Source organism: Macaca nemestrina, chromosome 9 (genome assembly GCF_043159975.1).
Source record: "Macaca nemestrina isolate mMacNem1 chromosome 9, mMacNem.hap1, whole genome shotgun sequence".
Classification (NCBI taxonomy): Eukaryota; Metazoa; Chordata; class Mammalia; order Primates; family Cercopithecidae; genus Macaca; species Macaca nemestrina.
The window spans coordinates 94,344,778-94,633,135 of NC_092133.1; the positions used below are offsets into that span (position 1 = coordinate 94,344,778).

The 288,358-nt window shown below is 38.7% G+C and overlaps 3 protein-coding genes, 3 long non-coding RNA genes and 1 pseudogene across 39 annotated transcripts; 2 read left to right on the plus strand and 5 right to left on the minus strand.

Annotated features, from left to right (window-relative positions):
• Positions 1-34,288: 34,288 nt before the first annotated feature.
• On the minus strand, positions 34,289-47,170 carry LOC112423321 (endogenous retrovirus group K member 113 Env polyprotein-like). The gene is made up of 2 exons (XM_024787056.2): positions 47,034-47,170; positions 34,289-36,743 (listed from the first exon to the last, which is right to left on the minus strand). Exon 2 carries the CDS (start codon positions 36,690-36,692, stop codon positions 35,724-35,726), a length of 969 nt encoding a protein of 322 aa, XP_024642824.1. The 5' UTR covers positions 36,693-36,743; positions 47,034-47,170; the 3' UTR covers positions 34,289-35,723.
• On the minus strand, positions 41,338-48,881 carry LOC112423329 (uncharacterized; annotated as a pseudogene).
• Positions 48,882-48,929: 48 nt separating this feature from the next.
• Positions 48,930-64,026, plus strand: LOC139356344 (uncharacterized). Its single transcript, XR_011608091.1, has 4 exons — positions 48,930-49,080; positions 52,064-52,251; positions 54,029-54,219; positions 56,905-64,026. It is a non-coding gene; the product is annotated as an uncharacterized lncRNA (long non-coding RNA).
• On the minus strand, positions 62,738-75,736 carry LOC139356345 (uncharacterized). Of its 2 annotated transcripts, none has more exons than XR_011608093.1 (4): positions 75,630-75,736; positions 75,027-75,055; positions 64,025-64,119; positions 62,738-62,840 (listed from the first exon to the last, which is right to left on the minus strand). It is a non-coding gene; the product is annotated as an uncharacterized lncRNA (long non-coding RNA). The 2 variants fall into 2 exon arrangements; XR_011608092.1 differs by lacking the exon at positions 62,738-62,840 and adding an exon at positions 63,272-63,401.
• Positions 75,737-75,886: 150 nt separating this feature from the next.
• LOC105499837 (cyclin-Y-like protein 2) lies at positions 75,887-126,737 on the plus strand. 5 transcript variants are annotated; one of them, XR_011608061.1, is made up of 12 exons: positions 75,889-76,437; positions 79,466-79,540; positions 81,501-81,535; positions 88,243-88,343; positions 91,414-91,449; positions 93,302-93,353; positions 95,129-95,248; positions 99,971-100,137; positions 115,068-115,230; positions 116,753-117,043; positions 118,458-118,530; positions 120,212-120,718. XR_011608061.1 is itself a non-coding variant. In XM_071070133.1 (10 exons), exons 1-10 carry the CDS (start codon positions 76,215-76,217, stop codon positions 116,861-116,863), a joined length of 990 nt encoding a protein of 329 aa, XP_070926234.1. In that variant the 5' UTR covers positions 75,887-76,214; the 3' UTR covers positions 116,864-118,784. The 5 variants fall into 5 exon arrangements, 2 of the variants coding, with proteins under 2 accessions (XP_070926234.1, XP_011770948.2); XR_011608062.1 differs by lacking the exons at positions 118,458-118,530; positions 120,212-120,718 and adding an exon at positions 120,725-126,737; XR_011608060.1 differs by lacking the exon at positions 120,212-120,718 and having other exon boundaries at positions 118,458-118,784.
• On the minus strand, positions 101,165-102,816 carry LOC139356346 (uncharacterized). Its single transcript, XR_011608094.1, has 3 exons — positions 102,707-102,816; positions 101,362-101,461; positions 101,165-101,276 (listed from the first exon to the last, which is right to left on the minus strand). It is a non-coding gene; the product is annotated as an uncharacterized lncRNA (long non-coding RNA).
• LOC105499843 (MAGUK p55 subfamily member 7-like) lies at positions 121,922-234,548 on the minus strand. Of its 29 annotated transcripts, none has more exons than XR_011608075.1 (18): positions 227,641-234,548; positions 226,989-227,086; positions 225,521-225,585; positions 224,151-224,253; positions 210,559-210,639; positions 200,977-201,118; positions 190,694-190,825; positions 185,334-185,416; positions 179,080-179,170; positions 174,899-175,029; positions 173,590-173,652; positions 171,783-171,895; positions 171,410-171,565; positions 167,675-167,795; positions 166,393-166,460; positions 165,079-165,332; positions 153,754-153,921; positions 141,735-143,829 (listed from the first exon to the last, which is right to left on the minus strand). XR_011608075.1 is itself a non-coding variant. In XM_071070134.1 (8 exons), exons 3-7 carry the CDS (start codon positions 225,529-225,531, stop codon positions 185,378-185,380), a joined length of 366 nt encoding a protein of 121 aa, XP_070926235.1. In that variant the 5' UTR covers positions 225,532-225,585; positions 226,989-227,086; positions 227,641-234,548; the 3' UTR covers positions 177,251-177,321; positions 185,334-185,377. The 29 variants fall into 29 exon arrangements, 1 of the variants encoding a protein (XP_070926235.1); XR_011608066.1 differs by lacking the exon at positions 167,675-167,795 and adding an exon at positions 189,728-189,861; XR_011608070.1 differs by lacking the exons at positions 141,735-143,829; positions 167,675-167,795 and adding an exon at positions 121,922-122,052.
• Positions 234,549-288,358: the final 53,810 nt, after the last annotated feature.

Sequence of the window (288,358 nt, forward strand, 5' to 3'; positions counted from 1 at the left end):
GTATGGGGGAGAGATTTGTTACAACAATGGGGAACACAAGTTCTAATTCCAGAACAATTGTATAACCCTCAAAGTCAACATAGAATGCATGAAATGGGGTATGTCCCTGGTATGGGACTAGAAAAAAAATTGCAAGATTTGAAAGAATGACTTCAAGTGGAAAGACAAAGTTCCCACCAAAGATTAGGATATCATTTTTGATGGTGGCCATTGTTAAGCCTCCAGAACCTATACCTTTAAAATGGTTAACACATAAGCCAATTTGGATAGAACAATGGCCACTAAGTAAGGAGAAATTGGAGGCTTTAGAGAAATTAGTTGCTGAACAATTAGAAAATGGGCACATAGCTCCAACATTTTCACCTTGGAATTCTCCAGTTTTTGTAATTAAGAAAAAATGAGGTAAATGGAGAATGTGAACTGACTTAAGAGCCATCAGTTCAATTCTTTACTATCCCTTTAGCTGAGAAAGACTGTAAATGGTTTGCATTTACAATTCCTGTAGTAAACAACCTGCAGCCTGCTAAGCATTTGCATTGTTTCATAGATGGGTCTAGTAATGGTAAATCTTCTTACTCTGACTCGAAAAGTAAAGTTTTTCAGATACCCTATAAAAGCAAAGCTGCTTGTTGTAATTGAGGTATTGACTGCTTTTGATATGCCTATTAATGTGATTTCTGATTCTTCATACGTGGTTCATTCCACACAGTTAATTGAAAATGCTCAGTTATGATTTCATACAGATAAACAACTGACAACAAAAACAAAAAAGGGAGAGAAATGGGGATTACAGGACAGTCCAGACACAATTGAATTAACTTTTAAAGTTAAATTGAATTAATGTTTAAAGTTAACATTATTAACTTTAAAGTTTTGGAGCCTTCCCAAAGGCCAGATGTTATCAGCAGCTGAAGAGCATCTACAAAAACCAGCTGCAAAGACAAAAGCAGAACAACTGATTTGGCGGAGAGATCCGATAACAAAAAGTTGGGAAATAGGTAAAACAACTTGGGGTAAAGATTATGCTTGTGTTTCTCCAGGCCAAAGTCAGCTGATTTGGATACCATCAAGACATCTGAAACCTTATCATGAGGCAGATGCTGAGGAAGAGATTCCAGGAGGATCCCAAGGACCCCCTGGTTTCAGCCATGTTGAGGCTGATGCTGAGGTAGACCCCAACTGTCATGAGCAACACCCGTTGAACACAGCCACCCACCTGGGGACAGATTAAGAAACTGTCCTGGATGGTGGAATAAAACCTGAGGAAAGCAGGACAACCAGTCACAATGAGTAATTTAATGGTAGCTGTGATAACGATGATCACCACTGCCATGAGTATTCCTTCAATAAGGGCTGACACAGGAAACAATTTTGCTTAATGGGCATATTTATCAATCTTGGCTGGTAATAATGCCTGGATATAATCACTCTAAGACACAGTTACACGTGCTTTCTGATCTCAGTATTTACCATAATAAATCTGCTCCTATAATTGAGGCATACCACCCTCAAATTACTATTTGTAAACAAAATTGAACCTGGCCAGAAAAAAATGAAGTACTTGTTTAGGAAGATTGCATTGCAGAACAGGCAGAGGTGCTGCACAATGATTCCTATGGAATCATTATTAATTGGTCCTTTATGGGGATGTTTAGCTTAAATTGCACCTCTCAGTCTGCATGCCATGGCCACACTATGTTCAGCTGATCTGAACAAAATGGTCAAATGGTAAATATAATAAGAAGTACAGCAAGAGTTCTTATTATCTCTAACCATGGTGGTATAGGGCCCCTCAACCTCAAATGACATGGCCCACTGTAGGTGCTAAACAAAAGGATTTGTGGAAACTATTAATAGCTTTTAATAAGATCAAAATTTGGGAAAGAATAAAAAATCATCTAAAAGGACACTCTACAAACTTGTTTATGGATATTCCAAAATTAAAAGAACAAATATTTAAAGCATCCCAGGCACACCTGACCTTAATGCCAAGAACTGGAGTGCTTAAAGGAGCTGCAGATAGATTAGCCGCTAGTAGCCCATTAAAATGGATAAAAACACTTGGAAGCTCTGTGATTTCAATGAGGATTGTGCTTTTAATCTGTGTTGTTTGTCTTTGTATAGTCTGCAGATGTGGATCCTGACTTCTGTGAGAAGTAGCTCAATGTGACAAAGCTGCCTTTGCTTTTATCGATTTGCAGATCACAGAAGGGGAACATGTTGGGAACAGGCCCCCCCAAAATCTGGCCATAAACTCGCCCAAAAACTGGTCATAAAGAAAATCTCTGCAGCACTGTGATGTGTTCATGATGGCCATAATGCCCACGCTGGAAGGTTGTGGGTTTACCAGAATGAGGGCATGGAACATCTGGCCCACCCAGGGCGGAAAACTGCTTAAAGGCATTCTTAAACCACAAACAATAGCATGAGCGATCTGTGTCTTAAGGACATGCTCCTGCTGTGCTGCAGTTAACTAGTCCAACCTATTCCTTTAATTCAGCCCATCCCTTCATTTCCCATAAGGGATACTTTTAGTTAATTTAATATCTATAGAAATAATGCTAATGACTGGCTTGCTGTTAATTAATACGTGGGTAAATCTCTATTTGTGGCTCTCAGCCCTGAAGGCTGTGAGATCCCTGATTTCCCACTTTACACCTGTATATTTCTGTGTGTGTGTCTTTAATTCCTCTAGTGCTGCTGGGTTAGGGTCTCCCCCACCGAGCTGGTCTCAGCAGATGGGGAGTTGCAAGGAACCAGTTTTTTAATAGAACACCTGAGTTAGAGGCTCTCCCACTTTCCTTCCACATCTTTCTCTGGTTTTCCAGCTCATTTCAGGACCCCTTTCCTCAACTTCTCTAACACACCAAGCTTCCATCTACTCTCAGCAGAATGCCATTGACACAGAGGTAAATACAGTGTAATTCATGACTTCAACTGAATTTGAGCTGAAGTAAATATTTGCAGAAATGTAACAAACTCAGTATAAAGCATGCCATAAAAGAGGTGTGGCCATAGTGCCAAGGAAGCAGAATGAAAGAACTGCATTTTCAGGTAGAACAAGAACAAGAAAGTTACCTGAAAGAAGTGACAATTTAAGCTGATTTTGATACTTGGGTATAATTCTAGTGGCCAGAGAAACACATGGGCAGTTGAAACTGAGAGAGGGTGCTTAGTTGATGTAATGGTTACAGGATGTTTGGGGCTAACATGAGTCATGCAGTTTTACTGATGAGTGGGGAAGAAATGTAAGATCTATGTGGAGAATCTAGAAATTTGTGGTTGACAACAAACTATTGAAGGACAGGGAAAGATATCTTCACTAAAGTGTGGGAAGTAATTGTGTTTTAGAAACTAATCAGAAGATTTTAATATGCATTGAGCAATAAAAGTCTATGAGTGAGGAGGTCTGGTAGGAAATGTAAGGTGAGAAGGGGATTAATATAATAGGAGGGAGGATGCATAGAGGATCTAACAGGCTTAACTAATTCATTAATTCATGTTGGGCCATAGGGTTATAGTGTTAAGCAAAAATAACCATATTACAATCAAATGCAGTGGGAGAAATTAAGTAATTGCACACATCTGAGCATAATCATGGCAGAGATGTATACTCAATAGAAACAATCTCAATCTAGGAAGATTTGAGTACTCAGTCCTAGTACTTACTAGGAGTGATTGAGAATATTATACTTTCTGTCACAAATGATTCCTTTTTTAAAAGTTTGGGTTTTATCTTTTAGATAATGACACACCATTGAAAATTTTGGATCAGGAACTAAAATTTGAAAAGTCATTTTTTCCATATTTCTTCCAATCATGTGGTCTTTCTAAAGATGTGCATTACATGATGTACACCATGACATTCTGGAAGCTTAGAGACAGCAAATCACATAAGTGACTCTTCCATCCTGAGTTCATGTCCAGTGGCCATGAAGTGTTCTCCTTTCATTCAATGAAATTCTGTTTTGAGATGCTGTCTAGCTCTATCGCACAGGCTGGAGTGCAATGGCACAATCTTTGCTCACTGAAACCTCCCCCTCCCAGGTTCAAGCAATTCTCCTGCCTTGGCCTCCCTAGTAGCTGGGATTACAGACACCTGCCGCCATGCCCAGCTAATTTTTGTATTTTTAGTAGAGACGAGGTTTCACTCTGTTGACCAGGCTGGTCTCCAACTCTTTTTTTTTTTTTTTTTTTCGAGACGGAGTCTCACTCTGTGGCCCAGGCTGGAGTGCAGTGGCCAGATCTCAGCTCACTGCAAGCTCCGCCATTCTCCTGCCTCAGCCTCCCGAGTAGCTGGGACTACAGGTGCCCGCCACCTCGCCCAGCTAGTTTTTTGTATTTTTTAGTAGAGACAGGTTTTCACCATGTTAGCCAGGATGGTCTTGATCTCTTGACCGCGTTATCCACCCGTCTCAGCCTCCCAAAGTGCTGAGATTACAGGCTTGAGCCACTGAGCCCGGCCATGGTCTCGAACTCTTGACTTCATGATCTGCATCCCTCAGATTCCCAAAATACTGGGGTTACAAGCATGAGCCACTGCGTCTGGCCAACAAAATTCTTTAAATAATGCTTCTGTGAGAACTCAGTAACTCATCCATAACAGTGTAGAAACTCAACTGACATTGTAGATTTCTAGATAGTGGATTTTTTCCTTCCCTACATTGCATTGCTCAATTTTCTAGAGTTATAATTAGGCATATTTGGTTATATTTTTTGGCTGGTAAAAAGTCAAAATAAGAGGAGGCGTAGTGATCTTAAGAACTGTAACTGTGGCCGGGCATGGTGGCTCATGCCTGTAATCCCAGTACTTTGGGAGGCTGAGGTGGGTGGATCACGAGGTCAGCAGTTTGAGACCAGCCTTACCAACATGGAACCCCATCTCTACTAAAAATACAAAAAAATTAGCATGTCTGTAATCCCAGTTACTCCGGATGCTGAGGCAGGAGTATCACTTGAACCTGGGAGGTGGATGTTGCAGTGAGCCATAATCGCGCCACCGCACTCCAGCCTGGGTGACAGAGCGAGACTTCATCTCAAAGAAAAAAAAAAAAAGAACTATAACTTTTATTTTTTATTTTTAACTTTTATTTTAGGTTCAGGATTATATATGCACATTTATTATATAGATAGATTTTGTGTTGCAGGGCTTGGTGTACAGACGGCCACCCTCCACCTTAAGTAGGCTGTGGTGTCTGCTGTTCCCTTCTTTGTGTTCATGTGTACTCAATGTTTAGCTTTCACTTATAAGTGAGAACATAAGGCATTTGGTTTTCTGTTTCTGTGTTAAAAAACTTTAGCTTGGCTACTCCGCCTACAGAGTAGCCATTCTTTTTCCTTTACTTTCTCAGTAAACTTGCTTTCACTTAAAAAAAAAAAATTAACTTTAAAACATGTTTCCTTGTATCTCCTAAAACTGCCATTAGAGATTTCACGTATTAGGTTTATCATTTTCCACAATATTTAGGTACAATTTAAGTACTTGCCTTCAAATATATTGCCAAAACCCCCTATCCCAACTAACATATGCTTGTGGTTTTGGGTTTGTTTGTTTCTAAAAATCAGTGTTCTTACTTGTTCCATTCTGATTTCAAAATTGTGAGGATGATTTCCTTTCGTAAAATACACATAAACAATATCATTTAATCTATTTGTAAGTGTACAATCCAATGGCATCAAATACATTCACAATGTTATGTAACCATCAATGCTATCTATACCTAAAATTTTTTCACTTTCCCAACAAAAGCTTGATCTACTCAACCTTCTCTCTTCCCTGTCAATGATATCTTCTATTCTACTTTCTGTCTTTATGGATTTGCCTATTCCAGGTACGGCATGTAAGGAGAATCATGAGATATGTGTCCTTCTGTGTCTAGATTATTTCTCTAAGCATAACATATTCATGGTCCATCCATGTTTAGCATATATTTTAAAAATAACTTTTATGGCTGAATAATGTTCCTTTGCATGTTCATACCATGATTTGTTTACCCATTCATCTGTTCACAGGCAGATGAGTGATTTGTACCTTTTGGCTATTGCAAATGTTGTGTCTGTGTACATTAATGTACATATGTCTGTTCAGATCTCTATTTTCAGATATTTGGATGTATACCTTACAGCAGAATTGCTGGGTTACATGACACTTTTATGGTTTTATGGTACCACACTATTTTCTCTCCTTCCTTCCTTCCTTCCTTCCTTCCTTCCTTCCTTCCTTCCTTCCTTCCTTCCTTCCTTCCTTTCTTCCTTTCTTTCCTTTCTTCTTTCCTTCTTTTTCTTTCTTTCTTTCTTCCTTTCTTTCTTTCCTTCTCTTTCTTTCTTTCCTGCTTTCTTTCTTTCTCTCTCTCTCTCTTTCTTTCTCTCTCTCTCTCTCCTTCCTTCCCTCCCTCCCTCCCTGCCTTCTTGCTCGCTCGCTTTCCTTCTTTCCATCTTTCCTTTCTTTCCTTCTTTCCTTCCTTTTTTTCTTTTTTCTTTTCCTTTCTTTTCTTTTCTTTTCTCTTTTCTTTTCTTTTCTTTTCTTTTCTTTTCTTTTCTTTTCTTTTCTTTTCTTTTCTTTTCTTTTCTTTTCTTTCACAGAGTCTTGCTCTGTCACCCAGGCTGGAGTGCAGTGGCACGATCTCAGCGCACTGCAACCTCCACCTCCAGGGTTCAAGTGATTCTCCTGCGTTAGCCCCCCAGGTAGCTGGGATTGCAGGGGTGCACCACCATTCCCAGCTAAGTTTTGTATATATGTTTTTAAGTACAAACTGGGTTTCACCATGTTAGCTAGGCTGATCTCGAATTCCTGTCCTCAAGTGATACACCTGTCTTGCCCTCCCAAAGTGCTGGGATTACAGGTGTGAGGCATTGTGCCCAACCCAACCACACTATTTCCAACAGCAGCTGCACTATTTTACATTCCCACAAGCAATGCACAAGTGTTCTGATTTCACCACTTTCTTATCACCTCATGTTATTTTCCATTTTTTATTAGCATACACATCTTACTAAGTAGAAAGGGGTATCTAATTGTGATTGATATTTGCACTTCTCTAATGACTATTGATGTTAAGCAACTTTTCAAGTGCTTGTTTGTCATTTGTGTATATTCTTTGAGTAATGTCAAAGAATTTTCAAGACTTTTGCTGCTTTTAATTAGGTAATCTTTTTTATTGTGATGTTATTCATGTTCTTTATATATTTTAGATATTACTATCCTGTCAGACATATGATTGGCTATTATTTTATCATATTCAGTATGTTGTCTCTTTGCTTTCTTGATAGTATTCTTTGATGCAAAATTTCTTAGTTTTGATCAAGTCCAATTGACCAATTTTTTCATTCTGTTGTCTGTGTTTTTGGTATCATGTTCCCAAATCCAATATCATGAGGATTTTCTCCAATGCTTTCTTCTGGGAGCTTTATAGTTTTAGGTCTTGCCTTTAAATAATAAATTTGTTTTGCATTAATTTTTGCATATGTTGTAAAGTAAGGGTCCAACTTTGTTGTTTTGCAAGCAGATCTCCAGTTTTCCCAGCACTGTTTTTTGAAGACTATCATTTTTCTGTTGAATGGCCTCAGCATCTTTGTCAAAAACAATTTACCATATATTGGAAGGTTTACTTCTGGGATCTCCACTACATTGATCTATTAGTACCACAACATTTTAATTACTGTAGCCTTGTGGTAGGTTTCAAAGTCAGGAGGTAGGAGTACCCCAAATTTATTCATCTTTCTGAAGATTGTTTTGGCTATTTGGTGCCCTCTGTGAGTTTATGTTAATTTGAAAATTAGCTTTTCCTTTTCTGTTAAAAGTGTTACTGAAATGTTAAGAGGAATTACATTGAATTCATTGAATTTTGTAGCTCTCTTTAGGTAGTATTGGCATCTTAACAGTGTTGTCTTCCTAGACACAAACAGGAATGTCTGTTCATTTATTCACTTCTTCTTTAATTTCTTTAAGCAGCAGTTTATCATTTTTAGCATGTTAAGTATTTAACCTCCTTAAATAAATTTATTGCAAAGTATTTTAATTCTTTTTAGGTGCTATTGTAAATGGAGTCACTTCCTAATTTTCTTTTTGGATTTTTCATCAATGGTATAGGAAACAAAATTGCTCATCTTGTACCCATAATCTTGCTGAATTTGTTTATTAGCTCTGGTGGTTTTCTTTGGATTCACTGGGATATTCTACACATAGGTTCATGTCATCTGCAAATAGAGATTTTTTACCTCTTTCTTTCTATTTTGGATGTTTTTATGTTTCCTATCTAATAGCTCTGGTTAGAACCTCATGTTAAATAGCAGTAGTAAAAAGGAGTATCCTTGCCTTGTTCTTAGCAGGAAATCTTCTTAGTTTTTCACCACTGATTATGGTGTTATCCATGAGTCTTTCATAAATACCCTTTGTCATGTAGAGGAATTATTCCTTATTCCTAGTTTTCTGAGAGTCTATCATGAAATAGTGTTGGAATTTTTCAAATGCCTTTTCTGCATCAACTGAAATGATTATGTATAGGTTTTTCTCCCTTTCTTCTATTGATAATATGTATTGCATTAGTTGATATATTTATATTGAACCACCTTTGCATTCCTGGGATAAATGCTATTCACTCATAATGAATAATTCTTTTTATAGACTTTTAAATTCAATTTACTAATAGTTTGTTTAAAATTTTTGCATCTATAATTTAAGAATTTTGAGTTTCAGTACAATATTTAATAAATCACTTGAGATAATCAACACTTTATTATAGAATAGGCTTTGTGGTAGATGATCTCGCCCTGCTGTAGATTAATGTAAATATTCTGACCATGTTTACATGGGCCAGATGAGCCATGATGTTGTGTAGATCAGGTATATCAAATTCATTTTCAACTTATATTTTCAGCTCTCTTTGTGGAAATGTAACCCCATGGTAACTCAAGGAGCATCTGTAGTTGGTTTACTGTGTTGTTGAAGTCTTTGTTTTTTTTTTAACTTTTCTACTATATGATTGATTTATTTGTGATTGTAAGTAGGGCATTGAAGTCATCAACTATTATTATAGTATTGCTTATTTCTCCCTTCCATTGTTTCAGTTTTACATCATATATTTTGAGGGTTTGTCATGAGGTGCATAAATGCTTATAACTTTTATTGCTTTATTGACTCTGTCAGTGATATAGTCTCCTTCATCTCTTTTAAACTTTAATATTTAAAGTTTATTTTGTTTTAATGTTATTATAGCCACTCAGATTTATTTTGCTTACTATTTTCATATAATATATTTTATTATCCTTTTACTTTCAAGTTATTTTTGTCTTTAGATATACCAGAAATCTCCTGTAGATTTTGTATTGATATTGTTGTATCGTGTTTTTTAAAAATTAATTTTGCCTATTGTTCTTTGATTGGCCTGTTAATCTGTTCAGATTTAAAGTAATTACTGGTAAGACAGGGCTTAATTTTGCCACTTTGTTGCTTGTTTTTGATATGCGTTATAAGTTTTTGTTCCTTAATTCCTTATTACTGCCTTTTTAAATAATTTTTCATTGTGAAACTTTTGACTCTTATCTCATTTACTTATGTGTATATTCTTTAGATATCTACTTGGTAATTACTATAGGGATTATATCTAGCATCCTAAAGTTATAACAATATAATTTGAATTGATACCACTTTAATAGCAAACAAAAACTGTTTATCAGCTGGGTGCAGTGGCTCATGCCTATAATCCCACCACTTTGGGAGGCCGAGGTGGGCAGTCCCGAGATCAAGAGATTGAAACCATCTTGGCCAACATGCTGAAACCCCGTCTCTACTAAAAATACAAAAATTAGCTGGGCGTGTTGGTGTGAACCTGTAGTCCCAGCTACTCAGGAGGCTGAGGCAGGAGAATCACCTGAACCTGGGAGACACAGGTTGCAGTGAGTCAAGATCATGTCACTGTACTTCAGCCTGGTGACAGAGTGAGAGTTTCATCCTAGTTTCTGTTATTAATGCTACAGACTGCATCTTTATTCGTTGTGTGCTTCATAATATAGATTACTAATTATTTTTACAGATTTGTCTTTTAAATTATTCACTTTGACCTTACTTTTTTTTTAAACATGGTGTATTAGTCTGTTCTCAAATTACTATTAAGGAAGTATCTGACACTGGGTAACTTATAAAGAAAAGAGGTTTAATTGACTCACAGTTCCACATGGCTGGGGAGCTCTCAGAAAACTTAAAATCATGACAGAATGCACCTCTTCACAGGTGACAGGAGAGAGAATGAGAGCCAGCAGGAGAAATGTCAGAGGATTATAAAACCATCAGATCTCGTGATAAATAATTCTCACAAGAACAGCATGGGGAAAACCGCCCCGGTGATTCAATTACCTCTCACCAGTCCCTCTCACAACACATGGGGATCATGGGGTTTACAATTCAAGATGAGATTTGGGTGGGGACACAGCCAAACCATATCAGAGGCTTCAGGTTACTGTCTAACTTTCTTTCATTTTAACCTGAAAGAATATCTTTAGCATATATTGTAAGGCAGGCCTAGAGAAAATGAACCCCTTTACCTTTTAAAAAAAATTTTAAGAGTGTCTTCATTTATCTCTCATTCATGAGGTAAAATAGATTTTCTGAATAGAAAATCACCAAGTAAAAAGTTTTCAAAGCATTTTTTTTTTTTTTTTAAGATGGAGTTTCTCTCTTGTTGCCCAGCCTGGAGTGCAATGGTGCCATCTTTGCTCACTGCAACCTCTGCCTCCTGGATTCAAGAGATTCGCCTGCCTCAACCTCCAGAGTAGCTGACTTTATAGGCACCTGCCACCACATCGGGCTAATTTTTTTGTATTTTTAGTAGAGACAGGGTTTCATGGTTTCACTATATTGGCCACGCTGGTCTCTAACTCCTAACCTCAGGCAATCCACCCGCCTCAGCCTCCCAAAGTGCTGGGATTACAGGTGTGAGCCACCACACCCAGCCTCAAAGCATTTTAAATATATTCAACCACTAACTTCTGACCTCTAAGGTTTCCCATGAGGAAATGGCTGATAATGTTACTGATGGTTTGTTGTATGTGATAAGCCACTTCATTTTTGTTGCTTTCAGTATTCTTTGTCTTTAATATTTTGATTATAATGTATCACAGTATGAGTATTGTTGAGTATATCCTATTTGGGGTTTGCTGAGTGTCCTGATTTGTACATTCATCTTTTTGTGTAAAATTTGGGAGTTTTTTAGGCATTATTTATTCAAATATTCTTTTTGCCCCAGTCTGTCCCTCTTCTCCTAATGGGATTTCCATGCTACATATGTTTGTTTGCTTGATGGTATCTCACATATCCCCTAGGCTCTGATCAGTTTTTATTACTTTTTTCCTTTCTTTTCCTCAGAGTAAATAATTTCAATGGTTCTTTATTCAAGTTTATTTTTTCTTCTTCTTCTTCTTCTTTTTTTTTTTTTTTTTGGCTTAAGTATGCTCTTAAACCCCTCTAGAGTATTTTCAGTTATTATACTTTTCATCTCTAGAATTTCTTCAAGCCCTTTTATAATTTTATATCCTTTTTGGGATACACATTTTTTTCAGACATCATTTTTCTGTTTTGTCCATGTCTTCCTTAGCTCTTTGAACATCTTTAGGACAGTTGTTTAAAAGTCTTTGTCTAGTAGCAAGTCTGACATCCAGGCTTCCTTGGGTTTTTATTTATTTGGCTCCTTTGAATGGATTATACTTCCCCTTTTTAATGCCTTTTTTGTTGTTTTTTTTGTTGACTAGACTCTGAACCTTATAAGGCAGAAACTGGAAAGCAGATTTTACCTCTTCCTCCAGGACTTCTTGGGCTTTAAAAAATGTTTTGTGTTGTTCCTGTGTTGGAGATCAGCCTGAGGTAAATCTTAAGGTCTTATTCAGGTCATTCCTGGGCCTTTGTCTTTCCCTGGACAGGTATGTTGGCTTTCTAAATTCCCTCACATATGTAATTACTTTTTAGTCTCCAAAAACAGGTGTATCCCATTTGAATCCCTTGGTGGCTTCTTCAGTTTATGGAGGTTGGATAACTGGTGACCAGTCTACATGCCCACACCAGTTATCAGAGAAGCATTCTGTAATTAGAACACAGAGCCCTGGTATTTGGAAGGCTAGGTCTTTATTGCCCACCCTGGCTCCAGCAAGACCTTTCACCCTTGAATGTGGGTTATGGACCCCAATGCCATATGGTAGTTGCAACTCTGCTGGTGGCTTAAATAAAACAAAGATTACCATATTGTACCAGGCAAGCTGTCCCCTGGAAGTTGCAAGTGTTCAAATAAACTACAGAGGTTCAAAATGTTCAATTCAGCCAATTTATTCCAATATAATTGTGCAGATAGAGAAATGGATTTTTGGTACTTTGTACTTTGCCATTTGTCTTTACTTCATTCCCCTAAGGATCAGTTTTAATAGTAAAGCATAATTACTCTTTGAAGCATGTTAGTTTTCCTGTATTGAAAGTACTAATTTATTCCTCTTTTATTAAACTTAAAATGCATATGACTCATTATATTGGCATCCTGAAATAGATAACTCTTTGTAATGCAGATATTTTGATTAATCGGAAAATTACATTACACTAATATCCTAGTCAATTAAATGTCCATGCAGCACTGTGGTCCCACTTTGCAGAGTGACTATAATTGCCTTGCTTTGCCGTTAGTGATTGCTCTAGAGTGTGAAATAATTGTAAGTGTATGAAGGCTCTTGTAGAGAGAAACTTCACCTATGCTTCTGGCATTCACTCTTAGAGCAATGAGTGCCTTCTGGGGAGAGTTAGCTCAACTGACTTCAAGTTTTTGCAGAGGGTCACCACAGTAAAGAAATCTATACCTACTAAGTATACTAGATACTAAGATACTAGTATCTAGTATTACTAGATACTAAGTTTAGATTTCAGTGTGAAAAACTATAAATTTACCTTTTATTGCTGTGTTTAGTGATATAAATTCATCTAAAACATGAGTTAACAAAGTGGAATTTGGAAAGGAAATGTCATTGACCACTTGAGCTATGTACTTCATGGAATATGTTTTTGTAATAAAGCCCCTAGAAAATGAGGAAACTTATGAAAGAAGCTTTACATATGTATATGCATACATATCTGTTTAAAACTTACATTGGGCTAAGGTTAGAATACTTACTGGGGTCTAAAATGACAAACGGGGATGTGAGAATGTAAGTAAAGTAAAGCAAAGTAAACAAGGACTGTCAGTTCTTAATTTATTAGCAGCACATGCTTACCAGGAACCAGCTATCTAAAAGCCAATCTCCTGAGAACAAACAGCATTGACTCTGAAATTCAAATTTCCCAGAATGGAAAATGATGAGCCCTAGAATTTTAGAGTCTTGTCATTGAATTTGCAAAGTTCAGTTACACCACAGCCCAGCTACTTACCAACTGCCTTATTACTCTTCTCTTTGGGCCTACTTAACCCAACTAAAGAATCGGGGAATCAGACTAAATATCCCTAAAGGTCCTCCTAAAGACACATCCTCTGGTTTCAGACATTTTGAGTATCTAACTTAACATTCTGTCCCTGCAGGTGTTCTTTTTTATAGTATCCTTTTAGAGCTGTAGCCTATCTGCACAGGAGGGACTACAGGCAGGTTTGGAGTGCATGAGTTCATTATAAATATCATGTTTTATAAATTGATGCCAGTGTTCTTGACCTGTCTTGTGAATAACTAGGACCTTACTTCCTGTGCCACTCTCTCCTCTTTGCATCTTACACTTTCAGCTAATCTTAGAGGTATCCATTGAGTTCTGAGGACTTTCAGAACCATCATTCTCTTGTTTCCTTTCCTCTAGAGTTGTTTCTGTTCATTATTGTCCTTATTATGATTATGTGGTTTTTAAATTCTGATTATGAGGAAACTAAAAGAGTCTGATTATTGATCACTATGTTGAACCTCTAACTGTATTTCTTCAATGATTAGACATATTTTTCTTTTCTTTGAGATGGAATCTCACTCTGTAACCAGGCTGGAGTGCAGTGGCATGATCTCAGCTCACTGCAGCCCCCGCCTCCCGGGTTCAAGCGATTCTCCTGCCTTAGCCTCCTGAGTAGCTGGGACTACAGACACATGACACCATGCCCAGCTAATTTTTGTGTTTTTAGTAGAGACGTTTCACCATGATGGCTAGGATGGTCTTGATTTCTTGACCTCATGATCCACCTGCCTCAGCCTCTCAAAATGTTGGGATTATAGCTGTGTGCCACTGCACCTGGTTGACATATTTTTCATAATTAGTATTTCTAGTCAGCATGAGTTTTAAAATGTGCATACTTAGTTTGCTATTTTTCTTCCTTCAAGTCTCTGAAAATATTGATGGTGTCTCAAAATTAGTGATTTATTGATTGAAAACTTTTCATTGATCTATTCATATTTATTTATAATGTACCAAATCTAGTGCAATAAGTAGTCCCAGGAAATTTTTTCCCATTTTGGAGTTATACTTGAATTTCATTTATAGACCCAAGTTCATTTTTCTCTCCTCTGGCACATATATTCATAATCATCTTACCTTTCTTTTAGTTGTTACAGAAGAGGTAACTGCAGTGTGATGTTTATTCTTCACTCTTTCACCTGCCAATGGTTGCCAGAGCTGTGTGATCCCATAAGTTTGCTGTACCCTTGATAAAAGGACTTACATTTTACAATCATTGCTATGGCTGTACTGGATCATAGATCCATAACTCTACAAGTTTGTCAAACATGACCAAATGCTACACCACAAACACTGATCTTTATTCTTTGCTTATTAAAAGAAGCAACCAACCAGGTTAATGGATTACAAGAGGAAAAAGAAATTGACCAAAGTAACTTTGGAAAATGGTATTTTGACTGGATAAGGCTTACACAAACTGAGTTGTATGTAAACACTGTATCTAGTTGGTAATTTTGTTTATCACAGGGACAAAAGTTAATTCTGATTTTACTTTTCATTTATACTAGGCTAGAGAAAATAAGTAAGTTGTAGAGAATGTGAACTAGATTCCTTATTGTTACAGAAGGAAGTTATAAGTTAGAAAGAGTAAAAAACTAGAAAAAATCCTGTGGTGCCAGATTAGAGTTAAAAATATCAATATATACACAGATAGATATGCAGATAAGATAGACTCACAGAGAGATACTACTTAGATAGATAGATAAATAGATAGATAGATAGATTGATAAATATACAGATACATATAGGTAGAGATAGAGATCGATAGATGATGTATATACATGGGTTAGGACACACTATTCCTAGTTCTGTCTGCTAAGAGATACATGCATCTCATAAACAATGAGCATAAATCCTGGTTTCTAAATAACATTCTCCAATATAATGATTCATATCTCTGGAGCAATGGTTGTTTCTAGGACTGGAGCAGTGAAAACATAAGATGATCATGGAACATCCTGATGTGCCAGCAGGCCAGAAAGTGCTCAAAACACAAGGATGGGACACAAGTCATAATCCAAAGTAAAATACAAATAGACATGAGTCCATACTATGCAAATAAATTGTTAATTAAATGAATGAGAAGGAAGAGACTAATCTTTCCCATGGAAGAATTTCAAACAATTTATGTAGAAAACGTGAGGGCAAGGGAAAATCACCATTAGAACACTACAGTGATAGTTGCTGTTGGCAAGATCCAATGAGGAACCATATTAATGGGTGAAACTTGAGGAGGAAACAAATCTTTATAAGGCCTGTAAGTATCTTTAACTGAATATTTACTAATTACCATGGTTGTTTTAACATACATTCACAAATTTATTGTTATTTCTGTTTTAAGGAGGTGGAGTTTAATTTTCCTCTCCTTAAGTGTGGATTGGATTTAGTGACTCAATTTTAACATATAGAGGGTGGAAGGGAAAAATAATCTCGCAGACGAGGAACCTGGCAGACACAAGCTAAACCAAGTGATTGCAGTTCATGTCATCAGTGATTCCTTATCCCCATAGGATGTGATTAAAAGACCACCTCACCTCTGCAACATTTTCCCCTCAAATCCATAATCCTAGTCTAGTCAGATAAACATAAACCAAAGGAACTCCACATATATCCAACTGGTTTTCAGCAAAAGTGTCAAGGTCATGAAAAACAGGAAAGACTCAGACACTGTCACAGGGGTCAAAGACACTAAGAAATCATGATGACCAAACACAGCACAGTACACTATATTGAATCCCAGAACAAATAATAATAAAGTGATAAAATCCAAATGAAATGTCTAGTTACAGTATTATACCAAGGTTAATTTATTTTAGTATTATTAAATATAGTTACATGAGATGTTAACCTCAGGGGAAGTTAAAGGCATATTGAAACCATCCATACTATCTCTGGAAATCTTCTTGAAATCTAAAACTACTTAAAAATTAAAAAAAAAAAAATTTAAACCAGGGAAGAGGCTGAAGTGGGATAGGTGTGGTGGCTCACGCCTGTAATCCCAGCACTTTGGGAGGCGGAGATGGGCAGAATCACTTGAGCCCAGGAGTTTGAGACCAGCCTAGCCAACATAATGAAACCCTGTCTCTACTAAAAATACAAAAATTAGTTGAGTATAGTTGTGGGCACTTGTAATCCCCACTACTCAGGAGGCTTAGGCCAGAGAATTCCTTGAACCCAGGAGGCGGAGGTTGCAGTGAGCTGAGATTGCACCACTGCACTTCAACCTGGGTGACAGAAAAATAGGAGGAGCAGGTAAGCAGGGCTCTCTTATCTTAATAGGGAGGTCTGAGAAGTTCTGGCACCATTGTCATATGTTCCTAGCAGAACAGAATGCCAGGGCTGGGCCATGTCTGGGGAACAGCCTCAGGATAGAGTAGACAGCAGATAAAAGAACTGAGGCCAGACCCTAGAAAGAACAGAAATATATAATTATACAGAGAGAAATATCCATATAAGCAAGCTTATACTGCTCTGATGATAAATGTAAGATGATTGACAGAACACTAATTCATAGCTACTCTTATGTCAGAAAATATAAACACTATTAAAACAAAATGTTTACATAGATCCAAGCTTATATTGTGAAATTAGAACTTCTCATTGTTCTTGAGGTGGAGGTGTGCACAACAATGGCAGACCCTGCAAGATTGCTCAGGTACAGGATCATTTGGGAACCCTGAGCATGGCCCCCTGAGCCAATATATAACATGATTGGTCAGGCTAGTTCTGCCTTCAAGAACACAGATTCCACTTTAGCTGAGAGAAGGTAATGTTGGGAACAGGGCCCCCAAAATCTGGCCATAAACTGGCCCCCAAACTGGCCATAAACAAAATCTCTGCAGCACTGTGACATGTTCGTGAAGGCCATGATGCCCATGCTGGAATATTTTGGGTTTACTGGAATGAGGGTGAGGAACACCTGGCCCACCTAGGGCAGAAAACTGCTTAAAGGTGTTCTTAAACCACAAACAATAGTATGAGTGATCTGTGCCTTAAGGAAATGCTCTTGCTGCAGAGAAATAGCCAAACCCATCCCTTTATTTTGGCCCATCTCTTTGTTTCCCATAAGGAATACTTTCAGTTAATCAAATATCTATAGAAATAAAGCTTATCACTGGCTTGCTGTTAATAAATACGTGGGTAAATCTCTGTTCAAGGCTGTCAGCTCTGAAGGCTGTGAGATTCCTGATTTCCCACTCCACACCTCTATATTTCTGTGTGTGTGTCTTTAATTCCTCTAGCTCTGCTGGGTTACAGTTTCCCCGACTGAGCTGGTCTTGGCAAATGGCATCCATTGTGGGGGCTTGAATCCAGGTTGAAGTGTCGCTGGAGCGACCATTGGAGAATGTGGAATTAACTGGAAGACACCTAAGTACTCTTAAAGCAACCCCTGTAGTGAGCAAGAAGGGGAGCTTGAAAGCATCAGGGTAACAATGGGACAAGTGTGGACTCTGGTTCATTCCACCTTGGAACTTTTTCACACTGATGATGAGGAGGAAGGAGAATATAATGAAGTAACAGAAGTGGTTACGGAGCAGCTTTTTTTACCAGCTAAAGCTAAAGGGGCAAAGAAGAGAGAGGTTCATCCCTACCCTTCTGCACCCCCTCATTATTATTTTGAAGAAAAAGAGTGGCCTGACCCTCCAGATCTTTCTTTTCCAGAGGACATTGGGTGAAAAGTAGTTGTGCCAGTGACTGAGCAGTGCCTCAAGTGACTCCTCTTAGTTCTATTCAGGCAGGAATTCAGCAAGCTAGATGAGAGGGCGATTTAGAGGCTTGGCAGTTCCCTGTTAGAATACACCTCACCCCCCAGATCAACAGGGAAATATTATAGCTACATTTGAGCCTTTTCCTTTTAAATTTGGGAAAGCACATTTAGTTCATTATATCAAGCCTGTGATGGTATCGGAGGTAATCTGCATAAATCTACTCTGCTAGCACAGGCAATGGCAGGACTCAGAGTGGATAAAGGAAATATTCCATTTCCTGGAGCTTGTTTTAACTGTGGGAGGCAGGGTCATACTAAAAAAGAATATAGAAAAAAATCAGTGAGTCATTACACCAGATGGGCAGAAGAAGAAAACAAAACAAAACAAAACAAACAAACAAAAAACAAAAAAAACTCTGCTGAGACTGAAATATGTCCAAAATGTAAAAAAGGAAAACATTGGGCTAATCAGTGTCATTCTAAGTTTGATAAAGATGGGAACCTGATCTTGGGAAACGGCATGAGGGGCCCGTCCCGGGCCCCATTCCAAACCTTGGCATTTCCAGCTTAGGCCATTCCCTAACTCCTATACAATGTCTGTCCCCCACCACAGCTGGTAGTGCCACAGTAGCTTTATGCTGCACAAACACTGTAAGCCTTCTGCCTGGAGAGCCCCTGCAAAAGGTCCCAACAGGAGTCTGTGGACCCTTGCCAGTGGGGATGATAGGATTACTTCTAGGCAGGTCTAGTTTAAATTTAAAAGGGGTACAAATACATAGAGAAGTCATTGAATCAGATTACAATGGAGAAATTCAAACTGTTATATCTACTTCTGTTCTCTGGAAAGCAGAGCCGGGAGAGTGTATAGCACAGCTCCTGATTGTGCTATATGTGGGAATGGGGAAAAGTGAAATTAAATGAACAGGAGGATTTGGAAGCACAAATAAACAAGGCAAAGCAGCTTATTGAGTGAATCAAACTACTGATAAATGCCCTACCTGTGAAATAACTATTCAGGGAAAGAAATTTAAAGGTTTGGTAGATACAGCAGTGGATATTTCAATCATTTCTCTACAGCACTGGCCATCCACGTGGTAAATTCAATTCACTCAATTTAACATAGTTGGAGTTGGTAAAGCAGCTGAAGTGTATCAAAGTTATATTTTGCACTGGGAAGGGCCCAATGGACAACCTGGGACTATTAAAACAATTATAACTTCTGTACCTGTAAATGTACGGGGAGGAGAGTTATTACAACAATGGGAACACAAGTTCTAATTCTAGAACAATTAAATGGCCCTTAAAATCAACATATGATGCATAAAATGGGTTATGTCCCTAGTATGGGACTAGAAAAAATTTTCCCAAGTTTTGAAAGAATCACTTCAAGCAGAAAGACAAAGTTCCTGCCAAAGATTAGGGTATCATTTTTGATGGCGGTCATTGTTAGGCCTCCAAACCTTTTACCTTTAAAATGTTTAACAGATAAGCCAATTTGAGTAGAACAATGTCTGCTAAGTAAAGAGAAACTGGGGACTAGATAAATTAGTTACTGAACAATTAGAAAATGGGCACATAGCTCCAACATTTTCCCCTTGGAATTCTCCAGTTTTCATAATTAAGAAAAAACCAGGTAAAAGGAGAATGTTAACTGACTTAACAGCCATCAGTTCAGTTATACAACCTATGGTAGCATCACAGCCAGGATTGCCTTCTCCTGCTGTAATTCAAAAAAAACTGGCCTTTAATACTCATAGATTTAAAAGACTGTTTCTTTACCATTCCCTTAGCAGAGCAAGACTGTGAATGGTTTACATTTACAATTCCTGTGGTAAACAACCTGCAGCCTGCTAAGCATTTTCATTTTTTCACAGATGGGTCTAGTAATGGTAAAGCTTCTTATTCTGGATCAAAAGGTAAAGTTTTCCAGATGCCCTATACTTCAGCTCAAAATGAAAAGCAGAGCTTGTAGCTGTAATTGAGATATTGACTGCTTTTGATATGCCTATTAATGTGATTTCTGATTCTTCATATGTGGTTCATTTCATACAGTTAATTGAAAATGCTTAGTTGTGATTTCATACAGATGAACAACTGATGACGTTATTTACCCAATGGCAAATAGCAGTTAGGAGTAGAATGCACCCCTTTTACATCACTCACATTAGGGCTCATACAACTCTTCCAGGACCTTTGACTGAAGGGAATCAAGTGACTGATTGCCTAGTTGCTAATGCAATATCTAATGCTAGACACTTTCACAATTTAACCCTTGTTAATGCCTCTGGTCTCAAAAGCAGAAACAGCATTACCTGGAAAGAAGCTAAAGGTATTATCCAGCAATGCCCAACTTGCCAAATGGTATATTCCTCATCTTTTACAGGAGGAGTTAATCCTCAAGGATTGGAACCTAATTCTCTTTGGCAAATGGAGGTCACACATGTTCCCTTGTTTGGGAGACAAGCTTATGTACATGTATGTGTGGACACCTTTTCTCAATTTGTCTGGGCTACATGCCAATCAGGAGAGTCTTCTGCCTGTTTTAAATATCACCTTTTGCAGTATTTTGCGGTGATGGGCATTCCAACTTCTATTAAAAGAGATAATGCCCCAGACTGTACTAGCCAAGTTCAAGCTACATTTTTCTCTATGTGGAATATTAAACACATTACTGGTATCCAATACAATTCCCAAGGACAAGCCATACTGGAAAGAATGCATCTAACCCTAAAAGAGCAGTTGCAAAAGCAGAAAGGGGGAAATAGAGAATATGGAACAACACAGATGCAGCTGAATCTAGCATTATTAACTTTAAATTTTTTGAGCCTGCCCAATGGCCAGATGTTATCAGCATCTACAGGAACCAGCTGCAAAGACAGAAGCAGAACAACAGATTTGGTGGAGACATCCGATAATAAAAAATCAGGAAATAAGTAAAATAATAATTTGGAGTAGAGGTTATGCTTTTGTTTCTCCAGGCCAAAATCTACAGCCAATTTAGATTCCATCAAGCCACCTGAAACCTTATCATGAGCCAGATGCTGAGGAAGAGATTCTGGGAGGATCCCAAGGACTCCTCTAGTTGCGCCCATGTCAATGCTGATGAGGAACACCCATCAAACACAGTCATCCACTGGGGCCAGATCAAGAAGCTGTCGTATGGCAGAAGTAAACTTGAGGAAAGTGGGACAACCAGTCACAATGAGTAATTTAATGGTAGCTGTGATAGTGGTTATAACCACTGCCATGAGTATCCCTTCAATAAGAGCTGACACAGGGAACAATTATACTTATTGGGCACATTTATCAATCTTGGCTGGCAATAATGCCTAGATATAATCACTCTATGATGCAGTTACACATGCTTTCTGATCTCTGTATTTACCATAATAAATCTGCTCCTATAGTTGAGGCATACCACACTCAAAAACCTATTTGTAAACAAAATTGAACCTTATCAGAAAAAATGAACATACTTGTTGAGGAAGATTGCATTGCAAACCAGGTAGAGGTGCTGCACAATGATTCCTATGGGATTATTATTAATTGGTCACCTAAGGGGATGTTTAGCTTGAATTGCACCTCTCAGTCTGCATGCCACAGCCACACTATGTTCAGATGATCTGAACAAAATGGTCAAATGGCAAAAATGATAAGAAGTACAGCAAAAGTTCCTCTTATCTGGAACCATGGTGGTATAGTGGCACCTCAACCGCAAGTAATATGGCTCATTGTAAGAGCTAAACATAAGCATTTGTGGAAACTATTAATAGCTAATAGCTCTTAATAAGATCAAAATTTGGAACAGAATTTAAAAAGCATCTAAAAAGACACTTTACAAACTTGTCTTTGAATATTGCAAAATTAAAGGACAAATATTTAAAGCATCCCAGGCACACCTGACCTTAATGCCAAGAACTGGAGTGTTTAAAGGAGCTGCAGATAGATTAGCCACTAGTAGCCCATTAAAATGGATAAAAACACTTGGAAGCTCTGTGATTTCAATGACGATTGTGCTTTTAATCTGTGTTGTTTGTCTTTGTATAGTCTGCAGATGTGGATCCTGACTCCTGTGAGAAGTAGCTCAATGTGACAAAGCTGCTTTTACTTTTATCGATTTGCAGATCAAAGAAGGGGGACATGTTGGGAACAGTTCCCCCCCACCAAATCTGGCCATAAACTGTCCCTAAACCTGGCCATAAACAAAATCTCTGAAGCACTGTGACATGTTCGTGATGGCCATGACACCCATGCTGGTAGGTTTTGGGTTTACCGGAATGAGGGCAAGGAACACCTAGCTCACCCAGGGCAGAAAACCACTTAAAGGCATTCTTAAGCCACAAACAATAGCATGAGCGATCTGTGCCTTAAGGACATGCTCCTGCTGCAGATAACTAGCCAAACTGATCCCTTTATTTTGGCCCATCCCTTTGTTTCCCATATGGAATACTTTTAGTTTACCTATAATCTATAAAAATAATGCTTATCACTGGCTTGTTGTTAATAAAGATGTGGGTAAATCTCTGTTCAAGGCTCTCAACTCTAAAGGCTGTGAGACCCCTGATTTCCCACTCTACACCTGTATATTTCTGTGTATGTGTCTTTAATTCCTCTAGTACTGCTGAGTTAGGGTCTCCCCAACTGAAGCTGTTCTCAGCAAGGTAATATTTTTGTAAATTGCATTTTGGTTTATCTATACTGTTTTAGAAGGTAGGGGTTTCTCTAGATCCTCTGTTACTTCAGGTGTGACATTTTATGCATGTCACTTGTTGCAGCCTACCGTTGTCCACATTCTGCCATGTGATGTGGAGAATCCTCATCTCCATGTAGACGCATTTCTCCTCACTCTGCAACATAATTTACATGCATGAAGAACTATATCAGACCATGGAGTAATTTTTGCTTCAGTCATCACAGTTTAGAAAAACTCAAGAAGGCTAACCTATTGTATTTATCCATTATTTTATTATTTCTATTTTTCTTCATTCCTGATGTTTCCTTCTTTTATCATTTTGTTTCTGAATTAAGAACTCCTTTAGTGACATCTTTAAAAAGGTTGCTGTGTCATTCCTTGAGTCCCAGGTACCCCTGGCAGCCCTCAGTGTGGATCTGGGATACATAGTGTGGGCACCAGCTGTAGGAGGTCTTGAAATTGTGGCAGGGGTTCTGCATCTGACCTAAGAGATAAGGTACCAGCACTTCTGAAACCAGACAGAATTGGAAGGAAGCCATATTTCAAGGTGATTATCTGTATTTATGAGGATTAATCTTTTGGATAATCTGGAAGACCTGGGGGACTCACTGGAAAGATAAGGTAATAATTTTAATAAATATTTAAGGGCTAAACAAAGTTGAGGCTGGTAGGACCAGGGAGAAGCAGCTGCATGTTACATATTGAGATCATCTAAAGACAGGAAATTGATGTTTTATATGAGGTTGATTTTGAAGAGTAAGGAGGCATATCTGGTCCCCAGAACCAACCCATCCTAATTACCTGTTCTCTCCTGATTATGAAGTCTATGAAAAGAAACACACAGGTCATTTTCAGAAAACAAAGACATGGTGTTAGTAGCAAAATCTTACTGTGGGTTGAATGAGCATTTATGAGCTGTCAGGAAGGAGCAATTCATTGCTCTGTTGTCCAGTCAAGAATAGGAGACACTAAGAGCTTGGCCAGGGCTTCGACTTAAGCTCCTTGTGAATAGCCTTGTCCTATGCTCCTGGATGTGCAGTTCACCATCTGCAGAGTGTGGCCAGTTTGCCTGATGTGAGGAATCACATGCACTGTGAGCTGTCCCTTACAGCAAGAAGTCCACAAATAGGACCTTTCCCTGGCCACAGTAAGTGAGGTCAGCTGGGTTCTGGAGCTGCCTAGGCCTGGCTGCACACTCCAGGGATGGGAGTTTTAGTGCCCTGGAGGGAGCCTCTACCTGTGACTGCTTTAGGGCTGCCATGAGAACCATGGTCTATATGGCGTCTGTGAACTGAGATGGGGGAAAGAGGAGACATCACTGGGCTGGAGAGGTCAACAGGGATATGGAAGTGTCTTTTATTTCAATTAAGTTTTCTAGTCATCAAACCTCTTTGAGGTACAGAATCAGCTCTGAAATTGTCAAAGTGTTTTGATCATAGTATTCAAGGATTTATTTTTGAACTGAGATTTACATTACTATATATTTGCAGTAATGTTTTTGTTAAAAGTTGTAATGCATTTAGCCAGAACTCAGTGTCTGTGAGAAAGAAAAGATACTAGAACTTCTTACTACCTTCTATGATGTAAAATATAAAATTATATAATGTAACCGTTGACTTTCCTCTTTTAAAAAATCATATAATCAAAAAAATGTATAGTCTGTATATTTTTGTTTTAATCAGTATATACTCATCCATGGGTACATTAATTTCTCTCACATAATACAATTATAAAATATGTATTTTGGAATAATGTGATGCACAGATTCATGATGCAATATAGTATAAATTAATTCTTTTTTATTATAGTTGTCTAATGCTGTGTCAGCTTCTCAACAAGAGGTCAAGCCCCAAAGGACCTAATGAATACAAATGGCTTGAGTGTTCAGCACAGCCCACATGGGTGGCACCCTGGACAACTGAATGTCTGCTGACCTACTTTCTGAAATATTTCTGCACATCAATTTACCTATGTCTGCTTGGATGAAGTTGAAAAAACTCAATAGTCTCATAATAGAATTTTAAATTCTTTAATGTTCCCAGCAGTTGAACCCAATGCCATGGATGTGGTTTAAACCACCCCCCATGGTTTAAACCAAGTCTTGTATGCAGCACCACCCAACTGCATGCAAGACTTAAGAATCAGAGGTAAGAAGGTGGTTGGAAGTCATCCAGATTCTACAACATATGTAGTGCTGAGTCAGTTCAGCTCTAAAACAATGCATTTGGTAAAACGATGGATTTATATAGGAATTTTCCAAATGGGAGGTGTGGAAAATAGCATATGGAGATTTGACAGCAGATATGTGGAAAGTTAAAAAGAAAGGCAGAAATGCAAATCGTTTCTCACTCCACACCTAGGGCAGTTTTGAGCAGCTTGGATGCTAAACATACAGGAGACAAATTCAGGAGCCTTATTGACTTTCCCACACTGCCCATTTTCCAAAACAAAAAGAACAACAATAAAAGCATATCCAGGGGAAAAAAGAATCAGAATGCCACAAATTTTACAGAAGCTATGGAAATAGTTCTGGCTCACACTGCCTGTGACTATTATAATAAAATCAGTCACTAATATAATTTGAAATTTAGGAAGGAAACAAACTGTCTTGTTAGGGTATCTATCTCACTGTACCTACTAAGAGAGGCTATGAGTGCTCCAAGAGTAATTTGAATTCCACATGTGTCATTTCCCTTGAAACATTTTCTTGCCAGGCATTTTATACTTTAAAATTTGTGTGGGAAATTTCTAACAATGGACCTGTTATTATTTTTTCACATTATCTCTACATTTTTCATTATTATTTTTATACATTTCAATGTATAAAATGTATTTCAAAAATGAAATACATTTCATCTTTGCATTCTCACTAGGGATCTTTTCTATCACATGAATGGAGTATAAATAAACTTCTGGAGTACTAGATCAGGCTTTCAAATTTGTCAGTCAGGCACCATTTTCACCCTTTGGTTCATGGGTCACTGCACAATGTAAAACAATGGATGTGCCTATGCAGTTCATATTGGCTGGGGGCTCAGTCACTGTGGCAGATTTACTGTGGTAAAAACTAATACCCAAAATGTTCCTTAAGAAATAAGAAAGGATCAGCTGAGTGAGAATATATCTATAAAACTATTTTACTCAAGAGGAGACTAAAGATTGTGAGCGGGGTGATCAATGGCTCATGACTGTAATCCCAGCATTTTGGAGGCTGAGGCAGGCAGATCACCTGAAGTCAGGAGATCAAGACCAGCCTGGCCAACTATGGTGAAAGCCTCTCTCTACTAAAAGTACAAAAATTAGCTGGGCGTGGTGGTGGGCACCTGTAATCCCAGATACTCGAGAGGCTGAGGCAGGAGAATCTCTAGAACCTGGGAAGCAGAATTTGAAGTGAGCCAAGATCATACCATTGCACTCCAGCCTGGGTGATTGAGCGAGATCTGTCTGAAAAGAAAGAAAGAAAGAAAGAAAAAGAAAGAAAGAAAGAAAGAAAGAAAGAAAGAAAGAAAGAAAGAAAGAAAGAAAGAAAGAAGGAAGGAAGGAAGGAAGGAAGGAAGGAAGGAAGGAAGGAAGGAAGGAAGGAAGGAGAAAGAAAGGAAGGAAAGAAGGAAGGAAGGAAGGAGAAAGAAAGAGAGAGAGAAAGAAAGAAAGAAAGAAAGAGAGAGAGAGGAAGAAAGAAAGAAAAAAAAGAAAGAAAGAAAGAAAAAGAAAGAAAGAAAGAAAGAAAGAAAGAAAGAAAGAAAGAAAGAAAGAAAGAAAGAATATAGATTGTGAGATACTTTTCTTTCATTGAAATCACTGTCATAATTTGAACAACCCAAGCAGGGAGAAGCCAGAGCCAGGCACATTTCCCTAAGACCTCACAACAGGTGTTTTATTTATTTATTTATTTATTTATTTATTTATTTATTTGAGACAGAATTTTGCTCTTGTTGCTCAGGCTGGAGTGTGATGGCACAATCTCTATTCACAACCTCAGCTTCCCAAAGTGCTAGGATTACAGGCAAGACCACCATATCCAACCCACAACAGGTGTTTTAGTGGTTCATGAGGATATTGATAAACAGCTAGATTAGACTTAGGGATAAATTAATTAAGCCTTTGCCAAGACCAGCTCAGTCAGGGAGACCATAACCCAGCGGTGCTAAAGGAATTAAAGACACACACACAGAAATACAGAAGTGTGAAGGGGGAAATCAAGGACCTCACAGCCTTCAGAGCTGACAACCCCAAACAGAGATTTGCCCACGTATTTATTAACAGCAAAGCAGTCATTAGCATTGTTTCTATAGATAATAAATTGACTAAAAGTATCCTTTATGGGAAACGAAGGGATGGGCCGAATTAAAGGAATAGGTTGGGCTAGTTAACTGCAGCAGGAGCATGTCCTTAAGGCACAGATCGCTCATGCTATTGTTTGTGGATTAAGAATGCCTTTAAGCCGTTTTCCGACCTGGGTGGGCCAGGTGTTCCTTGCCCTCATTCCCGTAAACCCACAACTTTTCAGCTTGGGCTTTAGGGCCATTATGAACATGTTACAGTGCTGCAGAGATTTTGTTTATGGCCAGTTTTGGGGCCAGTATATGGCCGGATTTTGGGGGGCCTGCTCCCAACATGTCCCCCTTCTCTGATTTGCAAATCAATGAAAACAAGGGCAGCTTTGTCATGGTGAACTACATCTCACAGGAGTCAGGATCCACATCTTCAGACTATACAAAGACAAACAACACAGATTAAAAGCACAATCGTCATTGAAATCACAGAGCTTCCAAGTGCTTTTATCCATTTTAATAGGTTACTAGCTGCTAATTTGTCTGAAGCTCCTTTAAGCACTCCATTTCCTGGCATTAAGGTCAGGTGTGCCTGGGATGCTTTAAATATTTGTTCTTTAATTTTGCAGTATCCAAAGACAAGTTTGTGTCTTTCTAGATGCTTTTTTTTTATTCTTTCCCAAATTTTGATCTTGTTAAGAGCTATTAGTAGTTTCCAGAAATCCTTATGTTTAGTTCCTAGAGCGGACCATACCATTTGAGTTTGAGGTGCGACTATACTGCCATGGTTCCAGATAATAGGAACTTTTGCTATACTTCTTATCATTTCTACCATCCGACCATTTTGTTCAGATCATCTGAACATAGTGTGGCTGTGGCATGCAGACTGAGAGGTGCAACTCAAGCTAAACATCCCCTTGGGGACCAATTGATAATGATCCCATAGGAATTGTTGTGCAGCACTTCTGCTTGGTCTGCAATGCAATCTTCCCAAACAAGTACATTCATTATTTCTAGCCAGGTTCTATTTTGTTTACAAATAGGTTTTTGATTGTGGTATGCCTCAATTATAGGAGATTTATTATGGTAAATACTGAGATCAGAAAGCATGTGTAACTGTGTCAGCATGATTGCATCCAGGAATTATTGCCAGCCAAGATTTATAAATATGCCCAATAAGTATAACTGTTCTCTGTGTCAGCCCTTATTGAAGGAATACTCACAGTAGTGGTGATAACCGTTATCATAGCTACCACTAAATTATTCATTGTGACTTGTTGTCCCTCTTTCCTCAGATTTTCTTCTGCCATTTGTGACAGCTTCTTGATCTGTCCCCAGGTAGGTGGCTGTGTTCAAAGGGTGTTGCTCATGACAGTTGGGGTCCACCTCAGCATCAGCCTCAACATGGCTGCAACCAGGGGGGTCCTTGGGATCCTCCTGGAATCTCTTCCTTGGCATCTGGCTCATGATAAGGTTTCAGGTGGCTTGATGATATCCAAATTGGCTGCTGATTTTGGCCTGGAGAAACACCAGCATAACCTCTACCCCAAGTTATTTTACCTATTTCCCAAATTTTTGTTATCAGATCTCTCCACTAAATCATTTGTTCTCTTTCTATCTTTGCAGCTGGTTTTTGTAGATGCTGTTCAGCTGCTGATAACATCTGGCAATTGGGCAGGCTCAAAAAATTTAAAGTTAATAATTCTAGGTTCAGTTGCATCTATGGGTTCCATATTGTCTGTCTCCCCTTTTCTGCTTTTGCAGCTGCTGTTTTAGGGAGAGATTAATTCTTTCCACTATGGGTTGTCCTTGAGAATTGTATGGGATACTGGTAATGTGTTTAATATTCCACATAGAGAAAAATGTAGCTAGAGCTTGGCTAGAATAGCCTGGGGCATTACCTGTTTCAGTAGAAGCTGGAGGGCCCATCACCACAAAAGATGATATTTAACACAGACAGAAACTCTCCTGATTGGCATGTAGCCCAGAAGAAGGGAGAAAAGATGTACACACATACATGTACATAAGCTAGTCTCCCAAAAGAGGTAACATGTGTGACATCTATTTGCCAAAGAGAGCTATATTCCAGTCCTCGAGGATTAACTCCTCCTGTAAAAGATGAGGAATGTACCGTTTGGCAAGTTGGGCATCACTGGATAATACCTTTAGCTTCTTTCCAGGTAATGCTGTTTCTGCTTTTGAGACCAGAGGCATTAACACGGGTTAAATTGTGAAAGTGTCTACCATTAGATATTGCAGTAGCAACTAGGCAATCAGCCATTTGATTCCCTTTGGTCAAATGTCCTGAAAGGTGCGTATGAACCCTTACGTGTGTGATGTATACAGGGTGCATTCTAACTGCTGTTTGCAATTGGGTAAATAAAGTAATCAGTTGTTCATCTGTATGAAATCATAACTGAGCATTTTCAATTAACTGTGTGGAATGAACCAAGTATGAAGAATCAGAAATCACATTAATAGGCATATCAAAAGCAGTCAATACCTCAATTATAGCTATGAGCTCTGCTTTTGGGTTTGAGCTGAAGTATAGGGTGTCTGAAAAGCTTTACCTTTTGATCCAAAATAAGAAGCTTTTCCATTACTAGACTCATCTGTAAAAACATTTTCAGCACCTTTAATTTGTTTAAATTCAGTTATTTTGGGGAGAATCCAATTAGTTAATTTCAAAAACTGAAACAGTTTCATTTTAGGCAAATTATTATCAAGAATACCACAAAGCCAGCTAAATGGGCTTGCCAACCAAGACTATTTATAAAAGTTTGCTGTATTTAGCCTTCATGAGAGGAACAATAATTTTTCCAGGATCATATCCATGTAATTTAACAATCCGAGTTCTCCCAATCCCTATCATAGTAGCGATTTGATCCAAATAAGGAGTTAGAGTCCGTGAATTAATATGTGGAAGAAAAAGCCTCTCTACTAAGTACTGTTCTTTGACAATAACACCAGTAGGTGAATGCTGAATTGAAAATATTAGCAAAACTAGAGTCTTCTCTGGATCTATTCAATTTATTTGAGCTTTATGGATTTGCTTCTCAATCAGTTGTAACTCTGCCTCAGACTCCTTTTTTAATTGCGAGGGCTAGTGAGACTAGGATTTCCTCTAAGGATACAAAATGGATTACTCATGGCATAGGTAGGAACACCTAGAGCAGGTCGTGTCCAATTAATGTCCCCTAGTAATTTTTGAAAGTCACTCAATGTTTTCAATTAATGCCTACATGTGGTTACTTTCTGTGGCACAATGGTAGTGTCACTTACTAAGGTCCCCAAGTAGGAGTAAGGAGTAGTAGTCTGAATTTTTTCAGGAGCTATAATTTAACCAGCACGAGAAATTGAATTTTGCAAGTGATCATAACATTGGAGTAATATTTCTTGAGAGGGGCAGCACAAAGTATATCATCCGTATAGTGAATAATGTAACACTGTGAAAATTTTTTATTAGTAGGTTCACTTGCTTGCCTCGTACACATCTGGCAAATTGTGGGACTGTTTAACATGCCCTGTGGCAACACTTTCCAATGATAATGCTTAGCAGGCTACAGGTTGTTTACTGCAGGAATTGTAAATGCAAACCCTTCACAGTCTTGCTCAGCTAAAGGGATAGTAAAGAAACAGTCTTTTAAATCTATGACTATTAAAGGCCAAGTTTTTGGAATTATAGCAGGATAAGGCAATCCTGGCTATAATGCTCCCATAGATTGTATAACTGAATTGATGGCTCTTAAGCCAGTTAACATTCTCCATTTACCTGATTTTTTCTTAATTATGAAAACTGGAGAATTCCAAGGGGAAAATGTTGGAGCTATGTGCCATTTTCTAATTGTTCAGTAACTAATTTCTCTAAAGCCTCCAGTTGCTCTTTACTTAGTGGCCATTGTTTTATCCAAATTGGTTTATCTGTTAACCATTTTAAAGTTATAGGTTCTGGAGGCTTAACAATGGCCACCATCAAAAATGATATCCTAATCTTTGGTGGGAACTTTTTAAACCTTGCAAATTTTTTACTAATCCCAAACCAGGGACATACCACATTTCATGCATCATATGTTGACTTTGCTGGCTATATAATTATTCTGGAATTAGAGCTTGTGATCCTCATTGTAATAAATATCTTCCCCATAAATTTATAGATAAGGAAGTTATAATTGGTTGAATAGTCCCAGGTTGTCCATCGGGTCCTTCAGGCCCTTCACAATGCAAAATATAACTACTTTGGTATACTTCAGGGGCTTTATCAACTCCATCTATGTTAAATTGAGTGGGTTGAATTGGCCATGCAGAAGGCCAGTGCTGTGGAGAAATGATTGAATGTCTGCTCCTGTATCTACCAATCCTTTAAAATTCATTCCCTGAATAGTTATTTCACAGGTAGGGCATTTATCAGTAATTTGATTTACCCAATAAGCTGCTTTGCCTTGTTTATCTGTGCTTCCAAATCCTCCTGTTCATTTCATTTCACTTTTTCCCATTCCCACATATGGCACAATCAGGAGCTGTGCTATGTGCTCTACTGACTCTGCTTTCCAGGGAACAGAAGTAGATATAACAATTTGAATTTCCCCATTTTAATCTGAATCAATGACTCCTGTATGTATTTGTACCCCTTTTAAACCTACAGTAGGTTTTCCTAAAAGTAATCCTATTGTCCCCCCTGGCAATGGTCCACAGACTCCTGTTGGGACCTTTTGCAGGAGTTACCCAGGCAGAAGGCTCACAGCTTTTTTTTCCAGCATAAATCTACTGCAGCACTACCAGCTGTGGTGGGGGACAGACATTGTACAGAGGTGAGGGAACGGCCTGAGTTGGAAATGCCCCAGTTTAGAACAGGGCCCTGGATGGCCCCTCATGGTGTTTCCTGAAAATGGTTTCCCATTTTAATCAAACTTAGACTCATATTGATTAGCCCAATGTTTTCGTTTTTTACATTTTGGATATATTTCAGACTCAGCAGTTTTCCTTTTTTCCCCTATCTGGTGGCCTGGATTGCTGATTTTTTCTACATTCTTTTTTAGTATGACCATGCTTTCCACAGTTAAAACAAGCTCCAGGAAACGGAATATTTCCTTTATCCACTGTTAGTCCTGCCCTTACCTGTGCTAATAAAGTAACTTTATGCAGACTACCTCCAATACCATTACAGGCCTTGATATAATCAACTAAATGTGTTTTCCCTCTGATAGGTCACAGAGCAGCCTGGCAATCAGGATTAGCATTGCCAAAAGCTAATAACTGCAACACTATAATCCTGAACAGCCAAATCTGCAATCATCTTTTTAAGAGACTCCTGTAAATGAGCTATAAAATCAACATATGGCTCTCTTGGTCCCTGTTTTATAGCACTAAAGGAAGGGTATTGTTCTCCACCTGTAGTGATTTTTTCCCAAGTTCGAACACACACTCCGCTAAGCTGTTCTATGGTATCATCCTGCATGACCACTTGTGCATCTAAACCAGCCCAGTCGCCAACCCCCAAAAGTTGGTCTGCAGTTATATTAACTTGGGATTGAGCCTGGACATTGTGAGCAGCCTTAATGTAAACTTCGTCTGCCCACCAAGTTTTAAATTGTAAGAATTGAGCAGGAGTTAGACAAGCTCGAGTAAGAGTGTCCCAGTCAGTAGGGATCATCTGACTGGAAACAGCAACATTTTTTAACAGACCCATTATAAAAGGAGAACCTGGTCCATACTGATTTATAGCTTGTTTAAATTCTTTGAGTAATTTAAAAGGAAAAGGCTCAAATGTAGCTATGTTTCCCTGTTGATCTGGGGGGTGTATTCTAACAGGGAACTGCCAAGCCTCTAAATCACCCTGTCGTCTAGCTTGCTGAATTCCTGCCTGAATAGAACTAAGAGTGGTCGCTCAAGGCACTGCTTGAACAGTCACTGGTTCAACTACTTTTTGCCCAGTGTCCTTCAGAAAAGAAAGATTTGGAGGGCCATTTTCTTCAAAATAATAATGAGGGAGTGCAGAAGGGTAGGGATGAACCTCTCCTTCCTTTGCCGCTTTGGCTATAGCTCTGTAACCTCTTCTGTTACTTCATTATACTCTCGTTCCTCCTAATCTTCAGTGTGAAAAAGTTCCAAGGTGAAACTAATCAGACCCCAAACTTGCCCCATGGTTACCCTGATCCTTCCAAGCCCCCCTTCTTACTCACCACAGGGATTTCTTTAAGAGTACTCAGGTGTCCTCTAGCTAGTTTTCCATTCCAAACATCACTCCAGTGACCCTCCGACCTACATCTGAGACCCCATGATGGATGCCACTTGCTGAGACCACCTCAGTCAGGGAGACTATAACCCAGTGGCACTGGAGGAATTAAAGACACACACACAGAAATACAGAAATGTGAAGTGGGAAATCAGGGGTCTCACAGCCTTCAGAGCTGAGAGCCCAGAACAGAGATTTACCCACGTATTTATTAACAGCAAACCAGTCATTAGCATTGTTTCTACAGGTATTAAATTAACTAAAAGTATCCTTTATGGGAAATGAAGGGACGGACTGAATTAAAGGAATAGTTTGGGCTAGTTAACTGCAGCAGGAGCATGTCCTTAAGGAACAGATTGCTCATGCTATTGTTTGTGGCTTAAGAATGCCTTTAAGCAGTTTTCTGATCTGGGTAGGCCAGGTGTTCCTTGCCCTCATTCCTGTAAACCCACAACCTTCCAGCTTGGGCATTAGGGTCATTATGAACATGTTACAGTGCTGCAGAGATTTTGTTTATGGCCAATTTTGGGGCCAGTTTATTGCCAGATTTTGGGGGGCCTGCTCCCAAGAGCCCTCATATTTTATTGGTGAAAAGACAGACCCCAAGAGACAATAAAATAGATGCGTGGTTTCTACTGTAGGGTTGATCCTGTAACAATCTGGGTCTGAACTGTGCAGGTCCATTTACAGAGGATTTTAAAAAATAAATGCAGTAGGTCCGTATAGGCAGTTTCCACATTTGAAACCAAACGCAGCAGGAAAATACAGTATTGGCCAAGTTCCAGGCCTACATGCACGGAGGGTCGACTTTTCCTACCCACAGGCTCCCCAAGGCTGATTTCAGGACCTGAGCATGCATGGATTTGTGCCAAGACCAGCTCGGTTGTGGAGAGCCCAACCCAGCGGCGCTAGAGGAATGAATACAAACACAGAGAAATAAAGTGCAAAGTGGGAATCAGAGGGCTAACACCTTTCAGAGCTGAGAGCCACAAACAGAGTTTGACCCACATGTTTATTGACAACAAGCCAGTGATAAGGATTGCTTCTATAGGTTATGGATTAGCTAAAAGTATTCCTTACCAAAAACAAAGCATTCTTAGTGAGGAGCAGAGAGAGTCTCTGGCTGATTATCTGCAGCAAAAACATGTTGTTAAGGCACAGGCCTCTCATGTTATTGTTTGTGGTTTGAGCAGTTTTCCTCCCCAGGCAGGCCAGGTGTTCCTTACCCTGCTCCAGTAAACCAACAACTTCTAGCAGTTTGTGTCATAGCCATCACTAGCACGTCACATTGCTGCAAAAATCCTGTTTATGGCCAATTTCTTTAAGGCCTGTTTATGACAGGCTTAAGGCGTGTTCCCAGCATGTCCCTCTTTCTGTTTTTGCAAAGTGATAAAAGCAAAGGCAGCTTTGTCATAGTGGTCTACTTCTCACAGGTTTTGGGATCAGCATCTGCAGACTACACGAAGACAAACAACACAGATTAAAGGCACAATCATCATTGAAATCACAGAGCCTCCAATTGTCTTGACCCATTTTAATGGGTTAATATCTGCTAATACATCTGCAGCTCCTTCAAGCACTTCAGTTCCTGGCATTAACGTCAGATGTGCCTGAGAGGCTTGAAATACATGTTCCTTCAGTTTTGCAATATCCAAAGATAAATTTCCAGGATGACCCTTTAAATGTCTCTTAACTATTTCCCACTCATGCTCAATTTCATTATACAGGTGAAGAGTAATACAAAACTCAGAAGTATTCCAATCACATTGTAACTGCATTCTATATTTTAAACTAACTACACAATCTCTCAACCATATGATAGTTTGTCAGCGATCATTAGTCTGATTAGCTAATTTCTGGTCTATATTAGTTTGGGAATTCCACAGCAAAGCAGATTTTTTCTGCCAATTATTTACATAGTCTGCTGTTTGTACAGTGTTGGCAAAGCAACTCCAGCTACCACGGCAGTAGCTGTGACAGCAATCAATCCTGTAATGATTAAAATTAAAGTAGCAATGAAACACTGAGAGTGCCTCAAAATCTTTGAAGAATTTCAGTAATCATATGCACAGGAGGAGAGGCTTTTCAAGGATGGAAATCTTTACAGGTATCCATACTCCTTCTTGGGCTCTTACTGCTAAGAGAGAATGATCAGCATTATACAAGGAAGAATTCAGACAAGAAAACAATCTACATTTTTGACAAGTCACATGATGATTAGGGAGATCAAGTTTTAAATCACTCACTACAAGCAGAAAGGGAGGACAGACACAACTCTGTATCCAGACTGAATCATTGTGAGCCAATTCTAACATGCAATTAGGATTATATTGGGTTGGCTTAGTATATTTCCCTTCCCAAATCTTTATCTTTTACAGTGCCATTAATATTTTCCACAACTCTTTATGTTTAGCTCCTACAGCAGGCCACATCATTTGGGGTTGAGGTGCCACTATACCACATGTCCAAATAATAGGAACTTTTGCTGTACTTCTTATAGTGTCTACCATCTGATCATTTTCTTTAGATGCAGGGTGACCATTACCTACAGATTGAGAGGTGAGCCTCATAAATGCTCCTTTATGTGACCAATCAATAATGGCTCCATATGAATCATTACACAACAACTCTGCCTGCCCTGCAATACAATCTTCCCAAGCAAACACCTTCATTTTTTCTGACCATATACAATCCACTATACAGACAGGTTTTTGAGGGCAGCAAACTTCAGTTACAGGAGCATAATCATTGCAATAAATACTAAGAACAGAAAGCATATGTAATTTTGCCATGAAGATGTTACATTCAGGCACTATTGCCAGCCAAGATTGATGACTGGGAGGTAAACACCCATTGGCTTTTCCCAAGCAAATAGTTAAATGCTCAAATCCCGAGGAAATATTCATAATCATTCCCTCCTCTTTGGGGTGAGATGGGCCTCTATCATCTGTAGAACCAGGTATCCAAAAGCTATCATTAGTGTATACCTCCACTGGGAGGTCTAACCATGTTACTGGCCATAGAAGTGGTGGAAAAGGAATATATGCCCAATAAGTATAACTGTTTTTTGTTTCGGCAGGTACTGGAGGAATACTCACAGTAATGGTGAGCACAGCCATCATAGCTACCATTAGATTACTCATTGTAACTGGTTGTTCCACTGTCTTCAGACTTTCTTCCACCATCTGTGTTGACTTCTTGATCTGGCCCCACATGGGTTGCTGTGCCTGATGAGTGTTGCTTGCTGGGACTGGTGTCTTCCTTATTGTCAGTCTTGATGTGGCTGCAACCAGGGGGTCCTTGGGTTCCTCCCAAAATCTCTTCCTCGGCATCTGGCTCATGATAACGTTTCAGGTGTCTTGATGGTATCCAAATCAGCTGCTAGTTTTGGTCTGGAGAAATACAAGCATAACGTCTATCCCATGTTATTATTTTACCTATTTCCCAACTTTTTTTATTGGATCTCTCCACTAAACCAGTTGTTCTGCTTCTGTCTTTGAAGCTGGTTTCTGTAGATGCTATTCAGCTGCTGATAGCTCTGGCCTTTAGGCAGGCTCAAAAAATTTAAAGTCAATAATGCTAGATTCAATTGCATATGTAGAGTCCCGTAGTCATTGTCTCCCCCTTTCTGTTTTTTCAATTGTCATTTTAGCGAGATAGTCATTCATTCCACAATGGCTTTTTCCTTGTGAATTATATGGGATGCCAGTGATACGTTTAATATTCCATTGAAAGAAAAATGTAGCCATAGTTTGACTAGTATATCCTGGGGGCATTGTCCATTTTAATGGAAGCTGGAATGCCCATGACTGTGAAGCATTGCAGAAGATGCTGTTTAACGCAGGCAGAAGATTCCCATTTGACAGGTAGCCCAAACAAAGTGAGAAAATGTTGTCTACACATACGTGCACATAGGCCAATTTACCAAAAGAAGGAACAGGAGTGACATCTACTTGTCAAAGACAGTTTGGTTCCGATCCATGGGGGTTAACACCCCCAGTAAGGGATGGAGAATGAATCATTTGATAGGTAGGGCATTGTTGAATAATGTCTTTAGCCTCTTTCCAAGTATATTATATCTTCGTGTAATACCAGAGGCATTTACATGAGTCAAAGTGTGAAAGTGTTCAGCATTAGATAATTCCGTGGCAACTAAGTGGTCAGCCACTTGATTCTCTGTAGTTGAAGGTCCTGGAAGGGGTGTATGAGCTCTAATATGGGTAATGTAAAAAGTGTGCATTCTATTCCTAACTGCACTTTGTAACTAGGTAAATAAAGTCATCAGTTGTTAATCTGTATGAAATCATAACTGAGCATTTTCAATTAATTGTGTGGAATGAACCACATATGCAGAATCAGAAATTACATTGACAGACATCTCAAGAGTAGTCAGCACCTCAATTACAGCTACAAGCTCCGCTTTTTGAGCTGAAGTACTGGGCATCTGGAAAACTTTACTTTTTGATCCAGAATAAGAAGCTTTACCATTACTAGACCTATTTGCAATAACATTTTCAGTACTTTCAATTGGTTTAAATGTAGTTATTCTAGGGAGAATCCAACTAGTTAATTTCAAAAATTGAAATAACTTTGTTTTTGGAAAGTGATTATCAAGAACACCCATGAAATCAGCTAAATGGAGTTGCCAAGTAAGAGTATTTATAAAAGCCTGTTGTATTTGTGCCTTTGTAAGGGGGACGATAATTTTTCCAGGGTCATATCCATGCAATTAAAAAATTCAAGTTCTCCCATTTTCTATCAGAGTAGCAATTTGATCCAAATAAGGAATTAGAGTCCGTGAATTAGTATGTGGAAGAAAAAGCCATTCTACCAAGTCACACTCTTGGACAACACCACCAGTAGATGAATGCTGAGTTGGAAAAATCAGTAAGTCTGAAGTCTTTTCTGGATCTATTTATTTGAGCCTTATGCACTTGCTTCTCAATCAGCTGTATTTCTGCCTCAGTCTCCTTTGTTACTTGCTGAGGGCTAGTGAGACTAGGATCTCCTTTAAAGATAGAAAATAGATTACTCATGGCATAGGTAGGAACACCTAGAGCAGGTCATGTCCAATTAATGTCCCCTAGTAATTTTTGAAAGTCACTCAATGTTTTCAATTGATGCCTACATGTGGTTACTTTCTGTGGCACAATGGTAGTGTCATTTACTAAGGTCCCTAAGTAGGAGTAAGGAGGAGTAGTCTGAATTTTGTCAGGAGCTATAATTAAACTGGCATGAGAAATCGAGTTTTGCAAGTGATCATAACATTGGAGTAATATTTCCTGAGTGGGGGCAGCACAAAGAATATTGTCCATATAATGAATAATGTAACACTGTGACATATTTTTTATGAGTAGGTTCGACAGCTTGTTCTACATAAGTCTGACAAATTGTTGGACTGTTTAACATGCCTTGTGGCAACACTTCCCAGTGAAAATGCTTAGCAGGCTGCAGGTTGTTTACCACAGGAATTGTAAATGGAAACCATTCACAGTCTTGCTCAGCTAAGGGGATAGTAACAAAACAGTCTTTTCAATCTATGACTATTAAAGGTCAATTTTTTGGAATCATAGCAGGAGAAGGCAATCCTGGCTGCAATGCACCAGTAGGTTGTATAACTGAATTAATGGCTGTAAGATCTGTCAACATTCTCCATTTATGTGACTTTTTCTTAATAACAAAGACTGGAGAATTCCAGGGGGAAAATGCTGGAGCTATGTGTCCTTTTCCTAATTGTTCAGTAACTAAGTCCTCTAAAGCCTCCGGTTTCTCTTCACTCAGCAGCCACTGTTCTATCCAAATTGGCTTATCTGTTAACCATTTTAAAGTTATAGGTTCTGAAGGCTTAACAATGGCCACCATCAAAAATGATATCTTAACCCTGGTGAGAATTCTGTCCTTTCACTTGAAGTGGTTTCTTTAACCCTTGTAAATTTTTTCTTAATCCCATGCCAGACACATACACCATCTCTTGCATCATATGCTGACTCTGAGAGCTATATAATTGTTCTGGAATTAACACTTGTGTGCTCCATTGCTATAATAAATCTCTTCCTTATAAATTTACAGGTACAAAAGTTACAATTGGTTGAATAGTCCCAGATTGTTCATTGAGTCCTTCACAATGCAAAATATAACTACTTTGATATACTTCAGAGGCTTTACCAACTCCAACTGTGTTAAATTGAGTGAGTTGAATTGGCCATGTAGATGTCCAGTGCTGTAGAGAAATGATTGAAATGTCTGCTCCTGTATCTACCAATCCTTTAAAATTTTCCCCTGAATAGTTATTTCACAGGTAGGATGTTTATCATTAATGTGATCCACCCAATAACCTTCTTTGCTTTATTTATTTGTGCTTCCAAATCCTCCTGTTCATTTCATTTCACTTTTTCCCATTCCCACATATGGCACAATCAGGAGCTGTGCTATGTGCTCTACTGACTCTGCTTTCCAGGGAACAGAAGTAGATATAACAATTTGAATTTCCCCATTTTAATCTGAATCAATGACTCCTGTATGTATTTGTACCCCTTTTAAACCTACAGTAGGTTTTCCTAAAAGTAATCCTATTGTCCCCCCTGGCAATGGTCCACAGACTCCTGTTGGGCACTTTTTGTGGGGGTTCCCCAGGCAGAAGTTTCACAGCTTTTGTGCAGCATAAAGCTACTGCAGCACTACTGGCAGTGGTGGGGGACAGGCATTGTACAGGGGTGAGGGAGTGGCCTCAGCCAGAAATTCCCCGGTTTGGAATGGGGCCTGGGACAGGCCCCTCATGGCATTTCCCAAAATTGGGTTCCCATCTTTATCAAACTTAGAGTGACACTGATTAGCCCAGTGTTTTCCTTTTTTGCATTTTGGACATATTTCAGGCTCAGCAGTTTTCTATTTTCCCCCAACTGGTGGTCTGACTCACCGATGTTTTCTACATTCTTTCTTAGTATGACCATGTTTCCCACAACCAGCTCCAGGAAACAGAGTATTTCTTTTACCCACTCTCAGTCCTGCCATTGCCTGGGCCAGTAGAGTAGCTTTATACAGATTACCTCTGACACCATCACAAGCTTTAATATAGTCAACCAAATGTGCTCTTCCTCTAATAGGTCACAGAGCGGCTTGGCACTCAGGATTGGCTTTGTCGAAAGCTAATAACTGCAACACTATATCCTTAGCAGCCGAATCTACAATTACCTTTTTAAGAGACTCCTGTAACCTGGCTATAAAACCTGCATAAGGTTCTTTGGGCCCCTGCTTGTCAGCACTAAAGGAAGGGTGTTGTTTTCCTCCTGAAGTGATTTTTTCCCCAAGCTCTAAAGCACACTCCTCTAAGCTGCTCTATGGCATCATCCTGCATAACCACTGTACATTTATCTAAACCAGCACAGCCGCAAACCCCCAAAAGTTGGTCTGCAGTTATATTAATTTGACGTTGGGCCTGGACATTGTGAAGAGCCTGAATGGAAGCTTCATCTGCCCACCAAGTTTTAAATCATAAGAACTGAGCAGGAATCAGACTAGCTCGAGTAAGAGCATCCCACTCAGTAGGAATCATCCGACTAGAGACAGCAACATTCCTTAACAGTCTCATTACAAAAGGAGAACCTGGTCCATATTGATTAATAGCTTGCTTAAATTATTTAAGTATTTTAAAAGGAAAAGGTTCAAATGTAGCTACAATATTCTCCTGTTAATCAGGTGAGTATATTCTAACAGGGAACTGCCAAGCATCCATATCACCCTCTCATCTAGCTTGGTGGATTCCTGCCCGAATAGAACTGAGAGCAGTCACTCCAGGTGCTGCTCGAACAGTCACTGGGGCAACTACTTTTCACTCAGCGTCCTCCAGAAAAGAAAGATCTGGAGGATCAGGCCACTCTTTTTCTTCAAAATGATGAGGGGGTGCAGAGGGGTAGGGACAAACCTCTCCCTCCTTTGTCACTTTAGCTGGCAAGCAAACCTGCTCTGTCACCTCTTCTTTTACTCCTTCTTCCTCTGATTCCTCCTCCTCGTCATGTGTGGAAAGGCTCTAAGGTGGAATGAACCAGAGCCCACACTGACCAGACAGTTATAGGAATATCCTCGGCACCATCCTTATATGCCTTTTTCAGTGTGCTGCCTACCTTTTCCTAGACCTCTATATTCATACTTCCTTGGTCCGGAAACCAGGGGCAATATTTCTCCACCACACTAGAAATCTGCATAAGTCAGCTAGTGCTAACCTTCATTCCCCCTTTTCTGAGGAGCTGCCGAAGCAGACTCAAATAAGTCACCTGCCTGCTCGACCCTTGTCCCATTGTTACCCTGATGTTTCCGAGCTCCCCTTCTTACTTACCATGGGGATTGCTTAAGAGTACTCTGGGTCCTCCAGCATAGTTTCACGTTCTCCACCCATCGCTCCAGTGACCCTTCAACCCAAGTTTGACCCCCATGTTGGGTGCCACTTGTGGAGACCCCAACCCAGCGGCATGAGAGGAATGAAAAACAAAAACAAAAAAAGACAGAGAAATAAAGTGCAAAGTGGGAATCAGGGGGCTAACAGCCTTCAGAGCTGACAGCCACGAATAGAGTTTGACCCACTTATTTATTGACAGCAAGCCGGTGATAAGCATTGTTTTTATAGTTTATAGATTAGCTAAAAGCATTCCTTACAGGAAACAAAGCATTCTTAGCGAGGAGCAGAGTAACAGTCTCTGGCTGATTATCTGCAGCAAAAATATGTTGTTACAGCACAGGCCACTCATGCTATTGTTTGTGGTTTGAGCAGTTTTCTGCTCTGGGTGGGCCAGGTGTTCCTTGCCCTGCTCCAGTAAACCAACAACTTCTAGCAGTTTGTGTCATAGCCATCACTAGCACGTCACATTGCTGCAGAAATCCTGTTTATGGCCAGTTTCTTTAAGTCCTGTTTATGACAGGCTTAAGGCCTATTCCCAGCAGATATGGGTGTCCAAAGTGGGTCCTGGAACCAATCCTCTGGATGCCAAGGGACAACTGTGTTTGAACCAAGGTTTGAGTCTGGAGAGATTAATGACAAGAGTTGCTAAGCATGGGAAGGATTTCTATGGTGGGACTGCATTGGACCACCTCTGAATGTGTGTATTATGACTCACTGGAGCCTGTTGTGTTAGCCCATAGGGAGGATAATTATTGATTGAAAGCTGCATAAGTCAGCTAGTGCTAACCTTCATTCCCCCTTTTCTGAGGAGCTGCTGAAGCAGACTCAAATAAGTCACCTGCCTGCTTGACCCTTGTCCCATTGTTACCCTGATGTTTCCAAGCTCCCCTTCTTACTTACCATTGCTCATCCTCTATAGTTCAGTCAATTGAATATGCAGTTTAGTAAATTAAACAAATATAAATTATTATTTGATTGGGGTTAGTGGGATAATAATAAGATTTACTCAGAGTATCCTAAAAACTCCCCGTTTTATTTAGTTTTGTGAAATTACATCCTCTTTCCAATTCTGCAACATTTCCTTGCATGTTAAAACATTCTTCCCTGAACCCAAAATGAGTCTTTTACAACCCATCTCTGATACAAGAAAAAAAGATATTTCAACGAAAAACAGAGCTTGATTTTGTACCTAAGCTAAAAACAAACAAAACAAACCCAGAAGTGTACCTGCTCTGCTCATTCCCTTGTGCCCAAGAGAAAAAAAAAAAAAAAAAAAAAAAAGACACTGTCTCGGAAACTGATGCCTTAGGAAATCTTTTATTCATCATTTGGAAATTTATCACCAGCACACTGAGGGCAATAGCCCTTTCTCTCAGCTGTTTGTAGATAATTAACATCTTTGTCAAAAGACTTTCCTTAAAAAAATGTGGAAAATTGATTCTGATGAGTTAAGGAAATACAAGTCATGAGGAATGGAGAAAAAAAATAACACATAGATAATCAGTCTTGTCACATTTTATGTCTCGATATTGAGGGTATCAAGGAGATGCATGCCTGGTGATGAATAAAGAGAAACAGCTGATCTTGGAGGCATAGAATTGGGACTTGGAACAGCATCCCCCAGCTCAGATTCTCTTCTGTTATTGACAAACTGGAGAGATAGGCATATTGGTGTCCTTGATTTACCTATGCTAAACCTCTTGCATACAGATGAGCAAACTGAGAGCTAGAAAAACGAACTGGCCCAAATTTACAGAATTAAGTGATTTTGTCACATGAGTTGGTGAAGAGCCTCAAAGATTACTGAAGTCTATAAGATTGTGGGAGAGTCATCAACTAAGTTATGCAAGCTGTCCAATCCCCTCCCAGATTTCATATGGAAAATTTCAGTGGGAACAGAGGCAGATGAAGGCAGTTGGGTACACACACGAGGGCTGGTGTGGCCATTGAGATGCCTGAGCATTTACCAGGGGAATTTTTATTTTTAGAAGGAAATATCTACAGCATCTTACCAAATACTTTGCCTGGGATCTCAGAGGCTCTGAGAACACTAAGGTCTGCCTGTGTTCCTATGTTATGAAAAACCAAGAGATGTAGCCCTTGTGCTTGTGTTTTACTGATAGGGAGGCTCACGGCTCTATCCAGACAACCTCCACACCCCACCTTTGATCCCAGAGGCTGATGGAGAATGTCTTAGCCAGCTGCAGCCCTAGGTATGGTTCTAACAAATGGAGGCTCCCCTGAAAAATCTATAGGGCTTCGTTAGGGCCATCAATAGGGTTGCTTGTCTTGCCACATTTCTGGGAATTTGGGATTTTTTTTTTTAATGGTTTGCTTTAATATTCTTCTTCTTCTTTTTTGTTTTATGGAGTCTTGCTCTTTCACCCAGGCTGGAGTGCAGTGGCACAATCCTGGCTCACTGCAGCCTCTGCCTCCTGGGTTCAAGCAATTCTCTTGCCTCAGCCTCCTCAGTAGCTGGGATTACAGACACTCACCACCACAACTGGCTAATTTTTGTACCTTTAGTAGAGACAGGGTTTCACCATGTTGGCCAGGCTGATCTCAAACTCCCGACCTTAAGTGATCCACCCTCCTTGGCCTCCCAAAGTGCTGGAATTACAGGTGTGAGCCACTGCACCAAGCCATATTTGCTTCAATATTCTAACACAAAATGATACTTTAACTTATCATCCAATATTCCCACTTCTCAATAGGATGCAACTGCTGTGTTTTTGAAAATAATTATTTCAAAATGTAGTCCTCCCACACAGTCCTATTTCTATTGGGATTTAAAAGGATTACACAAAATAGCCATCACATTTCACTTAATGTGCCCTATGTAATGCAGCATCCAGCCTGCTACAGCCACTTGGGCAGCTCTTGCCCACTCTCTCCTCCAGGGTCTCTCACATGCATCAAGACTGTGATCAAATGGGACATTCTCACTCCAACCCCTCCTAACTCCCAATTCAGACTGTAGCCCACCCCTCAGCAGTCCCTATCCCCTTTCCTTCGTTTTGTTCCATAACTTTTGACACCTTCCAACATTCTATGGTTGTGCTTCTTTTGTTTTTTTGGATGAAGTCCCACTCTGTCACCCAGGTTGGAGTGCAGTGGCATGATCTCGGCTCACTGCAAGCTCTGCCTCCTGGGTTCACGCCATTCTCCTGCCTCAGCCTCCTGAGGAGCTGGGACTACAGGCACCTGCCACCATGCCCTAATTTTTTTTTTTGCATTTTTTAGTAGAGATGGGGTCTCACCGTGTTAGCCAGGATGGTCTCGATCTCCTGACCTTGTGATCCACCAACGTTGGCCTCCCAAAGTGCTGGGATTACAAGCCTGAGCTGCTGCGCATGGCTGGTTGTGCTTATTTCTTTAGTGAACTATTTGCTTTTCTACACAACATTGCAAGTTCCACAGGGATAGAATTTTTTTTTATGGCTTTATTCTTTTCAGTATGTCCAGTGCCTCTAAAAGTACCTGGCAAGTGTTGTGAAGTATTTCCTGAATAGAGGCTGAATGTTGTGATAAGTTTCACTATGACTCCTCATCTTGTGTCTGCACTTGCAACTTTCTTCTTGTCTGCCTGGGGAGGTGTGCTCAGCACTCTCAGCCCCCACCACTCAAGATCCCTGTCTGCATGAGTGTAATTGCCATCGAGTGTCATCAGCACCATCCTGAGGATTTCTCCCCACTGGACATATCCAGCTCTCCTCCCTTCATCCCCTCTTCCAAGATAACCAGTGTGTTGTTCCACCTCTTTCTCCCTACAAAGCCAGATGGCTTACAAAGCAGGGGCTGTTCCATGTACATGTGACTTTCTCACCCGGGTCTGTGTGTGCCGCATCTGCATGTGGGTGTGAATATGTGTGCGCATGTGTGCATTCACGTGTATATGTGTGCCTGTATGTGTGTCTGTGCATATGTGCCTGTGTACCAAGAACCCTGAGGTCAGTGGCTGAGTATGAGGAACCTAAAGCTCTTACAAGTACTTTGAATACAGAAAGACGCATTTGTGCCACATAGGTGCATTAGTCCTTTGCAGTTGCTTAACAGTCCATTTTATTTTAATGCTGATGTTTGTGATTGTGTGGTGGATTCACAGAATGACAGAGTTGGTGTCTCCCCAGCATCACTGCCCTACATGCATGACATTATCCAGTGTGCACACATGTGGGTTGCTAGAGTATTTAGAATAAACTGGGAGTTCACAGAAACCTGGCTGCTCCTAGAAGTGCTCAGCACAGCCCAACATGACATAAAGTGTTACAATTAATAAATAAAGAAAAGCTGCTGCACACAAGATCATCATCAACCAGATTAATATATACAACTATGAACACAAAGAAATGAAACAGCAAAAATCAAACTAGAGAACAAGAACCTATGACAAAAATGAGCCAATAAAGGGCTAACTTACAGATTTTTAACCATAAATCCTTCAATTTAATACAAGGAAAAAAAAAAACCCTAAAGAAAAATTAACAAAAGAAGAATAGGACATGAAGAAAAGTAAGGCACAGAGGCCAATAAACATGTTCTAAACTCTACCTCACATGAAACAGGTTACAGCGAGAGGATCTCTGCAGGGCAGGAGTCCAGAAACACTGAAAATGAATCACCCCAACTTATTTCTTCTTTTTTTCGAGAAGAAGTTTCGATCTCATTGCCCAGGCTGGAGTGCAATGGCGTGATCTCGGCTCACTGCAATCTCCGCCTCCCGGGTTCAAGCGATTCTCATGCCACAGTCTCCCGAGTACCTGGGATTACAGGTGCCTGCCACTACGTATTTTTAGTATAGCTGGGGGTTTCACTATGTTGTCCAGGCTGGTTTAGTATAGCTGGGGGTTTCACTATGTTGTCCATATTAACTCATGACCTTCAGGTGATCCAACCACCTTGGCCTTTCCCAAAGTGTTGGGATTACAGGCATGAGCCAACGCACCGGGCTCCTCAACTTCGTTCTCAAGAATCAAGAAAGAAAAATCAAGTGCAAAGAATAGAGCATGAAGATAAAAATAACAAACATCAATGAAATGGGAAAAAAAACAACAGAAATAAACTAAGGCTAAAAGTTGTTTTTATAAATAATATAGTTAATAAACCACTAGCACAACTGATTAAGGAAAAAAGATTAAAGAACACAATGACCAGTATCAGAATCAAAACAACAGCCTACATAACAATATTATAACAAGATAATCAGAGAATTTTGTGAAATTCTTCCCGGGAGGCCGAGACTCCTGCCTGTCCTTTCTCCGCCACAGGCATCCCAGACTACCAGACTCACCCTCGGCTGGTTTGCCCTCTCCTCCTTTCAGAGCTGGACGCCACCGGTTCCGGGCTTCTTCGGCTCTGGGAGGAGGCACAGCAGAAGGCGAGGTCGCTGTATGAGGCAGCTCCAAAGTCACCTCGCGCTGTTGCTGCCTCACTGCTCCGGTCTTCAGCATTCAGGGAGAGTGCAGGCAAAACTGATCAAGGAAAAAAGATTAAAGAACACAAGTGACCAGTATCAGAATCAAAAGAACAACTCTACATAACAGTATTATAACAAGATAATCAGAGAATTTTGTGAAATACATATGATCGAAAGTCTGACAACAGAGATCGCAATAGATGCTGAAAACCCAACTTACTAAAACTGGCACAAAAAGAGCATAAAATAAGCACACTCCTATATATAGTAAACAAAAGTAATTAACTATTTTAAAAAATCCAACAAGTCAACAAACAATAATGCTCCACAAGGAAAACACCAGGATCAGACTTTGAAAATGTTCCAAATATTTAAGGAAGAAAAAAATATCGACACTGCTCACTCTCTTAAAGAGAAAGAAAGGGATAGTTTTTCAATTTGTTTCGTGAAGCTAGTATTACATTAATACACAATCTGATCAGACAATAAAAAACCCAGAAATAATAGGTGCTCTGTTTCACAAATACAGACACAAATATTCTAAGAAAAACATTGTTACATGAATGAAACCAAGCAAGAAATTAAAAATGAAATTAAACAACAAAGACCAGAGTAGGAAACAACAACCTACAACAGAAATGAACCAATAAAGGACTAATCTCTATAGTGTCTTTAAAAATGCTTCACATCAATATAGGAAAAACACAAATGATCCAAGACAAAAAGAACACTATGAAGAAAAAAAAAGGGGGGTGCATGGGCGAATAAATATTTGCTAAGCCGTACTTTGAAGAGGGTTATTTCCAGTTCCAGATGAGATACCCACAGACAGCCTGGAGAGTGGGACCCCAAGGGGCAGGACCCCCAGGAGGAGACAGAGGCCCGGCAGTGGAGGACCCGGGGCCGGGGCCTAAGGTGACCCCATCCTCTTCCCTGGCTGCCCCTCAAGGCTCCTGCCGCTCCCGGGCTCCAGCGCCCTCTCACCGGGTCCTGATCTGGGCTCCCTTTCTCACCGGGGGTCGGGCAGGAGGCCCCGGACCCCAGTCCCGGAGGAAACGGAGGCTCCAGGGCTTCCACGGAGGAGACAAGGGGAGGGCTCCTCTCCAACCCGGGCTCTCCAGCGCCCCCTCCCCACAGCGGGCTCTGAGAGGGCGAGGAGGAGGTAGGGGGCTGGGTTCAAGCCGCACTGCGTCCCGGATTCAAGAAGAAAATGGACTCTCGAGAAGCCTGCGCATCACAGGGGTCCGGGCTGGGTCTGGGATGGGGCTCGGGGAGGGTCAGACGGCTCTGCTGGGCTCCCAGCCCGTGGCCTCCTGGCGCAGCGGAAGGCGAGGTCGCTTTGTGAGGCCGCTCCAAAGTCGCCTCGCACTATTGCTGCCTCACTGCCTCCAGTATCCAGCATCCAAGGAGAGTGCAGGCAGGCGGCACCCAGTCCTCTTCCTTCTCCTCCTATCCACGGCAGAGCAGCCTCCAGCATCCAGGGAAATTGCGGGCTCAAAGTGGTGCCTGGCCCTCTTCCTTCTCCTCCTGCCCAGGGCGGAGCAGTACAGACCACGCTTTCTGAAGTAGGGTGAAATGACTAAAGCCCACTGAGAAACTATTTATAACGACTCTTATTTAGCTAGATCTCCTGTAACGCATGTTTGGATTGGATGAGAGCCTCTGTGCACAGCAACTCTGATTGGATAATATGACCCAATCAGGGCTGGCTGAAAAGTTCATTCTCGTCCTATCAGAACCAGGGTATAGATGCTGGGGGAGGGACAGGAGCCAGCGCCCCTACCGGAATCGGAAGCTGTGGGTGCGCGCCGGGGGGACGGCTTTGTAGCCACGTAGCCTTCGGCTTTGCCTCCTGCCATGTCCCACAGGCCTGGAGAATGTGGCCCCAGACTGAAATGAGGAGAAGGTGGCCCCGCCGAGGGTGAGTCTGGGGAGGCTGGAGTGGGGGCTGTGAGGGAGGCGCCTGGGCAGGAGTCTCGGCCTCAGCTGGGAGCAGCATATTCAGTGTATAATGTGAGTAACAGGTCTTAACTGTTTGTGTTATTAGTGACAAAGACTTCCTTCCGTTCAACCGCAGGCCGCTAGGAGTTATGTTTTGGGGGAGTCGAGAGTTAAACGCGGATTTTTGACTGTGAGGAGTTGACATCCATATCTCCACGTTGTTCAAGGGTCAGATGTATTTTAGAGCACTGGTGTGAATCACTTTGGGTCCCACTTGTTGAAAATAGGCGTTGACATTTGGAGGCGCCTCCTTGTAGTGAACAGGTACTACTGATCTCTCTCTTCCACGTACTGGCCTTTCCCCAGCTTCTGTAGAACCCTGTTTCCTGGAGTTTACTTACATTCTTTAGTCAATTCTTCTCAAATTCTTCTGAAAGTGGGTTTGGAGGAAGGGAAGAGAAACCTGCAGTCTTGACTGTGTTCACGTTTTGGTTCTGATTCCCTTGTGTGGTCCACATTCAGATTGGGGTCCTTAATGAAATCCGTGGCTTCAACTCTCCCTGCATGCCAGCATCACCCAATCGTGTATAGTTAATCTCGAACTCCCTTTGCACCACGAACTCCCATCTCTAGGCGTTTAACAGGAATTGGACACTGAGCATGTGATATTTTTCCCTAAACCTGAATGCATCTTCGTTTTTCCTTGTTTCCCTGTGTGCTTGTCCCCTGCCCAACCACTGGCACCACAAACCTGCATGCCTAAAATTCATCCACCTCCTTTGTAATGGCACCCAACCAGCACATATAGTCCTTTTAAATGTCTCAGTTCTGCATTTGGAAAATTACACATTTTGACTGTCTTTTCACTTCACTGCCTTTCCATTACTCTAGGCCCTGGTGATTTCTTCATTGTTGGACTAATGAGCTATGAGTGTTTACTCTCCTAGTCCTTTTTCATGCTCCTTAAAACCTCAGGCAGAATAAGTGGAAATTAAACTCGTGAGCATTCAAGGACACCCCACGGCTTTCAGGATAAAGTTTGTATGGCTTAGCTTAATGCCCAATGACTTTCACACTCCTCTGTTGATAATTTCAATCTCTTGAAATTTTCTCAAACAAAAATAACTAACATTTATTAACAACTTGGTGTTTCCAGTAAATACTTTCAGCAATTAAAGTCATAATTAAAGTAACATATGCAAAAACCCTATCAGTACTGCTTTTATACTTAAAGTTTTGTTTAAACATAACCCTGTTTACTTGTTTATATGTTGTCTATGGCTGCTCTCATGCTGCAATGGTCGAGTAGAGTATGAAACAGATGATGTGGACCACAGATCCAAACATGTTTACTATTTTGCCATTTTCAGGAAAAGTTTGCTGGATGACTCCTAATCTAGGGGAATGTCTGTGTTACTAGTACAGGAGATCTATGCCAGCCAATGTCAGATAAACAAGTTGATTATATGGACAATTTGTCATATACATTGTCATACACATACAAGCACATTTCCAGTTTTTGTAACTATTAACGATTTATTTTCTCATTTAGTTTGCTCCCTGTAACTTTGAGTGGCTCAACCATTCATCCTGTTTTGATTTCTTGATACCACTTACCCTCCTTCCAGATTATTTAATCAGGTGATTTTATATTATACCTCAGTAGGGTCGTGAGACTCTTGTTTGTTTACATGTCTCTACGACCCTCTTTGTTGTATCATAAATGGACTGATGATATGTAAAATGTACATATTCATGGAAATAGCATTTGTTCCGAGTGACAAAACTATTTATAAAATGAGGATTGTAATTATGTGTGATATTTGAATTCTGTACATGTATATTTCTGTCCTTGGATTGGATGCAGAAAAGGGGTTGATTTTGGCTTCAGCCATGGTTCTTTCCTCAGAATCCTAAGGTTAGTTGCTCTAGGCATGGGGCTGTAGGATGAACATCCCAAGGTGACAGTCATTGTTGATCCTTACACCTTATTCTTGTTGGGATTTTTAGTAAGTGTATTCGTATTTTAAGAGCTGTATTAGTTATAAGAAGAAATAGAATCAATTTTTATTTTAAAATGTTTCAATTTGAAATAATTGTATACTTCAGAAAAATTGAAATAATATTAACAGTATTTCTGCATACCCTTCATCTATCCTTAATGTTAATGTTTAACATAATCATAGAACAGTTATTAAAGGTGAAAAACTCATACTGAGTCAGTACAGTCAAGTAATCTTCAGAGCGCATCTGAATTCTCCCTCCGGTACCCATTTTCTGTCCTCAGTGCACGTAGTTCTCATTTTTCCTCAGGCTCCTCCAGTTTGCATAATTTCCTCATTATTTCTTTTGCATTCATGACCTTGATACTTTTTAAAAATCATACTTATTTTGTAAATATTTTGTAGACTTCACTTCCATTTGGGTTTGTGGAATGTTTTGTTATGAAGTAACCTTCCATCTAATCATGAGGAAACATCAGACAAATCCAAATGGAGGTCCAGTCTATGAAATAAATATGATTCATGTGGCAGGAATGCCACAGAAGTAATTTTACATACTTCTCAGTGCGTTTTATCAAATGGTACGTGATGTTGCCATTACTGGTGATGTTAATCTTGGTACAGTGGTGGCTGCCAAGTATTTTTCCCTTTTTAGCTGAAATGTATCCTATGGGGAGACATTTAGAAATATCCAAATATCCTGTTTGATATCATATTCTCCCCCCCTTAATCCTAGGACCCATGAGTAGATTTTTACCTACAGCAGTTATTACAGTGGAGATTGCCTGATGATTTCTTTCCATCATTCCTTCTGTATTTATTTGGAATGCTCTAGTAGGAAACAGCAGTTGCTTCTACACCACTTGTTTATTCAATTATTTATATTATTATGGACTCATGGCAGTTTTGTGCATTCTTTGGATTATGATCCAATGCTAATATTATTTATTTTGTTTTCAGGTTGTGTCAACTGTTGGGGTGATCAGACCCAACACCAGGCCCGTGGGGGCTATGAAGTCTGGCGGAGTCAAAGGAATGAGAAAAGACAAGAGAGAAAGTGGGACCATGGGGCCAACACTAGTGTGGAGGCTGCAAAGGCTTCGAGTTCTGGGAGCCTATTTATTGGTGATCAAACAAAGAAACAGGTGGTGAGGATGTGGAGATTGAAAAGAAGCAGTGTATCAAGTGAATGACCTACAGTTGTGATGGTTTAGCATTTTCTTTGAAACATATGGCTGCTTGAGATAAAGGGAGTGCTAGAAGCAAGGAGTCAGCAATTCTAGACACATTCCAAAGGCCACTAGGGGTTTTAGATCCTGGACCCTGGACATGTTCCAACCCCTGCCTCAGCTTCTCTTCCAACCCTCAGCTTTTCTCCCAACAATCAACATTGGCCATTGAGAACCCCTTCAGGTTGGCACCTGTTGCCTTTTGATGTGCTGTCAACATTTTTGAGTTATTCCTTATTTATAGCATCACAAAGCATTCCAGGCTTATCATGCATCTTCCCTGACCTCAGCCCTGAAATTAACCCTATTTCTAGGAAGCCCTGGTTCATTAACTGGAGAATGGTACTGGAAACCATGATCTGAGCACTAGGTGTGCTCATTAGCATTGGAATGTCATTTACTCTAGGATCTCTCCATTAACAGAGCTAGGAGCTCTGTGTTGGTATACTCACACATGCATTAACATTTGTCTATACCTATCTGACTGTGTACCTACCTACCTACTTATAAAAACTGTGAGTTCTTATTGTTGCCTTTGGTTCCATTCTAACACCACCAAGTTTATTCTAGCTTTTCCTTCTTTGTAACTTCTAACAGTGAGAAAATCGGCTTTTATTTTCCAAGATATGTTCACTTGTTTGTTCCTGGTGTGTGCGTGTGTGTGTGTGCATGTGTGTGTATGCGTGTATATAGTAGACTGAGAATTGTGAAATCGTATGCTTGTTGAGAAATAAATTTACTAATTAGAAGATAGTATTTGTGGGACATTTTTTTTGTCTTTAGCTTTCAACAATGAAAATAGAGTTTTCCAGAATTACTTAGGCTACTTATGTTCTTCCCCACCTTTTTCTGCGTGCTCATGTTATTAGATTTCCTTTTATTAGATTCCCATTTCATTAGATTATCTTTTATCCTTTTTAGATGTCTTATGCACAAATGAGCAGATAACATGTATAATTTTTAATATCCCCTTCTCATTATATGAAGTTCAGCCTATACCACGTGTGTGTGTGTGTGTGTGTATATATATGTTTATATACACATTCTCACTCTGTATTTTGCAATTTTCTTTCTGCTTAACAATATAGCCTATATTTTAGAACATATTTAAACTTACTTTCATCTTAGCATGCTGTGATAGCAAACATTTTCATTATTTTTCAGCCATGGGATTTTGTCTATATTCACTTCAGAAATGTAAAAGTAAAGCATCAACATTAACAGAAACACTGTCTTTTTGAGGGTTTTCTCTTTTTTCTTTTCTTTTCTTTTGAGACAGAGTCTCATGCTGTTGCCCAGACTGGAGTGCATTGGTGCGATCTCCACTCACTGCAACCTCCACCTCCCAGGTTCAAGCAATTCTCCTGCCTCACCTTCCCCGAGTAGCTGGGACTACAGGCGTGTGCCACCACACCCGGCTAATTTTTGTATTTTTAGTAGAGACGGGATTTCACCATGTTGGCCAGGCTGGTCTCGAACTTCTGACCTCAGGTGATCTGCCCACCTCGCCCTCCCAGAGTGCTGGGATTACAGGCATGAGCCACCACACCCAGCCGAGGTTTTGCTTCTTAAAACTTAACATTTTGGGGTCACTCAGATATTTTCCCACTGTAAGACTTATGTCAAAGTAGTATAAATTTTTGGTAGTAATTTAAATGTCTTTATTTATAAATGCACATTTATGTTTCATTTCTAGCTGGTTGCAGTGTTTGATGAGCAAGATCTACATCATGGAGGTGATGACACCAGTGCCAGCTCCATGCATAGCCAGAGCCTAGAGAGATTTACTAGCGCTAGTGAGCTTGGCACCAACAATATCTCACTCAGCCTTTCAGTCTGATCAAGCAGCAAGTGAAATTGAGGTCACATATTCAGTACTTCATGCAAGTAAGTAAAAGCTCTTTCTTCTCTGCATACTTCATTTTTTTTTTTTTTGAGACGGAGTCTTGCTGTATTGCCCAGGCTGGAATGTAGTGGTGTGATCTCGGCTCACTGCCACCTCTGCCTCCCAGGTTCAAGCAATTGTCCCTGCCACAGCCTCCTGAGTTGCTGGGATTACAGGCAGCTGCTGCCATGCCTAGCTATTTTTTGGGTATTTTTTAGTAGAGATGGGGTTTCTTCATGTTGGGCAGGCTGGTCTTGAACTCCTGACCTCAGATGATCTGCCCACCTCGGCCTTCCAAAGTGTTGGGATTATAGGTGTGAGCCACCGCACCTGGCCACTTCATCTTCATTTGAAGGATGCAAAGTTTTGTCATCCATTCTTGCTTCTGCAAATGCAAAGAATTCATTTCTTGAACAGATAATAGAATTTGTTACCTGTTTTTATCCAGAATTCAGTTTAGAACCTTGGCAAATGTCTTGCAAGAGAAGTAGTCACATTAAAGTCACATTTTAATGAATTAAACTTACTTTAGTCAACTTTTCATGGCAGAGCAGGGTCCATCAAGGCAGGGGGATAGAAAAATATTTAAACACTGGTATGGCCCAAGTCCTAACCGATTTTAGTATATGTGCTGCTGAAGTAAGCACCCAAGTCCCAACCAATCTGAATGAACCATTCTACCATACCCAGCCAGTATTAATATTATTCATAATAATATCTTAATAAATGATGAAAATTCAGTAAATAAAAAATGAATATAAAATACCTAAACATAAGTGTGTCGTAAAACACTAGTTGAGGGTTCTAAACATACCAAGAGTAACTGTTTCAAGTCGCTTTAAAGCATTGCAATTTGTACAACCAAAAGGAAATATATCCTAAGGAAAACATGAATTGCCAAACAAGGACCCTAAAACTGTTTTTTATTGGTATTGTTCATCTTCAATTTGTAGATCGGTATTATAGGATGAAGGAGATGAGGAGCAATAATACTTTAATTCTGTCATTCCTGGTGTCATTGAGGACCTAGGATTCTTAGTATAGAAAAAAGGGGATACAGATAAAAGTTACAAAGTAATAAACAACTACTTTATAGTTCTCAATTTGGATAGGACAAGTCATCATGGATTCATGTTTTTTTTTTTTTCTTTACAACCTACACTTTATTGATTTTATAGCAGGAAATTAGAATGGATAAGATTAAAAACTTAAAGACATTGAACTGTCCCAGAATGATAACTTTAGAACTTGAATGAATTCAGAAATCTGAAAATTTAATGAATTTAAGTTATATTGTGGAAATTTCAAATTGCTTTAGAACTGGATTTAGTCCATGTCTTTCAATATCTCAGTGTGGTGGTTTCACAGACCTACGACAATACACAGAAATATTTGATACTTACAGGTTGCTATTTATAGATTTTCTTCTTGTTATTTGGTTTGAAAGTACATATGTATTGGTTATTGGCCATCAGTAATAATTTCTTGAGCTCATGATTGATGCAAAGCATTGTGCTAGGAGTTATGGTGGATACACAGAGGTTTAGAACTATGATCCTGTCTTTAAGGAGTTTGCTATCCAGTTAGGTAGGACTGATGGGAGTTCCCCCCTTCACCATTTGCACATTTTGTGCTGAGAATTTACTGATCACCTGAAGTATATCACAAAAACTGCTATACATTTTCTGTGTGCTAACTCATGTAATCATCAAAATAAATAGTCTGTAAAGGAAACTGAAACTCAGAGGCATAGTTTAACTTGATTCATGTCATGATATGTTTTAACTCTCAAAAAAAAAAAAAGAGAGAGAGAACCCAGAAGGAAGGAGAACTCCTGTATGTATCACAGAAAAAGGCACGAATCAAAGACCAACTTAGTAAGGCAACATTTCTCATATCCAGGCTATATTCTGGAAATAACAATTTTTTATAAAAAAGAGATCAGAGTTTCTTGGAGAAATGCCTGAATTTAGGTCTGGATGGAAAATGTATGAGATGATTCTCAATCTCCCTGACATATCATAAAATAAGGATGCTATGAAACATAACTAGGGTATATTAGAGGGCCTAGGAGATGGCATGATGCTCCTACTGTCCAAAAACAGGACAATTGGAACATCAATTAGTATAGTAACAGCAATAAATGCATGGATTTGTAATTATAATAAATAAGTTTACAAGCAAGAGAAAGGCTGCCAGTTATCCAATTTATTATTTGGAAAGCTGATAAGGGAATAATTCATCTATTCTGCATTTCCTGTGTGGGTGGTGTCACTGGATAACTAACAGATCAAGGGGAAGTCACTTTTTATGTAAGTATTTCAGCGAATAAATGAAAATATAATGATAGCATTAGAATATTACTATTTTGCAACTCCTGGTGAAATAATAGATCTAGGGATTGATCATTGTATGAAAGGACAATAAAAATTGGGGACCCAATTTACTATGACAAAAGAAAAAAATTAAGCTGAAAGCTGAGTCATGCAAGAAGCTGCCTTTCCTTGGCTTTGTAAGCAGTTGCAGATAGGAGTTTAAGCATTTCCACAGGTAGCTACCCTGTTCATCTTATCTAATCAAGTGCTGATTTATTGAGCATAGGATCAGTACATAATTGACTATTTCCCTACCTGCTCCTTTTCTCTTGCAACATGAGGATCACCACACACTTTCTGTTTCCTCTCTAGGTCACTTTTCTTTTTTAAATATTGAAGCCTTCAAAATCATCTTTGGAGAAAATCACAGACCACAGACTGTTTCTGTGATTCTGTGTTTATTTCTTCTGGGCATGTTCTTAACCTTGGCAAAATAAACTTCTATCTTGATTGAGACCTGGCTCAGATACTCTGGTTTTACAATTGCTATGGTCTTAATGTATGCCTCAAAATGTATGTGTTGAAACTCTAATCCCTAAGACAGCAGTGTTGGGAGCTGCAGCCTAATGGAGGTGTTTAGGTAAAAAAGCCATGTATTTTTTGGAAAAACTGATAAAGGAGAGAATAAATTATTTATCTATTCTGCATTTCCCATATGTGGGTGGTATCTACTACACTGTAGTAGATGAGGGGGATGTTACTTTTTATATACATACAAAATAGCTAGGTCTTATGTAAGTATAAAAAGAGCTTGAAGGATTGGGTTTACTTTTTGTCACTCTTCTGTCACGTGAGCACATCACATCCATCCTCTCTCCCTTTCACCTGCCTCCCTGTGAGTATGTAGTAGGAATGTCCGCTCCAGAGGCCTCTTGATTTTGGACTTCCCAGCTTGCAGAACTGAGAGAATAAATTTCTGTTCTCTATATGTTACCTAGGTTCAGGAATTCTGTTATAGTAATAGAACACTCCCAACTGGAGTTCTTCAGCACACCCCAGTCCATCCCTTCACTACCCCCCTGACCTGTGCAGTCTTACATGCCTTTATATCAGAAGCCCACAGCTAACCCAGAGGGCTTCAGCTCTGCCCTGCCTGACTTCCTAGGAAGTCCCCCTCTCCAACCACCCTGAACGGAACACTGTCTGAAGGTTCTCTCTAACCATTTTAAAAAGAAGAGAAATTTGTCTGACAGAGAGGTTCTGGAGAGGAGGCCAGCTTCCACATCAGAGGGTGATGGCAGTTTGGGCTGGACTGGGATAAAACAGTGCTGTCCCGGGGCTAGCTATGTGATAAGGGGCTCCAGAAAGTACAGTGATGGTCCCCTGGGAGGCTTTCTCCTCTCCTGTCTGCAGGTTCCTGGTGAAAGGACCTATTGGCCACTAGGGTATCTGAATATGTGTTTACATGTGTGTATGTGTGTGTCTTTTGTGTGTATGTCAGAGTGATGTGTGTGTTCTTGGCTTGATTTCTTTCAGCATGAAGCCCACTGTTTTGCTGAATGTATCTCACTGTTTCCTGAAATTCAATGCATTCAGCTGACTCAAGGGTCCTGGGGCCTCACTGTGTCATATTTGCACAAGCCTAGTGTCTGTGCAGACTGTATGCTGGAGTTCAGTTGTAAGACCCTTTTGATCCCTTATCCTAACCCTGTAATAGAAAAGCCATTTCATTCAATGGAATAGAAACTCAGATCTAATGGAGAGATGGTCTAATCTGCCATACACTGGAGCACTATCCAGTGATTTTGTTTTTGTGGCATTGGTGGAAATTTCCAGGTTCTCTAGATGGTGGGCAGAGACCTCACTTTTTAAGAAACTCCCCCACTCCGCCCCTGCCAATGAGGACACTGCTTGAGGACATTCCTGTTAATGTTAAGTAGAAGAGATCCTTTCTTTTCTTTTCTTTTTTTTTTTTTTTTTTTTAGATGGAATTTTGCTCTTGTTGCCTAGGCTAGAGAGCAATGGCCCAGTCTCCGCTCACTACAACCTCTGCGTCCCAGGTTCAAGTGATTCTCCTGCCTCAGCCTCCCAAGTAGCTGAGATTACAGGGGCACACCACCACGTCCTGCTAGTTTTTTAAATTTTTAGTTGAGATGAGGTTTCACCATGTCAGTCAGGCTGGTCTCAAACTCCTGACCTCAGGCAATTCACCTGCCTCAGCCTCCCAAAGTGCTGGGATTATAGGCATGAGCCACCACGCCTGGCCAAGAGATCATTTCTTGATGTTGAATTTCAGGTCAGGAAGCCAGCTCCTGCATATCAGGGTGGCGGTGCTTGGGCTGAGACAGGTCTAGACAGCACTGTCAGAAAAGGGGCTCAAGGAAGTAGCTGTGAAAGGGCCCTGGGATGTTTTCTTCTCCCCTCTCTGCAAATGTCCTGGAGGGACATCCTGTTAGTCACTTTGCGGGGTGTGTGTGTGTGTGTGTGTGTGCGTGTTCATCACTTGGTTTTGTTTACGTTTTTGTTTTTCTTCATGAAGTCTGCAGACTTGCCAAAGGTACCTTGATGTTTTCTGAAAGCAGAGCCAATGACCACACTCCAGGGACTGAATCCTCAAATCTGTGGTATTTGCTAAGGACAGGTGTATACCTGCAGACAGTGTGATGGGTTTCAGGGCCAAGGAACACTAGTTTCTGTGCCCTGTTTCTATGTTAAAAAGACATTTCATTCAACTGGATAACGGTAATTCTGGAGAAGAAAAGGTCTACTCTGCCATAGGATGGGACAGCAGCCTGCAGTTCAGAACACTGGTGTGTGTCTGGAAATTTCCAGGGCCTCCAATTGCTGGTAGAGGCCCAGAAGGTAGGGGGTATTTGTCTGCAGATCAAAGGTGAGGGTTCTGCTCACCCCATTATCTTGGCCATGTGTGGACCCTTGAGTTTGCAAGGCTGGATGTCCTGACTGACTGTGCCGTAGGAGGGTATAAGAGACTGAAGGTGACACAACTATAGGCTGTGGGGATGATGTTCATAGGAAGCCCCCCTGCTGCCTGTGGCAAGAGGAAAGAGTGAAATGCTTGGGGCTGGGAAGAGGCAACAAAAGTCTACAGAATCTGTTGTCCTCAGTTCATCTCCCATCCTAGTCCAATCATGGCCTAACATCCTTAGCTACAGATTGCAGAGGAGACTCTGCGCATTTGTGTTCATATGGCCTTGGATGTTGGCAAATTCAGATTAGTGCCCAGGCATCTGTGCCTATAACTCCAGTTTCAATGGGCTCAGGACCAGGCTCAAGGGCCTCCAAGCTTCCTCCAGTTTCCTGGTGTATGCATGTGCAATATACTCCCCTGCCCTGGGTCTTTTCTGCCTCTTCTTGCCAGTTGGGTTAGAGCTAGTTACTAACGAGTGTTTTCTGAGACTTAATAGAATGCGCTCAGACCAGTTGGAGACTTTAAAAGGGCTACATGATAGTAATAGATTTTTAAAGATTCATTATTATTTTAGAGTAGATCTGAGTGTACAGCAATATGGAGTGCAGAGTCCAGCATTGCCATATACCCTCAATTCCTGTACACTTTCGGGTCACTCCACAAACAACCTCTTACACCAGAGTAGAATATTTATTATAGTCAGTGAACTTACACTGACACATCATCACCCAGAGCGATACTCTTGGTGGCACACATTCTAAGGGTTTGGAAAATGTATAACGAGAATGAAATATATGATGAATGTATTATAGCTGTTATGATATCGTGCAGTATATTTTCACTACTGTAATAATCTTGTGCTCCATTTATTTATCCTTTCTTTTCCTAACCACTGGAAACCACAAATGTTTTCACTCTGCATAGTTTTGCATTTTTCTGAATGTTATATACTTGCAATCATAGAGTAGATAACTTTCCAGGTTGGCTTCTTTCAGTTAGTAATATGCATTTAGTATGTAATACGCAGTTAGTTATAGCTCATTTCTTTTCAGAGGTGATTAATATTTCATTTTCTAAATATACCACATTTGTATTTATCATTAAGCTACTTAAGGACATCTTGGTTCCTCCTAAGTTTTGGCAGCTATTTTAATATGTTAAGATGCTATAAACATCTGTGTGCAGGTTTTCGTGTGGACATAAGCTTTCTGGTCATTGGATAAAGACTTAGAGAGTGCAACTGCTGGATCACATAGTAAGAGTACGTATAGTTTTGTAAAAAATTGCCCACATTAGGAGAGCCTTTACGATGGTAAAGGAGAATGTGTTCACATACTGAGAATCAATCCCACGAAGGAGGTAGAGCTTGAAAATCCAGAAACAATGACGCAACCATAAGAGCTGTTAAAAGATACAGTTAGGCACTTTGAAACATTACGAAGTGTATTTGAGGATTCAGAAATTTATAAAGCAGCCCGAGACTGCAAGCACCCCAGAGCTCCCACAGAGAGGCTTAGGGAAGGTGGGGGAAGACCCTTATATGGTGAATGTGGAAGAAAAGAAAATACTTGATTGGGTAAAATGGAGCAATGGCCTCATTTGGAACATTACAGTGGAAAGTCTCTAGTTAGTTGCTAGTTGTTGGTTTCTGATGGGTTAAACTTAAGTTTCCTTTCATTATTTATACTGAGTCAAGTTTTGGTTTGTTGAAGGAAGAACTGAGTGTACTGGAGCCACCTCAGCCTCATAGCCATCTGTTTATTTGATCATTTTTAACAGAGAAGATCCTTTTAAAAATAACTGTTGCCCCAGCTGGAGTGCAGTGGTGTGATCACAGTTCACTACAGCCTCAACCTTCTAGGCTCAGGTGATCCTCCCACCTCAGTGCTCCCCACCCTGAGTGGCTGGGACTACAGGCATGTGCCACCACATGACCATGCTCAGCTACTTATTTGTTTGTATTTGTTTTAGAGATGGGTTTCTCTAAGTTGCTTAGGCTTGTTTTTAAAATCATGGGCTGAAATAGTCTGCCTGCATTGGTCTCCCCAAGTGCTGGAATTACAGGCCATCTAAATTTTTTATCTCAGATTTGTGAGCAAAGGAGGGGTACTTTTTCTGACATGATGAGGCAGAGAAAGGTGGGATGAGCGCATCCTGTGCATATTATTTTCTTAGGTGATGGGAAGATGATCGGCTCTTGCCTAACGGGATATATTTTCTCCTTGAATGATTTGGCAAGATATCAGGTGAAAGAAGTTGAATAAAAGTTAGAAGAACATAGAAAAGATTGGTTATACATGTTGAGTTTCTGAAGAAATGATGTCATTGGAGAAACAAAACTTTTATTGATTTTTAGAAATATTCAGGGCCAATTTGTTGTGTAAGTTATTTGAATTTATGATGTACCTCTGACCACTTTTTGATATTTTTCTGATTCAGCTGAGTGGTGTCATTGAGCCAACGCAAAGTGGTGCTCATCCAGGGATGAGATTTTGCCAGAGAAAGGACGAGCATCGAGTCAGGGGGCTTAGTTATGAGAAAGAGATTATCTAAAATTGCTTAGGTGGGAGAGAGATTGGATTTTTGTGTATTTGGTATTTGGGAGAAGAGGGGTATGTGCATGAGATGTATCGTTTATTCTCTTAAGAGAGAAAAATTAGGGGATTAATGGACTGTAGTTCTGGACAAGGTGGAAAACTCTTAAAGTGGAAGTATTGATGCAAGTGCTGTGACAGACTGGAATGGTGCAGTCAGTCCCTTCATCCGTAAATCAGTAGAATATTAGCAGTTCAGACTCAAACCTTGTAAAAAATAGGTGGAGAAAAGGAAGTCCCTCACAGTAACTGGCGCCATAATCAAGACAGAATGTTTCTAGAATAAATGGAGTTATCTGCTTTCAGCCCCAGGTGGTAGCTATTGTCTGCCCTGATGATATGTGATAATAATTTGTGATCCCAATGTCTTAAAATAAAGTCACTCATCTCCAGTAGAATTATGTCCACAGTGAAGATGTCCCCTCATACCCAAAGAGATAAACATGCATGAATGAACTGAGGTAATAACAACTACTGCTGCCTGGGATCATAAGAGACCTGAAATGAACTAACAGGAAGTGAAAGGTGGCTGAGAAAATGAGAATGGACCCATCTGCAGAGGATCATAAGACCAGCAAATACAAGGTCTTGCCCAAGATGCCTTCAAAAGCTTTGTCCATGAGAACTCTAAGGACTTCTGCATACCTGGTGGCTGCTGCTGTGATCTCTGCCCAAAAGGAGCCTCTGACCAGTATCTAAAGGGCTTCTGGACCCACTGGACTCTTCTGGAGGTACATTTGTCTGCGGAGTCATCGTTGTGGTTTATTTACTCCCTTTATTACTGCCTGTGTGTAGAATGATAATTGCCTAATTGATTGTATGAATAACTCTTGGTACATGGTAAATCTGAGCATATGTAATTGTCTGCCATGTCATTGTGAAACCTCACAGCATCAGTCCGTGTCAGCACAACCAGGCAGCTTGCACCTAATGCAAATCTCAATGGGCATAGTCTACAGGCACCTAATGACTCAGGTTCTTTAACAGTCACTAATGAGTGTATCTCCAAGGAATAGTCCAACAACACATGGCTGGCCTGACTCAAGGTAACTATATGTCCAGTCCAGGGTCATACTGAGTGGACATCTGCCAACCACAGGTCATTCCCCCTGCCTGCCATTGAGCATTCAAAAGTGACTGGTGTAAGCAGACATTAGTGAGCTTGTTCAACTCAGTATTTGCTGCTTCTGATGGGATCACACTCAGGATCTAGGTCATTGTGCCTTATTGGAGTCCTACACATTTTACTTGCAAATTATATTTGAAAATTAAATGACCATGTTGCCAGTCATTCACAAAACGTTTTTAAAAATTGCATGCTAGAACCCGTATTAACATCCTGTGACCTGTAGAAAACAATAGAGAAATGTATTAGACAAAAAGTTCTGGCAAAGACCAGTGTAATACTGGCCTGACTACTTAACCTCAGGCATTGGTCACATTAACTCACAGAGCTAAGAAAAATAAAAAGTACTAGTCTTGTTAGTCTTGTTACTCAAGACATTAGAAACTATCGATTTAGATAGATAAAATATTTTAGCGAACAAAATATTACAATGTCATCCGAAAGAATATGTCCCTCTTCCAGAGAACCTAGGAGGTTATCATGACCTCTGGAAATCCTGACCAGCAATAACAGTGAAAGTTTCATAGCTGCCTGAGTGCAGAAATATAATCTCTACTGAAAATAAGTTTTATACTAGGCAAGAATTTCAAGATATCCATAGAATTTTTGCTCACGAAGTCAAATCACATGTACAAATTCCATATGGTCTAGGAGTTTATGGTGGTAAATTCATTATGCTTATGGGAAGTGAAGTAGGACAAATGACTGGAATAGCAAATAACTCCAGGATTCATGATGAATTAATTGCTAGAGCACAAAATATCCAAGACCTTCATGACTTATGATGGGGATAGGTAACAGAAGTTGGATGAGACAATACCCACACGTGATTCCCAGGTTTACCTAAAAGTGGAAGACTGTAGACGATGCCATTAAGATATCTCATGAATATGGAAGATTATTATTCACTTCTGATGTGACAGGACTTTATAGGGCACCTGAAAAAATTTTCATGACAAACCACTTTTACAAAATGTCAGGTTATGATATCTAAGATGAAACCAGAGTCACAGCATTCACATAATATACTGTACAACCTTGATCTCTTGACTGTTGCAAAATGTTTCTTACCTCTAAACCAAAGTTTCATTTTATAATTTAATTTTTCTCATTTTTTCTGCCCTCTCAGCTTAAGAAAAGATCATTACAACCTTTTTTGTATGTTTTCATATATGCTTGCAAAGGGTTGTAAAATTTTATTGTGACTATCCTTGCTTTAAGCCGAAACTTCCCTAATCTTTCTTTTTTTTTTTTTTTTAAAAATTTTAATATATTTTATTTAACTAAATATATATAAAATATTTCAGCAATCAATGAAATTATTAATGAGATATTTTACAGTTTATTTTTTAACTCTTTGAAATTTGGTATGTATTTTGCATTTATAACACATTTCAGTGAAGACTAGCTACATTTTTTTTTTTTTCTTTTTTTTTTAATTTATTTATTATTATTATACTTTAAGTTGTAGGGTACATGTGCATAACGTGCAGGTTTGTTACATATGTATACTTGTGCCTTGTTGGTGTGCTGCACACATCAACTCGTCATTTACATCAGGTATAACTCCCAATGCAATCCCTCCCCCCTCCCCCCTCCCCATGATAGGCCCCAGTGTGTGATGTTCCCCTTCCTGAGTCCAAGTGATCTCATTGTTCAGTTCCCACCTATGAGTGAGAACATGCGGTGTTTGGTTTTCTGTTCTTGTGATAGTTTGCTAAGAATGATGGTTTCCAGCTGCATCCATGTCCCTACAAAGGACACAAACTCATCCTTTTTGATGGCTGCATAGTATTCCATGGTGTATATGTGCCACATTTTCTTAATCCAATCTGTCACTGATGGACATTTGGGTTGATTCCAAGTCTTTGCTATTGTGAATAGTGCCGCAATAAACATACGTGTGGATGTGTCTTTATAGCAGCATAATTTATAATCCTTTGGGTATATACCCAGTAATGGGATGGCTGGGTCATATGGTACATCTAGTTCTAGATCCTTGAGGAATCGCCATACTGTTTTCCATAATGGTTGAACTAGTTTACAATCCCACCAACAGTGTAAAAGTGTTCCTATTTCTCCACATCCTCTCCAGCACCTGTTGTTTCCTGACTTTTTAATGATCGCCATTCTAACTGGTGTGAGATGGTATCTCATTGTGGTTTTGATTTGCATTTCTCTGATGGCCAGTGATGATGAGCATTTTTTCAAGTGTCTGTTGGCTGTATGAATGTCTTCTTTTGAGAAATGTCTGTTCATATCCTTTGCCCACTTTTTGATGGGGTTGTTTGTTTTTTTCTTGTAAATTTGTTTGAGTTCTTTGTAGGTTCTGGATATTAGCCCTTTGTCAGATGAGTAGATTGCAAAAATGTTCTCCCATTCTGTAGGTTGCCTGTTCACTCTGATGGTAGTTTCTTTTGCTGTGCAGAAGCTCTTTAGTTTAATGAGATCCCATTTGTCAATTTTGGCTTTTGCTGCCGTTGCTTTTGGTGTTTTAGACATGAAGTCTTTGCCCATGCCTATGTCCTGAATGGTACTACCTAGGTTTTCCTCTAGGATTTTTATGGTATTAGGTCTAACATTTAAGTCTCTAATCCATCTTGAATTAATTTTCGTATAAGGAGTAAGGAAAGGATCCAGTTTCAGCTTTCTACTTACGGCTAGCCAATTTTCCCAGCACCATTTATTAAATAGGGAATCCTTTCCCCATTTCTTGTTTCTCTCAGGTTTGTCAAAGATCAGATGGCTGTAGATGTGTGGTATTATTTCTGAGGACTCTGTTCTGTTCCATTGGTCTATATCTCTGTTTTGGTACCAGTACCATGCTGTTTTGGTTACTGTAGCTTTGTAGTATAGTTTGAAGTCAGGTAGCGTGATGCCTCCAGCTTTGTTCTTTTGACTTAGGATTGTCTTGGAGATGCGGGCTCTTTTTTGGTTCCATATGAACTTTAAAGCAGTTTTTTCCAATTCTCTGAAGAAACTCGTTGGTAGCTTGATGGGGATGGCATTGAATCTATAAATAACCTTGGGCAGTATGGCCATTTTCACGATATTGATTCTTCCTATCCATGAGCATGGTATGTTCTTCCATTTGTTTGTGTCCTCTTTGATTTCACTGAGCAGTGGTTTGTAGTTCTCCTTGAAGAGGTCCTTTACATCCCTTGTAAGTTGGATTCCTAGGTATTTGATTCTCTTTGAAGCAATTGTGAATGGAAGTTCATTCCTGATTTGGCTCTCTGTTTGTCTGTTACTGGTGTATAAGAATGCTTGTGATTTTTGCACATTAATTTTGTATCCTGAGACTTTGCTGAAATTGCTTATCAGCTTAAGGAGATTTTGGGCTGAGACAATGGGGTTTTCTAAATATACAATCATGTCATCCGCAAACAGGGACAATTTGACTTCTTCTTTTCCTAACTGAATACCCTTGATTTCTTTCTCTTGCCTAATTGCCCTAGCCAGAACTTCCAACACTATGTTGAATAGGAGTGGTGAGAGAGGGCATCCCTGTCTTGTGCCAGTTTTCAAAGGGAATTTTTCCAGTTTTTGCCCATTCAGTATGATATTGGCTGTGGGTTTGTCATAGATAGCTCTTATTATTTTGAGGTACGTTCCATCAATACCGAATTTATTGAGCGTTTTTAGCATGAAGGGCTGTTGAATTTTGTCAAAAGCCTTTTCTGCATCTATTGAGATAATCATGTGGTTCTTGTCTTTGGTTCTGTTTATATGCTGGATTATGTTTATTGATTTGCGAATGTTGAACCAGCCTTGCATCCCAGGGATGAAGCCCACTTGATCATGGTGGATAAGCTTTTTGATGTGTTGCTGAACCCGGTTTGCCAGTATTTTATTGAGGATTTTTGCATCGATGTTCATCAGGGATATTGGTCTAAAATTCTCTTTTTTTGTTGTGTCTCTGCCAGGCTTTGGTATCAGAATGATGTTGGCCTCATAAAATGAGTTAGGGAGGATTCCCTCTTTTTCTATTGATTGGAATAGTTTCAGAAGGAATGGTACCAACTCCTCCTTGTACCTCTGGTAGAATTCAGCTGTGAATCCATCTGGTCCTGGACTTTTTTTGGTTGGTAGGCTATTAATTATTGCCTCAATTTCAGAGCCTACTATTGGTCTATTCAGGGATTCAACTTCTTCCTGGTTTAGTCTTGGAAGAGTGTAAGTGTCCAGGAAATTATCCATTTCTTCTAGATTTTCCAGTTTGTTTGCGTAGAGGTGTTTATAGTATTCTCTGATGGTAGTTTGTATTTCTGTGGGGTCGGTGGTGATATCCCCTTTATCATTGTTAATTGCGTCGATTTGATTCTTCTCTCTTTTCTTCTTTATTAGTCTGGCTAGTGGTCTGTCAATTTTGTTGATCTTTTCAAAAAACCAACTCCTAGATTCATTGATTTTTTGGAGAGTTTTTTGTGTCTCTATCTCCTTCAGTTCTGCTCTGATCTTAGTTATTTCTTGCCTTCTGCTAGCTTTCGAATGTGTTTGCTCTTGCTTCTCTAACTCTTTTAATTGTGATGTTAGAGTGTCAATTTTAGATCTTTCCTGCTTTCTCTTGTGGGCATTTAGTGCTATAAATTTCCCTCTACACACTGCTTTAAATGTGTCCCAGAGATTCTGGTATGTTGTATCTTTGTTCTCATTGGTTTCAAAGAACATCTTTATTTCTGCCTTCATTTCGTTATGTACCCAGTAGTCATTCAGGAGCAGGTTGTTCAGTTTCCATGTAGTTGAGCAGTTTTGATTGAGTTTCTTAGTCCTGAGTTCTAGTTTGATTGCACTGTGGTCTGAGAGACAGTTTGTTATAATTTCTGTTCTTGTACATTTGCTGAGGAGTGCTTTACTTCCAATTACGTGGTCAATTTTGGAGTAAGTACGATGTGGTGCTGAGAAGAATGTATATTCTGTTGATTTGGGGTGGAGAGTTCTGTAGATGTCTATTAGGTCTGCTTGCTGCAGAGATGAGTTCAATTCCTGGATATCCTTGTTAACTTTCTGTCTCGTTGATCTGTCTAATATTGACAGTGGAGTGTTGAAGTCTCCCATTATTATTGTATGGGAGTCTAAGTCTCTTTGTAAGTCTCTAAGGACTTGCTTTATGAATCTGGGTGCTCCTGTATTGGGTGCATATATATTTAGGATAGTTAGCTCTTCCTGTTGAATTGATCCCTTTACCATTATGTAATGGCCTTCTTTGTCTCTTTTGATCTTTGATGGTTTAAAGTCTGTTTTATCAGAGACTAGTATTGCAACCCCCGCTTTTTTTTGTTCTCCATTTGCTTGGTAAATCTTCCTCCATCCCTTTATTTTGAGCCTATGTATGTCTCTGCGTGTGAGATGGGTCTCCTGAATACAGCAGACTGATGGGTCTTGACTCTTTATCCAGTTTGCCAGTCTGTGTCTTTTAATTGGAGCATTTAGTCCATTTACATTTAAGGTTAAGATTGTTATGTGTGAACTTGATCCTGCCATTATGATATTAACTGGTTATTTTGCTCGTTAGTTGATGCAGTTTCTTCCTAGCCTCGATGGTCTTTACATTTTGGCATGTTTTTGCAATGGCTGGTACCGGTTGTTCCTTTCCATGTTTAGTGCTTCCTTCAGGATCTCTTGTAAGGCAGGCCTAGTGGTGACAAAATCTCTAAGCATTTGCTTATCTGTAAAGGATTTTATTTCTCCTTCATTTATGAAACTTAGTTTGGCTGGATATGAAATTCTGGGTTTAAAATTCTTTTCTTTAAGAATGTTGAATATTGGCCCCCACTCTCTTCTGGCTTGTAGAGTTTCTGCCGAGAGATCTGCTGTTAGTCTGATGGGCTTCCCTTTGTGGGTAACCCGACCTTTCTCTCTGGCTGCCCTTAAGATTTTTTCCTTCATTTCAACTTTGGTGAATCTGGCAATTATGTGTCTTGGAGTTGCTCTTCTCGAGGAGTATCTTTGTGGCGTTCTCTGTATTTCCTGGATTTGAATGTTGGCCTGCCCTACTAGGTTGGGGAAGTTCTCCTGGATGATATCCTGAAGAGTGTTTTCCAACTTGGTTCCATTTTCCCCCTCACTTTCAGGCACCCCAATCAGACGTAGATTTGGTCTTTTTACATAATCCCATACTTCTTGCAGGCTTTGTTCATTTCTTTTTCTTCTTTTTTCTTTTGGTTTCTCTTCTCGCTTCATTTCATTCATTTGATCCTCAATCGCTGATACTCTTTCTTCCAGTTGATCGAGTCGGTTACTGAAGCTTGTGCATTTGTCACGTATTTCTCGTGTCATGGTTTTCATCTCTTTCATTTCATTTAGGACCTTCTCTGCATTAATTACTCTAGCCATCAATTCTTCCACTTTTTTTTCAAGATTTTTAGTTCCTTTGCGCTGGGTACGTAATTCCTCCTTTAGCTCTGAGAAATTTGATGGACTGAAGCCTTCTTCTCTCATCTCGTCAAAGTCATTCTCCGTCCAGCTTTGATCCGTTGCTGGCGATGAGCTGCGCTCCTTTGCCGGGGGAGATGCGCTCTTATTTTTTGAATTTCCAGCTTTTCTGCCCTGCTTTTTCCCCATCTTTGTGGTTTTATCTGCCTCTGGTCTTTGATGATGGTGATGTACTGATGGGGTTTTGGTGTAGGTGTCCTTCCTGTTTGATAGTTTTCCTTCTAACAGTCAGGACCCTCAGCTGTAGGTCTGTTGGAGATTGCTTGAGGTCCACTCCAGACCCTGTTTGCCTGGGTATCAGCAGCAGAGGCTGCAGAAGATAGAATATTTCTGAACAGCGAGTGTACCTGTCTGATTCTTGCTTTGGAAGCTTCCTCTCAGGGGTGTACTCCACCCTGTGAGGTGTGGGGTATCAGACTGCCCCTAGTGGGGGATGTCTCCCAGTTAGGCTGCTCAGGGGTCAGGGACCCACTTGAGCAGGGAGTCTGTCCCTTCTCAGATCTCAACCTCCGTGTTGGGAGATCCACTGCTCTCTTCAAAGCTGTCAGACAGAGTCGTTTGCGTCTGCAGAGTTTTCTGCTGCTTTTGTTGTTGTATAGTTGTGCCGTGTCCCCAGAGGTGGAGTCTACAGAGATAGGCAGGTTTCCTTGAGCTGCTGTGAGCTCCACCCAGTTCGAGCTTCCCAGCGGCTATGTTTACCTACTTAAGCCTCGGCAATGGCGGGCGCCCCTCCCCCAGCCTCGCTGCTGCCTTGCCGGTAGATCACAGACTGCTGTGCTAGCAATGAGGGAGGCTCCGTGGGTGTGGGACCCTCCCGGCCAGGCGTGGGATATGATCTCCTGGTGTGCCTGTTTGCTTAAAGCGCAGTATTGGGGTGGGAGTTACCCGATTTTCCAGGTGTTGTGTGTCTCAGTTCCCCTGGCTAGGAAAAGGGATTCCCTTCCCCCTTGCGCTTCCCAGGTGAGGCAATGCCTCGCCCTGCTTCAGCTCTCGCTGGTCGGGCTGCAGCAGCTGACCAGCACTGATCCTCCGGCACTCCCCAGTGAGATGAACCCAGTACCTCAGTTGAAAATGCAGAAATCACCGGTCTTCTGTGTCGCTCGCGCTGGGAGTTGGAGACTGGAGCTGTTCCTATTCGGCCATCTTGCTCCGCCCCCCCTAATCTTTCTTTAGAGATTGTGGAATAGCATGTTAGTTTCCTTTCCATATCCAATTGTTTCTTCTGTATTCGTTACCCTAGCCATATGATTATGTCTTTTGAACCTCCCCTGCAGCTAGGTATGGTCGTGTGACTAAGTTTTAAGTCAATAATTTGTAAGCACTGTGCTATGAGTACCTTCTAAAAAGCCTTCCTCCTTCTTTTGTCCCTCTACCGTATTGTCTGGAATGAAGATCCAATAGCTGGAGATCAGTAGTCATCCTAGGTAAAGCAGGCAGGGGTGATGGGCAACACAGTCTGTTAACTCCCTTACTAGAAGATAACTTTCACAAGAATAAGAACCTTGTTTATGTTGGTCCAAGCAATATCCCCAAAACTTACAGTGTGTGGCATGTTTGCTAAGGGCTCAGGTACTAAATGGGTATTGAATGAATGGATGAATTAATTAGTTGACTTTGGAGCCATAAATAAACAAGGTCTCTGCTCATTTCACAGAATCAAACTCCTGATTAACTCAAATCACAGTACTCTAACTTATTTCTCTTTGCTTTCTCAGACTTGCCAGTGTCATGGTAGGATAGGATTTTTCTTAATGGACTTCAATATTGCCTTCAATCAAAATGTTTTAAAATCTATTTTCGTAACAATGTTTCCCAATATTTTCCTGTTTAGAGAGTTTAAAATTCTTCCATTTTTAAAGTCATGGATATCTGTGGGCTGAGTGCGATGGCTTACGCCTGTAATCCCAGCATTTTGGGAGTCTGAGGCGGGCAGATCATGAGGTCAGGGGTTTGAGACCAGCCTGACCAACATGGTGAAACCCCATCTCTACTAAAAATACAAAAATTAGCCGGGCATGGTGATGTGCGCCTGTAATTCCAGCTACTTAGGAGGCTGAGGGCAAGAGAATCGCTTCAACCTGGGAGGCAGACGTTGCAGTGAGCCAAGATTGTGCCACTGCACTCTGCCTAGGGGACAGAGTGAGACTGTCTCAAAAAAATAAAAGGTAAAAGTAAAGTCATGGATACCTGTTTTTGAGTGTGTCTGTTGTTAAGTGCAGGCACTATATTGTAGCTTTAAATAGACATCATCTCAAGTCTGTAAGAATTATCCAAAATGGTATCTAATGATATTTCAGACACTATTAATGCAGATTGTAGCCACTAGATCCTGAGGGTTTTACTAGATATTGGTTACTGAAACTGAACTTTCTTGAACTCTTTTTTTTTTTCCACCATGATTTCTGCATTTCAGTGTATCACCTATTTTTGTCCTCGAACTTAAATATTTTCAACAAAATTAAATTACATATGAATCATCCCTTCTTTCCTGATTTTTGAAATTACCGATTGCTTCCTATGATGATGATTCTTCTGGTCCTTTTTGTAGTTAACTTATGTTAGAGTTTATGAATATTCACACATTTTGGAATTGCGTATAATTTTCTTCTTAATTATTTTTTCCTCTTCGCTGAAAGTTGTTGTTATTTCTTGTAACTCTTTGTGGGAAAAATTAAACCCATGTTTCACTCTTTTGATACACTTACTGGTAATTGAACTCCTTGATTTATGCTCGAATTGCTTTTCCAGTTACCCACTTTTATGGAAGACATTATTTGGGTTTTGTTTAGTGTAACAAGCTGTTCTGTTGTTGTTGTTAGGTGTATCAAGAAGTGTAGACTTTTCTATACATAGTGTCGTTTTTCCCACAGTAGGTTTTTGAAAAGTCTGTTCAAATAAAGGTCATCAAAAGATCTCTTCCTAAACCTTTGCTCTACCAGAAATATCTCTTGAGTGACATGGTCCTTTCTCCCTTCTTGCTTTTGTGTAAGTCCAAAGCTAATCTGCCCCTGATCTGGATTGCTTGCATTTGTGTCTTTTGGGGGCCCTTCTGCATTCGTTCTTCCTTTTCTTCTAAACTCAAAACTGTATTTTCTCTGTTGGCTCTTTCCATTTAACACAGAAGTATACTCACCCTTTTTGTTGAATCTTGGTATAAAAGGCTTTCTTTACCATATTTACCCTTTAACTACTACCTACATCTCTCTTCTCAGCCAAATACTTGGGAAGAGAAGCCCTCAGTTTGTGTCATTGTTTTCTCACCTGCACTTCAATACTTTACCCACTGCCTGACATCCAGCTCACTCACATGCACACAAGCCCAATCACTAAATTATCATAGCTGATTTGTAGCTTTCCTGCCCTCCTGGCAATATATTTGACTCTGTGCATTGAGATAATGCATATTGAGTACTTATTGACCACACACTGTGTTAGGTGCTGCTGTTATAGAAATGAAAAGCAGACATCATCTCTTTTCTAATGACTTATGGAGGCAGTCATTCCTGATTTATATGCAGGTCTCTTGACTCCCAGTGCTCACTTTTGCAAGCTTCACTTAATGCCGTGGAAATCACCCTATTCTCCAGGGTTTTTTCTTCCCAATTCTTCTTACTATACACCACTTCTCAAGGCAGTCACTTCCATGTCCATGGCTTCAGTTGCATTCTCTATTCTCTGAGGACAATAGAATTTTAAATGTTTTGTTTCATGTGTTAGCTTTATTTTATACAAGATGCCTCATTTGCCATAACCATAGATTCAGAATTCCTCCATGAAAGTAATAAATGAAAAATGGTGATATTATTAGCATGCAAATTTTAGGAAATTTCCCCAGTTACTCTTAATGGTTTGATTTAGTATGTGTGGTTTTTTTTGAAAACATATGTTGGGATGTCACAAATTGACTTAGCCTACAGAGATTTACATTCAACTTTTGACCATAGAATTCCATTTTATGTGACACTGAGAGTAAAAAATACCTTTTCCTCCTTACCTATTTCTTTTCCTGCATTCTCTGCCAGGAGGAAGGCACCACTATGTACCCAGTCTTTTCCAGCAGAGTCTGAGCAGCTGTGTTTTCCCTCTACTTCCCCTCTTCTTTCACATCTCATGACCAAGCACTTCCTATTCCATCTCCCAAATGATCAGAAAACATTTTCTTCCACTTCTGTTACTGCCACTGCCTTTATCATTACTCTTCTTTTAGATAAAATCTCTTAATTGGTCTTGTTACTTCCTGCAGTCCTTCCTTATAATACAGACCACTATACACACACCTGACAGAGACTCTACAACTTTGTGTGGTTCAATGACTTGAATTTTCAGAATAAACTTGAAACCATCCCAGCATCAAATTTGGGGTCAAATAGAGGTGAATCTGTATCCCAGATTTATACCCTGTCCAGCAGTGTGGTCTCAGAAAACTGAACTCCTTAAGCCTTTTTGTATCTGCTTACATTCATTAAGAGTTAGGACTGTTTTGGCCGGGTGCGGTGGCTCACGCCTGTAATCCCAGCACTTTGGGAGGCTGAGGCGGGCAGATCACGAGGTCAGGAGATCAAGATCATTCTGGCTAACATGGTGAAACCTCGTGTCTACTAAAAATAGAAAAAGTAGCCAGGCATGGTGGCAGGTGCCTGTAGTCCCAGCTACTTGGGAGGCTGAGGCAGGAGAATGGCGTGAACCTGGGAGGCGGAGCTTGCAGTGAGCCGAGATCGTGCCACTGCACTCCAGCCTTGGTGACGAAGCAAGACTCCGTCTAAAAAAAAAAGAGTTAGGACTGTTTCACACATACAGTGACTGGCATGTAGAAGGGACTTAATCAATGTTGAATGAAGGGGAGGTATTTTAAAATCCATATAAAAAAATGTTTTTCTTTTAAAAATGTACTAATCTACAGTGTCACTTTCCCTCCAAGCTTGACTTCCACCTTTACTTTCTGATATGGTTTGGGCATGTCCCCACCCAAATCTCATCTTGAATTGTAATCCCATAATCCCCACGTGTTGAGGGAGGGACCTGGTGGGAGATAACTGGATCATGGGGACAGTTTCCCCCATGCTGTTCTCATGATAGTGAGTGAGTTCTCATGAGATCTGATGGTTTTATACGTGTTTGACAGTTGCTCCTTCACAAGCTCACACCCTCTGGCCTGCCGCCATGTAAGAAGTGCCTGCTTCCTTTTCCACTGTGATTGTAAGTTTCCTGAGGCCTCCCCAGCCATGTAGAACATGAGTCCATTAAGCTTCTTTATAAATTACTCAACCTAAGGTACTTCTTCATAGCAATGTGAAAATGAACCAATACAGTTTCTGATAATCATGCTTGAGTAACTGGGGAATTCATACTACCTGGGATTAAACTGTGGCCCCAGCCTGAGCAGTCGTGTGACCTTGGGGAGATAACTTACCTTTTCCATTTCAGTGTCTTCTGTAAAACCTGTAAAATGAGATTGTTTAGGGTTAAATGAGCATAGCACAGTTAGAACACTGTCAGGCACATACTGATTGCCAGATGTTGAGTATTCATCTTTATTGAATTAGGACTGTGGTACCCCACTTTATGGCTCTCTATTTTGTATGACAAAATCATCCTTAATGCTTTGTTAGTAAAAGAGAGAAAATCTGAAAGTCCTTGCCATGGAATGGGAGAAAAGGGAGTTGGTAAGTTTCAGCATTTCAGAACTTGGAGGAACAAGTTAAGTTTCTATTTTATGGAGAAAGAGATGGAGGCAGGATGGGTCCTAAGGTGTCATTCAAGACACACAGCCATAACTCTTTATTGAGAGTAGAGCTAGGGCCCAGGGACTGCTGTGGTCAAGTTGCAGACAAAAACGATCACTCATTGGAAGACAGGAGAGGAGTATTTAGTTACAAAAGCAGTCAACAATTCAGGTGTATCTACATTCAGTGAGCAAATAAAAGTTGCTCAACTTGGTTGCTAATGGGACCCACTCTACTAACTGAGGGTTTGTATAGAACTCAGAGGAAGATGGCTTCAAATAAGGAACCACCTTGTGCTTTTCTTAGGACTGAAAAGATCAGGAGGCTGGTGATGAATGAAAACCTTAGTCCCACTGGCACTGCACAAGGGGCCAGGAGAGTAGCAGCAGCATAAGCCACAGGGTGGGGCAGCCCAGGCAGGGGCATTCTGAGCTGTGGGGGAAGTGGGGCAGCCAGAGTGGGGCATTGTGAGCTGTCAGGGCGGGCATTGTGAAGTGTGGGGTGGGGCATTGTGAGCCACAAGCTTGGGCTCCCACCTGGGCCAGTGGGCTTCAGTCTGTAGGTGACTGCAGAAGGAGGAGGAGCTCCATCTATACTTTCTTCAGGCATTTGTTGTGTCTCTCAGTGCTTGTTGGGTTCACAACCTATTAAATAAGCCAGCTGGTCTTCACCCTCCCAGACAAGTCAACTCATGGGAGGTGGCAGGGTGCGGGCATTGGCCCAAGCCCTGGCTGGGGTCTGGCTGTGGCGTGGGCAGGCAAGCAGCAGACAAGACCATCTCTGCAAGTGCAGCATAGCCTCGGCCTAGGGCAGCGGGAGTGTGTGGCCAAAGCTGTGAGCAGAGGCACAGGTGGTGACAGGAGTAGAGGCACCTCATGGGGAACATAATGACCTGTTGTGTGTGTCCCAGGGCCAGCCCTGAGTTGGACCAGCACCAGGGGTCAGTGTGCCCCTGTGGGTCTGAGATCTATAAGGCAGCAGCTGGAGACATGATAGCAGGAGTGCCTGTGGCTGCTGCTGTAGAGCCTGGTGAGGTGACTTTTGAAGCTGGTGAGGGCCTCCATGTGCACCACATCTGTGAACGGGAGATGCCAGAAGGTGAGGAGGTAACGGGTGCCGTCTGTCCTCGGCACACTTCTGGTTGCTGCTGTTACCAGGGTCCTCTGGGAGGCATCCCAAACCTCAGGCTCCTTTCTGCCTGTAGCCAGCTATCCTAGGGCTGGCCAGGAACAAAATCTGGCTTTGCCTTGCGTTCCCACCCCTTGGTCTTTCCCACAGAATCCAGTTTCTTTTCTCCTTCCCTCCCAAACTCCCAGTTCTTTCTCCCTCATCTCATTCTCCCAGGCTGGCATGGGACCATTTATTTATGGCTGTTCTTGTCTGTAGCTTTATTTAGTACCTGTGGGACTTTGTTGAAGCTTCTTTGGAATATTCTCTTCCTTTTCTCAATAAAAACTCAAATATCCCAACTTTCCAGTACCCATCCCATTATCTTTGTACCTATCCAGATGGTACCTAAGTGAAGGAACCAGGTAAGTGCCTAATTATTTCCTTTGTTAAAGTAGCTAAATCTCAGGACAATTTATATTGAAATATTTGGGGATTTCTTATTTAAAATCAGAATGCAGGTTGCCATAGGAGAGACTTACATGGGTTGCTTTAAGTCACCTTGATAGAAGCTGCTTGCTTTCTTCTAACTAATTTGAATATAGAAGGAAAGAAAATGGAGGGTGCTTAAAATAATTGGGAAAGGTGTGAAATGTCATGGCCAGGGCTACAGAAAAATGGGTGTGAGGGAGTTCCCCCAAAGGAGTTTACCTATGAGGCTCTGATTACTTTAAAATTCTTACTTTAACACAAAATGTGTCTCCAGATTTATTCTGGCGACTTAACAGACATTATTTACCTCCTTGTTCTAAAAGAGAGGTGGTTTCCAGCTGCATCCATGTCCCTACAAAGGACACAAACTCATCCTTTTTTATGGCTGCATAGTATTCCATGGTGTATATATGCCACATTTTCTTAATCCAGTCTGTCACTGATGGACATTTGGGTTGATTCCAAGTCTTTGCTATTGTGAATAGTGCCGCAATAAACATACGTGTGCATGTGTCTTTATAGCAGCATGATTTATAATCCTTTGGGTATATACCCAGTAATGGGGTGGCTGGGTCATATGGTACATCTAGTTCTAGATCCTTGAGGAATCACCATACTGTTTTCCATAATGGTTGAACTAGTTTACAATCCCAGGAACTGAACAATGAGATCACTTGGACTCGGGAAGGGGAACATCACACACCGGGGCCTATCATGGGGAGGGGGGAGGGGGGAGGGATTGCATTGGGAGTTATACCTGATGTAAATGATGAGTTGATGGGTACTGACGAGTTGATGGGTGCAGCACACCAACATGGCACAAGTATACATATGTAACAAACCTGCACGTTATGCACATGTACCCTAGAACTTAAAGTATAATATAATAAATAAAATAAAACATACAACAACAACAACAACAAAAAGGTGGAGTTGGTTTGTGGTCAAAACTTTCAAAAGACATAAAACGTAAATGTAGACTTTGAATATGTAATATAAAGATTGAAGGTTAAAATGTCAGACCTTGCCTGTGTAAGAGTGTTTGTTGCGATGGCTCCCTCTTTGTCTTTCCCCCTCTTGACAATAGCATCTTGTTCAAAGATAAGAAAGTTGGAGTTTTTCAGTCTCTATACTGCTGGGAGAGGCAGAGGGATGGGAGGGGGTAGAAAAGAGAAAACAGTTGGTTTGTCTCTAAAGTTTTGCAAAGAGATGAATCTAAGTAAAAAGAATTCTGGGTAACAATATGGTTCTTGAATAAAAAGTAAATTTTTCCAAATAGAAAACATTGTATCATAAAGATATTAAATCCATTGGCTCTTTGGTTTCATTTAAATGCCAGAGATTTATTACTGTCTTATAGCTCTTCTATTTAAACTTTGATTCGGCTCCGTATAGCCAAGACAATCCTAAGCAAAAAGCACAATGAGAACACATGGACACAGGGAAAGGAACATCACACACTGGGGCCCGTCGGGGGGTGGGGGACAAAGGGAGGGAAATCATTAGGACAATACCTCATCCATGTGAGGCTTAAAACCTCTATGGGTTGATGGGTGCAGCAAACCACCATGGAACATGTATACTTATGTAACAAACCTGCATGTTCTGCACATGTATCCCAGAACTTAAAGTGGAAAAAAAAAAAAAAAAAAACAACTTTGGTTGGGCTCTTATTTTTTTCAGAGGTAGAATAATTAAGACTCATGGTGAGTGTGACTTTGTATAACTTGGAGTACTATACTCATTTTTCAAGATATTTAAGAATTTAGAATAAACAAATATGTGAATTAATTAATTACACCTTTATACACAAAGTATGTTTACTTGTGTAAACATACTCCACTTGGTGGTATAAGGAAAGGCTCTGAGTCATTTTACACACCAGTTAATAGATGAGAAGTGTTGGATGAGAGCCCAGAAAAGGCTCTTTATTGTCATTCTTTAGGATTACAGCACAATTTATGTATGTCTCATTTGGCCCTTTGCAATACAAATAAGGCCTATATACGTTCTCTCTATGTTTTGCTAATGAAGAAATGAAGACTTAGAGATCTCACGTGACTATGGAAGACAGCTACTCAACAGAACTAAGGTTCTATGTCCTCAGAATGACATGGAAGAGACAGATATGCTGAATTTACTTTTTTAAAATGAAAAAAAACTCCAGAATACATCTTATATTTTGCCTACAAAATAGACCTGTCTTTTAAAACATACTACCATCTTGTTTTATTGTATGCAGTTGATTTTACACAATTTAAAGGCAAATTTACATTTTTTTAAATAAAGGAAGGTCTCACTATGTCACTCATGCTGGCCTCAAATTCCTGACCTGGGCTCAAGGGATTTTCTCATCTCAGCCTTCTGAGTAGCTGGGACTACAGGCATGTGCCATCTTGCCTGGCTTCATCTTATGTCTATACATTCGTTAGTAGAGGTAGTGAAATAGCTTAAATGTGGCAGTCAAATAAATGAGTTGATAAATTTTTATAATGATCACATCTTCTTTTCTTCTCTCCCTCTATAGATATACCTTTGGAGTCCAACTCTTCTGACCATCCAAAGGCAAGCACAATATTCCTGAGAAAATCTCAAACAGATGGTGAGACAACATTGTTTTTTCTGCCAAGAAAAAGAGTCAAAACTCTTGTCGTTTGATCAGATGTATTATAGAAAGTATTTAGAAACTCACATTGGTTTAATTTTTTCAACTTTCCACATATTCACTTGTCTTATTTTAATATGTGATATGCTTTTTTTAGTTGTTACTGTGTTAGTGAAATCATATAAACTTTTTGTTTATACATTTTGCCATCTTTTTATCAACACAATTTGTCATGTGGAGGAGTCATAGATTTATCTTTATTTATAATTTTTTACACCTTTTCCCTTGCTCCAAAGAGTACATTTTAAAGATGGAACTCAGGCTTCAGCTTGGTTTCCATTTAAACAAATAAAAAAACCATAGTTGTTCATCACCAGAGATTAAATCTGTGATTTTGGCCTCCTCTTGCACAGTCCCCTGATCACATGCGTTTATCACATCCAAGTTTATGCTTCTTGAAACTTTTAAGTTATTAAGCTTTTCATCTGATGTAATGTAAATTTAAACATGCCCGACTTCTGCTTATTTCCTTAATTCCTTAACAAATCCTCGTTTGTTTGCCAAAAAGCCATACACAGCCAAGTTTTCCAGTTGATTTAAGCAGCAAGAATACAAGTGAGGATCTATAATAATATGAGAAGTAATGTAGCACAGTAAAATATGGGAGTTTGTAACCTTTCTTTTTGTAATTTGAGTAAACTTTGCCTGTCTTGAGTCCGTTATTTCTGGTTAGAATATGTCTTCATTTTTGCATTATTATAAGAGAGGTACATAAGGCTGGGTAATTTATAACAAATGAGGTTTAATTGGCTCAGATCTTCAGGCTGTACAAGCTTGGCTTCAACATCTGCTTCTGGTGAGAGCCTCAGCAAGCTTACAATCATGATAGAAGGCGAAGGGGAAGCAGGTGGTTCCACATGGTGAGAAAGGGAGGGAGAGGCAGGTAGAGGGAAGGTACCATACTCTTAAACTACCAGAATGAGAATTTGCTTATTACCATGGGGATGGCACCAAGCCATTCGTAAGGAATCCACTGCCATTACCCAAACACCTCCCACTAGGCCCTGTCTCCAACATTAAGGGTCACATTTTAACATGAGATTTGGAGGGGGAAAAATATCCAAACCATATCAGAGTTGTTTTTCCCAGTTCCTTCCAGAGCTGTAGGCTTCTCCCACATGGAGAGCATGGAAGAGGTAAAACAAAAGGTATTCCATGTCTCTCACTCTTCAGTGGTAGGAATGTTTGCCTGCAAGGCCCTTCCACCATCAAAGGTGGAGGCAATGTAGGAAACAAAGCATGGCCCAAGTCCTCTTGGAGCTTTTATTATGCTGGCCTTTTTCTTTTTTTTTTCTTTTTTAGAAAAAATGATTTTTTTGGTGTAGACACCATGTCCAATCAGGTTTGTATAGTCATTTTAAAATTTAAATTTAAGACAGGTTACTTTCCAGTTGTTTTGTTTTTAGTGACATATTAGTAGATGACCATTAAGTGTGGTTCAAGATGCTTACAGGGATTCTGCTGCATCTGGAGATAGGTGCCTGGCCAGAAAGTAGTTCTTAGAGATGTTAACTCTTAGATTCTGGTAAATAAAGTAAGCTTTGTGTAAATGCAGAATGAGAAAATACTTATGGCTCATATATGCAACAGTTAAACTTTTTTATTAACTAACTTCTTAATCTGGCCTCATTTTTTTTTTGTTCTTTTCTTTTGTATATAAGGGTTCTTTCGTTTGTATGTAATGGAAACAAAAAGTGAACTAGGTCAAAAAGTAAAACTAAGTTATTATATTTTACTTTATGAGATTTCTCATACCAGATAATTTAAATATAAATTTTTGAAAGTAATTTTTTAAAATGGAATTTTTCCTCATTTAGGAGTAATTAGTAAGACATTAACTACTACTCTTATTTTACGGTATTTGTGTCAGAAGTGACCTTTTTTTTTTCATTCTTAGTACAAGAAAAAAGAAAAAGCAACTATACAAAGCATGTACGTAAACAGTCAAAAAGTTAAGAAATTGATAGTTTGATATAAAAATGTCTCTCTTGAATTATAATGGGGACCCCAGTGGTGATAGCATGGACCTCTTTTTGTATTTTCCTAAGTATCAAAAATATCCAGAGAATTCTTCAGCTTAGTGTGTCCACCTTTTAAGAATTTCTGACGTTTAAGTTAAATTTCAATAGTCTAGTTGTGGTATAAAGATCTGCCTTAAATATTTAATCATATTTTTAATCAAATAACAAAATAGAATAGCTAATAAATAACATAACAAAATAACAAATACAGAATAACAAATAACAAAAATAGAATAGCTATCAGCACTGTCTATTGACTTTGCTGTAGCAGGTGAAAGCATACCTTCCTCACTACACCGTGACCTTATTTTTCTCCCTCTGTTTCTTCCAACTGTAGCACACTTTTAAATTAAATCAGTAATATTTACATGATTATGACTATACAAATATTATTCACTGCTAAGTCATATGGTGTTTTCACTATGCCTCTGCATTATATGTCCTTCATTCTTTCTCTGAAACAGTTCTGAAATCTGAGCATTTCTGCACTTTTTCTGGATCATCTATTTTTCCCTAGTCTATGTTACTTTACCCAGCCAAATGCAATAAGTAGCCCCTGGTTGGTCTGTTTGCTTTCACATCCATTTTTTTTTTTTTTAGCATGAAGCTAATTTTCTGACTATATTAGTTTGCCTGTTTTCTGACAGCTGTTTTTCCCCCAAGTGTTGTAGCATTTATCCCATGCCTTTTGAAGATACTTTCCATCTGCTAAAACACATCTGTTCCTTTTTTTTATTTTATTTTTTATTTTTTTTTTTGCCGAGGATGGGGTCAACTTTCTTTGGCATTTTGTCATCCTAGTTCAATATACAGTGGCTTTCCCTAGATATGCTCAATGTCTGCTTTTCTGTGCTAGCTCTTTAAAGTCTTTTGGGATCTCACATAGCTGCCATCTTATGTGGGATCGCCTGAGTCCTAGATTCTGTTTCCTGCTGTCCTGTTATCCTTTCTAGTTGTACTTGAGCACATTTTCCTGGGCAGAGATGTTTAGGGATCTGGCCAATCTTAAAACCCCTCCTTTTTGATATAGAGTAAACTTCTAGGTTAAATCTAAACTTTATGGTTCTGAAGATATTTTGCAATTGTGCTGTCATTACAGTGTTGTTCTTGACTCTATTGCCATTGTGAGATACATTATTTATAACCAGATTTTATGTATCTGTGGAAGCTTTTTAGAAGCGTCTCTCTCACTGAGATCTGAAATTTCATAACAGCTTGGTAGGAATCTTTTCATTTTATTGAGGCTACTAAGAAGAGAGTCTCAAGAGGACTCTCTTCTTGAGAATTTTTGTATTTTCTCTGTTCCTTTTTTTCTGACAGTCTTGTTATTCAGATGCTAGGTTGCTTAGAACAGTATACCTGCATTGGTTTTTAACTTTTCCACTTTGATTTTTTTTTCAGCTTCTGTGACTTTTTACTGTAATATTTCTATTGAATTTTTTATCTTTTTCTCACAGTGGTTTTAGATTTTTTTTTTTTTTAAAGTTTTGTTCCTGATTTTGACTGGTCCATGAATTCCTTTTTTCTGTTGTTTTGATCTCTCTTGTTGGAGGCTTCCTTCCAATGTGTAGTGTTCCCTGGTTTTATTTGAAAGCAGGACTTCTGTTAACTGGTGGCACTCAGTGTGAGGTTTTGGAAGCCAAACTAACTTTTCATTTGTGGGACTTCAGTGTATTATCTGGGGATCTTTACTTGATCCAGTTCAGTTTCTTCTGAGAAAGGATCTCCCAATTTTCTGCCTGGGAAGTAAAAGAATGTCTACTTGCTTTCCAAAAGCAGAGTTAGGGAAGCAAGTTGGAGTTCTATTTTTGGTGTACCGTTTTCTTTATATCTCAGGTTTAAGCCATGGTATTTCTGAACCTAGAAATTCTCAGGTTTGGTATATCCAAAGAACACACATCTAAGTTTCTTATCAGATGGGAAGACAGGTGGACTTGGGGCTCTAACCACAGATTTTCTGACCTTGCTGGCTTTTGTTTTACATTTTACCCTACATTCCAAAGTTCCATTTGCCTCTAAGTTCACAGCCTGCCTTTAGTTCTGCAAGACAAACTGGCTTGCTTCTCTTCCAGTCACTTTCTGTAGGGACCAAAGTTGTGCTTCTGTGTTATGTACCACTCCTTTATGTACTTTTTATGTCCCCGCATTTATTAAAAATCATCTCTGTCAACCTTCTGTCCTGATCCTGTTTGTAACTAGTATGTTACGTATGACTAACGAGACTTCCAGAGGCAGAGGAAATAAATTTGTGGTCAATCTATCATATTTAATCCAAATTTAGGACCTATATTTACATGTGAATCAAAGTTTAATTTCAATATAATTAATGGTATTAACCCAGACAATTCTTTAGTGATGTATCTATAATTAGCATATTATACTTTTCTCCTAAGGTGTTGTTTAATATTTTTATTCAAACTTACGCTGCCATATTATCCCATTACCTCACAACATAGATGGAGCTGTTTTCATGAATGTCCAAGGTGTTAGAAATATTTAAGTGAATTAAAATTTGTTTATTTTTAGCCTGGTCAACATAGCAAGAGCTCATCTCTACAAAAAGGTTAAATAACAAATTAGCCAGGCATGGTGGCATGTGCCTTTAGTTTTACCTACTCAGGAGGCTGAGGCAGAGGATCACTTGAGATCAGGAGTTTGAGGCTGTAGTTAACTATAATTTCACCACTGCACTCCAGCCTGGGCAACAAAGGGAGACCTTGTCTCAGAAAAAGAAAGAAGTTATTATTTAAAAACATATCTAAACTTTGTCCTGCCAAAAAGGAGAGAGGAAAACCTAAACTTGAGTTTTCATTTTATTTTATATTTGCTGGGAAAAATGCCATAGTTTATTTATTTATATACTTTTATTTCCATAGGTTTTGGGGGAAACAGGTGGTATTTAGTTACATGAGTAAATTCTTTAGTGGTGATTTGTGAGATTTCGGTGTACCAGTCACTTGAGCAGTATCCACTGAACCCAATTTGTAGTCTTTTATCCCTCACCCCCCCGCACCCTTTTCCCTGTGTCCCCAAAGTCCATTGTATCATTCTATGCCTTTGCATCCTCATAGCTTAGCTCCTACATATGAATGAGAACATATGATCTTTAATTTTCCATTCCTGAGTTACTTCACTTAGAATAATAGTCTCTGATTCCATCCAGGTTGCTGGGAATGCCATTGATTTATTCCTTATTATGGCTGAGTGGTATTTCTTAATCCACTTGTTGATTGATGGGCATTTGGGCTGGTTCCGTATTTTTATAATTGCAAATTGTGCTGCTGCAAACATACATGTGCAAGTATCTGTTTTGTATAATGACTTGTTTTCCTCTGGGTAGATACCCAGTAGTGGGATTGCTGGATTGAATGGTAGTTCTACTTTTAGTGTTTTAAGGAATCTCCACACTGCTTTCCATAGTGGTTGTACTAGTTTCCATTTTTACCAGCATTGTAGGGAAGTGTTTTCTTTTCTCTGCATACATACCAACATCTATTGTTTTTTGATTTTTTTATTATGGCCATTCTTGCAGGAGTAAGGTGGTATGGCATTGTGGTTTTGATTTTCATTTTCCTGATCATTAGTGATGTTGAGCATTTTTTCATATGTTTTTTGGCCAGTGGTATATCTTCTTTTGAGAATTGTGTATTTATCGCTTTAGCCCACTTTTTGATGGGATTGTTTGTTTTCTCTGTTGCCCATCTGTTTGAGTTCCTTGTAGATTCTATATATTAGTCCTTTGTCAGATGTATAGATTGTGAAGATTTTCTCTTTCATTCTGCAGGTTGTCTGTTTACACTGCTGATTGTTCCTTTTCCTGTGCAGAAGCTCTTTAGTTAAGTCTCACCGGTTTATCTTTGTTTTTGTTGCATTTGCTTTTGGGTTCTTGGTTATGAAGTCTTTGCCTAAGCCAATGTCTAGAAGGTTTTTCTCATATTATCTTCTACAATTTTTATGGTTTCACATTGTAGATTTATGTCCTTGATCCATCTTGAGTTGATTTTTGTATAAGGTGAGAGTTGAGGATCCGGTTTTATTCTCCTGCACATGGCTTTGCCAATTATGCTGACACCATTTGTTGAATAGGGTTTACGTTCTTCACTTCGTTTTAGTTGGCTTTGTTGAAGTTAAGCTGGCTGTAGGTATTTCAGTTTATTTCTGGGTTTTCTATTCTGTTGCATTGGTGTGTGTGTGTATTTTTATACCAGTACCATGCTGTTTTGATGACAATGGCCTTATCTTATAGTTCGAAGTTAGATAATGTGATAGCTCTAGTTTTGTTGTTTTTGCTTAGTTTTGTTTTGGCTATGTGGGGTCTTGTTTGGTACCATATTTTAGAATTTTTTTTTTAGTTCTGTGAAAAATGATGATGGTATTTTGATACGAATTGCATTGAATTTGTAGATTGCTTTTGGCAGATGATCATTTTCACAATATTGATTCTACCCATTCATGAGCATGGATGTCTTTCCATTTTTTTGTGTCATCCATAATTTCATTCAGCAATGTTTTGCAGTTCCCAATGGCATATCAAAAAGATAATCCGCCATGATCAAGCGGGTTTCATACCAGGGATGCAGGGATGGTTTAACATATGCAAGTCAATAAATGTGATACACCACAGAAACAGAATACAAAACAAAAATCACGTGATCATTTCAATAGATGCAGAAAAAGCATTTGACAAAATCCAGCATCCTTTTATGATTAAAACCCTCAGCAAAATTAGCATACAAGGGACATACCTCAATGTAATAAAAGCCATCCATTACAGATCCACAACCAACATAATATTGAATAGCAAAATGTTGAAAGCATTCCCCCTGAGAACTGGAACAAGACAAGGATGCCCACTATCACCGCTCCTATTCAATATAGTACTGAAAGACCTAGCCAGAGCAATCACACAAGAGAAAGAAATAACGGCCATCCAGATCAGTAAATAGGAAGTCAGACTGTCACTGTTTGCCAATGATATGATCATATACCTAGAAAACCCTAAAGACTCCTCCAAAAAACTCCTATAACTGAAAAATGAATTCAGAAAAGTTTCAGAATATAAAGTGAATGTACACAAATCAGTGGCTCTGTTATACCCCAACAGTGATGAAGCTGAGCATTAAACCAAGAATTCCACCCCTTTATAATAGCTGCCAAAAAAGACAAACAGACAACAAACAACAACAACAACAACAACAAAAACAGCACCAGCTTAGGAATATACCTAAGCAAGGAGGTGAAAGACCTCTACAAGGAAAACAGCTTTAGTATTTTTAATGGGTTAAAATGAGAGGCAGCAGGTACAGTGGAAGAAGTCAGTGGTTGGGCATTGGCATCCAACAGGTACTGGACCTTTGATGGTCAGACTTTGGTTTTGACTTACTAAAATATGAGGTATGATTATTTTCTAGTTTTTGTCATTAAACCTTAAAACTACTAAGTAAACCCTTCCATTTCTTGTTAAAGATTGTAAAATTTCATACGCTGTGATTTATGCTGATTGGTTAGATTTGTTTCTATTTTGTGACTACCTTAAATAATACCTATAAACAGTAAAGTGTTAGTAGTGTTTGTGCTGTAATTAAATGTAGTAAGACTTACCTTCCAAATTATAACTGAACTAATTTGTCAAACACTTGAACTTTTTGATTTATTCAACACTTTATGCTGAGCAGCTGGAGGTAGGAACAGTTAGGGCTCTCCTTTATTCTTATGGAGAGGTGTACTTTCTCATGAGGGCAATACTCTGCTAGAATTAGTATCTTGTAACCAGTTAGTGTACAAGAAAACATGTTTTGGTGAGGCTACTGGCAAAGAGATCCAAGAGGGTATATGGAGTCAAGCTTGCTGGAACAAGGAAAGAGAAAAGCATTATTCCAGGCAGAGAACAGGGGTACAGCAGGAAAATGCCTAGGTGCAGGTCAAATGATTTATAGAATAAAATTAATCAAGTTTTGAAATGAATGGAAAGTATTATCTGAGGGTCTCATTTGAGTCATGTCATGGCAGTCTTATTTAAACATGAAGTGAAAGTTAAATTTTTTTTTATCCTCCACATAAGAAAACAGGACTAAAGGAACCTATGTCTTCCTCACTTGTTGGTGGCCTAGCAGCTCTGGTACACAGAGCCTCTGAATCTGAAACACTTGTTTTGTCACAATATTGCCTGAAATAATACATTTAGGATTAGTAACTTAGTAAACGCATTAGTCTTGTATTCATTGCAGTAAAATGGTCCTATACCAATATTATTTAATACATTACATTTTACTGTAGTAAATAAATAACAGAAATAAAAATTCTCAGCTGTTTTATGTCACTATAAAAAATGAAATCTTATTTTAAACTTTTCTCATTATTTATAAAGGCAATTCATAAAATCCTTGTTAGGTTTGATGATAGGTACCATATTAAGGGTAGCATTTTGTAACCCATATCTCAAACATCATCTGTGGCAGTAAAGAGCCTCCAGTGGGTATTCTATAGAGTGCATATGATACCACACTCAGGCAGTTCATGGAGTGTAAGAAATATCCTAGTGCTTTAAAAAATTTGACATTTTAACCAATGAAAAAGTATACTTTGATAAGTTTAACTTACACTTCCCTTCCCTTTCAGGTATCTACTGAGCGTTTTACTCAACAATACAGTTCATGTTCGACAATATTCCTTGATGACAGCACAGCCAGCCAACCTCATCTTACAATGACACTAAAATCGTGAGTACAACATTAATGCCAAGGGACAGACTCCTTTATTCAAAAATTATTTCAGCCATTTTGTTGTCCTCTTCAGCAGTCATTTTAAGAAATTGGAGTCAATTGTATATTGATATCCAGATTCTAAATATTAAGTATCAATTTCTCTTTTAATCTTAGACATCATGGTGGAAGGAAAAATCAGCACATAAGCAATCTCAGAAAAAGTGTAGCTATTTATTTGATGCCTTTATGCCTTAAGACAATGTTGAACATAATGAGAAGGATAGGTTACCGTTATTGATTTTTCAGTGCATTGCCGGCCTAAATCAATGTGTACTACTTTGGACATTAGTCTTGACAGAAGGAACAGCTTTTTCTCTTCTGGCACCACAGTGTATCTGCATTTCATTTTCTCCCATTGTGCATGAGAACTTCATGGGCCACGAAGATGTGCTTTGAGAGCACCCTGAGATGAAGTTTTTTTAAAAAGGAACAACAACCAACACCACCACCAGCTCCACTGGGTTTGGAGTGTACATCATTATCACCTCCTTGGATTATGAGTGTTGATTTTTAGAACACAGTTTGGAAAGTACTAATTTAGCATATTAATGTCTTTGTCTTTAATTTTACTTTTCATTCTATAAACATAACTAGCTTACAAACTATTTTATTTCAAATGCTCTAGCATTTTTAGCTAATTCAATTGTCAGTAACTTTTACTTTAATTAAAAATGGCAGCTGACTCCTGACTTGGAGTCATCTCCCAGCAGGGGTCGACAGACACCTCATACAGGAGAGCTGGCATTTGGCAGGTGCCCCTCTGGAACGAAGCTTCCAGAAGAAGGAACAGGCAGCAATCTTTGCTGTTCTGCAGCCTCCACTGGTGATACTCAGGCAAACAGTCTGGAGTGGACCTCCAGCAAACTCCAGCAGACCTGCAGAAGAGGCCCCTGAATGTTAGAAGGAAAACTAGCAAACAGAAAGCAGTAGCATCAACATCAACAAAAAGGACAACAATGCAAAAACCCCATCAACATCAAAAGGTCATCAACAACAGCGATCAAAGGTAGATAAATCTATGAAGATGAGACAAAAAACCACACAACAATGCTGAAAATGTCCAAAACCAGAATGCCTCTTCTACTCCAAAGGATCACAACTCCTCACCAGCAAGGGAACAAAACTGGGTGGAGAATGAGTTTGACAAATTGACAGAAGTAGACCTCAGAAGGTGGGTGATAACTAGCTCCTCCAAGCTAAAGGAGCATGTTCCAACCCAATGCAAGGATGCTAAGCAGCTTGATAAAAGGATACAGAAACTGCTAACTAGAATAAAGAGTTTAGAGAAGAACATGAATGACCTGATGGAGCTGAAAAACACAGCATGAGAACTTCATGAAACATGTGTATGTATCAATAGCCGAATTGATCAAGCAGAAGAAAGGATATCAGAGATGGAAGATCACCTTAATGAAATAAAGTGTGAAGACAAAAAGATTCTGATTTTCACTCCAACTCAATCATTCCAAACTTTGCTGCACTTTGAAATCACCAGATAAATTTTTAACAACCCTGATGCCCAAAGTCCTACCCAATGCTAATTAATTAAATTGAAAAGTCTTATGTTAAAAATGACGCAGTAAATCTCCTCAGTTGATTTTAATGTGCAGCAAAGTTTGAGAGCCACAGCTTAATTTGAGTTTAGGACGAGAAACTCCTCCTATTTGGTGGGACCTTGGGCAAGTCAGTTTTAAGGTTTGTTTCCCTGATCTGTAAAATGAGTGCTGGATTAAATGTCATGTAAGGTCATTGGTCCTTTCCAGCATGTAACTTCAAATTCTGTGATTTTAAAATTATTTTAGAGATGAAAACTACTTAAAGCACTATAGACGTATCCATCTTAAATGCTAACATTACAGGCTTTTTTAAAAAGTGCTAATATTATATAGACCTATTATTAAAATTGAAATTTGCCTTCCCTCAGTTATTTTGAGCCTCATTCTAGATGCTGAGGGTAAATGGAAGCACATAACATATGTAAGAGAACCTCTTGTTTTGTGATATGCAGCATCTGTGAGTAACTTAGGAATACAGTTACATATATCTGAAGAGGTGTATCTGTTCATAAATATTTCAGTTAAAATAATTGAAGGTACCTGCCATTCATATTACACTGTGTCCTGTTACACTGCCTTGTCAGCATGGCTCATTTTAGGATCACTGCACCTGTCATTGATTTCCTGTGTGCTTATGTTTACTAATATATTTTTTAATAATTATGCAAAAGTGATTTCAAATAATTTTATTTGTTATAAAGCACTTTCATTATGTATTTTTAGGGAAATAATTAAAAATGGGTGGTAGGAGATAGTGAACTAAACTAAAATGCAGGGCCTAACATCTTAAAAAAGAAAACACTGCTACTAAATGGCTTAAACATATGGACGCGTAGATGTAAACTGCATGAGGCTGTGTGCGGTGGCTCATGCCTGTAATCCTAGCACTTTGGGAGTTCCGAGGCAGGTGAATCACTTGAGGCCAGGAGTTTGAGACCAACCTGGCCATCAATGGCAAGACCCTGTCCCTACTAAAAATAGAAAAATTAGCTGGGCGTAGTGGCACAAACCTGTAGTTCCAACTACTTGGGAGGCTGAGGCATGAGAATCGCTTTTACCTGGGAGGTGGAAGTTTTAGTAAGCCAAGATTGCGCCACTACACTCCAGTCTGGGTAACAGAGTGAGACTCTGGGTCAAAAAATAAATAAATGCATAAAGTAAATTGCATAGAATGAAAGGTTTTGTGGGTAGAAGAGCATATAACAGGGAAATATGTTATTACTTGTATATTATAATCATCAACAGAAACATGTCTTCTAAAAGCATACTGCCTTGCATTTTGATTCTCATATTTTTGCTAAAAGCCTAGAAATAAAAACAAGAAAGTGCCCTTATGGTACTGTTCTGAAATACAAGATTTGAATTTCAGAGCTGCTAGGAGAGTTTCCTCTGTCCCCCTTTTAAAAAATGTCTTCAAGCCTAACAAATGATAACATTTATTGTTGTGAATATTTTTTTTCCTTCCACAGTGTGACCTTGGCGATATATTATCATATCAAGCAAAGGTGAGCATTTTTAAAACCTGTCTGGTTATTCTGGCTAATTACTTTGCATGATATCAAGCTCAGTGTTAGGTCACAGCTCTAGACGTCATAAGCTGTATTGTGCCTACTAAAATATCTAAGCAAATTATTTGTGTTTTCTTTGGTCCTTGAGACTTTTTAAATTCTTAAATGATAGAGTATCCCAATGAGTATGATTTTATATTGATTATATTGATACTTACTGTGATAGAAATATAAAATTGATATTTTTTTCAAAATCTATTTTTAGTTTAGATTTCACAGCCTTAACACTATTGATATTGTGAGCTAGATAATGCTTTGTCATGAGGACTGTCCTGTGCATTGCAGAAAGTTTAGCAGCATTGATGGCCTCTACCAACTAGATGTCAGTAGTAACCCATGACTCAGATTGTGACAATAGAAAATACTCCTTGAGAACAATATTGTTAACATAAATTTTTAAAGGAAAAGATAACTTTTTTATGGTAAAATGTGTGTCGTGTATTTGTATTATTGAAAATCTGTAGTGTTGAGCTTAATAGGAGACAGCTGGATTCTCTAGCGCTTTCTTTGCAATTTGCTTTAAAGAAGCAATAAGATGACCTAGGCTTACGCAAATATGTAGTTGGTAAAAGGTGCATTTTTAAAGCTTTAAAACAGTTGTGGGTATTCTTTAATACTAAATCAAAACTTCACAAGTGCTAGTTTCTTAAATTGGTTACAGTGGCATTTTACATATTCACAAATGTATTCTCAGTACTCACCCATGATTCTTGCACAATAAATGGTTATTTCCCCACATACTTGCATTTATAATATGCGTTAGTTATTTGGAAAGTATTGGTTTATGTTTTATTGTATCAAAAATCACTTTTTAAATTTAACCACCAATCTTATTTTACAACGTCTTTAAGTATTGAGAAGCTGTCAAGCTTACAGTAGAAGGAACAAGTTTTTCAAAGTCCTCAGGAAAGCTTAAATTTTATCATTGGAAACAAATACTTATTTTCCTTGTGACATGAGTGACACATTTCCTTGTGAATGAGTGATAGCTTCACTTCATTTATTTTTGAGAATGATAGTTGTAGCTGTTTTTTAGACTGAGTTTCACTCTGTCACTTGGCTGGAGTCCATTGGCGTGATCTCAGCTCATGCAATCCTCTCACTTCAGGCTTCTGAGTAGCTGGGACCATAGACGTGTGTCAGCATGCCTGGATAATTTTTTTTGTACTTTTGGTAGAGACAGGGTTTTGTCATGTTGCCCAGGCTGGTCTCGAACTCCTAAAGGAGCTCAAGTGATCTGCCAGTTTGGCCTCCCAAAGTGCTGGGATTCTACAGGCGTGAGCTACTGCACTGGCTGGCTGTATTTTTAAATGAAATTGATGTTCCTCTTTATTTCCCTGTAGTATATTCTCATGATGTATTTGTTATTTTCAGTAATTTAAATAAAGGAAGCTAGCAAATCTGAATCACATTTACATTCATTAAAGTTCTAAAGAGATTATTGCCCACCACTACTGCTTTGTAAAACGTTCTTGTGTTTCAGTGTGTGGTTAGAGGAGTGAAAATGTGTTTGGTTTATTGTCATTGCCTGTTAGGGAGGGTCAATACTTACAGGCAGTTCTGACTGGTTATGGTATAAAAGACTTCACAGTACAGGACAGGCTGCGCTGAGGAAGAGGAGGTCAGGAAACCCTCTGCAAGTCAGTATCAAGGAGAATTTGTAAAAACCGTTTGCTTGGGTGAAGTAAACACCAAAGCACATAGGCACATAGGAGGCATTATTTTACTAAACAGATATTATACTAAGATATTAACAGTTTTTGAAGTAATATACATTCTTATTTTATAGAGATGCAGATAGATCTTTGGGCATATTTGATGAACGGTTACACCCACTTACAGTAAGTGTCACTTTTTTTTTTTTTTTTTTTTTTTTTTTTTTTTTTTTTGAGATGGAGTTTTGCTCTTGTTGCCCAGGCTGGAGTGCAATGGTGCCATTTTGCCTCACTGGAACCTCCGGCTCCCAGGTTCAAGCAATCCTCCTGCCTCAGCCTCCCACGTAGCTGGGATTACAGGTGCTGCCACCATGCCCAGCTAATTTTGTATTTTTAGTAGAGATGGGGTTCACCGTGTTAGCCAGGCTGGTTTTGAATACCTGACCTCGGCCTCCCAAAGTGGTGGGATTTCAGGCATGAGCCACTGCACCCGGCCCAGTAAGTGTCACTTTTATTGAGTTTATATTTTCCTTTATTTTTCTTTTTTTGAGACAAAGTCTCGCTCTGTCGTCCAGGCTGGAGTGCAGTGGTGTGATCTCAGTTCACTGCAAGCTCTGCCTCCTGGGTTCACACTGTTTTCCTGCCTCAGCCTCCTGAGTAGCTGGGACTATAGGCGCCCACCACCATGCCCAGCTAATTTTTTGTGTTTTTAGTAGAGATGGGGTTTCACCATGTTAGCCAGGATGGTCTCCATCTCCTGACCTCGGGATCCTCCCGCCTCAGCCTCCCAAAATACTGGGATTACAGGCGTGAGCCACCACGCCCGGCCTGAATTTGTGTTTTCATCACAGATTTGTATCTGTTTCATGCCCTCAGTCAAAGGCATCTTTTTTAAAGTCTTGCTCCCCATTTCATGTGGCATCTAGTCATCTTATTTTGAAAGTATTGTAAAAAGAACATGCTGGAATAAGAACTGATCTGCAGGTATGTTTAATTAGTGAGCTATTGTGAGTAAATATACTATCCAAATAACAGAAAACCTATCTTTTTAGAAGATAATTGTCAATAGTATCAAGCAATATAAGTATATGTAAATACTTTTAACATAGAAGCATGATTTTTATGAAGAGGGTTAAAAATAATTTAAGTTCGCTGGGTGCAGTGACTCACACCTTTGTAATTGCAGCACTTTGGGAGGCCGAGGTGGGAGGATCACCGGGGGTCAGGAGTTTGAGACCAGCCTGACCAATATGATGAAACCCTGTCTCTACTAAAAATACAAAAATTGGCCAGGCATGGTGGCATGTGCCTGTAATCCTGGCTACTCGGGAGGCTGAGATAGAAGAATCGCTTGAACCCAGGAGGTGGAGGTTGCAGTGAGCCAAGATCACACCATTGCATTCCAGCCTGGGCAACAAGAGCAAAAATCCATCTCAAAAAAATAAAGCAAACAAACAAACAAACAAACAAAAATAATAAGAAGAAGTTAAGTTTATATCAACTTACATGGTGTAAAAATTTAAAAATGTACTTCCTCAGGTACATAATAGCCATATGTGGCTAGTGACTATTGTATTTTTCAGCACATGCTTAGAGCCTCATGGTTACAGAAAACTATATTTTTTTCAAAGTTTATTGCAGGGAAGAATGACATACGGTCAGTAAGACGTTAAAGCCTACTAGTAGCTTACATTTGGATGGAGTTATGTGGGGGAAAGGATAAAAAAGAACATAAACTTTTCTGAGCTTAAACTCATATTATTTTTAAGTGAATGTTGATGAGTATTAAATCGTTATGGTATTTCAGGATCCCACTGTTCATTTTGTAAACACTAAAAGATATCTCACCAATCAAAATTATTGTAAATGACACATGGGCACAAATGTGAACACTCTGTCTTAAGAGCACCTCAGGTTTTTTTCTTCAATGGATACTTACATTGCATCTTTTCTTCTTTCAGCGAGAAGAGGTTTTGGAGGAATATTTTAAGTATGATCCTGAACACAAATTTATTTTCAGATTTGTTCGTACTCTGTTTAAAGCCATAAGGCTAACAGCTGAATTTGCAATCGTCAGTTTGGTAAGATATTTTCTATTTATAAAGCAGCTTTAGAAATTCTTTTTGTAAACAGGGTGGTATGGTCCTGTTTTTTAATAACAGTAAGTTTCTGAAATTATCTCAGAATTTTAAGAGAAACTTATGAAAGCAAATATATACATTTCAGTTGAATCATCATTATGGCTTAAAATGTCACAATTGCTTTTCTCATCACAGAACAATTGCTATTAAAGGCAGCAGAAGGGATTTCTGATTTCTCCCCCAACACTTCAGTAAACACAGTGCACACACATCCAGGGCATGTGGAGGGCTTGGAATGGGGAGCAGTAACAAAACCATCTGGCCGATGGGCAGGAAGGGATGCTGGTGTAGCTCTAAGCTGAGTCCCAGGCTGTATCCCCAGGCAATTCTGATACATGTTGTCAGTGACAGCTGCTGCCCTCAATTCTTTGTTCCTTGGATGATGTGTGTTAATCTGTCCCTACTGATGACCTGTGCATGCTCAGGAAGTTGCCCAGGAATGTGGTTCCAGTCGGTCTACCAAACCATAGCTGTGTCATTACATTTACATTATCCCTACAGAATTCCTTTTTGTAAAACTATCATTTTAAATAATAAATTCTGTTCAATTTATTAAAAATAGTCTTACTCCTTCCCACAACAAACCTGTATAGGAAAGTCAACTGCATGGCAAGGAATGAAAAAATACTTAGGTTAATACTTCTTTAGCAAGCAGTTAGACTCTAGGGGAGAAGGCGCCTGCTGTGCACTTGAATCAAAGCCCTGAAAGGGCACTGGACCAGATACAGGCCTTCTCGAGGAGCTGCAGGTTGTTTGGAACTCTTAGTACATGCTAGAGGGAAGCAGGATGGTGCCTCCAGCTCTACAGAGATAGGTGATGCAGGAGGGAAAGCTGGATTGGAAAAGGGAGAGTTTTGTACATGGGCTAAGCTTGATGTGCCTTTGAGAGAGCACAGTAGCAGAGTCTAGTCATCATTTGGGTATACAGGACTAGAGCATGAATCTGACGTGGAGCTACAGAATGAAGAGCAACAGCAGCTGTTTAAATATTGAGAAAATGTGTAGAATGAAATTGGACAAGCTGAGCATGGTGGTTTCATGCCTTTAGTCCTAGCTACTTGGGAGGCTGAGGTGGGGGAATTACTTGAGCCCAGCAGTTAAGTCCAGCCTGGGCCAGATGATGAGACCCTGTATCTCATTTTATTTATTTATTTATTTATTTATTTATTTATTTTTATTTATTTATTTTTTTTTGAGACGGAGTCTTGCTTTGTCCCCCAGGCTGGAGTGCAGTGGCGTGATCTCGGCTCACTGCAAGGCTTGCCTCCTGGGTTCACGCCATTCTCCTGCCTCAACCTCCCAAGTAACTGGGACTACAGGCGCCCACCACCGTGCCCGGCTAATTTTTTGTATTTTTAGTGGAGACTGGGTTTCACCGTGGTCTCAATCTCCTGACCTTGTGATCCACCCACCTCGGCCTCCCAAAGTGCCTGGATTACAGGCGTGAGTCACCGCGCCCAGCCTATTTATTTATTTATTTATTTATTGAGATGGAGTCTTGCTGTGTCGCCTAGGCTGGAGTGCAGTGGTGCGATCTCGGCTCACTGCAAGCTCCGCCTCCCAGGTTCACGCCATTGTCCTGCCTCAGTCTCCAAAGTAGGTAGGACTACACGCACCCGCCACAACGCCCGCCTAATTTTTTGTGTTTTTAGTAGACACGGGGTTTCACTGTTTTAGCCAGGATGGTCTCGATCTCCTAACTTCGTGATCTACCTGCCTAAGCCTTCCAAAGTGCTGGGATTACAGGTGTGAGCCACCGTGCCCGGCCGAGACCTGGTATCTTAAGAAAACAAAAAGTGAGGCCAGGTACAGTATCTCATGCCTGTAATGCCAGCACTTTGGGAGGCCAAGTTGAGAGGATTACTCAAGTGTAGGAGTTCAAGAGCAGACTGGGCAATAAAGTGAGGCCCATTTCTACAAAAAAAAATTTAAGAAATTAGCTGGACGTGATGGCACGTGCCTGTGGCACCAGACACATGGCAGGCTGAGACAGGAAGATCACTTGAGCCCAGGAGGTGGAGGCTGCACTCTAGCCTGGGCAACTGAGTGACACCCTGTCTCAAAAACAGATAAAGTGAACAGAAAATAGGTCGGTAAAGACTATTATCATTTGAGGGACAAGCACCCAGAGGAGTGGCTACCAGAGTGGGAAGAGGAAAAGCAGAAGAGGATAAAAGGAGAGAGAGTTCAAGATAGGAGAAGCTGTGGTCACAGTGCTGAATGCTGCCGAGCAGTGACTTGATTCGTGAACTCTCACTGGATGCTGACTCTGTGCCACTCTTCTTAGTGCTTGGGTAGAGGAAAGGACAGGTGGAACACAGTTCTTGCTTTTATGAGCTTATGTTCTAGGAAGATGGAACTTAAGTATTTTCTCAGGTAGTATGAAACAACAGGAAGAGGAAGCAGGATAAAGGGTTACAGAGTGATTGGGGGCTATTTTAGATAGAATGATAAGGAAGAGCCTCTCTAGAGAGCTGACATTTGAACAGTGACCTGACTGAAGGAACGACGAGTAAGAGTGCTGACATTGCAGGCAGCAGGATGACTGCCAAGACAGACAGAAATGTGTTTGAGGAACAAATGGCAAGGTGACCAGCATGGTCAGAGTGAAGAATGAGGGAAACAGTGGAGATGAGGCCCCACAGCCAGTACCATAGCTCACAGGGCCTTTTGGCTTATAGGCCGTAGGAAGAAGTTAAGGTTTTAGTCCAGTTTGATGGGAAGCTCATGGTAGATCTTGAGCAGGGGAGTGCCGTACTCTAAATGAAGAGGTTCTACTGGCTGCTTTGGGGACAGTAAGCCATAGTTGGGAGGCAGAGTGGAAGCAGCGAGGAGGGTTAAGAAGCAACTAGGGTAATACAGGTGAGCAGTGACAGACTGTGGGTCACCATCAAACCATGCAGACTACCAGTGAAGGTAGACATAAGAGGCATTGCACACAGATTGGAGTAGGGGAACTGAAATACAGGTATTTGGCCCCAACACCTAGGCAAATGGCAATGGATGCAGAGCTTTATTTTGTCAGCGTGAAGGCACAAGAGACAAATGCCTGTTGGCAAGAGGAGCCTTGGGAGAGTCATGTTAGCAGGGACAGGCAGTGTAGCTGAAGCAGAGATGGAAGATGAGGAGCTGGTATGAGGGGATGGTGCTGTGAGCACCAGTGAGAGGACACAGTTGGAGAGGAGTAGGGAGTGGGATGGGGACAAAGGAAACACAATTTGGAGGGAATCTCTGGTAGAGAGGAAGAAATTCTCCAGAAAGAGTTGATTGTGGGAATAGTGTGCTGCAAAAGTGAGATGGGATCAACTGCACTGAGGGAAGAGTTGGCGTCAGTGGGAATAAAGAATTCTCAAACTTACCCAGAAGGGCACGTGGCATGGATGAGTGTCAGCAGGTCAGCAGCTTAGCAGGAAAGGGGACAGGAAGTAGAGGGCTTGCTATGTTGTTTCAGAGGTCTCTGATTCCTACGCAGTTGGACCCTGGGAGGGAGGTTCATTCTTGAAATATTTCAAAGCGCAGAGTTTGGGAGAAAGGGAGCAGAATCTGTAAAATGTCATGTTCAATAGCCATTTGTTTTTGAAACATACTTGAGTTTGGCAGTGTTCGGATCAGTATCAGATCTGGCAGTGTTCTGCATCTGATACCCTTCAGACAAGGAATAAACTTGCTTATTTATATAAAGTTTTGTCTTTCTGTTTTGATGTAAAGAGTTCAAGTAGCTCACAGACATACAGCTCTGCAGAGCACCCTCTGAGGTAATAACACGTCACAGCTCACCTTTAATCTTTAGTCAAGTGTTCACTTTGCCCAATTCTTTGTAGGACAGATGTTTGATAGATGTAAAGCAATTCATGGAATTGTCTCGCCAACTGCCTGGCAGGTTTAGAGGAATCCCAGGGATACAGAGACTGGCAGCTGTTTCCACCTTAAAACCAACAGAATTGTCTAAGCTGCAGATGATGTAAGACAGAATAAATTTTTATGAAGTGAACATGAAGATGTGAAAAATAGGGGCTGTGAGAAAGACCATCCTTTATACACATGTATTTCTTATCAAGTGAGCAACTGAATATGGGGAATGTTATATAACCCCACAGACCTGTGCCTGCCATGTTGCTCTGCACAGCAGCTACTGGGAGGCTGTCTTGACCAGCAGTTTTTTAAGCTAGTGCCACAGAAGGGTGAGTTTTTGTGAAAAGGAGGTTAACATTTGCTCACTATCACATCGGTTTTACATATTCAAGCTTGATGTACTTGTAAAATTCCCATCTACCTACCAGCTCCGTATGAGACATTACATGTGGTAGGCACTTAAGGATTTATTGAATGACTTTAATCCACACTGGGCCTGTATGTGTACTGTCTTTTATGAGTGTGAAGGTGACAACACTTCCTGTCTTCATGATGCCCTTGGCTGAGATGTACGGTCATTCTTGTGACCAAAATTGGGCTGTGAATTTCCATGGGCAGAGTAGGTAGCAGAAGTATCTGACCTACGATTGTGATATGGCCCCTTGTTCGGCCTGATCAAGCAAATCTCTGTAGAATGTAAGCATAAGCACTTACTTTCTGGTCAAAACCAGAAGAAATCTGTCATTCATAAGAGTTCTTATCACAGCACTTAAACTGAGCTAAATCAAAGGCCAGTGCTCTGTTTTGCAGATTTACATAGAAAGACTTATAAGTTATGCTGATATTGACATTTGTCCAACTAACTGGAAGAGGATTGTCTTGGGAGCCATTCTTCTTGCCTCCAAGGTTTGGAGTGATATGGCTGTGTGGAATGAGGACTACTGCAAGCTCTTTGAGAACATTACAGTTGAAGAAATGTGAGTTTGTACGGTTTTTGTGAACTTTCTAATCATTTTTCAGTACTTTATGTGCTCCCATAAACTTAAACACTTTAAGAAATATTTTTAAAGGTTATATTGTGCAGATAAAGAAAATGGGTGTAAACACCACATACTTTTTCCATCCAGCTTTAGAACAACGGTTCATATTTTTCATTGTTTGCTGGTAGGTCTTGGTAAATTGATGTCTTAATAATCTCATAAGTTGAAAAGTATTTTTCTGGTGAATATTTTTGGCATTATCTTACCAGTGTACTACCAGAATATAATAATACACTAAATATCTTTATGACTTTTTCAAAGCTGTGTGCAAGTTTCAGTCTCTTTGTAATGAGCACAGGTCTAGGACCTCTGGACCGTGAAAAATGTGTAGTTTCACCCTGAGTTACACATTGTGAATTTGCTTTTGCTAGTGTTGCCCCTGCTTTTATCTGAAGTTCTGTTTTATAGAAACCTTGAGATACAGAATAGCCGCAGATCCCTGTGCCCCTGTCCCATCCCCAATAGGAGTGTTGCATGTGTTTAGAAATTGGGCTGATGAGTTCGAAGTTCCAGTGTTCCCCCTCAGGCAGTCTGAGAAACATTGCTGGAGCATTATCCAGTGCTCACCACACTCAAGAGGTTCCCAGGGCACCTCATACAACCACAGCAGCACTTTGGGGGCCCCGTGTTACCTGTGAGAGTGCAAGAAATCTTGCTGAGTCATGGGGCTGCTCACAGATGGCACCAACATGATACTGAAACAGGAGCTTCCTGGGGTCTTTCTTCCAGTCTGGCCTCATGACTGCTGTAAAGGGAAGGGCCTTGGAGCTGGTATGCAGAGAGAGCCAGGGAGGCATTTCCAGCAGAGGCTCTCACAGTGTCCACTAGACAGCGAGAATGGCTTTGTGGGTGACACTTAGGGAAATCTGAAGGAACACCTCTTGATGACATTGAGCAGCATATGAAGATCAAGATCATGACAGACAGTGGTAAGAGGTTTGGGGTTGTTGTTTTTATTTTTTATTTTTATTTCTTTACATTGGCCTGTTACTGCAGTTAAGACTGTCTTTCAGAATGTACGCAGTCCCAGAGGTGGAGCCTGATGACTGAATAGCAGTCTCTGCCAATTGTGCTCCCTGCAGGAATAGCAAATTTATCAACTATCTAAACAAAAGAAAGCACCTGCATAGGAACTAAAAATCAGGTAAGCAATTACAGTACCTGGTTTTAACTTCATATCACTGAAAGAAGCACTGAATAGTGTAGAAAAAACAGTCTTGAATTGCTGATGCCACCCCTTCCCCATGTCCCAGCAGTGGACCTGTGGTGAGGAGAGCATAGCAACTGTGGGACTTTGCATTAAATTCAATGCTGCCTTGTTGTAGCAGAAAGCAAAACAAGACTGCTCTCATCCAGTGCCCACCCACACAGGAAACATTTAGACTAGCCCTAGCCAGAGAGGAATTGTTCATCCCAGTGGGTGGAACTTGAGTTGTGAAAGGTTACTGGCTACTGTGGGATAAAATACTCTGGAGTCCTTAATAAACCTGTAAGTCTGTCTAGGCCACAAGGACTGCTGTGCTGTGCTTGGAGACAGTGTATTTAGGGGAATGTGACCTACAGAGACGGCAGCTGGGGCAGCTAGGGAGTGCTTGCCCACCCTTCCTCCAGTCCTAGACAGTGCAGCTCACAGCTCTGACAGAGACCTCTTTCTTCCACTTGAGGGGAGGAAAGAGGACTTTGTCTTGCAACTTGGATACTAGCTCAGCCACAGCAGGAGAGGTCAGTGTCATGAGACCCCCATTTCAGGTCCCAGCTTTGGGATAACATCTCTAGACAAACCTTGGGCCAGAAGGGAACTTGCTGCCTTAAAGGGACTCAGTAATGGCTGGATTCATCACTTTCTGATGAAAGAGCCCTTGGGCCCTGAAGAATCACCAGTGGTGAACAGGTAGTACATGCCGTGGGCCTCGAGTGAGACTCAGAGATGTGCTGGCTGCAGGTGTGACCTAGCACATTCCCAGCTGTGGTGGCTATGAGGAGAGACTCCCTCTGTTTGAGAAAAGCTGAGGGAAGAGTTAAGAGGATTTTTCTTGAGCTTAGATACCAGCTCAGCTATAGTGGAGAAGAGCACCAAGTGGACTGTTGGAGTCCCCGATTCAGGCCTTCGTTCTTGAATGGCATCTCTGGACCTACCCTGGGCCAGAGGGGAGTCCGCTGCCCTGAAGAGTGAGTTCCAGGCCAGGTAGCATTCACCACAAGCTGACTGAGAGCACTTGGGCATTGAGTGAGCATCAGTGATGACCTGACAGTAATCCCCATGGGACTGTGATGATGGTGTATGTGGAGACACCTGGGCTGTCTGGGCAAAGGGGAGGGAAGAGTGGGAATGGATTTGCCTGCTAGATTCAGTGCCAGCTCAGCCATGGTAGAGCAGAACACCAGGTAGATGTCTAAGGTTTATGACTCCAGCCCTGGCTCCCAGACAGCACCTCTTAACCCATCCAGGGACCTGGGGAACTTACTGCACTTAAAGGAAGGACAGAAGCCTGGCTGGCTTTACTACCTGCTAATTGTAGAGCCCCAGGGACTTGAGTGGCAGCAGGTACTTGTTACAGTGGGCCTTGGCCCACCACAGTGCTGGACCAGCTTCAGATCTAGTGCTGTCCTTGTGGTGGTGGCCACAGGGGTGCTTGTATTGCTCCTCTCTGAGCCCCAGGCAGCCTAGCAGAGAGAGAGAGACTTCATTTGTGGGAAAGTGAGGGAAGAAGTGAGTCCCTGTCTGCTAATCCAGAGAATTCCTTCAGGTCTGGTCTCTGACCACCAATGTGGTACCTCTACAAGTCTGCAAAACACAATGACATTCTTCACAGAAATAAAAATAAAAAATGAATTCTAAAATTTATATGTAACTACAAAAGACTCAGAGTATCCAAAGCTATCCTGAGCAAAAAACAAACGAAATCTGATTTCAAATTATACTCTATAGCTATGGTAATCAGAACAGCATGGCACTGGCATAAAAACAGACACATAAACCAATGGAACAGAATAGAAAACCCAGAAACCAATTTATACATCTGCAGTGAACTCATTGTCAGCAAAGGTGCCAAACACATACAATGGGGAAATGACAGTCTCATCAATAAGTGATTCTGGGAAAACTGGATATTCATATGCAGAGGAATGAAACTAGACCTCTCTTTCTCACCTTATACAAAAGTCAAATCAAAATGGATTAAATATTTAAATCTCAGCTGGGTGCAGTGGCTCACGCCTGTAATCCCAGCACTTTGGTAGGCCAAGATAGAAGAATTGCTTGAGCCCAGTAGTTCAATACCAGCCTGGGCGAACAAGTGAGATTCTGTCTCTATTTTTTAAAACATTAAAAATTAAAAAAATTATTTAAATCTAAGACCTGAAATATGAAACAAATAAAACATTGGGAAAACTCTCTGGGATACTGGACTCAGCAAATATTTCTCGAATATTTCATAAGCATAGGCAGCCAAAGCAAAAATGGGCAAATTAGGTCACATCAAGTTAAAAAGCTTCTGCACAGCAAAGGAAAGAATCAACTAAGTGAAGAGACAACTCACAGAATGGGGGAAGATATTTAAAAACTATCTGACAAGGGATTAATTACCAGAATATTTAAGAAGCTCAAAGAACTCCATAGAAAAAAAATCTAATAATCTGTTTTTTAAAATGGGCAAAATATCTGAATAGGCATTTCTCAGAAGAGGACACATTAGGCAGGCATGATGACACGTGCCTGTGGTTTCAGCTGTTTGGGAGGCTTACGTGATCCTTGGAGATTGAGGCTGCAGTGAGCTGTGATTGTGCCACTGCACTCCAACCTGAGTGACAAAGTGAGACCCTGTTTCGAAACTAAGGCATATGAATAGCAGATAGGTATATGAAAAGATACTCAACATCAATATCATTAATCTTCAGAGCAATGCAAATCAAAATTACAATGAGAGATCATCTCATCCCACTTAAAATGGCTTTTATTATAAAGATAGCCAATAACAAATGCTGGTGAGGATACAGAGAAAAGGTAACCCTCATACAAGGTTAGTGGGAATGTAATTTAAGTACAACCACTATGGAGAAAAGTTTGGAGGTCCTCAAAACTAAAAATAGAGCTACCATATGATCCAGCAATCCTACTGCTGGGCATATATGCAAAAGAAAGGAAGTCAGAATATCAGAGAGATACCTGCACTCTCATGTATATTGCAGGACTATTCACAACACCCAAGATTTGGAAGCATTCCGAATGTCCATCAACAGATGAGTGGCTAAAGAAAATGTGGTACATATACACAATGGAGTACTATTCAACCATAAAAGAGAATGATATCCTGTTACTTGCAAGAACATGGATGGAAATGTTGAGTGAAATAAGCCAGGCACAGAAAAACAAGCTTCACATGTTCTCACTTATTTGTGGGAGCTAAAAATTAAGACAGTTTGTTTGTTTGTTTGTTTGTTTGTTTTTTGAGATGGAATCTTGCTCTTTCACCCAGGCTGGAGTGCAGTGGCACTATGTCTGCTCACTGCAACTTCCACCTCCTGAGGTCAAGCGATTCTCCTATCTCCGCTTCCTGAGTAGCTGAGATTACAGATGCGTGCCACCATGCCCGGCTAATTTTTGTATTTTTTGGTAGTGATGGGGTTTCACCATGCTAGCCAGGCTGGTCTCGAACTCTTGACCTCGTGATCCACCTGCCTCAGCCTCCCAAAGTGCTAAGATTACATGCATGAGCCACTGAGTCCGGCCTCAAACAATTTAACTCGTGAAGATATAGAGTAGGAGAATCGTTAGCAGAGGCTGCTAAAAGTAGTATGGGGGATGAGGAGTAAGGGGTAATGGTTAATAGGTACACACATATAGTGAGAAAGAATAAACAAAATCTAGTGTTTGATAGCACAACAGGGTGACAACACTCAAGAATTATTTAATTGTACATTTTACAGTAACTAAAAGAGTGTAATTGAATTATTTGTAAAATAAAAGTATGCTTGAGGCATGATGGATATTTCATTTACCCTGATGTGATTATTACACATTGTAGTCATCAAAATATTTTATATACCACATAAATATATACACCTATAATATACTCCAAAAACATATTTAAAGATTTTCATTCAGAATTACTACACTGTATATTTACAAGTGAATTGAGGATTCTTGTTTCTAAGAAGAGACTCACTAGTGATGGTCAGTTGGTTTTGAAATGGCTACTAAATTACTGCTTTGCTAATAGTAGAAACTGAGTTGTCATGGTGATATCGCTAGTAGCCATTTTAGCAAAGGATGTTAAAAGAAAATGAATTTGAAACAAATAGAAGTACTTTGAAAGCTGCAGAAGCTAAAGTGCTCTTAATCACTGCTGTCATCAGTCTATAAACTGGTTTCTTGAAGGGAGCAAAATTTGTAATTATGAACACTTAGCTCCGTTATAATGGCGGCTAAATTGTTCTCAAAACCAGCAGCTAATCTGGTGGGGCTCTAGTTCTAGTTACAAGGTCAGAGAATATGCAGAGAAATGTGCGGGTTTCCACAGATGTGAGCTCCAGAAGCAGTGGTGGCAGAAGCCGGCTCCAGTTCTACACAATGCTGTTTGTAAATGCAGAAGCACCCGGATGTATGCTCTGAACAGGAGCCCTGTTCACGATTTTTAGAAATTGTAAAACATTGCAACAAAGTGTGTAATGTACATTTATCTTGTCCCTCTGCTGTTGATTGTAATGATCTCTTTTAGACTGTAAATTGAACCATTTAAGAATTAGTGTTTATCAGATTTTTCTTAAAACTTTTCAACATCTGTTTGTCTTGTTAGTATATATTTTCCTTCAGAAGCATCACTAATTATCAGGGAAATGCAAATGAAAACCACAGTGTGATACCACCTTACTCCTGCAAGAATGGCTATAATTTAAAAATTGAAAAATCATACGTGTTGGTATGGATTAGGTGAGAAGGGAACACTTACACTGCTGATAGGAATGTAAACTAGTACAACCACTATGGAAAACAGTACTGCCATTCAATCCAGCAATCTCACACTGGGTATCTACCCAAAACAAAAGAAGTCGTATGAAAAAGACACATGCACATGCATGTTGATAGCAGCACAATTTGCAATTGCAAAAATATGGAATGTCCATCAATGAATGCGTAGATAAAGCTTGGAATATATACACCATGGAATACTACTGATCCATAACACAGAATGAAATAATGGCCTTTGCAGTAACTTGGATGAAGCTCTATGCCGTTATTCTAAGTGAAGTAACTCAGGAATGGAAAACCAAGTATCATACATTCTCACTTATAGGTGGGAGCTAAGCTATGAGGATTTTGTATATATTTATACACACACACACACACACACACACATGTACATACATACAAGTTAAACTGAGCAACTCCTATTCAGAAAATTTGCTGTGCCTGTAAAGGGTATGCTATTCAGCCATTTAAAAAACAACAAAAAACTAAGAAGATACATATCCTTTAGGCATAATGGTTTTCTTCAATAACTAAGTCTCTATTAATAACATGTTAATTATATAAAATACTGTATTTTATACATTTAAAATATGTTTATGGAAAAACATAAGAGATTATAAAGTGCATATATTCCTATAGTAAATTAAGTCCTGATTAGCTGATTATTAAAGCATTATCTGATTTGCATTCCTATAGTCTTATGGTTATATGAATAGGAAATTAATGTTGAAAGTTTCAGTTAGGTTTTCAGTTAAACAAATGAGAAAACCACATATCTGCTTATATCTTGACTGCTTTCCATACTGGAGAACATCAAGCATTTGCTGACTTAGCCAATGGATAAAACTTTAAAACCAAGAAACCAAATATGTTGCTGAGGTATTGTTTTTATACAGTTAAATCTTTACAGGGATTACTATGAAAGTGGTAAGATTACTCTAGTTTTATATTTATTTAAACATTTAACAAAGTGCTGGATACACTGGCTTGTGTGTGTAATACCAGCACTTTGGGAGGCCAAGGTGGGAGTATCACTTAATCACAGGAGTTTAACACCAGCCTGGGCAACAAGTGAGACCCTGACTCTACAAAAAGAATTTTAAAAAATAGCCCAGCTAAGTGGCATGAACCTGTAGTCCCAGCTACTTGAAAGGCTAGGATCATGCCACTGGACTTTAGCCTAAGCAACAGAGCAAGACCCTGTCTCAAGACAAACAAACAAACAAAAATCTTTGGCCAGGACAGCTGATGAATAATCATGTGGCAGAGGGCTGCTCCCAGCCTGTTCCCCTCTCACCACATTCAACTCATCCCCACATTCTGTTCTGGCCAGGGGTGACAGATGCGGAGCACCTTGGGGTTTCGTTTCCAGCTTACGAGAAACACTGTGAAAGGCCAGCATCCTACCAAAAGACATGACATAAAATGGGTTTAGTCTAGCCAAGGTGTTTCTCTTTGATTTTTCTTTTTTTTTTTTAATTTATTTATTATTATTATACTTTAAGTTGTAGGGTACATGTGCATAACGTGCAGGTTTGTTACATATGTATACTTGTGCCATGTTGTTGTGCTGCACCCATCAACTCGTCATTTACATCAGGTATAACTCCCAATGCAATCCCTCCCCCCTTCCCCCTCCCCATGATAGGCCCCGGTGTGTGATGTTCCCCTTCCTGAGTCCAAGTGATCTCATTGTTCAGTTCCCACCTATGAGTGAGAACATGCGGCGTTTGGTTTTCTGTTCTTGTGATAGTTTGCTAAGAATGATGGTTTCCAGCTGCATCCATGTCCCTACAAAGGACACAAACTCATCCTTTTTTATGGCTGCATAGTATTCCATGGTGTATATGTGCCACATTTTCTTAATCCAATCTGTCACTGATGGACATTTGGGTTGATTCCAAGTCTTTGCTATTGTGAATAGTGCCGCAATAAACATACGTGTGCATGTGTCTTTATAGCAGCATAATTTATAATCCTTTGGGTATATACCCAGTAATGGGATGGCTGGGTCATATGGTACATCTAGTTCTAGATCCTTGAGGAATCGCCATACTGTTTTCCATAATGGTTGAACTAGTTTACAATCCCACCAACAGTGTAAAAGTGTTCCCATTTCTCCACATCCTCTCCAGCACCTGTTGTTTCCTGACTTTTTAATGATCGCCATTCTAACTGGTGTGAGATGGTATCTCATTGTGGTTTTGATTTGCATTTCTCTGATGGCCAGTGATGATGAGCATTTTTTCATGTGTCTGTTGGCTGTATGAATGTCTTCTTTTGAGAAATGTCTGTTCATATCCTTTGCCCACTTTTTGATGGGGTTGTTTGTTTTTTTCTTGTAAATTTGTTTGAGTTCTTTGTAGGTTCTGGATATTAGCCCCTTGTCAGATGAGTAGATTGCAAAAATTTTCTCCCATTCTGTAGGTTGCCTGTTCACTCTGATGGTAGTTTCTTTTGCTGTGCAGAAGCTCTTTAGTTTAATGAGATCCCATTTGTCAATTTTGGCTTTTGCTGCCATTGCTTTTGGTGTTTTAGACATGAAGTCTTTGCCCATGCCTATGTCCTGAATGGTACTACCTAGGTTTTCCTCGGTACTACCTAGGATTTTTATGGTATTAGGTCTAACATTTAAGTCTCTAATCCATCTTGAATTAATTTTCATATAAGGAGTAAGGAAAGGATCCAGTTTCAGCTTTCTACTTATGGCTATCCAATTTTCCCAGCACCATTTATTAAATAGGGAATCCTTTCCCCATTTCTTGTTTTTGTCAGGTTTGTCAAAGATCAGATGGCTGTAGATGTGTGGTATTATTTCTGAGGACTCTGTTCTGTTCCATTGGTCTATATCTCTGTTTTGGTACCACTACCATGCTGTTTTGGTTACTGTAGCCTTGTAGTATAGTTTGAAGTCAGGTAGCGTGATGCCTCCAGCTTTGTTCTTTTGACTTAGGATTGTCTTGGAGATGCGGGCTCTTTTTTGGTTCCATATGAACTTTAAAGCAGTTTTTTCCAATTCTGTGAAGAAACTCATTGGTAGCTTGATGGGGATGGCATTGAATCTATAAATTACCTTGGGCAGTATGGACATTTTCACGAAATTGATTCTTCCTATCCATGAGCATGGTATGTTCTTCCATTTGTTTGTGTCCTCTTTTATTTCACTGAGCAGTGGTTTGTAGTTCTCCTTGAAGAGGTCCTTTACATCCTTTGTAAGTTGGATTCCTAGGTATTTTATTCTCTTTGAAGCAATTGTGAATGGAAGTTCATTCCTGATTTGGCTCTCTGTTTGTCTGTTACTGGTGTATAAGAATGCTTGTGATTTTTGCACATTAATTTTGTATCCTGAGACTTTGCTGAAGTTGCTTATCAGCTTAAGGAGATTTTGGGCTGAGACAATGGGGTTTTCTAAATATACAATCATGTCATCTGCAAACAGGGACAATTTGACTTCTTCTTTTCCTAACTGAATACCCTTGATTTCTTTCTCTTGCCTAATTGCCCTAGCCAGAACTTCCAACACTATGTTGAATAGGAGTGGTGAGAGAGGGCATCCCTGTCTTGTGCCAGTTTTCAAAGGGAATTTTTGCAGATTTTGCCCATTCAGTATGATATTGGCTGTGGGTTTGTCATAAATAGCTCTTATTATTTTGAGGTATGTTCCATCAATACCGAATTTATTGAGCGTTTTTAGCATGAAGGGCTGTTGAATTTTGTCAAAGGCCTTTTCTGCATCTATTGAGATAATCATGTGGTTCTTGTCTTTGGTTCTGTTTATATGCTGGATTACGCTTATTGATTTGTGAATGTTGAACCAGCCTTGCATCCCAGGGATGAAGCCCACTTGATCATGGTGGATAAGCTTTTTGATGTGTTGCTGAATCCGGTTTGCCAGTATTTTATTGAGGATTTTTGCATCGCTGTTCATCAGGGATATTGGTCTAAAATTCTCTTTTTTTGTTTTGTCTCTGCCAGGCTTTGGTATCAGGATGATGTTGGCCTCATAAAATGAGTTAGGGAGGATTCCCTCTTTTTCTATTGATTGGAATAGTTTCAGAAGGAATGGTACCAACTCCTCCTTGTACCTCTGGTAGAATTCAGCTGTGAATCCATCTGGTCCTGGACTTTTTTGGGTTGGTAGGCTATTAATTATTGCCTCAATTTCAGAGCCTGCTATTAGTCTATTCAGGGATTCAACTTCTTCCTGGTTTAGTCTTGGAAGAGTGTAAGTGTCCAGGAAATTATCCATTTCTTCTAGATTTTCCAGTTTATTTCCGTAGAGGTGTTTATAGTATTCTCTGATGGTAGTTTGTATTTCTGTGGGGTCGGTGGTGATATTCCCTTTATCATTTTTAATTGCGTCAATTTGATTCTTCTCTCTTTTCTTCTTTATTAGTCTTGCTAGTGGTCTGTCAATTTTGTTGATCTTTTCAAAAAACCAACTCCTGGATTCATTGATTTTTTGGAGGGTTTTTTGTGTCTCTATCTCCTTCAGTTCTGCTCTGATCTTAGTTATTTCTTGCCTTCTGCTAGCTTTAGAATGGGTTTGCTGTTGCTTCTCTAGTTCTTTTAATTGTGATGTTAGAGTGTCAATTTTAGATCTTTCCTGCTTTCTCTTGTGGGCATTTAGTGCTCTAAATTTCCCCCTACACACTGCTTTAAATGTGTCCCAGAGATTCTGGTATGTTGTATCTTTGTTCTCATTGGTTTCAAAGAACATCTTTATTTCTGCCTTCATTTTGTTATGTACCCAGTAGTCATTCAGGAGCAGGTTGTTCAGTTTCCATGTAGTTGAGCGGTTTTGATTGAGTTTCTTAGTCCTGAGTTCTAGTTTGATTGCACTGTGGTCTGAGAGACAGTTTGTTATAATTTCTGTTCTTTTACATTTGCTGAGGAGTGCTTTACTTCCAATTATGTGTCAATTTTGGTGTAAGTACGATGTGGTGCTGAGAAGAATGTATATTCTGTTGATTTGGGGTGGAGAGTTCTATAGATGTCTATTAGGTCTGCTTGCTGCAGAGATGAGTTCAATTCCTGGATATCCTTGTTAACTTTCTGTCTCGTTGATCTGTCTAATGTTGACAGTGGAGTGTTGAAGTCTCCCATTATTATTGTATGGGAGTCTAAGTCTCTTTGTAAGTTTCTAAGGACTTGCTTTATGAATCTGGGTGCTCCTGTATTGGGTGCATATATATTTAGGATAGTTAACTCTTCCTGTTGAATTGATCCCTTTACCATTATGTAATGGCCTTCTTTGTCTCTTTTGATCTTTGATGGTTGAAAGTCTGTTTTATCAGAGACTAGTATTGCAACCCCTGCTTTTTTTTGTTCTCCATTTGCTTGGTAAATCTTCCTCCATCCCTTTATTTTGAGCCATGTATGTCTCTGCGTGTGAGATGGGTCTCCTGAATACAGCAGACTGATGGGTCTTGACTCTTTATCCAGTTTGCCAATCTGTGTCTTTTAATTGGAGCATTTAGTCCATTTACATTTAAGGTTAAGATTGTTATGTGTGAACTTGATCCTGCCATTATGATATTAACTGGTTATTTTGCTCATTAGTTGATGCAGTTTCTTGCTAGCCTCGATGGTCTTTACATTTTGTCTTGTTTTTGCAATGGCTGGTACCGGTTGTTCCTTTCCATGTTTAGTACTTCCTTCAGGGTCTCTTGTAAGGCAGGCCTAGTGGTGACAAAATCTCTAAGCATTTGCTTATCTGTAAAGGATTTTATTTCTCCTTCACTTATGAAACTTAGTTTGGCTGGATATGAAATTCTGGGTTTAAAATTCTTTTCTTTAAGAATGTTGAATATTGGCCCCCACTCTCTTCTGGCTTGTAGAGTTTCTGCCGAGAGATCTGCTGTTAGTCTGATGGGCTTCCCTTTGTGGGTAACCCGACCTTTCTCTCTGGCTGCCCTTAAGATTTTTTCCTTCATTTCAAGTTTGGTGAATCTGGCAATTTTGTGTCTTGGAGTTGCTCTTCTCGAGGAGTATCTTTGTGGCATTCTCTGTATTTCCTGGATTTGAATGTTGGCCTGCCCTACTAGGTTGGGGAAGTTCTCCTGGATGATACCCTGAAGAGTGTTTTCCAACTTGGTTCCATTTTCCCCCTCACTTTCAGGCACCCCAATCAGACGTAGATTTGGGCTTTTTACATAATCCCATACTTCTTGCAGGCTTTGTTCATTTCTTTTTCTTCTTTTTTCTTTTGGTTTCTCTTCTCCCTTCATTTCATTCATTTGATCCTCAATCGCTGATACTCTTTCTTCCAGTTGATCGAGTCGGTTACTGAAGCTTGTGCATTTGTCACGTTTTCTCGTGTCATGGTTTTCATCTCTTTCATTTCGTTTATGACCTTCTCTGCATTAATTACTCTAGCCATCAATTCTTCCACTTTTTTTTCAAGATTTTTAGTTTCTTTGCGCTGGGTACGTAATTCCTCCTTTATCTCTGAGAAATTTGATGGACTGAAGCCTTCTTCTCTCATCTCGTCAAAGTCATTCTCCGTCCAGCTTTGATCCGTTGCTGGCGATGAGCTGCGCTCCTTTGCCGGGGGAGATGTGCTCTTATTTTTGGAATTTCCAGCTTTTCTGCCCTGCTTTTTCCCCATCTTTGTGGTTTCATCTGCCTCTGGTCTTTGATGATGGTGATGTACTGATGGGGTTTTGGTGTAGGTGTCCTTCCTGTTTGATAGTTTTCCTTCTAACAGTCAGGACCCTCAGCTGTAGGTCTGTTGGAGATTGCTTGAGGTCCACTCCAGACCCTGTTTGCCTGGGTATCAGCAGCAGAGGCTGCAGAAGATAGAATATTTCTGAACAGCGAGTGTACCTGTCTGATTCTTGCTTTGGAAGCTTCCTCTCAGGGGTGTACTCCACCCTGTGAGGTGTGGGGTGTCAGACTGCCCCTAGTGGGGGATGTCTCCCAGTTAGGCTACTCAGGGGTCAGGGACCCACTTGAGCAGGCAGTCTGTCCCTTCTCAGATCTCAACCTCCGTGTTGGGAGATCCACTGCTCTCTTCAAAGCTGTCAGACAGAGTCGTTTGCGTCTGCAGAGGTTTCTGCTGCTTTTGTTATTGTTTACTGTGCCCTGTCCCCAGAGGTGGTCTACAGAGACAGGCAGGTTTCCTTGAGCTGCTGTGAGCTCCACCCAGTTGGAGCTTCCCAGCAGCTTTGTTTACCTACTTAAGCCTCAGCAATGGTGGGCGCCCCTCCCCCAGCCTGGCTGCTGCCTCGCGGGTAGATCACAGACTGCTGTGCTAGCAATGAGGGAGGCTCCGTGGGTGTGGGACCCTCCCGGCCAGGTGTGGGATATGATCTCCTGGTGTGCCTGTTTGCTTAAAGCGCAGTATTGGGGTGGGAGTTACCCGATTTTCCAGGTGTTGTGTCTCTCAGTTCCCCTGGCTAGGAAAAGGGATTCCCTTCCCCCTTGCGCTTCCCAGGTGAGGCGATGCCTCGCCCTGCTTCAGCTGTCGCTGGTCGGGCTGCAGCAGCTGACCAGCACCGATCATCCGGCACTCCCCAGTGAGATGAACCCAGTACCTCAGTTGAAAATGCAGAAATCACCGGTCTTCTGTGTGGCTCGCGCTGGGAGTTGGAGACTGGAGCTGTTCCTATTCGGCCATCTTGCTCCGCCCCTCTGTTTGATTTTTCTATAGTCTGAAGTGTAAAGAGTATTCCTGCCCCATTAGAGTGACAGCTAATAAATGGCATCCATCATTTCTGTCATCTGATCACTATTGCGGTGCCTTGGGAGTCAGCATGGAGTCTGAGTTGTGCAATGGAACCCTCAAAAATGGGCCCTGTCAGCTGCACAAGTGCAGAGAAGGCTGTCCCCTTTCTCCTCATCCCAAACTTGGGGTGCTGGATGCAGAATGGACTGCAAGCAGCTGTGCCCTGTTTGGACATTAGTGTAGGAATCCACCTGCATAGCCTGTATTTGTTTCAAAAAAAGAATTTGGAGCTGTTCTAGTAGCTCAGTGTGATATTTTTAAATAAACAGAAAAATTTTATTAACTGACTTAACAAAAAAACACTGCCTATTAAATTCATTTAATATTGTTTAAGGAGTATCTACAAAATTCTGATCTCAGTGTTTTCTTGCAAAATAAGTGGAAGTAAGGACAGAGACCCTTTCAAATGAAGAATCACTGAGAAACAATGTTTATAAGTAGTATAGCATTTACTTATGCACATTTTTTAAGATTATGCCATAATCAATTTGCATCAGGCTCTCCAATTTAGGAACACTGAGAGGATTTCCCTGTAGGGGAAGTTTTCACATAAATGTTGAAAAAATTGTTAAAACTGAAAACTTTTCTGTATTTGGTAATCTACTAGGGTTCCAATCCAGTGTGCTGTCTTAAATTTCTAAGGTCTATCTACAGTGTGTGTTATCATAGGTCTTGGAGCAAATATCACGTAAATGAAGGCATTTCCACATTCTATACATTCATAGGTTTTATTTCAGAAATGAGTTCTTATCTTCATGTGAAACTGGAACAATTGAAGACCTTACCATGGATGTTTGTATTTGTAAGGGTTTTCTCCATTGAATCCTTTCATGTTTCCAAAGAAATGAAAAAGCTGAATTTATCATGTTTCTTAAGATTATGTCATTTTTCTCCATATTAAATTCAAATATGTCTTTGAAAGCACAAGGGAAAATCAAGTTATTAACCCAGTTTTTACATTCATGTTGTTTTTGTTTTTCTAAGTTTTCAAAGAAAACTGGGAAAGTTGCATGCTTTCTTGTAGATCTCAGGGTTCCGTACAGTGTGAGTTCTTTCATGTGATCTAATAAATTAGCGTCCATGGTGGCTTTACCACATTTCTTACATGAGAATAATATTTTTGAACTAACATTGTCCTGTGTTGGTTTTGTTGTGTTTCTCCTTCCCCAGGAATGAGTTGGAAAGGCAATTCTTGAAGCTAATTAATTATAATATTGGCGTTACTGGCAGCGTTTATAGCAGATTCTACTTTGATCTTCGCAGCTTGGCACATGACAATGGCCTGTATTCGCCAGTTTATCTTCTTGACAGAGAAAGAGCGTGGAAGCTGGAGGTAAGGCTACGAAGTTACTAAGTGGGTTTTCATTCAAACACCAATGCCAGCATCTGTGACTAGGTCATATTAAGTAGTGATTAGAAAAATGGAAAGCATCAAAATTAACTAACATACTGAAGAGCTCATTACCTTTTTGGCATTCTATTTCCTGTATCTTTTACAGTTTTTATAAGGATCCACATTATTTGAAAATTATAGATATATCTTCTCTTTTGTGACCATAATTCAGAATATTTTAATCAAATTTAATTTATTTGTAATCTTTCCCATTTGAACCTTTATCCTTTCAAATCATATGTAAATGATTTCTTGTTATTGTATTCTGAGCAATGTCTACATATATAATGCACTTACTACTCTTGACTTTTTTTATTATTCAGTTTGCAAATTTATGTCATTTGCTACTGTATATACCACAGTGCAGTCAGTCCCATGGGTTTGTTAGACAAAGCATCAGTGCCTAAGCCAAGAGACCTGCACTTAGACTGTATAAGGTGTATGTTTCTCAAGTACTGGATGCAGGAAGTACATGGGATTTTATTGGAAATAATAACTTTTATGGGGCAAAGTAATATTTATGGTTTGTGACTTTTGGTAAGTACACAGCAAAGTTATAGCTGACAAGGATGAACATTTAAAATAGGCATGTTCTGTGGTACCTTGGAAGTATTTTAAAATCATACGTTTTCTATTATAATTAATGTGCAAGTGAAGTAGTGCCTTTTGATGCTTTAGTCATTAGACTTCTTTGATGTTTTGATACAATCCAGCACCTGCTTGCATCGTTAAAATTTGCTTTGAGTATATAACAACTACGATAGATTGTGTAGAGTTTGAATAGACTAATAAACTAACTTTTTGCAAAAGTGTACATTCATTATCTTTAAGGAACAAGTACACAGGTAACAGATGATACTGCTCTTAGAAGGCTGTCACAATACTGTGACATCTTTGGGAGCCCAATTTTTAAGTAACTTAATAAAACAAATTCCCATTTGCTCCAGCAATCTCATTCTAGCCCTGAGATTACCTTAGTGAGGTGACAGAACTTGGCAGTGTAAACCTCAGCCAAAGTAACTATAACTGGGACGGGCGCGGTGGCTCATGCCTGTAATTCCAGCACTTTGGGAGGCCGAGGTGGGTGGATCATGAGATCAGAAGTTCAAGACCAACCTGGCCAAGATGATGAACCCCTGTTGCTATTAAAAATATGAAAATTAGCTGGGCGTGGTGGCAGGTGCCTGTAATCCCAGCTACTCGGGGGACTGAGGCAGAGAATTGCTTGAACCCGGGAGGCGGAGGTTGCAGTGGGCCGAGATTGTGCCATTGTACTCCAGCCTGGGCGACAGAGCAAGACTCCTCAAAAAAAAAAAAAAAAAAAAAAAAAGAAAAAGAAAAAAAAAGTAGCTGTAACTGAACTATCTAAAGGAGTTGCATGTGTGGCTTATCATCAGTGGTGACTGTTAAAAAGTTGGAACCCTTTTTAAAATTGTACCTCTTTTCTGTTTGACATTCTTAGGCTTTTTCAAGGATGGAACAATACAAAGTTTTCTATAGTGCTGCCAAGAATGGGTCTTTGAGTGCTGATGATTTAATTCATCTTCAGCGTGCTAAGGCCATCCTCTTCTGAAGGAAGAAATAAGGGGTAATGTGACATCTGAACCCCTCATCAAAAAAGACAGGAAAATATCATCTCTCCTGCTGAAGAACTAGAAAAGTTGGTATTTTCAAAAGAAGAAACACCTCAATTCAAGTAAACTCAAGGAAAACTAAGATTGCACTTCATAGTAAAGAATGGGACCTTGTCAGGGTAACAACACACTCTTACACTCTTCTGTCCCGTTTAATGTATACAGAGTTATCAAAACCACTCCAAAGTGAAGACTCCTTCTGCCCACGCACAGATATTTGCTTAGTGTGTGGGCTGATAGCTGTGAACTATGTAAGGCTTTTAAAACAATAGTTTAACTTTTTAGATTTTAAAGGTAACTTTTCTGTTTCTTTATGTTTTTTCTTTTCCCCAATATTGCTGCATATGCATTTGGAATCAGTGCAGTATCACTGTTAAAACATGGGAGTCTAACAACTCCTAAAGCCACTAGGAGCAGACCCAGAATTGTCAGGTATGGAAGGGCTCTTCCTTCCTACTTTTACCAGTAACTACTAGTTACTGGCAATCATGAAGCAAAAGCTGCCAGATAAGGTTTGCCATTCACATCCTTTGTAAGCCCTTCTTATTAGCAGTTTAGCATGTTTGGGGTCATAAAAAGAGAAAATATTGGTTATTGATTATCTACTTTTATGAAGGTCTGTGGTGTATTTCTTGTGAACTATAATGGTTCTCATTTGCTGATAAATTTTCTTATTGTTAAGTAAACGTATTCAAAGATGATTTCATAGTGCCAAGCAACATGGTGATCCAGTGGTTATGTAAAAATAATAAAATATGAGGTGTCCTGAAAGTTTCGGGGCAGTTTTTAGCTTTAATATAGTGTGCCTGGGCCCTCCAGAGGACTGCAGCATATATGTACATGCTGTAAATCTTTACAAAATATCATTTGGAAGTGTAATTGTATTTATTCTTTTTATTTTTAATAGATGGTGCCTCACTATATTGCCCAAGCTACAGTGCAATCAGAGACACAATCATAGCGCACCACAGCCTGAAAACCCTGGCCTCAAGCAATCTTCCCATGTCAGTCTACCAAGTAGCTGGGACCATAGGTGTGTACCACCGCCTCTGGCTTTATTTTGCAGAATTTGAATATTAAGCTTTTAACTTTTTGTTTCAGTCAATATCTGCTATCTTCAAGAAGGAGTGAAACAAAAAATTAAAAGCTTAATATTCAGGAGCTAGGCATGTTTGTAGTACCAGTTACTCACGAGACTTAAATGGGAGGATCACTTGAGGCCTAGCCTTGGAGGCTGCAGTGCGCTGTGATTGTGCCTGTAAATAGCCATTGCACTCCAGTCTTGGCAACAAAATGAGACCCTGTCACTTAAAAAAATGGCAAAACTAAATAAACGTTAAAAAAAAATACAACAGGCTTTTCAATGATGTTTTGTAAATGTTTGTAGCATTGTTACTTTTACAAGTATCAAAGCTTAAAATTACACTAAGACTTTTGGAATTCTTGTGTTTTTATAAAGTTCCCTTTTCTCTTGTAAAGTAGCTCTTTGGATGGCTTTTATCTGCATTGATAACCTCAAATTATTTTCCCTAGATGTGATGAAGAGGAGGATCTGTGTTAATTCACATATAACAAATTAGAAGGAATTGGACCGTAATAGTAGTAGGTGATGTAATACATTTTATTATCCCACATGTTAACCTGGGTGCAGGTATCATATTTCATGTCCTGCTATTTAAAAAGAACCTCCATAAGCCTTAGGAACACTAGCTCCAGAAAAATATCATTTATGGAATGCAGAACTTAGAGACTGAAGTATTGATTGCAGTTTTATTTTCAAAAGATAAATGCTACAATTGATGTGGTTTTCATTTCTCATGTTTATATTAAAAGAAAACCGAGTAAACTGTTTAATTAAAATGTGGCAAATGTGTTTATAACACTTCTATTCACATAGTGTTGCATCTCTGCCTAACTTAAATAGTTTAAATCAGTCTTGATATGTCTTAAAGCATTTTTGTAAGTTGCCTTGACCATACACAAGTTGGTTTAATCCATGCCTGTATTTAAAATGTAATATCTCTTTTCTCTCTCTTTTTTTTTTTTTTTTTTTTTCTTTTGAGATGGAGTCTAGCTTTCTTGCCCAGGCTGGAGTGCAGTGGCGTGATCTCGGCTCACTGCAGTCTCCGCCTGCCGGGTTCAATCTATTCTCCTGCCTCAGCCTCCCGAGTGGCTGGGACTACAGGCGCATACCACCACACCCCACTGATTTTTTGTATTTTAGTAGAGACCAGGTTTCACCATGTGGCCCAGGCTGGTCTCGAAGTCCTGACCTCAGGGAATCCGCCCACCTCGGCCACCCAAAGTGCTAGGATTACAGGCATGAGCCACCATGCCTGGCCCTCAATTTTAAGAAAATTTATTACACTTAAAATAACTCTCTGGCCACAGTACTTAATGGCATAGTGCATTAGATGGCATCTTTGAATAGCTGGTTATTGTATCTGAGAGGAAAAACCCATTAGAATACGAGATTAGATAAATATACCAAAGAGAAAGGATTTACAGGAATAGTGTAGAATTAGAACGAGGGTGTTTGAAGTTTTCAGTTACACAGAAAAAATATGGAAGTACAGAAAGTAGAATTAAAGTTGCTGTACAGACGGTGACCTAAACCACATAATTTGACGTTAGCACACTGTTTTCAAGCTTACATTTTAGTTAAAAATAAATCACTGTTTTTTCTGAATTAAAATTCTAGCCACTCAGCTTCAGTGATTCTCACTAAATCCTGATAATATTGGTATATTTTTATCCATTTTAATTATTTAGTACCTAAGTTAAAATCTTCAACTCATCATCTTATCTTGATAAATTGCAAACTAGAATCAATGATCTGCATTAAACTTAGAAGAAAAAGTGTATGATGAATCCTTGTTTATAAGATGGTTTGCACCTTATAATATGCCATTAACTAAGTAGAAGTCCTGACATATATGAGTGGTCAGAGATTTAAAAACCAGTTTGGCAGAGGGACACTGGACATAAATTCGTGACTTCAAAAGTAAGTCAGGGCTGGACGCAGTGGCTCAGGCCTGTAATCCCAGCAGTTTGGGAGGCTGAGGCGGGCAGATCACTTGAACCCAGCAGTTCAAGACCAGCCTGGCCAACATGGCAAAACCCCTTCTCTACTAGAAATACAAAAATTAGCCAAGCATGGTGGCAACCGTTTATGGTGCTAGCTCCTCGGGAGACTGAGGCATGAGAATTGCTTGAGCCTAGGAGGCAGAGGTTGCAATGACTATCCCAGCCTCACCCTTAACTTTTTCTGCTACTTTCCAATGTAGCAGTGTTTGATGTTTGTCACCCACCTCCCTCTCAGCTGAAAGAGCTTGTGAAAACTGCAGCTTCTCTAAATGCAGTATGGCATCCTGGATTTGATCCTGGGACAAAGAACATGAGTGGAAAACCTGATGAAGTCTGGAGTTAGTAGTAATGTGCCAACATTGAATTTTTAGTTTTAACAAATGTACCATGTCAATACGAGATGTTCACATTAGTGGGGAACTGGTAAGGGCGTACAGAAAACTGAGTTATTTTTGTGAATGTTTTAAGTGTCTTTTTATAAAACAGCCTTTTGGGCCCCAGATCTAATGAATCTCAATTCCTGGCACTGAGGCCTGGGAATCTAAAATTGTAACACATATCCTAAATGATTCTTAGATTCCAATTGAAATCCTTGTCTTGCCAATTTCCTTTTATTTCTTGTCTGAACAGTTGCCTCTCCCTTGTTTCACTTATCTTAATCCTTGAACTCTTCCAAATCCTAGGATTTAAGTACCGTTATCTGTTTTTCCCAGATGAGAAAACTGCATAGTAAGAGGTGGAGTGTCCAGGATCATAGAGTTCATAAAAGGTGAAGCTGGGACTTATATTCCCAATCAGCCTGTCTCCCAAGTCTGTGCTTACAGCCCCTCTGCATCAACCCTATTTCTATTCATGATAAGCTCAAGAGCTCTGTAACTAAATCAACAAAAAACACCATTCTTACCAATATTATCCTGGGTCCACCTATTTCACCTATTTCTCCACTTTTTTAAGTCCAGCAGCTCTTCTTGCTTCAGCATGTGGGCTTTGCCCTTTCCCTTTTTTTTTTTTTTTTTTTTGAGACGGACTCTTGCTCTGTTGCCCAGGCTGGAGTACAGTGGCGTGATCTCGGCTCACTGCAAGCTCGGCCTCCTAGGTTCATGCCGTTCTCCCGCCTCAGCCTCCCGAGTAGCTGGGACTACAGGTGCCCGCCACTATGCCTGGCTAAATTTTTTTTGTATTTTTAGTAGATATGGGGTTTCACCGTATTAGCCAGGATGGTCTCGATCTCCTGACCTCATGATCTGCCCGCCTCGGCCTCCCAAAGTGCTGGGATTACAGGCGTGAGTCACCGTGCCTGGCCCCCTTCTTTTCCACTGGAGGAATATGAGCAATGGGAAAGCATGGGGAAGATGTGCTGATGAGAGCCCTGCACACAGAAGGTGGAAGGTGCAGTTGCCCTTCTCTCAGAACTCAGCTCAACAACTGTATTTTCTAGTCTGCCTCTCCCAGCTGCTTTAACTTAGATACTAATGTAATGAAGTTCACAGCACCTGCCTTGACATGAAATTACATGCTCTCATATATTGCTAATTCACTTCTCACTAGATTTATGTGGTCTCCCTGAAACACTTTAAGCTCCTAATTATGGAGTCATGTCTCCCACATACTGTATCTCAGAGTATGACGGAGAATGCTGACATACCAGGCCTTAAAGTGAGGTGGTGTTGGTAGATTGGTGGACAATCTTTATTTTGCCAAAGCAGTAGTCGGCAGAAGGTGGTATGAAAATAGCATCTCAGGCTCAGTAAGCATCTGGTTAGATTACCAGGGAGAAGCCAACCCTCAGTTTGTACCTAGGCTTCCTGATGTGGGTTTATAGCTCAACAGCAAGTTGTGGACCCAGCAGCTGAATAGAAAAGTTTTGGGAGTTTCTGTCTTCCAACCAGATGCACAAAAAAGCATCGTGTCTATTCAGATTGTTTCAGCATAAATGGAGCATTTTTAAAATGGAAGGCAATCTCGGGCAATTACTGTTTTTCCACATATCTTCATTTCTTCAAGTGGATCATGAAACAATAACAGGATTGCTAGGAGAAACCTAGGAAGTATATTCAATTAAAACATGTTTTAATTAGTTCTACTTATGTTATTGGAATTTGCTTGAGTTTAAGATTAATAAAATTTTTGCTGCTTATATTTTAAGTACATTTGAAAAATCTGATTCTAAAATTAAAATCCACATCTCTCGTCACATATCCTTAGGAAGCAGTGTATCTGCATGCAAACATGAAGAGAAAGAGACTTCTATGGCATCTCTTTATTTTCTTTGCTATTGCTTTAATATATTTTAAAATTAATGTACATTAATTGGGAACAAAGAAACAGAAGCACATTTCTTTTTATCATAAATAACTAATTTCGATATTTAACAGAAATCTTAAATCGTTTTACCTTTCTACAAATACAAGCAAAACTTTTTTTGCAAATAATAAAGTTAACATAAATATATGGGACTAACATAACAAAATACAGCTGCCATTCTACTAACTCTCAGAAAAAAATAAAAACAAGATCTACCAAGATGCTGTGGGTAGATACAGAACTAGAAATACCATTTGACCTAGCCATTCCATTACTGGGTATATACCCAAAGGATTATAAATCATGTTGCTATAAAGACACATGCACACATATGTTTATCACAGCACTATTCACAATAGCAAAGACTGGAACCAACCCAAATGCCCATCAATGATAGACTGGATTAAGAAAATGTGGCACATATACACCATGGAATACTATGCAGCCATAAAAAAAGGATGAGTTTATGTCTTTGTAGGGACATGGATGAAGCTGGAAACCATCATTCTGAGCAAACTATTGCAAGGACAGAAAACCAAACACCGCATGTTCTCACTCATGGGTGGGAATTGAACAATGAGAACACTTGGACACAGGGTGGGGAACACCACACACTGGGACCTGTCATGGGGTAGGGGGAGCGGGGAGGGATAGCATTAGGAGATATACCGAATGTAAATGGCGAGTTAATGGGTGAAGCACACCAACATGGCACGTGCATACGTATGTAACAAACCTGCACATTGTGCACACACCCCCTAGAACTTAAAAGTATAATAAATTATTACTGGTAGGTGATTATAAATCTGCTTTACCCTTTATCTAAAAAGCTAAATCCTTGTGGCATTAAGATTTTCTTTCTCCAACCCCAGTTTCCATTACTTGGAGACACATTGCTGGTCAGCCAATTGAATGGTGATATTTCGGGGAAAGACAGAAATAATTCCTACCATCTGGATTTTTTCAGAATTGGGAAAGGAGAAAAACTATCCCCAAAGACAATGAAAATCCATTTTAGCAAGATGGTGCAATGACCTGCAAAGAAAAATGCACTCCAGGCACACCCGGGGGCACAGTGCAGAGGCTCTCCAGAGGGTGGTCATTGAGTACTTCGGTGAACAGAATACGGGTGGAAGCATCCACGTGATAGGATATCCTGACTTGACACTAGAGTCAGGCCTATTAACATTATTAACATTCCAGCCAGTACTGCACACCCTGAGTGTGTCATCTTGAAAAGATTTGTTTTCTTATTTCAACTTGCATGTTTATTAAGTATACAATGCATTTTATTGACAGAGCTTGAAAGATAGGAAAATAACTCTCAAAAAAACATAAAAATGTGACTATCAGAAAAAATCTAATGATATTTTTAATTTGTTAAAAATTCTTATTTTATTTGTTCTACTCCTAAGAATGTGTAATAAGTATCTGAGGTCTGTACTTTCCGGGGGTAGTTTCAAGCAGAATCTCAGGGCTTAGTTTTAGGGATATTACTGGGTAAGAAGGAAAAACTCTTTTCCTTTATATCTGCAGATAAATTAATACAGTTGCACAAGAAATTGTGGTAGGTCAATTGGTGATTTACAGAAAATAAAAATAAAAAATTAAAAAAATCAGTTTCTCTTTTCTGTATGGTGGAGTATTTTTGAGAGTGGATAAATCTATTCTGTAGGTGGGTGCGGTGGTTCACGCCTGTAATCCCGGCACTTTGGGAGGCCGAGGCAGGTGGATCACCTGAGCTTGGGAGTTCGAAACCAGCCTGACTAACATGGAGAAACCCTGTTTGTACTAAAAATACAATATTAACCAGGCCCACACCTGTAATCCCAGCTACTCGGGAGGCTGAGGCAGGAGAATAGCTTGAATCCGGGAGGCGGAGGGTGTGGTGAGCCAAGATCATGCCATTGCACTCCAGGCTAGGCAACAAGAGCAAAACTCCGTCTCAAAAAAACAAACAAAAACTAAACGAATAACCTTGTCTGGAAATCAGAGACCTGAGCCCGTTGGCTGCAGGCTAAGGCCAATCGACCTGTCAAATGAGATCATGAATAGCACAGTTATTTCTTCTTGGGGAGCTTCCCCTGCAGCTGTCCCAGCCTGCTCAGAGCAGCCATTGAAGGAGCCTTTATACTGAGTGAAGCTCCAGAGCCCTGGAAAGCTGGGAATGCACAGGCAGACATGGTGAGAGCTGAAATGCGAGGCGGGTTGTGATGTCCTCTGTGAGGGTGTAATTGTTATTCTCCTGAGGCTGTTTCTTGATACTGTCAAATTCAGATGTAGGTAAGAAGTGACTTTATTCTAAAGGAGTATTGCAATAGGGAAAGCGCCAAGCATCAGATCTACAGGCATCTCAAAAGAGGCAGAAAAGGGCTGTGTTTCATATGGAGAAGCAAACAAGATTAGAAGGAAGGTGGGAGAAAGGAGAATGGAGAATGGCAAAATCAGATTCAAGGGTAGAGAATGTTTCACCCTAAAGTCAGCCTTTTCTTAGGAGGGACATAAAGGCGGGGTGTATATCAGCCTTTTCTCTGGAGGGGCATAAAGGCAGAGAAGTCCATAAACGAACTGATAGAGATGAAAACCATGACACGAGAACTACGTGACAAATGCACAAGCTTCAGTAACTGACTCGATCAACTGGAAGAAACAGTATCAGCCATTGAATATCAAATGAACGAAATGAAGTGAGAAGTTTAGAGAAAAAACAGTAAAAAGAAATGAAAAAAGAAATGAACAAAGAGTAAAAGAAATGAACTCAGACTGAAGATGGACCAGAGTCCGGGAGCCTGAGAAAAGGAGAGAAACTTAAGCAAAGTTTGTTTAACAAGTATTTTGTTCTGAACACCAAAGACAAAATTATTTGTTTATGAGGGAAAAATGAGAATTTAAAGAGTCTGTGAATTCGTGATATCTAAAAGAGGAAGCATCATCTAAGTCATAATGAAAAGGGTATTTATTTGCAGTAAGCTGCTCCTACAAGAACACAAAGGATGGAGGATTCTTAATCATGGCTGTTTATCAAGATTTACTACCTACCCAATTTTTTCCCTGCCTTATTTGTCCTATACATTTTTTTTTTTCCATTTGGTTTTCCTGAGTTGTATCCTATATAATAACCTGGTAAACATAAGTAAAGTTTCTCTGCTAAGTTCTGTGAGTAGTTGTATCAAATTATTAAACTTGAGCAAGGGGGTTATGGAAGCCCATGATTTATGGACAGTGGCTCAGAAGTATAGGTGGAATCGCTGGAACCCAGGAGGCAAAGGTTGCAGTGAGCCAAGATCGCGCCATTGCACTCCAGGGTGACAGAGTGAGACTCTGTCTCAAAAATAAATAAATAAATAAATAAATAGTTTAAATAAAATCTTGTTTTAACCAATTTTTTTTGTATTCATGTAATTTTGTTAATATCAAAGACCCACTTCTAGAAAGACTATTATAATTTTCTTCTTAATCCTACCCAACTAAAGTATACAACCTCATTTTCTACAAAAAACACAAAGTGTCTATTAAATAACTTTTCTACAACCTACGTAGATGATGCACGACATGCTTAAACTTTCTGTTTTGCCTAAATATTTCTCTTTCTTGAACAACCTAGTCATTTTAGGGCAAAAAATTTACCACACAAAATACCTTCTTACGTAAAATTGCTTTCCTTTTCACTGTCTTTATCAAAAATACCGCTTTATATCTTTAACTTTCTTATGTCTCTTATTTCCTGGTTTCTTTTACCTTGTTTTATACATAACTTTTAAGGAAGCTTTGAATTAAACAAAGATATTTACCTTTTAATAAGAACATGTAAAAAATGTTTTCCTGTATTTTTAAGTTGGAAATTATCCAGCTACTTAATATCTATTGATAACCTTAGATCTTTAACCATATGGCAAGTCTCTTTACAAGCATTTATTCCATTACATTTACCAGACTAATTTATTTAATGTTTTACCTAGTGTTTTTTGTTTGTTTGTTTGTTTGTTTGGTTTTTTGTGTTTTTTTTTTTTTTTTTTGAGATGATTTCACTCTTCATGCCCAGGCCAGAGTGCACTGGTGTGGTCTTGGCTCACTGCAACCTCCGCCTCCCCAGTTCAAGCGATTCTCCTCCTCCAGCCTCCTGAGTAGCTGGCATTACAGGTACCCACCACCATGCCCAGCTAATTTCGGTATTTTTACTAGAGACGGGGTTTCACCATGTTGGCCAGGCTGGTCTCGAACTCCTGACCTCCGGTGATATGCCTGCCACAGCCTCCCATAGTGCTGAGATTACAGACGTTAGCCACCGTGCCCTGCCTTTACCTAGATTATGTATGAAAACTTTGATAGTCATTATTTAAAGTGAATTCCCTATTAATCATTTTTATAGCTGTGAATTTCAGATGTTTATTTAAGTGGGATTCTTAAGGTTAAATATAAGGGTATTTTTACCAATAACTCAGAAGTTAACTATTTTCATTAAACTAAGATATTTCATGTCCTATTTATCAATAATTACACAAGCAAAGATCATTCTTACTTGGGCTGGGTTTTATGGTTTTATAACCCTTATGGCAAATCTTCCAGTATTCTGCAGGAATAATCATGAAATCACTTAATAAACAAATGCAAACAGAAATGCTAATAATTCTTACAACATTTCTAATATTATTTTGCCAATAATTTGAAAGTCAGCTTATTTATAAAAGATTTTACTTAAGTCACATGAACTTGAAAAAGCATTTGACTAGTCTTTTTTATTGATAAAATGGTTGATTTATGCACTTTTATTTTTAAGACCATGAATTATAACTCTGTATTTATAGTAGAGAAACATTGTGTACACAACACATAAATATGTAAACTTATTAGGCATGCTGACAGAAGTATGTCTTATAGATTCATAAGACCTCTTGTTTTTCCTATCCTAGACTTTTAAATATTTTGTCTTTTTTTTTTTTAAATAGGTTTTTGGGGAACAGGTGGTGTTTGGTTACATGGATAAGTTCTTTACTAGTGATTTCTGAGATTTTGGTGTACCCATCATCTGAGCACTGTACACTGACCAATGTCTTGTATTTTATCTTTCACCCACTTCCTACCCTTTCCCCCAAGTCCCCAAAGTCCATTGTATCATTCTTATGCCTTTGCATCCTCATAGCTTACCCCCCACTTATCAGTGAGAACATACGATGTTTGATTTTCTGTTCCTCAGTTACTTCACTTAGAATTATGATCTTTAGTTTCATCTATGTTGCTATGAATGCCATTATTTTCTTCCTATTTATGGGTGAGTAGTATCCATGGCATAAATGTGGTGTAGGGAACTACTGAAAGTAGGTGGGATAGAGACATGGGTGAGAGTGGATAATTCTTATTCTCTAGGTCCTCCCTGCTTCATGGGTGCAAGCTGCTTTGGCACCAATGGGCGGCACCTGCCAAGATTGCCAGGACTCAGGGATGCAAGGACAGAAGAAGGAAAGAGGACATTCTTCCTTCTCTCCCTCACATACTCTGGGTATATCTGCTAGGAAGAGAAGGGAACCAGGCGTGCCTGCTCCCTTCTTTCTAAATGGGTAGCCATTCATCTTCAGTCTGTGCCCCTTTCAAATGCATCCTGAAACCCTGGGACTCCTTTGAAAAAAACATCTTTTTCTTTCTCCTCCTCTGTCCTCTCTTCACAGATAGGTAATTGTGTCTCCATACTGTGGGACACTTTCCTCAGATGCATTCTCCAAACTGGAAAAAGTTAATTTCCCAAACCTTAAACTGGTTGGCTTAGCTTTGGGCTCAGGGGAAGGGAACCCAGAAGGCCAATATGCTGGCAAAAAGTTCTTGTTGTTGTTGTTGTTGTTTTACCAGTTGGGCTTTTGACTTCCCTCTCCCTGTGCAAACTGGTAAAAGGCCTTGGGACTTTTGAGCTGTCCTTATCCCTCCTCTTGTTTCATTTTGATACATGTTTTCTAATAACCTGCTGTGTCTCTTCTCACCTTCAGCCATCAAACTTTGAATGGTCATGTAGCTGGAGCCTGGGACATTGGCCCTTTCTGCCAGGGACCATTAGATAGGCCTCTGAGGGGACTCTGAGCGCTGTTTTCCCCAAACTGCCCCTGATAGCAGGAAGCAGTATCCTTATTCTAACGGTAGTTAGATGTACTTCCTTAGAGGGAGGAATGAGGCAGCTAAGTAAAAAGGGGTCGTCAGAGAACATCCCACCAGCCTGCACAATGGGAGAAGTGTGCACTAGGGTGGAGACTTGGAAGTTTGCGGCGGGGGGTGCCTGGCCCCTTCTCTTCCTGAGTGGGACCTGGAATTCAATCTGTGAAGTGGGATGCCTATGCTAGCAAGACTCTTGTACTGCTGAGGGGTCCTGGTTCCCCTTTATCCTTTTTGCTTAATAAATTCCATTTTTCTCACCCTTCAAAGTGTCTATGAACCTAATATTTCATCATGATCATGTGACAAGGACCCTGTCCTTAGCTGAACTAAGGAAATGTCCTACAATATCTTTAAAAAGAAAACAATGTTTCCCTTAATTGAATTTTTCCAGTCTGGAAATGTTTTATGTTGGTCATTTATGCCTCATCATGCATTACCTGATGAAGAATCACCACAACAAAAAAGACAAGTTTGTGTTTTTTTTGTTTTTTTGTTTTTTTTTGTTTTTTTTTTGAGATGGAATCTTTCTGTGTTGCCCAGGCTGGAGTGTAGTGGTGAGATCTCAGCTCACCTATAGCCTCCACCTCCCAGTTTCAAGCTATTCTCCTGCCTCAACCTCCCAAGTAGCTGGGATTACAGGTGTGTGCCACCATGCCCAGCTAATTTTAGTATTTTAATAGAGACAGGGTTTCACCATGTTGGCCAGGCTGGTCTCAAACTCCTGACCTCAGGTGATCTGCCTGCCTCAGCCTGCCAAGGTGCTGGTATTACAGCCATGAACCACCATGCACAGCCAAAAAAGATAGTTCTTTAAATTTTATTTCAAGATGATTCATTGAGATAATTTTAATGTTTTTATTTCTAACACTTGATACTAGTGCTGGCTTTTTATTGAAGAAATATTGATTGAGCATTTGATAGCAGTTATTATTTGGAACATATGTAGAAAATGGTTCCTGCTTTCTTGTTATTTATAGTCTAAAGGAAACCTGTGTAACCCCCTTTACAAAAACAAAGATTGTATTTGTTTATATCTACCTTATAAAAATAATTTCAAGCAGATTTGACATTCTTGAATAATTTCTATATTTATTTTTGGTTTGATTCTCCATGATTGTGAGAGAATAAAGATCAAAAAACCCGTTTTGTATTCTGGTCTGAAAAAAGTTGTGTTGACAAATTTTTTAACTTAGAAGTTTCAAGTTTTATGTCTTCATTGTATTTTTAAAGATACTATTTTTTTGAACTTACAATTTTTACTGAAATTGGCCCTTTGGAAATCACTACTAGCTAGGGATAAAATTTTTGTAATTTACTCATTCATTATTAGTCTTACTACAGAGTCAATTATTCAATACTTTGTGTTGGCATATTTTGTGAAACATATTTAGATTTTAAATAATGTTGGTGCATTTCTAAGGGAATGATTTTGAAACGTGAGATATAATTAATAAATTGCAATGGTGGGGGCACACCCAAGATGGCCGAATAGGAACAGCTCCAGCCTCCAGCTCCCAGCATGAGCGACGCAGAGGACGGGTGATTTCTGCATTTTCAACTGAGGTACCAGGTTCATCTCACTGGGGCATGTTGGATAGTTGCTGCTGGTCAGTGGGTGCAGCCCAACCAGCAAGAGCTGAAGCAGGGCAAGGCATCACCTCACCTGGGAAGTGCAAGGGGGAAGGGAATCCCTTTTCCTAGCCAAGGGAAACTGAGACACACAACACCTGGAAAACCGGGTAACTCCCTAATACTGCGCTTTACCAAGGGTCTTAGCAAATGGCACACCAGGAGATGATATCCCACACCTGACCCGGAGGGTCCCACGCCCATGGATCCTCCCTCATTGCTAGCACAGCAGTCTCAGATCTAACTGCAAGGCAGCAGCGAGGCTGGGGGAGGGGTGCCTTCCATTGCTGAGGCTTAAGTAGGTAAACAAAGCTGCTGGGAAGCTCAAACTGGGTGAAGCCCACTGCAGCTCAAGGAGGCCTGCCTGCCCCTGTAGACTCCACCTCTGGGGACAGGGCATAGCTAAACAAAAAGCAGCAGAAACCTCTGCAGAAACCTGTCTGACAGCTTTGAAGAGTGCAGTGGTTCTCCCAGCACGGAGGTTGAGATCTGAGAACGGACAGACTGCCTGCTCAAGTGGGTTCCTGATCCCTGAGTAGCCTAACTGGGAGTCATTCCCCACTAGGTGCAGACTGACACCTCACACCTCACATGGCAGGGTACACCTCTGACATGAAGCTTCCAGAGCAAGAATAAACAGCAACCCTGAGTAGCCTAAGTGGGAGTCATTCCCCACTAGGTGCAGACTGACACCTCACACCTCACATGGCAGGGTACACCTCTGACATGAAGCTTCCAGAGCAAGAATAAACAGCAACCCTGAGTAGCCTAACTGGGAGTCATTCCCCACTAGGTGCAGACACCTCACACCTCACATGGCAGGGTACACCTCTGACATGAAGCTTCCAGAGCAAGAATAAACATCAACACTCGCTGTTCAGCAATATTCTATATTCTGCAGCCTCCGGTGCTGATATCCAGGCAAGCAGGGTCTGGAGTGGACCTCAAGCAAACTCCAACAGACCTACAGCTGAGGGTCCTGACTGTTAGAAGGAAAACTAACAGAAAGGACACCCACACCAAAACCCCGTCAGTACGTCACCATCATCAAAGGCCAAACAGATAAAACCACAAATATGGGGAAAAAGCAGTGCAGAAAAGTTGGAAATTCAAAAAATCAGAGCACATCTCCCCCTCCAAAGGAATGCAGCTCATCGCCAGCAACGGAACAAAGCAGGATGAAGAATGACTTTGACGAGAGAAGAAGGCTTCAGTCGATCAAACTTCTCAGAACTAAAGGAGGAACTACATAACCAGTGCAAAGAAACTAAAAAGCTTGAAAAAGATTTCATGAATGACTAGCTAGAATAACCAATGTAGAGAAGTCCTTAAAAGAACTGATAGAGATGAAAACCATAACACGAGAACTATGTGACAAATGCACAAGCTTCCTTAACTGACTCGATCAACTGGAAGAAAGAGTATCAATGATTGAAGATCAAATGAATGAAATGAAGCAAGAAGAGAAGTGTTGAGAAAAAAGAGTAAAAAGAAATGAACAAAGCCTCCAAGAAATATGGGATTATGTGAAAAGACCAAATCTACCTCTGATTGGTGTGCCTGAAAGTGACGGGCAAAATGGAACCAACTTGGAAAACACTCTTCAGGATATCATCCAGGAGAACTTCCCCAACCTACTAAGGCAGGCCAACATTCAAATTCAGGAAATACAGAAAACACCAAAAAGATACTCCTCGAGAAGAGCAACTCCAAGACACATAATTGTCAGATTCACCAAAGTTGAAATGAAGGAAAACAAGTTAAGGGCAGCCAGAGAGAAAGGTCGGGTTACCCACAAAGGGAAGCCTATCAGACTAACAGCAGATCTCTCGGCAGAAACTCTCCAAGCCAGAAGAGAGTGGGGGCCAATATTCAACATTCTGAAAGAAAAGAATTTTCAACCCAGAATTTCATATCCAGCCAAACTAAGTTTCATAAGTGAAGGAGAAATAAAATTCTTTACAGACAATAAAATGCTTAGAGATTTTTGTCCCCACCAGGACTGCTCTACAAGAGATCCTGAAGGAAGCACTAAACATGGAAAGGAACAACAGGTATCAGCCATTACAAAAACATGTCAAAATGTAAAGTCCATTGATGCTAGGAAGAAATTGCATCAACTAGTGAGCAAAATAACCAGTTAATATCATAATGACAGGATCAAGTTCACACATAACAATATTAACCTTAAATGTAAATGGACTAAATGGTTCAATTAAAAGACACAGACTGACAAATTGGATAAAGAATCAAGACCTATCAGTTTGCTGTATTCAGGAGACCCATCTCATGCAGAGACACACATAGGCTCAAAATAAAAGGATGGAGGAAGATCTACCAAGCAAATGGAAAACAAAAAAAAAAGTAGGGGTTGCAATCCTAGTCTCTGATAAAACAGACTTTAAACCATCAAAGATCAAAAGAGACAAAGAAGGCCATTACATAATGGTAAAGGGATCAATTCATCAGGAAGAGATAACTATCCTAAATATATATGCACCCAATACAGGAGCACCCAGATTCATAAAGCAAGCCCTTAGAGACTTACAAAGAGACTTAGACTCCCATACAATAATAATGGGAGACTTTAACACCCCACTGTCAACATTAGACAGATCAACGAGACAGAAAGTTAACAAGGATATGCAGGAATTGAACTCAACTCAACTCTGCACCAAGCGGACCTAATAGACATCTACAGAACTCTCCACCCCAAATCAACAGAATATACATTTTTCTCAGCACCACATCACACTTATTCCAAAATTGGCCACATAGTTGGAAGTAAAGCACTCCTCAGCAAATGTAAAAGAACAGAAATTATAATAAACTGTCTCTCAGACCACAGTGCAATCAAACTAGAACTCAGGACTAAGAAACGCACTCAAAACCACTCAACTACATGGAAACTGAACAACCTGCTCCTGAATGACTACTGGGTACATAACAAAATGAAGGCAGAAATAAAGATGTTCTTTGAAACCAATGAGAACAAAGATACAACATACCAGAATCTCTGGGACACATTTAAAGCAGTGTGTAGAGGGAAATTTATACCACTAAATGCCCACAAGAGAAAGCAGGAAAGATCTAAAGTTGACACCCTAACATCACAATTAAAATAACTAGAGAAGCAACAGCAAACTCATTCTAAAGCTAGCAGAAAGCAAGAAATAACTAAGGTCAGAGCAGAATTGAAGGAGATGGAGACACAAAAAACCCTCCAAAAAATCAATGAATCCAGGAGATGGTTTTTTGAAAAGATCAACAAAATTGATATACTGCTAGCAAGACTAATAAAGAAAAGAGAGAAGAATCAAATAGACACAATAAAAAATGATAAAGGGGATATCACGTCCGACCCCATAGAAATACAAACTACCATCAGAGAAAAATATAAACACCTCTACGCAAATAAACTAGAAAATCTAGAAGAAATGGATAATTTCCTGGACACTTACACTCTCCCAAGACTAAACCAGGAAGAAGTTGAATCCCTGAATAGACCAATAGCAGGCTCTGAAATTGAGGCAATAATCAATAGCCTACAAACCAAAAAAAGTCCAGGACCAGACAGATTCACAGCCGAATTCTACCAGAGGTGCAAGGAGGAGTTGGTACCATTCCTTCTGAAACTATTCCAATCAATAGAAAAAGAGGGGATCCTCCCAAACTCATTTTACGAGGCCAACATCATCTTGACAGCAAAGCCTGACAGAGATACCACAGAAAAAGAGAATTTTAGACCAATATCCCTGATGAACATCGATGCAAAAATCCTCAATAAAATACTGGTAAACCGAATCCAGCAGCACATCAAAAAGCTTATCCACTATGATCAAGTGGGCTTCATCCATGGGATGCAAGGCTGGTTCAACATACACAAATCAATAAACGTAATCCAGCATATAAACAGAACCTAAGACAAGAACCACATGATTATCTCAATAGATGCAGAAAAGGCCTTTGACAAAATTCAACAGCCCTTCATGCTAAAAACTCTCAATAAATTTGGTATTGATGGAATGTATCTCAAAATAATAAGAGCTATTTGTGACAAACCCACAGCCAATATCATAATGAATGGGCAAAAACTGGAAGCATTCCCCTTGAAAACTGGCACAAGACAGGGATGCCGTCTCTCACCACTCCTATTCAACATAGTGTTGGAAGTTCTGGTTAGGGCAATCAGGCAAGAGAAAGAAATCAAGGATATTCAGTTAGGAAAAGAAGAAGTCAAATTGTCCCTGTTTGCAGATGACATGATTGTATATTTAGAAAACCCCATCATCTCAGCCCAAAATTTCCTTAAGCTGATTAGCAATGTCAGCAAAGTCTCAGGATACAAAATCAATGTGCAAAAATCACAAGCATTCTTATACACCAGTAACAAACAGAGAGCCAAATCATGAATGAACTTCCATTCACAATTGCTTCAAAGAGAATAAAATACCTAGGAATTCAACTTACAAGGGACGTAAAGGACTTCTTCAAGGAGAACTACAAACCACTGCTCAGTGAAATAAAAGAGGACACAAACAAATGGAAGAACATACCGTACTCATGGATAGGAAGAATCAATTTCATGAAAATGGCCATACTGCCCAAGGTAATTTATAGATTCAATGCCATCCCCATCAAGCTACCAATGAGTTTCTTCACAGAATTGGAAAAAACTGCTTTAAAGTTCATATGGAACCAAAAAAGAGCCTGCATCTCCAAGACAATCCTAAGTCAAAAGAACAAAGCTGGAGGCATCACGCTACCTGACTTCAAACTATACTACAAGGCTACAGTAACCAAAACAGCATGGTACTGGTACCAAAACAGAGATATAGACCAATGGAACAGAACAGAGTCCTCAGAAATAATACCACAAATCTAAAGCTATCTGATCTTTGACAAACCTGACAAAAACAAGAAATGGGTAAAGGATTCCCTATTTAATAAATGGTGCTGGGAAAATCGCCTAGCCATAAGTAGAAAGCTGAAACTGGATCCTCTCCTTACTCCTTATACATAAATTAATTCAAGATGGATTAGAGACTTAAATGTTAGACCTAATACCATAAAAACCCTAGAGCAAAACCTAGGTAATACCATTCAGGTCATAGGCATGGGGCAAGGACTTCATGTCTAAAACACCAAAAGTAATGGCAACAAAAACCAAAATTGACAAATGGGATCTAATCAAACTAAAGAGCTTCTGCACAGCAAAAGGAACTATTATCAGAGTGGACACGCAACCTACAAATGGGAGAAAAGTTTTGCAATCTACTCACTGACAAAGGGCTAATATTCAGAACCTATAAAGACCTCAATCAAATTTACAAGAAAAATAAAACAACCCCATCAAAAATGGGCAAAGGCTATGAACAGACACTTCTCAAAAGAAGACATTCATACAGCCAACAGACACATGAAAAAATGCTCATCATCGCTCGCCATCAGAGAAATGCAAATCAAAACCTCAATGAGATACCATCTCACACCAGTTAGAATGGCAATCATTAAAAAATCAGGAAACAGGTGCTGGAGAGGATGTGGAGAAATAGGAACAGTTTTACATTGTTGGTGGGACTGTAAACTAGTTCAACCATTGTGAAAACAGTGTGGCAATTCCTCAAGGATCTAGAACTAGAAATACCATTTGACCCAGCCATCCCATTACTAGCGATATGCCCAAAGGGTTATAAGTCATGCTGCTATAAAGACACATGCACACGTATGTTTATTGCGGCACTATTCACAATAGCAAAGACTTGGAATCAACCCAAATGTCCATCAATGACAGACTGGATTAAGAAAATGTGGTACATATACACCATGGAATACTATGCAGCCATAAAAAAGGACGAGTTCATGTCCTTTGTAGGGACATGGATGCAGCTGGAAACCATCATTCTCAGCAAACTGTCACAAGAACAGAAAACCAAATACCGCATGTTCTCACTCATTGGTGGGAATTGAACAATGAGATCACTTGGACACCGGAAGGGGAACATCACACACCAGGTCCTATTGTGTGGAGGGGGTAGGGGGGAAGGATAGCATTAGGAGATGTACCTAATGTAAATGACGAGTTAATGGGTGCAGCACACCAACATGGCACATGTATACATATGTAACAAACCTGCACATTGTGCACATGTACCCTAGAACTTAATGTATAATAAAAAAAATAAAAGAAAATATATATATATGTATATATAATCTGGCCAGGCACAGTGGCTCACACCTGTAATCCCAGCACTTTGGGAGGCCAAGGTGGCCAGATCACGAGGTCAGGAGATCGAGATCATCCTAGCTGACATGGTGAAACACTGTTTCTACTAGAAAATACAAAAAATTAGCTGGGCGTGGTGGTGGGCACCTGTATTCTCAGCTACTGGGGAGGCTGAGGCAGGAGAACTGCATGAACCCAGGAGGCAGAGCTTGCAGTGAGACGAGATGGTGCCACTGTACTCCAGCCTAGGTCACAGACCAAGATTCTGTCACACACACAAAATATATATATATATATACACACACACACACACACATATATACACATGTGTGTATACATATGTATAATCAATATACTGTTTGATGGAAAATACAGCTAATGGATCATAAATAAAGTGTAATCTGCAAATTCACATACGAATTCTGCCATTATCAATATCAATATGATTAAGCAGTTCTTTATGACCATACCCAGGGGTGCACCACAACTCACTCAAACACATTAGCAACTCTGCATTTTCAGGCATCATGTTGGTAGTTTGAAATTGACTATGATGGAAATATTCGCACCGTGAAGACTTTCAATGACTAAAAATCAAAACTTTTTTCTTTTTTCTTTCTTTTTTTTGCAAAACAGATTGTCAAACGTTCACCATTTTCAATTTTAAGTTCTCACTCCTTGAGACTGATAGAATGAAAATTTTGATTACATGCACATTGTAAGGAGGTGAGAAGAAAGTTAAATATTTGAATTTACTATGCTAAAAGGAATTTAGTATATATTTTGAAAACTTCTACAATGTTACAAATGTGTTCTAAATATTTCACATTCATGATCACAAGCACCCTTTGAGGAAGGCATTATTAATTAATTATTTTACAGAGAATCAAACACAAGTTCATAAAGGTTAAATAACCAAGGATTATTCTTTTCTTAATTGAAAAAAATATATATTCTTATAGTGCCTGATATAATTTTTTAATATATGTGTACATTTTGAAATGACTAAATCAAGTTAATTAACATATCCATTACCTCACATGCCTACATTTTTGTGGTGAAAACATTTAAAATATATTTTTGACTACTAAGATTAATTGCCTCCCTATGTCAAAAATATACTTGAGGGATACTTTTTCCTACCTCATTCTTGGGAGCAAGGATAATTGAACAGAAGTTGATAACCAGTTCTCTATATTTTAACAATAAAAATAATTTAATTTAAAAATAGAGTTTTGGGTTGTATTAGATTAAGCATAAGGAACAATACTCTCAATAGTAAAAGGTTTTGCGAAATTTAGTTCACTCAATTTTTTTAGCACATAAGGCCTGACTTTATATATAAACCTCAAGAAAAATTTGATTATTTTTTGATCTCCTTTTAAATCTAGTAATTTTGTGATATGGCTGGGTATTTTTAGAAATAAATACATTTGGTATGAGGAATTGAAGGAATACACTTGTCATGCATGATAAAATTTTATTAAGTTTCATTTTACTTACAGGCAAGTCATTATAAGATGTGGAAAACTAAACATTTCTACTCAATTTTTTTTTTCCAATTTACTTTTATTTCCTTAGGGTGAAGTTTAGCTCAATAAATTATCTTGAGCATAATGGCATATGCTTCCACATTGCTGACAGTTTTGTGAATCTCCTTCTCACTATCTTCAAAAAGTTGACAATTTACACGCACCACACACACACACACACACACAACACACAACTCTGACAATCTTTTTTTTTTTTTTTTTGAGACGGAATCTGACTCTCACCCAGGCTGGAGTGCAGTGGCACGATCTCGCCTCACTGCAAGCTCCGCCTCCCAGATTCACGCCATTCTCCTGCCTCAGCCTCCCCAGCAGCTGGGACTACAGGTGCCCACCACCATGCTCGGCTAATTTTGCTTTTGTAGTTTTAGTAGAGATGGGGTTTCACCGTGTTAGCCAGGATGGTCTGGATCTCCTGACCTCGTGTTCCACCTGCCTCTGCCTCCCAAAGTGCTGGGGTTACCGGAGTGAGCCACCGCACCCGGCCAACTCTAACAATCTTAGTTGAAAGTTTGCACAGTCCAAGTGATATATTAGGTCAAACAAATAATTTTTTAAAGCTGTGGCTTATTATACTTTAAAGGAGGTTTCAGAAACCTTAAGAGACTAAATGTGAGAGTTTTAAAAATTAAATGAATAAAAATTTCATATAGAGGGAAAACAGGTAGATAATATGCAAAATAAGCCAGATGCAAAATAACATCCTGCTTAAATGTTTTCAAAACTATTGCTTATTATAATTATCTATAAGAAGATAATTCTAGATGTGAAAAGAATTGAATAAAATTTTGTGTATGTGATATGTTTTTGCACACATGCAGGTGTATTCCCTAAAATAAACTGCAAATGAACTGTGAAGTTTTAGTGCCAAGAAGTAATTTGGCTTTCAAACAAGATTCAAATACTAATTATTTGTTAAGTGAATAAAACATCTTCCATATGCCAGTTCAGGGCTAGGCATTGGAGAACTACAATGTTTCTACCCATATTGAACTTAGAGTACATTAGACTAAAAATGTTCTTTAATATCCATGTCTTCATTTCTTTTTGAACAAAAATTTACTAGTAAATTAAGAATATATATTTGATTCATAGACCTAGGCTTGAAGATGTGCAAATAAATTCAAGCATTCCCATTGAAGGTGTTTGGAAAATAATGTGCAGTTTTCCACACAGATGATTACCTAGCAAAATATACACATGTAGATAGATAGATGATAGACAGATAGATAGATAGATAGATAGATAGATAGATAGATAGATAGATCAATTGATCTTGGAAAAAGGACAGGGCCAATTTTCAAAATGGAATATTATTAAAAAGTAGATATTTTTCTTTTATATTAAGAGCCCAAACCCAAGCTTTCCAAAGGAATTACAGTATGTTCTGTGCGTCAACACTCAGTTGCCTTATTATAAAATACTTTATTGTCTTAACAATTTGTTTTATTAAATTTTATCTTCAGAATAGTCTTTATTCTAAGACATAATTCTTAAATGTTATATAGTTTATGCTCCTTTTGTTTAAAAATTTTAAGCCTTAAATACATTTTCTATAACTTTAAGCTAAATAGTACTAAGAAGACAGCAGCAGCATTCAGCTTAGAGTGTTAGGTGAGATTTGGAGAGTTAGGCAATTTGGAATACGTGATGCAATTTTATTATATGGAAGTGACTCATTATTTCATCACTGAGTATGATTTCTGGAATTGTTATTTGGAAGTAAATGTGTGAGGTAAATACTCTTTGGAAAACATAAATCATTGCTCACCATAGCTTGATCATCCTGAATAATAAATAAATGTAAGACAGTGATTTAAAGGTAATTGAAATGCTACACTTTTTCTTCATTAGTAATGAAGATATATTAAAATATGGTCTAAAATATAAAAAATGAGTTATGCAATTAATTAAGAAGTACCCAGGAGGAAACACACTATCAAGCATAAACCAATTCCTGTCCAAAAAATTAATTTAATATTAAGGAAACCAACATCTAGTGAACATGTGCTATGTGCTGGAACAGTGGGCTTAGAGAGAACATAGTAGTTCCTGACCTTAAGTTGCTTATGAAAGTGAACCAAATACAGCAAAAATGTCCCCTAGAATCCATTCTCTCCTTCATTTCAATAAAGAAATGCCCACAAATTTTTAACTGGACAGATGGCTGCCTTTGACGAGATTACTTTTTCTTGCCTTTCTGTAACTAAATACTAGACAGGAGTATGAAGGCAGGTGAAGTGTGCAACTTAAAACACGGAGCTACCTGCCCTGTCTTTTCTCTTCCTTCTCCTCCCATAGCATAGAATGTCAACAAGGTAATGACCCAGCTTCAATCATGTATAAAAGGACAACAGTTGGGTGACACCGGAGCAAACAAGATGAAATAAACCTGGGTGCCTGAATGGCTACAAGGGGTAGAGCTGCTCCACCAGCCTCCTCCATTCACTTCTAGGATATTGCACAATAAAGAAACCTAAATCTTATTTGAGTCATCACATTTTAAGAGCTCTTTGTTATCACAATTTAGCCAATCCCTGATACAATAAATAAACACACAGTTATTATTGTACCCTAGATATTCCCTGACAGTTTTGCTTGTCAATTAGTCCTCAATTTCTGTAAAAGGCAACTCCATTATTCAAATTCTTTAGGCCAAAAACTTAGAGTCATCTTTCACTCCTCACTGTGTCTCACATACCATTTCCAGTTCAATCCATTAGCAAATACTATTGGCTGAGCTTTCAAAATAGTTCCTAAATTTGACCATTTCTTACCACCTCCAATTTTTTGGATAATGACCTTAGTCCAAGTCATTATCTACTTCTTGGACTATTTAATAGCTTTCTAGCTAACATGGGTGCTTGTTACCGGAGAGTTTATTCTCCATAGCTGGAAGAGAGTCCTTTATTTGCCACAACTTAGAGTATGCTGCTCTTCTGCTCAAATCCTCCTGTGGATTCCCATCTTGATTTAAAAAAATAATAATAGAAGTTCTTAGAATGGGCTACCATACCATCAGAGCTCAGTTATATAATTGGTTTTGTTACTCAACTCCCCTACCCCGATCCCTGCAATGACTCACCCCACCTATGCCACAGTGGCTTCCATACTGCTTGTTGAACATGCCAACCATAATCCTGACTCAGAGCTTTGCATATTTATTCCCTCTGCATAAAATGCTCTTTTCCCCAGATATTAGTGCTGCCTATTGCCACCTCATTGATATCTCTGCTCAAAGTTCAACTTACAGAGGCCTTCCCTGAGCACCTTACATAACACAGCAATCTCTTCCCCATCCCACATGTCACTCTATCCCCTTGCCATGCTTTCGTTTTCATACCAATTATTATCTCCAGGTTTTGTGTGTGTGTGTGTGTGTGTGTGTGTGTGTCTGCATGTGTGTGTGCATGTATACCCACAAATTTTTAAAAATAAATTGGGAGCTATCAATTTAATGTTATAAACTTTAGCTATTTGGTCTCAATTGTCTTGCAGAGAAATGACCACAAGCCTAAAAGCCATAAATCCTGGGAGTTTATTCCTTATATAAACACACTATAAATATTTGTTTATTTTTTAAATTTTGTATTTTCCCCATTAGGATATAAGCACCATGTTAATAAAACTTTGTATTATGTCTGGAATGATTTTTATGCAAAATAAGCATTTCATGAATGATTAAATTGGAGAAATAAAATGAACAAAACCCAATCTGACCAATGTGCTTACAGAGAGGAACACAGAGGATGTTAGGAATTTCACAGACAAGAGTCCAGCCCAGTCAGACGGTGTCAGAGCAGGCTTCTTAGAAGACCCAACTTCTACATCAACTCTGAAGAGCAGTAGTGCTTCAGTAGTGCTTCCTCTGCCAGGCAGAGGAAAACGTACAAGTCAAACGGACAAGAGAGCATTCGAGGAGGTTGGACGAGAGCTATGAAGTGGTGAGTGCAGAATCCAGTAGGGAAGCAGGGCAGATCAATGGGTAACAGCCACTCCCACGTGCCAGACACAGGACTTAATGCTTGACATATATTAAGTGACGAATGAGGAAGAAATGACTAAAAAATTTAGAGAATTTCCTAAAAATTACTTAGCTGGTTATATGGCAGAATCAGAATTCAAGTTCATGTCTGCCAAGTTCCAAAATCTAGCTCTCTTCATTTCACTGTAGTCTTCCATCCTAAGGCATCTGAAGTTTTACCATGGGAAGACATTGAAAAACATTGAGTAGGGGGTTGGACATGAACACATTTCTCCTTTTAAAAGATCTTGCTCATGGTCAGGTAGAGAATGTAGAAAGTCAAGTAAACCTAGAGACAGGAAGACCTATAAGAATTGTTGGGAAAATTCAGGCAAGAAGTTATGAAATCCTCAATTAAAGCAGTAGCACACAGGGACACATGATTTTGATAGGTTAATAGACTGAATAGGATTTGTGCAACAGATTTTTGAAATAACCCCTGGATTTCTAGTGTAGGAAAATGTTAGGGAGAAAAATAGGTGTCATCCACAAAGTTGGGGAATGAAGTAGGTAATGTATACAGAGAGTATTATCTCAAACAGTTCAATCTGGTCACAGAGCCACCTAATGCATGGATCTGAAATAAACTCCCAAGACTCACGATTTTTAGGCTTGTAGTCATTTCTCTGCAAGACAATTGGACTACATGGCTAAAGTTTATAACGTAAAACACAGAGAGACAAGAGGCACAAAGCTAGTTCAGGAATCTAGTTATGTCTGGAAAAGTCTATACTTTGTAAGAACAGGAAACAGCAGGTACTGTTACAGAAAATACTGAACTATATAATTTGCATAAAAAACAAACCCTAAAATTAATTACTCATAACAATATAATGTCATATGTGTTGGAGTAAGCCTTTTGTCTTCCAATGTTACTTACCTCATAAGAGCTGTCTTTTTAAGAGAAGAAAGAAGAAAGGTGTTTTTCCAAGAAAAAGAAGTAAAAACAGCATTTAAAAAAATTTAACTTATCCCAAGAAAATGCTAATGGTGGTGAAATATCAAAAACAAGTAAAGGTAATAGCAAATGATAAAGCTGTTTGCAAAATGCATCACAAGAGAAATATGTAGACATTTCAAACATTTACTTAGCAAAAGAACCGTAAAAGAGACATCCAATCAGCAGCTCACAATTTAGGTTTACAAATACACTGAGGATATTAAAGTGGGACCACGTATACAATAATGTATTCCCTTTTAATCTGAAAGCATTGTGGTATGAGAGAAGTCATTGTACTGAGACTTCAAAAGATAAAATGTGGTATCTTCTAAGATTATTTTAAGTGAGAAATAAGCACAGCATGAAACCATTTCCTCTCTCCAAAATGCTGATTGGATTTAAATAATATCTGTTTTCCTTTATTCCTTTAGAACTACAAGTCTAACTACAAAAAAAAAAAATCAGTATTCTGTGACACCAACTCAAAATAAGCATTTAATATTTTAATTAAATTTTTTTTTTTTTTTTTTTTTTTTTGAGACGGAGTCTCGCTCTGTCACCCAGGCTGGAGTGCAGTGGCCGGATCTCAGCTCACTGCAAGCTCCGCCTCCCGGGTTCACGCCATTCTCCTGCCTCAGCCTCCCGAGTAGCTGGGACTACAGGCGCCGGCCACCTCGCCCGGCTAAGTTTTTGTATTTTTAGTAGAGACGGGGTTTCACTGTGTTAGCCAGGATGGTCTCGATCTCCTAACCTCGTGATCCGCCCATCTCGGCCTCCCAAAGTGCTGGGATTACAGGCTTGAGCCACCGCGCCCAGCCATTTTAATTAAATATTAAATACACTTTTAAAACAAAAAAGTTAATACAAAGCATGCCATTGTTTGACACTTTGGGGAAATCTAATTGATGTCTAGCTTAATAGAAGGCAGCTGTATTCTCTGTTTCTGCATTCAGTCTGCTGCTATACCACACACCGTATGGCCTCTAAAATAACTTCACTGCATACTCCTGAGAGAATGAGACAGAAAGACAGAAAAGTTAGTGTTATTATGAAAATAATTCTGACTTCAAGGATCCCCTAAATGTGTCCCTGACCACACTTTTAGAACTGCTGCTTTAAGAATATTAGTCTGCATAAAATAGGAAGGAATTTTCAGTTTACTAAAAAGATTTCTCGTAAAAAATTTAAAAATAGTTATGAATACCTATATCCATGAAATCTGTTAAATATCCAAATTTACCATTTAATCTGATGCATGTAAAACAACTACTTTAATTAGAAGAGAACAACTTTCATCAATCTTCTCCCTATGCCTGGTTTAGTCAGCAGAACACTACCTTCACACTCTCACCTCTCAATTGAGCTTTCAGGAATGCATGTCTGAATGTATATCTACTGTTAGGACAGAAATCTTGACTTGCACTCTTAAAGATGAAATATCTCACTTTTTCCCATCTGAGAAAAATGGTACCACCATTTACTTAATTATTTACGTAAACAACATACAAGTCATTCCTAATTTCCCTTTCTCTCACACCCACATCTAATCCACGAACTGCCAAATTATACCACACTTTATTCATCTCCTACTCTGTCATCTTGGCCCAAGTCATCATTATATTTTGCTTGGATTACTTCTATGGCTTCCCAAGTGGTATTCCTTTTTCTCCCACCACTCTACAATCCATTTTTTCTTCCAAGATTATTAGTGGAATCCATTTTTCTACTCATAAAACATAAATCAGATTATGTCTCATCTCAACCTAAACTCGTCTAATGCTCACTAAATCTCTTAGAAAAGCAATCTACTTACAGGGTCCTATGTATGACCTTGCCTCTGCCAACCATTCCAATCTGACCTCATGTTTTTCATCTCTTTTAACATGTCAAGCTTTTCCTCACCTTACTGCCTTTCTATTGCTGTTTAACTTCATCTGGAATCCTCTATCCACACTTTTGTTTGGTTCCTTCTTATCATTCAGGTTTGAACTCAAATGCTACCTTCCCAGGGAATTCTACCCTGATCCACACAGTCATTGCCTCCGTGATTCCCTTTTATCACCCTGTTTTATTTCATTTTTTTCATAGTACTTATTACCATCTGAAAAGTATTATGCTTATTTCCATATATGGTTTTATTTTTTCCCTTGCCACTATCACCAGAATGTGAGCTCTAGAAGAAGCACTATATACATGTTATTCACTATAATATCCTCAGTGTCCACTGAGACATAGTCATCACTGAGTAGGTACTTCTTGAATGCAAGAACTAGTAAATAATCAAATGAATTCTGATAAAGGAGAATAAAGACTATATATTGTAAAAGGAAGTTCATTGTATACTTTTTTTGCTATTATCTCTCTTTGAGGAATATACGAAGTTTCAAATGTTCATGGAACACACTTGTCAAAGTCACACCCTGCTTTATCTCTAGCACTCTTTCCGCTTGTAGAAACACACCATCTAAAAGAAGAGGAATGCCTGCTTTGTACAGATGTAACTCATTACTCAGCACAAAGAAAAATTTCCAAAATATTTTTCCTATTTCATGTGGCTTTGGATACTAGAATTGAAATAATAAATGATTTAAATTAATAGAATTAAATGAAAAGAAATTTCAAGAGTTTCCATACAAGTCATCTTAATTTTCATTGAAAAGGATAATATGCAAAATAATGCTGAAAAATCATTGTGGCTTCTTTAAAGAATCATTTTTAATTCACTTGGGAGCTTTATCATCAATACCTATAGTTACTGCTATTAATCTTGTTTTTCTTGTAAATTTGAATTTAATCATTGATAACATCCTTTACATGCTATACCACTAACCCCACCATTTCCTGAAATATGATATAAACTCAGGGAAAAGGCAATGTCATGTAAATTCATATACACATATAGGTACAAAGTATAAACATTTGCATATGCATATTTCCAAAAGGTTGAATCAATAAAAATCTTTGCACTGGTAATACTGGAGCAAGTTATTACAAAAAAATTTTTTTTAAGTGGCTTTAAATTGAGGGCATGTACCGTCATTGAGTGAACCATCAAGGATCACACAAATCTATATTAGGAATGTTGCTGAAGGTATTAAATATTCTAAAACAAGATGAAATGCAATGTAATAGAAATGTAATAAAAAATAATACTCTAAATATAATCCACATGATCCATATATAAAGTGTAACATTGAATTATGTTCTTCTAGCCATAAAAATGAAAAAAAAAACTTCTTTGATGAGTATGAGCGAATGACTTTCAGCAAAAGTTATTACAATAGGCTATTAATTAAACTCTATAGGAAACAAATGCTCACACCTTTCTTTTTTCCAGAGGGGAATAAAGGATCTTTTAAAGAAGCCTGATCAATTTTTAAAGGAAAATTTTATACTCACTGACTTCATTTATGATTTTGTGGAAAACTTTGGATTTCCTAAGTAAATATACCATTACATATTTGTGAAATTGAAAACTATCTTCATAAGAGTTTGACCACCTTCACCAGATGCTTTTTCTAATAAGGCTTTACTATTAATAAATGATCAAAGTAACTTAATTAGCTTTTATATGGAAAAGTATACAGAGTAAATTAACTGTTCTTGTTCAGCTACAAAGACAGTGAACAGCAAATAGAAAGTAAATACTCTGTTTGCGTTTTGTTTTTGCTTTTGTTTGATACCCAGTTTCACTCTTGTTCCCCAGGCTGGAGTGCAACAGTGTGATCTTGACTCACCACAACCTCCACCTCCCAAGTTCAAGAGATTCTCCTGCCTCAGCCTCCTGAGTAGCTGAGATTACTATTTGGTTGTAAAAGCATTTGCAGGTCAGACACGGTGGCTCACGCCTGTAATCCCAGCACTTTGGGAGGCCGAGGTGAGCGGATCACAATGTCAAGAGATCGAGACCATCCTGGCCTACGTAATGAAATCCCCGTCTTTACTAAAAATACAAAAATTAGCTGGGCATGGTGGCACGTGCCTGTAGTCCCAGCTACTAGTGAGGCTGAGGTAGGAGAATTACTTGAACCCGGGAGGCAGATCTTGAGCCAAGATCGTGCCACTGCGCTCCAGCCTCATGACAGAGTGAGACTCCGTTTTGTAAACAAATAAATATAATAAAAGCATTTGCTTTTTATTTATTTATACTAGATTGTTCTAATACTAATTCTAGTATTTATTTTTTATTTATAAATAAATAAATTAATTAAATTACATAAAAGCATTTGCCCCATCAAACAGGGTCCGCTTGGTAGATCATTTCTGTAATCTCTAAACTTTGAGAGGCTGAGGTGGAAGAATCACCTCAGGCCAGAAGTTTGAGAAGAGCCTGTATAACATAGTGAGAGCCTATTTCTACAAAAAATCCAAAAAATTAGCTGGGTATGGTGTCATGAACCTGTAGTTTTAACTGCTCTAGAGGCGAAGGCAGGAGGATTGCTTGAATCCAGGAGTTCAAGGTTGCAGTGAGCTATGATTCAGCCACTGAATTTCAGCCTGGGAGACAGAGTGAGACCCTCTCTCAAAACATAATAAAATAACATTTAAAATAAGATAAAAGCATATATATTCTTATGAATAACTTATGGGGTGTTTTGTGATACAGAGAAAAAAATTCCCTTCAGTCAAGTTGGATCAATTAGGCAAAAAAAGATACTATACAAATCATTAATGTAACTATATACTCGATAAGAATTTCTTGATATTTTAAATACACATAAAGTGTGAATTCTCAGATTGATTTTAATACCATTTTAAGTCATCAACCATAATTCTAAATCTCTGTGTACTACTTTTGGAGCCTTAGCACAAAAATATTTTCATTTTATCAGAAAGGAGTTTATAGAAGGGCCTAAATACAAAGATCAGATTCAGACTGTAGCTTTCTAAAATTTCAGTAGTTAAATTCAGATGAACTAGATGCAATTACAGCCTGTGTTTCTCAAATGTGCAGACATGGGAGAATTCCAATAAGAACTTCAGAGACCAATTCTCATGTTCTCTGTGGTGGGGGTGGGGTAGGCTGTTTCCATGGTAGCCACACCAGTAAGCTCCCTGTGCTAGGAAGTAGCTCTTATCCGTCCAGCCCTTGAAGAGTATGTCAAAAAATTTACTAAACATTCAAGGCTTTCTCATTAGAGGGATGGATATTAAAAGCATTAGTCTATCCAGTCCCACAGAGAAATCATTGAAAATCATATTAAAGTCCCTGAAGAAACATATTTATGTGTTTTTAAAATGAACACACAACAATTGTAGAATTGTGTGAAATGTTCGGCATTCAAACTCTTTTCACAGTTATGTCATGATGGTTGAAGTAAATTTTACCTCATTACCAAGAAATCAATGTGCTATTACACCATTGCCAAAAAAGTACTAATCCACGTTTTCTTCTCAATTTTTACTTTTTCAGGTATGCTATTTTTGTTTCTAATTTTTACCAAAAAAAAAAAAATATATACATTTTTAAAGTTTCCAACCTGGCATTCTCTCAAAATGAAGAAAGAACAGATTGATATCTTAGCAAAATGAATAAGCATAGAAATAAAATAAATAACTGAAGTAAGAATAAGAGGGGAAAAGGGTGTGCCTTTTTAACGTGACCCATGATTTGCCTTATTAATGTCAGATTGATTTTTTGAAAAAAAAAATTGATGGCCAGCCGAGACCAGCTCGGTCATGGAGACCCTAACCCAGTGGCGCTGGAGGAATTAAAGGCACACACACAGAAATACAGAGTGTGGAGTGGGAAAATCAGAGGGTAGACAGCCTTCAGAGCTGAGAGAGCCCCGAACAGAGATTTACCCACATATTTATTGACAGCAAGCCAGTGATAAGCATTGTTTCTATAGATTATAGATTTACTAAAAGTATTCCTTATGGGAAACCAAGGGGTGGGCTGAAACAAAGGATGGGCTACGGTTAGTTATCTGCAGCATGAACATGTCCTTAAGGGACAGATCGCTCATGCTATTGTTTAAGACTTAGGAAAGCCTTTAAGCGGTCTTCTGCCCTGGGTGGGCCAGGTGTTCCTTGCCCTCATTCCGGTAAACCGACAACCTTCCAGTGTGAGCGTTGTGGCCATCAAGAACATGTCACAGTGCTGCAGAGATTTTGTTTATGGCCAGTTTTGGGGCCAGTTTATGGCCAGATTTGGGGGGCCCGTCCGTTCCCCCAAAATGGCATTTCAAGTTTAACTTAAAATAACCAATAGTTAAAGAACACTAAACATACACTTGCCATTTAAAAAAATAAAATGAAATTTATCTGCTTCCATCATGAAGGATTCCAAAATATGAAGAAAACCAATGTCTCTAAGCAAATCAACCATTACCATAGGTATAAATTAGATATTTCCAATACTAGACTATTAGGTAAAATTCACCCAAAATAAAACATCACCAACTCTAAATCACTAAATCAGAGTTTGTTTTATTCTGGATGAAGGTAAACTGAGGTTTATCTTTATAATAAAAATGGAGAACAGCTAGGCACAGCGGTTCACGCCTGTACTCCCAGCACTTTGGGAGGCTGAGGCAGGCAGATCATGAGGTCAGGAGATCGAGACCAACCTGTCTAACACGGTGAAATCCTGTCTCTACTAAAAATACAAAAATTTAGCTGGGCATGGTGGCACACACCTGTAGTCCCAGCTACTTGGGAGGCTGAGGCAGGAGAATGGCGTGAACCCGGGAGGTGGAGCTTGCAGTGAGCCGAGATAGTGCCACTGCACTCCAGCCTGGGAGAGAGAGCAAGACTCCATCTCAAAAAAAAAAAAAAAAAAAAAAAAAGAGAACAAGAATATATAAGGGTATTAACCCATGCTACCTCATAATTAAGGCCAATGTCTATTGATTAAGAAAGTAAACTGTATCCAAATGTTCCGTAAGACTCACTTAAGTATTTTAACTCAATTAAAATATGAAAAGAGCCTTAAGCAATATAATCTCCTTATCCTACTGCCTTAAGAAGTTAATACCAAACAATGTTGATCAAAACTTGAAATCAAAACTTCTACTAGGTAGCACTTTTAAGTATCTGAAATCAACACAACTCATTTTGCTTGAAAATACATGATAATGTGTGTATACTACACCCAGATGACTTTTCCCCAGTCATCCTAATTAATGAAGTCTTACCATATGAGTGTTCTCTTTTAATTATACAATGAAACATTTCCTCAATTACAACTTTTTAAAATTTAAATAATCATTTTTAAAATTTTAAATTATTTTGACATAAGGCTATTAGCACAAGATCTGCTAAAATTACATTGAGCTGGCTAGAATTACCATGTAGGGAAAGATTGGCATCAGGTTATAAAATTGTAGTCATTTTATTGAGTTTAACTGAAGGCAATCAACAACATTGCAAACGCTATGACCCCGAAGGTAATCAACATCATTGCAAAAGTTGTGACTCTGAATATTGATATACTATTTAGAACCCAATTTTTAAAAGGATTATTAAGATGACGTGCTGTTTACACAATCTAGCAATAAAAGGAAGATAAAATTTATTAAAATTATCATGAAGCAATGGGGAAAATATTAGTATATTTACCTGGGGAACGAAGAGCATCTATTGTGAGTATTTCCTCTTTGTTAACATTTATGTATGTGTGTGCTTGTATCAAATATCTTTGTTTGCTTCCCTCTCTTATCTCCTTATCATGTAGCATAAGATGTATTGACTTTACATCATAGTATTTAAGTATTGTTAAGTTCACATCATAGTATTTAAGCTATGGGATAGCAATGAGATGAGTAAACATCACCCAAGAACTTTGTGTCTCCTTTTGGGGAAAGGGTTAATAAATTTGCAGCTATACACAGGGTTGTTCAATCATGTTAGGTGGAAGTATGACCTTGTTCTTGTCTTCATTTGAAGATTAAATATGGTTTAAGGAGATATGTATGGGTGCCAAGTTGACAAGGGGTCGATTGATTCTGATGTTTAATTTTACATGTCAACTTGGATAGGTCACAATACCAGAAAGTTGCTCAAACATTATTCTACTGCAGACATTTTGGTGATGGTGTTTTTTTTAGATGAGATAAACATTTAAATGAATAGACATTGAGTAAAGCTGATTACCCTCCAATAATGTGGGCGGGCGTCATCCAATCAGTTGAATAGAATAAGTCGAACCTTTCCCCTAGGAAGAGGAAATTCTGCCAGCAGACGGCCTTCAGATTTAAATTGCAGCATCTCTGACTGATGGGTCTTACCCTGTAGCTTTTGGACTTGCCAGCCTCCACAATCACATAAACCAATTCCTTCAAATAAATCCCCTTCTCACTGTATATAGACACACACATCCTATTTGTCCTGTTTTCTGGAGAGACCTGACTAATACATAGCCCCATAGTTAACAGTTTGAGCTCTGAACCCAAATAACCTGGGTATAAATCCTGACTCTATTGTAAACTAGTTGGGAGACCGGGGCAAATTACTTAACCACATTGAGCCTCAGTCTCCTCATCTACTAAATGGAATAATAAATATCAGCCTTTACATCACAGGATTGTTTGAGGTTTAAATAAACTTTATATGTAAAATATTTAGAAAAATCATGTTCTATGTGTTGGGCATTTTCTAAACATTAACAAATATTAATTAACTATCATTCCCAACCTTCTTCCAATATAGCTAGAAACTTTCAGTTAGGCTTAGTAAGAAAGGACAACAAGAATAAATTTTAGAAATAATTTACATAGTTGTTTGGGAATCTATTTTTGTAAGACATATTCAAGATGAAGGAACATTGAACCCACAGGTGTTCAAAATTGTGGTTTTTTGAATGAAATAGCAATAATTAGCATTTGAAAACAGATGAAGTAAAAGTATACTTTCCTTTATACAATAACTGTTTTACTAAAAAGTGCTGACCAATATCTGAAAAATAATATCATATGAAGCTACTGATGTAATCTCCGAAATGCTTTAAACATGATTTCTAGGCCAACCGCAGTGGCTCATGCCTGTAATCCCAGCACTTTCGGAGGCCAAGGCGGGCAGATCACAAGGTCAGGAGGCCAAGACTATCTTGGCTAACATGGTGAAAACTTGTCTCTACTAAAAACATAAAAAATTAGCCAGGCATGGTGGGGGGCATCTGTAGTCCCAGCTACTTGGGGGGCTGAGGCAGGAGAATGGCATGAACCCAGGATACAGAGCTTCCAGTGAGCCGAGATCGTGCCACTGCACTCCAGCCTGTGTGACAGAGCAAGACTCCGTCTCAAAAAAATAAACAAAAATAAAAACAAAACAAAACATGGTTTCTAACTGTTAGTAGTTCTTAAGATATTGCCTCTATTTTTATATTCTATACTTGACCTCTATATATATTTTTTACATTTCTCATCCTTTCTTCTCACTATTCACATACAGCCTTGCCCTATAATTTCACCTTTCTTTGCAATTCTCTGCCAAGTGTACATTATTTTATTTTTGTTTACTGTGTTTTGTCACCAGAAGAAAGTCTAGATGAATATTTATATTTTTTGGCTGGAAAGAACTTTATATTGTTGGCACAGAAGGTGAAAACTATTAGGGTAATAAGTGATAGAAATTACTACTTAAAAACTGAATGCCTAACATATATGCCTAACATATATCCAAGAAGTTGACAAAGAATAAATAAAAAGTGAACGCTGAATGAAGAAAGAATATTTCTTATACACTGTCAACTTTTTAATAGAATAATAATACTTATTATTATGTTGTGGTGTTCTATACTTTATATTAAACATTCATACAAATTATCTTATTTGATACCAATCCTGTAAAGAAGGTAGAATGCAGGATTTTTTAAATGTTGGCTCTAAGGACATTTTGGGCCAGAAAAAACTTTATTCTGGGCAACTACCCTTTTGAGCAGTGTGCGGGGCCTTTATCCACTAGAAGTCAGCAGTCTCCCCAACATCACCCAGTTTGTGACAACCAAAAATGTCTCCAGATATCACCAAACGTCCCCTGGGAGACAGAATCATCACCAGTTGAAAACCATTGGCAGAAAGAAAGAGTATCTTCTTTTTTAACAAATTGTTTAGGTGAAAGAAAGAAATGAAGTGACTTGCCCAAATACACGCCTTCTCTGAACAACCTACAAGTTTGATAATTATAGGACACTATCACACAAATCTTTTGGATGAAACCTTAATCACCACCTAAGAAACTGATTTTCATGCTCACCATCTTACATTAAAGGTATTTCTGAATTCACTTTCTTCCCAACTAATTCAGTCATTATCTCAAGCTACTTTCTTACTACAAAAGAAAAACATGTCATTATAAATTTCCAGTCAGAAATAAATATTATGAAAATTTACCTGGGCATAAAACATATTTACACAGTGCATGCTTAAGTTTGTTTCAAAGCACTTTCTATATTAGTATTTACAAGATGTATGAAACAAGCTATCATTCCTATTTAGGCAGGTGATATGCCATCCAACCTTTATTATCTGCCTCTGTCATGCACATGAAAAACATTTTCTTTTTACTGAAGCTTCATAGCAGGAAAACTAGTCACATATTAAAAGTTAAGGGTGGAGTTGAAGGCATTTAAATTATCAGACCAAAAATACTTCCAGCGATCTCCAGCTTCTGCTGAAGCTTTGTAGGTTTGCTCAGTGACCTGACTACATGCAGTCTTATTCAGTGTAATAAACGGCATTTCTTTTTTCACATTTTTAACTTTATCCATGTCTGAAAAAATTCTGGATTATCATATTAATATTCTAAACACAAACACTTCACTTAGTTAACCACTGTATCTAAGTAGTGTTTCAATTCTTTTCAAACTAATTTCTCAATAAAAGAAGGAAAAATGGAATTTTCCATGTAATGCACTGCCATCTGTGTGCAGGCTGATAAGATGAAAAGAGACTATTTGAATGTCAGACGATTGGAGTTACAAACCGTACCTTCCATGACATACACCAGTGACCCCACATTTCCTTCTTTGATGATGCAACTGTCTTTGTCATACTCCCACTGGGTACATACAATGCACAATCTCCTGGATCTGTGACAGCTCTAAGTTCTTCATAAAGTCATTAGCAAGGATAGCTTCCTTTATAAGATCTTTGGACCTATGGCAAGAAAGGGAAGATTTACTGGCACATCTGACAAGCTCTTTCATAGTTTGTGCGGTTTAGCAAAGCCATACAGTGCTCTGGCACACCACAGATGTATTTTCTTGTTAGGAATCCATTAATTTTCTGGAAGACCTGAGAATAAAGTAGTTCCATGACAGAAAAAAAAAAAAAGGCACTACGAATTTTTTTTTTAAGTATCCTATCATTTAATGAATAAGTGACCTACCAACCAACCAACCAACAAAATCATACAAGTTCATTTTGCTTTAGACTTTTTCTTAATCACATAGATTGCTAGAAAACCAATGGATACACACTTCAAAGTTTGTAATTTAGTTTAAGAATAAATATGAACAAAAATTTTAAACTCCAAAACAAATACTGTTACTACGGTTTATATTTGTAAGAGAACATCAGGGATGTACTGTATAATACACAATTAAAGAAAAAAATGCCTATGTACTTTATATGTACCTCTTCTGTTAGACTTTATGCACCCCATAGGCAGGGATCATTTTAAATTTGTTCTTTACTGTATGCCCAGTATCTACTAAGATGCCAGTCATCTGTAAAATAGTTTTTAAAGAATACCAACCTAACAGCTTTATGTGTGAAGACTGGTGAATATAATATTACTTTCGGTAAATGGTGGGAGATAATATTGCTCAAGTAATATTTTTGGATTGAAAAAGATAAGAATTGGGCCGGGTGTGGTGACTCACACCTGTAATCCCAGTACTTTGGGAGGCCGAGGTGGGCGGATCACGAGGTTAAGAGATTGAGACCATCCTGGCTAACATGGTGAAACCCTACTAAAAATACAAAAAATACAAAAAACTCTCTACTAAAAATACAAAAAACTGGCCAGGCGTGGTGGCGGGCTCCTGTAGTTCCAGCTACTTGGGAAGCTGAGGCAGGAGAATGGCATGAACCTGGGAAGTGGAGCTTTCAGTGAGCCCAGATCGCGCCACTGCACTCCTGCCTGGGCGACAGAGCGAGACTCTACCTCAAAAAAAAAAAAAAAATCAATAAAAATAAAAATTGAATTCCTACGTAGCTGTTTGAAACAACTGGTAGAAATGTGATAGTTCTTTATAAATACATCTCATGCTTTTTTAGATAATATTTCTTTTTATCTTTTTAAAAATTTTTTATTTTTTATTTTATTTTTTTATTTTTGAGACAGAGTCTGGCTCTCTCGCCCAGACTGGAGTGCAGCGGGGCGATGTGGGTTCACTGCAAGCTCCCACTTCCGGGTTCACTCTATTCTCCTGCCTCAGTCTCCCGAGTAGCTGGGACGTGCCCGCCACCATGCCCGGCTAATTTTTTGTATTTTTTAATAGAGACAGGGTTTCACCGTGTTAGCCAGGATGGTCTCGATCTCCTGACCTCGTGATCTGCCTGCCTCGACCTCCCAAAGTGCTGGGATTATAGGCATGAGCCACAGCTCCTGGCCGAGAAGATTTCTTCTTCAAGCAGCTTAGATTGAGGTAATAAGGCAGACAAAACTATTGAACAAGATGTTTGAAGTGCAACATGTTTTAGGTATGGATTCAATACAGGTAGTCAGTCGGAAAGACACTCAAATTTGTAACTGGAATTCAGTAGTGAACAAAAAAGTTTTAGCAGAACTTAAAACATTGTGGTGTTTATTTGCTGGCATAAGAAGTTCCAAATGACTTTCTAAGAATGCAAAATTCAAAGTGGAAGAGACATTAAGGAATACTTTATCAAGAGGAGTACAATCAGAGCACTAACAAAAAGTCAGAAGCTGGATAAGATGAAAGACCTTAGCAATTCAGAGAGGAGACAATACATTTGGAATGTTATATTAAAAGTCTTAATTTTTAAAAAATTAAACACAAGCTGACCTTTACCCACATTTGCTTAGCAAGTGGCTTCCAGGGAAATGACCTGCAGTAGTGAATATAGACTAAAGCATTAGTCTTCCCTCCCCATTTCTGGGAGGCTTTTCATCTAGATCTCAGTCTAACCAGCCTAGCCTTTACATATTATGTTTTGTAATGATTTAGTTTTAAGTAGTACAAAGATACACATAAAAATAAAAACAATTGAAATTTTATTACTATGAAGAATAATCCTAGAATGGAATGTTAGGATGCAATGAAAATTATGTTTATGAAGAGTGTTAATCGCATGGAGGAAATTCTTCTATTATTTTTAAGTGAAAATGCAGGATACAAAATTAATTTTAGAGTAAGAAAGTATGTGCCTATTGAAAATGTAAACAAAACAAAACAAAACAAAAAAAACCACCATAGGCTTTGAAGAGACAGATATTTGGGTCTTAATCCTAGCCCTGGCACCTAAAAAAATCTGAGTGGGTTGTCTTACTTTTTCTGATTGTTCACGTTATCATCTACAAAATTATATTTTTAAAATGCCAACTTAACAGGTTTATATGTGAAGACTGAGGAATAAAATGTTACTTTCAGCAAATGGTAGGAGATAAAGGTTGTAGCAGTATTAATTGTAGTATTATCTTCACCACTCCTTATAATTACCTTCACCACTCCTGGTCTCAAGAATACCAGTGGCACCTTCATACTGACTCCTGAGATCTACTGTTCTGGGATTATTTTTTCAAGAATATGGGCTTATTTAGTATTCAGGAAATTAGTTTTGGCCAAATTGTATTATATTTTCTCTTTCCTAAAAGTTTCTTTCTTTTTTTTTTTTTTTTCTCAGAGAGTGAGGCCATTTGATGGGTTCATAGTTTCTTGCACAATAAAAACTAATCAAGAACCACAACTTGTTTAGCTACATACAGATGATATATTATCCTTTGGGAAGTATTTATAGTGCTCCAAAGATATTTAAGTCCTAGAAATGCAGCAAGACTAAAAATGAAGCCCTCTTCCAAGAACATAATTATAATTAGCACCATCCAAAGATGATTAAAGAAAGTCACTTTCTCCCCTCGGATAAATAAGATTAACCTGTTTGAAGACGTTACAAAAGATTAAACAATGAGCTCTAACACAATTCCTTAGAATTATCCAAACTTTCCAATTGTTTATCACAGAATGCAGAGTGTGGGATGGGAGGGAGAGGATTTCAGGATGCTTTTGTTTCTCAAATTTTATTTTGGATGGAGGACATTTAATTTCAGGTCTCAGAAGAAACAAACTGGAGGCTTCCATATAGGCTGTTGCGTCACTCTAAAAGAAACTAATCAATATAGGACCTACATCTTACTATTTATACCTTCATACAGGTATTGCCAAATAGTATTATTGTCTCTGAATTGACACAAATAATTTGTCTCTGTTCTCATAGCAAGATAGATATCTTGTGCCTCTGTGTAGTACAACCCTAAAGATGTTCTTGTCAGAGAATAATACCCAAAGCCCAGCCTTTTCATGTAATTTTCCTTTAAGCCCTTTCCCATTGACTACTGAAAACCTTAGGTCAACACTCATTAGTCTTTACTTGCCCCAACATTACATACTATAATTAATCAGGGCCTCCAGCGAACTCTTCTTTGAATCCTTTTCTTTCCCCAAGGAAATGGTCTAAGACACTCACTATAACTAAGATATAATGCATATAAAATCAGTTAGTTGAGCTCTGTTATTAGTATTAGAGTTGGGGAAAGCTGATAACACAAGTACCAGAAGGTAGCCATCTGCTCAGCCCAGAGTATATATTTTAAACATATTTTGAAATAATTCAGCAGCCTGACTTATATAAGAAGCAAACATAAAGATCATGATTTTTTTATCTTTACTATCTATCTCTGTGTACAAATAATTTATTTTTGAAAATCTTTTTCTTCCATGCCCAAAATGTGTGACTTTTTAAATCCAAACACCCATAAAGGTAACTTGACTAATTTGAGCTATCCATATTCCTTTGTCATCACTGAGTTGACATTATATATAGCTTAATAATTCAGCTTCTGAAATTTTAGTTATATACAATGATATGCTGGTATTCTGGTTGTCTGGCTGGGGTGGAGAAAAGCGGAGGAAGTCATGGTATGTAGCATTTGCCAATTTCAATGATGTAAATACTCCCACCATGGCCAATTTCAAGCTTTCATGCAAAATCAACCTGTTTGCAAAGTTCCTGGAAATTAAAAAGCAGAACTTATATGAGCCAGAGCAAGTTGGCTCCAGAACAATATACGATATAGATTATTTTTCTAACACCTCAAGAATTTAGTGTAACTTAATTTGTAAATTCTGAAACCAACATGATAATCCTTTTTCTTTCCTTAAAAAAATTCATCAGGTAGTATAATATCCCCAGATAATTTAATGCCAGGATTAGCAATAGTTCTTCCAAATGTTCAATTTTAGAGTAATAAATTGGAAAATCCATTTCCCCATTTACTTATTACAGAGAAAATTTCCGAATATAAAGAAAGAATACTTTATAGAATGTCTTTCTACACAATCTTAGGTAAAAATGGGCAATTTTAGAGTGTAGGAAAACATATACCTACTTCTCAAATAAGGGAGATAGCACTATTCACTGTTAATAAACAGACCCTCACTAGGATTTTTCTTAAGCTAATAAAAGGATATTCAACTTTTTTTGTTACCATGTAGTAGGCTATCAATAAGTGAAGTGGCAAGTAGAGAAGGCTAGTTCAGATTGGGTTGTCAGGAAGGCCTCTCTGAAATAAGGATTACATGACAATGAGATCCAATCATTGTCTTCTCTATTGCAATGATGAGGAAAAGCATTCTAAGTAGAAGTAAAAATAAGGACAAAGGTGTAGAGTTTGGAATGACCTTGATATTTTCAAGGATCAGAAATGAGACCTGTATGGTTGAAGCATACAGCGAGAAAGAAGGAATGGGATGGGAGAACAAGATCACTGAGGTAGGCAGGGGATGGGTCTCAGCACCTTGAAGGTTATGATAAAGAGGAGTTATACCTGATGTAAACGACGAGTTGATGGGTGCTGACGAGTTGATGGGTGCAGCACAACAACATGGCACAAGTATACATATGTAACAAACCTGCACGTTATGCACATGTACCCTAGAACTTTAAGTATAATAATAATAAAAAAATAGAAATTAAAAAAAAAAGAGTTTTATTTTATTCCAAAGGCCATTGAAGGACTATAAGAAGGGGTATGATTTATAGACAATATAACAGACATAAAGAATAAATTACATAAATTTAATTTAAAATGTTACTGGATTCATGGAGGTTTTCTGTTGTGGATTTCATCAATTAATGAATACTAAAATCAAAATTGATTATTCTGTTAATAAGGGAGTTTTATAATAGAAACTCTTGGGAACCACTGTCTCATAAAGCTTACATTTATTTGGACTTTAAATCACTTACTCTCAGGCAACTCTTACATATTGTGAGAGAATGAGGTCTCATCTCAATTTCAAGAGCTATCTCCAGAGGCCTGAAGCGTGCCACTCTCTACATTCACTCATGTTTTAGATCAGTTTCCCCCTCAGTCAGGTCACAGGCAATAGTAAACATTCCAAGAACAGCCTTTCCCAGAAATATGAGCATTAACATCTGATCTCTTTGATTAAAAAAGACTTCCAGGTACTTTAAAAGACATAATCAAAGTTATTAAGTTATTGTTAAGAATGGAAATCAGATAAAGCAATTTGAAAATGTAGCACAAAACTTCCATAATAATTTTTTTGACTAAAATCATCACTCATTAAATTTTTTTTGCACTCAATGGTCAACTTTGGGGTCAAATGTCAGGAGAAACTATAAATTATCTTCATGGTCACCTTGGCCTACAGTATCATCTATCCATTTGGGAATTCAGTCATCCAAGTCTCCACTGAGGACATAATGACAAGCCCATAGCTCTTTCACACAGACATACTCCTTGCAGAGCCTCTTAACAGTTTGTAATTCCAAGTTATTGTAATAGCACAGCTCCATCTATCTATTGTGAAATATTTGAATAATACCTATAAGCAAGAAAAATGGTAGTCCTGTCGCTGCCACAATTCTGCCCAAATCATGGATCCTATTTCTTGCCTAACAGCTTTTCTGAATGAACTCCATAGATACAAGCTGGCTAAGGGCTAAGAAATATCAACCAGCCCACATGAAAATAAAATTTAATCCTGCAAAGTTATTGGCCAATTTAGATATTCCCTCAAAACTACAGACCAGTTTTCAACAAGGTTCAGACTGTATTTTCATGTCAACCAGCTCTGCTATAGCTAGCCCAATCTTGTAACAAGAATAGTCATGAGTAAATCAAAACTGTTTGCAGAATTCATACCTATAATTAGCATGTGATACAAAACAATCACTGGACTAAAATTAATGATAGCAAGATAGTTTGTAGGTGAACAATAATATTTATCTTTTATTACATACATTGCAATATTTAATAATTATCAGTTGCCTTCTAACTTTTTTCCTGTAGTTCTAAAATAGATGATTTAGTTCCCTTGAATTGACTCATGAAATCATGATGAAATATTAATAACCTAAATCAATGATTGTGGAAAGGGAACATAGCCCATAAAATATTTAGTTGCCCAAATGTCATTCAGATGGTAACTTAATTATCCTTCATTTTTTTTTCTTTCATTTTTAGTTGACATGTAGTAATTGTACATATTTATGGGATACAGAGTGATATTTTCATGCATGTACATAATGTGTAATGATCAAGTCAGGGTAATTACATCCATCACATTAAACATTTTTTATTTCTTTGTGTTGGGAATATTAAAAATTCTTTTAGCTTTTTGAAAATGTACCACAAATTACTGTTAACTATATTCATCCTACAGTGCTATAGAACACTGGAACTTATCCTCCTATGTAACTACACTTTTTTATCCATTGACCAACCCCTCACTATGTTTCCCTCATCCCTACTCTGCAGCCTCTAATAACCATAATTCTGCTCTTTACTTTTGTGCATTCACATTTTTAGCTCCCACATATTAGTGAGAACATGCAGTATTTATATTTATGTGACTGACGTATTTCACTTAATATAATGTCCTCCAGGTTCATCTATGTAGGCTGCAAATGACAGGATTTCATTCTTTTTCATGGTTAAATAGTATTCTATTGGATATATAGACCACATTTCCTTATCTGTTCATCTGTTGATGGACATTTAGGTTGATTCCATATCTTGGCTCTCATGACTAGTACTGCAATAAATATAGAAGGACAGATATCTCTTTGATATGCTAATTTTCTTTCCTTTGAATAAATACTCAGCAGGATTTCTAGAATCTAGACCTCTAACTCTTACCATATGCAAAAATCAATTCAAAATGGATTAAAGAATTAAATGTAAGACCCAAAACTATAAAACTACTAGAAGAAAAAACAAGGAAAAGGGAATTGCTTCAGGACATTAGGTCTAGGCAAAGGTTTTAAGGATAAGACCTCAAAAACATAGACAACAAAAACAAAATACACAAATGGGACTATATAAAAAAAAAATCTTCACAGCAAAGGAAACGATCAGCAGAGGGAAGAAGCAATCCAAAGAATGGCAGTAAATATTTGCAAGCTTCAGACAAAGTACTAATATTCAGAAAACACAAGGAACTAAAAATAAAAAATAGTAATAATTTGATTAAAATTGGGCATGTGACCTGAATAGGCATATCTCAAAAGAAGACATACAAATGGTCAAGTATATGAAAAAATACCCAACACCATTAATCATTAGGGAAATGCAAATCAAAACTATAACGGGCCATCATCTTAACCCAGTTACAATGACTATTATCAAAAAGACAAAAAATAACTAAATGTTGGAGAGGATGCCGAGAAAAGGGACTACTTTTTACAGTGTAGGTGAGAATGTAAATTAGTAGAGCCAGGGAAAACAGTATGGAGTTTTCTCTAAAATCTAAAAGCAGAGCTAATACTCTCCATTTTAACTAATACTCTCACTTCATTGTTACTGACTAGGAGCAATGCTAAGTAGCTCTCAAAAGCAGTAGTAAGATGTTAACAGATGGGGCAGGCTTATATTAATAAATAAAAGGAAATTGTTGTTCTTTGTAGGTGTTGATCCACTTCCAAAACGTCAATATTAAAAGTCCCTCATTCAACTATTAAAGTCATTCAGCTCTCCAGAGATACATTTTACAGCTAATCCACACTAGTAAGCCTAACTAAAATAGAGCAGTCTCCAAAAGAATCCAGGTCAAACTCTTCGCCTATATCTCTCTCATATCATGGAATTAAAACCGTGAAGTTTCACAGAAGTACCATACAGTACTTTGCTTGAGAATATATAAGACCATACACATTTCATTCCAGAATTTAAGAACTCTGTGGCCTGATCTATTAAGAATTCCCTCCCTCCCTCCCTTCCTCCCTCCCTCTCTTGCTCCCTCCCTTCCTCTTTTCCTCTCTTCCTCTCTTTTTCTCTTTTGACAGACTCTTGCTACGTTGCCAGGCTGGAGGGCAGTGGCACGATCTCAGCTAAGCGCAACATCGCCTCTCGGGTTCAAGCGATTCCCCTGCCTCAGTCTCCCAAGTAACTGGGATTACAGGCATGCGCCACCATGCCCGAATAATTTTTTGTATTTTAGTAGAGACGGGTTTTCACTATATAGGCTGAAATGGTCTCAATCTCCTGACCTCGTGATCCACCTGCCTCGGCCTCCCAAAGTGCTAGGATTACAGGCGTGAGCCACCGTGCCTGGCCAAGAATTGACTGTATTCTGAAGTTTAGATGCCCAAACTGCAAAACAGAGTAATGATTGAGGGAAAAAAATGTCAGATATTTATATGTCTAATTGCAATTCAATGTTTTAAAGTAATTTTGTTCTTATCTTTGAAGACACTAAATAATTGAAATTTCTTAGAACTCATTTGTTTCCAACAAGGTCAGCATGAATACACCAGTATCTCACCACCCTGGGCAACCCTATCATCAGGGCATAGATTGAGTGTCATGATGGTACTGTTAGTCCTCTGAAACTCAGCAGCTCCCACCACCACTACGTGTTATGCATTGCAATTTCAATTACCGCAATGACATGATTTTTAAATTGATCATCAAGGAAATCATTTTAGAATAATTCTGTTGTTAAGATGCTTCTTAACTTAATCTCTGAGACAGATTACCTTCTATTTTAAATTTGTTTGTATTAAGTGGCAGAAGAATTGCATGATTCTCTACCACCCCCTTATCCCAAAGTGTATATTTTCTCTTGACTGAAAATGGTGACTTGGGTACTTTACTCAATTCACTTAATTCCAGAAATTTGGAGCCAAATTTTGCCTCATTACAATGTCCTACATGTCTCAGAAGGTAGATTTTCTACTGTGACAAATTCAGTTCAGTTTTATCTCCAAACATTATTTTCTATGAGGTTGAATACATTAGACACTTTGAGCCGGCTTTAAGAGAGACAGTATTGAGAAATTTTGAAAATAACTAAACATTTAAAACAGTAATGCTCCTAGTCGTAAAAGCTCTGGGTTTACCAAGCTTCTTAACCAAACTTAAAAATTAACCCAATACTCACAATAACATTAGTCATTATTATAGTAGTAGTATTACTACTATTATGTTTATAGTAATAGTATTACTACCATAATAGTAGTAGTAGTTTAATAGTAACAGTAGTAAAGAAATTTTTTCTTATCTTTCAAGGCATTAAATAATTGAAATTTCTTAGAAACTACTACTATACTACTATAATAGTAGTAGTAATACTACTATTAATATTTATTGTTACCACAATTAATAGTTACTAAGGAGTTATTCTGTGTTCCACAATGTACAAAGAGCCTTCTTGTCCAATGTTGCACAATAGTAAGTGACAGGTAGAGTCAAGATTTAAAGATAACTATGCTTGACTTCTAAGCCCACAATATTTAATTGTACTTACTATTTGAAAAAATTATCCCATTTATAAAATCCAAAAGCAAACGTTCCACTCATTTATCTCTAATTGCTCATTTTTTTTTTTTTTTTGGATGCAGTCTTACACTGTCGCCCAGGCTAGAGTGCAGCGGTGCGATCTTGGCTCACTGCAACCTCTGTCTCCCGAGTTCAAGCAATTCTCCTATCTCAGCCTCCCAAGTAGCTGAGACTGCAGGCATGAGCCATCATGCCCGGCTAATATTGTGTGTGTGTGTGTGTGTGTGTGTGTGTGTGTGTGTGTGTGTTTTAAATTTTTAGTAGAGACGGGGTTTCACCGTGTTAGCCAGGATGGTCTCAATCTCTTGACCTTGTGATCCACCCACCTCAGCCTCCCAAAGTGCTAGGATTACAGGCGTGAGACAACCGCGCCTGACCTCTAATTTTTCAAAGGTAGGAATGTTATACTTTTGCAGAGAATGAAATTAGATCCTTATCTCTCACCATACACAAAAATCAACTCAAAATGGATTAAAGACTTAAATGCAAGACCAAAAATTATGAAGCTACTAAAGGAAAACATAGGGGAAATACTTCATGACATTGGTCCAGGCATGGATTTTATGGATAAAACCTCAAAAGCACAGACAACAAAAACAAAAATCAACAAATATGATTACATCAAAAAGGCCTCTTTAGAATCAAGAGACAACCTATAGAATGGAAGAAATATTTGCCACCTATACATATGACCAGGGTTTAATACCCAAAATAAGAAACTCAAACAACTCAGTAGCAAAAAAACAAAACAAACAAACAAACAAACAAACAAAAACACCAAATAATTTAAAATGGGCAAAAGAACTTAATAAATACTTCTCAACAAAATAAAATAAGCATGGCCAATGAGTACATAAAAAAAGTTCAATGTCACTAATCCTCAGGAAAATGCAAATCAAAACCATGAGATCTAACTATACACCTGTTATTCATCCAGTATATACTGAACTTTGCCAATAGAACAATTGGCTTTTGGAAAACAGTTCCCCTCACAATTACTTTATCTTGAATATTTTTGTTTAAATAAAAAAACCCAAATAATTTAAAAATTGGCAAAATGAACCTAATAAATACTTCTCAACAAAATAAAATAAACACAGCCAATGAGTACATAAAAAAAGTTCAATGTCACTAATCCTCAGGAAAATGCAAATCAAAACCATGAGATCTAACCTTACACCTGTTATTCATCTAGTATATGCTGAACTTTGCCCATAGAATAATTGGCTTTTGGAAAACAGTTCCCCTCACAATTACTTTACCTTGAATATTTTTCTTCTTGTAGTTAAACAACTGATGTTCATCTGTGGTTTTTGTAGTGTACATTGAAATAATGGGCAGAATCTCAGCATGGAAGGAAGAGAAGTTTATCTTTCCTCCTTCTTGCTTCCAGAGCCATCTGCTCAGACTTCCTGAGCTTTCTCATTCATGAGATGGATGTCCTCAATAACCTTCACAATTCAGTGTGTGGTCATTTCAAATTGACACTTCCAGAGTGACACTTCCAGAGTGACACCTGGAAGCATGACATAAAGGGGAAAAAGACATTTGTCAAATAAAAAATGAAAATGTGGCCAGGCATGCTGACCCACGCCTGTCATCCTAGCACTTTTAGAGGCCAAGGTGGACAGATCACTTGAGCTCAGGAGTTCGAGACCAGCCTGGTCAATATAGGAAGACCCCTGTCTCTACAAAAAATTAGCTGGGCATGGTGGTATACACCTGTGATCCCTGCTACTCAGTAGGCTAAGGTGGGAGGATCACCTGAACCCAGGACGTGGAGTTTGCAGCGAGCCAAGATCACACCACTGCATACCAGCCTGGATGACAGAGTGAGACCCTGCCTCAAAAAATAAATACACGAATAAAAATAAAAACGTAAGGGGAATGAGAAAGGCAGAAACTCGGTTCTAGTTTTGTTACGTGGAACAAACATACCAGTTTTAGTCAAATATTTGCCACCTTTATAGCAGAATATTTTGTTATGTAAGTTCTGTTTTCCCCTTTGATTTATAAGAAACCCTGACAATTAATGAGATGGCAGCTATTAGTATCCTAGATAATTTGCTGAGGGTCTACTAATCCTTTCAATATGGCCAGTGTTCCTGAGTGAAGCAGCAGCATGCCTGCTTTTCCCTGGTTTCCCCAACTGAGTAAAATTTCATGAAAGCAATTCCTCACCAACATAAAGAAAGTTCCCTAAGCAAGATAAAGTAATCCTTCCAATCCCTTCTTTAGGAGATAATGTGGATTACAGGGAAGTAGTGGGTATGAGTGGGCTAAGAAATTGTTGGGTAATAAAAATAATTTTTTTTTCTTTTAGGCAAGGAAGCAATTTATAAAACCAAGATTAAAATAAAGAAATATATGCTGCCATTGCTAAATTCCTGAGAAAAGGCAAAGAGGTTGATGAGATAGAAGTGTAAAACACAGAAACAGGCTGGACTTGGTGGCTCACACCTGTAATCCTAGCACTCTGGGAGACCAAGGCAGGTGGATTGCCTGAGCTCAGGTGTTAGAGACCAACCTGGGCACCCTGGTGATACCCTGAGTCTATTAAAAATACATAAAATTACCTTGGTGTGGTGGTGCGCACCTGTAGTCCCAGCTACTCCGGAGGCTGAGGCATGAGAATCACTTGAACCTGGAGACAGAGGTTGCAGTGAGCTGAGATTGCACCACTGCACTCCAGCCTGGGTGACAGATCAAGACTTTGTCTCAAAAAATATAAAAAATTAAAACTAAAAAAAGGACAAGCACAGAAACAAAACAATAAAGAACATTAAGATTTATAATAAAGTTTATGATAAAAGAGTACTAAAAATACTTTTCACCAGAATATATAAAGAAGTCTTACAACTCAACAACAGAAAGACCATCAATTAAAACATGGTCAATGAATCTGATTAGGTATTTTACCAAAGAAGACAGACAGTGGCCGGCCGCAGTAGCTCATGCCTGTAATCCCAGCACTTTGGGAGGCCAAGGTGGGCAGATCACCTGAGGTCGGGAGTTCAAGATCAGCCTGACCAACATAGAGAAACCCCATCTGAACTAAAACTACAAAATTAGCTTGGCATGGTGGCGCATGCTGTAATCCCAGCTACTTGGGAAGCTGAGGCAGGAGAATCGCTTGAACCCGGGAGGCGGAGGTTGTGGTGAGTCAAAGTCGCGCCATTGCACTCCAGCCTGGGCAACAAGAGCGAAACTCCATTTCAAAACAAACAAACAAACAAACAAAACAAAGAAGACAGACAAATGGCCATTAACCATCTGAAAAGATGTTCAACATCATTAGTCATTAGGGAAATGCAAATCAAAACCACAATAAGAACACTTCACACCTCTATAATGCCTATAATCAAAAAGACACACACAAAAAAGTATAGGCAAGGATGTGGAGAAATTGGAACACTCATACACTCATACACTGCTGGTGGGAATGTAAAATTGGATAGCTGCTTTGAAAAACAGTCTTATAGTTCCTCAAAAGATTAAAACCAGTTGCCCTATGACTCAAAAATTGTACTCCTGGATATTCACCCAAGAGGAACATATGTCCACAATGGAGTTCATAGCAACATCACTCAAAATAGTCAAAACTTGTAAACAACCCAATGTCCATCAACTGATAAATAAAATGTGATAAACCTCTACAATAGAATATTACTTAGCAATAAGAAAAAAATAAAGTTACTGGCTGGGCATGATGGCTCACGTCTTTAATCTCAGCACTTTGGGAGGCTGAGGTGAGAGGATTGCTTGAGCCCAGGAGTTCAAGACCACCTCAGATAACATGGCGAAACCCCAGCTCTTCAAAAACTACAAAAAATTTAGCTGGGTCATGGTGGCGCATACCTATGATCCAAACTACTCAGGAAGCTGAGGTGGGAAGATCACTTGAGCCCAGGAGATCAAGGTTACAATGAGCCAAAATCAAGCCACTGCACCCCAGGCTGGGCAATGGAGTGAGGCCTGTCTGAAAAAAATAAAAACTAAAAATTAAAAAAATTACTGATTCATGCTACCATATAGATAACTCTTAAAAATATTATGTTAGGTGAAATGAGCCGGACACAAAAGGACAAATATCAGGTGATTCCACTTATATGAGGTACCTGCGATAGGCAAATTCATAGAGACAGAAAGCAAAATAGAGGTTACCAGAAGCTAGGGGATGGATGATGGGGATTTATTATTTAATGGGTACAGACAGTCTCTGTTTGGGATGATGAAAAAATTCCAGAAGTAAATAGAAGTGATGCTTGCACAGCATTGTAAGTGTACTTAATGCCACTAAGTTGTACATTTTAAAGTGGTTAAAACGGTACATTTTAGGTTATATATGTTTTGCCAGAATTTTAAAAAATAATTGACAAAGTTTAGACAATTTTAAAGAGAGCACAAGATTTGCAGTTAACCTAAAAAATTCATGAAAGAACTGCATTTTAAGATTTATTTTAATAAATTTAACCTTTGCAAGCCAATTAATGATATCACCATCTTAACAAACTAAAAAGAAAAACCATATGATTATCTAGTAGATGCAGAAAATTTGACAAAATTCAACATCCACTACCCATTTTTTAAAAATATATCAGCAAAGTAAGGATACAAGAGATTTTCCTCAACATGTTAAAGGACATCTTTAAGATATCTGCAGCAGGACTTTGTGAGACCGAGGCGGGTGGATTGCTTGAGCTCAGGAGTACTAGAATAGCCTAGGCAACATGGTGAAACCCTGTCTCTACAAAAAATCACAAAAATTATCTGGATGTGGTGGCACACACCTATAGTCCCAGCAACTCAGGAGGCTGAGGTGAGAAGATTCCTTGAGCCTAGGAGGAAGAGGTTGCAGTAAACCAAAATTGTGCCACTGCATTCTGACCTGGATGACAGAGTGAGAACCTGCCTCAAAATAAAATAAAATAAAATAAGTTATTTGCAGCTAACATCCTATGTAATGAGGAAAGTCTGAATGGTTTTCCCTCAGATCAAGAATGAGACAGGAATTTCAGTTCTTCCCTCTTCTATTCAACATTGTACTGGAGGTTCTAGCCACTGTAATCATTTCTGAAAACAGGTGAGTGGCATGTAGGAGAATGAAACTGGATCCTCATTTCTCACCTTATACAAAAATCAACTCAAGATGGATCAAAGACTTAAATCTAAGACCTGAAACTATTAAAATTCTAGAAGATAACATTGGAAAAACTCTTCTAGATATTGGCTTAGGCAAGGATTTCGTGACCAAGAACCCAAAAGCAAATGCAGTAAAAACAAAGATAAATAGCTGGGACTTAATTAAACTAAAGAGCTTTTGCACAGCCAAAGGAACAGTGAGCAGGGTAAACAGACAACCCACAGAATGAGAGAAAATCTTCACAATCTATATATCTGACAAAGAGCTAATATCCAGAATCTACAACAAACTCAAACAAATTAGCAAGAAAAAAACAAACAATCCGACCAGGCACGGTGGCTCACCCCTCTAATCCCAACACTTTGGGAGGCCAAGGTGGGTGGATCACAAGGTCACGAGATCGAGACCAGCCTGATCAACATGGTGAAACTCCTTCACCACTAAAAATACAAAAATTAGCTGGGCATGGTGGGGCACGCCTGTAATCCCAGCTACTCAGGAGGCTGAGGCAGAAGAATTGCTTGAATCCGGAAAGCAGATGTTGCAGTGAGACAAGATTGTGCCACTGCACTCCAGCCTGGTGACGGAGCAAGACTCCATCAAAAAAAGAAAGAAAGAAAGAAAGAAAGAAAGAAAGAAAGAAAGAAAGAAAGAAAGAAAGAAAGAAAGAAAGAAAGAAAGAAAGAAAGAGAGAAAGAAAGAAGAAAAAAAAGATCCCATCAAAAAGTGGGCTAAGGACATGAATAGACAATTCTGAAAAGATGGACAAATGTCCAACAAAGATATGAAAAATGCACAGTGTCACTAATGATCAGGGAAATGCAAATCAAAACCACAATGAGATACCACTTTACTCCTTCAAGAATGCACACAATAAAAAACTAATAGATGTTGGCATGGATATGATGAAAAGGGAACACTTCTACACTGCTAGTGGGAATGTAAACTAGTACAACCACTATGGAAAACAGTGTGGAGATTCCCTAAAGAACTAAAAGTAAAACCATCGTTTGATCCAGCAATCCCATTACTATCTACCCAGAGGAAAAGAAGTCATTACATGAAAAGAGATTTGCACATACCCGTTTATAGCAGCACAGTTTGCAGTTGCAAAAATGTGTCTCTCACACACACACACAGACACACACACACTATGGACTACTACTCAGCCACAAAAAGGAATGAATTAATGGCACTCACAGCAACCTAGATAGGATTGGAGACTATTATTCTAAGTGAGGTAATTCAGGAATGGAAAACCAAACATCCTAAGTTTTCACTCATAATTGGGAGCTAAGCTATGAGGATGCAAAGGCATAAGAATGACAAAGTGGTAATCCCGGCACTTTGGGAGGCCGAGACGGGTGCATCACGAAGTCAGGATATCGAGACCATCCTGACTAACATGGTGAAACCCTGTCTCTACTAAAAATACAAAAAATTAGCTGGGCGTGGTGGCACACGCCTGTAGTCCCAACTACTTGGGAGGCTGAGGCAGGAGAATTGTTTGAACCCAGGAGACGGAGGTCTCAGTGAGCTGAGATCACGCCACTGCACTCCAACCTAGGTGACAGAGCGAGACTCCGTCTCAAAAAACAACACACAAAAAAATGACACAGTGAACTTTGGAGACTTTGGGGAAAGAGTGGGAAGGGGGTGAGAGATAGGAGACTACAAATCGGGTTGTGTGTATACTGCTTGGGTGATGGGGGCACCAAAATCTCACAAATCACTGCTAAAGAAATCACTCGTGTAACCAAATACCACCTGTTCCCCCAAAAACCTATAGAAATTAAAAATAAATAAAAATGTTTAAAGGAGAAAGGAAAGGAAAAAGGAAGGGAACTGAAAGACATCCAGATTGGAAAGAAATAAGTAAAACTCTTTTTATTCATAGATACTGTCTTCTAAGCTTCAGCAGCTTTTCAATACTCAACTCAATAAATCCAGAATGCTCAATAAAATTCATTAAAAAGCGACTTAAACTAATAAATGAGTTTTGCAAAGTTGCAAGATAGAAGATCAAGATACAAAATCAAGTGTGTTTCTCTACATTAGGAATAAAAATTAAGAAATTGACATTTTTGAAATAATACTATTTATCACAGCATTAAAATATAAAATGCTTATGGGTACATCTGAAAAGCTATGTGAAAGACCTGTAGAATTAAAACCAAAAAATATTTCTGAGAAAATTTTTTGAAAAAACAAAGGAGGCTGGGCGCTGTGGCTCATGCCTGTAATCCCAGCACTTTGGGAGGCCGAGGCAGGTGGATCACGAGGTCAGGAGATCAATACCATCCTGGATAACACGGTGAAACTCCGTCTCTACTAAAAATACAAAAAAATATAAAATTAGCCGGGCATGGCGGTGTGTGCCTGTAGTCCCAGCTGCTGGGGAGGCTGAGGCAGGAGAATGGCGTGAACCCAGGAGGTGGAGTGAAACCTACCCATTATTATTTTGTCTTTGGAAAACTCCAGCTCCTTCATGGTAACCATTTCTTTTCCATCAACAGCTACGTTTAATGCAGCCTGGTTCACAAGATTCTCCAACTCTGCTCCAGAAAAGCCAGTAGTACCTCGAGCTATAATTTCTGGATCAATGGCTAATGTAAAAAGAGAACACAACACTAAAAGTCCAAAACAGGTAAAAAGAAGCTCTTCACAAAGAACTCACATTCTGGCTGGGTGCAGTGGTTCATGCCTGTAATCCCAGCACTTTGGGACGCTGAGGCGGGTGGATCACCTGAGGTTAGGAGTTTGGACCAGCCTGGCCAACATGGTGAAACCCCGTCTCTACTAAAAATACAAAAATTAGCTTACCGTGGTGGTGTGCACCTGTAATGCCAGCTACTTGGGAGGCTGAGGCAGGAGAATCACTTGAACCCCGGAGGCAGAGGTTGCAGTGAGCCGAGATCGCACGGTTGCACTCTAGCCTGGGCAAAAAGAACGAAACATTGTCTCAAAACAAAACAAAACAGAAACAAAACAAAACAAAACACAAACGCAAAAAAACAAAAACAAAAAACTCACCTTCTGAGGGAAAAAAAGAAAATAGCTAGCTATAGCTATTCTGAGCCATAGTTTAGACATTTTTTCTCTGAATTTCATCTGGAAATACTTACTTTGGACATAAAAGGTGCCCTAATTATAGGAAACATATATAGTTTAATGAATTGATCCAGCTATCTCTGAAACTACTGCAGCTTTAATAATTTCATTTATTACTAAAATGGGTAATACATCTTCATATGTTTTGTTTTATAATTTGCATTCTTCTCTTTTGGCCCCATACTGACTATATCATGAGCTACTGTTTCTGAAGCTTTTTCTGTTACTTTGCATTTTACATTCATCTTAGAAAATATGTATATACATATATATTTCCTCAAATATTATCTGTCTGAATACTCTAAAAAAACCTTTCTTTAGAATCAGGGTTCAAAACAATAGAATCTCCTGGATACACAATAACTAAGGAATGGACTTTTAAATGAACATACTAATGGTAAAAAAAAAACAGACGATAAAAATGAACTGGCCTTTTAATATTAATACATTTACCCTGAAAGGAGCACACACAGGGTGAGTTGTGTATCACCACTTTATAGAAATGATAATGTTTGTTTCGATATAATTAGACTTATATTGATCGAACTTTATTTTATTGAGATACCATTTCAAAATTTCTGTTCAACCTTTTACATCTGTCCTTGGAACTGTAACCTGCATGTCAAAATGACCAGGAAGTATTAAGGTACTACAGGAATAATGTAAAAGGAAAATATAAATTAATAAACTGATGATGCTAAAGCTCAGATTCAACAGGACTGACACCCTAATGACATGAGTGGGAAGCCAAGGGCAGCCAGAGAACAGATGGAGTTTTGTACGTAAATATTCAGATAATTCCTTTTGAAACAAGGCTCAAGTAACAGTGTCAATAACCAGAAGGCAGAACAAGGCTCATTTAGATACATGTGTGTACCTAGATAGCCTACCCCTCAGAAACAAAAGCATGAAAGCAGCTCAGTTCAGGAACAAATAATTCCACAAAAAACTGTTATGAGAAGCACACATCTAAGTGTGTGGTTAGACTTGTACGGAATGTTAGACTAAGTACAGAATGTTAGACTAGAGTCTTAGGCAGTGACAAACTAGTGATCAAATAAAAATATGAATAACTTGTACAATAAATTTTTTTCATAGTAACTTTAAACCTAGTTATAATGCTACAGTGAATTTATTTTAAAAATGCTGTCTACATAAAACTTTTGTGACATACAACAAAGAAATATTTTAACAGTTTTATTGAGATGTAATTCACATAACAGAATTTAAAGTGGATACTTCAGTGGTTTTTAATATATTCAGAATTGTACAACCATCAGCACAATCTAATTTTAGAATATTCCCATCCCCACAAAGAAATCCCATATCAAGTGGCAGCCATTCGCCACTCTCCCTAACCTCTGGTAACAGCTAATCTAATTTGTCTCTGTGGATTTTCTTATTCTGGACATTGCCTATAAATGGAATCATATAATATGATGTTTTGCAATGTACTTCTTTTAGCATAATTTTGTAGCATGTAAACAGCACTTCACAAAAATCTTCTTTTAATACTTACTTATCTAATGCCTCTGGGAAGTTTGTGGCTCCTATTATGATAAGTCCTTCATTGGGTTGACAACTACATAGGAAAATATGTCATATTTTCACTAACATTGAAGCACAGCACACATGTAGAAATGCTCTACACAAAACTTTTTTTTTTTTTTTTTTTTTTTTTTTTTTTTTTTTTTTTTTTTTTTTTTGAGACTAGGACTCCCTTTGTGGCCTAAGTTGGAGTGCACGAGTACCTTCATAGCTCACTGTAGCCTCAAATTTCTGGGAAGAAGTGATCCTTCTGCCTCAACTTCTCAAGTTGCTGGAACAACAGGCACATGCCACCATACCTGACAAATTTATTTTTATTTTTTATTTATTTTAAAAAATTTTCTCCCCAATTTCTAGGTACAAGCCACTGACTATTTTCTTTCTTTCTTTTTCTTTTTTGAGATGGAGTCTCTCTCTTGTCACCCAGGCTGGAGTGTAGTGGCGCGATCTCTGCTCACTGCAAGCTCCACCTCCTGGGTTCAATGCCATTCTCGTGCCTCAGCCTCCTGAGTACCTGGGACTACAGGCGTCCGCCACCACGCCCAGCTAATTTTTTTTTTTTTGTATTTTTAGTAGAGACGGGGTTTCACTATGTTAGCCAGGATGGTCTCAATCTCCTGACCTCATGATCCGCCTGCTAAGAAAAGAGACTAATACCACCAGTCATCTGTGGCTACATATCTTCACAATCATCTGGTCTATGTAGGAAAAGATAACCTAATATAAAAAAGTTTAGGTGCCTGGTTAATTTTTGAAAAAATTACTTTCAAGCATACCAATTCAAATTATTCGCTCCTGGGCTTCCTATGTAGTTTCAAAATGTCTTATATTGACTTTTAAGACACTTCTTTCAAAACAACATCAACTCTTGCTTTTTACATTATAAACATTGAGGTAAGCTTTAAACCTGCCACAACATTAAAAGCTAGTCATAAACTGTGTAGAAACAAGTGTATTTCTTCAAATAGACTACTAGTCTCAGCTTGAATCACTGTTTTTCTATCTTAAGTACAACAACAAATGAAAAAGTATATAAATACCACAAATTAAATGAGTTGATATTCAAATATCCAATTAGTAGTGAAAACAATACAATAATGAGAGAAAAAGCTTGTCTTGATTTCTTGCTTGAGGGACTACTCTGTTTCCTATACACATCACATTTTTCATATCTCTAGATATGAAATGCCTTATGGAAATAATTTGCATAAGACCACTTCTACATATATCAAATGCTGGGAGGCATCACCATATTCTAAGACAAAAGGAGACTCAATTACCCATCCATTTCAGCAAGAAGTTGATTTATGGTCTGCCTTAAATATGGATGCATTGAGATTCAATTCTCTTCCCACCAACAGAATCTAATTCCTCAATAAATGTAACACAAGGAACATTCGCATTTCTTCCCCTAAGACAACAAAAAAGATTCAAATAAGCTGAAAGAAGTTAACAGTTTTGAACAAGATAAATATTAAAATTCTATAAAACTGTCAAAAGCCAACAAAAATATTCATTGTAAGAAAATACACAAAAGGAGGTCAATTTTTACTGATTTAAGAATAGTAGCTTCGGGAGGAAAAAAAAAAAACTATACCAAAGAAAATGATTTAAAATAAAAGCAATTAGGCATTCATTCTTCCTAGATATACAAATATCATATACAATTAGGTTTGAAGCTTATTACTCCCTAATTCCATACTATAAAATTGATGAATAAAATGAAAAAAAAAAAACCTAAGAGATTTTTGGTAGCCTCCAACCTCATTTTGCACTTCCACTAGCTCTTTCAATAATTCATATATTAAGCTATCCAAATCAAGATCCCACAGTTGCTATTTTAGCTATCAAAACTAATTAGCATGCAAAGCTAGAGGCCCCAAAAAATAGAAATTAAAAAAAGGAAAAAGAAAAGTAATTATCAAAGAAAGGGGAAGATACACACTTCCCTTAAAATTAACAAAATTTAGTATTGTATGAAAGATACATCAAAATGTACTAAAAAGATTTCTGATACTGCTGACTCCCACACCACAAACATCTCATCAAATTTGGATCTAGAAGCATAATAAAAAGGAACATCAGCTTCTCCTGCTCAGGAAGTGACTTTCCAGTCCCTGGGAGTCCAACTAAAAGAATTCCTAGAAGAAAACAAAACAATAATGATTCAAAGTATTTTTAAAAAATCCCCCGATATGAACCTATAAAACAAATAGTTATTCATTTATATAATTTTCAGGTTAAGGTCATAACAATAAGCAAGATTTTGAAACACAGTAAACCATACTTGTGTCTGCTATAGGTTCACTTCAGAATCTTGTCCAAAATTAATTTTCCTGTATCATGTAAGTATTGTTTACATACCAACAACAGACATGACAGGGAGAACCTTGAGGCAAAAAAATACAAACCCTTTTATCACTAAATAAGTAAGATAAAAATTCAAGTAGAAATAGATTAAAAGACTAAACAATCAAATGCAATTCGTGAATCTTGAATTGACAATATGATATTAAGGAAATAGTGTTAATTTTCTTTGGTGGGATAAGATTATTATGTTTATTTAGGACACTGTCCTTATTCTTAGGTGATGTATAATGAAGTCTTTAGATGTCAAGTAGTTGATGTCTATAGTTTTCTCTCAAATGTTTGGGGGGGGGGGAAACACACACATATACAGAAAGCAAATATGACAAAATGTTAACAATTGTTTAGTCTAAGTTGGTAGGATATGGACGTTAATTGTACTGTTCTTTCAAGGTTTTCCATATGTTTGAAAATTTTCATAATATCATAATAATTTTCACATGTTAGAAAAACAGAATTGCCTGATTTGTATGTTTTTGTAAATATACATATTACATTTAAAAAGCAACAAAACTTCTTTACATACATGTTTGCTGCATTTTAACATTAAAAAATTACAGTAAAGAAAGCTCAAGCTCAAAGATAGCTTTATGACTATTCTAGTATTGTCATGTTTCAGTGATACTTAACTGGTTTAAATCATATTAATTTCTGTGGATTACATCTTGGTATCTGAAGATTTTTCTACAAATTTATACTACTCAAATTTTCTACAAACTTAAAATACTCCTTGTGATTAGAAAGAGGAAGAGTGAGGCCGGGTGCAGTGGCTCAGGCCTGTAATCCCAGCACTTAGCGGGGTCGAGGCGGGTGGATCACGAGGTCGGGGGACTGGCTAACATGGTGAAATCCCGTCTCTACTAAAACCACAAAAAATTAGCCAGGGTTGGTGGCGGGCACCTGTACTCCCAGCTACACAGGAGGCTGAGGCGGGAGAATGGCGTGAATTCGGCAGGGGGAGCTTGCAGTGAGCGGAGATCGTGCCATGCACTCCAGCCTGGGGGACAGTGCGAGACTCTGTCAAAAAAAAAAAAAAAAAGGAAAGAAAGAAAAGAAAAAAAAGAGGAGGAGAGTAGGTCGGTCACGTGGCTCACGCCTATAATCCCAGCAATTTGGGAAGTCGAGGCTAGTGGATCACCTGAGGTCGAGAGTTCAAGACCAGCCTGACCAATATGGAGAAACCCCGTTTCTTTCTACTGAAAAAAAAAAAAAAATACCCGGGCATGGTGGAGCATGCCTGTAATCCCAGCTACTCGGGAGGCTTGAGGCAGAAGACTCACTTGAATCCGGGAGGGGGAGGTTGCAGTGAGCCGAGATCGCATCATTGTACTCCAGCCTGGGAAACAAGAACCAAACTCCGTCTCAAAAAAAAAAAAAAAAAAAAAAAAAGGCGGGGAGGAGTGTAACTATTAATACTTCTGTGGTTTTAAACATTCACTCCGTGATGTGATAGCACTGCTTTAATAAATGTGCCCTAAATTAGCAAAGGTTCCTTGCAGATAATTTCATACACTGCTGTATTCTCACTAGAGATAGGTGGCTGTATAAAAACAAGCATTAAAAAGGAGTGTCATCCTTTAACTCAGCAACTCCATTTCTAGAAATGTAGTCTAAGGAATAATTAAACATGAAGGCAAAGCCTTGAATTAAGATGATCACCACAGTACTATTTTTAATAGTAAAAGACTGGAAACCAAATAAAAATTGAATATAAATGGTTAAATTGTGATACAACCATAAATTAGAAGGATACTATGAAGTCATTAAAAACCATGTTAACCATGAGAAAACATCAGACAAAGCCAAACTGAAAACATTCTATAAATAATTAGGCAAGTACTCTTTCAATTATAAAAAGCATGATTAATCCTCTTCTCCCCACTCCCTCACAAAAAGGCTAAGGAATTGTTTCATTAAAACAAACAAACAATAAAAATCTAAATGTTATATGTGATCCTGGATTGGGTCTTCAACTGGGGAAGAGGGTAAGGATCAGGGTAACACTACAACGGATATGGACTGTAAATTTCATAATGGTTTTGTAGATATGTTAAATGTCTTTTTTGTGTTGTTGTTTTTTGAGATGGAGTCTCACTCTGTCCCCCAGGCTGGAGTACAGTGGCTCAGTCTTGGCTCACTGCAACCTCCACTTCCTAGGTTCAAGCAATTCTCTCGCCTCAGCCTCCCGAGTAGCTGGGATTACAGGCACCTGCAACCAAGCCCGGCTATTTTTTTTTTTTTTTTGTATTTTTAGTAGAGACGGGTTTTCACCATATTGGTCAGGCTGGTTAGAACTCCAATGGCCCCTGGTTCAAGACCAGACTGGTCTTGAACTCCTGACCTCAAGCAATCCATCTGCCTCCACCTCCCAAAATGCTGGAATTATAGGTGTGAGCCACCACACCCAGCTAATGTCCTAATTTTCGTATTACTCTGGAGTTATGTAAAAGAATACACTTAGGGGTGACTATGTTTACAATTTACCCTCAAATAGTTAAAAATTTATTTACTGACAAATAATTTTTATATTTATATATGTGTAAAGAGACAAAGTGAATGATTTTTATAAGGGGGCTAGGTTGAGCGCACTGGCTCATGCCTGCAGTCCTAGTATTTCGGGAGGCCAAAGTGGGTGGATCGCTTGAGCCCAGGAGTTCAAGAGGAGCCTGGGCAATATGGAGTAATCTCATCTTTACAAAAAATACAAAAATTAACCAGCATGGTGGTGTGTGCCTGTGGTCCCAGCTACTTGGGAGGGTCACCTGAATTCAGGAGGTCATGGCTACAGTGAGCCATGATTGCATCACTGTACTCAAGCCCGAATCTAAAAAAAAAAAGAACTAAATATTAAAAATGTGTGAGTCTAGGTTAAGGATATGAGGAGCAATCTATGTACTATTGTTGTAACTTAAAGTCTGAAATTATATAAAAATTTGCAGTTACAAAAAAAAAGGCTGTGGAATTTGTTCAGAATGATCATCCATTTTGTAAAATAGCAATTAAGACTTAAACTTCAATCAGTTAAAATTATATTAGTGATATATTACAGGGTTTTTTTTTAACATCAAATCATGGGAAAGAAAAGATATCTTACTTTTCAGAAGTTTACCTCCAAGAACCGTAAATTTTTGTGAATTTTTCAAGAACTCAACAACTTCCTGTAATTCTTGTTTAGCTTCCTCCACCTAAAGTGACACAATTTTTCAAATAACTTTAGATAATGGATACATTTGGTTAGATTATCAAGGCTTCTCTTTTGAAAATCATAAATTTAATTTGGATATGGAATTAACCTGACCTTCTTTATTTCAGTGAAAGAAGTACACAAAAATGGCCCCTTATAAAACACACAAAGGGTTTTCCCCTGACCATTATTTCCAGTTATGCAAAATCTCCTTACTATCCCCAAAAAATCATTCTGAATTTTCGTTTTCTCAGTGAGAAAACAAAAGTCAAATACGTTGGGCATAGTTAAAAATAAACTACCTAATGAGGAGCAGACTTAAACATGAAACATATCTTTATGCCAAAGGGCATTCCAAAAATGTACAATTATTGTCATGATTCACTTATTATTTCAAGAAAAAGTCCCAGACGTATTTCCAGGAAATATTATACTTATTAAAGAGCAAAGTTATGTTTTTTTTGTTAGACTTGGAATGGTCTTTGAAAGTTATTCTGATTAAACCATTAATTAAAAATTTACTAATGTTGTCGGGCGTGGTGTCTCACGACTGTAATCCCAACACTTCGGGAGGCTGAGGTGGGTAGATCACGAGGTCAGGAGTTCAAGATCAGCCTGGCCAAGATGGAGAAACCCCGTCTCTACTAAAAATACCAAAAAAAAAAAAAAAGAAAAAAAAAATTAGCTGGGCTTGGTGGTGGGCACCTGTAATCCCAGCTACTCAGGATGCTAAGGTAGAGAATTGCTTGAACCCTGGCAGTGGAGGTTGCAGTGAGCCAAGATCACACCACTTCACTCCAGTCTGGGTGACAAAGTGAGACACCATCTCAAAAAAAAAAAAAAATTACTAACATTTTAATCAAGTTAATGGTTAAAAATAAAGCATTTTCTTTTCACAGAGTGTGTGTATACATACGTGTGTGTGTGTGTGTATGTGTATGTGTGTGTGTATATATATATACACACACACATACACATACACACACACACACACACACACACATATATATATATATATATATATATGAAAGCTTTGCCCACTCCTAGGTCCAGAAGTGTGTACATATGTTCACCAAGAGATGTGTACAAGAATATTCACACCAGCTCTATTTGAGCCAAAAACTAGAAATAACCCGAATGTCCACCTAAAGTAGTATAATTGCACAGTGTTGTGGTATTTGTATAATGGAATACTATGCAATAAGGATAAATAAACCACAGCTCAAATAACTGATGGATCTCACAAACATCATGTTGAATAAAAGAAGCCTCAGTCAGGTGTGGTGGCTCATATCTGTAATCCCAGCACTTTGGGAGGCCAAGGCAGGCAGATCATGAGGTCAGAAGTTTGAGACCAGCCTTGCCAACATGGTGAAACCCTGCCTCTACTAAAGGTACAAAAATTAGCCAGGCTTGGTGGCAGGCACCTGTAATCCCAGCTACCTGGGGGACTGAGGCAGGAGAATCGCTTGAACCCAAGAGGTGGAGGTTGCAATGAGCCAAGATTGCGCCACTGCACTCCAGCCTGGGTGACAGGGCAAGACTCTATCCAAAAATATAAATTAAAAAAAAGCATCATACAAAAGAAGATATTCTATATGGATTACATTTATCAAAATCCAAAAACAGGCAAAATTCATGTGTGGTATTAGATAGGAAAGTGTCCCTAGGTAGGGAAGACGGTAACCAGAAGGAGGCATCAGGGAGGTTCTGGGCTTCTGATAATGCTCTGTTTCTTGAGCTGGATACCTATAACACAGACACTTTTTGAAAATTTATGCACCTTGGTGTGAATTTGTTAAACTTCAATGAGATTTATGGTCAAAAAAAAAAAAAAAGACTTGGCTGGTTTATTAAAAGACAACTTGAAAGATAATATCCATGTGCTAAAAGAAGACTAAAATACATTTGGTCAAAATAATAGATACAATGCCAATTTTAAGTTGTAGGGATAAAGGAGAAGAGATTAAACATAATTTACTATTCAAATAAACTATATTATCTCCCCAAATTCTGCGGCAAGAGAATTCTCACTTGAGGAACGTAAGATCTATCAAGGAAAATAGTTAATGGGATCAAGGTAACGAATCAAGTTATTAAAAGCCCTTATTAATATTTAAGGCTATATATACAAGTATGCCTATATATTCAGAAATTCTAGGCAAGGAAACGATATTCCTATACAAGCTCTTTGATATTTGGTAAAAATTTGAACACAGGAACTACGTAATGGCAAAGCTGTTCTGATAAATGCTATTGAATTTGCTCTATATAAATTTAGGTCTTATGACAATTATAAAATTAATTCATTTTAGCATGGAAAACTTTGTAGGATCTATCTTAATTGTGATGTCTACTTTCATTATGCTTAGTCATCAGCATGGTTTTAGTTTAGTACTCAGAAATCCCCACATTCCAGGACAAGCGTGGTGGCTCATGCCTATTACCCCAGAACTTTCTGAGGCTGAGACGGAAGGTTTGCCTGAGCTCAGGAGTTTGAGACCAGCCTGGACAACAAAGTGAGACTCTGTCTCTACAAAAAAAAAAAAAAAAAAAGGAAAAAATCAGCTGGACCCGATGCCTCTCACACCTATAATCCCAGCACTTTAGGATGAAAAGATGGGTGGATCACTTGAACTCAGGAGATCAAAACCAACCTGGGCAACACAGCTAAATCCCGACTCTACAAAAAAAGTACAAAAATTAGCCAGGCGTAGGGGCACACATCTGAAATCACAGTCACCTGGGAGGCTGAGGCAGGAGGATGGCTTGATTCCAGGAGTAGAAGTGAGCTAAGATCACACCACTGCACTTCACCCTGGGTGACAGAGCCAGACACTGTCTAAAAAGAATAATAAAATTAAATTAAAAAATTAGCCAGGTGTGGTGATGCATGCCTGTGACCTCAGCTATAAGGGAGGCTAAGGCAGGAGTCTCACTTGAGTCCAGAAGGTCGAAGCTGCAGTGAGCCAAGATCACGCCATTTCACTCCAGCCTGGGCCGCAGAGCGAGACGCTGTCTCAAAAAAGAAAAAAATTATCTCATTCCAAAAGAAGTGTGGTATATTCAGTAAATAAGTATATACATTACAGGCAGAAAATAACAATGCCCTATCTGACCACAGCCTTAATACAGGCTCAATTTAGAAAAGGCATGCAGACCTCAAACACAATGAGAAGAGCCCTCCACACTGATGATTGAAGGTTTCAAATAATCACTGCACCAACCTCTTCCTCAATTGTTCCCTTTATACAATTCCAACAGGGTTCATAACCATTTAAACTGGAAAGGAAAGGAAATAACTGCTTGGTGTAAAACTATCATAATGATTCCCAATTCCTCATTCCCCAATAGTCTAGGTTGAAAAAAACATGAGACACAAGTATGTAAAGAGGAAAAGCAGAAATAATAACATAACCAGTCTCTTCAGATTTGGAAGAGTCCTCAGATCACGTACTTCAGATCCCTCCTGCAGGAAGAATTTCTTCCAAAACTTTCCTGAAAGATAATTACCCAGCCACTAGAGATCTCAGAAATCAAATATAATAGAGCAGATGTAACGGCAAAGCACAGAGAAGAGCACGGTGTGGGACTAAAGTTCTGGAATTTATATGTGGAAGAGATAAAAGAAATAGAAAATCAGTAGAAAAAAACATTTTGACTTGTATTGATGTAAATTCATGATCCCAAATTTCAAGTGAGCCCAACAGCTTTATTTCCCATTTCCATTCGTTCTCCTATTCCTACACAATTTACTTGCTCCGTAAATCACTCATTCCTCCTCTCACAACCGTATTCTTTCTTCTCGTTACCTTGATTCTGTCAATTTCCACAACCCCCACCTACTAGTTTACCGACATTCCAACTTTATTTTGTACTATGAGATAAATTATCTGCGCTTCTCTGTCAAAAAAAAAAAAAATCCAAGAATTGTTTGTAATCCTCTATTCCATCTCAATTCTTTTTACCTCTTGTAAACCCACTGCAGTCGGAATTTAACCCCTGCAACTCCATTAAAATTGCTCTTTATCAGGTACACCAGTGACCTACTGCTAAATCAAATGGTCAGTTCTCACTTGGCCCATCAATAGCATTTCACATTGCTGATCACTCCCCTCATCATAGAAATATTTTCTTCTAGGATACCTTTGTCACTTAACACTAGCAGTTCCTTCTTAGTCTTGGTTCCTGGCTTCTTCTCTCAGTCTTATGAACCTTCAAGTGTTCTATAGCTCAGTATTTAGACTCTCTTCTGGTTACACTTACTCCCTGGGTAATCTCATCTAAACATGTGTACTTAACATATATGTTAAATTAAACATGTTATATGTAAACTTATGTTATGTTATATATATATAAACAACATATATAAGTATATGTTAAATTAAACATGTTATATATAAACATGTTATATATGTTATATATAATATGTTAAATATAAATATAACATATAAATATATATAAATGTAATCTCATATTTTTAATTCTAGTGTAGACCTATCCCATACCTCCCAAGTGGTATATCCAAGTTACTCAAGTTTTCATTTGTATCTCTCACACCTAACATACCTAAAACTAAATTTCCAACCTTTGTCCCCCAAATCTGCTCCACTCACGGCCTTTTAAATCCTCAATAAAGGCCGGGCGCAGTGCTCATAGCTGTAATCCCAGCACTTTGGGAGGCTGAGATGGGCGGATCACGAGGTCAGGAGTTTGAGATCAGCTTGGCCAACATGGTGAAACCCCATCTCTACTAAAAATACAAAAATTAGCCAGGCATGGTGGCAGGCACCTGTAATCCCAGCTACTCAAGAGGCTGAGGCAAGATAATCGCTTGAACCTGGGAGGCAGAGGTTGCAGTGAGCCGAGATTGTGCCACTGCATTTCAGCCTGGGCGACAGGGCAAGACTCTATCTCAAAAAAAAAAAAAATTATATTGGTTTTACTTTCAAAAATGAACAAATCAGATACTCTAATACCTCAGAACCTTTGCTCAATCTGTTCCTTTGGCCAGAAATGTTCTTGTCTCAGATAAATGCAGTTTATTCCATCTTCTCCTTCAGATTTTCTCTCAAATGTCACCTTCTCTATCAATCACACCCTGAACATTACATTTAAAACTATAATCTTTCTCCCAGAGCTCCTATTCCTCTTTACCCTGCTCTATTTTTTCCTCCATACATTTTTATTACCTTTTAACATACTCTACTAAATTCTTATATGACATATCAGTGTCCAGTTCCTGCTTTTAGAATTTAAACTCTATGAAGGCAAAGATTATTCTATTCCAGTAGCTAAAATAGGGTCTAGCACTTAATAGATACTATTAAATATTTAGGCCAGGTGTGGTGGCTCACACTTGTAAACCCAACACTTTGGGAGGTCGAGGTGGGTGGATCATGAGGTCAGGAGATCGAGACCAACCTGGCTAACACGGTGAAGTCCTGTCTCTACTAAAAATACAAAAAATCAGCCAGGCGTGGTGGCGGGTGCTTGTAGTCCCCGTACTCAGGAGGCTGAGGCAGGAGAATGGAGTAAACCCGGGAGGCGGAGGTTGCAGTGAACCAAGATCGCACCACTGCACTCCAGCCTGGGCGACAGAGCGAGACTCCATCCCCCCCCACCAAAAAAAAGCCATTAAGTATTTAACAAATTAATGGACTATAAACTAGGATTTATACATTCTATTCATTCAAGAAATACACATTGTCGGCTGGGCACGGTGGCTCACGTCTGTAATCCCAGCACTTCAGGAGGCTACTGGAGTTAGAAAAATCAATAAGAGGCATAGGTAAAGAACGGCTATTTATTAACTATCTACTATGTGCCAAGCACACACATTATTTGTCAGAATCTAAAGTAATTTCCTCAAGGTTACATAGCTAATAAGTAGAAAAATGAATTTCAAACGTTAGTCAACTTGACTCTGAAGTCCACATTCACTCCACTATACCAGGCTGCTCCTTCATAAATTATACTAATCTCTGTCGTAAAGCAAGATTTGATACTTGGGTATTATTATTTATCCCAAAATACAAATGTTTCTAATACTTTGGGATACAATTTTACCTATTCCAGAATACATTGTAGAATCAAATATCGACTTTATTCAGAGTATCAATTACAGAATTAATGAAGAAGGCAAGGCAATCTTCTTAACTTACACCTTTAACATGTTCGAAGGTGACATTTTTCATCTGGACAGGATCTACTGCAGAATCAAGCCCCATTGTTGTCCAGAAGCGGACTAAAGGGAAGAAAAGAAATGTTTATATTTGATAGGTTAATAATATTCCAATCACTTTACTTTTTAGATGTAAGAAAGCAAAGCCTAGAAAAATTAAATATCTAAGAGAACTAACTTCACATGTCAAATCAGAATGAGAAATAGAAACTAGGTCTCCTGGATTTCTAAACTATTTTCAAAGAGTAAGCGATTCACATTAAGAAGACATATTTCAGTTGCTCTGCCTATGGAGTAGCCATTCTTTTATTCCTTTACTTTCTTAATAAACTTGAAAAAATAAAAATTAAAAAATAATAAGACATATTTGTACTTTCCAGTTAATAAAATCAAAAATTATTTTCCACTTCTCATTGTAGTATCTAATGATAGAAATCTTAAATCAGCATTTCTCAATCTTTGGTGTGAATAAAACTCACTTGAGAAATATGTTAAAATGCAGGTTCTCAGGCCACAGCACAGAACTATGTTTGCAAATTTGAGAAAGGGCCCAGCAGAATTTGCATTTTTAACAAAAACTTTGATTATTCTGATATAACTGGTCACAGATCTACACTTTGAAATATATTGCCTTAAAGTTAGCAGAAAATACTGACACACATTAATAAGAAACTGAAGTTTAACACATTATTACACTTTTCTTGTAGTCTTCTTCCTCTGAAAACTGTTATTACTTGCCCTCAAATGGCCTATCAGTTATGACATCATTAAGTACAACCAAGACAGAACAAGTCTGATAGGACAGGAAAATATTTGAGATCAGTTTTGGAGAACTATTACAAGGATTTCTTAAATATTTCCCACTCATGTAGAAACTTCCAAACTAGAGCAGTTATAAATGAGTAAATTGAGCAAATTCTAATTTCCTCAAAAGAAGCCCAAAAATACTTTTAAAATAGGCTGAAAAATGAGTTGGCAAAATACAGGGTTAAGAAGAAATCCTTAATAAATCAAGAACACGGAAGCTGGGAGAGCAAATTTAAAATAGTAATTCTAGAATGAACACTAATAGTTTTAGCCCACTAAAGTATTTTTTAAAGAATCTGTACATATCCTTAATAATAAAGAGAATAGAGAACACAGGGTGAAAACTGCATGGTGGTTGAAAAGGTAATTGGAACCACTTAAGTCTGACACTATTACTTCATTTCAGATAAGCAAACTATAAAAAAGGGAAACATTTAATGTGATTTTATTAGTTTATCTTTGAAATAGAAGGCTTGTATTGCTTGTATCAGCTTGTTTTGCTATTATAAAATTCTTCCAAGTAATTTTTAAATTAATTAAATAATTAATTTTCCTTTCACCTTGTGGATCAGGATAATTTTTAAATTTTACAACTGGACAGGTATCATTTCCAAAAATCTGGAAAACTAATCACTACTAGGAATGAAAGCCTAGCTTCTAGAACTATAAACATTAATGTGTTCTTTCTTTAAGGCTTAGATTAAGCATTGAAAAGAATCACGTATTTAAAGGAATAAGAAGCTAATACGTTAGATTAATAAGAAAACTTTTAACAGATAAAAATGTTTTTTTTAAAAGTCCATAAATGCTGAATAGCAGCAGAATGAAGAGAATCAGACAGGTTCATCTTAGGGAATCTAGGGGAGAAAGAAAAAGCCTTACATCAAATAACATTAATGAAATATGACAGCTCAATGAAATGCAAATATTAGGTTATTGTTGATAATCACATTTCATCACATGCAATTTTGGAATCTGGCATTCTTTTTCATAACTGCTATGATTTCCTGTAAGTACCCTATTATCAGAAACTTCATTAAAGCTGAGCATCGTGGCTCATGCCTATAATCCCAGCACTTTAAGAGGTCAAGGCAGGAGGATCACTTGAGCCCTGGAGTTCAAGACCAGCCTGGACAACATGGCAAGATTCCATCTCTACAAAAATTAGCTGGATGTGGTGGCATACGCCTGTGGTCCTAGCTAGTCAGGAGGCTGAGGTGAGAGGGTCACTTGAGCCCAGAAAGTTAAGGCTGCAATGAGCCGTGATTACACCACTGCACTCTGGCTTGGGCGATGAAGCAAGACTGTGTCTCAAAAACAAACAAACAACAACGATGACAACACACACACACACACACAGAAACAAAAAACAAAGAAACAAAAACCTTTATTAAGCCACTCACACTTCCTGTTCTTCAATTTGGTTTTTCTCTTGAGAAAGGGAAACCATCAGTAGAATCTCCATTTCTACATAAAATTACAAATATAGTGGAATTCAATCAGTAGAAAGATGGATGGTCTTAGAAAGTTACTTAAAACTTCAATGTAGGATTATGACTTCCTTTCAGTTATTCTTCTCAAACATGAATGGTTTCAAATCAACTTATCATTGGTTTTTTTTTTTTGAGAGTGCTTGAGCTTTCAGAAAAGCTTCTGCAAACCCAGTTTTCAATGCATCTTGGTGAGCTTCAGGAATGTTTTTGGTTTTCATGAGTTTGTCCAAACTCTCAACATCTGATCCTCTGTCCTGCAAAAGAAACCCCTGAATACACGAAGAACACATCAATACTGGTTAACAACACAGTGACACTCCCCAGCAATATTGTGACCACTCAAAAAAATTCACTAAAATTCCATACTTTTTACTGTCAATGTGAAGAAACAGATTAAGACTCAACAATGAATTAATCAATAGCTCGGAAACTAACACTAGATCCTATTCCTGCTTTAATCAATTAATAGTATCAAGAAAGTGGCATTATTCTCTGCAAGAATACTATACTGCAAATAGGTCACATATTATCTTAGGGTTTGATTGGCTTAATGTTCACATCACCTTATCTCTGCTAGAGGAAAAATTTCATTAATTTACTAAATGTCTACTAAGCACCATTCACATACTTGGCCTTATATAAGTTCTGAAGATGTGGCCAGGTGTGATGGCTCACACCTGTAATCCCAGCACTCTGGGAGGCCAAGGTGGGCAGATCACGAGGTCAGGAGATTGAGATCATCCTGGGTAACATGGTGAAATCCTGTCTCTACTAAAAATACAAAAAATTAGCTGGGCGTGGTGGCTGGTGCCTGTAGTCCCAGCTACTCAGGAGGCTGAGGTAGGAGAATGACATGAACCCAGGAGGCAGAGCTTGCAGTGAGCTGAGATTGAGCCACTGCCACTCTAGCCTGGGAGACGGCGCAAGACTCTGTCTCAAAAAAGAAAAAAAAAAGTTTTGAATATGTAAAGATAAATAAGCCACTGGTCTTTAAGTTTTCAGTCTAGTGAAGAAACATATGTAAACAGCTGGGTTTCTTAAATCATTTTGATACCATATTAGAAGTATTATGTATGGTGGTAAATAAATGCTACCTCAGGAAGACAGGAAAGGCCTTACAGAGCATAGGACATCTGAAACACCACTATACAAATTCTACTATATTTGTAACTTAATCGATGTAGAAATGGAGATTCTGCTGATGGTTTCCCTTTCTCAAGAGAGAAAATAAACACCATGAACAATCTGATAGGGGTATGAAACAATTAGCCTCCAGTGCTCAAGAACTACCAGCAATCTTATGTAAGACTTCAATGCCAAGAGAGGAGCAGGAAACGGAGGGGCATATTAAATGGTGAGAAGAGAAACACGGCAGGTAGAGACCAAATAATGAAATTCCCAGCATATCAGGTGGAGGTAAGAAATAAAGCAAAGTAATGTAACTAGATCATCATTTTAGAAGGACTGATAGGTGGCAGTCTGGAGGTGGGACTGAATGCAGCAAGACTAGAGGCAAGGAGACTAAACAAGTATTAGAGTAATTTAGGCAACAAATGGTTATAGGGTATCTATGGCAGTGGGACAGATTTAAGAAAGATTTAGGAGGTTGGGTCAACAGAACTTCAGTGGTTAATGGATGTGGGAGGTAAGGCAAGATGAACAAATGTAGGTTGACAGCCAGGTTTTTAGCTTGGGTGAATGCTGCTCATTAATACAGAGAACACCTAAACAGGTCTAGGTTTGTGGGAAAAAAATATAGTAAGTGGAGAGGTAAATCTGGTGCCCAGAAGAGTTAGAGGTATAATGATGACACAGGTTACTAATCCCTTATTATTAGTGGAAAGAAGGAAAAAATCTATCAGCCAACAAAAGAAATCAGATATTGAAGCTCCTCATTTTTTGTTTGTTTGTTTGTTTGTTGTGGTTTTTTTTTTGAGATGGAGTCTCACTCTGTCACCAGGCTGGAGGGCAGTGGTACAATCTTGGCTCACTGCAACCTCTGCCTTCCGGGTTCAAGTGATTCTCCTGCTTCAGTCTCCCAACTAGCTGGGACTACAGGCATCTGCCACCATACCTGGCTAATTTTTTGTATTTTTAGTAGAGACAAGGTTTCATCATATTGGCCAGGATGGTCTCGATGTCTTGACCTCGTGATCTGCCCGCCTTGGCCTCTCAAAGTGCTGAGATTACAGGCACCAGCCACCGCACCTGGCCAAATTAAACAAATTTAAGTTGCACACCTCCTGACCAAATAAGATTTTCAAAAGATGTTTATCTAATAAATTAGATGCTTACTTCATTAAGACTTCTCAAAAGTTTTATTGGATCTGCTGCAAATTAGTTTAAATTTAAAAAGCAATTGAATGAAGTATATAAAATAACTTAAAGTTGTGTTCCCATAGATAAAGGCAATTTTTTTTTAAAGGTGTACCATTTAATCTCAAATCAGTCGTGCTTGGTACCTGTTACACTTTCTTTCATAAATGTCAACAGGTCACATTTTCAAAATCATTGCTATCCAAATGTAGCCAATAAAATGCCTATTATTTTATTTGGTTTTGTTTTCTTTTTTTCTTTTTTTTTTTTTGCTTCTTTTTTAGACGGAGTTTTGCTCTGTTACCCAGGCTGGAGTACAGTGACGCGATCTTGGCTCACCACAACCTCTGCCTCCAGGGTTCAACAATTCTCCTGCCTCAGTCTCCCAAGTAGCTGGGACAACAGATGTGTGCCACCATATCTAGCTAATTTTTGTATTTTTAGTAGAGATGGGGTTTTACTATGTTGGTCATGCTGATCTCGAAATCCTGACCTCATGATACGTCCACCTTGGGCTCTCAAAGTGCTGGGATTAACAGGTGTGAGCCACTGCACCCGGTCCATTTTCATTTTTCAAAAGCATGTTCTTTAGACATCAATGTTCCATTTCTTTTAAAGTTTGAGAACATAGAGGAAGCATATTTCAAAGAAAGTTATACATGGTATGCACCAACAGATTTGGCCTTATCATGATATCTACTCATATCTGAGCACCAAAACTCACCAGTGGTTCTCTATTTTTGACCAGACGGATTATTTTTACTGAGTCTTCCTCATTGTCAATATCTTCAGGCATAGGAGGCAACACAGGGTCATAATTCTTCTGAGCCACAGTATTATGTACAGAGAGCAAAGCCTGTAACATTCAAAGGTATATATATATAAAAATGACATATATATATATATATATCATTTAAAGCACATCAAACTATAAAGAAAATCAAAACAGCATTACGGTTTTGACATAGCAGTGGTAATAAGGCAGTTACTTGAACAGGTGCCTTTTACAAATGGAAAAGTGCTTGTCCAGAGAGCAGATGACAGCTCTACTTAGCAGTCACCTCTATCCCCAATGTCACTGATGTATGTAAAGAATCAACATATAATCTCCTCTAACCTGTACATTCTCTGGTTTATTCTTATAAGGGTATCATTTTGGGGCAAGAGTGCAGGGGATGTGACTTTTGGAGGAAGGGAGAATACGAGGGCTAAAGATGCATTGTCAATGAGAGTCTGAGAATATTTTATATTTTTTTCTTTCCTACTATTTTTCCTCCTATTAGCAGAAAACACAACAATGATCAATATGATGGATTCTTTTGTTTTTTTTTTCTCACTTTAATTGTTTGTGCAACTGGTGACCACTATGTGTATAAAAGAATAAAAGTAATTCTGGACCAAAGATGAGAAGAACACTGGAACTTTGACATGTCACTATTCTTCAATGAACTTGACCCCTAATAAGCAACACCATTATTCATAAATTACTCAAACCAAAAACCTAGAAATCATCCTTGATTCCTCTCCTCTTACTGACATTCTCAACATCCAATACATATTCTATTTAAAAAAATTTTTTTTTAGACACAAGATCTCTCTCTGTTACATAGGCTGGAGTTCAGTGGTGAGATCATAGCTTGCTGCAACATCAAACTCCCGGGCTCAAGCGATCCTACTTTGCCAGTCTCCTGAGTAGCCAGGATTACAAATGCATGCCCCAATGCCCAGCTAATTTTTTATTCTTTCTTTCTTTCTTTCTTTCTTTCTTTCTTTCTTTCTTTCTTTCTTTCTTTCTTTCTTTCTTTCTTTCTTTCTTTCTTTCTTTCTTTCTTTCTTTCTTTTAGACAGAGTCTTGCTCTGTCACCCAGGCTGGAGTGCAATGGCATAATCTTGGCTCACTGCAACCTCTGCCTCTTGGATTCAAGCAATTCTCTACCTCAGCCTCCCAAGTAGCTGGGACTACAGGCACCTGCCACCACACCCAGCTAATTTTTTTGTATTTTTAGTAGAGATGGGGTTTCACCATCTTGGCCAGGCTGGTCTTGAACTCCTGATGTCATGATCCACCCACCCCAGCCTCCCAAAGTGCTGGGATTACAGGCATGAGCCACTGCACCTAGTCCATATCCTATTAAATCTACTTCCAAAATACACCTAAATTTTTTCTTTACTCTAGATCAGAGATTGGTAACTACAATATCTGTCTTTGTAAATCAGGTGTTACTGGAACACAGCCATGTTTGTTCATTCATGCATTGTATATGGCCACTGTCATGCTACAGTGGTGAAGTTTAGTAGGTGGAACACACTGTTTACATAAAAAACTGGCAAGTCCCTGGTCTAGATCATAGATGCCATTATTTTTTGCCTGGAGCACTGCAGTAGTCTTTAATGGCTCACCGGAATTCAACTCTGGCCCATTTTCAAGTCCACAATTCACAGTGTAGCCAGAGTAATTATTTTTAAAACTTAATCACATAATTAACCCCTTAATAGCCCTTCTAAAGTTGCCCATCGATCTTGGGATGAAGACCAAACTCTCCAGGATGTCCTAAAAGTCCTGCATGCCTCTCCAACCTTATCTTACACTGCCCTCCACCTCACTCAACTTGAATAACTCTTTCTTGTAGAGGTCTGGCCAAAACATCTCATAAAAGCAGATACCTTGGTGACTCGATCCCCTAACACCTTGTTCTTTGCCTTCATATATGTCCATAATTTATAATCATATGTGCATTTTTATGTTCATATGGTTAATGTTTGCTGTTTAGTGAAACAGAAGTTAAAATGGCAAATACTGTCTGTTTTTAATCAAACTTTTGAATCGACTATAACATGTATACAAAAAGTACAAATCATAAGTATATAGTATACAATTTCAAACATGAACATGCCCACATAAACACCCCCCAAACAAGAAATACAACATTAACCAAACTCCAGTTGTCCCCACTTATGCTCCTTCCTAGTCATCATGCCCTCTATACCCCCCAAGGTGTGAATCTTTGCAACTATTTGAAAATTATACAATTAGGATTCCAACTGTATGTAATTCATTATATAATTGCTGTTGGGAATAAGCCCCCCAAAATCTGGCCATAAACTGGCCCCAAAGCAGGCCATAAACAAAATCTCTGCAGCACTGTGACATGTTCATGATGGCCATAGTGCCCACACTGGAAGGTTGTGGGTTAACCAGAATGAGGGCCAGGAACACCTGGCCCTCCCAGGGCAGAAAACTGCTTAAAGGCATTCTTAAGCCACAAACAATAGCATAAGCGATCTGTACCTTAAGGACATGCTCCTGCTGCAGTTAACTAGCCCAAACTATTCCTTTAATTTGGCCCATCCCTTCGTTTCCAATAAGTGATATTATTAGTTAATTTAATACCTATAGAAACAATGCTAATGACTGGCTTGCTGTTAATAAATACATGGGTAAATCTCTGTTTGGGGATCTCAGCTCTGAAGGCTGTGAGACTCCTGATTTCCCATGTCACACCTCTATATATTTCTGTGTGTGTGTCTTTAATTCCTCTAGTGCCGCTGGGTTAGGGTCTCCCCTACTGAGTTGGTCTCGGCAATTGTATAATGTACATTACATAATTATATAAAAATGTGTATTCATTGCTCAGGCATGGTGGCTCACGTCTGTAATCCCAGCACTTTGGGAGGCCAAAGTGGGTGGATCACCTGAGGCTGGGAGTTCAAGACCAGCCTGACCAACATGGAGAAACCCTGTCTCTATCAAAAGTACAAAAAAATTAGCTGGCATGGTGGCGTGTGCCTGTAAACCCAGCTATTTGGGAGGCTGAAGCAGGAGAATCACTTGAACCCGTGACACGAAGGTTGCAGTGAGCTGAGATTGCATCATTGCACTTCAGCCTGGGCAACAAGAGTGAAACCCCATCTAAAAAAAAATGTGTATTCATTTTTTTCCAAAATTAAGTTAGTGAAATTCACCCATGCTGTTACTGATGGTAGAAGTAATTAATTTTCCTTCTTATATAGTATTCCAACATACAAATATCTTACAGTTTCCTTACCCATTGTGCCTTTGAGGGGCATCTGGGTTGTTTTCAGTTCTTGGCTAATATAAACAATGCTGGCATAAATGTTTCACGTCTTTTGATGAACATCTATACATATATACACACACACACACACACATATATATAAAAATACACAATGTTAGTAAAGTATATTTAAGAGTAGAACATCTGGGTCATGGGTTATATAGTAAGTACATTCAAGATTAGTAATGTTTTCAATTATACTTCCACCAACAATATATGTGAGTTCTAGCTGTCTAACATGATCCCAGACATTTTACATTATTAGTTTAAATTTGGCCATTCTGAGTGTATAATGGTACTTCTGTGGTTGAAATGTTCATTTGTCTTATAATGAATGAGACTGAAAGCATTTTGTGTTTATTGGGCATGTGTGTCTCTTTGTGAGATGCCTCCTTAAAATATTTGCATGTTTTTCATATTAATTTGCATCTTTTTCTTATTAATTTGTAAGAACTATTTATAATACACTGATCCAAGTCTTTGTCAGTTATATGTACTACAAATACATTCTCCCTTTTGGTAGCTTGCCCTTTCACTCTCCTTCTTGGTGATTTTTGCTCCATAAAGGATCCTAATATTTATGACCTCAATTAATGTTTTTTCCTTTGTGGTTCATGCTTTTTGTAGCCAATAAGACTTTCAAAGTGGAAAAAATAAACAACATCAAGGTGATAAAACACCTAAGAAGATAATGGCTGCAAATTTTTGAGAACTGATGAGAGAAAGACTTTAAAGGTTCAGGAAAGATATATCAGGAAGCCTGATATATCCTTTAGGAACAAGGAAAAATAAAAAGAAACCTATGCTTACTACATCATAGCAGAACTGCAAAATGGCAAAGGCAAAGAGAAGATCTTAATAGTACTCAGAACAAAAAAGACAGATCATCAGAAAGGAAAGAAGAAAATTGATTGACAGCTGAATAACAGCAGCAATGGACACCAGAAGATAGTTCAAATACTTTCAAAGTGCTTAGAAAAAATAAAAGCTAATCCAAAATTGTGTATCTAGCAAAAGTATCTTTCAAGAATAAGGATGAGGACAAAGATGAGGTTAACAGGGATCCACCTGAAAAAACTAAAAATAAATAAAAATAAAGGATAATGAAACAATAGTTTTCAAAGACGCTGGACATCAAGCAACAAAGGGCAGAGATCATTGAGAGACAGGAAGCAACGTGAACTTATGATTGCACCAGCATTACCACCTGCAGTTTCCAGGCTGTGATGGGGAAAAAGAAACACAGTCAAAACTCAGTGGTCTCCTTGAGTTGAGAAAACAGAGCTGAGAATCCAGGAAGGCCAACTGACTAAAGTTCTCAGGGAAGCCTATAGAAGAGGAAAGGGTGGCAGATACAAAATTTGGGAGATCTGTAGGAGGTCTCCCTTGAGTCCTGAGCAAAGTCTTTAGTCATGGCAGGCATATAAGAAAACTATCAGAAAGGATTAGAGCAGTAGTTCCTAATTGAGAGCAACTGTATTCCCTTGGAGCCACTGGCAATATCTGGAGACATTTTTTGATTGTCACAATTTAAAGGATATTACGGTCATCTACAGTACTGAGGCCAGGGATGCTCTTAAACATCTGATCATATACAGGACAGTGCCCTCTCCTCCAGAAACCATTATTCAGCCCATGAATGTCAGTAGTTTTAAGCTAGAGAAACTGCATTACAAGGAATAATCCCTGAAGTTAGAATAGGGAAGAAATAGCTCTTGTTATCATCAGTTAGCAGGAAAAACTTCATAATTCATAGGCACTGAGAAGAGTTATGGGACGGATATTGTCTCAATAGTGGAAAAAATAAGCCCAAGATTTAATGCTGCTATGATTTCACCTAAAAAAAGGCTTAGGGCCAAGTACAGTGGCTCACACCTGTAATCCTAGCACTTTGGGAGGCTGAGGTGGGTGGATTGCCTGAGCTCAGGAGTTCAAGACCAGCCTGGGCACACGGTAAAATTCCGTGTCTACTAAATAATACAAAAAATTAGCCGGGGCATGGAACTGGGAGCCTGTAGTCCCAGCTACTCGGGACACTGAGGCAGGAGAACCACTTCAACCCGGGAGGCAGAAGTTGCAGTGAGCCGAGATCACACCACTGCACTCCAGCCTGGCGACAGACTGAGACTCCATCTCAGAAAAAAAAAAAAAAAAAAAGAAAAGAAAAAAAAAAGCTTAAAAACAAGCCTCTGGAAGATCAAAACGTTTCCCATTGATTTAACTGTATAACAAAATGAAGCTCAATAGTACTATCTATAGCAGGGGTCTTCAACCCAAGGCCACAGACCAGTACCCATTAATGGCCTGTTAGGAACCAGGCTGCACAGCAGTAGGTTAGTAGTGGTGAGCGAGCAAAGCTTCATCTATATTTATAGTTGTTCTCCATCACTTGCATTAACGCCTGAGCTCTGCCTCCTGTCAGATCAGCAGCAGCATTAGATTGTCAGAGGAACATGAACCCTATTGTGAACTGAGTATGTGAGGATCTAGGTTGCATGATCCTTATGAGAATCTAATGCCTGATGATCTGTCACTGTCTCCCATCACCACTACATGGGATCATCTAGTTGCAGGGAAACAAGCTCAGGGCTCCCACTGATCCTACATTATGGTGATTATGTAATAATAATAGAAATAAAGTACACAATAAATGTAATGCACTTGAATCACACTGAAATCACTCCCAACCCCACATCTGTGGAAACATTGTCTTCCATGAAGCCGGTCCCTGGTTCCTAAAAGGTTGGAGAAGGCTAATCTACAGAAACACAAAAATACCCAGCATCCAACAAGACAAAACTCACAGTTACTGGTAGTTGATCAAGATAAAACTCACAATGACTCAGAATTACTAGGTATGCAAAGACAACAGAAAATATTGCTCCTAATAAAGGAAAAAAACAATGAAACCAAACCCTGAAATTACACAGATGATAAAACCAGATAAAACCAAAACCTAAAATTACACAGAGAAAAATATTAAAACTTGTTATTATAACTATATATCAAATGCTAAAAAAAGTTAAAGACTGAACATGAGATATGGAATATATAAAAATCACTCAAATCAAACTTCCAGAGATGGAAAATATGAAATAAGAAAAAAGTACACTGAATGAGATTAATATAGATACTGCAGAAGGAAAAGTTATCTTGTAGAGTAAGTAACACAAGCTGTCTACAATGAAACACAAGGAGAAAATATACTGAGAAATTATGAACCAGACTTAGTGCCTATCTGGGGAACTACTTTAAATGGCCTAATATTTATGTTAACTAGCATCTCCAAAGAAAGGGAGAAGTTGCTGCAAACTATCTAAAGAAATACAGCAGAAAATAGTCCAAATATGATGAAAAAAGTATAAACCCACATGTTCAAGAAACTCAATGTACCCAAACACACAGAAAACATACAATACCACCAAATTGCTTAAAACCAGGAAGAAAATATTAAAATCATCCAAAGGAAAAAAACACACTATATATAAAAGAATAAGGATTTAAAATGACAGCACACTTCTCATCAGAAACAATGTGGACCACAAAACAATGGAGCAATATCTTTAAAATACTTAGAGAAAAATACTGTTGACTTAGAATTCTATATCCAGAAAAACTATCTTTTAGAAATAAAGGGGTATTGAAGACTTTTTAAAGATATGTAAAAGCTAAAAGAATTAATCACCAGCAGACTTGCATTGCAAGAAATGTCACAGGAAGTCTTTCAGACAGAAGGAAAATGTTGGCAGATGGAAATGTGAGCACATACAGAGGAATAAAGAACACTGGGAATGTCTACTATCTGTGTATCTGTGGCAACTATCTTGCACATAGTAAAATAGAGATAGCTGAATAAAATGTTTTTAAATAAAGCAATTTTGATAATTGACAGGCAATATTAAGAACATCAGCTAAATATTTTTTTTCCTTAGCTTTGTTCCACATATACATTCCAAAACAATTTCAGACATTAAGTTCATAATTTTAATAGCTTTATTTTACAAATATTGTTGAATAGCAACATTTTTAATTTTGGACAACTAAAACAAATTTTGGATTCCATTATCCTGTTTTAATTGAGGTGATTTTATTCTTTAATATACAGACTTGCCTTTCAAAAGGCAATACTTAAATGGAAATCGTATTTCCTTTTTTTTTTTTAATTATTATACTTTAAGTTCTAGGGTACATGTGCATAACGTGCAGGTTTGTTACACATGTATACTTGTGCCATGTTGGTGTGCTGCACCCATCACCTCATCAGCACCCATCAACTCATCATTTACATCAGGTATAACTCCCAATGCAATCCCTCCCCCCTCCCCCCTCCCCCCTCCCCATAGTAGGCCCCGGTGTGTGATGTTCCCCTTCCCGAGTCCAGGTGATCTCATTGTTCAGTTCCCACCTATGAGTGAGAACATGCGGTGTTTGATTTTCTGTTCTTGTGATAGTTTGCTGAGAATGATGGTTTCCAGCTGCATCCATGTCCCTACAAAGGACACAAACTCATCCTTTTTTATGGCTGCTTAGTATTCTATGGTATATATGTGCCACATTTTCTTAATCCAGTCTGTCACTGATGGACATTTGGGTTGATTCCAAGTCTTTGCTATTGTGAATAGTGCCACAATGAACATACGTGTGCATGTGTCTTTATAGCAGCATGATTTATAATCCTTTGGGTATATCCCCAGTAATGGGATGGCTGGGTCATGTGGTACTTCTAGTTCTAGATCCTTGAGGAATTGCCATACTGTTTTCCATAATGGTTGAACTAGTTTACAATCCCACCAACAGTGTAAAAGTGTTCCTATTTCTCCACATCCTGTCCAGCACTTGTTGCTTCCTGACTTTGTAATGATTGCCATTCTAACTGGTGTGAGATGGTATCTCATTGTGGTTTTGATTTGCATTTCTCTGATGGCCAGTGATGACGAGCATTTTTTCATGTGTCTGTTGGCTGTATGCATGTCTGCTTTTGAGAAATGTCTGTTCATATCCTATGCCCACTTTTTGATGGGGTTGTTTGTTTTCTTCTTGTAAATTTGTTTGAGTTCTTTGTAGGTTCTGGATATTAGCCCTTTGTCAGATGAGTAGATTGCAAAAATTTTCTCCCCTTCTGTAGGTTGCCTGTTCACTCTGATGGTAGTTTCTTTTGCTGTGCAGAAGCTCTTTAGTTTAATTAGATCCCATTTGTCAATTTTGGTTTTTGTTGCCATTGCTTTTGGTGTTTTAGACATGAAGTCCTTGCCCATGCCTATGTCCTGAATGGTATTACCTAGGTTTTCTTCTAGGGTTTTTATGGTATTAGGTCTAACATTTAAGTCTCTAATCCATCTTGAATTAATTTTCATATAAGGAGTAAGGAAAGGATCCAGTTTTAGCTTTCTACTTATGGCTGGGAAATTGTATTTCCATATGCCGGAACCACCAATCACAACTGATGGGTTTACCTGTTGCTCAGAAGAATCTGCAGGAAATTGAACCCTAAGCCTTGTAACTCATCAGACTCACAAGAACTCACTGCACTGGACCCCCTGGGGTCAACTTTATGTTCTAAGTATCTGTCAGGTTCCCAGAATTAAGTGTCCAGCTTATAAGGATGAGCAACATTGATTTATCCCTCCAGAAGGAAGCTTAACTTTTTCCTTCAGCTTGCTTTAATGAAGCTTCATCCATCCTGCATGCTCAGGCAGTGAGTAATTTCTGTTAAGTGAATATTTGGAAGCTAAAAATTACAACAAATCTTCTTATATTATTGCCCTTTAAAAAAAAAACCAAATTTTCCATGACTTCCAAAATTATAATGCTGCATTCTAGAGATGATGTCACTTCATTGTTTTATCAAAAGTGAGTCCCCGGAATGATGACTCATGCAGGTTAATTTGCCTTTAATGTGGTAATTTGATGGTTAGAAGTGGTTCTGATTTATTAATGACTATCTTCGCTTCCCCTAGAAACGAAGTCTGTGTATAGAACAACATCCCTCCATCAATGCTCCTAAATGTTATGAACATTATTGCTTTTGTCTATTTCATTACTGCAGGAAGAATTCACATTTAATCTAGTTAGGCCTTTGGCTACTTACTTTTACATTTTCAGACATCTGTTTTTATACTGTATTTATTTTCCTGAATTGGATTTTGTAGACATTATTGACTAATAAGAATAATCCATTTTTTAATATGGCAATTGACTGATCAATTCATTCTGGGTATAATCTTTCAATTTTTGACAGTTCTCTGGTGACACTATTGTTACAGAATAATAAGTCATTTCCTAACTATCAAAGACTTGACAGTAACAGGTTATACAAAAGAAGTATTGGCATTCTTCTGAACAAAGCAAGAGATTCCTAAAGAGTAAAATGAACAAAATTGCAATCTTATACTACTATGAATTAAAGAATATGTAAGAAAAGTTTGAATGTCATATAAATGTACAGAATTATCTTATATGAGGAGACAAAGGAGGCTATAATGGAATAAAAATTCCACCAAACATTTAATAATTTACATTGAATTCAGTTTACTGGGAATTCCAATGTTCCAAACACAGTGCTACGTGCTAGAAACAAAGATAAGAAGACCATCCTGTGCATCAGTAAGAAAGACATACTTGTGTTCTTTATTAGGTGTGGAACACAGAAAATCCCTGAAATACACACACACACACACACACACACACACACACACACACACATACACACACACACATCTGTTAAATGTCCTGTTTAGTTTCTGGATACATGTTTTTGAGCTTTAGTTTTCCTAATCTTTAGAAAGAATTAATATTAGTTGGGCACGGTGGCTAACACCTGTAATCCCAGCACTTTGGGAGACCTAGGCGGGTGGATCATGAGGTCAGGAGATCGAGACCATCCTGGCTAACATGGTGAAACCCCGTCTCTACTAAAAATACAAAAAGTTACCTGGGCGTGGTGGCAGGAGCCTGTAGTCCCAGCTACTCGGAAGGCTGAGGCAGGAGAATGGTGTAAACCCAGGAGGCGGAGCTTGCAGTTAGCCGGGATCAGGCCACTGCACTCCAGCCTGGGTGACAGAGTGAAACTCCATCTCAAAAACAAACAAACAAAAAACAGAGTTAATATTAGTACCTACTTAATAGGGCTTCGCAATGATTAAAGAGATAACACATGAAAGTGCACAGCAAAAAGGCTGCTCCATTGAAAGACTTCATCTTATTGGTGTATTAGCTGTTACAATTAACTTTAATGATTATCTTATTTTCAGGAATAGTCACTTTGAATATTTAAGTTTGTCTATAAACTTGTACAGGACCATATATACATTTAAGAAAATTCTTTCCATATAGCTATTCTTTTCCTTCATATATTTGCAAAAGTTTGCCAAACTAGCAAACCTTTAACAAATTTTACATTAAAAAGGTTAACAAGTTGTATATTGTGATAAAAATGCATCAAACTAGAAATTAGCATCTGTAAATATAAAAAAAAGAAACCCAAACAACCTCCCAAATTTAAATAAGTCAGGATATTGAAGTTATCAAAATTTATTATAGACAATCAAGAAATTAATATCAATGCCAATATGACATACATGATGTCCATGGAAGATGACAAAATTTAAAAGAAAGCCACATACTCTTAAATGCATTTGTAATTAAACAAGTGTGAAAGCTAAGTATTCCACTAAATGAAATCAAAGATAGATATAAAGAAAAGAGTTAGACTGGGTGCAGTCACTATCGCATGTAATCCCAATACTTTGGGAGGCCGAGGCAGGCAGCTCACCTGAGGTCAAAAGTTTGAGACCAGCCTGGCCTAAATGGTGAAACCCCATCTTTACTAAAAATACAAAAATTAGCCAGCCATGGTGGCATGTGCCTGTAATCCCAGCTACTTGGGAAGCTGAGGCAGGAGAATTGCTTGAACCTGGGAGGCTGAGGTTGCAGGGAGCTGAGATCACGCCATTGCACTTCAGCCTGGGTAGCAGAGACTTAGTTTAAAATAAAAAAAGAAAAAGAAAAAAAGAAAGAAAGAAAAATATATTTGATAATAAAGAGCCAGTTCTTTTGAGAGATGAGATAATAAGGCATTTCTGGTATGCACAGCAAGAAACCAGAGGAAAAAAATATTGTATATTAATAGCACTGAGAAACCAGACAGAACTTCAGATACAAATCAACAGAATAAATTGAACACCATTCCAACGTGCTTGAAATCATAATAAAATATTAAGTTTCCTGGGAAAAAATAAATAATGAAGTAACTCTAGAAGAACTTGAAAGCTGGATTAACTAGATAACTACTGAAGAAATTGAAAGCACTATCAAAAAATTTTCCCCAGAAATGGCATTTGAGCCAAATGAAGGGTCATATGAAAGTTTACTGTTTTATTTGTAGCATTCCAACACATAATAAAACATAATGTTTCTTTTTCAAAGGTCTCACAAGCCAAATGCAAAACCTAACCAGAAAGTATGAAAAGATGACAGCACAACTTTGGTCTCAGGATGATTTTTTAAAATACCAAAGTAATATATTACAAAATCAGATATAAAAATCTTCTTTTATAGAATACATTTATGCAGCCAACAAACATATGAAAAAAAGCTAATCATTACTGGTCATTAGAGAAATGCAAATCAAAACCGCAATGAGATACCATCTCATGCAAGTTAGAATGTTGATCATTAAAAAGTCAGGAAACAACAGATGCTGGAGAGGATGTGGAGAAATAGGAAAGCTTTTACACTGTTGGTGGGAGTGTAAATTAGTTCAACCATTGTGGAAAACAGTGTGGCAATTCCTCAAGGATCTAGAACCAGAAATACCATTTGACCCAGCAATCCCATTACTGGGTATGTACCCAAAGGATTATAAATCATTCTACTACAAAGACACATGCACATGCTTATTGAGGCACTGTTTATTGAGGCACTGTTCACAGTAGCAAAGGTTTGGAACCAACCCAAATGTCCCTCAATGATAGACTGGATAAAGAAAATGTGGCACACATACACCACGGAATATTATGCAGCCATTAAAAAGGATGAGTTTATGTCCTTTGCAGGGACATGGATGAAGCTGGAAAACATCATTTTCAGCAACTAACACAAGAACGGAAAACCAAACACCATATGTTCTCACTTATAAGTGGGGGTTGAACCATGAGAACACATGAACACAGAGAGGGGAACATCACACACCAGGGCCTGTCAGGGGATGAGGGGCTAGTGGAGGGATAGCGTTAGGAGAAATACCTAATGTAGATGATGGGTTGATGGTGCAGCAAACCACCATGGCACGTGTATATACCCATGTAACAAACCTGCATGTTCTGCATATGTACCTCAGAACTTAAAGTATAATAAAAAACAATCTTCTTTTATCAAAAGGAAGATTTAATCCCAATAATTTAATGTTTTGTCAATATAAATATCTGCACATTATTATTTATACTAACAACTAAAAAAGTTTCTATGATCACTTTGATAAGTACCATAAAGGCATTTGACAAAATGTAATATAATCTTGATTTTTTAAAAAAAGACAGAACAAAATTTTGTAAAATATTCTATCAGAAAACAGTAACAAACATCATACAGGATGTTTGATGATAATAACATGAAGCACAGAAGTATAATAACAGGAAGCACAGAAGTATCCCTATAAAAGTACAGAAAAATAGGAGCATACCCTTTACTGCATGTTTTCAGCATTTTTTCACGCAAGCCATATCAAGGCAATAAAGTAAGGGAGGAAATGATCTATAATTACTTAAAATGAAAAGATTTTAAAAAATCTTGTCAATAATGTAACACTGAAAATTTTTAAAAATGAAATATTTCAGTAAGGTGATATAAAATAAGTATTATGGAAATTAACATGTTTACCATATAGAAACAATATACTTGTTAGAAAATACTCAATAAATAGTATATATTGGAGAAAATTAATTTATACATATGTATATGTGTGTATACATATAAATATATGTGTGCATGCACACACACATACACATCAGGTCTGGGAACAGACCAGCAGGAAATATTCCAGGTTTATACAAGAAACTATTTGACCTAAATAAATATATTGCCATGTTCTTTGACTGGAAAATTCAACTGCATCCCAATGGGTTTTTTAAGGACATGAAGAGAGAATTCCAAAGTTCTTCTGGAAAAATACATTTGCAAGAATAATGATAGAAATTTGGCCTTAGCAGGTATCATGCTGTAATTACTAAAACGATAAGATAACCAAATTTACAACAATCAACCAATAGTTCAAAACAGATTCATATACATAATAAAGACAAATCAAACTGTGAGAAAATTGCTATCCACTTGAATTAAAAAAACTAGAACCACATCTTATACCATACACCAAACTTTCATACAGATTAATGATTTCAAACTGTAAAAAATCAATTTAAGTCAAAATAAAACAGGAAAGCAAATTTTCCTGAACTTGTCATGAAGAATGGCAGTCCTTTCTAAGTTAACTCAGTGCCCAGAAGTCATAAAGAAAAAAGCATACCAAATTCTCCTACATAAAAGTACATATTTCTACAGTTTTAGAAAATGCATGTAAGACTAAAGAAAAATAACTGAGGAGAACTATATAATAATGATTTTATATCTTTTTATCACTCACAATTCATTAGGAATAGCACAAAATTTTTACTAACCATTATTTAATCTTGCAGTACTGACTGAAACCTTGCTGTACGTCTGCAATTTTTATTCCCTACTGTCATGTAGCTTATATTCTAGTGGTGATTAACTAGCAAAGCTAAAAAAGAATATTACTTGAGGCTGTGTATGGTGGCTCATGTTTGTAATCCCAGCACTTTGGGAGGACTAGGTGAGTGGATCACTTCAGGCCAGTAGTTCGAGACCAGCCTGGCCAACAGGTCAAAACCCCGACTCCACAAAAAATACAAAAATTAGCCAGCTGTGGTGGCGTGCACCTCTAGTCCCAGCTAGTTGGGAGGCTGAGGCAGGAGAATCGCTAGAGCCCAGAAGGTGGAGGTTACAGTGAGCTGAGATTGTGCCACTGCACTCCAACCTGGGTGACAGAGCAAGACTCTGTCTCAGAAAAAAGAAAAAGAATATTAATTAAAAATAGTTTTTACAAATTGCAACTGCATAGGGAAACAGGCTTTCTCATGTACTATACAGCAGGTGCTCAAGAAGGTCTGTCTTAACAACAAGCTGGAAATAATGATCAAAACTCTAAAATGTACAAACATTATGTATGCCCCAATAATTTACTGTCCTAATTAAAGTATATTTTGACAAAATCCATAAAATTGTCTAATAAACAAAAGATGTGCATCATAGTCTTATTTAAATAGCAGAAAAGCAGAAATAATAAAGGTTCATCTATAAGAAAAAGTTAAATAGATAATTTTGTTGACACAAAGAGAAGGCTACAAAATGCCAAAAATATTAAAAGCACACACAAAAAAATCACAGTAAGTAGTGCATTCTATGATCCCATAGAATAAACTAGAAAAAACCCACATATTTTTATATGTGTATATATATATATATATATATATACACACATACACATATACATATACATACAGAAATGGTTGCAAGGTAATGCAGCCAGCCAAGAGCAGTTATCCCTAGAGGTATATGAACACACAATTCACAGAAGAAATACAAACATATAACTTTAGGAAAAGATATTCATCCTCACTAATAAAGCAAGGAGGATAGGGGCTATCACTTTCTTTATAAATTAAATGAAAAATACAATTATGTATTATCAAAAAAGAATATCTCTATTTCCTTTTAAGTCTTATCAAGTCACTTTGTAAAAGGTAAAATAAAGTGAATGTAATAAATTAAGACATCTTATTAAGGACAAATATCATAAATCATGTATATTAGTAAATGATTCCTTCTAACCTCACTTATGGATTTTAAAATATTCTTTCCTTTATGGGTGCATGTTTGTGTGTCTGTATGTGTGTATTCCTGTCTTTGTGTTTCAAATGTTTCTCTATTCCATGATCACATAACTTTATTTCTTTTCTTTTCTTTTCTTTTTCTTTTTTTTTTTTTTTGAGATGGAGTCTCCCTCTGCAGCTCAGGCTGGAGTGCAGTGGCACAATCTCCACTCAGTGCAAGCTCCACCTCCCAGGTTCATGCCATTCTCCTCCCTCAACCTCCTGAGTAGCTGGGACCACAGGTGCCCGCCACCATGCCCAGCTAAGTTTTTGTATTTTTAGTAGAGATGCGGTTTCACTGTATTAGCCAGGATAGTCTCCATCTGGTGACCTCGTAATCCACTCGCCTTGGCCTCCCAAAGTGCTGGGGTTACAGGGCGTCAACCACTGTGCCTGGCCCATGATCACATAACTTTCAAATTTTCTTCTAATATATATTTTTTCAATTAAAAACAATTTTTTTTTCTTTTGAGATGGAGTCTCGCTCTGTCACCCAGGTTGGAGTGCAGTGGGGTGATCTCGCTCACTGCAACCTCCGCCTCCCGGGTTCACACCATTCTTCTGCCTCAGCCTCCTGAGTAGCTGGGACTACAGGCTCCCGCCACCACGTCTGGCTAATTTTTTATATTTTTAGTAGAGACTGGGTTTCACTGTGTTAGCCACGATAGTCTTGATCTCCTGACCTTGTGATCCGCTTGCCTTGGCCTCCCAAAGTGCTGGGATTACAGGACTGAGTCACAGCCCCCGGCCCAATAATATTCTTATGGTTCAACTTCTTACACTTAAATTTTTAATATTTTTGGAGTTCACACTAGTGGCAATTGTTCTTTTTTATCCCAAAGTATTAGTTATTCCAAGACCACGTATTGAAGTTGTCCCTCAAGTTGCCCATCCCCCATGCTTCCTTCCACCCATCCCACACTCTTTCATTAGGACTTCAGTCGTATGCTTGTGTGTGTGTGTGTGTGCATGTGTGTGCAAGTGTGTGTGTGTGTGTGTGTGTGATGGAGTTTTACTCTTTCACCCAGGCTGGAGTGAAGAGCACAATCTCAGCTCACTACAACCTCCCTCTCCCAGGTTTAAGTGATTCTCCTGCCTCAACCTCCCAAGTAGCTGGGATTACAGGCATCTGCCACCACGCCCAGGTGATTTTTGTATTTTTAGTAGAGACAGAGTTTGGCCATGTTGGCCAGGCTGATCTCGACCTCCTGACCTCAGGTGATCAGTCCACCTTGGCCGACCAAAGTGCTAGTATTCTATCTGAATTATTTCTACAGGCTACCACTGGCCTTTCTCCATTCAGTATTGCATTTCTCCCATTCTACACCTCCCAATGCCTTAAAAGGCTGGTCTTAGACTACATATGGAGTGACATATCACTTCCTGCTTCAAATCCTTTGAATGGTTTTCCACTTTTTAATAAGCTCACGATTTCAGGTGTGGCCATATAATTTATCCCCCAAATAGGGAAATGATTGAAAATGGGAGAAAGGCTATTTATTTGTAATAATGCTGGAGCTGCAGGCATGAAGCAGACTGTCCTTGACAAACCCTGTTACCCCTTCCTCCTTCGCAAGCCATCCATTCACCTGTTCTAAGGCTGGTTTTGCATTTTCACATCTTCAAACTGAAAGTTTTTCCTTTATGGGACTTTACGTGCTCTTCCCTGTACCGAAATCATTTCTTTTTCACATCCCACCCCTGACCCATCTCCCACTTCTTTGTCCCCTTCTGTTTCCCTCATACTCCACCATGAGGTCTCACTTATATGCCACTTCCTCTGTAAAGTTTTCTTCAATATTCTCCCCCTGCCCAAGTTTGGGTTTAGCACGGTTCCTATGTATTTCATATCATTTCCATGCACTCCCTCTTTTAAATCCAGTATTTCTCCTATCACCTTCACTAGTGTACATATATCTTCTATAATCTGCATCCATAGGGCCTGGCACACAATAGACATTAATAGAAAAATATCTAAGAAAAAATGAATGGCTGGGCGCGGTGGCTTATGCCTGTAATCCCAGCACTTTGGGAGGTTGAGGGGAGTGGATCACGAGGTCAGGAGATTGAGGCGTTCCTAGCTAACATGGTGAAACCCCGTCTCTACTAAAAATACATAAAAATTAGCTGGGTGTGGTGGCACACACCTGTAATCCCAGCTACTCAAGAGGCTGAGGCGGAAGAGTCACTTGAACCTGGGAGGTGGAGGTTGCAGTGAGCCGAAGATCGCGCCATTGCACTCCAGCCCAAAAGACAATGGAAGACTCTGTAAAAAAATAAAAGAATAAATGGATGAATGAATATCTGTCCCTGGTGACATTTAGGAATTGCCAAAGAAAATTATACATTTTTTCAGGAAGAATTGCCAGATTTTTGAAATATGTGTATTATCTACCAGAATGGGTGCATATTTGGTTGTGTGTGTGTGTGTGTGCGTGCAAATGCATGCATCTGTGTTTTTTTAAAGTTCTATTACTTTGAAGATATACTTCAACTTTACTTTTAGTACAATGAATTAAGTATTTAAAATGAAGTAGCAAATCTTTACAAAGTAAATAACTTCCCTAACCCACTAGAAATGAAAGATAATATTCAAATTAACACACTAGAGTTGGATTTTTCATATTTTGACTATCAATAAAACTAACAACCTACATACCTTGCTTCTGTTTAAAAGGAAAACAAACAAAGATTTTAGTTTACTCCAAGGACAAAATAGATTAACTGATTATATCTTGAAATAGTCTTTATTTGAGGGTTTAACTTCTTGAAGTAATATGGAAATGAGGTCAAAGTGATGGTAGATAATATGAATGACTTCAAGAAAAGCAATGTTAAATGTTAGATCAAAAAGGGAAAAAGGATATTTTCTTCCCAAGACTAGCTAACTACAAACTGACATTGCCAAATGAAACATCATGTATCCTGGAATATTATCTATTTTGTATACATATTTCCTACATATATGAATATATGTCTTTCATGACAACTTTACACCATTCTTTAGTCACACTGCTAGATAAATATGAAAAAATAAACAAATTATCTACCTAAAATATTTTCCACCTAATAAAATTTAACTATCTAATTATAATGTTTTATCAAATGGCCCTTCTTAATACTGTCTAAAGTCATACCTCTTTCTTGAGCCAAATACCAGTTCTCATCCAGTATAATATTACATAATTAGCTATTCCATTTGAAACACTCTTGAACCAAATACCATAATCAGGGATTTTTGTGTATGTGTGAAACATGTTGTTTTCATTTCTAATACCCTTAAACCAAAACAATAATCTCAAAAAGGAGTTTAAGAAACTACTCATAGCTCACCTCTCCCTCCCGTGGATGATACTAACTTCTCAGGTGCAGACTAAGACCAAATGAAGAAATCTTCAGAACATTCTCTGGCTAAAAATCTCCTTCTCTTAATGTTTTTACACACTTTGCTTTTAACATCAAGGAACTTTTCTGCTCTAATCTGATCCTTGTTCTTTTAGAACAAAAATTTAATGACTTCCTGAACCACTACAAATCAATTACCCTCACATCATTAATCATAGCCTATTTAGCCTTTATAGCAATATATTCATGTACTTATATTTACTTATAGGGATTAGGTTTCACAGTCCATGCATGTTTTTAATGTCATTTTTTAATTTAATACCATCTCTCTTTTTATAAAAATAAATGTAAAATCAACTACAGCACAATTCCAAAAGCTATTTCTCAAAAAACGTAGGAACTAGTTTTTGTATCTAGGCAGAAATTTTCATTCAACACTCTACATATGATCACTAGTAATCATCTCAAGCTAAATGATCATTTTAATTATGTAATTATGTAATCCATATGCAATTCTGACTCACAGAACAATATCTGACACATAATTGTGACAGTGTGAAGTCCAAAATATATACAGTGCAGGATTTAGTGCAGTAATGACCTCAGAATAATTGCAGGAAAATTCTTAAAAGCCTGCTGTAAACTGATCACATTTGGATGAAAAATAAGTGATTAACTCAGGAGGCAATGGGAAAGGGAGAACTGAAATCTGTCTGCCAATATTTTATGGGTATTTTACACTGGAAAAATGCTCTTCTCTGTAAAATGGAATGATATTTTGAAACATAAATTAGTAAAGGGACAGGAAATGGGGAGGTGAAAGGGGAAATAAAGAGGAATATTGAAATGATCCTACAGAAAAATAGGTATATTTGTCAAACATATTGGAATCCCATTAACTACCCAAGTAAAATGGACCTAAACAAAATCACTAGTAGGTTCTGTATAATGTGCTCTTTATTTAAAATGAAAATGACCTTGAAGCTACATTGTATTTATCAGAACTTCAATTCTGAGCTTCCCAATTAGAGTATTTTATAGTTTCTCATCACATTATAATCAAAAGCTCACCTCTTTCTTATTCATAGGATTTAGGCTATTAAAATACTGTGCCTATGTGAAACACATTTACTTGAGAATTGATGCTTAAAACAAAATTCATCTGAAGGCTCAGAAAGTGGCCCTGTTTGAAGATATTTATTACCAGCGCAATATGTCCTCACCTTCACACTGGGTTTTGACAGTAGTTTCAACAGCTCTCTGATCTCACTGTTTAATGGATTGTTCTGAAGCTCTTCAGCCAGCTGCAAGGGACATTACATTGACACAAAGAACATTTAGTATGAGCATCGTTAGGTTGTGTGTGTGACAACTGAGAATCTGTCTTGCTCAAGGCTATTGCTTTCCAATGTTTAAGGAGAGGTCACCATAAAAGAAAACAGATCATCAATCATTGCTCTTCCTTTTAGGCCTTCCCTAGTCCACATTCGACCCCAGGCTCTCGGCTGAGTACAAATCAAGTAATCTTATCCGCCAGATCACCTTCTGATTTATTCCAAGAAGGGCAAACCCTAGCACTTCATCCATGTGAATGGTCTTTTGTATCTAGCCAAAGGACCACTTGTGAGAAGAACTGGATAAAGCTTTGACATGTAACCTCCTGCATCCCCCACAAAAACAGAGCTTCTGAATGAGGCAGTGAAATCCACAGGGTTTCCAAAAACCTATGGGGATTCCAAAAACCCATAGTAGCTGTACTGTTTAGAGCTAGGGTAAAAATAATTAGAATGCCCCTAATAGAACAAATGGCCTGAAACTCTTATTATGTTTACTTATTCAGATGAAGAAGTCTGTTAAATACCAACCAATTGTAATATCAATTGTAAAATGAGCTATAATGGGTTGACAAATACCCTGGTACCAAAAATGCTGACTGTACTCTACTATAATAACCAAGACTTCTCATTTGGGTTCTACATAAAGAAAATGTTAGAACTTCAAACCTGCCTCATGTCTGCCATTAAGAGATATTCCTATCAATATTCCAATTCAGTTTTCTTAAGAAGAAAACCAAGACTCGAACAGGAAAAAAGGTTAGAATTATGAAATATGTGGTATATATATATAAGTGCATTTTATTTAAAAACCCTTCTTAAAATCTTGCATGAAATTTCCATTTGCCCCTATTTTGTCTACCAAGCTAAAAATAATTGTTCATATCTCTCTGGAAAAGGACTTTTCTCTAAAAGAAGGGCATAATATAATTTATACACAAAAAATAAAATCATAAAAAATTGTACAGTCATTATCATTAACTACCTTTCACAAATTGCTTTTACTTTTTTGAGGTAATATTTCTACAGAACTTTTAATCTACAAATGACATAAAGGTTATTTGCATACTTCAGTCACTTAAAACATAATATATTTTAAAATTTAAATATACTGCTCTGACAAATTACAAGATACTATGGTTTATCGTATTTACATAGCAGTCTCTAATTTTTTATAAAGCAATATTGTTGCAGTATAATTGGGCCACAACAACATTGGTTTAAAAACAAATGTTTCCCAAAACTTTGCTTTCTTGGGTGGAAACTGCGCCTTACTTGAGCAACCATATCTACATCTTTATTCACCTTCATGTAAAAAGTTTTGGTTCAATAATGCAGAAGTAAGTTTCCTCATTAAATATATATTGAAACATACTTGTAATCTTTGTAGATAAAAATAGAAAGGAAAATGTTTGGGAACTAAACAAATAGCACACAACTTGGATATTTATTACATATGCATATTTTCTAAATTAGAATACAAAGTAGGTCAAATAAAATCAACTTCTCAAGATGGCCAATTTTTTAACTATATTATGGCCTGGATATTTTACCACATTGAATTATAGCTTGTTTTATCAAAAATAAAGGAAAAAATATTAAAAAGCAATAAATAAGCTATGGGATGTCATTATAACCAGCCTTCACACTAAACATATTTCTCGTTCAACTTTGGGTCCTTTATAATTTATCCTGGTGCATTCTCAATTCATTTGAGTCTGTAAGTTAACAGTAAGAATCAGTGAGTTAGTGTCCTTCCTCCAAGTTTAAAATAAAATTATAGCTACAGGATATTAACTACTCCATCAATGTCAACTGCTTCTAAAATTTATTTTTTGATTATGAAGGTAATTTGGAAAAATCTAATATCCATAAATAATTACTATGTTTTGCAATCCATTTTAAAAACAATCCTGTCTTTTTATGTATTTCATATGCTTAGTTAGTATCCTAGTATCTGTCTTTTTTTTTCTTTTTTTTGAGATGGAGTCTCACTCTGTTGCCCAGGCTGGAGTGTGGTGGTGTGACCTCGACTCACTGCAAGCTCTGCCTCCTGGGTTTCACCATTGTCCTGCCTCAGCCTCCCGAGTAGCTGGGACTACAGGTACCCACCACCAAACCTGGCTAATTTTTTTGTCTTTTTTTTAGCAGAGACGAGGTTTCACCATGTTAGCCAGGATGGTCTCAGCCTCCTGCCCTCGTGATCTGCCCACCTCGCCCTCTCAAAGTGCTGGGATTACAGGCATGAGCCACTGTGCCTGGCCCTGTCTTTTTTTTTTAAATATAGAAAAGAATACAGACCTTAAAGCAATAAACTTTTGTAGCTTTAAGGTTTTGTTTGATACAAGAATAGCTATTCCTGCTTACTTTTAGTTTTCATTTTTGTGAAATATCTTTTTCCACCTTTTTACCTTAAGTTTCCTAAGTCCTTATGTGTTAGGTGACTCTCCTGAAAACAGCAGATAAGTGGTTGGTGGAGTTTTATCCATTCTGTCATTCTATATTTTTTTTACGTGGAGCATTGAGGCCATTTACATTCAATGTTAATGTTAAGATGTGAGGTACTGTTCAGTTAATCCTGTTAGTAGTTACCTAGACATTTTTTTTTTTCATTGTGTTATTGTTTTACAGGCCCTGTGAGGCTTATGCTTTAAGGAAGTTCTATTTTGATGTATATAAAGCTTTTGTTTTAAAATTTAGAACTCCCTTTAGCATTTCTTGTAGTGCTGGTTTGGTAGTGGCAAATTCCCTTAGCACTTGTTTGTCTGAAAAAAGTCAATGTGAAGGAAAGAGTTTTCTGTGAGAAAGATATTCTGTGAGACAGAGTATCAGTATCAGGTAACCTATAAAAAAATCTGTCAGACTAATAGCAGATTTCTCAGCAGAAACCTTACAAACCAGAGGGATTGGGGCCCTCCTGCTTTTAGCCTGAAACCATATAAATGCCAGTCAAGAATTCTGTGTCTGTCAAAACTAAGCTTCATAAATGAAAAAGTGATAAAGTATTTTTCAAGCTTTTTAGTATATAGTTTGTGGTTTTGTTTTCTTCTATATAATTGCCTATATACCAAATACAGAATTTTCAATTCTTTTTATTTTTAACATACACATTTTCTATTTCATTATAAAATTCTTTTAAATATTTTAACATCATTTAATTGACTACATCAGTAGAATTTTGCATAATTTTCTTTTACAGTATTCTGTAAATCATATGTGCCTTTTATGCCTAGATAAAATAATAGATGCAATAGTACTGCAAAAAAACTAAATAGATATAATCCTTGCCTTTATGAAACTTAAAGTGAATGGAATAGAGATTATAAAATCATACACATATTAATGTTATCATAAAAGTAAAGTGTGCTTTACTAGAATTTTAAAAGGTAACCACTGAGATTAACAGTTTAGGGCAGGTGTCTCTGCAAAAGGGACACATCAACTAATAAGAAATCCTTAGAAATAATTTCTGTTGTTTTAACTTATTCAGAATTCCTTTCATTTCTTTCCCAAATCACATTCTCTTTTCTATTGGTGAGTTGAACCTTCCACATTTCATACCCTCTTGGCTCATGAGTGAACACGTTACCCATGCCAAGACAATAATAGTTTCTCTTAGGTGTTTAAACCTTAAACGTGTATTCAAAAGAGCAGAAAATGATCAGACCTATGTTAGTCCAATGATAGTAAAATGAAGCCTATTGGTTAATTCTTGTTCATCTAACTCTTAAAACCAAGCTTATTTCTGTCATTCCAGAATTACGAAATAGGCTTTGCCTTTAATTCTCTACAACAAGCATAAAAAGGCAATAGATTCCTCTTTTTGCTTAAATTGCACAGAATTCACTTCTGTGGCTTATGTAACAGTCAACCCTAGCTGATACAGTCATTATTGTATAGTAAGAAAAGAAATGAGATGCTCACAAATGAAGCTAGGAGTCAACTGGTGTAGGTTTTCAGGGCATAAAGGACTTTTGAATTTCATTCTAATGGAAAGCCATTTAAAAATGTTAAGCAGGAGACTGCACAATCAGAAGTATGTTTTCATAATAAAACAGCTTCAATATCTGGACTAACACTTGAGGTTCACTGTCTCACAGCTATGGTAAACAAAGTCATGAACACACAAAGAGTGACGTTGAGAGCAGAAGTTTAATAGGCAAAAGAAAGAGAATAGCTCTCTGCTGCAGACAGGAGACTGGAGAAACTGACTGCCGGTCTGTGGTGAAATGCAGGGGGTTTCATAGATAAGCTGGTAAGGGGTAGTGTCTGACTTACACAGGGTGTAAAAAACTGGTTAGACCAGGTGATCCATTTGCATAGAACACAAATCTTTGGTAGATCCCACCCTAATCTTTTATTATGCAGGTGGGTTTATTATGAAGGTGTGTTAACTCTTGTTGAAAGTGAGCTAGGGGGTTATATGCTAAATCAACTAAGAAGTCTCTTGCCCTAAAAGAAAATCATTTGTAAGAAAAGATCATCCATGCTGCATTTCAAAAGGGTTCAGACCTAACTTTGAAGGGATATTTCTTACCCACAGTAAAGCCATGGAAAGAAGAGTGACCCAAAGAAGGTGTGTTCCTTGGGACAGTTGTGTTGCAGGGCTTTTACAGGGCTTGAGGAGGCCCTGCATTTTTGGATTATTAATGATGGCTTCTAGCCCTTTCCTAGAATCCGGCTTTACGGAAAAAAACCTGGGATCCATAAGGTGGATCTGGACTGGCTTAGTGGCTATAACTTGACCTATTCTTTCATGAGTTGCCCACACTTCTGGATTAATATTGGCTTCCACCAGGGGGAAACAAAGAGTTTGTCCTGGGGTTATAAGAACGCTACCCCCATGTGAGCTAAAATATCTCTACCTAATAAAGAAGTGGGGCTTTTAGGCATGATTAAGAAGGCATGTATAAACAATAGGTCCCCCAAACTACAGCTAAGGGGTTGAGAAAAGTATCTGGTTAGACTCTTTCCTGAGATGCTTATCACAGTCATGCTACAGGAAGAGAGGAGACCTGGATTAGAGAGAAGTAAAAGACTGTCTGCAGCATTCAGAAGGAAGTCCACCGTCTTCAATTTCCAGAATCACCAGGGCTTCTGAGCAATAATGGCAGTTTGAGCCACCGGAGTTGGGAGTCTGATCCCAGGGACCCACCAGTCCTGTTGGACCATTGGTGAAACCAGTTTTGGGACCTGGTGACCTCCGTCTCTGGGGGCAGTTTGATTTACAGTGGTCACTACCATGTGCTGGACAGTGTCAAGATGGTTTCTTCTTGCTGTGTGGGCAATTCTTCTTAAAGTGCCCTGACTTGCCACATTGGTAGCAACTAGCAGATGCACCTCAGGGATCCTGGATCTTGCAAGACTGTAAAGCAGCTACTACAGCCTCTGTCCTTCTGTGGGTTTCCTCTGTTTCTCGTGGGCTTCCTCTTGGTTCCTATCATAAAATACCAAGGTGGCCACCCTCAAGAGGTTTTCCAAGGTGGTATCTGGTCCTATAACCTGCTTCTGCAGTTTCCTTCTAATATCAGGAGCTTCCTGTGTAATCTGTGTAATAAACTTATCTTTTAAAATTAGCTGCCCCTAGACTGATTCAGGTTGATATGGAGTTGTGTTTTATTAGTGTCTCTCTCTGCTTTGCCATAAAGGTTGTGGGATTGTCTTCTGGATTTTTGTCTATTATGGAGATTTTAAGGTAACTAAGAGGTTTGGCACTAATTCTTCATAGCCCCTCCAATATGCACATTAAAAAGTGTTTTCTTTTCCATTCATCTGTGGAGTCATTGGGATTCTAATCGGGATTGTCAAGAGATATTTCCTCTCTTTCTATTGGGAATGGTGTTTCCCCTTTTATTTGTCCTTACCTATTTTCTCTTTTGCTTTTTGGCCTACTATAGGAGACATATTGCTCATCTTTGAATTTCTCTGGTGCCTGCAGAGTTGCCTGTTTTTCAGCAGCAGTTAGAGCTTGGCTTAGGAGCAGCATAACATCCCTCTATGATAGGTCGAACATGTGAGATAAATTTTGGAATGCTTCTATATACCTATCAGGGTAATCAGAAAATCGGTCTAAGTCTCCCTTTATTTGCCTAAGGTCCTGAAATGAGAAGGGAACTTGAACCCTAGTGGCATCACCTTCATTAGACATTTCCTATATGAGTAAGAGCAAAGCTGGAGGAGTATGGAGTTTTGGAGATGTGGAAGTGGAGGAGCCTATGGTGTGGTTAGAAGATGCCCTGAATAAGGGTGGCAGGAAGGGCTGGGACACTAGATTGCTCCCTCAGATGGTTCTCCTAGAAGTTGCCTTTCTAGTTTTGGAGAATTATTCCTTTTGGACCTGCCTGATATGACTGCTAAAAGAGATGGGTCAATTGTGCAATGCTTGCAAAGGTCTGTCTAGGTTGTCTCATAGGGCAAAGAAAACCTCTATATAGAAAACCTTGAACCATTTGCTCTCTAATCTACAGAGAAAATCTAATTTTTGATAGTATTAAAATCAAGGCTTCCCTCCAAAGCCAGGTTAGTTCAAGATGGCAAGAAGGCCACACCCTTGTGTAAAAGAAAATGAAACGCTTTTTCTTTAAAGTCTTTGGGTCATAGAAGTCCTAGTGCTTCAGAATGCACTCCAGAGGAGTACAGGCCAAAGATGGTCTGTTACCCATCTAAAAAGAGAAGTGAGAAAAACGTATCCGTTTAGTCTCCTTCCTTTCTTTTGGAATGATCCAGGGTGAAGGGGGTGGCAATGGTGGTATCCTTTCCATTGTTTCCTTCCTTGGTTCCCTGAGCCCCAGCATCCATTAAATGTGGATGCAGACATCACCCTCAGGTATGGATCCAGAGGAGCTAAGCAATGGGATTAGTCCCATTTACCAATGAAACTTTAGTCCTCTGTTGGTGATTTCCCTTTGACTTTCTAGACTTCTGTGATCCACGTGACTTCCCAACAGATGGCTCTCAGGACAGACTATGTAACAGTTTTATGTGAGCAAGGCCCCTTAATGGAGAGAGAGTACTGGGTTGCGCCCTATATTCTGTTTTTATTCCCCAGATTAAAGTATATATTCTTAGGCAGTGGTTCTGGTTATTATCCATACTACATAAAATCCCCTTATTATTTAAGTATCATTCTAACTGGAGGTAGAATAGATGCCTTAACAAAATGTAGGGCCTGAACGGCAGTTTTTCTGCTGAAGGGAAATTATTGACACAAAATTTGGTTTTGGGAAACATTTTCCTCCTTGTTGTTGAGTTTTCCCATTCATAGATGGGGCATAAAGCTTGGTTTATAGTTGAGGGGTGCAAAAAGGGAATAGAATTGGGAAAATACAATGTTCCAGCAAAGGCCTGATGAGGAACCTCTTGGAGAGGATTCCTATTTCCACTAGGTGGCACTGTAGGTCTTGAAATACCATGTGCTTTCCAGACAAAGGATAGAGAAAAAGACGTACACTGGGTGGGGGAGGGGAGACCTCCTGTTCCTAGAAAAATCACAAAAATGGCAATCCCTTAAGCTATACTCCCGGTTACTATGGCATTTGCTGATCTTGCCTAACAGGATTATTTCCTTTAATTGTAAACATTCCCGCAGCATTGCATATAGAGAGGGGACAGGAGACATAGTGGTTATGGAGAAGAAAGAAAAATTGATGATAAAAACTTGGTGATTCTGCTGCTAATGAGCAGTGAAATGCTGGAAGAGTAAGAATCGAGAAGCATTTGGGTAACACTGGGATGTAGCCTTGTCCAGGAATAGCCAAATGCCTCTGGATCTCTTCCAATCCTACATGATGGCTAGGCTCTTTGTGAAAGTCAACCAGTTCAAAACAGAGCCAACGTTTCTAGCACTCGGAGGGTGCTGGGGGATTCACTCAGTATTCCCCAGCAAGCCTGTCACCTGCATCTTGAGAATGCAGGTAAGCATGACTGGCCATCTCTTAACTGTCCATCAGACACACAGTTTTAAGTTTTACTATACAACTTAAAATTGAGGACAGAAGGCCTCAAAAAAAGTAGAGAGTTGGGATCCACTCCTATACTTACTCTTCTGATGAATCTACCTTGGATCCTGGATGAGCCCCCACAATGAAACAGCCTCTTCTAGAGTAACACCCATGAGTAACACCCATGTTCCTTGTCTTATGGCCATGGAAAACTAGGATGCAGACACACAAAGAGTGAGGTTGAGAGTGGAAGTTTAATAGGCAAAAGAAAGAGAATAGCTCTCTGCTGCAGAGAGTTGTTCTGGAAAAATGGGTTGCCTGTCCAAGGCAAAATATAGAGGGTTTTAAAGATCAGCTGGTGAGCAGGCATTGTCTGATTTGCATAGGACATGAAAAAGTGGTTAGACCAGGTGTGCTATTTACATAGAAGGTGAAACTCTGGTAGTCCCATTTTAAGCTTTTATTATGCAGGCAGGTTATCTGCCTGAGCTGTGCCATGTTGCCCATTTCTTTGTTCCTGTAAACACGGTAACTAAAAGGGAAGATGGAGACTCCATGTTGAATATGTGTGGCCAGCATTCCCCCATGTAAGCTTCCAGCTTGTTTATTTATGTCTGAAGCTTGATTTTTCAGGCTGCTCTTTGTTAGAAAAAAGAAATAATTTTCTGGGCTGCTTTTTGTTAGAAGGGAAGCTCTGTCAAAGACTCTTTATCCCTCATTATCTGCCTAAGTAATTTTTTTCCACATAACTTCTGTATCAATAAGATCACTTTGGGCCAGGCACGGTGGTTCATGCCTGTAATTCCAGCACTTTGGGAGGCTGTGGCGGGTGGATCACCTGAGGTCAGGAATTCAAGACCAGACTGACCAACATGGTGAAAACCCATCTCTACTGAAAATACAAAAATTAGCTGGGCATATTGGTGGACACCTATAATCCCAGCTACTCGGGAGGCTGAGGCAGGAAAATCACTTGAATGCAGGAGGCAGAGGTTGCAATGAGCTGAGATTGTGCCACCACACTCCCACCTGGGCTATAAGAGTGAAACTCCACCTTGCTGGGGGCAGTGGCTCACACCTGTAATCCCAGCACTTTGGGAGGCCAAGGCAGGTGCATCACCTGAGGTTGGGAGTTTGAGACCAGCCTGACCAACATGGAGAAACCTTGTCTCTACTAAAAATACAAAATTAGCCAGGCATGGTGGTGCATGCCTGTAATCCCAGCTACTCGGGAGGCTGAGGCAGGAGAATCGCTTGAGCCCAGGAGGCAGACATTGTGGTGAGCCAAGAACATGCCATTGCACTCCAGCCTGGGCAAAAAGAGCGAAACTGCATCTCCAAAAAAAAAAAAAAAGAAAGAAAGAAAGTAAGAAAGAAAAGAAAAGAAAAAGAAAGAAAAGGTGTGAAACTGTACCTCAAAAAAAAAAAAAGTCACTTTAACTGTAGTGTGGACAATGCCTTGAAAGACAACAGAGGAGTACTATCAGGGAGATCACTTCAGTAGCTATTGTCATATTGGAGACAAAATATTTTAAGTACTAAAATCTGGTAAAAATTATGGAGTGAGAAAGGCAAATGCCCAAAGAATTTTTATGCAATTTAGGATACAACAAAGCTATGGGAAAACTAAAAATTGCCAGAATAGTAAGACGATGGAATACTTTGCAGCCATAAAGAAGAATGAAATTATGTCCTTTGCAGAAACAGGGATGGAACTGGAGACTGTTATACTTAACAAACCAGTGCAGAAACAGAAAGCCAAATACCAAATGTTGTCACATATAAGTGGGAGCTAAATGTTAACACATAGACCCATAGAGGGGAGCAACAAACACTTGAACCTGTCAGAGGGTGGAGGGTGGGATGAGAGGGAGGATCAGAAAAAAAAATGAATGGGTTAATACAAGATAATAATAGGCTTAATACAAGAGTGATAAAATAATCTGTACAGCAAACCACCATGACACTAGTTTACCTATATAACAGACCTGCACATGTAGTCCTGAAAAAATAAAAGTGAAATAAAAGAAGAATGAGAAAGTCAAGCTAAGCACACTGTTACAAAAACAAATATATTAAAATATTAAAGTAAAAAATGTTTCTGACAGGAATGTCTCAATGAAAACATTTTTGATGAAATGTTGCCTAAGATGAAGACAAAATATTCACTGACTTGGCAACGTGAAAGTCATTCCTGACCTGAGTGGATTTGTAGTTGTAGAGGTCACTAAAGATTGGTTTGTAAAATAAATCACTGAAAGAATTTCTGTTTCCGGTAAGACGGCAAACTAGACAATCTAAAATCTATCCTAATTAAGATTACTTAAAATGAATACCTGAGTCCACAAGAAACTAAGAAAAATCTTTAGGGGTCAGAAATAAAATGCAAACCTTAAAACTTAAAGCTCAAACAGGTTGCCTTAGAGAAGTTATCCTGTCTCAATAATGTATGAACTTTGGTTTTAATGTTCCAAATAAAAAGACATCAGGCTTCTAATGAATGGAAGGTAGAAACTGATGAGACCCTGTTCATATGGCTGAGAATTTCAAAGGGGTGCCCTTTCAGCGATAGGGTAGAACATTTAATGATAGAAACAAACAAACAAAAAAACATACATGCACAGAAATCACAAAACCCAAAATCACAGCATTGGGAGACAATAATAAAGCTTGCCCAATTTGCTCTATGCTCTGGAGAGGAAGTAAAAAGTGTGCTATAAAAATGTAGAGCCAAACAGGCTATAAATAGATTTTGGGTTTGAATTTACACTATGTACCTGGTTTAATAAACCCCAAACTTTAAATTGACGTGAAGAATCAGGTGGTGGAGTAAACACAAAACCTCAACCCAGACTGAAACATAAATTTACAATAGAAAATAAGAAAACATGAAAGGAACCAACCCCTATGATGACAAATTAATGGATACAAACATTTAGACTACTCTCTAAGCATCTTACAAAATAGAAAGGCAAATAAAGATGATAAGATAAGTATTTTCAGTGATTAAGGACCTAAGAGGAGGAATTTAAAAATATTAGAAACAAATAACACTCTATATAAATGAGAGGCACCCAGAGTATCTTCTTGGGGTAGGCAAAATTCTCAAGAAACCCCCATTTCCCTATCCACATGTAATTCAAGGAAACACGAATGTAGGTTCTGCTGCAAAGGGACTTTGCAGATTGAATTAAGGTTACTGGTCAGCTGACTTCAAAATAAGTAAATTATCCTGCATTATCCGGGCATACCCAATGTAATCACATGAGCCTTCAAAAGCAGAAGGGGAAGGCAGGAAGCCAGTGGAAGATGTGGCAGAAGAGAAAATAAGAGACATATAACAGAAGGGGAAGTCAGAGAAATTCTAAGCATGAGAAGGATTCAACTGGTCTTTCTTGGCTTGAAGATGTAGGGACACATGCAAAGTCCTTATAAAAGCCTCTAGGAACTAAAGGTGTCCCCTGTCCTGCAGCTGACAGCCAGTAAGGAATGGTTACCTCAGTCCTATAAATGCAAGAAAGGCAATGTATTCTGCTAACAGCATAAATGGGCCTGGAAGAAGTTTCTTTCCAGAGTCTTCTGATAAGAGCCCAGCTGGCTAACACCGATTTCAGCCTTATGTAATGTTTTCTTGTAGAATGTTTTCAAGGAGTTTTAGAACTTGGCTCTGAAATTCTCGTTTTACTTAGAAATTACTTATGCTTGCTCAGCAATCATTGTGTATACTTGAGAACTCTTGAGATATAAGAAAGCCTGTAAGTTGTTTCTAAATATGATAAACTTATCGTGCTTCCTAAGCTTAACAATTCTTACAGCTGATATTCATTTAACAATGTTTTAAGTGTTTCTTAATTTTATTATGCAGAGGTTTCCTGCTCCCCAATTTTTGGAGCCTATAAATATGTATTTTTTCAGGTCCCAAAGAATGTTGTAGGTCCTTAAAACTCTAGTAGATTCTGAGCCCTGTGCTTAAGTCATGTGAAAGATAGAACAGTCCTGTGCCTGCCTCAGACACATATAGTGGTTGTATATACACCTGCAGTAAAATCAGCCTGCTATCCCCACATATTCACAATTTTAAGCTTATTGAATACAGTGCTTTTTGTGTTGTTGGCTGATTATTTTTTAGTGACTAGCATAGGTACTATAAAATAATGGCTTAATAAATGTACTTACTTAAAGTAATCAAAAATCCACAACTTCAACTATATGTCATAATCTCCTTCCTAAAATATCTATTTGAAATTATACTTCTAAAGACTCTCAAAATTTTTGGATCCTCTTTAACAAAAAAATTGCTTATCTTTATTGTGTTAAAAGATGGTACAAATAAACAAAATATAAAACCATACGCAAAGTGGGAATCCCTATAAATATTTGACTTCTAGATATGTGTTTCATTAGATGTTAGTTACAGATTTCTTTCTAAGCATTTATAGAATCATATTCAGAATATTCTAGACATTCCATATCCTTAACACAGCAACGGCTTCCTAGTACTCTGAAAATTTTTCTCAGGACCAGGGAAATTTTCCTTGGTGGTATAGAGATTTTAACAGAGTGTGCTCTAAGAGCATCTTAACATACATGATGAAACAAAAACTATGCACAGGCCTAGCTGTTATGTGCAGGGAAGGGCAGGCAGGCTGATATTCATGAGCAATTAGCAACACAAGCAGCAATATTTGTTCCAAAAGTTCACAGGATCCTTCTCAACCTCAGTAGAAAGTATTAATTAAAAACAACTCCCTCACCTAGGTATGCTGAAGTGAGATTAACAATATTTAAATGAATAATAACATGAATTATTTCACGTGCAAACCTTCATGTGTGATACTTATCCCTGGGTACAATAATTGGGTCTGAAATCCAAAGGCTAGGCTTTAACTCCTCTGTGGAATCCTGCTAAACTGGACCTTTCCACTTTAAGATAATAATGCTATGACATTGATTTTTTTTGTACATGGGTAGTTTTGCTCACTTCTAAACCCAATAAAACCCCCAGTCTTTTTTTTTTTTTTTTTTTTTTTGAGACGGAGTCTCTCTCTGTTGCCCAGGCTGGAGTTCAGTGGCGTGATCTCAGCTCACTGCAACCTCCGCCTCCCAGGTTCACACCATTCTCCTGCCTCAGCCTCCCAAGTAGCTGGGACTACAGGCGCCTGCCACCACACCCAGCTAGTTTTTTGTATATTCAGTAGATATGAGGTTTCACTGTGTTAGCCAGAATGATCTCTATTTCCCGACCTCGTGATCCACTCGCCTCGGCCTCCCAAAGTGCTGGGATTACAGGTGTGAGCCACTGTGCCAAGTCAAAACGCCCATTCTTACCTAGGGACAGACCCTGTGACCCCGAAAGTCAGATTTCATGTGGCCAGTGAAAGAGTGCAACTTAAATCTGAGAATAACCAAAATGCTTAAAACTCAGCATGTTGTGCTTCCATCGAAAAGCAAGATGGGAAAAAAATGTATAAATAGAAAGAAAAACAGGGAAAGGGACAAGGAGAATTTGTGTTCTGTAAGTATCGGGATGAAGCTCCCTACCTCTTTCATTGCTGTTCCACAGCACTGCTTTTGCCAGGACTGGAGACTTGGTTTCCAGCTCTTGCACCTCCTCCAGCAATGCCTTTTTGCAGATGTGCTTGGCCTTGTATAAAGAGGAAAAATGAAACATGGCATAAGAACTTGACACAACTGAAAAGAGAGGTTACTCCCATCTTGGGCCATACCCAAATGCCCTTTGATAGAGGTTGAGGTTGGAGAAGTGTTGTAGCATGTACAGTCACCACGCATGACTTGTAATCCATCTCTGTAGCCTGGAGGCATCCCAAGTGCTGCAGACCAGACCCGGACAGTAAATGTCAAAAGTCACCACCACCCCAAAAAGAACTAAAAGTCTGTAGATCTGCTGATGAGCCCAGTCATTCAAGGACAGGTTGAGGTTCACAAAGACCCAGGGTCTTCCTGTAAAGCTTTTCTTGGCAGGATCTGAAAACCCAGAAGATGCTTTATATCCTCATCCTAGTGAACAAACGCTGGTTCCCTGTTCCTTGACCTGACTGCAGTCAGAGATCCCAGGAGTTAGCTGGTTTTCTCCCTCCCTTTTGGTATGAAAAGAGCCACTGCCAGAGCAGCCACGGACTTAGGATGCTAGAGTGCATGGTTTGGAAGCAAAACATTTGGCCTGAAATGTGGCCTCAACACAAATACACAGTGCAGATTTTTCATCTTACCCTGGTGATGACTAACCATTAGTGTCCACATAAGTAGGCTTTGATGAAATACTACATCTTATGAAATAACTCTCAGCCAGGAAAGCTCACTCTTCTGGAACTGTAGGAAGTGTTCCTGTACCTTTTTTTTTTCTGACTAAACTGATTAGTACCTTACAATGTTCAAATATTTGGCTAATTTCAGGGTTTTTCTATAATTGAGACTGAACAAAGCTAAAATTGATCTACTATTGAAAACAATCTAGGAGAAGAAAAGACATTTAACAAGATATAGGCTATATAGGAGGAAAAAACTGTAAAGAAAATAGGCTCATGAATTAGTAACACCTCAGGGTAAAAACCTTTGCATTGGTTTAATTTCAACATATACACATGTGAGAATCTAGCTGGGTACCAGAACTCAAAGACAGAATGAGAACAAAAACTGAGCACATTTGACCCGAAATAAAATGTATCAGCAGAACATTCTGAAGACGTGGGCCATTTCTGTAGAATCACATTCTACCCCTACCCCCCCTCCACCTTCAACAAAAGAAAGCATGTTAACATAATACGAGTCATCTCCTGACATTGTTAGTTAATCCATCATGGAGTATTAGCACTGAGACACCGTATATGTTCCTGGAATCCTTTCCCCCAAAGTAAACAAGAGAAAGTCACACAGGCTTTAACACATAATACCTTAATTCCATCAAACAGTGTCCTCAGACTCAGGATAGATAAAATACTGCAGGTCAACGCAGAGCCTGTGGAATTTTAATTTAAACAATAAATGAGAAAATGCCTTTTGCTGGAAAAGAGGCAGTCAAAAAGGATGTTAAAATATACCCTGTTTATTATGAAATATTTGGGAACTCAAACACTGCCTTTATCTTATGGACTTATGGAGCTAAACTGACAAGGCCACTGAGTGTGTTCCCCACCTGCTGTGAGCCATCAGCTTGCACAGGTACCAGGAGAATATTCTGGCTACCCCTGAATAATTAGCAGCATTTGTCACTCTTCCAGGATACCTCTTCCTACCATCATCCTTCCACTCCCTACTTTTGTACCCTTTCCAGTGAACAGGGGCAAAAAGCACCTATTGTTATCTCCTGATCTGGGAAAAAAAGAGGTTTCTAAGGAAGCTGAAATAGGAAGGCTGGGCACTGAAAATCTACAGCTTAGGCCAAGAAACAAAGAGAATCTGACCCACCGTGGAAGCTGCTGGTTTCTACCCATTCAAAACAAGGCCTCAGAGGGCAATGGTCTGAGCATCTATATGCTCCCAGGCATTGTTCACGGTCTCAGTGGATGAAACTGCATTCATATCTTAGAGTTACTCAGCAATTTGTTAATATTTCCACTAGGTTAGCCCCTGTGAGCTAGTCTGGAAACTTTGCTGCTATTGAAGAACACTGCATTGCAATGCTGGGGATAATTCAACCTCTCTTTCTGCATGTAGCACTTGAGTAGAAGTGGTGCTGGTGATTCAAAACAGTGTTTTCAAGCATTTTTTATCTCATAAGACCTGAATTAGGAAAAAAAAATGATTCTAAAATCTTCCCTGTCTGAAGTCTACATGAGAGTGGCCTAAAATTAATATTTATAGGTTATAAAGTGAGTTAAGCATTAGCCACTGGCATGCCACTTAAATCTCACCAGAAGCCAGGATTTGGAGTGTTCTGCCACATGAGTATGAGACTTGTGACTCTTCAGATCTACCTGAGTGTCTCCAGGTTTTTGGGGACTTTTAACATAAATAGATTGATTTAGGATTTTACTTTCCATCTTTTTGTTTTGGAATTTTTTTTCCTGGACTCTTTGTATGCAAGTACAGTCAGTCAAAGTGTTTAATTCTAAACGTGGATGAAAATGTAAATGTAATGTGCTTCAAAATAAATCAGTTTAGTTAGAAAGTTAAACAAACAAGGCCTATTTGCATATAGAAATAGCTCATTATCTCCTATTTCCATTTAACTGCCTATCTGGGATTACAGTAAGAAAATAAAGGCCAGGTGCAGTGGCTCATGCCTGTAATCCCAGCACTTTTGGAGGCTGAGATGGGTGGATCACTTTAGGTCAGGAGTTCGAGACCAGCCTGGCCAATGTGGTGAAACTCTGTCTTTACTAAAAAGTATAAAAATTAACTGGGTATGGTGGCGCACACCTGTAATCTCAGTTACTTGGGAGGCTGAGGCAGGAGAATCGCTGGAACCTGGGAGGAGGAGGTTGCAGTGAGCCGAGATCATGCCACAGCACTCCAACCTGGGTGAGAGAGAGAGACTCTGTCCGAAAAAAACAAAACAAAACAAAACAAAACAAATCAAAACAAAAAAAAAAAGAAAAGAAAAGAAGTCATTCTAGAATTGGAGACTGTATTGTTTGAAGAATGGCAAAATATAAGAGATGCATTTAGATAAATGAAAATAGGTTTCTCTGTATTCAGTGGCCTTGAGCTTATATTGTTTTGATAAAGCAATACTAACAAATTTCTCCTAAATGAGAACTGGTACACGGCAGCTTACCTAAGAATGCTGTCATAGGCAAACATTTTCTGTGAATATATGCTAAGGGATTTTGAAACAGTTCTGGGTAATTTAAACTTCATACTTCTAAGACAAATAGCCATTAGCTAGGCATCACATATACTCAATCAATTATTTTAATAAAAAATAGATTTAGTTCCTCATGAAAACTTTGGTTAAAAGGACAATAGTGTAGGCATTTTATGAAGTTCCAAATCTGACTTAAATTGTATAATAATAGTGCATCTGCATTCAGAAAGTTGACAGACTTCAAGAAAAAAGTGACTGAATTACCTTATTCTGGTTCTCTTTTCTTACTCCTAACAGGCCTGGTCCTGAAATGCAAGTGAGAAACTGGGCAAAAAAATGGAGAAGGTGCAGAAAGATGGAGCAATTCAGTTTCCTAAGTGCTCACAGAAATATATTTGAAAAGTTGGGCCTGCCTTGCACTGGAATTTAAAAACTTTTTCCAAAGAGAGTGATGGCCATGAAAATTTAAAACAAAACAAAACATCCTTAAGATTAACCGAAGGCAGCTGATTGCAGTAGCTCACACTTGTGATCCCAGCAGTTTGAGAGGCCGAGGTGGGCAGATCACGAGGTCAAGAGTTTGTGACCAGTCTGGCCAACATAGTGAAACCCCGTCTCTACTAAAAATACAAAAAATTAGCCAACTGTGGTGGTGTGCACCTGGAATCCCAGCTACTCAGAAAGCTGAAGCAGGAGAATTGCATGAACCCAGGAGGCAGAGGTTGCGGTGAGCTGAGATTGGTCCATTGCACTCCAGGAAGGGGCAACAGTGTCAGACTTCGTCCCCCCCCCCAAAAAAAAACCCCAAGAAAACAAACAAACAAACAAAATTGACCAAAGGCAAGATGAAAGAACAGCAGCATCACCTTGGAAGTTCCGTAACATCACCGTGTGTTGCCATCACAAAATAAGACCTTCAGCTGCTCCCCAGTTCCCTCTCACTACTGTAAACCTATTCTGGGAACTTCGAGGTGTATTGTAGCATATTGTGCCTCAGTAGATATTTGACAACTTATATCCAATGATGGGTGGTTGATGACAATCAGGATTAATATTTTTGTTCAGTGTATAGGAAGAAAAAAACAAGTTTTCTGAAACTGCAATTCAGAAAGATAAATCACCGAGAAGCACTGTAGCCTTCTCAGAGGAAAGCAATTCACAATATGCCTTTTCTCCTTAGGAGAAGCCTCTGAATTTACTTGCCTCAACAAATGTTTTTGGTTTTGAGTACAGTATGAGACATAACATGGGCCTCATAAACAAAGATAAAATGCCCAAATAAACTCACCAAATTCTGGTTTTTGATGAGAGGGGTGAGTATAGTTTAGATATTAAATAGATATTACAAATTGAGCATACATGTACTTTGGGAAAATACTCCAGGTGACAGCCAATATACACAATATTCCCCACAACTCTCAACAGAACAAGACAAAGATGCCTTTCAGAAAGTATCCCTGGACTTCAGTAGGGATTATTTTTTGGCTCAGCCCAGAGATGAGATGCTGAGGGCTACTGGAAATCTCTGAGTTCTCGGGCTGTGATGCCAGGCGGTGGGCAGCAACGTGTTCCTGTGGGCAAGACTAATCTATATTTATCTAAAACTAACTTATCTTTGCAAAACTGAACAAATTCAGTAAGGTAATACGTTGTGTCACAATTGGGCATATTAGCTGAAAGAGCAAATAACAGAACTAATGTTTTCATACAGTATATCCGTTAGATTAAGAAAATAGCTTTTCTGGCTATAATCTTTTCATAATCAACTCTGATTCTGCTATTTTCAGAAATGGTTTTATCAAAGAAAATGGAAGTAATGGTAAATCAAAACATTTAAGAAATTAAGTGATTTAATTTTTATGAACAATTAAAAAAAGAATGGGAAAAAAAAACAAGAAAATATGGCTGTAATATTCTTTCTCCCCTGTGTCTTTCCATTATATATAATTGGTTGTCAAGATAATGCCAAAATGAAGATTTTTACAAGAGACATCCATGACTGTCAGGCAAGAAAACTTCTCAATGAGAGTGGGAGACATGGTGAGATAAAAATGAAATCTGATGTCTTTTCTTGGAAGGTTTGAATTAAAGTATCAATTGTCAACCTCAGGAACCCAAAATAATTGTGTTTGCCCAAAGTAAAGCTGAGCTCAGTATCAATTCTTTTTTTTTTTTTTTTTTAAAGAAGGAGTCTCGCTCAGCTGTTCAGGCTAGAGTGCAGTGGTGTGATCTCTGCTCACTGCAACCACTGTCTCATGGGTTCAAGCAATTCTCCCATCTTAGCCTCCCAAGTAGCTGGGATTATAGGTACCCATTATCATGCCCAGCTAATTTTTGTATTTTGGTAGAGATGGAGTTTCACCATGTTGGCCAGGCTGGTCTTGAACTCCTGAGCTCAGGTGGTTGGCCTACCTTGGCACCCCGAAGTGCTAGGATTACAGACATGAGCCACCGTGCCCAGCCCAGAGTCTCAATTTTCAAGGTAGTTGCCACCTATTTGCAGGGAAATTGAGATCACCCAAAACAACAACCAGTATTATGTTTTTCAAGCAGTCCCTCCTTTTGCTCATGGATAAAATTAAAATTTACATGATCTTGGAAATTAGTCCTTGCATTTGCGTTGTTCACAATATATCTTGGAAGTAATGTATTTTAGAACTGAAAGCAAAAATTGAGTAGTATTTTCTATTACTCTACACAATAATGCCATCTTTGTGACTGATTTTCTCATAGACCTGTGAGCTACGTCTCGGAAGAATTTATTGTAAATATATCTATTTTGGGATGTTTGGAAAAATGAAGAATACTTCACTCTTCTAATTTGAAATGCCTTAACCTATACACAGTTTTTCTCTAAGCATGGGATGTGAAGCCGGGCCATATTTGTGATCTTTGTGATCACGTAGCACTGAATTTAAGGTATAAACAGAGATAAATTTTGAGTGATACTTTCTCTACTGGATGGAATGGGTGTGTACTTAGAAATTCTGCCTCATAAGGCAGCATCCCTATTGACTTCACAGGTTCTCTCAAAGCTCCTTTTTGTCTATATATTTCCTTATCATAACATATACTTTCTTTTCTTTCCTTTTTTGTTTAAAAAAAGATACAGGGTCTTGCTTTCTCGCCCAGGCTGGGGTGCAGGGACATGATCACAGGTCACTGCAGCCTCAAACTCCTGGTTTCAAGTGATCCTCTTACTTCAGTTTCCCAAGCGGCTCATATGACAGGTATGCACCACCATGCCCAGTTAATTTTTAAATTTTTCTATGGCTGTCTACAATTTCATATCAAGATAAAGAACAAGTTTAGATTTATCTTTTTTTTTTTTTTTCAAAAGTAATCTTTCACTGGGAGGTGGCAAGAGACCCATTTCTTCAGAATTCTCGTAGTGCTCATATTCTGTGGCAGGATTGTGGGAAAGCCAATTCCAGGGATAGATGAGCCCTGCACTCATCTTTGATGATGCACTTATGCTCTGCATGCCACATCTTCAATCAAACAGGCAGTAGAAACCAGGAATAATCCCAACCGGAAGTGTGCATAGCTCAGGATCACAGCGGCTTGCAAGAAACACAAGTGACACATGCTTGAGTATTCTCTCTTTCAAAAAGAATGCAATGCAATTTCATCAAGGCATGTATTTCACTACACCAAAGCAACAAGTACTATTAAATTTAATGAGAGGTATCCAACGCACTGTCAGGAAGTTCAAGGGGCAGAAGAGACTTGCTCCACTCTGGAGCCCTATCTCCTCCCACCTCCATTCTTCCAATTTGACATGTAATCTTGTCTCTCTCTTTTATAAAGTGCTTCCAAGGCCAGGTGCGGGAGCTCACCCTTGTAATCCCAGCACTTTGGGAGGCCAATTAGCCAGGCGTGGTGGTTGTGGGCCCCTGTGGTCCCAGCTACTCGGGAAGCTGAAGCAGGAGAACTGCGTGAACCCGGGAGGCGGAGCTTGCAGTGAGCCGAGATCAGGCCACTGCACTCCAGCCTGGGTGACAGAGCGAGACTCCGTCTCATAAATAAATAAATAAATAAATAAATAAATAAATAAATAAATACAAATTAAAAAAAAAATGCTTCCAAGTCCTTCTGATTAGGATGCTGTCCTAAATCCTTCCTAAAGAGCTTTTGTAGCCACCAATACTGCTTCACTGTAGAATAAACTTTTTCTTATTAAGATTCCTCATTCATTCATCATCATCTCCTTTTTCCTCACTGCTCATTCATTTGTGGAGCTAGTACCCATGTCATAGTTACTTGGTCAAGGCATAGTGATACTTCACACTTAGGAAAGAAAAATGACTAGGTTATAGTGCTTGCCTTCAAGAAATTAAAATCCCTGTGGTGTCACTACATTACTCAGTGGAATATGGTATATACCACAAAAATATCCTATGGGGTTTCTGAGAGGACTTCTTAAAGATGAAAAAATGAGGGATGTACCTGGAAAGATGAACAGGATTTCAGCAGATAGAGACAGGTAGAATGAGAGAGATCCCAGGTGGAAGGATAAAGCAGACAGAAGAGCAGCAGAGAGTGCAGCTTTTAAGATTTCCTGGTCTCTGGCATTGGTCATGGATAGCTTGAGAGGAAAGAGGCAGAGAGGGTTTTGGGGAAACAGAGCTGCAGGGCCAAGTTAAGTGTTACATGAGTTGAAAAAAGAACTTAGGGCAAAAGCAGAGGGAGGGGGATATTTACTCTTAGCAGAGATGGCAGGGTGGGGAGGACAGATTGGTTTAAGTAAGCACAGGCCAGGAGCATGAAGCGAGCTAGGTATTGCGAGCCTAGCCTAGAAGCATGGACCACTTGGAAAGGGACAAAAGTTAAAGTATGACAAACCCTTTGTGTTCACCACATTTCTTTTCTGGATTCCTTAACCATTTGATCTTACTGAAATAGAAGTTATACTAGAATTCACTGCAAAGTGGAGTGAGGCTCACAGAGGAAAAACAGGAGAGGGCCTAACACAAGATTAACCTCCTCAGGGACCCCTGCAGGCACTGGGGGGCTAAGAATTGGGGAAACCTGGAGCAGCTCACTTTACAGTACAGTGAGAACAGGACTCACCTGGCTCAGACCTGACATCCAATCATCAGCTCACTCTAGTTTCCATCCTTTGCTCCAGCTGAATGGCCACACGTACTACAGCCATTGTTGCTCCCTGTGCCCTTCAGGGTGTCCTTCCCTAGCACCTGTGCCCACAGCACCCCCACCCACTCACTCTAATTCTGAGCACTCAGCTTGCCCATCAGTCCAAGCCTTCTCCTAATCACAGCCCTCCTACCTCTGAGCCCCTCCACAGAGGCCTGTTGGTGGTGTTTGGCATTTTATGACAACTAAACCAAAAAGCAGTGAGGTTTGAAGAAAAGAGCCAAAGTCAATCCTGGCAGGGGAGGATTTGCTCTTTGCCTTAAAAAGTCAAGAGTGCCAGCTTTTGATGGAAAAATTTCAAACCTCAAAAAATGTGAGTACATTTTGCCCCATCAATTACATCTCTCAGAATTCATCCTAAGGAAAAAAGAGAATGTGTAAAGATCAAGCACAAGAATATTCATGAAAGTGCTATATTATCACATAAACTAGAAATAGATGTCCCAGAAGAAGATCTATAAATATACTGTGGCACTTACATTCAATGAACTTCTATGCAGCAATTAAAGTAATATAGAATTATCATAGAGAGATGTCATATTCTATGGCTACTGCATAATATGGGATCTATGACAACAACTCATAGAGGACCTATGAAAGGGAAGGGAAGCATGATTGACTTAAGCCTCAAAATTAAACTTGAGGTGTTATCCCCAGATGAGGTAGGTATACCCAAAAGTTATATCATCTTACACATCTTTATTATGTCACATCTGTATTATGTGACACATCAATATATACCATAATTTTCATAGTCCTGTTTAGGTATTTCCTCACCTTAGCAAAACCATTCTGGAACTGCAAAAACAGTGGACATCCAAGCCATGATGGACTTCACAGTACCTACCTTTATGTACACACTTATATATTCAAAACAAATGCATGGAACGGTACATGGAAACAAGTATCTGGGTGGCAGGACTGTATTGTCATATCTCTTTCTCTGTCTCTATTTCCTGTTTCTTCTCCATAATAGTAAAATTCAACTTTTCCTCCTCAATCAGGGAAACTACAAGACAGGAGTTGGATACACCTGCTCCTTCTGCCTCCTATTGTCATGCTTCTGAGGTAAACAGGGTCTCTGAAGTCCAACCAGGACCTTGGATTTTGCTCATGCTACAAATGCCCAGGGTGAGGCGCTTGGTCCATGGAAGGTGGACTTGTTCAAGTGTACTTCTGATGACACGTGGGATCATTAACAAGGTATATTTATTTTAAAAAGTACTGTTGATTTTACAACACTAAGGAATTATTTAAAATAGATTATGACTTGTATGTATCCCGTAAACATGTAAAATATCATGTATCAATAAAAAAAGATTATTTAATTTAGAACTGTAGTTGCTGAAAAAAATGAACTTTGAACTCTCCTGTTGAAAACACAAAGCCCCTCTCAAATGAACAGAGGTTATACGGAGATCTGGAAGTATTGTTGTGTTGCTGGTCTTCAAAACTAAGGGCTGTAAATATAACATACATATAACTAATTTTAAAGGTTTGTCTCAGAAAGTTTCCTACTGCCCTGATTTTCACAGATGAATTGAGATCTGGAATCCTAAAATAATTCTAAGGCAATCTACTGACCACTTAGGTATCATATGACTAGGAACCCACTGCAGTAAATTACAGGAAAGTGAGGCTCAGGGGATGGAATTATTCATACATTGGGAAACAAGCTGGTGAGAGCTGAAGATGGAATTAGAGACTTGTCTGGTTGTAAGGCCACTGAGCTGTGCAGCACTGCCCTAGGGTCAAATTACTAAGAATATTAATGAAAGACACCCATGAACCTGGGGATCAGGTTAGAGAATGCATTAGCTTCAGCCATGCTACTAATCATACAAACCACAGAGCCCCAGGACCAGCTGTTTATAAATGTGGTGACAGACTATAAAAGTCTTTCTTTTCTTTTCTTTCTTTCTTTCTCTTTCTCTCTCCCTCTTTCTTTCTTTCTCTCTCTTTCTCTCTCTCTCTTCCTTCCTTCCTCCTTCCTTCCATCCTTCCTTTCTCTCTCTCTCTCTCTTCTTTCTTTCTTTCTTTCTTTCTTTCTTTCTTTCTTTCTTTCTTTCTTTCTTTCTTTCTTTCTTTCTTTCTTTCTTTCTTTTTTCTCTCTCGCTCTCGCTCTTTTTTTTTTTTAACTGGAGTAACCAGCGCTGCATAAGATCAGTTGGTGTTCCCCAGCATGTGGTGAGTTAGAAAAGATGTGATAAAGATGGAGCAGTAACAGTTCACCTATGAGGAGAAGAAACCTGAAATGTCTTCATGCATCATTCTGTGCCAGGACTTCCCATGAAGTACCTTATTTAATGCATCACAACCCCCATTTTATGAAAGAAAATTTAAGTCTGCAACATCCCCCAGACACCTGCAGCAGAGAGTGGATTCATCAAGATGCAAAGCTGCTGGTCTGCCCCTGCATGCTGCTTCCTGCCCCGAGTGTGAGGGGGACGAGCTGCCCTTTTTTCATCTGCACCTCCCTAGGCAGAACAGAGCATATCCATAATACTTTCTGCAGAAGTATCACTTCTATTTAACACCAGAAACACTGGGCACCAACTTTAAATTTTAAGTAAAGGAAAATGTGGAGCACTTGCAAAGTTATAAAATAAAAAGAAACACAGGAGGAAAACATTCCAATCCATTCCCCACCCTCAGCATTAACACAACAAAATAAAAGAGAACCCACAACAACAATAAGATTTGCAAAATCTTGTAGTCAGAATCCCCAGCTTCTCTTCTCAGCCTTCCCTGTCCCTCAACTTTGCCTACTAACATTCTGTTCCATTCAAAGGTCAAGGGAGACTCTGTATTGTTTTTGAGGTTTGGCTTTCCAAAAACCTTGGTTTTCATGAATGTGCATGTCAAAAGCTAAATCCCTTTCTCTTGTTACTGTGAGCTGTTTCAGAAAGGGTGGGAATGTAAGTTTCAAATGTACCTGCTAAAGGTGGCTGTGTAACGCTGACAGTAACTGTGCATGCTTCAAAGAGCTTGGCTGAGCTGCAGGTGTGTTGAGCTCAACCATGATCTGCTGGGAATGCACATTCTCAGTGAAAGAGAAATGAAATTGGTTCTAATTCTGCAATGCTGCAGAAAAAAAATGGCTAGGCATTATGAATTATGCCTGAAATTCCAGCACTTTGGGAGGCTGAGGCAGAAGGATAGTTTGAGACCATTGTAGAAAATAGAATGGTCTATTTGAGGCCAGTCTAGGAAATATAGTGAGACTTCTGTCTCTACAAAAAAATAAAATTAGCTGGTTATGGTGGTACACCTGTAAGTCCCAGCAATTGGGAGGCTGAGGAGGGAGGATGAGGATTGTTTGTGCCCAAGAGACTGAGGCTACACTAAGCTATGATTGTGCCACTGCACTCCAGCATGGATGACAGAGTGAGACCCTGTCTGGAAAAATAAATTACCATGGGCAGATTAAGTGCTTAGTGAGCCCACATTAATTTGCCACAGAAGGAAGGAAGCAAATTTGAGGCTGAAACCTAGTTCTTCATTTCCTGAAATCATTCATGCTCACTCTCTCCTTACACGAAATGCCAACAACCTGGTTTCAATTTTAAGCTTACATTTGCAGCAAAAGGTGCAGGTATCTCAGTTCAATGCCTTGGAACCTCCTCTAAGGATGATTCTACTAGCACTCATTTGAGAAGCCCTGTGTGAATGCAAAATAATTTTTACATAAACAATCAAGTAATCCCATAGCACCTGCATACCTATGAAAACTCAAAAACTACCTACTCACCTGAGCATGATGGTTAAATACCAAGCCACTGGTACGTCTGGAACACCTGCACAAAGGAGATGTATACCCACAGCTTCTAGCACAAACATCTGCCAACTTAGCTTCCCTGTCACCTGCAACTGATGGTGGGCGAGATTGAGTAATCCCATGAAAATATCATTCCTACAAATTTAGAGTCACTAAAAATGAAAGACATAACAAACACACTCTTTTTGACAGTAGGCATTATCAATGTTATTTGTCACTACGGCACAAGGGAGTTTCATCAATGGACCTTGCTTTTTTGAAGCCACAAAAGTTAGTGGTGGTTTATTGACAGAATGACAGAGAAAGAGTTTCTCAGAATCACCCCCACATGCTCTTAACAAGCATATATACCCTCCAGGAAAATGAGGCAGTTCTTCCTGGGGTTATAATTTAAATACACTAAAATGCACAAATCTTACACATTTAGTTTTCAGCATTTTAGCAACTGTTTAGACTTTTGTAGCTACCACCCAAAACAAGATATAAGACATTTTTATTATTCCAGAAAGTCTTCCTGTGCCCTTTTCAGTCAATCTCCACACTCGACAGGCTGCTGTCACTATAGCTAAGTTTTGCCTATTCTCAAACTTCACATAAACGGAATGACAGGGCATGAGTTATGTCGAATCTGGCTTCATTCACTCAATATAATGTCTTTGAGATGAATTCATGTTGTTACATGTAACTGTAACACATTCATTTTATTTTTGGAATAGTATTCCATTGCATGAATATACCACAATCTCTTTATCCAATCTCTTGTTTGTGGACATTTGGATTATTTCCAGTTTAGACCTATTATTAAGAATAAGGCTGCTATGGAAAAGCTTCTACAAGTGTTTTTGTGGGACATATGTTTCCAATGTTTTTACATACACAACTGGTAGTGGGATTGCCCTGTTATTTGGGAAGACTATGATTAGCTTTATAAGAAACAGCCAGAGTTTTCCAAAGTGGCTATCAGGACAAAGTAAATACACATGCATTCCAGTTGCTCCAGGTCCTTGTCAGCATTTGGTATGACATCTTTCTGATGTGAGCCACTCTATTTTATCTCACTGAAAAGTTTCTATCAATCACTTATTAGGGCATTCAGAATATCCTTTAAAATGCCAGTATGACCTGACAATTCATGGATCCTAAATTAGTGTACTACTTTTGGGTAGTTGCATTAAGCCAAATGATCAAGAAGATCAAGACACATCTTCCTGGATCTTCAATCTCACATAAAGATTTGGAGAACATATCATTTTATAAGAAAACCAGTAAAATTTTCAGAATACATTTGATTAATTTCTGTTTACCTAAAAACAGAGTCTTTAAATAAGAATCATTTTTGAGATGCAATGCCATACTGAGGTGTGTTCTCTTTCTCTTACCCTACTAGAGGTATTTCAGGGCAAGTTTGAGGAGCATGGAATTAACATCATCAATGCATTGCTGGGTTTGAAAATGATTTACATCAATCAGCAGAGGACCTCCACTGGTGATGTCAGCAGGAGCTCAGGATGTTCAGGTAGACATGGAAGGCTTTGAATCCCCAACCTTGAATGATGTTATGACTGCGCTTATAACCAGGCTTCCCTTGTTGTGGTCATTGCTGTGAATCAAGGTCGTTTTGCCTTCTATGCAGTGGATTTGCTGAGCTGCTTCTCAAATCTGTATCTCAGAATTGAGACATATGAGAAAGATTCTCAGGAGGGGAGAGATATTCTCTTGGGGACACGATGATTGACTTCCTTGGCCTCACTGAGCAGCAGTGAATATGCACTGGGGGAGGAGAGTGGTAGGACTCACAGGGATGGTCTCAGCACAGTGGAGCACGGTGGCAAAGAGTGAGGACTTGAGATTCAGATGAACCTTTCCTGGAACTGTACCTCTGTGCCTTAGACTGAAACACTTAAGAGGTTAATTAACCTCTCTTTGCCTCAATTTCCCTCTCTGGAAAACCAAGACAGCAGTAGAACCTGCCTCACAGAGCTGTCCTGCCTAGCATAGTTAGCTGCCCTCCTACTTCCACACGTTCCATTTCACCAGAAGCCCAAGAAGCTGTGGAACAAAAACTTCAAAACTGAGCATTTGCTTCTTCCTTCCTCGAATTCTACTTCTCCACCCACAAATATCTGTACAGTACCTTCCAGTGATCTTAAAACAGCTCTGGTTGTAAAATCACTTAACTGGAGCCAATGAGGTAAGAGGCTAGAACACAGTACCAGGAATCTGACCCCTGCAGGCTGGCCATGATCCATCCCTCAGGCAGCCTTCCCAGAGCAGAAAAATCCGGGGAGCTGCTTAACGAGACATTTTCCCTAATGTTTTCTTTAACTTGGACAACTGCAACTGAAATTTAGCAGCAGCTTTTAGCCCCCCAAAATTCTTTCTCTTTCTGTCTCTCTCCGATTCTCCCTCTTGCTGTTACTCTTTTTACTGCCTTTACACACGAAACTTCATGTTTGTTTGTTTGTTTGTTTGTTTTAATAGAATGATGTTCTTGGGGAAGAAAATATTTAAGAAAGATATCATGGTAACACCAATGAAAATTGTAAAAATGTCCACATTTAAAAGTTAAAATAATGCTATCTACTTTTAACATTGATTTACTTCCTTTATAAAATGAATAACATGATCTGTGCCAAGATGGCCGAATAGGAACAGCTCCAGTCTCCAGCTCCCAGCGGGAATGACATGGAAGATGGGTGATTTCTACATTTCCAACTGAGGTACCAGGCTCATCTCACTGGGGCATGGAGGACAGTGGGTGGAGGACAGTGGGTGGAGGACAGTAGGTGAACCCAACGAGCGAGAGCTGAAGCAGGGCGAGGCATTGCCTCACCTGGGAAGTGCAAGGGGGAAGGGAATTCCCATTCCTAGCCAAGGGAAACCGTGACACACATCACCTGGAAAATTGGGTCACTCTCATCCTAATATGGCGCATTACCAAAGGTCTTAGCAAACGGCACACCAGGAGATAATATCCCGTGCCTGGCTTTGAGGGTGCCATGCCCATGGAGCCTCCCTCATTGCTAGCACAGCAGTCTGAGATCTAACTGCAAGGTGGCAGTGAGGCTGGGGGTGGGGCACCTGCCATTACTGAGACTTAAGTAGGTAAACAAAACGGCTGCGAAGCTTAAACTGAGTGGAGCCCACTGCAGCTCAAGGAGGCCTGACTGCTTCTGTAGACTCCACCTCTGCGGACAGGGCACAGCCAAAGAAAAGGCAGCAGAAACCTCTGCAGATGTAAATGTCCCTGTCTGACAGCTTTGAAGAGAGTAGTGGTTTTCCCAGAATGGAGTTTAAGATCTGAAAATGGACACACTGTCTGCTCAAGTAGGTCCCTGACCCCCAAGTAGCCCAACTGGGAGACATCCCCTACTAGGGGCAGACTGACACCTCACACCTCACATGGCCGGGTACACCTCTGACACAAATCTTCCAGGGGAACGATCAGACAGCAACATTTGCTTGTCAGCAATGTTCACTCTTCTGCAGCCTCTGCTGCTAACACTCAGGCAAACGGTCTGGAGTGGACCTCCAGCAAACTCCAAAAGACCTGCAGCTGAGGGTCCTGACTGTTAGAAGGAAAATTAGCAAACAGAAAGGACATCCACACCAAAACCCCATCTGTATGTCACCATCATCAAAAACCAAAAGTAGATAAAACAACAAAGATGGGGAAAAGGCAGTATAGAAAAGCTGGAAATTCTAAAAATTAGAGTGCCTCACCCCCTCCAAAGGAACACAGCTCCTTACCAGCGATGGAACAAAACTGGATGGAGAACGACTTTGATGAGAAGAAGACTTCAGACAATCACACTTCTCCGAGCTAAAAGAGGAATTACAAACCCTGTGCAAAGAAACTATAAACCTTGAAAAAGGATTAGATGAATGGCTAAGTAGAATAATCAATGCAGATAAGTCCTTAAACGACCTGATAGAGATGAAAACCATGACACAGGAACTACGTGACAAATGCACAAGCATCAGTAAATGACTCGATCAACTGGAAGAAAGGATATTGGTGATTGAAGATCAAATGAATGAAAAGAAGCGAGAAGAGAAGTGTCGAGAAAAAAGAGTAAAAAGAAATGAACAAAGCCTCCAAGAAATATGGGACTATGTGAAAAGACCGAATCTATGTCTGATTGATGTACCTGACAGTGACAGGGAGAATGGAACTAAGTTGGAAAACACTCTGCAGGATATTATCCAGAAGAACTTCCCCAACCTAGCAAGGCAGGCCAACATTCAAATTCAGGAAATACAGAGAACACCACAAAGATACTCCTCCAGAAGAGCAACTTCAAGACACATAATTGTCAGATTCACCAAAGTTAAACAAAGGTAAAAATGTTAAGGGCAACCAGAGAGAAAGGTCGGGTTATCCACAAAGAGAAGCCCATCAGACACAGAGGAGCTCTCAGCAGAAACTCCACAAGCCAGAAGAGAGTGGATGCCAATATTCAACATTCTTAAAGAAAAGAATTTTCAACCCAGAATTTCATATCCAGCCAAACTAAATGTCATAAGTGAAGGAGAAATAAAATCCTTTACAGACAAGAAATACTGAGAGATTTTGTCACCACCAGACCTGCCCTACAAGAGATCCTGAAGGAAGCACTAAACATACAAAGGAACAACAGGTACCAGCCATTGCAAAAACATGCCAAAATGTAAAGACCATTGATGCTAGGAAGAAACTGCATCAACTAACAAGCAAAATAACCAGCTAACATTATAATGACGTGATCAAGTTCACACATAACCATATTAACCTTAAATGTAAAAGGGCTAAATGGTCCAATTAAAAGCCACAGACTGGCAAATTGGATAAAGAGTCAAGACCCATCAATTTGCTGTATCCAGGAGACCCATCTCATGTGTAGAGACACACATAGACTCAAAACAAAGGGATGGAGGAAGATCTACCAAGCAAAAGGAAAACAAAAAAAGGCAGGGGTTGCAATTCTAGTCTGATAAAAAAAAACTTTAAACAAACAAAGATCAAAAGAGACAAAGAAGGCCATTACATAATGGTAAAGGGATCAATTCAACAAGAAGAGCTAACTATCCTAAATATATATGCACCCAATATGGGAGCACCCAGATTCATAAAGCAAGCCCTTAGGGATTTACAGAGAGACTTAGACTCCCACACAATAATAATGGGAGACTTTAACATCCCACTGTCATCATTAGAAAGATCAACGAGACAGAAAGTTAACAAGGATATGCAGGAATTGAACTCAGCTCTACACCAGCAGACCTACTAGACATCTACAGAACTCTCCACCCCAAATCAACAGAATATACATTCTTCTCAGCACCACATCACACTTATTCCAAAATTGACCACATAATTTGAAGTAAAGCATGCCTCAGGAAATGTAAAAGAACAGAAATTATAACAAACTGTCTCTCAGACCACGGAGCAATCAAACTAGAACTCAGGACTAAGAAACTCAATCAAAATCGCTCAACTAAAAGGAAACTGAACAATCTGCTCCTGAATGACTACTGGGTACATAACAAAATGAAGGCAGAAATAAAGATGTTCTTTGAAACCAATGAGAACAAAGATACAACATACCAGAATCTCTGGGACACATTTAAAGCAGTGTGTAGAGGGAAATTTGTAGCACTAAATGCCCACAAGAGAAAGCAGGAAAGATCTAAAATTGACACCCTAACATCACAATTAAAAGAACTAGAGAAGCAAGAGCAAACACATTCAAAAACTAACAGAAGAAAAGAAATAACTAAGATCAGAGCAGAACTGAAGGAGATAGAGACACAAAAACTCTTCAAAAAATCAATGAATCCAGGAGCTGGTTTTCCAAAAAGATCAACAAAATTGATAGAATGCTAGCAACACTAATAAAGAAGAAAAGAGAGAAGATTCAAATAGATACAATAAAAATGATAAAGGGGATATCACCACTGATCTCACAGAAATACAAACTACCATCAGAGAAAACTATAAACACCTGTATGCAAATAAACTAGAAGACCTAGTAGAAATGGATAAATTTCTGGACACATACACCCTCCCAAGAAAAAACCAGGAAGAAGTTGAATCCCTGAATAGACTAATAACAGGCTCTAAAATTGAGGCAATAATTAATGGCCTACCAACCAAAAAAAGTCCAGGACCAGACATATTCACAGCTGAATTCTACCAGAGGTACAAGGAGTAGCTGGTACTTCTGAAATTATTCCAATCAACAGTAAGAGAGGGAATCCTCCCTAACTCATTTTATGAGGCCAACATCATCCTGATACCAAAGCCTGGCAGAGACACAAGAAAGAAAGAAAATTTTAGACCAATATCCCTGATGAACATTGATGCAAAAATCCTCAATAAAATACTGGCAAACCGAATCCAGCAGCACATCAAAAAGCTTATCTGCCATGATCAAGTGGGTTTCATCCCTGGGATGCAAGGTTGGTTCAACATATGCAAATCAATAAACATAATCCAGCCTATAAACAGAATGAGAGACAAGAACCACATGATTATCTCAATAGATGCAGAAAAGTCCTTTGACAAAATTCAGTTGCCCTTAATGCTAAAAACTCTGAATAAATTCAGTATTGATGGAACATATCTCAAAATAATAAGAGCTATTTATGACAAACCCACAGCCAATATCATACTGAATGGGCAAAAACTGGAAACATTCCCCTTGAAAACTGGCACAGGAAAAGGATGCCCTCTCTCACCACTCCTATTCAGCATAGTGTTGGAAGTTCTGACTAGGCCAATCAGTCAAGAGAAAGAAATAAAAGGTATTCAATTAGGAAAAGAGGAAGTCAAATTGTCCCTGTTTGCAAATGACATGATGGTATATTTAGAAAACCCCATCTCAGCCCAAAATCTCCTTAAACTGATAAGCAACTTCAGAAAAGTCTCAGGATACAAAATCAATGTGCAAAAATCACAAGCATTCTTATATACCAATAACAAACAAACAGAGAGCCAAATCATGAGTGAACTCCCATTCACAATTGCTTCAAAAAAATAAAATACCTAGGAATCCAACTTACAGGGGATGTGAAGGACCTCTTCAAGGAGAACTACAAACCACTGCTCAGTGAAATAAAAGAGGACACAAACAAATGGAAAAACACACCATGCTCATGGATAGGAAGAATCAATATCATGAAAAGGTAATTTATAGATTCAGTGCCATTCCCATTAAGCTACCAATGACTTTCTTTACAGAATTGGAAAAAACTACTTTAAAGTTCATATGGAACCTAAAAAGAGCCCGCATTGCCAAGACAGTCCTAAGCCAAAAGAACAAAGCTGGTGGCATCACGCCATCTAACTTCAAACTATACTAAAAGGCTCCAGTAACCAAAACAGCATGGTACTGATACCAAAACAGAGATATAGACCAAAGGAACACAACAGAGCCCTCAGAAATAATACCACACATCTACAACCATCTGATCTTCAACAAACCTGACAAAAACAAGAAATAGGGAAAGGATTCTATATTTAATAAATGGTGCTGTGAAAACTGGCTAGCCATATGTAGAAAGCTGAAACTGGATCCCTTCCTTACTCCTTATACACAAATTAATTCAAGATGGATTAGAGACCTAAATGTTAGACCTAAAACCATAAAAACCATAGAAGAAAACCTAGGCAATACCATTCAGGACTTAGCCATGGTCAAGCACTTCATGTCTAAAACACCAAAAACAATGGCAACAGAAACCAAAATTGACAAATGGGATCGAATTAAACTAAGGAGCTTCTGCACAGCAAAAGGAACTACCATCAGAGTGAATAGGCAACCTACAGAATGGGAGAAAATTTTTGCAATATACCCATCTCGCAACGGGCTAATATCCAGAACCTACAAAGAACTCAAACAAATTTACAAGAAAAAAAACAAACAACCCCATCAAAAAGTGGGCAACGGATAAGAACAGACACTTCTCAAATGAAGACATTTATGCAGCCAACAAACACATGAAAAAATGCTCATCATTACTAGCCATCAGATAAATGCAATTGAAAACCACAATGAGATACCATCTCACACCAATTAGAATGGCGATCATTAAAAAGTCAGGAAACAACAGGTGCTGGAGCGGATGTGGAGAAATAGAAACACTTTTACACTGTTGGTGGGACTATAAACTAGTTCAACCATTGGGGAAGACAGTGTGGTGATTCCTCAAGGATCTAGAACTAGAAATACCATTTGACTCAACCATCCCAGTACTGGATATATACCCAAAGGATTATCAATCATGCTGCTATAAAGACACATGCACACGTATATTTATTGCTGCACTATTCACAATATCAAAGACTTGGAACCAACCCAAATGTCCATCAATGACAGACTGGATTAAGAAAATGTGTTACATATACACCATGGAATACTATGTAGCCATAAAAAGGGATGAGTTCATTTCCTTTGTAGGGACATGGATGCAGCTGGCAACCATCATTCTCAGCAAACTATTGCAAGAACAGAAATCTAAACACCGCGTCTTCTCACACATAGGTGGGAGCTGAACAATCAGAACACTTGGACACCGGAAGGGGAACATCACACACCGGGGCCTGTTGTGGATTTGGGGGAGTGGGGAGGGATAGCATTAGGAGATATACCTAGTGGAAATGATGAGTTAATTGGTGCAGTACACCAACATGGCACATGTATACATATGTAACAAGCCTGCACATTGTGCACATGTACCCTAGAACTTAAAGTATAATTAAAAAGGAAAAAAAAATCATAAATCAGCAACCTTAGAAATCTGACAAATGCACTCGAGTGTCCAGATAAGCACCAATTTTCCTGAAAATATGTTTCTTAGATCTCTATGGGCAAACATTTTAGGGCAGTTCATTTCAACGAAAGAAAATTTTATATTGTGAGCTTTGATTTAGGGTTTTACATCCTCAGTCAGATCTTCAGGCAAGGTTAGGTTCTCAGTCATACTGGAGCACCTTAGCAATGGATACATATGTGCTTTTCCCTGCATGATACCAATAAATCAGCACTGATCCATTAAAAAAAAAATGAATAATGTTACAACCACTACTACCATGACTTCCTTCCACCAGCAGTTTTTGAATACTTATTGCACGTCAACCTCTTGATTATTTCTCAGAGAAACAAATACAAAAAAGCACAATCCCCAAAGGCTACTGATAGGCACAGGCTCTACATGTTTGCCAGAATGGGATGTGTATCCTAGAGTAGTGATTCATTTATACACACACACTTCTGGGTGCACAGGAGGATTCACCAGCACACCCTGCAATCACTCCGAACTTCCAACAAAAGTTTTCCCAACCATAAACACATACAAATGTAGTCTATAATCAACCCTCACTTTCTCCCTTTTCCCTAGTACTTCCTATTTTCATCAATGACCCACTGCCCCTGGGCATAAGTGAGAGATGGGTCTTGGTTTCAGTTTCTACTCTCTTCTATCCACACCTCTTCCTGGGTACTCCCACATATATTATTTCAAAACCCTTGCGATAGAGATACTAATTATTCCCATTTCACAGATGAAGCAAATAAAGCAAATAAGGCTCAGGGTATCAATCCAATGTCATATAGTAAAGGGCCGAGGCAAGATTTGAATCCAGGTCTCTCCAATGCTAGAGTCTGTGACTGTTTCATGGATATATATATAAAATTTTTTTAATAAAATTTTTATGAGTGACAGAGTTTGGCTATATTGCCCAGGCTCAGGTAAGTGGCTATTCACAGGTGTGAGACCACTACTGATCAGTGCAGGAGTTTTGATCTGATTTGTTTCTGACCTGAGCTTGTTCACCCCTGGTTAGGCACCCTGGTGGTTCCCTACTCCCAAGAGGTCACCATATTGATGTTGAGCTTAGCATGAATAACCTTTCAGCATCACCTTCTACAGCCCAGAACTCCTGGGCTCAAGCAAGTCATCCTCCTGCAGACCTATATATATGCTTAGTAGACAATGGCTTTAATTTCTACTTCATAATTTACTAATATTTTCTATATTATGACTTGCTATCATTTTAATAACTTTTATTTTCATCAATGGCAAGTCTTACAATTTGTATTAGTTTCAATTTTTAGCCCAGCAATCCTAGTCTGACTTTATCTCAAACACATTAATTATTTTACTATATTCCTGACTATCGTCTTTTTCTATTTTGCTTAAAGTGTAACAGTTTAAAATGATAAGTGTAATAACTGGACTGTTTTCAAGGAATGTTGCTATTCTTCCAGCACACTGCAGCTGTGCTATGTTAGCAACTAGTCATGCATCACTACTCAGTAAAGCAAAAGCTGCTGTATCTTGGTGCTCAGTTAATAAGCAACACAGAGCTCATTCATAAATAGAAGATTGGGAATCTAAACAGTCCATCACATTTTGCTGGATTTCATGGTTCCTCACTATTCCTTAGTAGAACAAATGCTATTAGGCTTGATACCTATGAAGTAAAAATAAAATTAGTCTTCAAATCATGCCAGAGGGGATCAGCAGTGTACAAAATACAGAGGCATAGCACTTAACAATGGAGATGCATTTTGAGAAATGCATCCTTAGGGGATTTTATTATTGTGGGAACATCCTGTAGTGTACTTACACAAACCTATCCAGTCGCTTTGCCTCTTCCACCTGTTTCCCTTCAGCTCCTCCTTCCTCACTAGAGCAATGAAGCCACCCTACAGTCCACCTTTCAGCACTAACTATACCACCCCCTGGCTTCTCTTACACCAAACACATAGCATTTTATCCCATAATGATCCAAACCCTATGAAGACACTTATGGGTGCTCTGATGCTTCTTGATGTTACCTACATTAGCAACTGATATGGTTAGAATGGAGGTGTTCCCTCACAGGCCTCCTTCTTTCTAAGTGATTTCCATCTTGGCCAACAGCTCTACTATCTCCCTAGCTTCTTTCTTAGGCAAAACTCTAGCAGATGCCTTTGATTCTTCTCTTTCCCTAACCTTTGAGAAATACAAATAAAATCTTAAGCCCCCTAGTCAACTGAAAATACCCCTCTCTTGGCCAAGAGGATTCCAGAGAAACCTTAAAAACTGAGTTATTGGCCATGTCAGATGGGAGGTCAAGCGTGCCTCAGCATGTTCTCTCCTTGTTGGGAACAGGTCCCCAAATCTGGCCATAAACTGGCCCCCAAACTGGCCATAAACAAAATCTCTGCAGCATGTGACATGCTCGTGATGGCCTTGATGCCCCGCCTGGACGGTTGTCAGTTTACCAGAATGAAGGCAAGGAACACCTGGCCCACTCAGGGTGGAAAACCACTTAAGGCGTTCTTAAACCACAAACAATAGCATGAGCAATCTGTGCCTTAAGGACATGTTCATGCTGCAGATAACTAGCCAGACCCATGCCTTTACTTCAGCCCATCCCTTTATTTCACATAAGGAATGCTTTTAGTTAATCTATAATCTATAGAAACAATGCTTATGACTAGCTTGCTGTCAGTGAATATGTGGGTAAATTCTGTTCGTGCTTCTCAGTTCTGAAGGCTGTGAGGTACTTGATTTCCCACTCCACACTCTGTGGAGTGCCTTTAATTCCTCTAGTGCTGCTGGGTTGGGGTCTCCACAACTGAGCTGGTCTCGGCACTTCCTTATCAACCCTTAGCCAAAATTCTTCCTAAGGAGAAAGCAGAGACCAGGTCTGGAAAACAAGAAATAGATAACTTGTTTCTTTGTCATTTTTAGCCAATCATCTGAGGCTGCTATCAGACTCCCCTTCCTCTTCACTGCTTCCAAGTGACAGCTCACCAGTCACACAATGCATTTCTTTCTAAACAGTGACCACCATCTCTGGATATGTTTTGGCTGACTCTCAAAGGATGCAGTGAGGGTTTTGGTGTCCTTCACTTTACCTTTTGATGTCAGAGGGGTGAAAACTCCACCTCAGATCTCACTAATGCTGCTATTTTTTAAAACACGCAATTCATGAAGAGGCGTTAAGAATTGTTCCCGAACGGGTGTCTCCTCTCATAAATATTTGTAACTCCTCCTATAGCTCATTAAATTTGTGTACTTGGCCACCCTACTCAGCATGCATTTCTGTCTTGCCTTCCGTTCCCTCCAAGTGCTTCCTCTCAGCTATGCCTCCCAACGAGCAGGATGGCCAGCCTTCAGTCTGTAACCCTTCGTGAGAAATAGAGCTCTTTCCAAATTTTGAACTTTATGATTCTTCAGTTGACAGCTTCTACTCCAGTCCCACAGGTGCTATCACCCTAAACACAGGCATGTTCCTCATATCCACCTAACTCCCAAATGCAAGTCTTCACCAGTCACCTGGCCTCCCTGCCTCCACTCCTTCCCCTGTACCATCTATTTCCTACAGAGTGTCAGAGTCAGCTTTTAAAGTGAACATCAGAGGATGTCATTTTCCTACTAAAGCTCTCCATAGGCTCTCCATCCCATCTCCAGGAAAAGTCAAGTTTCTTGCTCTTTTACAAAGACCTCCATGGTCCAGCTGCTGTGCACCCCTCTTCTCTCCTTTCTGCCACTCTCCCTGCAACCTGCTCTTTCCTGCCTGTCTGGTAGTCTGTGGCCCTGTCCTCAGAACATACCATATTCTGTGTCCCTGGCTCAGCTTGGCCTCCCCTGGCATGGGCAGCACCAACTCTGTTCCTCACTCAGATCTCTGCTGAGATGGTGCCTCCCCTGGGAGGCTTCCATTATCTCCATGATCTGCAGGAAGTACCCAATCCCTTGCTACTGTAATTCTTGACATAACCATAGTGTATTTTCAGGGCAGTATACCAAACACCTTTATGTGTTTCCTGGCAAAACTATAAATAAATTAGGCCCTATATCCTCAATTTGTCAGACATACTCTGGCTAAGGGGGTTACATGTGTTGTGGCATGTCACGCCACAAGGAGCAGAAAGAATAGCTCCTCTAATACAGAATTGCCAGGGCACACTGGCAGGCCATCTTAAGCTGGTCTGGCTCCATGGAGCTCCAGCATTCAGACTGGGAACCAATGCACCCATGCAGCCATGCTTGTCACTAATAAACTTCTCTGGACTTACGCTAAAACCATATTTTATTGATATGTCCAATATGTTTTATGAAAACAGTCTCAAACTTGGGTCTATCTAATAGTACCAGCCACTTAACACTATGTGCTAACTTTTTATGCTTTCAGCCCTGAATATTCTTTGAAGAATATTTTCTATCAAGAGTTCTAAAATCCTTCGGTCCTCATATTGATGCAAAAAAATAAACACACGAACAAAATCTCTGTGCTTCATACCAAGGTAAGATCCAGCCTATGACCCTGTACGGTCACCAGTGTCATCAAATAGGCCACTACAGAGGAGAGGGATGCAGGGGGCAGCTCCAAGCCATGAATGAGAGAGCATTACACTCTGTATGCACAGTGTCCCAGAATACCTGTGTGAAACAGGTGTAGGAAAGAAGGATGACAAATTTGTGTGTGTGTGTGTGTGTGTGTGTGTGTGAGAGAGAGAGAGAGAGAGAGAAAGAGAGAGAGAGGTGAAAGTTTCTATTTGTTGTTGCCATTGTCTTTTAACCTATTTTTCATAGGCATCAAGAAAACTCCCCCCTAAAGCCAAATTAAATGTCTCATAATCAAAGAGATGAGTAGGTGGTATGCAAGATAGGCTCTGCATGGAAAGAACTCAAGCTGAAAACACCTACTAATAAAATGAGAAAAAGGCTTTGAAGGTCACACACCTCCGTCTTTTTAAAAGACTATGAAGCCTCAAAATCAAGCAAACTATACACACACACAAAAGCAATTCAGTACAGCAAATCTGTTAAATGTATTATGGTGGAATTTTTTAAATGTATCAGACAATAGAAAACCTTCTTTGGCCTGTTTGTTGTTGTTTTCCCAGAGTGGGACACTTTGGTCATCCCTGTTAAACACTCATAAACTTAAATGCAGAAGCAGTAACTGTAGTATATTCCCTCCAACATCAGTCTGAACCCACTTCAGAGTTCACTAATGATATTTTTATACTGTAAGTTAATAGGGATGAAGGCAAGGATCAAGTGGCTCAGATCTAAGAAGCAACTTAATTTCTACCCCATTGAGAGTATAATGCACTTTCAATCATATCATTTTTGAGTGGCAGAACTTTGCCCTAAAGAAACATCAAATACGTGTTGAGGAAAACCACAGATCACTCTAAAACTGGGTGAAAGCAATGAACAACATGTATTAAAACACACTTCTTTTAAACAAAAGTAAATCTCAGGGACCATCTTTGGCTTCACTAAGTCCACTCAGGAAGAGACACGGCATATTTCTAAGGCAATGTGAGGTTCATTTCCTCATCCAGAGCTTGATAGAGCACTTATGGCCCATCACAGAATGTAAGCACCATTTTGTCATCACAGACTCTCAATTCAGAGCTTTGCTGATTTGTAAAAATGTGTTTTAGGTTGCAATTTGGTAGACATAACATAACCTGTGAGTAACGCTTTAAAACAAATTTCATAATATCTACCATGTCATTTTTAACCAATATCTTCAATATCTTCTGTTTACACAGAACTTAAATGCAGCTTTGTTTTTAAATGTTAAAAACATAGGTTTTTCTTTTGCTCTATGGAATATTCACTTTTAGCTATACAAGGCTCCAACAGGCCAGGCATGGTGGCTAATGCCTGTAATCTCAGCACTTTGGGAGGCCGAGGCAGGTGTATCACAAGGTCAGGAGTTCGAGACCAGCCTGGCCAAGATGGTGAAACCCCGTCTCTACTACAAATACAAAAATTAGCCAGGCATGCTGGTGAGCACCTGTAATCCCAGCTACTCGGAGGCTGAGGCAGAAGAATCACTTGAACCTGGGAGGTGGAGGTGGAGGTGAACCGAGATCACGCCACTGCACTCTAGCCTAGGTGACACAGCAAGACTATCTCAAAAAAAAAAAAAAAAAAAAAAAAAAAAAAAAAAAAAAGTAACTATGAAAACAAACAAACAAAAACCAAAGAATTTCCAAATATTTTCTTATTTCTATTCCACAGACTTATGGTCAAAATTAGTATGTCCAATAAATAAAATAATTATTGTGTAAAATGCCATCTAAATCCCTAACATGGATTTCTGTCTCTTAGAAGCTTGAGTTAAAAATGGATCAATTGTGAGAATGATCTGTTGGTCATTAGGACATAAGTACAAATACAGATCTGGTGAAAAAAATATCTACAGCATTCATTTTGTCCAGTGAATCATTGGAAAATATTTCATTAAAATGCATTCTTAAAATTGATATGGAAATTATTTTAAAAATTTAATTCATGTACAGTTTTCTTCTACTTAATATTTGTGTGCCAAGTATTCTATTAGGTATTTAAAGAAATAAAAAGATAAAAAAGATATATCTCTACTTTCAAAGTAAATTGAGTTGTAGGCAACTATAAGCTATTGTGCTAACAATATATATTTGGAAGTTGTTAGTTTTCAGCCAGATTTGAAGCCTTGGTATATATGATGTAAACTAGAGAGATAGTAAAAAATTTAAAAAATAAAAATAAATTGAAGAGAAAATTATTCAACCCAATTTAAGAGACGAATTATAGAGGAGAATAAATTAATGAAATAGCAGTAAGGAAAGCTAGAAAAGAATTATGCTTCAGGAGCAAAAGACAAAGAATTTTTAGAAGGAATGAATGGGCAGAAATAAGTGCTGCCAGGAGAGTGACCATCGTGAAAGTTAAGGAGAAGTCACACATTTAGGAAGGAAGATGCAGAAGTGGCAGAGACAACATGCCACAGGAAAAGAGGTAAGGAGCACAAAAACGTATACCAAGCCTCAGATAATGGTCCATTTTTAGAAAAACACTAATCCACCAATGGACCTGAAGCAAGGGTGAACAGGGTTATGATGAAAGCACATCTCAAAGATTTTTCTAAGAATGGTGAAATTACTGCTTGAAGAGTTCTATAGCCACCAAATAGAGAAAAGTAAGGGATTTAGAAACAACACTAGGGGATTTTTCATGCACACTTTCATGCAATGTTTCATCTAGGGGATTTTTCATCCTTTCAACACAAAGATTTAACTTTTTATTAATTTTAATTAATCATTTAAATTATACATATGACAAAGGATGATCAAACAAATTTAACAGCCACTAAAAGACATTAATCGGTATTAGGATGTGGAGGAAAAAGCTCAGGGCTGAAGCTACAACAACAAAAGTAGTAAAACAAATTACTGTCTCTGAAGGTGGTAAACAAATAAAATTTAAATATTTGTGGAGAATGCAAAAAGGATGTTTCTCTTATGTGGTAGAAGTTACACTGCTTCTTGGCATAGCCACTGATAGGTCATAGAAAAAAATGCCATATTTAGGTGAAGAAGTGAAGGAAACTTCAGAAATAGTCTTTCTAGATTAATAAAAGAAAAAAGTTTCTTATTTCAATAAAATTTTCATCTATACAAATGACCCCATAAAACATGCAAGTTTCTATATAACGTAAGGTTGAATAACCCAGCTGCAAAATGTTTGAGAACATTGCATATTCCCAGCCACATCAACTCTCTTGATCAGTGACTGCAGGCAATGTCCATACTTTGTTGCTTTCTCTTCTGTTTTAGCTTTTTTATGAACTTGGTAGAGAAAAAAAGGAAAGTATTTTTGTCAGCCAATTGCAGAAATTTTATACAAAATATTTATAGGCATCTTTTAGATAAAGTTCCTTAATGAGATAAACTCTGGTGTTACTAAATTCTCAGTCAGAATACTGTTTTGGCCCTACCCTAAAATTGCACACAGAATTTTACAACACACCAAAGCAATTTCACTTTTACAAAGTTAAAAGAAGATTGAAATATTCGAGCATTCTTACAGAGCAATCATGACACTCTGTCTTGCTGACCTGTGCTTCCTTTGTTAGGAAGAAGGCTGTTTATCCATTCTGCAAATACTGGTGGTCCCTAGCGTCTGGGATCTGTTTCTTTCTGTCTCCTTGTGTCCATCTCCATTGGTAGTGCTGGTAGCATTCTTCTATGATCTCAAATATCACCCAAATGGCAGTAATAGCTAAGTCAGTGTGTTGAAATAAATTTCTTGATTATCTATTACATAAGTAGCCCACTGAAAAATTTATTCAAAAATATTCCATCGAGAGTCAAAAACATATTGATATGATTATTATTGGTCTGTTAAAGAAAACAAACTAAAAAAAAAAAACTGGGATAAACATTTGATTTGTTAACTCAATAAACAAATCAAAACTTAGATGTGATTATAACCTAAAGGGCTCACAGGGCAAATGTGAAGCAAACTTCTGACTCAAGGCCTGCATATGGAAGATATATAGTACTTATTTTTGTTGTCTTTCTTTCCTATTCTTGTCCGAGTTTAGTATTAATAAATGTTGAGCTGAGAAAAATTTTTTTTACAATCTTATGGGTTATTTTTAGTATAAACTTTTTAGAAGAATATACATACATAAAGTGCACAAATCAAATGTGTGCATCTCAAATGGTGTTCCATTTTCTAAAAGTGAATACATGTGGATAGCATTTATATTTTTAAAGTCAGAAACTACCTCCTCATTCCCTTTCCACTTCTCACTCATCATCCCTCAACCCAGGCATAACCACCCTCCTGACCTCCAACATCATAAATTAGTTTTTAAAGCTTTGGAACTTTATCCAAATGACTCATACGGGATGGATGTTCACAGAGCCTACTTAGATATTATGGATACTTGCCAGGTATACAAAAAGTGTTGCAGATAAGCCCAACAAACATTTGGGCTGGTGGTGCAGAGGCAAAAGAATTTAACAAGTCAGTTGTAAATAAAGAAAGGTAAATTTATTAGAGAAAGTATAAAAATATGTTGCAAGAAAGCAATCAGTACATCAGCATGAGAGAAGCCAACTGCAATAAAACAAAGTTTTGCTGGAGATTTTATAGGATAGTATTTCTGCTGTGTGCTAGAGAGGGCTTTATGCAGTACTGACAACACCAAGGTTGCAAGTGAGCTAACTTGCAGGTTCCTGGTGGCAAGTTGAGTGCAGGAGGCTATATGTTCTGAACCATGAAGAAAAGCATACTTATAACTTATCTGCTTTCTCTTTTTGCTTTCCCCTGGTCCTGCTAGCCTGACTCCTTTTTCCCAATAGGACTCCATAAAAAGTGTTCTGGGTCAGCTAGTCAGCTGTTGTCAACGTACCTGAGCTGATTATCCTTTTCTTTGTAAAGTTGACCCTACGACGAGCAATCAGAAAAACCATGTAAAGCCTATGGAATACTAAGGGGCTGTGGATTAGAAGCTGCCTCCTGTTTTTCTCACCATTTTCCAAATGGAAAACCTGGTTGACTAGTCTTGGGCCACAGATCCAGACCCCAGAGGTGGTACAGAGGTGGAACCAGCACCATTTGAATGTATGTTCTAAAAGAGGGCAAGGGATTAAAGGCCTGTGATCAGAAGAAAGGGAAATGAATGCAGAGCAAGCAGAAGATGACAAGATGCCACTGCACCCTGCACAAGAGATGTCTTTGCTACTGCTGAGCAAAGTGGTAGGGCTTGTCTTCTGAGGACACTAAAAAGTATCTGTACATTTAAATATGTCCTTCTTTCAGTTTCCATCTTTCATTGAAACCAGCTCGCAACCATTACAGAAGTATTGTGACTCAAAGTTCACATAGGAGCACAGACAAAAGCAACCTAGATTTCTCTTTAGCCAAAGAAATGCCAAACACTTATGATAGCTGGTTGCTCAAAGTTCATAAAATGGCTGGCAAGATGGTCGAATAGGAACAGCTCTGGTCTGCAGCTCCCAGTGAGACCAACGAAGAAAGCGGGTGATTTCTGCATTGCCAATTGTGGTACCCTGTTCATCTCATTGGGACTGGTTAGGCAGTGGGTGCAGCCCATGGAGGGCAAGCAGAAGCAGGATGGAGTGTTGTCTCACCCAGGAAGTACAAAGAGTGGGGCGCCAAGTGGCTGTGGCCAGACTGCCTCTCTACATTCCTCTTCACCTTGCAGGGCATATCTGAAAGAAAAGCAGCAGCCCTAGTCATGAACTTATAGATGAAACTCCCATATCACTGGGACAGAGCACCTGAGGGAAGGGAGTGGCTGTCGGCACACTTTCAGCAGTCTTAAACATTCTTGCTTGCCAGCTCTGAAGACAGCAGCCAATTCTGACAAGGAAGGCTCTACCAGCACAGCACTCGAACTCTGCTAAGGGACAGACTGCCTTCTCAAGTGGATCACTGACCCCTGTGCCTCCTGACTGTGAGAGACCTCCCTACAGGGGTTGATAGACACCTCATACAGGAGAGCTCTGACTGGCATCAGGCTGGTGCCCTTCTGGGATGAAGCTTCCAGAGGAAGGAGTAGGCAGCGATTTTTGCTGTTCTGCAGTCTCCGCTGGTGATACCCAAGCAAATAGGGTCTGGAGTGGACCTCCAGCAAGCTGCAGGAGATCTGCAGAAGAGGGTCCTGACTGTTAGAAGAAAAACTAACAAACAGAAAACAATAATATCAACATCAACAAAAAGAACGCCCATACAGAAACCCCATTCCAAGGTTATCAGCCTCAAAGATCAAAGGTAGATAAACCCATGAAGATGAGGAAAAATCAGCACAAAAATCCTGAAAATTCCAAAAATCAGAATGCCTCTTCTCCTCCAAATGCTTGTGACTCCTCTGCAGCAAGGGCACAAAACTGGACAGAGAATGAGTTTGACAAATTGACAGAAGTAGACTCCAGAAGGTGGGTGATAACAAACTCCTCTGAGCACATTCTAACCCAATGCAAGGAAGCCAAGAACCCTGACAAAAGGTTATAGGAACTACTAACTAGGATAACCAGTTTAGAGAAGAACATAAATGAGCTGACGGTGTTGAAAAACACAGCACGAGAACATCGTGAACACCACAGCACGAGAACATCATGAAACATACACAAGTATCAATAACCGAATCTATCAAGCAGAACAAAGGATATCAGAGATTGAAGATCATCTTACTGAAATAAGACACGAAGACAAGATTAGAGAAACAAGATTGAAAAGGAACAAACAAAGTTTCCAAGAAATATGGGACTGGATGAAACTTACAATTGATTGGGGTCCCTGAAAGTGATGGGGAGAAAGTTGGAAAACACACTTCAGGATCTTATCTAGGAAAAATTCCCCAACCTAGCGACACAGGCCAACATTCAAATTCAAGAAATACAGAGGACACCACTAAGATATTCCTTGAGAATAACAACCCCAAGACACATAATCTTCAGATTCTTCAAGGTTGCAAGGAAGGAAAAAATGTTAAGGGCAGCCAGAGAGAAAAGTTGGGTTACCTATAAAGGGAAGCCCATCAGACTACCAATGGATACTCTCAGAAACCCTAAAAGCCAGAAGACAGTGGGGGCCAATATTCGACATTCTTAAAGAAAAGAATTTTCAACCCAGAATTTCATATCCAGCCAAACTAAGTTTCATAAGTGAAAGAGAAATGAAATCCTTTCCAGACAAGCAAATGCTGCAGGATTTTGTTACCACCCAGCCTGCCTTACAAGAGCTCCTGAAGGAAGCACTAAATATGAAAAGGAAAACTGGTGCCAGTCGCTGCAAAAATACACCAAAATATAAAGACCAATGACACTATGAAGAAACTGCATCAACCAATGTGCAAAATAACCAGCTAGCATCATGATGACAGGACCAAATTCACACATAACAAGTTTAACCTTAAGTGTAAATGGGCTAAATGCCCCAATTAAAAGACACAGACTGGCAAACTAGAGAAAGAGTCAAGACCCATCAGTTTGCTGTATTCAGGAGACCCATCTCACGTGCAAAGACACACATAGATTCAAAATAAAGGGATGCAGGAAGATCTGCCAAGCAAATGGAAAGCAAAAAAAAAAAAAAAAAAAAAAAAAAAAAAAAAAAAAAGCAGGAGCTGAATCCTAGTCTCTTATAAAACAGACTTTAAACAAACAAAGATCAAAAGAGATGGAGTAGGGCATTACATAATGGTAAAGGGATCAATGCAACAAGAAGAGATAACTATCCTAAATATATATGCACCCAATGCAGGGGCACCCAGATTCATAAAGCAAGTTCTAAGAGACCTACAAAGAGACTTAGACTCCCACACAATAATAGTGGGAGACTTTAACATCCCACTGTCAATATTAGACAGATCAATGAGACAGAAAATTAACAAGGATATTCAGGACTTGAACTCAGCTCAGGACCAAGTGGACCTAATAGACATCTACAGACCTCTCCACCCCAAATCAACAGAATATACATTTTTCTCAGGAACACATAGCATGTATTCTAAAATCAACCACATAATTGGAAGTAAAACACTCCTCTGCAAATGCAAAAGAACAAAAATTATGACAAACAATCTCTAAGACCACAGTGTAATCAAATTAGAACTCAAGATTAAGAAACTCACTCAAAATTGCACAACTACATGGAAACTGAACAACCTGCTCCTGAATGACTACTAGGCAAAAAATGAAATTAAGGCAGAAATAAATAAGTTATTTGAAACCAATGAGAACAAACACACAACATATCTGAATCTCTGGGACACAGCTAAAGCAGTGTTTAGAGGGAAGTTTATAGCACTACATGCCCACATCAGAAAGTGAGAAAGGTCTAAACTTGACACTCTGAAATCACAATTAAAAGAACTAGAGGAGCAAGAGCAATCAAATTCAAAAGCTAGCAGAAGACAAGAAATAACTAAGGTCAGAGTAGAACTGAAAGAGATCTAGACGCAAAAAAATCCTTAAAAAAAATCAATGAATCCAGGAGCCAGTTTCATAAAAAGATTAACAAAATAGACCACTAGCCACACTAATAACAAAAAAAGAGAGAAGAAACCAATAGACACAAGAAAAAATGATAAAGAGGATATCACCACTGATGCCACAGAAATACAAACTACCATCAGAAAATACTATAAACACCTCTATGCAAATAAATTAGAAAATCTAGAAGAAATGGATAAATTCATGGACAAATACACTCTCCCAAGACTAAACAAGGAAGAAGTCGAATCCCTGAATAGACCAATAGCAACTTCTGAAATTGAGGTAGTAATTAATAGCCTACCAACAAAAAAAGAAGTCCAGGACCAGATGGATTCAAAGCTGACTTCTACCAGCGGTACCATTCCTTCTGAAACTATTCCAAACAACAGAAAAAGACAGACACATCCCTAACTCGTTTTATGAGACCAGTGTCATCATGTCATCCTGATTCCAAAACCTAGCAGAGACACAACGAAAAAAGAAAATTTCAGGCCAATATTGCTGATGAACTTTGACACGAAAATCCTCAATAAAATACTAGCAAAATGCATCCAGCAGTACATCAAAAAGCTTATCCACAATGATCAAGATGGCTTCATCCCTGGGATGCAAGACTGATTCAACATATGCAAATTAATAAATGTAATCCATCACATAAACAGAACCAATGACAAAATCCACATGATTATCTCAATAGATGCAGAAAAGGCCTTTGATAAAATTCAACACCATTTCATGCTAGAAACTCTCAATAAACTAGGTATTGATGGAATTTATCTCAAAATAGTAAGAGGTATTTATGATAAGCACATGGCCAATATCATACTGAACAGGTAAAAGCTGGAAGCATTCCCTTTGAAAACCAGCACAAAACAAGTATGCCCTCTCTCACCACTCCTATTCAACACAGTATTGGAAGATCTGGCCAGACCAATCAGGCAACAGAAAGAAACAAAGGGTATTCAAATAGGAAGAGAGGAAGTCAAATTGTCTCTGTTTGCAGAAGACATGATTGTATATTTAGAAAACTCCACAGTCTCAGCCCAAAAACTCCTTAAGCTGATAAGCAATTTCAGCAAACTCTCAGGATACAAAATCAATGTGCAAAAATCACGAGCATTCCTATACACCAACAATAGACAAGCAGAGATCCAAATCATTTCTGAACTCCCATTCATAATTGCTTCAAAGAGAATAAAATACCTAGGAATACAACTTACAAGGGACATGAAGGACCTCTTGAAAGAGAACCACAAACCACTGCTCAAGGAAATAAGAAAGGACACAAACAAATGGAAAAGCATTCCATGCTCATGGATAGGAAAAATCAATATCATGAAAATGGCCATATGGTCCAAAGTAATTTATCGATACAATGCTATTTCCATCAAGCTATCATTGACTTTCTTCACAGAACTAGAAAAATAAGCCTACTTTAAATTTCCTACGAAACCAAAAAGGTGCCTGTATAGCCAAGACAATCCTAAGCAAAAAGAACAAAGCTGGAGGCATCATGCTACCTGACTTCAAACTATAATCAGTATGGTACTGGGACCAAAACAGATGTATAGACCAATGGAACAGAACAGAGGCCTAGGAAATAACACCACACATTTACAACCATCTGATCTTTGACAAACCTGGCAAAAACAAGCAATGGGTAAATGATTCCCTATTTAATAAATGGTGCTGGAAAAACTGGCTAGCCATATGCAGAAAACAGAAACTGGACCCCTTCCTTACACCTTATAAAAAAAAATTAACTCAAGATGGAATGAAGACTTAAATGTAAAAACCTAAAACTACAAAAACCCTAGAAAAAACCCAGGCAATACCATTCAGGAAATAGGCATGTGCAAAGACTTCATGACTAAAACACCAAAAGCAATTGCAACAAAAGCCAAAATTGACAAATGGGATTTAATTAAATTAAAGAGCTTCTGCACAGCAAAAGAAACTATCATCAGAATGAACAGGTAACCTAAGAATGGGAGAAAAATGTTGCAATCTACCAATCTGACAAAGATCTAATATCCAGAATCTACAAAGAACCTAAACAAATTTACAAGAAAAAAATCAAATAAGCCCATCAAAAAGTGGGCAAAGGGTATGAACAGACATTTCTCAAAAGAAGACGTTTATGCATCCAACAAACATATGAAAAAAAGCTCATCACCACTGGTCATTAGAGAAATGCAAATAAAAACCACAATGAGATACCACCTCATGCCAGTTAGCATGGCGATCATTAAAAAGTCTGGAAACAACGGATTCTGGAGAGGCTGTGGAGAAATAGAAAAGCTTTTACACTGTTGGTGGAAGTGTAAATTAGTTCAACCATTGTGGAAGATAGTGTGGCGATTCCTCAAGGATCTAGAACCAGAAATATCATTTAAGTTTTCATAATGTACATAAAAAATAAACACTGTTGTTTGAAATCTGCTTTACCATAGGAAAGATTGGGCTCATGGACACAAGATTGCAGCTCAAACACAAAGTCTGCTTATTCTTTCTAACTCTACATTTATCTTTTAAAAATTAAATTGCATTGCAGGGTAAGTCACTTCAAATACACTTTATTAAGTGCAAAATGTTAAGGAGTGTTAACAATTTCTTAGATGCCTGGTTTATTATCACTGTAGGTGCTACCCAGAGTCACCAAGTGAGGAGACTCACAACTTGGAGTCTAACTGACTCCAAGGGAAATTCCAGCTACTCTACTCCCTGCCTAGACAAAAAGCTGATTCTTTCTCTCTAAGCCTCAGTTTCCTGAGGTTGCATATTACTGAATGAGGTGAAAGTTATTATGCAAGTAATTGCATATAGTAAAAGCATATTTTCATAAATATTTCTGTCTGACACACAGTAATTGTTCAATGAACAATAAAACTCTTATTTACATGCCTTATTTTCTTTAATTTCCATATAAAATCCAAAGATAGGTATTGTCTCCTTCATATACCTGAAAAGCTGAGGCTGAGAAATAACACAAGTTTGGCTAATATGGACAACAGACTTAATATCATAAATGATTTAGGCATTAGGTTAATTTAGTTCAAACCCTACTTTCACAGTTATAATTTGAACTGAATAGGAAATAAATCAGATTCGTATCACTTTAATTTAGAAGGATTCAAGAGAATTCAGAGGCAATTGTGATAAAGGGGGGTGCTGTGCCCACCACTGCCTATAGAAAGAATGTGAAACTACTTTAAGGAACTTCCAACTTAAAAAATATATGTACTTTCTTTTTCATTTGTTAATTAGGAAAAGAAAAACAAAAACAAGTTGGTATTATAAGTAACAATGACAAAAACAATTCTGTGACAGAATTGTTGTCTGATGAATGCCTGTGTTTTCTGATTCTAGAACCCAAATATTTATAGGCTGTGAGAATGCACCTCGCTAGCACTAGTCAAGTCAATGTTTCTGACTTTTTTTTTTATTATCAGTGAAGAGGGCTTTTTATAAGAGTTTTAGTTTTTTGTTGTTGTTCTAGAAATTGCCTCAGGCAGGGATTGATATCAGGAGCCTTCAAGGAGCTAAATACACATGAATGGGGGACCCCAAGGTGCAGGTGACAAGAGTCACAAGTATGGGAGAAACCAGGAAGTCTGTGCCATGTTAACTTTGCTCATTTCATTGTGCTTTGTATTCAGATAAGAATATCATCCAGAGGCCAGGCACGGTGGCTCACTTCTGTAATCCCAGCACTTTGGGAGGCCAAGGTGGGCAGATCACAAGGTCAGGAGATTGAGACCATCCTGGCTAACATGGTGATACTCCATCTCTACTAAAAATACAAAAAAATTAGCTGGGCGTGGTGGTGGGTGCCTGTAGTGCCAGCTACGTGGAAGGCTGAGGCAGGAGAATGGCGTGAACCTGGGAGGCAAAGCTTGCAGTGAACCCAGATTGTGCCACTGCACTCCAGACTGGGCGACAGAGCGAGACTTTTTTAAAAAAAAAAAAGACTATTATCCACAAACACAGCATGTTACTTCTTGTGAGTCTTTTTTTTTTTTTTTTTTTAAATTATAGTCACCTCTTTTAATAAAGTCAATGTAATTTCTGAGTGTGATGTAGACAAGTGATTTATATTTATAGGCAGAGTAAAGGAAACATTTTAAACTATTTAAACAATGAACATATCATAGTTTTAAGGTGACCAATTATAAACTGTTTAAAAACTGTTATGAGATACAAAATGTTAGTACATTGAAGGCCCCTAGTGCATTAATATTTGTTGCCTGCTTAAGTTGTTTTGTGCATACTTTGTTTTTTTTTTTTAATTTATTTATTATTATTATACTTTAAGTTGTAGGGTACATGTGCATAACGTGCAGGTTTGTTACATATGTAAACTTGTGCCATGTTGCTGTGCTGCACCCATCAACTCGTCATTTTATACCTGATGTAAACTTCTTGTGAGTCTTACTGTTCCACAAAATATACAAGTTTAAGAGTCAGAATGGAAATTGCATTTCAACAAATAATTCAGCCAACTTCAATATTCAAGAAAACTGTACAAAAATATGCCACAATATTATTTCTTTTTTTAAAAAAAATTTATTTATTTATTATTATTGTTATACTTTAAGTTCTAGGGTACATGTGCATAACGTGCAGGTTTGTTACATATGTATACTTGTGCCATGTTGGTGTGCTGCACCCATCAACTCATCAGCACCCATCAACTCGTCATTTACTCGTCATTTACAGGTATAACTCCCAATGCAATGCCTCTCCCCTCCACCCTCCCTATGATAGGCCCCGGTGTGTGATGTTCCCCTTCCCGAGTCCAAGTGATCTCATTGTTCAGTTCCCACCTATGAGCGAGAACATGCGCTGTTTGGTTTTCTGTTCTTGTGATAGTTTGCTAAGAATGATGGTTTCCAGCTGCATCCATGTCCCTACAAAGGACACAAACTCATCCTTTTTTATGGCTGCATAGTATTCCATGGTGTATATGTGCCACATTTTCTTAATCCAGTCTGTCACTGATGGACATTTGGGTTGATTCCAAGTCTTTGCTATTGTGAATAGTGCCGCAATAAACATACGTGTGCTTGTGTCTTTATAGTAGCATGATTTATAATCCTTTGGGTATATCCCCAGTAATGGGATGGCTGGGTCATATGGTACATCTAGTTCTAGATCCTTGAGGAATCGCCATACTGTTTTCCATAATGGTTGAACTAGTTTACAATCCCACCAACAGTGTAAAAGTGTTCCTATTTCTCCACATCCTCTCCAGCACCTGTTGTTTCCTGACTTTTTAATGATCGCCATTCTAACTGGTGTGAGATGGTATCTCATTGTGCTTTTGATTTGCATTTCTCTGATGGCCAGTGATGATGAGCATTTTTTCATGTGTCTGTTGGCTGTATGAATGTCTTCTTTTGAGAAATGCATGGGCAAAGACTTCATGTCTAAAACACCAAAAGCAACGGCAGCAAAAGCCAAAATTGACAAATGGGATCTATTTAAACTAAAGAGCTTCTGCACAGCAAAAGAAACTACCATCAGAGTGAACAAACAACCTACAGAATGGGAAAAAATTTTTGCAATCTACTCATCTGACAAAGGGCTAATATCCAGAACCTACAAAGAACTCAAACAAATTTACAAGAAAAAACAAACAACCCCATCAAAAAGTGGGCAAAGGATATGAACACAATATTATTTCAAACAGAACGGCAAGCCTCTGCTGATGGGACTTCCTCCTTGATGAGGTTGACTGCTCTTCACCAGACAGGGCTCAGGTTTCTGAAATATGATACTTGAGGAAAACTGGACTGAGTCTATGCAATATTGTGTTAGATATTAATTCAAATAAGCTTAAGATATGATTATTAGGCATTTTCTGGGATGCCATTGCCTAAAAACCTGATAATTGCAACACTAAATAATTCTTTACAAGGTTCGTAAACCAATCTGTAACTTTAGGCATAGTAAAACAGTTAAACATGCTGTACTAAAGATTTCATTCTTAAAAAGGATTTACTTCCTTGGCTGACCATTTGCTTGTGAAGCTAAGGAAATATCTTGACAGCCTCACCTGGTTAGAGAGAAGTTTCCTTGGCAAGAGCTGCCTATAAGGCCAGGCCACACATAGGAGAGACTCGCTGAGTGCCCCATTTGGGTTGGGCTTTGAAGCTGGCTTTATACAGGGTCTCAACAATCACGCAGAGAATTTTGGGTTTTATTTACTTGTCAAATAATAAAGCAATAAAAAACACACTTTTGGTTTTGTTTACCTTTCTGTCTTTCTGGTTTATCTTTCATGCCACCAGTAGGATTTTGAGGGTGTTTTTCTTCCTTTGACTGAACCGTTCCCAGGATCACAGCAGCAACCACAGCATTTAGATGAGAAAGCTATATCTTTGATGGATTTTCTTTATGAGCACATTTGCTGCTATCCCAGAAGCCTCTGACAAATGTTTCCCTATGTCTTTAGGCTTCATGAACCAATCACTACAGAAGAGGGGATGGGATTAAGTTTTCCCCAGGAGTAAGGGGGAAAGTCACAGCACGTATGGGAACAATTAATAAAGGATGAAGAAGAATGGATGGTTGGGCAACCAAACATGACCCCAGACCACAGACCTTAACCTGAAAACAAGTCCTCTCCTGACCCCAGGCAGATTCCTACTCTTAGTCTCTCCTCCTCCAGAGACATTCTCAGCTGTGAGTATCTTCAGTGTACCATCTTCTCCTGTAACACCTAATAACAGCTAAAACATTCTAATGTAGTCATATTTTAGGTGTTTTGGAGCAGTGGTTTTCAAAGTTTAAAGGAAAGAGTCACATGAAGATTTATTAAAATTTAGGTGCTGGCATGACACACTCAGAGGTTCCAATTCAGTGTGTGTGTGTGTGTGTGTGTGTGTGTGTGTGTGTGTGTGTGTGTGTGTGTGACACAGAGAGACAGAGAAAGACAGACACAGAGAGAGAGAGAGAGAGAGAGAGAGAGGGAGAGAGAGATTGCCTGCAGGTGGAGTGGTTGTCATTTTAACAAGCAACCCAGATGATTTGAATGCAGGTAATCAATGGACCTTGCTGAGAAACATCCAATTTAGAACCTATAAAATGTTAAAATTCTGTGGCCAAAAGAATTTGGAGTTTAAATCACAGCAATCTTTCTATTCATGAAGGTTTAAACATAATTCATCACTCCAGGAAAAAAAAGAGCACGTATGTTTTAGATTTTCCACAGGTTGTTAGGTATTTTCCACAACCCTCTAAGGTAATTAGGGTGAGTGGTATTATTCTGAATTTGCTGATTGGGAGATTGATGCAGGTAAAGGGATTTGCCAAAGGTTATATAACTGCCTGTGCATAAACCCTGCTAGGTCTCGTGACTTTTATACAGAGGTCAAGTAACATGGCATTCCCTCTACCAGTACTAAAGTCAAAAGCATTGGGAAAAGCATGCAGAAAATATAAACACATTTCCTAATCTAATTTTGGATCAAGATTTCCTCATCTCTCCAATTTCCTATCAGCAGGTAACTTTAGGGGAGGCAGTGAACTAAAAAGAATTTAGTCATATTCTACCTTTAAGTTTTTGCCCTGGGGGCCCATTACAGGGAAACTTAACTCTCACAGATATGTTACTGGGGGAAAAAAGAAAAAAAACTCATAGTCCCCTACAGAAATACATTATCATATATTTTCCATAGCTGAGGGTTTGGCTGGCATCAATCAGGATAGACACAATCTGAGTTTTTAACTTACTATAAATCTAAGTTGGAGAAGAGACAAATGGAAAAACAGGGTTCCTTTTAAGATCCCACAAATGAGGCATAGTTTCAAGAGAGGAAGGATTTGGATGGCTTCTTTGATTTCAGAAACTTCAACTGGAACTTCCTAAGTTGTCTGGTTGGGTTTAACATACCAATCATGAGGTTCTTTACAGAAGATAAAGACTCGTTAATAGTGAAGAATTCTAATTCTATAGTCCATCCTTTCCTTTACCATCGAGAGCAAACCTGCATTCTCCCCCATGAGAAAAACTCCAAATATCAACAAAACAAAGAATTCTTTAATCAAATTAGTAAAAGAGACCCCCAGCAGAAACAGTGCATCTTTTTGAAGGTTAAATATGTTATGAACCAGGCACAGTGGCTCACGCCTGTAATCCCAGGACCTTGGGAGGCCAAGGCGGGTGGATCTCTTGAGGACAGGAGTTTGAGAACAGCCTGGCCAATATGGTGAAACTCCATCTCTACTAAAAATACAAAAATTAGCTGGGTGTAGTGGCGAGCACCTTTAACCCCAACTACTTGGGAGGCTGAGGCAGGATAATCACTTGTACCTGGGAGGCGGAGGTTACAGTGAGCCGAGATCACACCACTGCATTCCAGCCTGGGCAACAAGAATGAAACTCTATCTCAAAAAAAAAAAAAAAGTTATGAATAGATAAAACGTTTTGTGTTTCAAATCTCTCTGGCTTCTGGGTGAAAAATGCCATTTGCTATTACACAGTAGTTTAATTGTAGAGCATCAAATAACCATGTTCATTTGCCAAAAACCTACTGTTTAGTGAACTACAAAAAATGGTTTATAGGCCAGGCGCGGTGGCTCAAGCCTGTAATCCCAGCACTTTGGGAGGCCGAGACGGGTGGATCACTAGGTCAGGAGATCGAGACCATCCTGGCTAACACGGTGAAACCCCGTCTCTACTAAAAAATACAAAAAACTAGCTGGGCGAGGTGGCGGGCGCCTGTAGTCCCAGCTACTCAGGAGGCTGAGACAGGAGAATGGCCCGAACCCGGGAGGCGGAGCTTGCAGTAAGCTGAGATCCGGCCACTACACTCCAGCCTGGGAGACAGAGCGAGACTCCGTCTCAAAAAAAAAAAAATGGTTTATAAAAATCACCAGAAGCTGGCCGGGCATGGTAGCACATGCATGTAATCCCAGCACTTTGGGAGGCCAAGATTGGTGGCTCACCTGACGTCAGGAGTTTGAGATCAGCCTAACATGGTGAAACCCTGTCTCTATTAAATAAAAAAAATTACCCAAGTGTGGTGGTGCATGCCTATAATCCCACCTACTTGGGAGGCTGAGGCAGGAGAATCATTAGAACCCGGGAGGCAGAGGTTGCAGTAAGCCGAGATTGCGCCATTGCACTCCAGCCTGGGCAACAAGAGTAAAACTCATTCTCAAGAAAAAGAAGAAAAATCACCAGAAGCATTATCCAAATGGTAATTTTAAAAGCATGGTGGCTAACACTTGAAATCCCAGCACTTTGGGAGGCTGAGGCTGGTGGATCACCTGAGGTCAGGAATTTGAGACCAGCCTAGCCAACACGGTGAAACACCAAACACCATCTCTACTAAAAATACAAAATTAGCCAGGCATGGTGGTGCACATCTGTAATCCCAGCTACTCCAGAGGCTGAGGTGGGAGAATTGCTTAGAACCTGGAAGGTGGAGGTTGCAGTGAGCCTAGATCTTGCCACTGCATGCCACTCTAGCCTGGGCAACAGAGGGAGACTCTGTGGGAAAAAAAAAATAAAAGGCAGTCTTTTTGATAGCAGAGTTGCGCAGCGGAAGCGTGCTGGCCCTATAAATTAGCAATTTTTTCCTGGAATACCCTTCACTTCTGAGTATTCGCCAACCTAGAAACCTAGACAAATGGGCTTAGTTTGCCAGTCACAAACCAAGTGACCCATCCTGTCAGCTGTCACTATCCTCTAATTTAGAAAATTGTCTGTGGCAATCAGCTGTGGCCCTGTTTATTGTCCAGTACCAAAAAATTCCCCTTCCCCAAATAAAATATTTACCATAGCAGATCAACCCTGAACCAGAAGGAAGAGAGCACAAAACAGATATTCTAAGCCCCAATACCTTACCAAAGGATTGTTGTCTCGTAGCGGACACTTTGTTTTGTGGGGCCCAATCATGCTGCTTTAAAATAGAATTGCTTTCTTTAAACACACAAAGTTTCTTTGTTGCAAATGCTCATTTTGCTACACAACAATCTTTTGGGTTTATTCAATCCCCTAATTTCCTCTATTGTCTGAATTTGGAAAAGAACTGAAAAGCACTTTAGACATTTGTCCTCTTTTCTTACAAAAAGCAAAAATGCATTAGAGGGCAAGCATGCCCACTCCTGTAGGACAGGTCCATCCCCCTCAGCACCCTCAGTGGAAGTCCTCTGCACCCTGGGATATTAGCCAATTGAGACACCAGGTGAAAAGGCAAGCAACACTACTCGTGGCTACCTCACAAGAAACAGCTGGACATGGTCTAGACTTGGGTCAACCCGGGGGGTTTTGTTTACTTCTGCAGAGTAAGTGAGGCAGATATAGCAGACAGCTATGCCATGCACAGTCCTGCCCTTAAAATATGTATTCCTGGGTGGGAAACACCAATTAAAGTCTGAACCACTGTTCTTCCCTTTCCACCTGGGTTCTGTGTCCCAGGATGAACATCCTCATTTAAACGTGGGTGGAAACACCAGTGCAAACATCAATCTACTCTGTGCACATCCCTTGCAAACAGCTGCCCCAACAGATTAGAAGTGGGAAGACTGACTGTGTGCATCACAGCTTTTCACTCTGTGCAGAGGAACACACCCAGCGAGGGAGGGCCAGTGCAGAGGTTCCTAAAGCACAGGGCCCAGCAGCCTGTTTTGGGGGTCTAAGGATAGGAACACTGTGGGCAGCCCCAGGGTGGGGTCTTTGGGATGAACCTGGAGACCTGAGCTTGCACAGCTTCCTTGGTAAATTGAGGTGTTGGGGACCACAAGATTGCCAGGCTCCTTTCTATCCAAACGATACTGTGAGATTCCATGATCCAGTTTGTCACTGTTGATGGCTCAATCTCATGCACTAGAAAAAGGTAATATTAAAGAAAAAAATAAAAAGACATTCAGGTTAGTACAAAGACCTTTAAGCTCAGCCTCTAGTTCAAAGAGATGAACAATGAGAGATGCTGGTTCACAGAGCTGTTACATTTAACTTCCATAAGTGACTCAGCAGAGGATAACTACTAATCAGAGTACAACATCAAAACTGTAACCAATATAATCACTGGATTAAGAACAACTCAAAATAGCTCCAGTTTCCAAAGGGCCATAAACTGTACATATCAGTACCATGTGCAATTAACACATAATTTATTATGAAAATGTAGACATACAAGGCAAGTAAGGGGATTTAGGTTGACTTTTTATAACACTTTAAATTTAAAATCTCATTTCTGTGGACTGGATGACATCTTCCAGGTGCTTTAATTTGGTTTACCTCCTGATAAATCCTGATAGAAACAGGTAGCACCAGCTTCTACTGAACATCAATACAGTTGTAAAACACAGTGAGCCTGCTTGCCTACCCATGGAGAAACATTGTTTTCACAAGACACAGAAGGCAAACTCCCAATCAGGCATACTGACCTGTCCTCTCATATTTGGGGCAATGAGAATGGTGGACCAGATGGTTGAGTAGATGCCAAAGAATACCAGACAGGTCAGCATACTCCCCCAGACAGCCAGATGACTGAACTGCAGAGGAAAACAGTCACTCAAACAGGGCTTCTCGACTGGTCCGGCAGATTCAACCGAACTCTACCTGCTACAGAATCCCTGCTTCCAAGCTACCTCTCCTTATGGAAAGATTCTCATGACTCATAGCTTACTGGGGAGGTCAATCTTCCAAATTCCCTTGTCTCAGAATTTTTAACAATGACTTCAAGTAATGAGTGTCCCCAAAGTACTCTGAAGGTGAACATGCTTTTGCTGTCATGGCTGACCTTCCTCTAAAATTTTTTGCATAGTGACAGCGGGCCTCTCTCAGTTCATGGCAAGTGTTTGCTCCATCCTAAGGCTTTTTACAACAAGGATTCATTAATCTGGTAAGAGAGTGGCTGAACGGACAATCAATAAGATGTTTTTATTGACCATTTTGGGACTTCAATCATTTTGTTCATTTTGCAAAGACTTTGTTGTTGTTGTTGTTTAATCTGAAATGGATATTGCCTCTTAACAATGTTTCTTTAAGCATCTACTGAGTTGTTCATTTTTCCTCCTTTGTCCTCTTAATATGATGATCCTTAATTTCTTTCTTTCTTCCACAACTCACAATCTAATCCATGTGCAAGTTCTGTTAGCTTTTAAAAAGATACAATAAATTCAGACTCTGACCACTTCTCACTGCCTTCTCCTCTAACATTCCAGGCTAAAGACATCATTACATTTAACCTGGATTAATTGCCACTGTCTCTTAGGGCAGGGGGCCCCAACCCACAACACAGGCCATGGACTGGTACCAGACCATGGCCTGTTAGGAACCAGGCTACACAACAGGAGGTGTGCAATAGGTGAGCAAGCAAAGCTACATCTGTATTTACAGCCATTCTCTATCACTGGATTCCCACTGGAAGCTCTGCCTCCTGTCAGATCAGCAGCAGCATTAGATTCTCATAGGAGCATGAACCCTATTGAGAACTGTGCATGCAAAGGACCCAGGTTGATTGCTCCTTCTGAAAATGTAATGCATCATGACCTCTCACTGTCTCCCATCACCCCCAGATGGTATTGTCTAGTTGCAGGAAAACAAGCTCAGGACTCCCACTGATTCTGTATTATGGCGAGTTGTATAATTATTTTCTTATATATTATGATGTAATATATAATAGAAATAAAGTGCATAATAAACGTAATGTTCTTGGATCAACCTGAAACCAGATCCTAGTAGACTCATGGAAGTCCCCTTGTCCATAGAATAATTGTCTTCCATGGAATAATTGTCTTCCATGAAACCAGTCCCTGGTGCCAAAAAGTTGGGAACTGCTATCTTAGGAGATTACCTATTCCACATTGACTTATCACCTCATACTCATTTTTTTTTTTTTTTTTTTTTTTTTTTTTTTTTTTTTTTTTTTTTTTTTAGCAGAGCATTTAAACGTCAGGCAGGTCATGACACTTCATGAGAGACATGCATAAAGATTTAGTTGGCCGGGCACAGTGGCTCACGCCTGTAATCCCAGCACTTTGGGAGGCCGAGGCGGGCGGATCACAAGGTCAGGAGATCGAGACCACAGTGAAACCCCGTCTCTACTAAAAATACAAAAAATGAGGTGGGCGCGGTGGCGGGCGCCTGTAGTCCCAGCTACTTGGGAGGCTGAGGCAGGAGAATGGCGTGAACCCAGGAGGCGGAGCTTGCAGTGAGCCAGGATCGCGCCACTGCACTCCAGCTTGGGCGACAGAGCGAGACTCCATCTCAAAAAAAAAAAAAAAAAAAAAAAGATTTAGTTATAATCTTTAAATGCTGGAATAATGAAAATGTCTAAAATAGGAAACTGCTGAAATAAATGACAGAACATCTATAAAACTTAATACTCTTTAGTCATAAACAATAATTTTGTTAAATTACATTTTAAGGCATAGAAATTGCGTCTAATATTTTTTGATAACAAAGACTTGTGTTCTTTAAGGCATCATCCTATTTAAAAATACACACAAACACAGACATAGAACAATGTCTGGAAGGATCCCCAGCAAAGCATTACTAGTGACTGCCTCTTGATGATAAAATTACGGAAATTAATTTTTTAAGTCTTTCTTTATTTTCTATATATGTGTGTATGTATATGGTTTTTGTTTTTACAATGAAGCTTTATATTTGAAATGAGATGACTGTTGTTAGCTTAGAGGTGTATTAGGTGCCAAGCAAATAAATCACCAAGAGAATTTGGATTGCAAATCTGCTCCAGTAAAGATCAATCCACAATTTTCATGTACCAAATTTGAAATAAGATAGCCAGATGTTGTTTATTGTTTCCCCTAGGCTTAATACTAAATCATAGCATGAAGATGTCTATACTGAATAGAGAAACAATTCTGGACCAAACTTACTTTAGCCCAAGCTGTAGTCTCAAAACCAGCTTTCTGATAATCAGTAACAAGAACATACTGTGGAAAAACAGAAGAGTTTGAAGAAACCTTATTTTCAGAGGGTTATTTTCACTTTCCATGAGAAATCCCATGTCTCCACTCCAGAGCTACTTTCACCAAGGCAGCTTGAGTTTGAAAATATAGCCATCTCAGTAGCTAATTCGCTAGGGGTTGTTTTTAGGGAACATATAAGCAGATTCACTTCCAGAAGAACTCTCAATCTAGTGATGGACCTTCTCATTAATAGTAGAGAAAGACTTTTTCTTAGCTTGGATGATTTGGGAGACATCACCTTTCTGATTGCTGTTCTCCTTTGCAGGTAGATGTGAAATGGTCGTTTGAAGAATGGGGAAATCTGCTAATCACCTGTCAAGAAACTTCATATAACCTTCAAAAACAATAATGTAAGCATTTCATAACCATCCAGGCCTTTAAAGGATCTATCAAATACATTTTGATGATTTAAAATAAAGAATAATAACAAGGAAGGTCATATATAAAAGGTTTAAAAGAGGACAAGACACACATGAGCTGTTTAAGAATGGCTCAGTAAATAGAGACAAACTTACTGTGTGAACAATATTTCCGACAAATAAATAGGTGGTGGCATGACCACTGGTCAACACAATATCTGAAAAAGAAAGAGGCTACTATTAACTTCCTAGATCCTGAGCATGGCCACCTATTTTATTCAGAATATTAAACATGGAACTTTAGGAACATCTATAAACTCACAGGGACATTCCAAAATCGCAATCTCTGTGATTCTAATGCCTAATTCTGTTTATAGTGCTAAAGTTTTTCATCTTATAGTCTCTCTAAATGAAGCAAACAAAGTCACGCTTTCAACAAAACAACAAACACACACTTGATCTGCATTGGAATTTACATTTTTATGAAGATTAAAATTTCTTTTTATCCAGTTTTTTATGAGAAAGGAATAAGAAATTATTAACCTATTTTTATAAAACGCCAACATTGAACCTTCTTCCAAGTGTTCATTTATGACTCATCTTTAAATTTTTGCTAAATTTGAATTATGGATCAACATGAAGATAACTATATGAATGTAAAATCAATTTATAATGGCTGAGTTCTGAAATAATTGGGGGGAATATTTAAAACTTTCACATTTAGCTTTATGACCCACCTACGATTGACCTTTGTTTATGGTGTAAGCTAGGGTTCAAATTATTTTACTTACCCATATTGATATCCAAATGATCTACTACCATTTATTGAAAATATTACTGTGTTTCCTCACTACACTGCAATTTCACCTTTGTCATAAATCATGAGATGGTATAAATACGAGTTTGTTTCTGGTTTCTCTATTTGTATGTCCTTCTGCAAATACTATCTTATTTTACTTGTAATAAAGATTAAAATATCTGATGATATACATTATTGAGCTCTGTTCTTCTTCAGAACTTTCTTGGTTCTTCTTGGCCTTTTGAGTTTTCAAATAAATTTAAAATTAGCTTGTCGGCCGGGCGCGGTGGCTCAAGCCTGTAATCCCAGCACTTTGGGAGGCCGAGGCGGGCGGATCACAAGGTCAGGAGATCGAGACCACAGTGAAACCCCGTCTCTACTAAAAATACAAAAAATTAGCCGGGCGCGGTGGCGGGCGCCTGTAGTCCTAGCTACTCAGGAGGCTGAGGCAGGAGAATGGCGTGAACCCAGGAGGCGGAGCTTGCAGTGAGCCAAGATCGCGCCACTGCACTCCAGCCTGGGCAACAGCGTGAGACTCCGTCTCAAAAAAAAAAAAAAAAAAAAAAATTAGCTTGTCAATTTTCAAATTACCTGATAGGATTTTGAATAGGATTGCATTCAACCACAATTTAATAAGTAGAAATGGTTTATTTACAATATAGAATCTTTCTGTTCATAAGCATTTTGTATCTTTTTTATGTATATGATATTTATATCCTTTTTAAAAAAATTTTACTTTAAGTTCTGGGATACATGTGCAGAATGTGCAGGTTTGTTACATAGGTATACATGTGCCATGATGGTTTGCTGCACCTATCAACCCGTCATCTGTCTTTTAAGTCCCACATACATTAGGTATTTGTCATAATCCTCTCCCTCCCTTTCCCCTCCAACCTCTGACAAGCCATGGTGTGTGATGTTCCCCTCCCTGTGTCCATGTGTTCTCATTGTTCAACTCCCATTTATGAGTGATAATATACAGTGTTTGGTTTTCTGTTCCTGTGTTTGTTTGCTGAGAATGGTGACTTCCAGTTTCATCCATGTCCCTGTAAAAGACATGAACTCATTCTTTTTTATGGCTGTATAGTATTCCATGGTGTGCATTGATTTGTACATGTACAAATTAGAACTCAGGATTAAGAAACTTGTTCAAAACCACACAATTATATGGAAATTGAACAACCTGCTCCTGAGTGATTACTGGGTAAATAACGAAATTAAGGCAGCAATAACGAAGTTCTTTGAAACCAATGAGAACAAAGAGACAATGTACCAGAATCTCTGGGACACAGCTAAAGCACGTTAAGAGGGAAATTTACAGTACTAAATGCACACAGCAGAAAGTGAGAAAGATCTAAATTCAATACCCTAACATCACAATTAAAAGAACCAGACAAGCAAGAGCAAACATGCAAAAGCTAGCAAAAGACAAGAGATAACAAGATCAGAGTAGAACTGAAAGAGATAGAGACACAAAAAATCCTTCAAAAAAATAAATGAATCCAGGAGCTGGGTTTTCTGAAAAGATTCACAAAATAGATGGACCACTAACTAGACTGATAAAGAAGAAAAGAGAGAAGAATCAAATAGACACACAAAAAAATGAAAAAGGGGTATTATCACTGATCCCACAGAAATATTAACTACCATCAGAGAATACTATAAACACCTCTATGCAACTAAACTAGAAAACATAGAAGAAGTGGATGAATTCCTGGACACATACACCCTTCCATGATGAAACCAGGAAGAAGCTAAATCCCTGAATAGACTCATAACATGTTCTAAAATACAGCCAGAATCTAATAGTCTACCAACCAAAGAAAAGCCCAGGACCAGATGGATTCATAGCTGAATTCTACTGGAGGCATAAAAAGGAGCTGGTACCATTCCTTTTGAAATTATTCCAAAGAATAGCAAAAGAGGGACTCCTCCCTAACTCATTTTATGAGACCAGCATCATCCTGATACCAAAGCCTGCCAGAGACACAACAAAAAAAGAAAATTTCAGGCCAATATCCCTGATGAACATCGACGTGAAAATCCTCAATAAAAGACTGGCAAAACAAATCCAGCAAAACATCCAAAAGTTTACCCACCACGTGCAATAATTTTTTTAAAAGGCATGCTTTAATAAAGAAACACTTCCATTCAGCCAGGAGACATCTTTTTGAGTCTAACATAGATTATGGCCTTAAAATGAATAAGATTCTTCTATTATGTACTCAATAATGTTAACGTACAGCCTATTTTATGTTGGGTACTATTATGGGAACTGGAGAGAGAAGGTCTGTCTTTATGGAACTTGCAGTGTAGTGACAGAGATAGAACATACATTCATAAACACTTCCACACTAAAATGATGGGTATAATATGGGCTATGAAGAAATATATTAGCCAAGTGTGGTGGTGCTCACCTGTCCCAGCTACTTGGGAGGCTGAGGCAGGAGGACTGCTTGAGCCCCAGAGTTTGAGGCTGCAGTGATCCATGATTGTGCTACTGTACTCCAACCTTGGTGACAGAGTGAGACCCTGTCTAAATAAAAAAGCATAATAACAAAAAGAAACATAAGATAGGGTAATCACATTCAGGGTGACAGGGACTGCTACTTTATATAGGGAGCTCTGAAACAATGTTTTTGAGGAGGTGACACTTGAGCAGGTCAGGATGGTATGACAGAGTGAGTTAAGTGAATGTCTAGAAGGCATAGAGAAGAGACACTCTGCAGAGTTTGAATACAGACACAATTTCATGGGCTCAAAGATCACTGCAATGACCAGTCAGACTGCAGGCACTGGGAGGAGGAAAGGAGAATGTACACAGTCTGAGGAGCAGATAAACACAGACTACGGTAAAGAGCTTGGATTTCTTTGTTAATTGTGATAGGTAACCACTGGAGGATTCAGAGCTGGGAATGAAATGGTATAAGGTACGTTCTTACAGGAATAGTCCAGCTTTTATGGGAGAATAAATCATAAATTACCATAAATAGAATAATAATAAATGCAAAGTCAGCTTAGAAATGCTTATATCTGTCCAGGGGTTGATATTGGTGGTGTTAAAACTGTGAGGTCGGAGGCAGTTCCAAGATGGCTGAATAGGAACAGCTCCAGGCTATAACACCCAGCATGAGTGACACAGAAGACAGGTAATTTCTACATTTCCAACTGAGGTACTGGGTTCATCTCACTGGGGTAGGTCGGACAGTGGTTGCAGGACAGTGGGTGAAGACCACTGAGCAAGAGTTGAAGCAGGGTGAGGCATTGCCTCACTCGGGAAGCGCAAGGGGTAGGGGAATTCCCTTTCCCAGCCAAGGGAAACCGTGACACACAGCACCTGGAAAATCAGGTCACTCCACCCTAATACTGCACTTTTCCAAGGGTCTTAACAAATGACACACCAGGAGATTGTATCCCATGCCTGGTTCAGAGGGTCCCACGCACACAGGGCTTCCCTCATTGCTAGCACAGCAGTCTGAGATCTAACTGCAAGCGGCAGCAAGTCTGGGAGAGGGGCACCCACCATTGCTGAGGCTTGAGTAGGTAAACAAAGTAGCCAGGAAGTACAAACTGGGTGTAGCCCACCACAACTCAAGGAGGTCTGCCTGCCTCTGTAGACTTCACCTCTGGGGACAGGGTGTAGCCAAACAAAAGGCAGCAGAAACCTCTGCAGATGTAAATGTCCCTGTCTGACAGCTTTGAATAGAGTAGTGGTTTTCCCAGCATGGAGTTTGAGATCTGAGAACAGACAGACTGTCTGCTCAAGTAGGTCCCTGACCCCTGACTAGCCTACCTGGGAGACATCCCCCACTAGGGGCAGACTGACACCTCACACCTCACATGGCCGGGTACACCTCTGACATGAAGCTTCCAGATGAACAATCAAACAGCAACATTTGCTTGTCAGCAATATTCACTCTTCTGCAGCCTCCACTGCTGATACCCAGGCAAACAGGGTCTGGAGTGGACTTCCAGCAAACTCCAACAGACCTGCAGCTGAGGGTCCTGACTGTTAGAAGGAAAAATAAAAAACAGAAAAGACATCCACACCAAAACCCCATCTGTATGTCACCATCATCAAAGACGAAAGGTAGATAAAACAACAAATATGGGGAAAAAACAGAGCAAAAAAGCTGAAAACTCTAAAAATCAGAGTGCCTCTCCCGCTCCAAAGGAACAGAGCTCCTCACCAGCAACAGCACAAAGCTGGATGGAGAATGACTTTGACGAGTTGAGAGAAGAAGGCTTCAGACAATCAAACTTCTCCAAGCTAAAGGAGGAAGTTCGAACCCATTGCAAAGAAGCTAAAAACCTTCAAAAAGATTAGAGAAATAGCTAACTAGAACAACCAATGTAGAGAAGTTCTTAAATGACCTGATAGAGCTGAAAATCATGGCATGAGAACTACACAACAGATGCACAAGCTTCAGTAACCGATTCGATCAACTGGAAGAAAGGGTATCAGTGAATTGAGGATCAAATGAATGAAATGAAGCAGGAAGAGAAGTTTAGAGAAAAAAGAGTAAAATGAAATGAACAAAGCCTCTGAGAAATACGGGACTATGTGAAAAGACCAAACCTACGTCTGATTGGTGTACCTGAAAGTGACAGGGAGAATGGAACCAAGTTGGAAACACTCTGCAGGATATTATCTAGGAGAATTTCCCCAAACTAGCAAGGCAGGTCAACATTCATATTCAGGAAATACAGACAATGCCACAAAGATACTCCTCGAGAAGAGCAACTTCAAGACACATAATTGTCAGATTCACCAAAGTTGAAATGAAGGAAAAAATGTTAAGGGCAGCCAGAGAGAAAGGTCTGGTTACCCACAAAGGGGAGCCCATCAGACTCACAGTGGATCTCTCAGAAAAAGCTCTACAAGCCAGAAGAGAGTGGGGGCCAATATTCAACATTCTTAAAGAAAAGAATTTTAAACCCCGAATTTCATATCCAGTCAAAATAAGTTTCATAAGTTATGGAGAAATAAAATTTTTTACAGACAAGCAAATGCTGAGAGATTTTGTCACCACCAGGCCTGCCCTACAAGAGCTCCTGAAGGAAGCACTAAACTTGGAAAGGAACAACTGGTACCAACCACTGTAAAAACATGCCAAAATGTAAAGGACATTGATGCTAGGAAGAAATTGCATCAACTAGTGAGCAAAATAACCAGTTGATATCATAATGACAGGATCAAATTCACACATAGCAATATTAACCATGAATATAAATGGGCTAAATGCTCCAATTAAAAGACACAGACTGGCAAATTGGATAAAGAGTCACGGCCCATCAGTGTGCTGTACTCAGGAGACCCATCTCAGGTGCAAAGACACACATAGGCTCAAAATAAAGGGATGGAGGAAGATCTACCAAGCAAATGGAAAACAAAAAAAGGCAGGGGTTGCAATCATAGTCTCTGATAAAACAGACTTTAAACCAACAAAAACAAAAGAAACAAAGAAGGCCATTACATAACAGTAAAGAGATCGATTCAACAAGAAGAACTAACTATCCTAAAGTCTCTTACAAAGATACTTAGACTCTCACACAATAATAATGGGAGACGTTAACACCCCACTGTCAACATTAGACAGATCAATGAGATAGAAAGTTAACAAGGATATCCAGGAATTGAACTCAGCTCTGCACCAAGTGGACCTAATAGACATCTACAGAACTCTCTACCCAAAATCAACAAAATATACATTCTTCTCAGCACCACATCACACTTATTCCAAAATTGGGCACATTGCTGGAAGTAAAGCACTCCTCAGCAAATGTAAAAGAACAGAAATTATAAAAAAAAAAAAACTGTCTCTCAGACCACAGTGCAATCAAACTAGAACTCAGGATTAAAAAACTCACTCAAAACTGCTCAACTACATGGAAATTGAACAACCTGATCTTGATTGACTATTGGATACATAAAGAAATGAAGGCAGAAATAAAGATGTTCTTTGAAACCAATGAGAACAAACATACAACATATAAGAATCTCTGGGACACATTTGAAGCAGTGTGTAGAACGAAATTTATAGCACTAACTGTCCACAAGAGAAAGCAGAAAAAGGTCTAAAATTGACACCCTAACATCACAATTAAAAGAACTAGAGAAGAAAGAGCAAACACATTCAAAAGCTAGCAGAAGGCAAGAAATAACTAACATCAGAGCAGAACTGAAGGAGTTTGAGACACAAAAAAATCCTTCAAAAATCAATGAATCCAGGAGCAAGTTTTTTTTTTTAAAAGATCAACAAAACTGATAGACTGCTAGCAAGACTAATAAAGAAGAAAAGAGAGAAGAATCAAATAGATGCAATAAAAAATGATAAAGGAGATATTACCACTGACCCCACAGAAATACAAACTACCATAGAGAATACTGTAAACACCTCTATGCAAATAAACTAGAAAACCTAGAAGAAATGTATAAATTCTTGAACACATACACTCTCCCAAGAATAAACCAGGAAAAAATTGAATCCCTGAATAGACCAATAACAGGCTCTGAAATTGAGGCAATAATTAATAGCCTACCAACCAAAACAAGTCCAGGATCAGATGGATTCACAGCCAAATTCTACCAGAGGTACAAGGAGGAGCTGGTACCATTCCTTCTGAAACTATTCCAATCAATAGAAAAAGAGGGAATCCTCCTTAACTCATTTTATGAGTCCAACAACATCCTGATACCAAAGCCTGGCAGAGACACAACCAAAAAGATAATTTTAGACCAATATCCTTGTAGATCATCGATGCAAATATCCTCAATAAAATACTGGCAAACTGAATCCAGCGGCACCTCAAAAAGCTTAATCACCGTGATCAAGTGGGCTTCATCCCTGGAATGCAAGGCTGGTTCAATATACACAAATCAATAAACATAATCCAGCATATAAATAGAATCAAAGACAAAAACCACATGATTATCTCAATAGATGCAGAAAAGGCCTTTGACGAAATTCTACAGTGCTTCATAATAAAAACTCTCAGTAAATTATGTATTGATGGGACATATCTCAAAATAATACAAGCTATTTATGACAAACCCACAGCCAATATCATACTGAATGGGCAAAACTCGGAAGCATTCCCTTTGAAAACTGGCACAAGACAGGGATGCCCTCTCTCACCACTCCTATTCAACACAGTGTTGGAAGTTCTGGCCAGGGCAATCAGGCAGGAGAAAGAAAAAAAGGGTATTCAATTAGGAAAAGAGGAAGTCAAATTGTACCTGTTTGCAGAAGACATGACTGTATATTTAGAAAACCCCATCATCTCAGCCCAGAATCTCTTTGAGTTGATAAGCAACTTCAGCAAAGTCTCATGAAACAAAATCAATGTGCAAAAATCACAAGCATTCTGATACACCAATAACAGACAAACAGAGAGCCAAATCATGAGTGAACTCCTATTCACAATTGCTTCAAAGAAAATAAAATACCTAGGAATCCAACTTAGAAGGGATGTAAAGGACCTCTTCAAGGAGAACTACAAATCACTGCTCAATGAAATAAAAGAGGACATAAACAAATGGAAGAACATTCCATGCTCATGGATAGAAATAATCAATATTGTGAAAATGGCCATACTGCCCAAGGTAATTTATAGATTCAATGCCATCCCCATTAAGCTACCAATGACTTTATTCACAGAATTGGAAGAAACTACTTTAAAGTTCATATGGAACCAAAAAAGACCCCGCATTGCCAAGACAATCCTAAGCCAAAAGAACAAAGCTGGAGGCATCACGCTACCTGACCTCAAACTATACTACAGACTACAGTAAACAAAACAGCATGGTACTGGTACCAAAACAGAGATACAGACCAATGGAACAGAATAGAGCCCTCAGAAATAACACGACACATCTACAACTATCTAGTCTTTGACAAACCTGACAAAAAGAAGAAATGGGGAAAGGATTCCCTATTTAATAAATGGTGCTGGGAAAATTGGCTAGCCATAAGTAGAAAGCTGAAACTGGATCCCTTCCTTACTCCTTATACAAAAATTAATTCAAGATGGATTAGAGACTTAAATGTTAGACCTAAAACCATAAAAACCGTAGAAGAAAACCTAGGCAATACCATCTAGGACATAGGCGTGGGCAAGGACTTCATGTCTAAAACACCAAAAGCAATGGCAACAAAAGCCAATATTGACAAATGTGATCTAATGATATTCCCCAGGGAACATCACACACTGGGGTCTGTTGTAGGGTAGGGGGAACAGGGAGGGATAGCATTAGGAGATGTACCTAATGTAAATGACGAGTTAATGGGTGCAGCACACCAACATGGCACATGTATACATATGTAACAAACCTGCACGTTGTGCACATGTACCCTAGAACTTAAAGTATAATAACAAACAAACAAACAAATAAATAAATAAATAAATAAATAAATAAATAAATAAATAAAACTGTGAGGTCCAATATGATGGCCACCAGCTGCATTTAGTTGTTTACATTTACATTAATTAAAATGCCATAAAAAATTATTCCTCCCAGGGTGTTGGGAGGAAAGGGGGAATGAGAAGTCATTGCTTAATGAGTACAGAGTTTCAGTTTGGGGTGATAAAAATTTTTGGAAATACGTAGTTGTGATGATTGTACAACATTCTGAATGTAATTAATGCTTCTGATTTTTTATGTTTAAAATGGTTAAAATGGCAAAGTTTATTACATATGCTTTTACCACAATAAAACATTATGACATTAATCATAGAACCAAAACTTTAAAACCATTTTTAATTACATACATTTAAGGAGTACAAATGCAATTTTGTTACACGGGTATATTGGTAAGAGTGAAGTCTGGGCTTTCATTGTGTTTATCACTGGAAAAATGTACACTGTATCCAGTGTGCACAATTTCTCATCACCCTTCCCCTTCCTACCCTCTTGCCCTTCTGAGTTTCCAGTGTCTTATCATTTTACATTCTATGTTCATGTGTACACATTATGTATTTCCCATTTTTAAGTGAGAACATGCAGTATTTGATTTTATGTTTCTGAGTTGCAAAACTATAAAACTCTTAGGATAAAAAATAGCAATAAATCTTTATGGCCTTGGATTTGGCAAGAGTTTCTTAGATATGGCACCAAAAGCACAGTGATAAAAGAAAATGAACTGGGCTTCATCAAAATTGGAAACATTTGTCTTTCAAAGGACATAACAAAGAAAATAAAAGGAAAACCAGAAAAGTGGAGAAAATGTTTGCAAATTATATATTTGATTGGAAATCTGTATCCAAAATTCACAAAGAACTTTTACAACTCAGCAGTAAGAAGAAAAAAAACTATAAAGTAGGCAAGACATTTAAATAGACATTTTTGTAAAGAAGATATAAAAGTGTCCGACAGGTGCATGAAGAAAAGCCTAATGTCACTAGCCATCAAGAAAGTACAAAATCAAAACCACAAGGAGGCATCACTTAACACCCAATATAATACCTATAATAAAAAAGGACAAATAATAACAAGTGTTGGTGAGTATGTAGAGAAATTACATCTTTCATATATTTCCAGTTGGAAAGTAAAACAGTACACACTGTGGAAAACTGTGAGGTGGTTACTGAAAGGGTTATGCATAGGTAGCTTTTGACCTAGCAATTCCAATCCTAGGTACATACCCAAGAGAAATGAAACTTACGAATGAAACATACAAAACCTTGTACCTAAATGTTATACCAGCATTATCATAATTATTCATAATAGCCTAAACTAATACATAGCATTTTTCATTATTCACAGTAGCCTGTTCATAACCCAAATGTCCATCATCTGTGAATTGGCAAGCAAAATGTGTTGTATCAATATAATACAAACTTATTAGGCAATAAACATTAATGAAGTGCTGATACAGGCTACAACATGAATGCACCTTGAAAACTCTAAAATAAATGAAGAAGCCAGATACCAAAGGTCACATATTGTATGATTCTATTTCTATTAAATGTCCAGAAATGTTCACATCTATAGAGACAAAAAGCAGAGCAATAATTTCCAGAGCTACTTGGGGGGAAATAGAGAGTGACTGCTAATGAATATAGGGTTTCTTTTAGGGGTGATAAAAATGTTCTATAATTGATTGTGGTAATGGCTGTAAAATTCTGTGAATATGTTAAAAAAACATAGAATTGTACACTTTAAATAGATAAATTGTATGTTATATGTTGTATCTCAATGAAGCTATTGTTAAAGTTTTGATTCTTCAGTCACTTTAAATATGCAATAGCCACATGTGGCTAGTGGCTAGCTATTGTATTGGACGACACAGATACAGTAAATTTTTATCTTCACAGAAAGTTCTTTCAGAAAATGCAGGGCCAGAGTGTCTATGATGGAGATGGTAAGAAGTGATAGAAGTTGAAATTATTTTGAAGGTGGAAACATGTGCCTTAGCTCTCCACTTGCATTTGCCCTAAGGGAGCCTACAGAAAACTTTGGTTGCATGAAAAATTTAGAAGTTGTGAGAGACTAAGCTGAAAATCAAATTTTGCAGTTATGGTTTAACAAGTTTTTGAGTTTCCTTCTAATACCAATATTTCTAATGCTGGTTGACTCTTGGACTAAAAGAAATTAAACATACAAAGCATTTGTGTAAAAGGACAATGTGTTTCATATTTAATGGATGTACACATAATAAACAAAGTTATTAGATATTATAAGACATTCCATGTTGAAAAAATATCTTAGATAAGCACTTATATATGACAGGCACATTTTTAAGCACCTTACATATATTAGTACCTTTAATACTTTAACAAGTATTTGAAACAATGTAATTAAGTGCATATTCCAGATGAGGTACAGAAAAGAGAAGTCAAATATGTTCAAGGTCACCTAGTTAGTGAAAAAAAAACTATAAATTTTATAAACAAGTTTATATTCATGAACTGGGTTAGAAAAATGGACTCCAAAGACTAAAAAAGACAACTTCAGAGAAAAGAAATTATTAGACTAAGAAGTGCTTGCAGCTGGGTGCGGTGGCTCATGCCTGTAATACCAGCACTTTGGTAGGCCGAGGCGGGCGGATCACAAAGTCAAGAGATTGAGACCATCCTGGCTAACGTGGTGAAACCCGTCTCTACTAAAAATATAAAAAATTTGCCGGGTGTGGTGGTGGGCGCCTGTAGTCCCAGCTACTCGGGAGGCTGAGACAAGAGAATGGCATGAACCCAGGAGTGGAGCTGGCAGTGAGCTGAGATCGTGCCACTGCACTCTAACCTGGGCAACAGAGCAAGACTCGTTCTAAGAAAAAAAAAAAAAAAAAAAGGAGTGCTTGCTCATTTGAAAAACTGATACCTAATAGAAAATTTGTAGGAGAGAATTGTGATGGGCAGAAAAATAGATTCAGATGCCAAAATGTCTGCACTACATAAGAAAGTACATAAAGTGGACAATTTAATGAAGTAGCAGGAGCCCCTTGAGAATTGATCTTTTATTAAAGTAGATTGTGGCCATTTCATTAGTTCATAGTTTTTTCGTCTTGGCACTGTGGATATTTCTGTTCAGATAATTATTTGTTTGGGGGCTCTTTTGTGCATTGCAGACTGTTTGGCAGCACCCCTAGCCTTTACCTACTAGATTCCAGTGACACCCATCCTAATTGTGACAACCCAAAATATCTCCAGACATTGCCAGATGTCCCCCAGGGGGCAAAAATCAAGTGGTTGAACACCACTTTCTCAGGAAAAAGAAAAAGTAGGGGTTGGAAAAAATACAGAAAACACACTCTGAAATGTTTAACATAGGGAGGTCTCTTCCACCCAGTCAGGCTAAGGAGACAACAGGGTGGGAAGTAATCCTCTACACAATCAGAAGAGAGAAGAAGCGTGAGAAAGCCAGGCATGGTGTGTACGCCTGTAGTCTCAGGTATTCAGGAGGCTCAGAAAGGAGGATCACTTGAGCCTAAGAGTTTAAGGACACAGTGAGCTATGGTTGTGCCACTGCACTCCAGCCTGGGTAAGAGAGTCAGCCCCATTCTCTAAAAAATTGTTTTTAAAAGAAAAGATTATAAACAGTGTGAAGCATTCACACAAAGTGATGCAATTCACAAATCTGGATGACCTTTACAAGGGACAACTCTTTGATCACTTTAGGACTGAAGTGAATGTTAGCCTATGAAGAGAACACCCACATGGGGAAAGGCCCTTAAGACTATGGAACAGGATGCTTCTAATTTGACAGAACAGCAGAAACAGATCAATCTAAAGAATGTTTTCTAATTGTAGCTTCTAGAGTTTGACAATGTATTAATTCCTAACTCGTCATGATACTGGCATTCGATAAAATGTTTACATGTAAGGTAATTTGAGCATTACAATTTAATGAAAAAAGATAAAACTAATATTATGGTTCATCGTTTTGGAGGAGTAATTCAACATTGCATTTTAGTTTTCAGTTTAAGAAAGAATATCTCTGCACCAGTCAAAGCCAATGCCATCTGGAAATAGTTTATTCCCTTGGAGGAGAAACTCCCAAACCAAAGTGAGATTTTGGGACTCACCAGGAACCTCTAAAGATAGCATTCTTCAAAGGAGTCACAGTCATTAGGGGCTAGATAGTTCTATTTAAACTGTTTTATAGGCAAGCATCTCTGCATGTCATTTCTTTTTAAAACCTGTCAATAAGCTACTCCTGGAGGAAAGAGGTCCTAAGAAAGCATTTGTGGATGAAGGCATTTATAAGCTGTAGCTTGCTGATACTTCAGACTGGAAAAGCCCCATTCAATTGTACAGTTTATTCTTAAACAAGTTGCTGACAAAATATTCCTTCCACACTTTGCTTAATCTTAACAGCTCTGTTACAATTATACCACTCCTGAGACTCCTTCCTTGTCATTTTGTTGTCTTCATTTTGGTCATATATCTAAAATGTCAAATAAATTTCAAAAAGTAGAAAAACCCAAACCTGAAGTAGTTGGATTCCCCAAGCCAGCCTTCAGAACAGTATTTATCCACCATCTGTGCAAACCATGGTGACAGCATTATCTCAGAAAAAAGTAGTATGGGAAGTAGACATGGGTATTTGGAGTGACCAGGCAGTTAAGAGGAGAAAGGACCATTTCAGGCAAAAAGGTAATCAGCTTGCGTTTGGCATGGAGGTGAACTTGAGGTGGAAAGGTGACCCAATAAGATGGGGTGAGACTACTGTGGTGACGTCAGCAGGGGTCAAATACGTGATGCTCTAAAAAGGTCTCTATTAGAGAAATCCATGCAAAGTGCATATGGAGAGGTCTGACCTCACTAAACCTGTGTTCTCCTATCTTAACCAGCAAGGAGCCAAGCTCTTCTTAGCAGATACCCATCATTAGCACACAAAGCCTTAAAGAGCAAGGGAAAAGGTAAGAAGGATAAGCCTGACCATGGCATCAGAGCAGCTGGCATTTACTAGAACTAGACTGAGGTCAGTTAGCCGTTTGCAAACCCAGGATCAGATCCATTCTTGAGTGAGGGCTGAGCTGAGAGAAAAGGGCATTACCTGTCCCAAAATCCAGAGGACGATTTTCACAAGGAAAAAAAAAAAGTAGAATAAATTTCTCATCTGGTTGGTCTGATAAAATACTGAATAATATTTAGAATAATCTGTGATTGCATGTGACGTAAAACCTAATATTATGACAGTGCTTATTATACACATGAAAAGTGTAATAAATCGAGAGAGATAGAAACCCTGTCCCAGACAGGCAGCACACCCTCTTAGAGGCATTTCAATATTATGGTTCCAGGGTCTACCCGCAGTGAGTCTATTCTTCCAGACTCCTGTGATTCGCAAAACCTGGTTGGGTCCAGGAATCGATATCATGTAGGATTAGCCAATTGAGGTCTGGAAACAGTCACTAAGCCAGACTTCTGTGAACAACTGGGAGAAACCACACAGGTCCTCCTTTAGTACTAACAGTCCCAAAATGTTGCCTGCAAAAATCTCTTTGAAAATATTTGTGGAAAAATCCACAATTTATAAGAAAAGTATATCTTATTTTCTAACCAGACAAAATGATCAAGGAACTAATTTCACAATATTCTAAAGAGCTAGGTTGATGCCATTTATAAAGGCGGCATCATCTTTGTTTTTATTTTCAGTTAAATCTCATTGAAAACATTAAATCGTCATCCAGCTAAACCACAAAATGTATTTGGAATGACTCTGACAGAGGCATAATTTCAAGACGAAGTAATAGCATAGTTTTCAGAAGAGACAGCGTTAAACAATCATGAAAACAGATGGAATGAATTTTCATGTATGTTTTTGATGCAACAAGAATCAGTGGAGCAACTGAAGTGAACCTCTCAGGCATGTCCTTCACACACGGCCCAGGAGGGAGAATTAAGTTAGAAGTGGCATCATTGCCTTGACACCAATGCATCTGTCAAGACATTTTGGTTGGAGAGCAGATGCCAAGTTTATCCTGCTTTTCCGCTCTCCACCGTTGCTTCAAGAACTTCCAGCAGCACTGTTTCAGAGCAGCCTGCATTCCAGAACATTAACTGAGCCAGCTCCCTCCCCCACCTCACTCTCTATGAGTCTCTCAAGACTCCAGGGACTCAGAGGAGGTACACCTCAACTAGTGACGTCTAGACTACGTCAAGAGTGAAGATGTATTCTAAGTTTCTAATTTACAAACATTTAGAACTTAACTTGCTCATACCTATAGTGCCTGTACTAGAATTAAAACTAGTCTTTCTGCTTCCAACACCATGAATTCATGAGTAGAAAATTTATTTTTTCCTCCCATAAAGAGTAGTATAAGTACTAGTATAGTCGTTATAAGTAGCACAAGTACTAGAGGGTGCTTTATAAAAGGCAGGCCTTATACAACTGTACATTCATAGGTAGTGCAGCTGAATGAAATACCAGGTTAGTTTTCCTTGGAATACATTCCATCTGACCTTGACCTTTGACTTTGGTAACACTTCTTGTTCAAGATTTGCCTTCTCTATGTGTAAGTTCCATGAGGTTGGAAATTTCTCTGTTATGCACACTACTGTGTTCAAGAACCCAGAAAGACCCTGGTATAAAGAACACACTCTTTTCTTTGTAAAACATGAGTGAATAATTGAATTTTAAAAATTGCAGTCTCAGAGAACACTGGCAATCTTGCCCAAATTTAACTTAATGGGAAAC

Excerpts from the sequence above, each read along its gene's own strand:
- LOC112423321 (XM_024787056.2), bottom strand. The coding sequence starts at position 36,692 with ATGAGCCAGATGCCGAGGAAGAGATTTTGGGAGGAACCCAAGGACCCC.
- LOC105499837 (XM_011772646.2), top strand. The coding sequence starts at position 76,215 with ATGGGGAACATAATGACCTGTTGTGTGTGTCCCAGGGCCAGCCCTGAG. Across the intron at positions 79,541-81,500 it reads GAGAAAATCTCAAACAGATG|TACAAGAAAAAAGAAAAAGC; the intron begins GTGAGACAACAT and ends TTTCATTCTTAG. Across the intron at positions 91,450-93,301 it reads TATTATCATATCAAGCAAAG|AGATGCAGATAGATCTTTGG; the intron begins GTGAGCATTTTT and ends CTTATTTTATAG.
- LOC105499843 (XM_071070134.1), bottom strand. Across the intron at positions 210,640-224,150 it reads GTGGAACAGCAATGAAAGAG|CTGGCTGAAGAGCTTCAGAA; the intron begins GTAGGGAGCTTC and ends TGTCCCTTGCAG. Across the intron at positions 185,417-190,693 it reads TCAAAAATAGAGAACCACTG|TCCGCTTCTGGACAACAATG; the intron begins GTGAGTTTTGGT and ends TCTTCCCTTTAG.